The following is a 206746-nucleotide window of genomic DNA, read 5'->3' as shown; positions in this document are numbered from 1 at the left end:
AATAATATAATAATGCCGTCCTTGGTGGTCTAGCGGTTTTAGCATGCTGCCTTCTGGTCGCGGGTTCGATTTGTCGCAAAGTGCAATAGTAGTTTGTATAGATACGTGAGTATCATTATTGGTATTAGGTATATTTATTTATCAAAGCTTTAATGCACAAATACCAAAGTTAAGATGCACATGGCGGTCTTACCTTAAGACATGTTCTTCCAGTCAACCATACGGCAAACAGAGATCAGTTTTTTTTTTGTTTCTCGGACTACTCTAATCCTGTTGGCCGCAGATGGCCTTTACAGCTTCACAGGACGATAGGGGGCGAGTGCAGATGGCACTCCAAACCCGCGGAAGGTCTTATGGAGCGGCTGAAGGCCAACTCCTGCCTGACGGATACGACTTTAGTCTGAGGGCACCACTAGGGGTTCGAACCTCGGCTCAGGCCGTCGTAATTTCGATCCCCGTTTGAATTGGATAGGGGATCGATCGGAGGGGTCAGTGGGCGGTGCATGTATAAATAACAAGTATCATTGCCTTGCCTTTATCCCATTATTTGTGGTCGGCGCAGTACGTCATTCTCTTCCACTGCTCTCTATCAGCTGTCATATCTGAGCCAACGGCGGATCCAGCGGATCATGGGGTCATGACCCCCCCTGAGCCCAGGACTTAGGTGGACCACTAAATGACCGTAATGATTTTATTTATATATTTTGTCACCATACAGATTTTATTAATATTTTAAGTACAATACTTACGTACTTTTTACTTGTATATATTGTTATCAAAATTAAATTATAAGTTCTTGACTTGAACAAGGCTGTGACCTCCTGGCGCCATCTTTCACACAATCCATCCATCTTTTTTTAGGGCGTCCACCCCCTTTCCATCCATCCACGATCATAAGTAAATAAATAATAAATAAGTTCTTACGTAAATAACAAAACAATAAAAAAAATAAAATAAACTACTGAAAGCCAAACTAATTACTAAAATTATAAATCGGATACTATGTCTATAGATAAGGTTTTCTTACCCACCTTAAGATTTATTATATCGTAGGTCTAGACCCAGGCATAACCTATATGTCTAGTTCTTTCTCTGTTGGATACATACATTTTTAACATACCTCTAAATTAGATATATTGTTTTTTGATATGCTTGATCGATGGAAAAGCGACTTATTTTGTATAAATAGTTTATTTAGTGAATATAATATTATGATGGTTTTTTTTTTGACAACATTTATTTATTAAATAAAAGCGGCGATGGAGTGAGTTTTTTTTTTATTTATTATTTTATGGCTCTGGATACAAGTCCTTTTGATGTGCCAGTGTTACCAACATTTTTTCACTACATAATATTTTCCGTATCTTTGAATATACTAGCCATATCCTTCTTCTAAATGGACCTACATATAAATTTTAGAATGTAAGATCTAGTGGGGGACCTGGTACGTGACACAGGTTCTTAGGATACCTAGTACAGGCACCAGTTCTCCACAAATCTGATTTTTTGCATGGAATTTTACATGCCTCTGTTAGAACGAGGTTTGCAATCGATGTCTAGACTAACTGGTATGGCAGATGAAGTATGTTTGAATATTTGAAAAGATAGTGTGTTTTGTCATCTTGGCTGTCATCGTATTGATATATCCGTATAACTTATCTGTATTATTGTATATTGTATTAAATGTATTTTTATATTATTTTATCTTGATTAGAAATATATTTTGTTTATCTTATTCTACGTTGTTTAATTGGACACCACTGTAGTTACTCTGTTAACGTGAGGCAAGTACAGAGGTAACTTCCCTCACAGCCTAAAAGGCTCTGTAGCACTTTAATATGTATGTTTTTGTGGAGAAAAATTAATATATTATTATTTTTTTCTCAGCTTTTGCTGGTTTTCTCCACACTTACGGGCCGAAACCAAGTAAGTGCAGAGTGTGTGTATGTGTGTGTGCGCGTGTATGTATGTATGAGTGTGTGTGTACATATTGTGTGCCTGGTATGACTGGTGTTATATCATTTTCATCGATTTCGAGAAATTTATTATTTATTATTATTATTATTATTAAATAAAAGGGAGTAGGTGTGGCGAATTTGCTATTATCGCGCGGCAACACCGTTGCCTAGTTACGACAGAACAAGAAGATAGCTGGCCTGTCATTGGAGACCGAATCACTTTCTTATATATATCAATTGTAAATACTTCTTCAATACAGATATGCATATAGCCACAGCTGGTTTCTCTTCACATCCCTCTTCGTGGTGCTGCCGCTACAAGAAACACAACCATTACGGAATATTAGCCCCATCATGGCCGCTAAATAGGTATAACTACAATACAAATATATAAAAAAATACAGATAGGTTTTTAAAAAAAACCTTGGACAATTAAGACAGTGCCATCTAGTCCCACGGTAAGCAGAGCTTGTGTTATGGGTACTAGACAATTCATAAAAATGCTTACTATTGTATTAAATACATACAAAACACCCAGACCGATACAAACAATATGATTGACATGAATACAAATACAAATGTGCGAGGAATCGAATCCGCAACGATCGGAAGTCAACCAGTGTGCTAAACAACAGACCACCGAGGCCGTCAAAAAAATAAACAGTAGATATTTACAAGTAAATTTATTACAGTGTGCTAATACTCAATAAGGAGTATAGGGAGGCCTAAGTCCAGCAGTGGACGTCTTCCGGGATGCGATGATGATGATGATGATGATGAATACTCAATAAGAAAAATGATAGCAATGCGCGAACCCGCGGCCATCGGAAGTAAAGCGGCCGTAAAAATATTAAAAAAAAAGTGAATTACCGTGTATTAAAAAGTAGGCTAGCTTTATGCACACGTATAAATAATTTTATGTGTGTGCACACTTCGCAGTTGAATTTCCATGAATCAGTCGACGAAGGCCGGCCGAGGTAGAGAGAGATGGCGAAGTGAAAAATAAAACGAGCCAACACTGTCCGCCGCGCGCTTCTACAGGTTCCGTATGTTTTATAGTTAAAAAAACGCTGTCTAATCAAAATTAAAAATCAAATTTGATATACATAAATCATTTAGTCATAGAGGACACTGTTTATTAATTTTCTATTGTATCCCTATAGTACAGTTCTGCTAGCTACTTCAGTTGAGAAGAACTGGCAAGAAACAATATAAAATAAATAACCTACCTACAAATCTATACATATAAATAAAATTGGAGTGTCTGTTTGTAATACTGAAATAATCGTTTTTACTACATGCATATGAATATAAATATGGTACATACACATTTTGACAGGACCTTTATTGGCAGGTAGCTGATGTAATAAGAAGTAAATTAGGCTACTTTTATTTTAGAAAAATAAAGTTAAATTCGCACGAAGTCGCGGGTGTAGTTAGTGATAAATTAAAAATAAAAAAAATACATTAAATTAACGCGACAGCCTCGGTGGTCGAGCGGCACACCGCTTTACTTCCGATAGTCGCGGGTTCGATTCCTCGCACGGTGCAAACATTTCTATTCATAAATATGATTGTTTGCATCAGTCTGGTTGTTTTCTATGTATATTATGTATCTATTTACAAAAAAAGTCTTTGTATCAATTGTCTAGTACCCATAACACAAGCTCTGCTTACCGTGGGAGTAGACGATGCTGTGTTAATTGTCCAGGGCTATTTAATTGAATTTGAAATGAACAACCAACTTTCTAAAATCGGATACAAAACTAGTACGAAGGAACCCTAAAACCGACTCTTTTCACCGGCGGCATTCCGCGCCGGTCGTGACGTCACGCGTGGTCTGATGTCGCGTGATCATACCAGCTGAGATCGCCGGAGGCTGTTCGTTTATACATAGAGTAAACGCTCTATAAACGTTCAACTATCACTTTCTGACGTCACAACTAACAATTTTTTTTATACAACTATGGTGGTAAACAGGCATACGGCCTATCTGATGGCCTGAAACACGAGGTGTGTCACGTGCGCGTTGCCGACCTTTAAGAAACCTTAATATACCCTTCTTGAAAAACCCCATGCTGTAGTCTCGTAAGAAAACCTCGTGAGTTTCTCAATAGATGATAATGGAGTTCACCTGCTCGCGCTAACGATATACACTGGCGGGGCACCAGTGGAGGATGATAAGATAGAAATGAGGTGACGCCAGTTAGAGACGCCCACCGATCGATCCCCCGTCCAATTCCAACGGGGATCGAAATTACAATGGCCTGAGCCAAGGTTCAAACACCTAGTGGTGTCCTCAGACTAAAGTCGTATCCGTCAGGCAGGAGTTGGCATTCAGCCGCTCCATAAGCACTCCCATTTATATTCATGTATGATTGTTTCTGGAACAATCAGCACCACCTATGGTTGACTGGTAGAAAATGCCGCATGATAGTAACGCCAACTTTACTAAACTATATTTTGTATTGTGTGCATTGACCTAGATGGATACAAACAATTTTTTTTAATATCTTTGTATATTATGTATTTAAAAAAAAATGTTTCTATGTATTTATACTTTTTGGACACATAATCTTTTTTGCCACACACAACCACATTGTGGAATCACCTTCCAGCAATGGTATTTCCGAACCGATACGATATTGAAACCTTCAAGAAAAGAGCTTATTCCTTGTTAAAAGGCCGACAACGTACTTGCAATTCCCCTTGCGTTGCGGGTGCTCATAGGCGGCGGTAATCACTTACCATCAGGTGAGCCGCAAGCTCGTTTGTCCCCTGTGTTATAAAAAAATTATATCAGTTGTCTAGTACTTATAACACTAGCTCTGTTTAGAGATGACGCTGTGTTAATTGTGAAGGATTATTTATTTATAAAAAAAAATATATCAGCTATTTAGTACCTATAACACAAGCTCTGCTTAGCTTGAGACTAGATGGCGCTGTGAAATTAATTACGGTAGTCACTCAAATCAACAAAATATGTGTGAAACTTAAAATTATGTCATATGCCAAGAAATATGGGTCATGCAGAATACTTGGCAGTTTGGCACGCACTTCCGAGGCCGCCCGAAAATAGCATGTAGTCAGCCAACGGGGAAAGGTTGAATCAACTTCAAGTTTCTAAAGGCTTTCGGCTCTGAGTTCTAGGTTTATTAAGTGCATTTTTATTACAAATAGTAGGTACTTTTAATTAAAATCAAAATTAATTTCGAAAATAACTAATAAGAATTTTAACTAAATATCTTCACGTGTTTATACATAAAAAATATTGAATTTTGTATTTGTTATATTCTCGGCCTCAGTGTTTAGTTGCAGTTTAGCCTTACTTCTTATTGTCGCGGGTTCGATTCCTCGCACGGTACAAACATTAATATTAGTGTGTATGATTGTTTGTATCGGTTTGGGTGTTATAATATACATGTACAAAAAAAAAAGTAAGTATTTATAGCCGTTATCTACTTACCCATAACACAAGCTCTCCTTAAAAAAGATGGATGGATTATGTGAAAGATGATAGGAATAAAAGGAGAGTGTGTTCAGATATGACAACCGATAGAAAGCAGTGGAAGAGAATGACATACTGCGCCGACCCCAAATAATGGAATAAAGGCAAGGCAATGATAAATGATAACAAGCTCTCCTTAAGTTTGGGACTAGATGGCGCTGTGTGAATTGTCCTGAGATATTATTATAGAAGCAGAAAATACTCTCACCTCATCTCTGTTACACAATACGTTCCGATATCTTATAAATTCATTGTTCAAATAATTAAAAATTAAGATACGATAAAAACCCAGTGAGGCGAGAGATTCTGTTACAGAACAAGTCCGGTGTTCTGAAAATGGTGTTGGTAACATTTGATAAATCAAATATGGCGTATTTAATTGAAATTAATCAATAATTATTGTAAGATAAACAAGATACAGATCACTGTCATCTTTGAATCGACAATTGTAAAATCTGCTCACTCCAGAATAGGGAAGGACGCTTTGCAACACCACTCGACATGAACAGTTTTATTTTTTTACAATGCTTTATTGCACCAAGTTTAATCTCAGATATATTTAAAAGTATAACAGTAGATTATAGAAAGAAGAAAGTACAAAAGGCCTTATTGCTAACGCAAATTCTTCCAGACAACCTTAAGAGAGAGTATTGCTAAATATGAGATAGGCCGTACACGAGTGATTAAAACAATGTATGTACACATTTTTTAAATAAATTAAAATTAAGATTTATGTAAATAAATTAAAATTAAGAGTACGATTACAGCGGGATAGGTTCAAAAAGTAATCTAATATTAAAACAAACTATTAATATACAACTAAATATAAATACACACATACATATATAATATACATACAAATATCATACATACAAATAAAATTTATATAGTACTAACTATTGCCCGCGGTTTCGCTCGCGTTAATTTATCCCCTTACAAGTGGAATTTATCAAAATCTTTCCTTAGGGGATGTCTACGTCATAGTAGCTTTATGCATGCAAAGTCTCAGCCCGATCGGTTTAAATTTGGTTTCATACAAACTTTCATCCTCTATTTTATCCCTTTGGGGGTAGAATTAATCAAAATCCTTTCTTAGCGGATGCCTACGTCATAATATCTACCTGCATGCCAAATTTCATCCCGATCCGTCCAGTGATTTGGGCTGTGCGTTGATAGATAACTATGTCAGTCACCTTTGTTTTATATATATTTAGATATTATACTACACGTATGAAGCAACTAAAGTGGAGAAGAAACGAATACTTCTAGTTGGTATACGTATTGTAGATTAATAGAATTGTAGAACCGTAATAGAGTAAAAGAAGATCATAGAGTAGAAAAAGATATAAAAACTTTGTACGCATTTTTCCGAAATTTGAAATTTCGCACACTTATAATTTATATAGAGAAAGAGTGCACAAAGCTAATATTTTTTTTTTAAATTATTATTTATTACAAACAGACACACGCTTTCACAGAATAACAGAAAATAATTAATCTGTATAATTTATAAATTTTTAATCTGTTAGTTTTATTTTGCATGAAATAAGTCAATTATTCAAATTGATATTCAAATATTTTATTGTGAATATTTAATTTTGTAACGATTTTACATAAATAAAGTAGTTACAAAAATATATTTCACCAGTAATAATAATAATAAATAAAGTGTCTCTATATCTTACTCCGAGAGCATACAATAGGTCAAAATGATTATTTCTAAAAAACTAAGTATTTATATCAGTTGTCTAGTACCCATAAAACAAGCTCTCCATACCGTGGGACAAGATGGCGCTGTTAATTATCCAGAGTTATTTATTTAATTGTTGTTCGGTATATCGACATTGCCAACAAAATATCAGTTAGAAGGGTGGCAATTTAAAAATAACAGTTTATTAATAGATGACAATGAACGATTCGTTCGCGCAAAACATCGCCGACGGCTTTTAGAAATAAGTATCAATGGCATTCCACTTGACTGCGCGCGCCATTTTGTTATTTCTTATTTATTTTCACAGGCCGGCATCTTTTCACCGGCCGTTTGTAATCTATGGTTTTGGGGATACGTATATATGTATTTTTAATAATGTTTTTAAAAGAGTTGAGGTTGTAATATGGTTATAAAAATAGTTTTTATTGTAAATGTTTTATTTAAAGTAGATTTTTATTATATTACATTTCAATTAATGCGTTACACTTACTTGACATTTGTCATTATATTTCGCCCAATTTCCTTAATTATATGAATTACTTTTTAAATTATACCCTATGTGTTATTCTAATGTATAAACTGCATTACTGCAAAGTTTCATAAAAAAATATTTTTAAAATAGTTTTTATTGTATTTTATTTAGAAGTAGATTTTAAATATATTGCATTGTTAGTGGGTTTAATAATTGAAAAATTTATTTATAGATAATTTAACACTTCTGTACGCAATAAAAGATCCGGGTCGTATCTACTTAGAGTTCCAGATAAACAAATTGAACATAGAAAATAGACCACGACGATTGCAATTGACATTTTTATAATCATGTGATAGTAATTTTTAATTGCATTCTATATGTCGATTTGGTTTGTGTATTTTCCTACGTATCCATTTGCAAAAAAATATATTTAAGTATTTTTATCAATTGCCTAGTACCCATAACACAAGCTCTATTTAGCATGGGACTAGATGGTACTGTGTTGATTATCCAAGTTTAATATTATTTTGCTATATTCTTTTGTCCCTATCGTGGGGTGATAGAGGATGAAAATTACCAAACAATGACAAATATAAAAGAAATAACATTGTAGACTATATAAGGACCAGGAGTTACCCGACATTGAGGGTGACGCAGCTGGAATCGAGTCACAACGCGAGTTTCAAGTCGTTGTGTCCAGGTGACTAACATGCTGCCCACCTTCATGAAGGAGGACTTCTGGCCGAAGGGTGTGGTGTATCGGCACTATCGTTGCGGATTGCCGTCGTCAGTGCCGTGTCTCTATGGACAATTTGAATTTATATTTTATAATTATTTCATATGCATATTAGTCTATAAGCTATATGTAAAGGCCCTATAACCTGAATTAAATAAATTAAGATTTTTTTAAATAGAAGACAAAAAATTCACTTTTTTGAGTTTAGACCACAGAGCAATTAACAATAGATATATAAGAGTTGGCCGTTAAGAGAATTGGACCAAAATATAGTCTGTATATCCTATAATTCTTCTAAAAAAGAAAACCTTACACAGAGTAACATAAAAATTGTCTTGCATATATGAGAATATTTTTTTTCTAAAACGTCATCATTTGCTTCTTCCTAGGTACTGAACTGACCGTACGGCGGCCATGACGCGCGCGCATTTTGTTGTGAATTAAAATAAACTAGAACTGTGTTAATCTTGTTGTTTCTTGCTTTTTCTTTATTATTTAAAAGAGCTACACGCAAGTTTCCTGCTCGTTCTTTTTGTGTTGAGTCTGCGTTCCAAATGAGTGGTAAAATCAAAACATGTGACTGTAATAAGTTTATAAATATTAATGAAAGAATAAACATTATTTGTATTTCTATTTTATCCTATATCATTTTTCACACAGTCCATGCATCTCTTTATTGGCCTTCCTCTGCTCTTATAGGCTCCTAACCTTCAAAATACAGAACCAGATAATTTAAAACACTTTATTCAAGCAATTGCTTGTAAAAATGCCGTGCGAAAAACATTGGCAACACATATTAACAGAAGAATTATTGTTCCTAGTGACGCACTGGTTTGGACTTTGGAACTAATGTTGCATAATTGAAACCTGTTATTTGTGGCGATGTAATAGCTTTGGACTTTTGACTGTTGGTCTATGAACGGGAAGTTAGCATCGATAAATAACAGGTGGTGTTTTGTATTGGCAGGGCGTCATGCCAATTTCAAATATACAGAGACCAACGAGACATCGAGACGGGAGACAAATGAGAAATTAATATTCTTAATTTACTTGCTACATCTTATTCTTAATGCCTTACTAATCCTTACTATATCAGATGGGCCTTATGCTTGATTCCCACCAACGTAGTATAAAAAAAATATTATAAATGCGAAAGTAATTCCGTCTGTCTGTCTGTCGCGCTTTCACGCTATTCTGGCTGAACCGATTTTAATGAAATTTGTTACACAGATTGTCTAGACCTTGAGAAAGGACATAGGCTACTTCTTAATGCAAAAAGGGTTATAAGGGGTTGAATGCAAGGGGTTGAATGAAGTGACGATGCTTTGAATTTTTAAAGCTACAAGCTTGAAACTTATTAACTTTAAAATAACCAGGTAAAATAAAATAGGGGATGAAAGTTATTTTTGTACCTAGAACGATGTAACTTTTTATCTTTGACTTTTATATATAAGATTATATATAAAATTTTTAATAACCCTTTTTTTTAACCAGCATTACAAATTTTTGTACAGCCTACGTCCTTTCAGCCTACGTCCTTTCTCGGGGTCTAACCTATCTGTGTAACAAATTTCATTTAAATCGGTTCAGTAGTTTTGGCTGTCTGTCAGTCTTCATATCATCATGAAGACTGACAGACAGAGTAACTTTCACATATATTATTAACAAAATTATATCAGAAATAATTATAGCAGCATTAAAATATATCGAAAAAACCTTATCTTTTTTTATTTTATTTACATGAAATAAAAAAATTATGAATAAACGTAAATTGTACGGAACACGTCGATTTTAAACAGTCATCGCTTGCCCAATTTTTTATGAACCATCCCAAGAAACGGGGCACATAATATTATTATTGTAAAATTGACACCTCTCACGTGGAGTGGCCGCCATTGTGTGGAGTAGCGAAATGGATGCGCCTGCGCACCGGTCACCCGTATACAGAATGATGTTAAAATAGTTTTACCCCTTATTTATAAAAACACCAAATTTTTATATAGTCTTAATATTAATATTATAAACGCGAAAGTTTGTGAGTATGGATGGATGTTTGTTACTATTTCACGCAAAAACTACTGAACGTATTTTGGTGAAACTTTACAGTAATATAGCTTATACATTAGAATAACAAATAGACTATTATTTAAAAGGTTATTATGTACACTGGACGAAATATAATAATGAATGTCAAATAAGTGTAATGCAGACGAAATTGCGCGGGCCAGTTAGTTCAGTATAAAATAAAGTCGCTTCCACTGTCTGTTGGCTTCGATCTTTTAAACTACTCAATGGATTTTAATTCAGTTTTTAACATTAGATAGGGTGATTCAAGAGGAAGATTTATGAGATAATACATGTACACCCGTGCAAAGGCAGGGCGGATAGCTAGTATAATATAATAATGTATTGGTAATTTGTGTAAATTGTATACAGCGCCATCTAGTCCCAAGCTAATTAGAGATTGTGTAATGGGTTCTAGACTACTGATACAAATACTTAAATACATTTTTTTTGTATATACATAATAATAATATATGTAGATAGAGAATACCCAAACCATCATACTCATGAATATAAATTTTTGTGACGTGTGAGGAATCAAACCCGCGATAAACGACTTATTACACAAATACTACCTTTTTATTAAAGTGAGGCTGAGGTACACAGACAATTTTTACACAGACTACCTCTCTTTTAAAGTGGGGCTGAGGTACACAGACAATTTTTACACAGACTACCTCTCTATTAAAGTGAGGCTGAGGTACACAGACAATTTTTATACTGACAATTTTTATACTGACTACCTCTCTATTAAAGTGGGGCTGAGGTACACAGACAATTTTTACACAGACTACCTCTCTATTAAAGTGAGACTGAGGTACACAGACAATTTTTACACAGACTACCTCTCTATTAAAGTGAGACTGAGGTACACAGACAATTTTTACACAGACTACCTCTCTATTAAAGTGAGGCTGAGGTACATAGACAATTTTTACACAGACTACCTCTCTATTAAAGTAAGACGAAGGTACCCACACAGAAGACTTCTTACAAAGTCACAAAGTCAATCTCTTTATTAACTCATCCTGTATAACGGCCTCCCAAGCCGTCCAACTCTGGTATTTGCCAAGTCCTCAACTGGGAGTCACTCCTGTACGAGCCCTAAACAAATAATTCATCTAAGGACACTTATACAAACCATGCTCATTTCAACACGGTCAGTAATTATTGTTGATCAAACAAATAAATTAATAATTCTTATTAATTGTTGTAGAAATATATAGTAAAACTATTTATGACGGCAAAAATTTATTTTTAGTAGAGTAGAGTTTTGTTTTTATATTTTTGATTATAGAATACGAAAAAACTTTAAATATATTAATATCATAAGAGTTTTCTTAAGTTTAATTTATTCCATTTAACTTTAAAATTATGTATGTAGTTTATAATATGTATGTAATTTATGTAAGTGTATCTGGTTTAATATATGATTATTATTTGGTACATAAATTTTATATCATATAATATTTATTATTATTTTCCTTCATCATCATTATATATTTGTTACTTTTTAGTTTTCTCCTGGATATGTCATTTTTCCTGTTGGATATTTCAATCTGTTTCCCTAAGGTTGCCTTGAAAAGATTGCTTTTAGCAATAAGGCCGCCATATTGTAACGATACATGTGTCCTTGTTATATTGTTCGTGCTTCTTCTTTACCGTATATTGCAAATAAAGTATGTTCTATCTATCTATCAAATAAATTGCGTAAGGTAATTTTACATTTTTTTTTATGTCTATGACATAACTTTTACTAGCTGTTCCCGCGACTTCGTCCGCGTGGAATTTGACTTTATTTTTCTAAACTAAAAGTAGCCTAAATTACTCCCTATTACATCAGCTACCTGCCAAAACAGTCCCGTCAAAATCGATCCAGCCATTTCAGAGATTAGCCTGAACAAACAGACAAAAATAATTAAAAATGTTATTTTGGTATATGTACCGTATTTATATTCGTATGTAATAAAAAACGGTTATTTCAATATTACAGACAGACACTCCAATTTTATTTATATGTATAGATAGAAAACTGACAGAGTGTTAGTGTAATATTCATATCTAGATTATTATTGTTATTGTAATTTGTATATGCTGTTTTTCTATTTTTTATTCTATAATTATTATTTCCGTTGTTGTCTCATTACCTTAGCTTATGGTAGTTTTTTTACGCACTATGACGTAGACCACATTTACGGGCCGAAACTGTGTGTGACTGGTGTTATAACAATTTCCATCCATTTATTAGTATTTTTATTATAATTATTATTACTATGCGTAAGTTCATTCCTAGGTATCAGAGACCGTGTAGAATATATAGCAAGAATAAGTTTATTTGCGGACAACGTTATAATTTTAATTTTCATACTGCTTTCTTGATTTATGATAGGTGTCAGAGACCGCATGCATCCTTATGTAAAGTGCGAATAGTAACTGAGATAGTAAATTGAGAGCGACGTGGTCATGGGAATGAGTAGTCATGACTGAGACATGTGAGATGGTGAGCCGGGTCATTGAGATATGGTCGAGCGCAGTGATGGAGAGCGAGATCCGTCATACTCGTGAAACGAGTGCTGCTTGTAGACTGGTCTGCTCTTATCACTACGAGATTTAATCTTATTGCATATTTATATTTGACCCAAAAATTAGTGCTTGTTGGTTGTTTGTATTCACACGTTTCGACTTGTAAATGTAAACTTACAAGATTATTTAAAAGAGTTGCTCGCTTGTGAGAGAGAGATTGAACGAGTGGTAGATAAAAAACAAATTGTTATGACTATTCAAAGGTGCTTAAATTAAGTTTATTTGAATAAATGATTTTCTATTCTATAATAACAATACTAATAAATGGATGGAAATTGTCATAACACCAGTCACACAATAAGTACACATGAGAGCGATGAGAGCGAGATTGAGAGTGAGATTGAGAGTGAGACTGAGAGTGAGATTGAGAGTGAGATTGAGAGTGAGATTGAGAGCGAGATTGAGAGTGAGATTGAGAGTGAGATTGAAAGTGAGTTTGAGAGTGAGATTGAGAGTGATATTTAGAGTGAGATTGAGAGTGAGATTGAGAGCGAGATTGAGAGCAAGAATGAGATTGACATGAGATTGAGAGTGAGATTGATAGTGAAATTGTGAGTGAGAGTGAGAATGAGAGTGTCAGAGTCAGTGTCGGTGTCCGTGGTCCGTGTCGGTGTCGGTGTCGGTGTCGGTGTCGGTGTCGGTGTCGGTGTCGGTGTCGGTGTCGGTGTCGGTGTCGGTGTCGGTGTCGGTGTCGGTGTCGGTGTCGGTGTCGGTGTCGGTGTCGGTGTCGGTGTCGGTGTCGGTGTCGGTGTCGGTGTCGGTGTCGGTGTCGTTGTCGGTGTCGGTGTCGGTGTCGGTGTCGGTGTCGGTGTCGGTGTCGGTGTCGGTGTCGGTGTCGGTGTCGGTGTCGGTGTCGGTGTCGGTGTCGGTGTCGGTGTCGGTGTCGGTGTCGTCGGTGTCGGTGTCGGTGTCGGTGTCGGTGTCGGTGTCGGTGTCGGTGTCGGTGTCGGTGTCGGTGTCGGTGTCGGTGTCGGTGTCGGTGTCGGTGTCGGTGTCGGTGTCGGTGTCGGTGTCGGTGTCGATGTCGGTGTCGGTGTCGGTGTCGGTGTCGGTGTCGGTGTCGGTGTCGGTGTCGGTGTCGGTGTCGGTGTCGGTGTCGGTGTCGGTGTCGGTGTCGGTGTCGGTGTCGGTGTCGGTGTCGGTGTCGGTGTCGGTGTCGGTGTCGGTGTCGGTGTCGGTGTCGGTGTCGGTGTCGGTGTCGGTGTCGGTGTCGGTGTCGGTGTCGGTGTCGGTGTCGGTGTCGGTGTCGGTGTCGGTGTCGGTGTCGGTGTCGGTGTCGGTGTCGGTGTCGGTGTCGGTGTCGGTGTCGGTGTCGGTGTCGGTGTCGGTGTCGGTGTCGGTGTCGGTGTCGGTGTCGGTGTCGGTGTCGGTGTCGGTGTCGGTGTCGGTGTCGGTGTCGGTGTCGGTGTCGGTGTCGGTGTCGGTGTCGGTGTCGGTGTCGGTGTCGGTGTCGGTGTCGGTGTCGGTGTCGGTGTCGGTGTCGGTGTCGGTGTCGGTGTCGGTGTCGGTGTCGGTGTCGGTGTCGGTGTCGGTGTCGGTGTCGGTGTCGGTGTCGGTGTCGGTGTCGGTGTCGGTGTCGGTGTCGGTGTCGGTGTCGGTGTCGGTGTCGGTGTCCGAGTCCATGTCAGTGTCAGTGTCAGTGTCAGTGCCAATGTCAGTGTCCGGGTCCGAGGCCGATACCGTGTGAGTGTTAGTGTCAGTGTCGGTGTCATTGTCTGTATCCGAGTGTGTGTCAGTGATTGTGGTCCAGCCATTTCAGAGATTAGCCGGAACAAACAGACAAAAATTATAAAAAATGTTATTTTGGTATATGTACCGTATTTATCATTCGGACTCTGACACAATCACTGATTCTGACACGTGATTTACACACACACTGAAATGACACTGGACCACAATCACTGACACGCACTTACACTCTCAAATCTCACTCTCAATCTCACTCACAATCTCGCTCTCAATCTCACTATCAATCTCATGTCAATCTCACTCTCAATCTCATGTCAATCACACTCTCAATCTCGATACCTCAATCTTACGTCTAATAATAATTATAATAAAAATACTAATAAATGGATGGAAATCTCATTCTATGCAATCTCACTCTCAATCTCACTCTCAATCTCATGTCGAGATCAATCTCACTCTCACATCTCAGAGTGTCATTGACATGAGATTGAGCCTCTCAATCTGATAGTGAGAATGAGAGCGAGATTGTGAGTGAGATAGAGAGTGAGATTTGAGAGTGTAAGTGCGTGTCAGTGATTGTGGTCCAGCCATTTCAGAGATAAATCACGGATCAAAATATAAATACGGTACATATACCAAAATAACATTTTTTATAATTTTTGTCTGTTTGTTAGACTCTGAAATAGCTGACACTGACTCTGACACTGAATCTGACACTGACACTGAATCTGACACTGACACGGACTCGGACTCGGACACTGACACTGACACTGACACTGACACTGACACTGACACTGACACTGACACGAACTCGTACTCGAACACTGACGATGTCTCTTACACTGACTTTGACACTCTCAATCTCACTATCAACACAATTTCGACACCGACATCGACACCGACAATCTCGCTCTCAATCTCGACTCTCAATCTCGCTCTCCATCTCGCTCTCAAACTCACCGACACCGACACCGACACTCTGACACCGACACCGAACCGAACTTACAAACAGACACTCACCGACAAACCGACACTCAATCTCATGTCAATCACGCACTCTCAATCTCATCTCAATCTCTCTCTCAATCTCACTGTCAATCTCACTCACAATCTCGCTCTCAATCTCACTCTCAATCTCATGTCAATCTCACTCTACATCTCATGTCTATCTCACTCTCAAGCTCACTCTTGAGCGCGATATTGACATGAGATTGAGAGTGAGATTGATCTCACTCTCAATCTCATGTCAATATCGCGCTCAATCTCACTCTGTGTCAATGTCACTGTCAATCTCATGTCGGTATCGGTGTCGGTGTCTCGGTCGGTGTCGGTCTCAATGTTAGCTCTCAATACTGTCACTTCAATTGATCAATATTGAATCTCATGATATTGATATCATTGACAGAGATTGACACTGACACTGACACTGAATCTGATACTGAGACTTAATCTGACACTGACACTCTCAATCTGACAGTGTTGGTGTTTTTGTCTATGTCCGAGTCCGTGTCAGTGATTGTGTCAGCGTCATTGTTAGTGTCCGAGTACGAATACTGACACACACACTGTGAGTGTGACTGACAGTGTCAGTGTCACTGACACGAGTGTGACTGTGACAGTGGACACCGACACATGACACTTCACTGTCATTCTCAATGTCACTCACATACCGTGTGAGTGTTAGTGTCAGTGTCGGTGTCATTCTCGCTGCTCAATATCGCTTTCAGAGATCTCACTCTCATAAAAAATGTTATTTTCATATGTCCGCTTCCATTTTGATCCGCTTTCATCTCTGAAATGGCTGGACACAATCACTGACACCTTACAACGAACTTACAAACAGACACACAATCTCGCTCTCATTCTCACTATCAATCTCATGTCAATCTCACTCTCAATCTCATGTCAATCACACTCTCAATCTCATGTCAATCTCACTATTGATCTCGCTCTCAATCTCACTCTCAAACTCACTCGGGATCTCACTCTCAATCTGAACTTTCAATCTCGCTCTCATTCTCATCTCAATATCACTATTATAATTATTATTCACTATCTCGCTCTCAATTCGCTCTCAATCTCACTGTCAATCTGACTTCAATCTCACTCTCAATCTCGCTTCAATCTCAGATCAATCCCAAAATGTGATCTGAGTGTCAGAGTCAGTGTAAGTGTCATTGTCAGTGTCCGAGTACGAATTCGTGTCAGTGTCAGTGTGAGTGTGTGTGTCAGAGACAGTGTCCGAGTCCGTGTCAGTGTCAGTGTCAAAGTCAGTATCAGTGTCAGTGTAAGTGTCAGTGTCAGTGTCATATTCAGTGTCCGAGTCCGTGCCAGGTTCAGTGTCAGTGCCAGGTGACAGTGTACGAACTTAAGTGTCAGTGTTTGTAAGTAATTATAATAAAAATACTAATAAATGGATGGAAATGTCAGTGTCCGAGTACCAGTCACACAGATTCAGTGTTAGTACACACTGACACACACTGCAGTGTCAGTGTCAGTGTTTCAGTGTCAGTGTCAGTGTGGTCTACGTCAGTGTCAGTGTCGTAAAAAAACTACCATAAGTAAGTTAATCAGAGACAACAGAGTCAGTGTAATAATGAGGGTCAGTGTCAGTATCAGTAGTCCGTGTCAGTGTCAGTTTGGTCAATAAAGTGTCAGTGTCGATCACAGTGTCCGGTCAGACAGATTCAGTGTCAAGTGTCAGTGTCAAAGTGTCCAATGATTCAGTTAAGATCGTTGATATTGACAGTGTCAGTGACAGATCACACTTACATGACACGGACACGGTCGTCTCGTGTCAGTGTCAGATTCAGACAGATTCAGGTCAGTGACAGTGAATTTGACAGTGTCACTGTCAGACAGTGTCTCGAACAGTGTCCGAGTCCGTGACAGATGACAGTGTCAGTGTCAGTGTCAGTGACACTGTCAGTGTCACACTCACAGCACACTGTCACTGTCACTGACATGGACTGTCAGTGTCAGTTCATACTGAGTCACTGTCAGTCACACTCAGATTCAGACACTGACACGTATCAGTGTCAGTGTCAGTATCAGTGTCCGAGACAGTGTCCGAGTCCGATGTCAGATTCAGTGTCAGTGACAGTGTCAGTGCTCAGTGTCTCAGCTCGTCCGTCACTATTTCACAGTGTCAGATTCAGTGTCAATGTCAGTCCAGTATCAGTGTCAGTGTCTCCATGTCCGCTCTCCATCCGTGTCAATCTCAGTGTCAAACTCACTGTCAGGACACGTGTCTCTGACACCTGGAATGAACTTGAGTGCATGTAATAATAATTATAATAAAAATACTGTAATGTCAGATTCAGTTGTCATGCACCAGTATCAGTGTCAGTGTCAGTATCAGTGTCAGTGTGAGTGTGAGTGTGAGTGTCAGTGTCAGTGTCAGTGTCAGTGTGAGTGTGAGTGTGAGTGTCAGTGTCAGTATCAGTGTCCGAGTCCGAGTCAGTGTCAGATTCAGTGTCAGTGTCAGTGTCAGTGTCAGTGTCAGTGTCAGTGTCAGTGTCAGTGTCAGTGTCAGATTCAGTGTCAGAGTCAGTGTAAGTGTGAGTGTCAGTGTCAGTATCAGTGTCTGAGTCCGTGTCAGTGTCAGATTCAGTGTCAGTGTCAGTGCCAGTATCAGTGTCAGTGTCAGTATCAGTGTCCGAGACAGTGTCCGAGTCCGTGTCAGATTCAGTGTCAGTGTCAGTGTCAGTGCCAATGTCAGTGTCCGAGTCCGAGCCCGTGTCCGTGTCAATGTAAGTGTGAGTGTCAGTGTCAGTATCAGTGTCTGAGTCCGTGTCAGTGTCAGATTCAGTGTCAGTGTCAGTGCCAGTATCAGTGTCAGTGTCAGTATCAGTGTCCGAGACAGTGTCCGAGTCCGTGTCAGATTCAGTGTCAGTGTCAGTGTCAGTGCCAATGTCAGTGTCCGAGTCCGAGCCCGTGTCCGTGTCAATGTAAGTGTGAGTGTCAGTGTCAGTATCAGTGTCTGAGTCCGTGTCAGTGTCAGATTCAGTGTCAGTGTCAGTGCCAGTATCAGTGTCAGTGTCAGTATCAGTGTCCGAGACAGTGTCCGAGTCCGTGTCAGATTCAGTGTCAGTGTCAGTGTCAGTGCCAATGTCAGTGTCCGAGTCCGAGCCCGTGTCCGTGTCAATGTAAGTGTGAGTGTCAGTGTCGGTGTCATTGTCTGTGTCCGAGTCCGTGTCAGTGATTGTGTCAGAGTGAGATTGACAGATCAGTGACGAGTATCAGTCACTGTCACTGTCTGAATCAGTGACAGACAGACAGACCAATGACAACACTACTTGTCCGTGTCATGTTAAGTGTGAGTGTCATAATAGTACTGTGTCTGAGGGTGTCATGTCGATGGCCAGCAACAAAATCAGTGTCATTATTCTGCCATACAATCAATGACAATTCAATGTCAGTGTAATCAATGTCAGTGTCCGAGTCCGGCAAGTGTCCGTGTCATTTTAGTTGTGTCAGTGTCATTCCGAGTTGTATTTTTACTATGGTTTATATACGTCAATATGGATTGGATTTGATACAATTGGATCATCATCATCATCATCATCGCAGCCCGGAAGACGTCCACTGCTGGACACTCTCTCACTCTGAATCCGAGACAGACAGACAGACAGACAACACTACTTCTGCATTCATATTATTACTATTATAGTATTGTTACTAAGGGGATCGATGGCCCAGCAACAAAACACCATTATTCTGCCATACAATCAATGACAATCAATGTTAATCAATACACTTGAGTGGGCAAGTGTAAATTTATTTTAGTTGTTAGGATTCCGTTGTATTTTTACTATGGTTTATATACGCAATATGGATTGGATTTGATACAATTGGATGGAAGGTTAAATTGGATAATTATGAGTTTTTTATTATATTTTTTAAATTTTATTACTAATCAGTACTATTTATATATTTATTTTATTTATTTAAGCGACCAACAAGATATGTACTTTGAACTTACAATTATTATCTCTTGTAAGAAGTTCAGGTAGCTAGTATTGACTTAAATCAAGACTAGTTATTAATTACAGGTTGCCACAGCATGTTTAAATTTTTACTGAAGTTTTATATTTTCCATAAATATAAATATAAATATGAATGTGAATGTGAGTGTGAGTGTGAGTGTAAAAGTGAGAGTGAGTTTGAAAGTGAGTGTGAGTGTGAGAGTGTGAGTGAGCGTGAGAGTGAGTGTGAGAGTGAGAGTGAGTGTGAATGTGAGGGTGAGGGTGCCAGTGAGAATGAGAGTGAGTGTGAAATTGAGTGTGAGTGTGAGGGTAAGGGTGAGGGTGAGAGTGAGAGTGAGTGTGAGTTTGGGAGAGTGAGTCAATGTGAGTGTGGGTGTGACGTATGAGTAGGATTGTGAGTGTGAGTGTGAGAGTGTGAGTGAGTGTGAGTGTGAGTGTGAATGTGAATATAAATTACACACCTATCAACCTCTAACTGCTTTCGCGTCCATTTCCATACAATAGGATTTTTATTTCTATTTATTTATATCCTGTCATACTATTATAATGTCTTACTCAAACGCGATTACAAACGCGAAAATTTGTAAGTATGGATGGATTCAACCATGAACAATTTACACAGCGCTATCTAATCCCACGGTACGCAGAGCTTGTGCTATGTCTACTAGACAACTAATATAAATACTTACATTTTTTATGTAAATACATACATAATATGCGTAGAAAACACCCAGACCGATATAAACATTCATACACATGAATACAATAAGACGATCTAGACAAATAGAAATAAAAATAATCTTTATTCAAATAAACTTAATATAAGCACTTTTGTATAGTCCCATTTTTTTAATTTTATTCCATTCCGATCGCAGACTTCTCACAAGAAGATCGACGTATCCTTCTAAACAAAAGCAGAATTAAAAATTAGTCTACATTTATTGATTATCGACGAAGGTACATCGTCGGTTAAATAGAAAAATGGCAGTATTCAAAATGTAAAGTACATTTTGAATACTTATATGTTTTGTATTGTAGACAATCATTTAAAGTTTTTAAATATATTTAAATTATTTTTTCCTTTAAAGTTTTAAGTTTACACAAATGTATTGTATATCATTTTAAAAATATTTAGATAATGATTTAGACGGCGGGGTTAATTTAATTGACTTATATAAATTAAAAAAAAATTGTAACTTCTAATTTTTTAACATGTCATTTTTCTATTTATTCGACGACATAGCAAATTCAACATAGATCCTCCTCAATTTTTGAAGTTGGTTAATAAATAAACATTCAAATTGAATTAAAATGATATCTGCCATTAGATATGTGTTGAAAAGAAGGAAGTAAACACAACGTTAAAAAATATGACTATTCAAAAGTGCTTACATTAAGTTTATTTGAAGAAACATTATTTCAATTTCAATTTCGCTATTAACGTTCAAAATAGATAGATTTCAGTGAGGCGGTGAAATAAAAATATATCACATTCGTTTAGAATTCAAGGAATCCTAGAAAAATCGTAAATAGATCTAGATTCAGCGTACCTACAATGAATAATGTATCGTCGCGGACTGTTGCGCAGGCGCACCGAATTGTGTTATTATTAGATGGAGTTTGTACTCACTGTCACCATTAGAGCGACTATTAAAAGTTAACTAACATGCTAAAACTAGAGTCCAATCTAATTAGGTTCGAATTTTATAGCTTCTAAAACCAAATATTATGATATTTTATCGAATTAGTTATTTTGTCCATTTCATTATTTAAAAAAAAAAACTTTTTTCAGTCAATTCACACAGTGCCATCTAAACCTAAGTTATGCTAATGCTTGTGTTATGGGTACTAAATAACTGATACATATACATAGATTTTTTTTGTAAATACATACATAGTATAAATAGAAAACACCCTGACCGACACAAACAATCATACTCATGAATGTTTGTATCGGTTTGTTGTGTTTGTTGTTTGTGCCATGCCAGGAATCGAACCCGCGGAAGTAAGTTGGTGTGCTAAATCGCTAGACCACCGACGCCGTCATTACCTAATTATGTTATTATGTTTAATTCCGCTATCATTATAATAAATATAGTCCGTAATATAAAAATAGTTCGATCTTGTTTTTTTTTGTGAATTTATTGTTATTTTGTTGTTAAGTCCATTTCATTACTTAATGTAATTATTTTGTTTAATTCCGCTATCATTAGAATATATAAGACCCCATGAATAAAAATAGTTTGATATTTTTTTTATACAATTGGTTGTTATTTTGTTGTTAAGTTAATTTTATTTATATTATTTTGTTTAAAATAGAACGTGTATGTAACGTGTATATGAATAAAAATAGTTTTATCTGATTTGATTTGAAAATTAAAATTGCGAATACTATCAAATAGATATCATCTATTGATCTCTAAGAAATATAAATAGAAATAATCTATAACACTGACTAACACACATATATAATAATAAAATAAAAATAAATTGTCTGTGTGGCCAAAGCACCGATGACGGCAATCTGCCACTGTAGCGCCGGTACACCACCCCCTTCGACCAGTAGTCCTCCTTCATGAAGGTGGGCAGCATTGTTTTTTTATTAATGATAATAGAATGGTGCACCAGCTTGCGCTAACGGTTTACACTGGCGGGGCACTAACAGAGGATGATAAGATGAGCAAGAGGTCAGGTCAGTTAGCCCATCGTGGTAAATTCACAATGGTTTCCAGGGGGAACCGCGTGAAGGTCAACTTCATGTGGTACATGATTATTAGGCCAATTACTAACAATATTCTATCCCCCCGGTGGGCCGCATGTTGGTAGAGACCCGGGCCACAAACGTCAATTCTGACTTGATTTAACTAGTTAAGATGGTGGGACATAAAAGTTATAATTAGGTTTAGAATTCACATCGGTTCACGTAAGAAAACTAATTGTGGATCACTGTTTGCCATACTTTATAGTCTGAGCATTTGATCGACAAATCTATATCTAGATATACCATGGTAGACTGCTAATATAAACGAAACCGGATCACTTATGAATTACTAGCTGAGCCGCCTAACGTTGTCTGCATCACGCTTGATATTTATCACTATGTTTCGCGCAATTTACATAATTTCTTTCTAAATGATAACCTGTATGTTATTCTGATGTATAAGCTATATAACTGTACAGTTTCATAAAAATCCGATCAGTAGTTTTTGCGTGAAAGACTAACAAACATCTATCTATACTCACAAACTTTCGCGTTTATTATATTAACTAGCTATTCGCCCCGGCTTCGCACGGGTATACATGTATTATATATATAAACCTTCCTCTTGAATCACTCTATCTATTAAAACCGCTTCAAAATCCGTTGCGCAGTTTAAGATTTAAGCACACATACGGACGGACAGACAGCGACAGCGACTTTGTTTTATACTGTGTAATGATGATAAGATATTGTAACGGAATTTACTTATTATATTCACCCTCTCCTGTTCTCTAACTTTGGCTCCGACCTGTTGAACTGTGTCGACAGGTTTCACATAATCAACTTGTTTTTCATTGTTTTTGGATAACGTTGTTCTATTTTTTATTGGTGCGTGTAACTGTTGATGCACTGCTCACACAGTTCATAAATACTAAGGTATTGAAGCACAAAAACAGAAAAACAAACAGCACAATCGAGTCATTATTCCATGGATAAAAATGGATTACGTAGTAACGATGTCGCAGACGAGCTAGCGAGGAGAGGATCAGCTATGGCGGCAGCAGGCCCTCTGCCACTCTGCTAGAGATCCACTAAAATACAAAACCAAAGATGGACCCAAAGCATTAATTGTAAACAATCGAAGGGTGCAATTCCAGTAACAAACCCACGACTCACGAAACGTCTATTAAACCTAAATAGACCTCAACATAATGATAGGGACAATAACGGGCCACGGTCCCTTAAACAAACATATATACACAATCGGTGCTACAGACAGTCCTCTTTGTCAGAGCTGCTTTGAAGCTGAAGAAACGGCTGCTCACGTAATCCTGGAGTGCTTGCAGTGGCCACACAACGAACACAAATCCTCGGAACGGTGAGGTCGCTCCGCGAAGCCTCTGAACAGGAGGGTTCTGCGCTTCTGGGAGGAACTTGGCTGGCTACGTTAGTACTCTCGGTCCTACACGCATAAAGGCCCAAATGAGATACTAATTTCGGACAATAGAGTCCATATTACATTACATTACCGTATATAAGGTATTGGTTATTGGCAATACTAATGTAAATAAGTTGTTGATTATCTAAATAAATAAAATAAAAAAGAAACGTTTTCAGTTCTTCATGAAGTTCTTAGATGAAATTTATCAAAGTGTGACCCATAACTGAAATAAATCAGTTTTCAATATATGTAACAAAGTAACTGTATTTACATCTATATTGCAAAGGAAAATTGCTGTTTTCAATTAATTGTAATGATGAGATGAAAATCAAACAGTAACATAACAGAAATTCTAATATAAAGACTTTGATATACAACAACATAGTTGAAAATTTATGTTTTTTTATATTACTTTTCGTCGGGTAAGAAATTCTGATGAATCCAAAATGGGCTATCTCATCTAGACTTAATTCTCAGTCAGTTGAAGGTAAGTCGGTTAGCCCATCTCGCCGAATTATAGAGAATAAACCACAGTGATTTCCAAAGTGACTGTCTGAGCATCAATCTAACCACACAACGCAGTCCCCATGGGGGGAAAGGGGATTGTTAGTAATGTGGACTGTTGATCTTATTGCTAGCAATATACCATGTCAGGTTAACCACCACGCGGTCCCCCCTGGAAACCATCGTGATAAATTCTTGGTGAATTTGTCACGATAGGTGACCTGACATTACCATCCTCCACTGGTGCCCCACCGCGCAGGCGGGTGCACCATTACATTATCACTCATAAAACAAACATCCGTCATAAATGATAACGGAAAACTGTACACATTTCGTACACACATGTGACTTGCCAAATGACAACGTCACACTGCGTCACACTCGAACACGTCAGAAGACAGGCAAAAATTTATCGGCGATTAATCTCAATGTTTTATGTACGAAACGGACCACACCGGTCCGATGCAGTGTTGCAACTTTACTGGCTTTACCACTATATTTGGCAGATTAATTTTCCTAATCAATAAAATTACTGATATTTAAATATTTTACTGTACTGAATAAAAAATAAGTTTAATAATATTTCTCTCCGACAAATTACTTATTAAAATTATTTTGTGTATATTATTTTTGGTGATTATAATTATATACGTATTTATTAACTTGTTTTTTCTCTATGGTTAAAATAAATAATAACAGAATTATGTCAGAACAATTTTTCATTAAAATTTCGATTAAAACTGAATTATACATTTCTAGCAAAATTGTAATTTATAATGTATATTCCAGTAAATTTATTGACCTAATGTAAAGCAAAGAATATTTTACTTTTACTAGACCCAGCTGGTGGGTTTGTTCAAACTGTGTTGGCAACACTGGTCTAAAGCCGGCCAGTCCAGTCTAGAACGCGTGGCTGCGCTAGCGTGACGCTATTCCCGCCACACTCGTCCGGCAACTTTCTGCAAACTGCATTCGAATTTCAAATCGAAACCGCGTGGTCAAAACTTTTTTTAAAGTTATTAAATAGTCGTGTTTATCTATGGATTACTGTGAAATGAATTGTTTATGGCTGTATGTGTTGTTTTAGTGATAATTGGATTTTTACAATAAGTTGAATTAAGGTGAGTCGTCGAATTCATTATGTTACGGTTTATAAGCCATGTGAAGCCGTTTTTTTTTCACGATTAACATACGAACTGTATACCTATATGCGTAAATAAATAACAGATATGTCTGGCGATTTTTTTTTATATTCACAACTACACTTTTATGGAATAGACTGCATTAGACAATATTATTTACGAGACATTTTTTTTTTAATTTATAGCAATTTTTATATGAAAACTCGCTGTATACTTACATATAATATATACTTAATAATTATTAGTAAAAAGTCTTGTTCTAGATAAGTAGAGTCAAATTTTAAACCGATTGCAAAAAGGTGAAGGTAATTCAATGGAACGGTATTTTTATATCTGTATGTGTGTATGACACGATATCAGCGCAAAAAAATTACCGGACAGCGATGACTCTTTACAATTGATACGGTTAATTTCCTTGTTTGGTTGTTATTTTATTTTATTTCTCGGAATAAGAAATGTGTACTTTTAATATACGAGGAAGTTTTAATATTGCGAGCGAACAATTAACTAGGTATGAGAATGTTATGTTCAGGACCGAAGAACAGCCGTCTCCGCGGTATATTCAATATAATATCAATTCAATTCAATTAATTTCAATAAAAAATATAGTCTATATGTTATTCTCATGTATAGCTATATTACTGAAAAGTTTAATCAAAATCCGTTCAGTAGTTTTTGCATGAAAGAGTAACAAACACCCATGGTCATAAACTTTCGCGTTTATAATATTACTACCTTTGCCCGCGGTTTCACCCGCGATAAATTGCAATAAAAAATGTAGTCTATATGTTATACTCATGTAAAGTTCCATCAAAATCCGTTCAGTAGTTTTTGTGTGAAAGAGTAACAAACATCCATACTTACAAACTTTCGCGTTTATAATATTATTAAGATTGGATGAACGTGGATGGATGGAAAGGTAGAGAACGACCGAAATCATGGATGGATTGTGTGAAAGATGATGTATAAAAAGAGAGTATGCTCAGACGGCCGATAGAGATCAGATATATGAAGATTGCGCCAACCAAAATGTCTGTATAAAACGCCTTCTCTCTAAAATTGAAGAGTTTATAAGTAATAATAGCTTTGTTGTCAAAAAACTTTAAACTCAGCGTTGACAATATTAGGAGTTTGCACTAGGAATGAGTGCGTAGCGGTTTCTATACACACAATAACAAGTAACAGGCATGCGATAGTATCGCACTATCGCATGCCTGTTACTTGTTATTGTGTATTTATTTATTTAAAATTACATTTATCCAAAAGAGTGACACACAAGTTCCTTGCTCGTTCTTCTTGTGACGAGTCTGCGTTCCGAATGAGTGCTAGAATCAAAAATATGATTATTCAAAAGTGCTTGTATCGAGTTCATTTGAATAAAGATTATTTCTATTTCTATTTCTACCACAAGTAATGGCAAGGCAATGATGATAACGACATTTTTTATCATTACTTAGTATAAAACAAAGTCGCTGTCGCTTTCTGTCCGTCCCTATGTATGCTTAAATCTTTAAAACTACGCGACGGATTTTGAAGCGGTTCTTTTTAGTAGATAGAGTGATTGTATCGTATGTATGTTGGACTCCAGTCTCCGCAATTAGTCTCTCATTCAAGTCAAGTTCAAGTAGCCAGCCAAGCTCTTCCCAAAAGCGCAGAAGTTTCCTGGTGTCTTCACAGGCTTCACGGAGCGACCTCACCGTTCCGAGGATTTGTTCTCGTTGTGGTAGATAGAGTGATTCAAGAGGAAGGTTTATATAGATAATAAATGTACACCCGTGAGAAGGCGGGGCGAGTAGCTAGTTAATTTATACTTTAAGAGCGCTCTTGTCGGTGGAGCCGTTGCCACTTTCCACGATCTTCCATCATGCTCTTCAAACAGCAACAGCTACTCAAGCAAATTTAAGACAAAATTGGAGTGGTGACAGCTACTCAAGCAAATTTAAGACAAAATTGGAGTGGTGACAGCTACTCTAGCAAATTTAAGACAAAATTGGAGTGGTGTTGTACCAATATTTAAAGAGCTATTGCTGCTGCTACTGTTGTTGTAGTAGCTGCGTAGCTGTGCCTTGGTCTTCCCCTCCGTTTCTTTCCTTCTATTTTTCTCTCAACAATAATTTTCATACATACATCGTGCCGTATCAAGTGTCCTAACATTTTCCTTGTCTAGTTTTATTTTTATTTATTCATTACTTTCACCCAGAACTGTATCAGTTAATTTCAGTATATGAGAATAACTAGGGACTAGCTCCAATTTCGCCTAGTTTTTTTATGTACCCAATTGTAATGGTAGACTAGCTAACGGCCCGCCTGATGGTAAGTGGTAACCATCGTCTATAATCATTACATAGTATAGAACATGATCGCTGTCGCTGTCTGTCCCTATTTATGCTTAAATCTTTAAAATTACGGAACGTTTTGAAAAATAAATAGTTGATTCAAGTTTATATATATAATTGATGTACATTCGTCGCACGTTCAAAACATAGAAATACGTCATTTATAAACATTTGTCCATAACGCTTTGCTAAAAGTGGATGAATTTTATTCTTACCGATGGAGAAGTTTATTCTTACAGATTACATAGAAATAGAAATAGAAATAATCTTTATTCAAATAAACTCATTACAAGCATTTTTGAATAGTCATATTTTGATTCTACCACTCATTTGGAATGCAGATTCATCACAAGAAGAACGAGCAAGAAACTTGTGTGTTGCTCTTTTAAATAGATGTTTTTTTTTTATATAAATAATTACAGTATAACAAGTAAGAGGCATGCGATAATCGCTACGCACTCATTATTAGTGTAATCAGATAATATTGTCAGTGCTATGTATTTAAAGTTTTTCTATAAAAACATTATTATCGTTAACGAATTCTTCAATTTTATAGATAATCCATAAGATAATCATAAGAATAGAATAAAAGTAATAGATTTTTTATATATGTATATTTAAAATCCATTTTTCTATTGTTCCATTTTTATTGTCAATTTGAAATATAGATTTTAAATATATATAAAAAATATAATAAAGATCTAAGTAGGTGCGTCGTGCACATTTGTTTTAATTATTTGTATCTATTTCTTTTATTCTATTATGTAATCTGTCAGAATAAATCTAAGAATTGGTATTCATTTATTGATCGATGTTAAATTTAATACAGTTTAAGTAATCACGAATGTATATTTGGTTTTAATATTCGGCGAAGTTTTTGCCTACTTCCACTTTAAATTCACTTTACTTCCTATAATCGCAGGTTCGATCCATCGCCTATTACTAGGATTGTTCATGTAGTGGATTAGTTGCTAGTAATGAACCATATCAGGTTGACCTCCATACGGAAACTATCAAAATATATTCTTGCTGGATTTTCCTCGATGGGCTAACTGACCTCAAGCTCAAAATGTTAACCTCCATGCAATTCCCCTGGAAACCATCATGATAAAAAATTCCTGATGAATTTGCTCATATTCTCCACTGGTGCCCCGCCAGCGTAAACCGTTAGCGCAGGCGGGTGCACCATTCCATTATCATCCAATAAAAAAAATGTAACATAACTTGCGCGCGCACTTTCTTTTCATAAGAACTGCAGTTACGCCGGATGATGTGAGAGCTGCGCCTGATTAGACACAGATAAATAGTTTTATTTATCTAACACTAATTTCTACCCGCGTGTTCGTCCGTGTTTCTCTGATTAACCGGAATTAAAGGAATCGTATTATATTTTGTTTCAAATATACATAATATATTTATTTATATAAAATTCTCGTGTCGCAGTTTTCGTGTTTATATTCTTCCAAAACGGCTTGACTGATTTTGATGAAATTTTATATGTATATTCAGTAGGTCTGGGAATAGGTTTATAACTAATTTTTATACCCCTAAGCATTAAGGGTGGCTCACCGCTAAATAGTATTTTTCATTTTTTTCGAAAAAAATTTTTTTATTTTTTATAATGTGGCATTTAAAAATACATAGAACCCTAAATTTTCACCCTTCTATCAGCAAACCCTATTTTTTTAATAGCGATTTTAATTTATATGCCAAAACATCGTTTGCAGTGTCAGCTAGCTATTATATGTATATAATTTTAAATCATACATGAATTTGTATGGAAAAGTAAGGTCATTCACCGTATATCTTTCAAATCAACGTATCAGCGATGTATGGCGTCATACGGTGACATAATTATTATAATTTTAATTAAACACAGTTTTTTTGTCATGTTAGTGGATCTCGAGTGGTCCTCGGTGCTCTATTATAATAATACTAGATCCATAATATTAATACTAGATTTAAAAACAAACTTGCTGTCCCCAAGTATCGTTTAGAAAAAGCCAAAAGGTATTTTATGGGAATAGGTATAAAAATTTATGTTCATTCTGTTTATGTACTTCTGTGTGGTACTTACTTGTAATATAATAAGGGTTTTTTTTATATTCAGTGCAATTCTTTAATAACATCGTGGATTATAATTGGCTAAGATTAATAAAATTGTAAATTGTAAATTAGTAAAATAAGCTGTTATTATCCCGAAATAATTAAAATAAAATTTACAATAAGATGCCAAAGGATATACTTGAATTACTCTTAAATTACCCTTAAAAAAAATCAAAATATCTGTTAAATCATATTTACTGAGCAAAGCCTAACTCACTAAACGGATTACTTGAATGACGAGCGTGCATGGCAATAGTTGTTCATGCACGGGATTTTTATTTAATGTTAGACATAGACACCTATATACATACATTGTAAATAAACTGGCTTTAAAAAAAAGTAATTCATTTGAGTTTCTTGCCAGTTCTTCTCAATTTGGATGTATATACTTCAAATTCAAATTCAAATTCAAAAATCATTTATTTATGTAGGACATATAATATAAAAAATTTTACGTTTAGCAGCTTATGAACGTTTTTGAATTTGAAAATTTTTTATATTATATATTTGTTCCGTAATATATTTATATATGTCCAGAATAAATAAATATGTAAAGATTTCATTTTGGTTCAGTTCCCATGACAAGGGTGCTAACTGTTATAAAACGTATATATTCGGTCAGTAGAAGGAATAGTACTGGTATTATGCCGTGCCCTGTGGCCCCACGTGTCGTCAAATAGTCGGTTTGGCAATAAGCAATTTAGATGCGCATAATTATTTGATGTGTCGATACATTTTTTACTCAATTACGTTTAAAATGTTGGCTACAATGTCTGCCAACGTTTGCATAATCTGTAGACTTAAAAACAATCAAAATTAACAGTGTATAATTAAAAATACATTAGAGGAAGTATGAAAGTGGCACCGGTGTCAGAGAGGTTGAAGAGTAATCGTCTATCATGGTATGGACATGTAATGCGTAGGAACGAGGATAATATTTTAAGAAAGGTGTTACATATGAATGTGGATGGTTATAAGGGCAGAGGAAGGCCGAAAAAGAGATGGATGGACTGTGTGAAAGATGATATGGTAAGAAAGGATGTAAATAACGCGATGACTGCGAACAGGGACGAATGGAAGCGAAAAACATATTACGACGACCACAAATAAATGGGATAAGGAAGAAGCAGATGATGATAAATTAAAAATTATAATTAATATTATAAAACTATGTATGTTATTTATATTGTTAATCCGGTCTTAACACGAAGAATTTATTGTAAACTAGGTGAGCCGTGCAACTTCGTCTGCGTTTCATTCCCCCACCTTTTGCAATATTATTCATTGCAGCACCGCTCCTATTGGTCGTACCGTAGTATTATATAACTTAAAACCTTCCTCGACAAATGGACTATCCAACACAAAAAGAATTTTTTAATTCGAACCTGTAGTTCCTGAGAAATTTGCGCGTTAAAACAAACAAACTCTTCAGCTTTCTAATATTAGTATATAAAAAGGTACGACGTACCTCTCAGGTCAGCTTGTGACCACGGCTAGTGCAACCTAGCCGAAACTCAGAGGGGAAATGTGATTGTTACCAATGTGGATTGATGAACCCATTACTAGCTATGTACCATGTCAGGTTGACCACGCGGTTCCCCCTGGAAACCATCGTGATGAATTCCTGGTCAACTTGTCACGATGGGCTAACTGACCTGACTTCATGCTCACCATATCATTCTCCACTGGAGCCCCGCCAGGGTATACCGTTAGTGCAAGCGGATGCACCATTCCATTATCATCCCCTGAAACTCGAAACTTCGAGGGAAGTATACCTTTATTTACCAAAATTATTCGTGTTGAGACCAGGTTAATAATATAAATAATGTATATCATACACAAATGTTAAATAAAACTATATATGATCGTGTAATGCGAAGAGACGAGAAATATGCGGTCAAAACAGTTTTACTACTGCCTGAACTTACTTCAAATCTAGCAATATCAGGATGGACGACCCCACATAAAGTAGAGTAGAGCAAAGAAGAAGAATAATACTAAAATTGTTAATTAGTGTTAAATAAGAAGATAAAATTTATGAGTTTGGATATTGGAGTAATTTTCCGGTAATACTGATCCGATTTTTAATATTTTTATAGCGTTAGATAGACCATTACCGAGGAAGGCTAGGTCACGCTATGACTGATTAGGAGTGGAGCTGTAATTTAAAAAAAACAGGGGAAATGTGACGCATACGAACTTGCGCGGGTCAGCTAATGGTATGAATTTAGAAGCATTCATAAGTCTCCGTAACCGACTTCATCTGCATCACACTTACTTGTCTTTTATCATTATATTTCGCCTAATTTACATAATATCTTTTTAAATTATAGATTATGTGTTATTCTGATGTATAAGCTATATTACTGTAAAATTTCAACAAAAGTTACAGTAGCTTTCGCGTGAAAGTGTAACAAACATCCATACATCCATACTCTAAAACTTTAGTAAGAAGATGTATTACGGAATCTAGACTTCTTAGATCTATTGAATGTTAAAAATAACAATAAAAATTAAAAAATAGAACTTAAATTAAGTTTCAATGAAGTTTAAGAGATTAAATTAACGTACATAGTTATAAAAATACATATGTAACTTATTAATAAAAATCTGGTGAAATTTCCGACCGTTTCGAACCCGCGAACGGGAGAGTAAGAACCCTCTGTCACTCAATCTATTATGTTAATCTTTGACGTTAAATTGCTTTTCAATAATTTAATTAACGATAGTGATGACCGATGTTAATATCGATATCGACATTCGTTTAAGTGTCGATACACGTTAAATGTGAAATGAGAATTTTTTTTTCAGACTTCGTTATATTTTTATATCAGAGGAGGCAAACATCTGATTGTAAATATATACCATTGCCAATAAGTCGGATTGCATATGAATTCAAAGTGATTTGCCAGCTGTAATTATACTGCCTAATCGCATACTCTAAACATATAGTAAGTAACCTCAAAAAGATCAAGACAAGTTAAAAATATGTAAAATTGCAACATTATTTTATTTGAATTACTTAAAAATATATCATCATCTGCTTCTTCCTTATCCCATTTATTTGTGGTCGTCGTAATATGTTTTTCTCTTCCATTCATCTCTGTTCGCAGTCATCTCGTTATTTTCCTTTTTTACCATATCATCTTTCACACAGTCCATCCATCTCTTTTTCGGCCTTCCTCTGCCCTTATAACCATCCACATTTATATGTAACACCTTCCTTAAAATATTATCTTTGAAATAAAAATAGGTATATATATTCATATGTTTAACTATTAACTGTAGAAGACTATATATTTATATAGTCGTAACTTATGTAGTATCTCCTCCAGAGGAACACATTAAACAAGTAAAACTTTTGTTGCTGTATCAAATCGCAGCTGAAATTGTTAATGTCATCCAATGAGAATTTAAACACAGCGAAAGTGAAACAAATAAAATTATTTAAATAAATCCCACCCACATCTTACAATATCGAACAAAATGGACCACAAGATGGCGGCCTATCGCATCTTGTGACCCATTAGCTCGTTCAAAAAAGACATTATACGGACGGCGGAGTCGTTCCCATTAATGTATATATTTATAAATAAAATTAAAATAAAAAAAAAATTTAGGGATGGACTACCCCTAACATTTAGGGGGATGAAAATAGATGTTGGCCGATTCTCAGACCTAATCAATACGCTCACAAAATTTCATGAGAATCGGTCAAGCCGTTTCGGAGGAGTATGGGAACGAAAACTGTGACACGAGAATTTTATATATAAGATATTATGGAAAACATATCCAAAAAGATCGATGAAACCCGATAAAAAACGAACGACAAAAAAATCGATATTTTTCACTAAACATCGACATTTATGGATCATCCCTAACCGGCGGTACTTCAGACTTCAGTAATTACACCTATGCTGTATTTATGTATAGCTTGGACCCGTGGCTTCGTTCATGTTAATGTTGGTATTGTCAATTGATTGCTGTTTTGGGATAAAAATATACTAAGCACATCAGAGGAAGGAATAAATTAAATGTGATATTTCAATTAATTTAACTAAATGACTTAATTGTACAACTAAGAAACTAAAATTAAAAGCTTAAAAAAATATAATATGATGACTAAAATATATTATTAAAAGGGGTCCCTTTAGGCAAAGTTCCGAAGATACTGGCAGCGTTCCCTCTTTGAATAGCTAGACTAATTCTTTGTCCAAGGTAGCTGCCAGCTCTTCGGTCTTCTGTGATGTCGACTAACCTTTTCGTTATTTCTTTGAAAAGTCTTATAGCGCTAGGACCCCACGGACCAAGGGTCTCGACTTTAACTAAATTATATGTGATCTTTTAAAGGCAGAGGAATGCCGAAAAATAGGTGGATGGATTGTTTGAAAGATGATATGGCACGATAGGAAGTAACTAACGAGATGTCTCCGAACAGGGATGAATGGAAGAGACGAAGCAGATGATGATGATGATGATGACAAATATGTGATATTTTAATAGAAATAACCTATATTCAAATAAAAAAATAAGCACTTTTGTCTAGATTTTTAAATTTTTTTATTGTGTGTGACAATAGATAATAGAATGGTCCACCTGCTCTAACGGTTTACCCTGGCAAGGCACTAGCGGAATGATAAGATTAAAATGAGGTCCAGTCAGTTATTCCACCGTGATAAATTCACCAGGACAATCCTATGTTACACACATAAAAAATCCAGTCATCCTAAGAAAATCCTCTTTTGAAGTCGGTTATTTATTTATTTTAGATTGTAAGTTGAGAGTTAATCTCTAAAACACATGAATGGTTATACTGTGATGGGAAGTTTGTCTCTTTTTTAAATTAGTAGTTAATTAGTAAATGAATTTAAGATATATGTAAAAAATACACTTTTGCGCCAAAGCTTATTATAAAATAAACGACTACTTGAATGACTACAATGCGTAGACTTAATTACAATTTTACCTTTTGTTATGAGGTATATAACTTTCCCATTGACATAAATAATGTAATAAACACTAAAGAAACTTATTCTAAATTTAGTAATGACATATTGTAATTTAAATAATATAAATTAAATATTGTAATGGGTGAAAACTGTGATTGGTACAGTTTATGCTGTAAATAATATAAATGACGTAGTGGAGTAACTTGAAACAGTCATGCTCGCTATAAAGTTCAAACTTGTGGCGGCGTGGTGGGTCGAGTTAATGTGCTCCCTCTAATATGGTTGAGTGCAATGATGGCTGGCTCATCCGTCATATTCGTGAACGGGTGCTGCTTGTGGGGACTGGTCTGTTCAGGTTGCGATCACTGATGAAATTTTTAGATTTTTTTTTCAATAGCATATGCTGGTGGTCTCTCTATTTTTCCAAATTTGAGTTTAAATGAAATTGTATTATTGTAATTATGTACAACATTTAAAAAAAAATACGAGCTGAGTTTCTTCTCAATTTTTCTCATCTCGAAGTCATTCCAAACTGATGGTAGATTTGACATATCATAAGAGTCTGTAATAGACCTACATGAATAATATTTTGAATTTGAATTTGAATTTAATAAAAAAATACTAAATTGACGTTGTACTAATTGAATTTCAGGCTAAATTGTGAGTCGATGTGGGACAGGGCCGGCCCACTGTTTATTACAACACAATGTGTTTTATTCTACTAAATGACACGCTTATTACCCGGGTCATAGCCTTAATAAGTATTACACGACCAAATTAGGAAGTAGTACATTATATAGGCATATATTATAAGTTATATATTAATTCTTCTTTAAATACCTTCTAATGTATTCACATTTTCTAACCATTGTTTGATTTATATCATGCATACTATTTCCAGTCCATTTATACTATTTTTTTTATATTTTCGTGCTATTCTAACGCAGCTGGCTGTAAAAGCTTCATCGGACGATAGGAGGCGAGTGCAGATGGCACTCCAAACCAAAGGAAGCCCTTATGGACCGGTTGAAGGCCAACTCCCGCCTGACGGATATGACCTTAGTCTGAGGGCACCGCTAGAGGTTCGATCCTCGGCTCAGGCCGTCGTAATTTTGATCTTCATTTGAAGTGGATGGAGGTAGTGTTAATCATGTATATGAGAGTCGGTTACCACTTACCATCAAGTGATAAGTAGTATAAGTAATCTGTACATAGAAATAAATTTGGAGTGGCTGTTTGTAGTATTGAAATAAAAGTTTTTTACTACATAGGTATATATTACGGAATGTAAATACGGTACATACGCGAAAATAACATTTCTTACATTTTTTGTATGTCTGTTTGTTCCGGCTAATCTCTTCTTTTGACGTGACTTTTTTTGGCAGGTAGCTGATGTAATAAGGAGTAACTTAGGCTACTTTTATTTTAGAAAAATAAAGTTAAATTCCACGCAGACGAAGTCGCTGGTACAGCTAATTAAATAATACAATTTAGAAAAAATATGAATAAACACACAGAATAATAATAATAAGACATAGACCATAAGGATATCGCCACAAAGGAAGTTACTTACTTTAAATAAAAAAAAAAGTGACCAGTGACAACGTATTTGACACTTAAGTTACGTAAAAAAGTACACTTGTACTAAGAATTACACAGTCATAAATGTAAACTTGTAAAATGATCTCTATTACTAATAATCTAGATTCCAATTTACGATCGATTGAGTTATCAATCAAGATAATACTAAACTGTTAGTTGTAGTACAACAATATGTACATAATGTATTTATAAAAAAAACGTGTATTTCTATCAGTTATCTAGTACTTATAACACAAGCCCTGTTGAACTTTGGACTAGATGATGCTGTGTGAAGTGTCCTAGGATTATTGTTATCATCACTAGTTACTCGCCCCGGCTACGCACGGTACTACATGTATTATATATATAAACCTTCCTCTTGAATCTCTATCTATTTAAAAAAAACCGCTACATAATCCATTGCGGAGTTTTAAAGATTTAAGCATATATAGGGACAGACAGCGACAGCGACTTTATTTTATGTAATGATGAAGACTATTTGAGCCCGTAAATGTTGTTTTTCGATATAAATTAAAATCGTTGTTAAAAAATAGGGGTTGATGCTAGAAGGGTAAACATTTAGTATGTATTTTTATTGCCATAAAAAGACAACTAATATTTTTCCGAAAAATTAAGTCATTAAGTAAATAGATAGATAGATAGATAGATAGATAATTAATTTATTGCCAACATAACACAAATAATACAATTTACAATAAGACACAAAACAAGAAATAAATAATAACATGGAAGTTGGCAATAGGAGCTGCCTCAACTGTTGCTGATATAAGCATAACCTTAGTGAGGTGCACCTATACAGCGCTGGTTTTCAGGCTATAGAAATAAAATAGATAGTAGCAAATTCTCAGACCTAGTGAGGAATTTTGGAGGAGTATGGTAACTTACATTGTCAATGAATGAAGTAGGAAGCAGAAATAATATTATACTGAGATGGGTTCCCAGGCATTCAAATGTCGAAGGCAATGAGAATACCGACCATCAGGCAAAGTTAGGGGCAAAAACCGTCCAACTGGGCCCCGAACACTTCTGTGGTGTGCCTCGATGCCTAAAACTGGGACATCTCAAATTAATAACCAAACGAGAAGCACTGAATCACTGGCAAGAAATGCCAGGATTAACACATTCAAAGGACCTAATATCGGGCTTCTCGAACAAATACTCCAATAAACTATTGCTATTGAGTAAAAACAACATATGCATGATGACTAGGGCCCTCACAGGACACTGCAAATTAAACAAGCATATGGCTAAACTAGGCCTATGCACGACAAGTATCTGCAGATTCTGCCAAACTGAAGAGGAAACGCTGCTTCATATCCTATGTGGTTGTAGCCCACTCATGAATAAACGAAATATCTCCTTTGGAAAGTTTACACTCTTTCCCGAGGAGATAAAAACCATCGCTCCTAAGAATATCCTTCAATTCTTGGCCTGGCGGGTCTAGGTAGCGAACTTTAAAAAGGGTGAGCACAATAGATCTATGTAGGTCGCAGTGCTACAGGTGCTACACATCTGACAATAGCCCAAACAACCCAATAAAAAAAAACTTACATTGTGACACCAACATTTTATATTACTAGCTGTTTCTCCCAGATTGAATTTCAAAATATAAATTTCATTAAAAAATATTACTACCTGTGCCTCAGATTCATCCGCATGAAATTTATAGCCTATGTAATTCTGATGCATAAGCTATATTGTAAAGTTTCAACAATATCCGTTCAGTAGTTTTTCCGTGAAAGACTAACAAACTTTCGCGTTTATAATATTATTAAGATTGATCAGATCAGATCAATACATCTCGAGTCGGAAAATTCGCAAGATATATCAATATTCGGTACAATACATATACGTTTACAGTTTAACTGATAACTCGGTCAACGCCAAGTGCTAACTACTAGTGAGTCACGCCCGCGTCTGTACCGTCGGCAACACGGTACATTCAACTGTATTTTTTTTATAACGCAGGGGACAAACGAGCATGCGGCTCACCTGATAGTAATTATTACCAACACCAAGGGAATTGCAAGTACGTTGTCGGCCTTTTAAAAAGGAATAAGCTCTTTTCTTGAAGGTTTCAATATCGTATCGGTTCGGAAATACCATTAGTGGAAGGTGATTCCACAATGTGGTTGTGCGAGGCAAAAAGTTTCTAGAAAACCGCACTGTGGAGGACCGCCATTCTACCAGATGATCAGGATGGTATTTTTAGTACTAAGACTATCTTTACGCATGAAATAAAGACCCCAACGCTGTTTTACGCTTTAGATCTTTTAAACTACAGTTTTCAGTAATAGATAGAGTGATTCAAGAAGATTTATATATAATACTAGTGTTGCCCGCGACTTCGTCCGCGTGGTATAGTATTTGTCTTCCATTTGGTATAATCTGCAAATCTTTGTTAAGCACGTGCCGTGTATTTAATTTACAGTGTCCCGTGAGGTTACATGTCCTAGTCATGATGCATATATTGTTTTTACTCAATAACATTTTTTTTTCTTTATTCATATAGGTCTATTACAGACTTATGATTATGTCAAATCTACGGAGTGCGTTCGAGCTAAGAAAAGCTGGCAAGAAACTCAACTCTTATTCTTTTCATTCTTTACATTAAAAAATACAGCTCCTATTTAAATTCAAATAGGAAGAATATAGTGACCATCGACATATGCTGTTGCAATTTCGTCAAAAGGTCTAATCAATGGCCGCAACCAGAACAGATCAGTCCCCACAAGTATTCGAGATTCAAGTAGCCCGTGATTAGGGCTTTTGAATGTCCTAATCCTTGAATTATCTGCCAATGAGTTAGCGTTTCCTGATTAGTTATTAGTTTGAGATGCCCCATCTTTAGGGGTATGCACGCCACCGAAGGACCTTGGGCCTTGTTTAGCTGTTTTTGGTGTGTGGTATGTTTTCCCACTTAAAACCATAAGATGTACCTCCAAGCGCTTATACTGGAGCTGGTTTTTTTTATTTTTAGTTGATAATGGAATGGTGCTTCTGTCTGCGCTAACAGCTTGCGTTGACGGGACACCAGTGGAGGATGATAAGATGAGTATGAGGTCAGGTCAATTAGCCCATCGTGGCAAATTCTCCAGAAGTTTCTCCCCATCCATCTCCCATCCCCATCTCGTTGTTAGGGCGACCTATTTCGCCCTACTCCTGGCTTTTTGGTCCTAGCTTTGCACCATTTTTTTTGCTGTCTATACCTCATTGTTGGTTCAGTTATGCAACCATTGTGATAACTGTTCATTTCATACTGCAGATACATCGATAACTGGAATATTTGATTAGATTACTTCTAAATACTGATAACACGAGGCGGAAGTCAATATGATGCCTTGTAAGGCTTTCCGCACACTGTACGATTACGAACTTTTTTTTTATACTACGATGGTGGCAATCAAGCATACGGCCCATCTGATGGTAAATGGTTATCGTAGCCTATGAACACCTGAAACACCAGGGGTATAACATGTGCGTTGCCGACCCTTAAGAAACCTTACATACCTATACCCTTCTTGAAATACCCCATGCTGTACTCTCGTACACTTACGTTTCGATGGTCGACTCCTCGCATGGTACAAACATTTGTATTCAGAAGTGTGATTGTATGTATTTATGTCAATGTTTTCTATATATTTTATGTATGTTTCTAAATGTAAATTAGGTACATCTTATGTAAATTAGGTACATTTTTGATGTTCTACATCAAAAATGTACCTAATTTATTTATATTATTTTGTTTAAGTCCGCTACCATTAGCATGTGTGAGATCACAAATATTCAATGCAAAACCTGACCGCTGCTACTGGAGGCGTTACGAACTTCTCTATTGTTAATCAAATTCCGACCGTTATTGAGTCTACACCTATATTGCCACACTTGTTTCGCCTCTGTACGAGGCATCATCGAGCTTTGAATAGAGTTAGGATATAGCTTGGAAGCCTAGTGTTGACTGTTCCAAACTGCGACTAGCCAACAGTTCTTTCGTATACATTATACAATCTGTGCTTAGTTTGGAAGTAAATAACAATGTGTGAATTATATTTATTTTCTCATACTGTGACTTCATGCATTAAGGTTTCTGTTCGTAAACCTATTGTAATAAAACAAACAGTAAATTTTAAGTAAAGCTTATTACAATAAATGAAAACCTCATTAAAATTGGTTAAGCTGATTTTGTGATTAGCGTCATCAAAATAACAGGCACACAGACAAAAACTCTAATAATACCGTTTTGGGGTAATACTCTAATAATTACGTTGCTAAATCCCCCTGAACTAATTTTTCTCATATATCTTCCTTATACAGACAACGATTACTTATATTTTTATTATATATACTAGCTACTCGCCCGGCTTCGCACGGGTCTACATGTATTATATATATAAACCTTCCTGTTGTATCACACTATCTATTACAAAAACAGCTTCAAAATCCGTTGCGTAGTTTTAAAGATTTAAGCATACATAAAGACGGACAGACAGCGACAGCGACTTTGTTTTATACTATGTAATGATATATATTTATAATTATTATGTATCTTTTCTTTCCCTTCTTCTATCAAGTTTCAAAAAAGTAATACTCACTCACACGGGTGTGAGAAGTTGCGCTGTGTGAAAATGTTATTATTGAGGTAGTTAGAAATGTTCTTGTAATGAGACAGGTATTCAACATTGTGGCTTTTTGTAAGAGATATGTTTTTTCTTTCTTTCTTTCTTTCTTTCTATTAGAATTCATATTTATTGTTTACAAACTATTTTATTATTATTATTATTATCCAAAAATTCTCATCTCCCCTCTTAAGGAGAGGAGATGGCAACATACCCCCTGCAGAAGCACAATCGGCCGGGGTTCAGGGCCCCAGGGAGAGAAACCGGCGTACAATGCGGGCAGAATTTAAGAGCACCGCTTTCTGCATCTTTCCCGGGAGTGAGCCGCCCCGGAATCCCAACAGTCTGAGATGTTGTTCCAGACTGGTTGGGATAAGACCGTTCACCGACATAACGATTGGAATGATTTCGGTGGACATCACCCCCCACATTTCGGTCACCTCGTGAGCCAGGTCGAGATACTTTCTCTTTTTCTCAGTTTCGGCTTTCACGGCTATTATTATCATCATTATTATTATTATTATATTTATTATAGAAACCCATTGGACGATTAATGTCTATATACGTAAATTGGTCAGTGGGTATCTTTATAATTTTATTTTTTATAATTTGTTATAGTCAGTGGCGATTAATTGATTGCCGATACTGAAGTGTTGCCATGTGTGTGGAAAGCCTTAGAATCAGTTTGGAGAAACGACCTTAGCCTGGTTTATTATATAGTCAACAATATGTTTACTATCATTGCTAGTTTTTTTTTATTCAACTTCAACAATTTTTATTTTATTTACCTGGAATAGCAAACAGATAACTGATATACATTTTTTTTTAATACATACATAATAAACACTCAGATCAATACGAACTAAACAAATGAACTAATTTTGATGCGGTTGTCTTGTTTCGAGTTTTCTTACCTACAATTTATTAGATTCATTTTACTCGGGTTTTAGTACTTCAAATTTTTATACGTATAATTAGTAAAAATCACGGGATCTTACCACGGATAGGTAGTGTTTCAACCACCATGATCACGGGTAAACTGTTTACCCGTGATCATGGTGGTTGAAACACTACCGAAATATCGGGAACTCAGCAAATAAATATAAAACGTGGTAAGATCCCGTGATTTTTACTAATTATACGTATAAGTAATGACCGCGTCAAGTTTAAAACAGTATTCAAATTTTTAGTTATATTATTATAACTAGCGACCCGCCATGTTTCTGCTCGGATTTTCTCTGATTGTTTTGTACTATAAAACGCATGTATTTATTGCATGTATTACATATAAACTTACTCTTGAATCACTCTATCTATTGCTGAAAATTGCATTAAAATCCGTTGCGTAATTTAAAAGATATACTTAAGTCTTTTTATGTTGTTTTATTATTGTTTTGTTTTTGATTATAGCCCTTTATTCAGACTTTTTTATTGAAGTTTTTTTTTGCTTTTTATACTATATCTAGTTCGTCATCTTCTTGCTTCCAAGTAAAGGTCTCCTCTAATCTTTTCCACTCTGTTCTGTCTTGTGTGATTCTGGTCCATAGCTTCTCTGCTGTTCAGAACAGCAGGGAAGCTATGGACTTTGTTTTATAGCTACTAAGTAATAAAAGAAGATAAATATTAGGAAAAGAAAGCAGCTGTAATATTTGTTTAAATTTATATATATTACATATTTGTATATATGTTAAAACTTTCTATATCTAAATATATATAACTCAAAGGTGACTGACATAGTGATCTATCAACGCACAGCCCAAACCACTGGACGGATCGGGCTGAAATTTGGTATGCAGGTAGATGTTATGACGTAGGCATCCGCTAAGAAAGGATTTTGATTAATTCCAAAGGGATAAAATAGGGGTTGAAAGTTAGTATGAATTTTGTCAATTTTAAACCGATCGGGCTGAGATTTTGCATACATACAGCTACTATAACGTAGGCATCCCCTAAGAAAGGATTTTGATAAATTCCAACCCTAAGGGGATAGATTAACGCGATCGAAGCCGTGGACAAAAGCTAGTCGATATATATGCATAAAGAGGTAAAGTTTGTAAGTTTGGATGTTCGGCAAAATCTTCGGGATTACTAATTCGATTCCGTAAATTCTAGCAGTGTTAAATACCATTTATCGAGGAAAGGTATAGGCATTTAGGTATGATTGTTTGTATCGGTCTGGGTGTTTTCTATGTATATTATGTATTTAAAAAAACCCTTATTTATACCGTTACCCATAACACAAGCTCTGCTTACCATAAGACTAGATGGCGCTGTGTTTACTGTCCAGGAGTTATTTATTTATATTTATTGGTCAGTCGGGAAAAATACGACGCAGACGAAGTTGTGTGGGTCAGCTAGTTAAATTATGAACTCAATCTCGTCGTAACATGAGAAGTTTGTCCAGAAAGCGAAATGAGATCGTCAACGTGCGCATATATACACAATAATTATGTATACATCGTAGGGTTACCACCCGTAGTGTATTTTAATACCCTCCGATCGATCCCCCGTCCAATTTAAACGGGGATCGAAATTACGACGGCCTGAGCCGAGGTTCGAATCTAGCGGTGCCATCAGATTCAAGACGTATCCGTTAGGCGATTAGAATAGTTTTAAAAAAAGTGCTTTTTCATACTACTCTAATGCTGTTGGCCGCAGCTGGCCTTTACAGCTTCACTGGACGATAGGAGGCGAGTGCAGATGGCACTTCAAACCAAAGGAAGGACTTATGGAGCGGCTGATGGCCAACAACTTTGATCTTGGTGTTTTATGTGGACTATATCAGAACGTAATTAACGACGCGGATCTATGTTCCACAATTTTGTCATTATAAAAAAGTAATAATATTAACTCAATAAAATGACAAACGAAAAATAAATGTTGCGTTTCTAGTTTTTCCTAAAATTTCCCAAAATTGATTACATAAAAAAGTGAGATATATATATTACTTTAAAAATAGGTGGCAACCCTAACATAGACATACAATATACCGCGCGCTAAATATTAAACTGCATTAACTCATAACTGACATATATTGAAATTTCGACTTTAATGTGTCTTCTTTAAAGTCGAATTTTAATTATTTTTATATTCAAGTTAATGCATTTTATTATTTTGGGTTCGATGTCTTATTTAAACAAAATATTTGTAGCTCTAGTTATATTATTTAATATGCTGATTGACAATAAAAAAAAGGAAAAATTTTATGGTGATATAATTTGTTTATGGTCAGCACTATGGTATTATATAGTAAGCATATTAATAATTTCAACAGGTTGATTTCTGACTCAAGCAATCTGAACTAATTATTATATTTTAAGTAATATTGTGATTATTATTATAAAAATATTTTATATGAAAGATGATATACATATATTAATATATATGAGAATGTTTGTTAACATTAGTTGTAATAAATATACTTACAAAGGTATTTAAGTGCAATAAAGATTATTTAATGTTTTATATGAACACTTTTTGTTAATTCATGCATTCTGTGTCAAATTTACTACTTTAGGTACGGCAGAAAAAAAACTATTATTTATAAAAATAATACACTGCTTTTACGAGACAGGCCGTCTAGTAGAATCAGTATAAATCTATATTACTATACATCTATACATATAAACAATATTGGTGTGTCTGTTTGTAATATTGAAATAACAGTTTTTTACTACATGCGAATATAAATATGGTACATACACCAAAATAACATATTTACAATTTTTGTCCGTCTGTCTGTCTGTTGGTTCCGGCTAATCTCTGAAATGGCTGGACCGATTTTGACGGGACTTTTTTTTGGCAGGTAGCTAATTTAATAAGGAGTAACTTAGGCTACTCTTATTTTTGAAAAATAAAGTTAAATTCCACGCGGATGAAGTCGCGAGTACAGCTAGTATTATATATATGTACATATATTGAGATAGTTATTGAGGTTAACCAAAATTGTATATATAGGTATGTAATATTATGTTATCTGTGATATAGGTGGTTACCTATATCACAGATAACATAATATTACACACAGGTGGTTACCTAGATACAATTTTGGTTCAATTCTCATAAGGGTAGTCGCATGTTCGATTTCTGACACGCTACAAAAAATATATTTAATTCTATCAGTTGTCTAGAACTTATTATATATATTACAAGCTATCCGCCCCGGCTTCGCCCGGGTGTACATGTATTATACAAAAAGTTTAAAAGATATAAGCAAACAGACAGTGGAAGCAACGTCATGACTTCATGTTGTACTATCTAAGGTTATGATTATATTATTCAACAACATGAATAAATGTATTAAACAAGTATATAATATATGTTAGATAAACATTTAATCAAAACTATCACTTGTCTAGTACTCCTTAGATAGATAGATAGATAAAATATACTTTATTTGCAACATAAAGTATATTAGTATAATATTTAATATTAATTTTAATCACAATTCACATAGCGCCATCTAGACCCGAGTTAAGCTAGCTAGAGCTTGTGTTATGGGTATGGATAACTGATACAAATACATAAGTTATATTTTTTCGTAAATACACATATATTATACATAGAAAACACCCAGGCCGATACAAACAGTATCGGCCTGGGTGTTGGTACATAGAAAACACCCAGGCCGATACTGTTTGTATCGGCCTGGGTGTTTTCTATGTATATATCATACTCATGAATACAAATGTTTGTGCCGTGCGGGAATCGAACCCGCGACCATCGGAAGTAAGGTGTGCTAAACCGTTAGACCACCGAGGCCTTCATATATTAGTAACTGTAAGTTAAGAAAACAACAAATTTAATTAACCTATTAATGTATCTTTCCAGATAAGTTATGGAGATAAAATCGCCGAGGGCAAAAAAAAAGTCAAATGTTTCAAGACTACTGTCGTGGGGCAAGATGTACCGGGTGCCATTACTGATGTTACTGTTGCTGGGCACCACCAACTGCGACGTAGGCGAGCCAACTGACGAACTGGCCGACGGCGTTCCAAATTCAAATAATTCGAACGCCAAAACCATAGACAATCCCGAACATTTAAAATTCAGGCACCATCACACACATGTAGTTCCAAATTCAAATCGCAGTTTGGATAATAGTGAGAGACAGGTGTTGAGTGATATTAAATATTTAAGACGTCATTTGAATAAGGAAATAGTGAATTTTGTGATGACTGACTATCTTATGGACGGTGAGGTGGAGGTCAGAGTGCATTTTAATGGTGTAACTGCGAAGGAGACCTCAGTTGGGGCTAATGGGTGAGTGGAATTCAATTTTCTTAATATATATTATGATATCAAGGATAGCATATAATAATGTTATATCCGTAGTACTGTTCGTGTATATATGTAGGCTGAGACTGTTATCACTTACCATCAGGTGTCGTCATCTTATTTTCAATTAAAAAAATATCATAAACAAATACTATAACTATACTTCAAAATAAATGTTTATTCAAATAAAATATCGAATCGATGGACTGTATCTAGGTAGGTTTATGAGGAAAATACCTACATAGATTTCAATTCTTTTTTTTATACTACGTTGTGCAGCTCTGAACTACAGAGAAGCAACAATGATATTAAAAACAATATGATATTTTTAAATTTAGAACACTTTATTTTATATTGTAATAAAAAGTTGCGTTAAAATTTAAAAATATAAAAGAATGTTTTAAATTTAGGAGACTTCCTTTTATATTCTAATAAAAAGTTGCGTTCTGAATTTGAAAATGAAAGTAATATTATAGGAAGAATTCGCTGCGGTCAGTTGCCAACACATAAAAATAAAGTCATGTATTTAACAATTTAAATAAAATAAAAACTGTACGATATGTCATCCACGTAAATAGAATAAAATATATATTTGTGACCAATTACTGATGATAACAAACAGTACAAGAGGCCATTGTTACAGTAAATTGTAATTCAAATTTATCGCTGACTTTTATGAATGCATTTATTGTGTGTCAACATATTACATTGCAAATAAAGGATAAACTTGTGTACATTAAGATTGCGCTTTTTTTAACTACCGAGATAAACTTTATATTACAAAAAGCAGACGTTATCATAAGTCTGCTTTTCTTTGCGAATCGACATTTTTTCGGACTACTCTAATGCTGTTGGCCGCAGCTGGCCTTTACAGCTTCACCGGACGTTAGGGCGCGAGTGCAGATGGCACTCCAAACCAAAGGAAGGACTTATGGAGCGGCTGAAGGCTAACACCCGCCTGGCGGATACGACTTTACTCTGAGGACACCGCTTGGGGTTCGAACCTCAGCTCAGGCCGTGGTAATATCGATCCCCGTTTAAATTGGATGGGGGATCGATCAGAGAGGGAATAAAACAAACACATACCTTTTACCATCGCATTACCATACACATTGTGGAATTAATTACCTGCCGAGGCTTCCTCGAGAGACAGCATGGGGTTTTTCATAGATGTTACAGGTATATATGTATATATATATATAAACACCTCTTTGGGCACTTTGTTGATCACGCCACAACCTAAACACTTGCTGATTCCACCTTTTGCACTGAATAACTTCACCTCTATCGCGTATATCTCAGGCGGTATGGCAACGTCGCATTCTATTTTGCGATGCGGCCATATATATTCGTCGATAGTACGATATACTCGACACTTTTTTTACTAATAATTCGTGACTGAATGGCTCCGAACGGCTAAATTTTTGGTATACACAAAGACTTTTTGGCTCTGAATATATTCCAAAAATCAATTAATTATGTTGATCACTTTATATACTCGTCCTTACTGCGATACTTACTTTCATCCGAATATATATAGATACCGTAACGGTCTATCAATTATGACTTTATTAATTTACTAATGTAGATATTTTATATTCGCAATGCTCCATACATGCAAGCTCCAGCAACGGTGGAGGCAGGGTCCCCCCTGCACCGTACACCGCACCCCGCGCACACAAACAAATTAGATATTTTTTGAATACACAAAGACTTTTTGGCTCTGTATATATATTTCAAAAATCAGTTAATTGTGTTGATCACTTTATATACTGGTCCTTACTGCGATACTTATTTTAATCCGAATATATATAGATACCGTAACGGTCTATCAATTATGAATTTACTAATCTAGATATTTTATATTCGCAATGCTCCATACATGCAAGCTCCAGCAACGGTGGAGGCAGGGGGAGCACCGTACACCGCACCCCGCGCACATAAACAAATTAGAATAAATTAAATTCATAAGATTATTTATATATTTCGACTGCCTCGGTGGTCACACCGCTTTACATCCGATGGTCGCGGGTTCGATTTCTCGCACGATGCAAACATTTGTACTCATCGGTCATCGATTGTTTTCATCGGTCTGGGTGTTTTATATGTATTTACAAAATAAAAATATCTATTTATATCAGTTCTGTATCAGTCTGTGTTAATTGTCCAGGGTTATTTATTATATTTTTATAAACGGTTATCTTTTTCCATCGCACCGCTCGCTATCGACAGTGAATTCATAGAAATGTCACTCTAAAAACAAAAATAGTTTTGTGTTTTGTATTTCAAATACTAAATGCAAAATAGGTATTTTCAAAATACTTTTTAAAAATTAAGTACCTTTTGAATTTTTGTCCAAACCTCAGATATTTTATTTATTTTAGGTATATCAATCATTACATTGTAATATAAAAACAAAGTCGCTGTCGCATCTAACAGTACATAAACAAAGAAAGAAGACTTTGGCTCTGATACCGTAACGGCCTATGAATTATGAATTTATTATACCTAATCTAGATATTTTATATTCGCAATGCTACGTACATTGTAATATCCGCCTCCATTCATTGTAACGGTGGAGGGACTAAATAGTTGAATAAAACTGAATAAGCAGTTGCTCCACTCTACAGGTACTGCGTCGTCGTCGTATGCTGTTCATTTTTTCACTCGTTTTGGCGCCAAGAGAGGGTCACATAGTCGTGGTCAAGTTAAGAACTTATAATTTAATTTTGATAACAATAGATACAAGTAAAAAGTAGGTATTATATTAATGTACGTAAGTACTGTACTTAAAAATATTTATTCTTTACTGTATGTACATTTGAAAAACTTAACACTAAGGACTTGTACATATACACGTGCATACTGCCGTTTTCTCTTAAAGACATCCAGAGAAGCACTATTTATCAAATACGCGGGGTGCACCGACCTTTGACCTTATAACACCTGATTCGCGCGTAACGAATTACATTGCTACTTTTTGGTATTTTATAGTGGATATGTCACTATAAAATATTATTATTTCTTTAGATTATGACATAATAACATAGTTTACATGATTTTAAGGGAAACATACGATAAAAAAAAATCCCGTAAAATGTAAAAGATAAAAAATGGTTATTGTTGGTTATCCTTAAGAGATAGACATATACCATCACGGACTTTTTTGTTGACCTTATTTTGATACATCTCAAAGCACTAGACAACACGCATTTTCATTAAACAGTATTGTATTTTTTTATTTCTTTAACTTTAATGCACAAAAAAATTTGTACATGTGGCGGACTTAATATTTTGCCGCGTTATTTACCAGGCAACCATGAGTGGTGCAGCGAAAGATTATTGGCGGTGCACTAATATAAATAAGAAATGTCAAAAAAAGATTTATAAAGATAATAAAGATAAGCAAAATATACATTTCTATAAAAAAATAACAATATACATACATAAATATATATCTAAATATAACCCATAAATGTATAAATATTATATATAAGTAAATACATAATGATCCGATAATCAAATTATAAGTACAGTCTCAAATTGAAAGTAAGAAAATCAGAAAATATAGAGAGAACTATATGGATATAACAGAAAGATGTGAAAAAAGGAGAAGGACAGTAAAAAAGTTACAAATTTAAATAATGTTCCCGCAATTTCTGTTTAAATGAATTTATTACATTATTATATATATTAGGCATACGACTAGCCTTATGACTGTTACTTTTTTTTTAATCTATACATCTATACATGTAAATAAAATTGGAGTGTCTGTTTGTAATATTGAAATAACCGTTTTTTACTACTTGCATATGAATATAAATACGGTACATACACCAAAATAACATATTTTACAAGTTTTGTCTGTCTATCTGTCTGTTTGTTCCGGCTAATCTCTGAAATAGCTGGACCGATTTTGACGGGACTTTTTTTGGCAAGTAGCTGATGTAATAAGGAGTAACTTACGCTACTGTTATTTTAGAAAAATAAAATAAAATTTCACGCGGACGAAGTCGCTGGGGCCAGCTAGTCTATAGATATACCGAGATTTAATGTTTAAGTTGCTATTATGTTGTTGACAAAATTTTACTGTAATGTTACTATTACGTTATCCTACACAATTTGTATTATTTTGGATGAATAAATAAATAAATAAATAATAATCTATACATTTAATAAAAATTGGAGTGTCTGTTTGTAATATAGAAAAAACCGTTTTTTACTACATGCATATGAATATATATAAGGTACATATACCAAAATAACAATTTTTATAATTTTTGTCTGTCTGTCTGTCGGTCTGTTTGTTCCGGCTAATCTCTGAAATGGCTGGACCGATTTTGACGGTACTTTTTTTGGCAGATAGCTGATTTATAAGGAGTAACTTAGGCTACTTTTATTTTAGAAAAATAAATTTAATTCCACGCGGACGAAGTCGCGGGGACAGCTTGTTTTTAATAAAAACTGTTTATTTGATAAAAAAACATCTTTTTTGTGATAATATTACGTACGTACTTATTAAACTATTAACTTATTATTAAATTGTTTGTAACGGTCTGGGTGTTTTCTATGTATAGATAATATATATGTATTTACGAAAAAAATCTTTGTATTTATATCAGTACCCATAACATAATCTTCAGCTAGCTTAACTTGGGTCTAGATGAAGCTGTATGAATTGTCCTGAGATTACTATTATTATTAATTGGTACACAGGTAAACTACTAACTAGGCCATATTGGTGTTGTTTGTTATGGTGAAAAAACTAGTAGGTATATATATAAGTTACACGTACAATTTCAAAGACTTATTTCTTGAAAACTACTGGCTATTCTGAAATAAAACTTTAGTGTTTGTATATGTAATGTTTGCATATAAAATATGATTAAAGGTTACCAGTGTATTTACACTTTTACTGAACAAACAGAGTTGTTTAATACTGAAAATATTGTGTGGAAGGCATCAATTACTTTCAGTGCATGTATAACTTTTCTCTTTTCCTAATTATTATTATTATTAAGTTTAAAGTGGTTGAATTTTACGTAAGGGGTTTTTATACATTATTTCTAATGTACCATTTATTTTAAGTTTTTTAAACTCTATTCATCGAGACCTATCTAATGAGTCCAAACACGATATTTCTGCTGTAAGTTTTCGAAGAGTGTGTTCATCATCTGATAATACTGGTGCCAGCATGAAGTCAAGGTTAACAGATAACTAATTACTTTTATTTCGTCAAAATCTTTAGATTACGTATAATAAATTCATAATATCGCTACCTATTCAAATCAAAACAAGTATTAGGTACTTCATGTACTAGTATATAAATTCATCAACACACAAGTAAATGATTTTTAAATATATTCTGAGCCAAAAAATCTTTGTGCATTTAAAAAAAATGCCGATACGGATTCACTATTGCAGGAAATTGTTGAAAAAATATATATCGAGTATAAGTATCTACTACTATCGACGAATACATTTGGCAACAACGCATGGTCTCGGCCGGAACGGCAACATCGCATATTAGAATACAAAGATAGTGATAGAAAGAGAGAGACAGTGGATCAGCAATATCTACGGATCGTGGCTGGATCAACTAAGTGTGCAAGTGTATATAAATATATATATATATATACATTTGTCTTTAATTCAAAGGAAATATAAATAATGAACGCATCACATTTAAAACAGTATAAATAGTTAATAATTTAATAATAAGTTAATAGTTTAATAAGTACGTACGTAATATTATCACATGGTAACAGCACGTATTATGGCAAAAATAAACATCGGCTGATTTGAAAAGATTTATTATAGTAATAATAGTAATCTCAGGACAATTCACACAGCTTCATCTAGACCAAAGTTAAGCTAGCAGAAGATTATGTTATGGGTACTGATATAAATACAAAGATTTTTTTTCGTAAATACATATATATTATCTATACATAGAAAACACCCAGACCGTTACAAACAATCATACTCATGAATACAAATGTTTGCAGCGTGCGAGGAATCGAACCCTCGACCACCAAGCAGGAATCAAAGCAGTGTGCTAGCTAAATCGCTAGACTACCGACAACTAGCTGTACACGCGACTTCGTCCGCGTGGAATTTAACTTCTTATATTTTAGAAAAATAAAGTTAAATTCAACACGGACGAAATCCCGTGTACAGCTAGTCATCAATAAAAAAACACGTAGGTATCTCTAATATATTATACACTAGCTGTTCCCGCGACTTCGTCCACGTGGTTTTTAACTTTATTTTTCTAAAATAAAAGTAGCCTAAGTTACTCCTTATTACATCAGCTACCTGCCAAAAAAGTCCCGTCAAAATCGGTCCAGCCATTTCAGAGATTAGCCGGAACAAACAGACAGACAGACAAAAATTGTAAAATATGTTATTTTGGTGTATGTACCGTATTTATATTCATATGCAAGTAGTAAAAAACGGTTATTTCAATATTACAAACAACAGGCTTCAACATTCTCAAGTACCACAAAAAAGATGTTTTTATTAAAAACAAGGTGTTCCCGCGACTTCGTCCGCGTGGAATTTAACTTTATTTTTCTAAAATAAAAGTAACCTAAGTTACTCCTTATAAATCAGCTACCTGCCAAAAAAAAGTACCGTCAAAATCGGTCCAGCCATTTCAGAGATTAGCCGGAACAAACAGACAGACAGACAGACTAAAATTATAAAAATAGTTATTTTGGTATATGTACCTTATATATATTCATATGCATGTAGTAAAAAACGGTTTTTTCAATATTACAAACAGACACTCCAATTTTTATTAAATGTATAGATGTATAGATTATTATTTATTTATTTATTTATTTATTCATCCAAAATAATACAAATTGTGAAGGATAACGTAATAGTAACATTACAGTAAAATTTTGTCAATAACATAATAGCAACTTAAACATTAAATCTCGGTATATCTATAGACTAGCTGGCCCCAGCGACTTCGTCCGCGTGAAATTTTATTTTATTTTTCTAAAATAACAGTAGCGTAAGTTACTCCTTATTACATCAGCTACTTGCCAAAAAAAGTCCCGTCAAAATCGGTCCAGCTATTTCAGAGATTAGCCGGAACAAACAGACAGACAGACAGACTGTACTATGCTATACTATGTATTGATTGATATACCTAAATTAAATATAATATCTGAGGTTTGAACAAAAACTCAAAGGGTAATTTATTTTGAAAAAGTATTTTGAAAATACCTATTTTGCTTTTAGTGTTATAGTACTTTAACTGTTATGTTTTAAGTAACAATGTTTAATTATAATTAATACTACTGCACCAACACTCCGATCGTGCAAAAAAATTTGCTGTTTCATTATTTTTTAGTTCAATTAGTGGTCTACCTAAGTTCTGGGCTAAGGGGGGAGAGTCATGACGCCCCCATGACTCCCATGACCTCCATGACGCTACCCCCTGGATCCGCCGTTGCGTCTTCTCTTTATTCGCTCAGTAACGTTGTTACAAAAGAAAAGATTCCCATCCAAAAAATAACAAGTATTGAGGTTTGATCTGGAGTCACGTTACTCCAGACTGATTTCTATAAATATTTAGATTAGGTAGACTATTATTTTTGAAATACTAGCTAGACATTATTAAGTTACTGTAGCCATAATGTAGTAGCCCAAACGTGCCAATGAGGAAGCCCTTGGCAAATGCTGCACCCTGATTGGCCCGTTTGAATTGGATCAAGAACTGCTCGTATGCCAAAAAGGTGGATTTGTATAAAATCGTGTATAAATCGCTTAATTATTATTATTACTCGTCGTGACAGTTGTGGCTCAAAACGGATCAACATTTATATATGGTCATCTGGCATTAGATCAACAAAAGGCCTCCGGATCAACAAGTGAAAAAGGATCAACAAAAAACTACCTATACGGCACGTCTGAGCCACAAAGTGCCCAAGGGGATATTTATATATATATATATATATATATATATATATATATATAAACACCTCTTTGGGCACTTTGTTGATCACGCCACAACCTAAACACTTGCTGATTCCACCTTTTGCACTGAATAACTTGACTCCTATCGCGTATATCTCAGGCGGTATGGCAACGTCGCATTCTACTTTGCGATGTGGCCATATATATTCGTCGATAGTACGATATACTCGACACTTTTTTTACTAATAATTCGTGACTGAATGGCTCCGAACGGCTAAATTTTTGGTACACACAAAGACTTTTTGGCTCTGAATATATTCCAAAAATCAATTAATTATGTTGATCACTTTATATACTCGTCCTTACTGCGATACTTACTTTCATCCGAATATATATAGATACCGTAACGGTCTATCAATTATGACTTTATTAATTTACTAATGTAGATATTTTATATTCGCAATGCTCCATACATGCAAGCTCCAGCAACGGTGGAGGCAGGGTCCCCCTGCACCGTACACCGCACCCCGCGCACACAAACAAATTAGATATTTTTTGAATACACAAAGACTTTTTGGCTCTGTATATATATTTCAAAAATCAGTTAATTGTGTTGATCACTTTATATACTGGTCCTTACTGCGATACTTATTTTAATCCGAATATATATAGATACCGTAACGGTCTATCAATTATGAATTTACTAATCTAGATATTTTATATTCGCAATGCTCCATACATGCAAGCTCCAGCAACGGTGGAGGCAGGGGGAGCACCGTACACCGCACCCCGCGCACATAAACAAATTAGAATAAATTAAATTCATAAGATTATTTATATATTTCGACTGCCTCGGTGGTCACACCGCTTTACATCCGATGGTCGCGGGTTCGATTTCTCGCACGACGCAAACATTTGTACTCATCGGTCATCGATTGTTTTCATCGGTCTGGGTGTTTTATATGTATATTATATATGTATTTACAAAATAAAAATATCTATTTATATCAGTTCAGTATCAGTCTGTGTTAATTGTCCAGGGTTATTTATTATATTTTTATAAACGGTTATCTTTTTCCATCGCACCGCTCGCTATCGACAGTGAATTCATAGAAATGTCACTCTAAAAACAAAAATAGTTTTGTGTTTTGTATTTCAAATACTAAATGCAAAATAGGTATTTTCAAAATACTTTTTAAAAATTAAGTACCTTTTGAATTTTTGTCCAAACCTCAGATATTTTATTTATTTTAGGTATATCAATCATTACATAGTAATATAAAAACAAAGTCGCTGTCGCATCTAACAGTACATAAACAAAGAAAGAAGACTTTGGCTCTGATACCGTAACGGCCTATGAATTATGAATTTATTATACCTAATCTAGATATTTTATATTCGCAATGCTACGTACATTGTAATATCCGCCTCCATTCATTGTAACGGTGGAGGGACTAAATAGTTGAATAAAACTGAATAAGCAGTTGCTCCACTCTATAGGTACTGCGTCGTCGTCGTATGCTGTTCATTTTTTCACTCGTTTTGGCGCCAAGAGAGGGTCACATAGTCGTGGTCAAGTTAAGAACTTATAATTTAATTTTGATAACAATAGACACAAGTAAAAAGTAGGTATTATATTAATGTACGTAAGTACTGTACTTAAAAATATTTATTCTTTACTGTATGTACATTTGAAAAACTTAACACTTAAGGACTTGTACATATACACGTACATACTGCCATTTTCTCTTAAAGACATCCAGAGAAGCACTATTTATCAAATACGCGGGGTGCACCGACCTTTGACCTTATAACACCTGATTCGCGCGTAACGAATTACATTGCTACTTTTTGGTATTTTATAGTGGATATGTCACTATAAAATATTATTATTTCTTTAGATTATGACATAATAACATAGTTTACATGATTTTAAGGGAAACATACGATAAAAAAAAAATCCCGTAAAATGTAAAAGATAAAAAATGGTTATTGTTGGTTATCCTTAAGAGATAGACATATACCATCACGGACTTTTTTGTTGACCTTATTTTGATACATCTCAAAGCACTAGACAACACGCATTTTCATTAAACAGTATTGTATTTTTTTATTTCTTTAACTTTAATGCACAAAAAAATTTGTACATGTGGCGGACTTAATATTTTGCCGCGTTATTTACCAGGCAACCATGAGTGGTGCAGCGAAAGATTATTGGCGGTGCACTAATATAAATAAGAAATGTCAAAAAAAGATTTATAAAGATAATAAAGATAAGCAAAATATACATTTCTATAAAAAAATAACAATATACATACATAAATATATATCTAAATATAACCCATAAATGTATAAATATTATATATAATTATAAGTACAGTCTCAAATTGAAAGTAAGAAAATCAGAAAATATAGAGAGAACTATATGGATATAACAGAAAGATGTGAAAAAAGGAGAAGGACAGTAAAAAAGTTACAAATTTAAATAATGTTCCCGCAATTTCTGTTTAAATGAATTTATTACATTATTATATATATTAGGCATACGACTAGCCTTATGACTGTTACTTTTTTTTTAATCTATACATCTATACATGTAAATAAAATTGGAGTGTCTGTTTGTAATATTGAAATAACTGTTTTTTACTACTTGCATATAAATATAAATACGGTACATACACCAAAATAACATATTTTACAAGTTTTGTCTGTCTGTCTGTCTGTTTGTTCCGGCTAATCTCTGAAATAGCTGGACCGATTTTGACGGGACTTTTTTTGGCAAGTAGCTGATGTAATAAGGAGTAACTTACGCTACTGTTATTTTAGAAAAATAAAATAAAATTTCACGCGGACGAAGTCGCTGGGGCCAACTAGTCTATAGATATACCGAGATTTAATGTTTAAGTTGCTATTATGTTGTTGACAAAATTTTACTGTAATGTTACTATTACGTTATCCTACACAATTTGTATTATTTTGGATGAATAAATAATAATCTATACATCTATACATTTAATAAAAATTGGAGTGTCTGTTTGTAATATTGAAAAAACCGTTTTTTACTACATGCATATGAATATATATAAGGTACATATACCAAAATAACTATTTTTATAATTTTAGTCTGTCTGTCTGTCTGTCTGTTTGTTCCGGCTAATCTCTGAAATGGCTGGACCGATTTTGACGGTACTTTTTTTTGGCAGGTAGCTGATTTATAAGGAGTAACTTAGGTTACTTTTATTTTAGAAAAATAAAGTTAAATTCCACGCGGACGAAGTCGCGGGAACACCTTGTTTTTAATAAAAACATCTTTTTTGTGGTACTTGAGAATGTTGAAGCCTGTTGTTTGTAATATTGAAATAACCGTTTTTTACTACTTGCATATGAATATAAATACGGTACATACACCAAAATAAAATATTTTACAATTTTTGTCTGTCTGTCTGTTTGTTCCGGCTAATCTCTGAAATGGCTGGACCGATTTTGACGGGACTTTTTTGGCAGGTAGCTGATGTAATAAGGAGTAACTTAGGCTACTTTTATTTTAGAAAAATAAAGTTAAAAACCACGTGGACGAAGTCGCGGGAACAGCTAGTGTATAATATATTAGAGATACCTACGTGTTTTTTTATTGATGACTAGCTGTACACGGGATTTCGTCCGTGTTGAATTTAACTTTATTTTTCTAAAATATAAGAAGTTAAATTCCACGCGGACGAAGTCGCGTGTACAGCTAGTTGTCGGTAGTCTAGCGATTTAGCTAGCACACTGCTTTGATTCCTGCTTGGTGGTCGAGGGTTCGATTCCTCGCACGCTGCAAACATTTGTATTCATGAGTATGATTGTTTGTAACGGTCTGGGTGTTTTCTATGTCTAGATAATATATATGTATTTACGAAAAAAAAAATCTTTGTATTTATATCAGTACCCATAACATAATCTTCAGCTAGCTTAACTTTGGTCTAGATGAAGCTGTGTGAATTGTCCTGAGATTACTATTATTACTATAATAAATCTTTTCAAATCAGCCGATGTTTATTTTTGCCATAATACGTGCTGTTACCATGTGATAATATTACGTACGTACTTATTAAACTATTAACTTATTATTAAATTGTTTGTAACGGTCTGGGTGTTTTCTATGTATAGATAATATATATGTATTTACGAAAAAAATCTTTGTATTTATATCAGTACCCATAATATAATCTTCAGCTAGCTTAACTTGGGTCTAGATGAAGCTGTATGAATTGTCCTGAGATTACTATTATTATTAATTGGTACACAGGTAAACTACTAACTAGGCCATATTGGTGTTGTTTGTTATGGTGAAAAAACTAGTAGGTATATATATAAGTTACACGTACAATTTCAAAGACTTATTTCTTGAAAACTACTGGCTATTCTGAAATAAAACTTTAGTGTTTGTATATGTAATGTTTGCATATAAAATATGATTAAAGGTTACCAGTGTATTTACACTTTTACTGAACAAACAGAGTTGTTTAATACTGAAAATATTGTGTGGAAGGCATCAATTACTTTCAGTGCATGTATAGCTTTTCTCTTTTCCTAATTATTATTATTATTAAGTTTAAAGTGGTTGAATTTTACGTAAGGGGTTTTTATACATTATTTCTAATGTACCATTTATTTTAAGTTTTTAAACTCTATTCATCGAGACCTATCTAATGAGTCCAAACACGATATTTCTGCTGTAAGTTTTCGAAGAGTATGTTCATCATCTGATAATACTGGTGCCAGCATGAAGTCAAGGTTAACAGATAACTAATTACTTTTATTTCGTCAAAATCTTTAGATTACGTATAATAAATTCATAATATCGCTACCTATTCAAATCAAAACAAGTATTAGGTACTTCATGTACTAGTATATAAATTCATCAACACACAAGTAAATGATTTTTAAATATATTCAGAGCCAAAAAACCTTTGTGCATTTAAAAAAAATGCCGATACGGATTCACTATTGCAGGAAATTGTTGAAAAAATATATATCGAGTATAAGTATCTACTACTATCGACGAATACATTTGGCAACAACGCATGGTCTCGGCCGGAACGGCAACATCGCATATTAGAATACAAAGATAGTGATAGAAAGAGAGAGACAGTGGATCAGCAATATCTACGGATCGTGGCTGGATCAACTAAGTGTGCAAGTGTATATAAATATATATATATATATACATTTGTCTTTAATTCAAAGGAAATATAAATAATGAACGCATCACATTTAAAACAGTATAAATAGTTAATAATTTAATAATAAGTTAATAGTTTAATAAGTACGTACGTAATATTATCACATGGTAACAGCACGTATTATGGCAAAAATAAACATCGGCTGATTTGAAAAGATTTATTATAGTAATAATAGTAATCTCAGGACAATTCACACAGCTTCATCTAGACCAAAGTTAAGCTAGCTGAAGATTATGTTATGGGTACTAGATATTTGATACAAATACAGATTTTTTTTTTCGTAAATACATATATATTATCTATACATAGAAAACACCCAGACCGTTACAAACAATCATACTCATGAATACAAATGTTTGCAGCGTGCGGAATCGAACCCTCGACCACCAAGCAGGAATCAAAGCAGTGTGCTAGCTAAATCGCTAGACTACCGACAACTAGCTGTACACGCGACTTCGTCCGCGTGGAATTTAACTTCTTATATTTTAGAAAAATAAAGTTAAATTCAACACGGACGAAATCCCGTGTACAGCTAGTCATCAATAAAAAAACACGTAGGTATCTCTAATATATTATACACTAGCTGTTCCCGCGACTTCGTCCACGTGGTTTTTAACTTTATTTTTCTAAAATAAAAGTAGCCTAAGTTACTCCTTATTACATCAGCTACCTGCCAAAAAAAGTCCCGTCAAAATCGGTCCAGCCATTTCAGAGATTAGCCGGAACAAACAGACAGACAGACAAAAATTGTAAAATATGTTATTTTGGTGTATGTACCGTATTTATATTCATATGCAAGTAGTAAAAAACGGTTATTTCAATATTACAAACAACAGGCTTCAACATTCTCAAGTACCACAAAAAAGAAGATGTTTTTATTAAAAACAAGGTGTTCCCGCGACTTCGTCCGCGTGGAATTTAACTTTATTTTTCTAAAATAAAAGTAACCTAAGTTACTCCTTATAAATCAGCTACCTGCCAAAAAAAAGTACCGTCAAAATCGGTCCAGCCATTTCAGAGATTAGCCGGAACAAACAGACAGACAGACAGACAGACTAAAATTATAAAAATAGTTATTTTGGTATATGTACCTTATATATATTCATATGCATGTAGTAAAAAACGGTTTTTTCAATATTACAAACAGACACTCCAATTTTTATTAAATGTATAGATGTATAGATTATTATTTATTTATTTATTTATTCATCCAAAATAATACAAATTGTGTAGGATAACGTAATAGTAACATTACAGTAAAATTTTGTCAATAACATAATAGCAACTTAAACATTAAATCTCGGTATATCTATAGACTAGCTGGCCCCAGCGACTTCGTCCGCGTGAAATTTTATTTTATTTTTCTAAAATAACAGTAGCGTAAGTTACTCCTTATTACATCAGCTACTTGCCAAAAAAGTCCCGTCAAAATCGGTCCAGCTATTTCAGAGATTAGCCGGAACAAACAGACAGACAGACAGACTGTACTATGCTATACTATGTATTGATTGATATACCTAAAATAAATATAATATCTGAGGTTTGAACAAAAACTCAAAGGGTAATTTATTTTGAAAAAGTATTTTGAAAATACCTATTTTGCTTTTAGTGTTATAGTACTTTAACTGTTATGTTTTAAGTAACAATGTTTAATTATAATTAATACTACTGCACCAACACTCCGATCGTGCAAAAAAATTTGCTGTTTCATTATTTTTTAGTTCAATTAGTGGTCTACCTAAGTTCTGGGCTAAGGGGGGGGGAGAGTCATGACGCCCCCATGACTCCCATGACCTCCATGACGCTCCCCCCTGGATCCGCCGTTGCGTCGTCTCTTTATTCGCTCAGTAACGTTGTTACAAAAGAAAAGATTCCCATCCAAAAAATAACAAGTATTGAGGTTTGATCTGGAGTCACGTTACTCCAGACTGATTTCTATAAATATTTAGATTAGGTAGACTATTATTTTTGAAATACTAGCTAGACATTATTAAGTTACTGTAGCCATAATGTAGTAGCCCAAACGTGCCAATGAGGAAGCCCTTGGCAAATGCTGCACCCTGATTGGCCCGTTTGAATTGGATCAAGAACTGCTCGTATGCCAAAAAGGTGGATTTGTATAAAATCGTGTATAAATCGCTTAATTATTATTATTACTCGTCGTGACAGTTGTGGCTCAAAACGGATCAACATTTATATATGGTCATCTGGCATTAGATCAACAAAAGGCCTCCGGATCAACAAGTGAAAAAGGATCAACAAAAAACTACCTATACGGCACGTCTGAGCCACAAAGTGCCCAAGGGGATATTTATATATATATATATATATATATATATATATATATATATATATACTCCTGGTGAATTTGCCACGATGTGCTAACTGACCTGACCTCATACACATCTCATCATACTCCACTGGTGCCCCGTCAGCGTATACCGTTAGAGCATGAGAGTGCACCATTCCTTAAAAAATAGCATTCCTCGATGAATGGGCTATTCAGTTCAACCAAACAAACAAACAAAGATTTATTTTTATTTATTTTATTTAAATCTACATGGCTCATATCATAAATACATGAGAAATAATAATAAAATATAAATTCAAATTGTCTCTATGGCCACGGCACAACGACGGCAATCTGCCACGGTAGCGCCGGTACACCACACTCTTCGGCCAGTAGTCCTCTGTTTTGGCTGTATATGGTTATTCCGTTGCCATATAATTATAAGAAGAAAATATGATTATTCTTGAATAAAATATGGTGGGAAATACACAGAAATTATATTATTAAATAAAGTATTTTTATTCCATCAACCTCGGACTTATTCATCCACCTTCATGAAGGTGGCCAGCATGTTGGTCACCCGGGCCACGAACGTTTTGAAGCTCGCGTTGATTCGACTCCAGCTGCGTCACCCTCAATGTCAGGTTACTTTTGGTCCGGATATAGTCTACGATTCCAGCTCTTGCTACCTATAAACCTAATAATAATATTCCTCAATATTTTTTTTTTATTATACAACTGATTTGGAAGGCACACTCGTCACAAGAACGAGTAAGAAACTTTTGTGTCGCTCTTATAAACCTAAAGAGTCGGATTAACTCGTATGTTTGTCTTGTATATACAAAATGATATCGCAACTGTGAATTGAGGTGTACCAGTGACGCTCCATAGAGTAAATCGACCGAAATAACTCACTATTACTAGGGGCAGTATACTCGGGCTGTTGTATATAGAAGTAGCGTATTCAATTAAAGTTATTAAATAAATAAAATAATAAAAAATAACCCTGGATAATTAACATTTGTATGATTGTTTGTACGTATGTATTTAGAAAAAAAAACATCTAAGTACTTATCAGCTTATCAGCTGGCTAGTAGCCATAACACAAGCTTTGCTTATCTCGAGACTAGATGGCGCTGTGTGTAAGAGATTCTATGTACGAAATAAATAATATTGCGCATTCCAAATTCAAATATAAAAGTGATTCTATATGTATATCATACATAACAAATATTACTACGTATTCCAAATTCAAAATTTAAAAGAGATTCCATATGCCGTACAGAACGATTTCTATATTTGTACAAAATAAATAATGCTGCACATTGTTTCTAAATTCAATATAAAAGAGATTCTATATGTCGTACAAAACAAACAATGCTACGCATTCCAAATTCAAATATGAAAGAAATTATATATGCCGTACAAAACAAATAACGCTACACGTTCCAAATTCAAAATTTGAAAGAGATGACATATATATGTCGTACGTAACAAATAATTCTACGCATTCGAAATTTAAATACGAAAGAGATTCTATATTAGGGTTCATTCCCGGGAATTCTCGGTTCGAGAATTCCCGGGAAATTCATGGGTATTGTTCCCGGGAAATCAAGCTCGAGAAAAGTCGAGAACTCGAGAAATCATGTACCTATATAGAAATTAAATGCCCTTTGTTTTGTTGCGTGGCGGCGCAATAATTTAAGATATTAACGTTTTTGTTTTCTTTCATGTTATTTTTTTATTTTGTAGAAACTATTTTTGTTTACATTGTTTTTTTTATCTAAATAAGCAGCCAAAAATGGTGCTATCATTATAAATATAAGTCTGAATAATTAGGTCCTAAAAAATTGAAATTGGCGTTTTGTAAGGGAATAACCTAAAGTATTTTTTTTTTCAAAATATATCAAAGTAAATAATATATAAAATATATTTATTTAATCAAAGTATGTACCATTTCTATTTATGCACTTTTGCCTTTTGTTTTTGCACTTTGGACTGCCCCATCGGAGTGTAATTTTATCCCTTGCAATACACATTTGCCGTAATCGTCTAGCCAGATTTAAGAAATCTGAAGTGAACAACACCGTAAATAGTCCACCAAACGTTCACAAGTAACATTTTTTGAGCCATATTTCGCTTGGGGCAGGATTTGGTGGGTTCGCCAGGGTTTAGCCATTGCAATGAGCGTTTCCGATTATCGTACAAGATCCACTTTCCACCACAGGAAATGATTTGATTTAAAATGCCTTCATTATTATGCCGGTTGATTAATGTAACGCAGCAGGCTACGCGCGTACGTCGATTTACTCCATTGAATTCATGAGGGACCCACTTTTCAAGCTTTTTTTTTTTATAACACAGGGGACAAACGAGCATGCGGCTCACCTGATGGTAAGTGATTACCGCCGCCCATGAGCACCCGCAACATCAGGGGAATTGCAAGTACGTTGTCGGCCTTTTAAAAAGGAATAAGCTCTTTTCTTGAAGGTTTCAATATCGTATCGGTTCGGAAATACCATTGCTGGAAGGTGATTCCACAATGTGGTTGTGCGAGGCAAAAAGTTTCTAGAAAACCGTACTGTGGAAGACCGCCATTCATCCAGATTATCAGGATGGTATTTCAGTTTCTGGCGGGTGGTACGGTGGTGAAACTCAGCAGCTGTTATTAATCCGAACAATTCCTCAGAACACTCCCCGTGATATATGCGGTAGAAAATGCACAGAGATGCAATATCTCGCCGCAAAGCCAATGGGTCGAGTCTGTCACATAGACGTTGATTACCAATGATTCTGGCTGCTCGGTTCTGAATGCGGTCAAATGGAAGTAGCTGGTATTGTGGTGCTCCGGCCCAGAGATGAGAACAGTATTCCATATGCGGCCGGATCTGCGCCTTGTATAATTGCAAGCGATGGGCCGCCGTGAAATACCGTCTCACTCTACTAAGCACACCAAGCTTCTTTGAGGCTATTTTAGCCTTGTCCTCCAAATGACCGCAAAACTGAACGTCACTTGATATATCAACGCCAAGGACTCAATAATTTCGTCGGGACAGGATATTTGCGTCTCCGTAAGGAAGAGCAAAGCCGGCCTCGCCGACTCTAGATGGTGGTGAACGGCGTTGAGATTGGAATGAATACCCCTGATGTTGCAAAAACTGACTATGAGCAAAGAAAACGCCGATGGAGATTTGCTCGGTTTCCTTCTGGCCAAATTGAGCGGAGAATTGCCCACCCCAGAATACGCAGGGCAGCCTGAGTGTGATATCTCAGGGGTGGATTCTCCAGTAACATGGTTACTGGTACCACCCTGGGGTAAAAGCTTTTTCGTCTTCCCAATTTGCTAAAGGATTAAAACAGTTTTGTCACTAACACCGCAGCTTGCAGCTAACTCGGACGGGTTTGCGATGGATCCGCTTCCAATTCTTCATTATTAACCTTGGATTCCGGCCGCCCACGGAGATTGCTTTGCAGGTCGAAATTTCCAGAACGAAAACGTTGTAACCAAAAATGCACGTGTTTTCTTTTGCGAGACCACTGCCATACACATCATTAATACTTCGAGCCGTTTAGCACCGTGTAGCACTGGTGCCACAGCGGAACTCGTACTCGTAAATAACGCGATATTTTAAGTTTTTTCATTTTGTATGCTGTGAGTGACCCAAAGTGAATAGCTGTATAAATTTGGAAATGAAATTCCTAACCAAAGAGGAGATATTTGAGATCAAAGTGACCAGTACCACAAAACGCCAATTTCATATGTAAGGATCTAATATTATTTCTCTATTTAAAAAAATAATAATTTATACATATGTAATATTAATGTTTTTAAATATACTCAAAAGTTTAATTTGATACTTTTATTTGAGAGGAAAACCACAGAATTTTTTGACGTTATTGGAACCAAATAATATGAGAAAACGTACGTAAATGTAAATTTCTCGACAACCCGAGAAGACCCGAGAAATTGACCTCGAGAATTCTCGAGACCCGAGAAATTGAAAAGCTCGAGAAATCATGAACCCTATTCTATATCTCATACATAACAAATAATACTAGGCATTCCAAATTTAAATACGAAAAAGATTCTATTTGTCGTACTTATCAAATATTGTTACGCATTCCAAATTCATATACGAAAGAAATTCTATATCTCATGCAATAGTCATCAACTACTATTCTGGTTACAGCCAATGATTCTGAGTCTGTAGAAGTAGAAATAGAAATAGAAAATCATTTATTCAAATAAACTTACATTGAAGCACTTTTGAATAGTCATTACATTTTTTTTAAAAAAGCTGCTTGTATGGACTGGTCTGCTCTAATCACTATGACTCATTTCCTTTTATTAATTGTTTAACCAGTTGGTTATATATTCAATATTTTTTCTATTGGAGTATTTAATTGAATTAGTGCTAATTGGTGGTTTGTATTCACACACTTAAACTTAAAAATGTAAAGTAGTAATAAAACTATTTAAAAGAGCAACACACAAGTTTCTTGCTCGTTCTTCTTGTGATGAATCTGCATACCGAATGAGTGGTAGAATCAAAATATGACTATTCAAAAGTGCTTGTAATGAGTTTATTTGAATAAAGAGTATTTCTTTCTTCTTCAAAGATATTCTGATTTTTGTTTCTTTGATATTAAGCACTATTAAGTTAAAACTTTATATATTGTTAATTCCTTCTTACTTTGACGAAGGAGAACATATATTGATGGTCAACAGTCGGCGGTCGCCGTGGTAATTTTAACAGTCGTACAATGAGATGAAACAAAAGTCAATCGCGTTTACCATGCTTCTGGACTACATTGGGACAGTCCTAATTTAATAGTATTTTTTTTAATGGTATGGTTTAAATGCCGTGGCACTAGTGGAGAACTATAGGATGGGCATGAGGTCAGGTCAGTTAGCCCATCGTGGTAAATTCACCAAAAATTTATCACGAATGTTTCCAGAACCGCGTGGAGGTCAACCTGACATGGTATAATGCTAGCAATAGGATCATCACATTAATTTTTAAAATACATACATATTATACATAGAAGATACCCAGACCGATACAAACAATCATACTCATGATAACAAATGTTTGCACCGTGCGAGGAATCGAACCCGCGACCATTGGAAGTAAAGCGGCGTGCTTAACCGCTAGACCACCGTTTAGTAAAACAAAGAGTACAATCTACACATATAAATAAAATTGGAGTGTCTGTATAATTGAAATAACCGTTTTTTACAACATGCATATGAATATAAATACGGTACATACACCAAAATAACATTTTTTACAATTTTTGTTTGTCTGTCTGTTTGTTCCGACTAATCTCTGAAATGGCTGGACCGATTTTGATGGGACTTTTTTTGGCTGGTTGCTGATGTAATAAGAACTAACTTAAGCTACTTTTATTTTAGAAAAAATCCTTCATTTTAGATATATAAAGTTAATTCCACGCGGACGAAGTTGCGGGCTACAGCTAGTAGTAAATAAAGCGTGGTCACTCTACACATCACGCCATCAACTTGGCAGCCGATGCATGTCGTCTAACAAGCAATTTATTTTTATTTCCTCCAAACTTACACTTAACTTGGCAAACAAAGCAATCACATCCTTACATCGTTGTAATAAAGACTACAACAACTGAACGTGTTAGGTTTGCAAAATAATTAGGTGTTTAGGTTTCGGGTGCGTGTTATACAACTCTATGGTTGTCATCTCAAATGTATTTGTAAAATTTTTGGCGCGCTTTTTTGTCTATGCTATTTGTTATCTAATTTATGGTTATTTGTGACAGTAAATTAGACAAGTTATGGAGTAAATTAAGCGGAAAAGTGTAACCATAAAGTGGATAATTAATGGCATAGACTAAAAATCCCGCCAAAAATTTATGAACTATTTTTTTTCTTGGTTAATAATGAAATGCGGCAATTGTCTACATTATTTAAATAAATAAAATTGAATTGTGTATATCTAATTGCAACTTATACAGCTTTTGATTACATACATGCATATGAAAATATATACGATGCTTACATAGAAAATAATAAAAAAAATCTGTCGCTCTGTCTGTTTGTTCTTCATAAACTCTGAAACATTTAGGCCGATTTTGACGGGACTCTCACTCGCAGATAGGTAATGTTATAAGAAGTAACTTAGACTACATTTATTTTAGAAATTTTATTTATTTTATTACTAACTGTGAATCAGTTTCTTCCACATGAAATTTATAGCCTATGTTATTCTGATGTATAAGCTATATTATTGTAAAGTTTCATCGAAATCCGTTCAGTAGTTTTGCGTGAAAGAGTAACATACAACCATGCTTACAAACTTTCGCGTTTATAATATTAGTAAGATAAAAAAAATCCAAGCGAACGAAGTCTCAGGCAACAGCTAGTCTCAAAAAACCGACAAAGTTACTATTAAAAGATAATAAAAAAACCTTTATTTGTTCTGTTCATATCATTAGTTATTTTTAAACTTTCGTGTTCAAACGTCGAGAGAGGTAACTTTTTTTGCCGTAAAATTATTGGTGTTACCGGTTAATAATATAGATAATGTTTTATTGTTACACTTAAACTTAAATTGTAAGTAAGAATAAATTATTTAAAAGAGCAACACACAAGTTTCTTGCTTGTTCTTGTGATGAGACAGCTTTCCGAATGAGCTGTAAATTAAAAAAAAATGTGATGACTATTCAAAAGTGCTTCAATGTAAGTTTATTTGAATAAATAATTTTCTATTATATTCTTTCGAGCTAAGTACTGACGAGAAACTCAACTCTTATTCATTTCAAATGAGCTTGTACATGTTTACAATAATACAGATTCATTTTTAAATTAAAATTTGAGAGACTAGTGTGACCACCAGCATATGCTATTGCAATTTTGTCAAAAGGAGGCAAATCAGTGTTCGTAACTTGAACAGACCAGTCCCAAGCAGCAATAACTCTATGTTTATTTTCATAATTTCTATATTTATATTATTATACGAGTATAATGTTAAACGCATTTTTTATTGCAGTTAAAACAGTTTTATTTATAACTTTATAATAATAACGCAGTTGTACAGTATTTTGTTTGATCTAATTATATTGAAGTTACAAGTACAGTTAATTATTTATAATCTTGTACAGTCAGATGGGTTTTTTTTTATGGATGATAATGGAATGGTGCACACGCTTGCGCTAACGGTTTACGCTGGCGGGGTACTAGTGGAGGATGATAAGATGAGCATGAGGTCAGGTCAGTTAGCCCATCGTGACAAATTCACTAGGAATTTATCACAATGGTTTCCAGGGGGAGCCGCGTGGAGGTCAACCTGATATGGTGCATTGCTAGCAATGGGGTCATGAGTCCACATTACTAACAATCCCCTTCTCCCCAATGCGGAGGAACGAGGATCATGTCTTATGGAAAGTGTATAATATGAATGTGGATGGATGTAAAGGGAGGGGACGCCCTAAGAAAAGATGGATGGATTGTGTGAAAGATGATATGAATAAAAGAAGAGTATGCTCAGATATGACGACCGATAGAGAGCAGTGGAAGATAATGACATACTTTTTTTTTTCATTCTTTTTTCGGACTACTCTAATGCTGTTGGCCGCAGCTGGCCTTTACAGCTTCACCGGACGTTAGGGGACAGTGCAGACGGCACTCCAAACTCGCGGAAGGACTTATGGAGCGGCTGAAGGCCAACTCCCGCCTGACGGATACGACGTTAGTCTGAGGACACCACTAGGTGTTCGAACCTCGGACCAGGCCGTCGTAATATCGATCCCCGTTTGAATTGGACGGGGGACGATCGGAGGGGAGAATGACATACTGCGCGCACCACAAATAATGGGATAAAGGCAAATCAGTGATGACTTGTACAGGCAGACTCGTATACTAGCTGTGCTCGCGACTTTGTCCGCGTGAAATAGACGACAAAGGGTAAAATTTTGAATTTTGTATTTATTTATAGTAAATATATAATATTAATAAATACAAAATTACTAGGGAAGAATGGTAATATATTTTTTTTAATTATGCATAAAATATACATTAAGTCCATAAAATTAGTTGAAATTATTTTTTTGGTAATTGATTGCTTCTAGCTTTAAAAATGACGATTATTCCATACAACATTTCTTCTTCATATAAATAAAATTGTTGTGTCTGTTTGTAATATTGAAATAACTGTTTTTAGTACATACATATGAATATAAATACGGTACATACACCAAAATTACATTTTTACTATTTTTGTCTGTTTGTTTGTTCCGGCTAATGTCTGAAATGGCTGGACCGGTTTTGACGGAACTTTTATTGGCAGGTAGCTGATGTAATAAGAAGTAACTAGGAAGAGGAGGCTACTTTTATTAAAAAATAAATTTATAAAATAAATAAATAAATAATGTATAATAAATAAATAAATTTATAAAAAAAAATTAGAAAAATAAAGTTAAACTCCACACGGACGAAGTCGCTGGTGCAGTTAGTTTAAAAATAAAGTTTCTGGAACTTGTGTAATATTGGTAATGTTTTTGTCTGTAACATGTTTTTATTAACTCATCTCCCATTATAGTTCCTTACTAAGAACAGCTTCTGAGTTTGTTTTTTCCCTATAAAGTGTCTGTCTGTCTGTCTCTAATTCACGTGTCTGTTTGTGATTTCAAATTAACAACTTTTCACTAAATACATATGAAAGTATGTACGGTAAGTTTAGTTCAGCGATTTAGCACACAGCTTACTTCCGATGGATTTTTTTTATACTAGGTACCTATGGTGGCAAACAAGCCGTATGCTTGTTTGCCACCATAGGTATCTGCTGCGGCCCATCTGATGGTAAATGGTTACCGTAGCCTATGGACGCCTGAAGCACCAGGGGTCTCACGTGCGCGTTACTGACCCTTAAGAAACCTCAATATACCCTTCTTGAAAAACCCCATGCTGTAGTCTCTTGAGAAAACCTCGGCAGGAAGTTCATTTCACAATGTAAGTGTACGCGGGAGGAAGCTCCTCTGAAACCGCACTGTCCGAGACCACTTAGGTTCCAGCGTGTGGGAATGAATTCCCTATCGATGGCGAGCGGTGCGATGGTCGCTGGTTCGATTCCCCGCACGGTACAAACATTTGTAGTCATGAGTATGATTGTTTGTATCTGTCTGTGTTTTCTGTGTATATTATGTATGTATTTACAAAAAAAATGTCTATTTATTTGCATCAGTTGTCTAGTACCCATAATACTAGCTCTGCTTAGCTTGGGACTAGATGGCGCTGTTTGAATTGTTCTGGAAAATTATTATTAGTAATGTTTATATTAAATCATCTCCCGTTATAGTTCCTTACTAAGAACAGCTTCCATGTATGGAGCTTTGTTTTTCTCTAAATGTATATACAAATAAAGTGTCTGTTTGTAAATTACAAATTAACAGTATGAAAGTACCAGCTTTTACCCGCGGCTTTGCTCGCATTAAATACATTATTTAATTGATTTATAACTACTTCCACGCCATCCCCACACGATGGAACCTAAGTGCTCTCGGACAGTGTGGCTTCAGAAGAGCTTCATCCCGCGTACACTTAAATTATGGAATGAACTACCTGCCGAGGTTTTCTCAAGAGACTACAGCATGGGGTTTTTCAAGAAGGGTATATTAAGGTTTAAGGTTCGCAACGCGCACATAACACCCCTAGTGTTTCAGGCGTCCATTGGCTACGGTGATGTTTACCATCAGCTGGGCCGTATGCTTCTTTGCCGATGTTGTAGTAGAAAAATAAATAATTTCAATTGTATATCTTATTATTAATATTATGAACGCGAAAGTTTGTGAGTATGGATAGATGTTTGTTACTCTTTCACGCAAAAACTATTGAACGGATTTTGATGAAACTTTACAGTAATATAGCTTATACATTAGAATAACATATAGGCTATAAATGTCACGGGTGAAACAGCAGGCACAGCTAGTATAAATATAAATTATATGCACAGGTATAAAGCTATACAACCGTTAGGTTAGGTTAGTTCATTCTAATAGTGAATCCAAATTGTCACTTTCAAACCGGACGAACCGTGCCGACGACCAGTTCCAATGCCACATTGGTTGCCGTGACTCGTCGTCTGTTAAATGCGACAGTCGATCGTCGTCTGCACGGCCCGTCCGGTTTAAACCTATAATATGAGCGTAGTCTAAATAACGCATGATTGTCTGGACGATAGTTCTGAGAAAACATGTATATATGTATGTTACAGGAAAATATATACGAAACTCAACGGTTTGCAATTATAAATAACATTATGAAACAGTTATAAATGAAAAGTCTCGTGGTTTAGTGATGTAATGCTCTTATTTGGAGACCAAAGGTCGTAAGTTCGAATCTGGTCGAAATAAGAATCGTTGTAACAAAACTGAGTAAAACGTTGTATTTACTCATTTCCATGACAATGATTTATTATAGTTTAGTTTAGCGTTTAGCACACTGCTTTACTTCTGATGGTCGTGGATTCGATTCCTCGCACAATACATACATTTATATTCATGAGCATGATTGTTTATATCGATCTGGTTGTTTTCTATATATAATATGTATATATTTACGAAAAGATTGTTTATATCGATCTGGTTGTTTTCTATGTATTATATGTATATATTAATGAAAAAAAAAAATCTATGTATTTGTATCAGTTGTCTAGTACCCATAACACAAGCTTTAGCTAGCTTAACTTGGGTCTAAATGGCACTGTGTGAATTGTCCTGAGATTACTATTATTATTATAAAAAAATAAATATCGTTGGGACATGTTAAATTATTTTGTGCAAACAGTCTTATCAGAATAGGCCTCTCTAATCTGTAATAACCCCCCTAATGACAAGATGGCCGTCGCTAATCCATTATGTACAAAGTTGCAACTAACAAAAGAATGTGCATCCTATTCTGAGATGAAAGAGTCATGCTCGCTCACAAGAAAGCGTAGCTTTCAAATGTTTTGCCAGGTCTACGTGTCACAAGAAAAACAATCTGTGTATGAAACTGCATCTTTCTCTCTTTATATGTCGTATATTTTTAGAATATCATGTTTGAAATTATTTTTTTTTTATCTAAATATATATAACTCAAAGGTGACTGACATAGTGATCTATCAACGTACAGCCCAAACCACTGGATGGATCGGGCTGAGATTTGGCATGCAGGTATATGTTATGACGTAGGCATCCGCTAAGAAAGGATTTTGATTAATTCTACCCCCAAGGGGATAAAATAGGAGATGAAAGTTTGTATGAGACTTTATCAATTTTAAACCGATCCGCTGAGACTTTGCATGCATAAAGTTACTATGAGGTAAGCGTCCTCTAAGAAAGTATTTCGATAAATTCCACCCCTAAGGGGATAAATTAACGCGAGCGAAGCCGCGGGCAAAAGCTAGTGTTAACTATCGTGTGACGCACCATTAATTAAAAATGGTAAAGTCAATATCATGTAACCTGAAACGGAACGTCAGAGGCCAGAGCCAAAGTAATCTATGTGACATTGACAAGTGGATGACGGATGATTGAACGGAGGCAGCGGGAGTTTTGGAGCGAAAGTGTTGATATTATTATAAAAACAAATAAGAGATAGGTAATTGTGAATATTGTAGGCATTGAGGTGTTTCTCTCCCTGACTAAACGGCATTACGCCTAAGTCGTCAGAATACTAGTGATTTTAAAAGTTCAGAAGCGGTACCAATCCCGCCTACAAATTCGACCGTAAGGTAATTCTGACTAGAAGTTGTGGTAAGTGAATTTACGTTAATAACACGCATACCATTAAACACAGTATCTCACTTGTTTTATTGAACTTTTGGATGAATTGCTTTCTACATATTAAATAGATTTAGTATGTACGATAACTTGCGAGAGTAATGACATGACATGTAGCACGATATTGAGGTATACAATATACCTAAGAAAGAAGTATTATGAATACATTAAGTATAAAACAACATGGATATCTAATTAGTTAAAATACAGAGTAACTATTGTTATGTTATTAATGCCTATGATAGAGTATGATAGGATATCAACAGATTAGAAACAGTTACATCAACTATGTTGACATACAGGTTGAACATGAGAACACATACCATGTTATACATATAAACAGTGTAATGGTATTGCTGAGTTTGTTGCTAATTCACAGTAAATTAGTCAAACTTACTGTTCAGTTTTGTGTGTTTGTTCTACGTGAATTGAATTGAAGAATTGTTATTATTTCTTTACATAGGTACACATATATGTTTGATGATCCCATTTCAGATAAATGACAATCACAGGCATAGTCCAGGTATATGTCTTGATTGTGGTTATATTCCCAAATTGAGATACTGTCATATATATATTATATTGGTTGATACTTTGATATGTGTTTATTAATGAATTAATAAAGCATATTAATATAGATAGACACAGTATATTGTTGACATAAACTGATACAAGCTACATAACATGTTATATTTCATAATATTACATATTAAAGACATTTTAGATGCTATCTCAGGATTAGCTGTGAAGCTCTCAGTGAAAATAGTACTTAACTCTGATAGTACAATTATTATATTTATTTCTTGCTGTGTTTTGAATTTTATAAATGTATATCTATATATGTATATATATATAGCAATGGCTAACAATTGGTATTAAACTCCAATGTTAAAAACCGAATAACTGTAAACTATTATTATTAATAGTTCCTTATTTAATTATTAATTAGTATAAAATCCAATTGAGATCTATTAGGATCCTCGAGGTTATCATAATCATATGATATTGATTATTAATGTGTTGAAAAAGCACCTAGAGATGATATCCAATTCCTCAAAGGTGTCATATTATGCTGGAATTATATATTATATGTATGCTCATATTGAATGTATTATATGTTTGAGCAATTGGTTCACTTCTTTGATGCTTCTCTTGAAATTCATTAGAATGGCCCTTAGCAGCCATTGTTGAGCAATAAAGGTACTTAAAGGTCCTGTGCAGGTACCTGTAGCTATGTACATTTGTCATTTGAGACAATGTTTAGTAAGTGATTGTTGGAATTTATAAGCACCCAATTAATATGTGACATGTTAGAAAGTGATAGATTACAGGTAAGACTATTCTTACATGGTTCAGTTTTGTAAACTATGAAGTTGTCTTTTAACCTAAAGAAAGGCTTTTAGTAAAGCCAGAAATGGATGTTGTTGGGTCTTGATTGTACAAAAGACCTGTTGACTTTAGTTTAGTTTTATAATTTATGAAGTTGTCTTTTAACCTAAAGAAAAGCTTTTGGTAAAGCCAGAAATGAATGTTGTTGGCTCTTGATTGTATTATTGATTGTACAAGAAACCTGTTGAATTTTCTAAACAATACTTGAGCAACAAGTTTGTCTTTAAATTTACTATTAGTGTTATGAATATGAATAAAAGTTTTTGGAAATAAGTTAATATTTGTGTACATACAGAATGTTTGGATATATATATTGAGTCGCAACAGTGAGAGTATTTGCCTTTTGATGAGTTATAACTCTCCATACAGTAAATTGCACAAAATGTCATGATTTTATAATTTGAATCTGTACAACATAAGACAATTGTTATCACAATAATGAAAATGGACTATTGTAATATATTGCAATGTATTGCTATATTGTCCAATCTTGTGTACTGCATAAGCTAATGAACTGAAGATTTGCTGCAAGGATCTGAGCTTAAGTTATCCATTGAGTCTTATTATTTAGTGTCATTTGTAGAATGACAGTACTAAGAAACTATAAAGTGGACAGATTCATTGTTAAATCTGTATTGGAATTGAAATGTGAACCAAGGAGGAAATCATAATTGTTTAAATTCTATATTTGTGAAGTACAGATAAAAAAAAAAATAGAATGTATAGAATATATTATTGAATATTAATATAAATAAATGTATATCAGAAGATGATAATAACTGATTTAAAGCATTCATGAGTTAATAATGAACTCATCTTGAAGTTAGCACATGGATTGTGTCAAACAGTGTGGTCTAGAATTGTGAAATTTGGATAATAAACTTTATAATTCAGATATTATGGCAGGAAAATGGAAATAAATGAGTGCATAGCACTCTTTTGTTGTATATAGATATGGACAGATGGGAGAGAATTATGTGAATACATGTAAACTGTGATATGGTGAAATAGAGGAGAAAGGAAAAATTGGATACTATTTTTAAATGGTTTATGTAACTTACCTTTTATGTATTTGTATACTACAGGATTATAAAATTTTTATGATTTGACTAATGAAGTTTCTGTATATTAATTAGTTATTATTAAATAGTCTCTGTGGGAGGCAATGTTAAGATATTCAAAGTACATAAGCTTTAAAATTATTATAGAGGAAAATTATGAGACACAGACAGACAAGATTGTTAGGAAAGTAAAGAGATATGGATATTCTAGAAAACTTTGCTGATGACCTTGGTAATGTGGTTATTAATAGGCTGCATAACTTTCCATGCATGGAAATTCGTTCCCATTCTATACAACCGTTATATATTTATGAGAATTCCTGATTGTTGGTGTTTTATGCTATGCCTTTATAAGCATGTGGTTTGTTTTATTTAATATAACTTTGTTACCAAAGAGGATGAGACTGAAGTTAGTCAGTTTTATGAAGATTCATTTTATGAGAGCACTCCTATACTGTGCCACACTTCCAATTATCTACTGTACTGTAGAGGACAGTGCATGGCGATTTCGGTATAGCTATGACAGGAATATATAAGTAAAAAAAAAAAAAAAAAAAGAAGAATAGGAAAAATCCTCAATATCTTGTGAACACAAGTTAATCACTGCAAATGTAACTTAGATTGAAAGTGAGATGTTGGTATCCGTTGGGATGAACAGTGATTCACAAGCACAGTATCAGTATAATTTATAGAAGAAAAAAAAAATATAAATAGCAATGATTCAAAAGAAGATTGTATCATATGTACAGGTATAAATACATATAGTAATGCCTATTTAACATTTAAAGAGTATTCTGATTGATTGGATTGTATGACGCCATATAATGAAATGAAAAATTTATAAGCCAAGAGACCAGTGATAGCCAAAGAATATATATATATAAGAAAATGGCAGAGACGACAGACAAAAGAAAAGTAGGACAGCAGAAAAAAAGATAAGCAGATGACATAAGAAAAAAAAAAAAAGGAAACAGCAGGAAAAGACTAGATGCAAACTTCCATAGAGAGAGAGAGAGAGAGAGACGTGGATAGTCAGTATGGACGAGCTGGTTTATGAATATGGATACTGGCGTAATTTAGGAGATTTTTATATGGTTTCCTGATGGATAATAAACTACTTTATGAATAGCATATATGTAGAATGAAAAATAAATACTGCATGGTCTAAGTTGTAAGTTTTACATGTTACAGAGAAGTATTTGTTGAGAAAATGTTAGCGAGCTGAGCCATTGTTCTTTAATTATAATGGTATTATAGTGAATACAAATTTAAGAAGCACAGGTAGTTAAAAGAAAAAAAAACAAAGAATATATGTATAAGAAAAGTTACTAGAGGATATAAATGAAAGTTAAGATATAAGAAAGTTAAATATTGTTAAGGATTACAGTTTACAGTTATAAATTACTGTTGTAGATGGTTTTGCCAATTTTATTAATTTCTAGTTAACCTTTGTTAAATCTTGAGATATTGTATCTATTAAGATTTTAATTGAAAAAAAAGAGAATAAACGAAGCGTATAATGCTAAATTAACGAGCATGTAAGAATTGTTGGTATACATGTTGACTCAATTGACTTGAATATGAGATTGGATGTGTTTAGGTAGGTGTATTAGATGTATTAGGTATTTAGACCATTGTAACTTTTGACATAATTGTTGAGTTGAAGTAAAATAAAAGTGTTAACTAAGGCTTTTAATAGTGAACTCATCAACATATAAGAATTGATGTTGTCACTTGCATAGCATACGAGAACGGATGTATTAAATAAGTGAGGGTGTTTTAATGTTGAATTGTACAAAATTACAGGTGTAGAGATATTGGAAGTTTATAATAATAACGGTGATGTTGTTTTCAAATATTTGGTTGATATTCATCAGATAAATAAGATTGAATTAAATTTAAAGCGTTGTCTTTGACGACGACGGAAGTTAAAATTTTTATAAGTAATGATCAACGCAATCAAATGCTGGGCATTTGATTCCATTGATTAGTCTGAGCACCTATATGCACTTGTATGTGTGACTGAACGCCCTTTGGAGAAATCGGATTGACTATTGTACTAACTAAATAGTTTAAATTGAAATTAATCCTTTCAGAACTGATTTTATGTGTCGGGAATTTAAATACAACTAATGGCTTGATAACATGGTCTGCTAGTAAGCAGAAAGTTACAGCCGAATACGCAGAATATTTTAGAAAATGTGTTGTAATTAATGGGAAATTAGAAGAGGTGCTAATTTATAGAACCCAGACACCGTATACAGACACTTTTGAAATATTATGAATAAAGCGCTCGAGGTGTACAAGATAGTTACACTGCAAGATTGTAGTAAGGTCGATCACAAGGTAAAATTTGATACACCTCGATGGAAAATAGTCGGTAAATATACGCGGTGAAGAGTTGTACATGAACGAATAGATCTGAAAGATTAAGGAATGCTAGTGATACAATGATGAGTTACAATCGATGACAAGCTGAATTATGAGCAAAATGGCTAATAGAACGGGCGGTTGATATGACAATGAAAAATGATTTGCAATACTTTGATGAAATTATGAGATTAATATAATAATCATATGACTATGAATACGATTTATGGATTTTAAGGTAAATGATGGTGATTTAGATTTGATGATATACTGATGAGATGATTGCGCTGAGATCGCGGCTGATGGTTCCGTATACGTTAGTTCACGGAGAAAATGGGGATCCGCGTGTGCTCAATGCGACGTACAACGAACGACTCGCTTTTTGTTGATGCTACTCAAGATTTGGTAGATAATAATAGGAGTAGGGTATGTGGTAGTAATATATTGCAAGTTCGTTCAGAAATTGATAGATATATATCAACCAGATATATAATTCGAATTTGGTACATAATTAAATTGAATTAACTTATGATTAAATGTTATAATGTCCTTTAAAGCGTTGGAGAAATAGTAAAATGGAACCAGGAAATCCAGTTCTTAAAGAAATGTAATAGAATAAAAAGTAATAGTAAAATTTGATGGGAGTACATATAACCCATAGTTGAGTTGCAATGTAGAGCACTTGAGGCTGAAGTAAAAATAGCATAGTACCATAAAGAATATGACTAGTTGGAGGCCGTAACTCATTGTGTGCGCAAGCGGTGAATGCCTCATTGAGAAAATGACCAGTTGTTAAATATTTGATGTGTTTCAGTTGGAGACCGTAGTTCCTTGTGGCGGCAAGCGGTGGCTGAGTCTAATGAGAATCTGACCAGTTTGAGGCCGTAGCTCCTTGTGTGGGCAAGCGGTGGCTGAGTCTAATGAGAATTTGACCAGTTTGAGGCCGTAGCTCCTTGTGCGGGCAAGCGGTGGCTGAGTCTAATAAAATCCAGATCTGTTGAGACCGTAGCTCATAGTGGGCAAGCGGTGGCATTTTTTTAATGTTTTGTTTTAACAGGTATTTCACTAATTAGCTAGGCAGCCGTGTTTGCAGAGATGCTGACTAGTACCTGGTGTGAAAAATTAAGTGATACAACTTAAGGCGGAAAAATATAACAAAGACTGAAGTCATGATGTTGAAATGTAATGTGTAGTTGTCAGTGGCAACTTTCATATTTTAAGTATGTAAAGTATCTCAAACTAAATTTTATATGATTTTAATTTTATTATATTACCCGATGTTAACTGTTATGATAATATCGAATGAGGCCCTTCGATAACGTTGGATGGCCGAAGTGGCTACGAATACCATCGATTAAATATAAAGTGAATAGTAGGCTTACTAAACTCACGTTCGTTTGACGAAAGTTAGTAATTCGTTTTATGGAAATTGCGCAAGGTTTTGCAACGAACTCCCAGAGTCTGTACTCAATTTGCCAGAAAAAGAAATCAAATGTGTCATAAAATATTTTCTTTGTAAAAAAAAAGAGGCTTATTATAGAATTGAAGAATTTATAAATGTCATCATTTATAAATCAGTGTTTTTTAGAAAATATCTAACTTGAAATTCATAGCGCTGTCAATGTTGTCTGATTGAACGGAGATTAAGTGCGTAGCGGTTTTTATGTTGATTGCCGCACGCCTAATCCTTGTTGTTAATTAAATATAAGTAAATCAATATTTATTTAAAAGAGCAACACACAGGGTTCTTGTTTGTTCTTCTTGTGATGAATCTGCGTTCCGAATGAGCGATAGATTAAAAAAAACTTGACTACTCAAAAGTGCTTATATTAAGTTTATTTGAATAAAGATTATTTCTATTTCACATTAATCTGGAACATTGGGTTTTGGTTTATGTTAAACTGGTGTTGTAAAGAAAATTGAGATCAGTATCTACAATCATTTATAGTCCCCTAAATGTACAGGGTTCAAAGGGTGCAATAGATTACTTGACCAGTGAGCTGATGGTATTATTAAGTAAATCATAACTGAAATTCAATGAATTATGTTATATTAAAATAATTCTCTGGTAAATCAAGAGTATCGTCGAAGTAAAATAGTAGTAGTAGTATTGAGGGTATTAGAACCACTTGAATAATATTGACCTGTTATTTTCTATTGGTTAGGTGAAGGCAGGCAGCGATTTTGTTCTAATTTTATGTCACGAGAATATTACTTTCTCTTTACATTTTTTTTCTATATATGTAGGTAATTAAGTTTTACCTTTTGTAATGTGATATGTTAAATTTATCCGTTAAAATATTCATGATGAGAAATGTCAAGTTCTATTTTGGAGGTATAAAAAAAAAATGCAATGTTCATAACATCGGAAACTTACATTGTGATGGTGATATGTTACAGTCTGACTCATAGAAGTCAATCACCGCCAAATAATTGTTTGTTACTCTAAAAGGTTGTTCATGTTTTTGGGTGATTTGGATTATGTAAATTAATATATGTTATGTTATATTTTGTGCATTTCTGAATGCATGCCGAAACTTAGCTCTGTTAGTTTTTTATACTACTGTTAGTATTGATTTTAGATTGTAAACCTTGGACAGTATACTAAGATAGTCAATGTTATGAAAGTAATGTGTATCTTTAGTTTATTTAGTTTAGTATTTGTTATATGATCCTGTAGACACTATATCCTTTGATAAGCATGACTACGCTCATAAGTTACCTATGTGTCTGGGCCAGACACTATTGCAGGATGGCCGACTGTTAACTATCGTGTGACGCACCATTAATTAAAAATGGTAAAGTCAATATCATGTAACCTGAAACGGAACGTCAGAGGCCAGAGCCAAAGTAATCTATGTGACATTGACAAGTGGATGACGGATGATTGAACGGAGGCAGCGGGAGTTTTGGAGCGAAAGTGTTGATATTATTATAAAAACAAATAAGAGATAGGTAATTGTGAATATTGTAGGCATTGAGGTGTTTCTCTCCCTGACTAAACGGCATTACGCCTAAGTCGTCAGAATACTAGTGATTTTAAAACTAGTATACGTATATAGTTGGCAAAAGTTTGTCGTACAGAAAAAAATATACACATTTTTTTTCTTAATGATACAGGCTCGGCTCAGCTTGCTACAATAAGTTGAACAGCGAATATAGTACGGACTTTTTTTTCAGCATTGTTAAAAGGTTATAGCAACATTTTAAAAGGCAAAGGAATCCATTCTGTACGGTCATTCCCAGTCAAAACTTGTTGCGGATCTTCTTGGAAACAGTAAGACATGAATTTAGCATTGTGCAATTTTGAGTCTTAACAGGAGGTTACTTAGGTATATAATATATAAAAGCATACTAAAAGTAATCTAAAAGATAATTAAATTTATAATATAATACTCTCAAAGAATCCGGATCCTTTGAGTGTAAAATAAGAGAAAAAGTTAGATCTATCGTTATACAAAAAATTTAAGATCTGTGATTTTAAACTATTTTTTCCGTTTTTGCATCATTTTTTATCACAGCTACGCGTCTATTTTTTTTTTTTTGTGGATGATAATGGAATGGTGCACCCGCCTGCGCTAACGGTTTACGCTGGCGGGGCACCAGTGGAGGATGATAAGATGAGCATGAGGTCAGGTCAGTTAGCCCATCGTGACAAATTCACCAGGAATTTATCACGATGGTTTCCAGGGGGAACCGCGTGGAGGTCGACCTGACATGATACATTGCTAGCAATGGGGTTATCAATCCACATTACTAACAATCCCCTTCCCCTCGCTACGCGTCTATTGGTGTTAGCGTAATATTATATAGTCTATAGCCTTCCTAGATAAATGAGTTATCTAACACTAAAATAATTATCGAAATCGGGTCAGTAGATCTGGAGATTAACCCGAAATTAAATAAAGAATTTTTTATTAAAAACCGAACAAACAAAATCTTTACTTCTTTATAATGTTATTATAGACATAAAAAAATCAACCTATTTGATCATGTTGATTTAAATATAGCATGAGATACAAGTGGCATTTTAAAAGTTAACAAAAAAAATATAAAATTAATCTGATGCTCGTCTTTCTTCATAGTCTGTAAAGAGATATTTCCTTTGCTTCCTATTAGTATCATTTAAAAAATATTATTCGCTATGGTTTTCCCGCCATATCAATACCGCCATATTTATTCAATAAAAATATTTGTTGCATGCCTACTATATAAGCCAAATATGTCCTTCTAGATATATATTGTGTTTAACAAGTTAATCTACCATATTTGACTCAAAGCAAAGAAATACATATGTATACTACTAGCTGTCCCGGCAAACGTTGTTTTGCCTTAAAATAAAAAAAAAATAAGGGGTGGACTACCCCTAAACCCCTAACATTTAGGTGGATGAAAAATAGATGTTGGCCGATTCTCAGACCTACTCAATACGCTCACAATATTTCATGAGAATCGGTCAAGCCGTTTCGGAGGAGTATGGGAACGAAAACTGTGACACGAGAATTTTATATATAAGATTATTTCCCGCCATTTTCACACACGATAGATCTAGTCTGTGGTATTAATTATTTCATAAATACAAGTAACATAAGCAATATGCAATGAACAAACGCAATAATTACGTCGTAAACATTCATTGTAATATTTGCAAGAGCATGCGCGCTCACACGCAGTGCCCTAAGAAATGTTATGTAGTCTTGTGAAGTTCCTGAACGAACTAGTTTGAAAGAGCGCCCCTAAAGGCGAACTATGCTAAGTAGTTCGCAGATCATCTGCTCTTCTAGTTCGTTAATACGTTTAATAAAATGTAATAGGACTTTGCTGTAAAAACAAAACTGTGAAGTTCACGAACGAACTAGTTTGTAAGAGCGCCCCTAAAGACGGACTATTAAGTAATTCGCAGATCATTTGCTCATCTGTTCTTTAGTTCGTTAATTCCTTTAATAAAATGTAATAGTAATTTGCTGTAAAAACAAAATCACATGGATATTTTTTATTAATGATAATGGTGTGGTTCACCCGTCCGCGCTGGCGGGGCACCAGTGGAGGATGATAAGATGAACGTGAGGTCACCAAATTAAATTTCATGTGAATTATCACATGAAATTTAATTTGGTGACCTCCAAGGGAAGCCACGTGATGGTCAAAGGGATCTGACACGGTACATTGCTAGTAATGGGTTTATCACATTAGTAGCAATTCCCTTCATCCAGTAGATATTTACGACCTAAAGAATATAACTGTATTGTAGAACGAGATATCTTTGACCTAAATAACAACAAGAAGACTTATTGGCGTTGAGGTTGGTCAGCCTACTGCCTTACTCTGAGTCGAGTCGAGAGCGAACAAACTAGTTCGCAGTAGAGCGGCGAACTGTAATGAATTGAGCGATCTGAGCGACAAACTATAATGTTCAAGACTAATATAATGGCCGACTAGTGCTGTGTCGAGTGGAAGAAACCGGATTGAAACTTATGGAGTGTAACTATTGTAGAACTGTTGAAAAACTGCACTATATTATAAAACACTTTTATAATCGCCATTTGAGACTCCAAAACTCTTTAGACAATTTTTTTTAGAGATGGTGATTGAATGGTCCACCAGCCTATGCTGACTGGTTCTTGGGAATTACAACACATCTTAGCATCACTTGGAACCCTTGTTCATTTTATTTTCTTCAGCTCAGTGTTGGTGTCTTTTAAATTCTTGCAGCGTACCTTACGGCTAACATCATGACGTCTGAAATAAAAATAGAAAAAAATAACCCTTTATTCAAACAATATAAATACTTTGAAATAGTCATATTTTTTCATTACCTCTCATTCGGACGGAACGCAGACTCACCACAAGAAGAACAAAAAAGAAACTTGCGTGTTGCTCTTTTAAATAAATATTGTTTGAAATAAATACACATTAACAAGGATTAGGCATGCGATATAACATAGAAACTACTATGCAATCAAATAAAGAATGTTAGAATTATAGATCCTTTCATTACTTGTTTAGAAATTGAGAGTTGTACAATGGAAAGACAACTTACAGAATAAAGTATGCAATATTTCTGAAATTAAAACATACCATTAGACATGTATCTCGTTCCGAGGTGCTAATTAAAAAAAATATTTTTTTTTTTGACGGGAGACATCTGATTTCGTCTCACCTGCCAGCTCTTAATCTACGCGTATTGTCTCTGCCTACCGGGGCGTCGCGTTTGAAATGCGAACAAAACGTTTGACAGCCGAGCGAGCGTTCAGAAACTTGCATAATATATTATCTGTGAAGGCGACAGCTGGAATGGCGGGAAAAGGAAGCGGGTCGCTGTTTGTTTTGACACAACAATTTTGTCGTAATTATTTCATTACTTAAGTGTTTTAATGATGTACTTAGTAATTGTAAATAATCATATTAGTTTATTATCCAATGTTTAACAAAACACAGTCAGAAAAGAGTCTTTTATGTTGGTACCACTGTCTACTATTTCTGCCGTCAAATAGTTTAATAAATAACCCTGGACAATTCACACAGCGTCATCTAGTCCCAAGCTAAGCGGTGTAATATGGTTACTAAACAATTGATAGAAATACTTTTTTTTTAATACATCAATAGTAATATTACAAAGAGGAAAGATTTGATTGTCAGTTTGTTTTCATTGAATTAGCTCCGTAACTAGACCGATTTAAATAATTCCATTTTGCAATTATGCTATTAGTTTCCTACATTATTAAATAACAAATAAAAGTTTAACTGATAAATTCATTAAACTAATAATATTCAATATTTCCTCACAATATTCTCTTTAGAAAAACTCTTTTTAGAAATTCCCAACACACAAAATATTTACACATGTGTGTGTTAAAATTTATAATTTAAAATTTTCGATTTTTTTAAATATCCGAAGCAAAGCCGGGGCGGGCCATTACTACATTGTATACATACAAAACAGCCCGCCTGACAAACAATCATACTCATGAATAAAAATATTTGTACCATGCGAGGAATCGAACCCGCGACCATCGGTAAGGCTGTGTGCGAAACGGCTTCACATTGAGGTCATTGTTTAAGTTATATTAAACTTGAAGTATCTGTAGTGTAGGGACCTTCGGGTCCCGACGATAATTGAGACCCAGCCACATCGTCGTAAAAATATATTACCTGTTGGTCTGTATGTAAACGAGCTTCATAAATATTCAAACGCTAAACAAAAGCTATAATTTCATTCCAAACCATTAAACAAGATATAACTTTACAAAAGGTTTCCAGGAAGTATGAAAGTGGCGACGGTGTCAGAGAGGTTGAAGAGTAATCGTCTATCATGGTATGGACATGTAATGCGTAGGAATGAAGATAATATTTTAAGAAAGGTGTTACATATGAATGTGGATGGTTATAAGAGCAGAGGAAGACCGAAAAAGAGATGGATGGACTGTGTGAAAGATGATATGGTAAGAAAGGAAGTAAATAACGCGATGACTGCGAACAGGGATGAATAGAAGCGAAAAACATATTACGCCGACCCCAAATAAATGGGATAAGGAAGAAGCAGATGATGATGATGAGGTTTCCAATACATGTACAGCAACCCGGTATATAACACGGCAAATTGGTAGCGCGTTATAGGAAAACGCGCTGTATACCTGTATAACGCGTTTTACGACTTCGTATAACGCTTTACTAAAGAATGTTTAAATCGCATATTAAGAAAAAACTATATTATCAACGAAATATGTATGTTTCAATAATCAAACTAAACTAAAAACATATATACATATAAATAAAATTGGAGTGTCTGTTTGTAATATTGAAATAACCGTTTTTTACTACATGCATATGAATATACAATACAAAACAACAAAACAATAGCTTTTGTACAAAATCAATAAAGTTTTAAATAAATAAATACATATAAATACGGTACATACACCAAAATAACATTTTTTACAATTTTTGTATGTCTGTCGATCTGTTTGTTCCGGCTAATCTCTGTAATGGCTGGACCGATTTGGACCGGTCTTAGGCTACCTTTATTTTAGAAAAACTCTTTTTTTTTTGGAAAATTAAAGTTAAATTCCACGCGGACGAAGTCGCGTTTACAGCTGGTATAATATATTTATTAATGTATAATAATGATAACAGCGATACGTCAAAATTATAACACCTTACCTTTTTACATTGGGAGTTATATTAAAAAAAAAAATATGATAAGCTCCTAGTAACAGGCTCCACTAAAAAAAACAATACACATAAAATCGTTATACCTCAACCTCTAAACCAGAGGTTCCCAAACTTTTTTCTGTCGTAGACCCTTGCCATATTTTTTGGTTCTGGGTAGACCCCCCATTCTTACTTGATATTGATTTTTTATAATTTTCTAACTGTAGTAAAGTTTAGTGTTAAAAATAAAGTAACAACAACAAGACGGCCGCTGTCGTAGACCCCTTGTTGTTGTTATAGACCCCCAGGGATCTATATAGACCACTTTGGGAATCACTGCTCTAAACAATTAATTCTAACATCCGAATATTAATTAAAATAAGATGAAATCAACGCTCGCATTAGAGTACGTGTCAATTTATTCGATAGCCAATGAATCGATTTATAATGTACCGATGCAATCAACCGGCAGACAACTCATTTGAATCCCAGTCCCACGCGGTCCAAGATATTGTAAAGATCTATTCACACAAACGTAACGGAAATGGTTTAGTAATTATTTGATAAATATATATATATATATATAAACTAGCTGTCCAGGCAAACGTTGTTTTGCCATATAATTTAGTAACGCTATAAAAAAATAAGGGTTGGTGATAGAAGGGTGAAAATTTAGGGTTGTATTTTTTAATGTTACATAATAAAAAAATAAAATATTTTGTAGAAAAAAATTAAGATTTTTTTTGGGTGAAGCACTCTTAATACTTAGGGGTATAAAAATTAGTTATAAACCTATTCTCAAACCTATTGAATATATATATATAAAATTTCATCAAAATCGGTCAAGCCTTTTATAAAGAGTATTTAAACACGATACCTCTGACATGAGAATTTTTCATATTAACTAGCTACTCGCCCCGGCTACGCACGGGTGTACATGTATTATATATATAAACCATCCTCTTGAATCACTCTATCTATTTAAAAAACCGCTTCAAAATCCATTTCGTAGTTTTAAAGATTTAAGCATACATAGGGACGGACAGACAGCGACAACGACTTTGTTTTATATGATGTAATGATACGTGATGCAAAACTTTGAAGCATTTTTCATGTAACTTGCGTCGACGGTGGAGTATTGAATTTCGCAGACCTACGCTTACTAATATTATAAATGCGAAAGTGTCTATCTGTATGTCTGTCTGTCTCTCTGTTTATCTCGCACCAAAAACTACTGAACCGTTTTAAATAACATTTGAAATGAAAAGAGGGTAAAATAACATAGGGGAAGAATGTTTACATGGAAAATTGACATTTTTTAAGTTAGAGCGATGAAACTTTTTTTGCAGTTTTGTGTTAGTTTATTAAATATTTTTTAAGTTAGAAGGATGAAACTTTTTTTTTGCAGTTTTTGTGTTAGATTATTAAATATTTTTTCTTTATATTTTTTACTTATATTTTATTATTACTTATATATTATTATTATTTACTTATATTTTTCAAGGTCACTATATACACACTATAACATGTGGACGAAGCCGCAAGCGCAACTACTACTTTATGTAGAGGAGTGCAGAATGCAATTTTTATAATTATGCATAAAAAATAAGTTAAATCAATAAAAAAAACATTACATAGTTGTGCAGATTTTATATTTAAATTTTAACACTGATATTTATGTGCACGTATGGGCTGGGTCCTTTTGCCTTTACTCGCGAAATTAAAAAAAAATACCTATATGTGTTTATAATTATATATTCCAAAGTAGCCACTTACTTTTAAGTATGAAGAAGTCTTTACAAACACAATAATTATCATGTGAAAGTACACTATGACGAGACAATATCTAGTATGGATTTTGCAATACAATAAACAATAATAGACTACCGTTATAAACTCAGTGAATGGACCATAAAGATTTTTAAGATGTTTCTAAGAAAGCCCATTGAATGTCAATTGTCTTTGCGTCATAAAAAAATAAACGCGTCATAGTACTTACAAACGAAATTGAAAATTAACTATTTATACTAAATATTTTTGTGTGTATAAAATTATGCACTTTTTTTTCGGGTACTGACATACATTTAAGCGGGAATAAATGTTGGGGCACTTGATGCGACACGACGAACTCATTAATAACATTATTGAAGAAAAAATAGATGGAAAGAGAGGAAGGGGAGGCCAAGACACAGCTATATCAAGCAAGTTAAAGAAAAAGTTGGAGTCGTGTCGTATCAACAGCTAAAAGGACTGATAGAAGATCGTGGAAGGTGGCGGGAGCTCCACCGACAAGAGCACAGCTCTTAAATTATGAATGACATAGATTAAATTGAAATTTCGTTCTCATAAGAACAGTGCCAATTCTCAAAACGTAGTGATTATTCGCTCAGCGCACTGGCCAGTACTTGCATTCGACAGTATTTGAATATATTTAAAAAGAGAATGCATTCCTATATTGCGATGCATTCCAGTCCACAGGAAATGTCATTTCAAATTTCAAAACACTGTTCTTAATTTGAAACGATTGACGTTTGGTATTCGTGCGTGCGGGCGAGTTAAGATTCCACGGCGGTTACTTTTGTTTTTAAATTGCGGTGAACGAGTCAACGGAACAAGCAGTCATACAGTTAAACAAGAACCGATTGTCGAATTGCAATGTTGTTAACGTTTTAATTATTTGTTAAATCTATTTAAATAGTATAGTTATATAACTATTATCTTTTTTTCTTTTTATGTAATTGTCAACATGTGTCGCAGTGTCAACAATATTATAAATGCGAAGGTAACTCTGTCTGTCTGTTGCGTATTCACGCCAAAACTACTGAACCGATTTAAATGAAATTTGGTAAACAGTTAATCTAGACCCTGAGAAAAGACGCTTATGTACTTTTTAATGCGAAAAAGGGTTGTAAGGGGTTGAAAGGGGACATGAAAGTATTGTCCTTATATTTTATATTTTGTTGATGAAATGTTAATGAATATGATATTCAAAGTTTTAAAAAAGTAAAATTAATGTTTGACTCTTACTAATATTATATACGCGAAAGTTTGTCAGTATGGATGGATGAATATTTGTTACTCTCACGCAAAAACTGCTGAACGGATTTTGATGAAACTACAGTTTTACAGTAGCTTATATTTCAGAATAACATATTCGCTAAAAATTTCATGTAGGTGACACCGCAAGCACAGTTAGTGTATTATAAATGCAGAAAGTTTGTGAGTATAGGTAGTAGATGGATGAATGGTTGTTACTCTGACAAAAAAATTACTGAACAGATTTTGACGAAACTTTACATACGTTTGTGAGTATGAATGGATATTTGTTACTCTTTCACGCAAAAAACTACTGAACGGATTGTGATAAAACTTTACAGTAATATAGCTTATACATCAGAATAACACGTAGGCTATAATTTGAAAAGACCTTTTGTAAATTGGGCGCAATATAATGATAAATGTCAAGTAAGTTTGATGCAGACGAAGTTCAGCTAGTCACTACGTAATTTCTGATATTACTAAAATCAACATATACTTTAAAACAATAGCAAACTCTGCGGAAATGATAATAGTATAATTAAGATAATAAATACCGTTACATAAGTGTAGGTTGTGTAATAGTCTTAACTTACAAGTCATAATAACAAAATTATTGACAATTATTTGTATCTCATTAAATCATAATTGATACATATGTTTTAAAAGGACACATGAATAAATAGAATATGTACAGAGTATAAGCTGGAGCACTGGTTACATGTGAAAGGTGAAATTGAATTCTTCTTAGTCGGTACACTCTTGCCAGAGTGGTCGTGGTCAACGTTTTGAATCACGATGAGTGAGGTTTTTGGAATAGAATTGAATAAATCTTTATTGCTGTGTAGATACATTAATTTGGAGTTGTTATAACAATATATCTAATATATAAAATTCTAATGTCTAGGTTTCAAAATACGATTTTTTTTATAAACAAGTAGATTCAAACTAGAATAAAATATACTTGAAACGAATTGTAAAAATATTAACTTTTAAATGTGCAATTTTTGTGTCAAACCGATTCTCAGATTTACACAAAACAAAAAATCGGTGAAGTCGTTTCGTAGGAGACGAAACGACTTCACCGATTTTTTGTATTCTCCATCGTATTTTGAAATTCTTGAAAATCATCAATATTTTTAAGAATAAAGATTAGATCTTTATTCTTAAAAATATTCTTATATATAGCTTAGCTAATCTTTATTTATTTATTTTAGCAAGAATTAAGTAATATTATACTGTTAGTGATAATATTCAATTGTCCTATGCCAGTTAATAACAAAAATTCCATAAAAAAAATTACTAATGGTGAACCCATTAGTAATTTTTTTTATGGAAAATATTTTTTACAAATAAAAATAATTTAAATCTAAACATTTTAATGGTGATATCTACAGTATCGTTTATAGTTATCGTGTTTCCAACCAACAATTAGAACTTTCCAGAATGGCCACTGGCTGCAAAGTTTTCACTCTGTACATTTAGAATCTGTGGCGTAGTTTAAAAACGCAATGCAATTGTCACGCGATGGCTGGTCGTACGCGCGTCAATTGAGCGTAATTTGTTGCCAGTACAATTTATTTAATGACTATTATATCATCTGTGATACAGTAGGTATTGTTATATAGTCTATGGTACAGAAAATAAAGATATTAAAAATTATCACTTGTTTATGTGATTTTCAACAGTCGATTACTCTTCTGCACGCCTAGGGGCTGAAGGCTTCGGGACAAGCTCCTTTGCCCTGGCATCGATTTCGTGTTTATGGTACAACTATAAAATAAAAATTATCAGTTGTATATGTCATTGCCAATTGTAGTTGCCTGACACTGGTCTTCGGGGGGAAAGAGGATTGTTAGTAATGTGGACTGATGATCTCATTGCTAGCAATGTACCATGTCAACTTGACCTCCACGCGGTTCCACCTGGAAACCATCGTGATAAATTATTGTTGAATTTGTTATGATTGGCTAACTGACTTGATCTCATGCTCATCTTATCACCCTCCACTGGTGCCCCGCCAGCGTATACCGTTAGCGCAGGCGGGTGCACCATTCCATTATCAACCATTAAAGACACTGGTCTTCTGCGCCCCTCTATGGGTTAAAAGCTTCGGGACGTGTTCCATTGCCTCGGGGCCTTCACAAAAAAATCCTTTTTCCTTTTCCACTGTTGCGGTGAACACAACACTTGATATGTCCACATTTCGCTCGGTATATTCAGTATCCAACATGGCAGGTGGCGAGCCTACCGAAGTCTCGGATGAATTTTTTGATTTGATATATGTGTTTCCATCAGCAGAGAGTCAGTCTGAAATATAAATTGATAAAGTATTTTTAGTGCCACCAGATTTGAACTCACGACCTCTTGGTTGTAAGTCTGCTTACTATCCTACTAGGCCACGACACTCTCGAAATAAATAAATAATTCTGTTGTGTTAAAAATAATTGTTCTACTTAATGAACCTAATTGTTTTGTTTTGTTGGTAATAATAATTATTCTATTTACTCAATAACATTATTGTTTTGTTTTGAATTGTGCTAAATGATGCTATCATGAAATACAAAATACAATTATGTAATTTATAATATGCTCAATTTCTTCTATATTTATTGTTACGAGCATTATTTCCCGCGCAATTTTTAAAAATACAATAAAAATATTCATATAAATAAAATTGTAGTGTCTGTTTGTAATATTGAAATAACCGTGTTTTACTACACGCATATGATATAAATACGGTACATCAGACTGTCTGTCTGTTTGTTCCGGCTAATCACTGAAATGGCGGGACCGATTTTGACGGGACTTTTTTTGGCAGGTAGTTGATGTAATAAGGAGTAACTTAGGCTACTTTTATTTTAGAAAAATAAAGTTAAATTCCACGCGATCGAAGTCGCGAGTACAGCTAGTGTAAAATAAGAAAATAAAAAGCTCCAGCTTATTATTGTTGCTATATGCAATATTTCGACGTCTCTGGAAATAAGAAAATTGAGTTAAAGAATTATACACTCTATCCTGAGGAGATAAAAACCATCGCTCCTAAAAATATCCTTCAATTCTTGTCTCTGACGGGTCTAGGCAGCGAACTCTGAAAAATGGCGGGCACAATAGGTCATAGTGCTACAGGTATTGACAATAGCCCAAAACTCCTAAAAGAACGTTTTATACTTTTTAATTGCATGCACTGAAATAAATACTTACTTTTTTAAACAATTTAAAACATTTAAAATGTCAGCCCGAAGTTTGAAACCTCTAATTCGAACGCTAGAGTTGCATTGTTCGCAACTTGTAACAAGATTAGCGCGCCTCCATTTGCGGCCGCCATTTTGGCGACGACGTCAAACTTACAAAATGGATTCGATGTCCGGCGGGATTTTAGAATTAGCCTTTTGCTGTTGTAAATTAATAGTAACTTTCGTTTAGTTTGTGTAATATCCAAGTCATTTGTCAAATAAAATTTCAGAATACTTTTAAGCATTTTCCTTAATAATCTAATTTAAAAAAATCCATATTTATACGTATAATTTGACGACCTCGGTGGTCTAGCGGTATAGTACACCGCTTAACGACCGATGGTCGCGGGTTCGATTCATCGCACGGCACAAACATTTGTTTTCACAAGTATGATTGTTTGTATCGGTCTGGGTGTTTTCTATGTATAATATGTATGTATTTACAAAAAAAAATATCTATGTATATGTATCAATTATCTAATAACCATAACATAAGCTTTAGCTAGCTTAACTTGGGTCTAGATGGCGCTGTGTGAATTGTCCTGAGAATATATATTATATATTATATTATATAATTGGTAAATCACGGGATCTTATCACGTTTTATTGTTTTTAATTAATATTCCGGCAGTGTTTCAACCGCCATGATCACGGGTAAAGTCAAGAATAGATGCTAAATAAAATCTTTTATGGACAAACATATTCATCTACCTTCACACGTCTTCGTTTGTTGCTACTATTGCAAGAAAAATCTAGTACTGGATATGCGCGTAGTGCCGTAAATGGACAGCACTAGCTGACCATTGTACCGTTTTCTCTGGTCTAATAGGTTATTTTTTAACTAAAAAAATGCAGATAAAGTCGCAGGTAGCAATATAACTTGCTCGATATTCACCTCGGCAAACTATACTCACAGTACTTCACGTACACTTAATACACTTTCTGATCGCGTCTTATGTTTTTGTTTAATTAAACCAATCACTGGATTCCAGGCATTACAGAGTCATAACCGTCTTTCCGATTGATTTTTTAAATTATACGTATAAATAATGATCGCGTCAAATTTACCAGTACAAAATCCATATAGTATATAATTATAACTATTTACTATTATTTATAAAAATACTAGCTGTCTCCCGCAACTTCGTCTGCATCACACTTACTTAACATTTATCATTATATTTCGCCCAATTTACATAATATCTTTTTAAATTATAGCCTATATGTTATTCTGATATATAATCTATATTACTGCAAAGTTTCATTAAAATCCATTCGGTAGTTTTTGCTTGAAAGAGTAACAAACATCCATACAACCTTTCGCGTTTATAATATTAATAAAATTTTAACAAAAATGCACAGAGCAATTAACACTACGTTCTATAAGAGTTGACATCGTCCGTATAAAAATTTAATCTACATAACAACCTACTCGAAACATGGTTCTAAAAAAAAAAGCCTTCAGAGTTACAACAAGTTATAAACATTTTGTTTTGAGTGCAGAGGGCTTGCACCTGCGGACAAAATCTACATAATTAATGTATACAAGAAATAGCTCGCAATTAAGTGATAGAAAACATTGTTATTGCAGTTTCATACAAAAATTACCTTGTACATAATAACACAAATCGAAATGAATTTATTTATACAGATTACAGGTAGTTTTAAGTAGGTATAGACAACACCCGAAAAACTAAGTGATTACTTACTCGGTACAGTCAGCGGCCAACTTAATGTCGTCGACACGGCACTAGTGTTGTGATAAAATAATCGATTATAGAACAAATCGATTACTCTTCTATAGAACATCGATTTTAAAGTAAATAATAATTTATTTGCATTACAGACTATTATATATATAAGTAAAGCCACAGTGATATCCAACAGCGCTGTGATATGCTTATACTTATTTATATTCATAATATTTATAATTTAGAATAACACTGACAGCGAAATGGTCAATTTATTTTTAAAGTTCTATTAATTTTATCGGTGGTTTGTTAAATATTTTATGTGTCATTTAAAAATACATTCTTTTATAAAAAAAAACTAAATAAATTTTTAAGAAAAATATTCAATCATTAAGTTCCTAAAAAAAACAATAACACTTACAGGTCAATAAGATCAAAAATTTTAGTAGTGAAACAATCATCGATTAATGTTCAATACAAAATCAATTTTTATGCTAATCAATTTTTATACAAATTGTTACATCCCTACACGGCAGCCCGCGAAAATGAACTGTCATAAAAAAAATTACAAAAAAAGAGAGCTATGAACTTGTGTCTGAATCATAGACCAGATGATGTCAGTCAGATAGGTACTGACTCTATAGTGAAAGTTATTTTGTTGAACAACTATTATAATTAAATCATTGTTTTGTTAAATGGTTGAAAGTATTTTGATTAATAAAAGTATATTAATTATAAGAGATATTGATTTTCTTTTTACAAAAAATTCATTATATATTATACATATTATAAAATAAGTATAATATATAAAACTCTCGTGTCCCAGTATATCTTACCGAACTCATTCGGAACTGCTTTACCGATTTTTATAAAATTTTATAGGCATATTTACATAGGTATTAATTATATATACATAGGTTTGAGAATCGGCTACTAACGATTTTTCATACCTCTAAGAATATATATTTTTTTTATTTTTGTACTTTTGTTTTTATATTGTGGCATTAAAAATACATAAAATCCTAATTTACATTATTTTAACAAATTCTAAGAATGTGTAACTGAAATAAGACTGATGTTTTCAGAAATTGGTGCTTTCAATCAAAGTAAGTCACTTCTTCTTCACTATATACATTCAAACAAAATCTAAAAATGTATTCCTGTATAGTGTATACATCGAAATGAAATTAAAAATAATCTTAATTTATGAAAAGTATATTTTCACAACCCAATCTTGCAGAAGTTATGATTTACAGTTCTTTGAAGATCTAAAAACTGATACTTGTCTATCAATTCCTAAGATATTTTTGCAACTGTCTGCACTAACTGTATATGTTTCTAAGGCATCTTTGAATGATAAAAAGGAGGAAAATCTCTGTCTCTTTCCCTCTGTCTCTCTCTATAGCTGTTTGGTGTTGAATTAAGTATATTTATATTCACAGACATATATTCTATATTAGCTATACCCGCGATAAAAAGTTGATAAAGTTAAACTCCACACGGACGAACCGCGTGGAATGTAACTTTATTTTTCTAAAATAACATAAATTTTCTGACATAAAAATGGCCTAAGTTACTCCTTATTACATCGGCCAATAAAAGTCCCGTCAAAATCAGTCCAGCCATTTAGATAAAAGAGACGTGGATAGTCAGTATGGACGAGCTGGTTTATGAATATGGATACTGGCGTAATTTAGGAGATTTTTATATGGTTTCCTGATGGATAATAAACTACTTTATGAATAGCATATATGTAGAATGAAAAATAAATACTGCATGGTCTAAGTTGTAAGTTTTACATGTTACAGAGAAGTATTTGTTGAGAAAATGTTAGCGAGCTGAGCCATTGTTCTTTAATTATAATGGTATTATAGTGAATACAAATTTAAGAAGCACAGGTAGTTAAAAGAAAAAAAAACAAAGAATATATGTATAAGAAAAGTTACTAGAGGATATAAATGAAAGTTAAGATATAAGAAAGTTAAATATTGTTAAGGATTACAGTTTACAGTTATAAATTACTGTTGTAGATGGTTTTGCCAATTTTATTAATTTCTAGTTAACCTTTGTTAAATCTTGAGATATTGTATCTATTAAGATTTTAATTGAAAAAAAGAGAATAAACGAAGCGTATAATGCTAAATTAACGAGCATGTAAGAATTGTTGGTATACATGTTGACTCAATTGACTTGAATATGAGATTGGATGTGTTTAGGTAGGTGTATTAGATGTATTAGGTATTTAGACCATTGTAACTTTTGACATAATTGTTGAGTTGAAGTAAAATAAAAGTGTTAACTAAGGCTTTTAATAGTGAACTCATCAACATATAAGAATTGATGTTGTCACTTGCATAGCATACGAGAACGGATGTATTAAATAAGTGAGGGTGTTTTAATGTTGAATTGTACAAAATTACAGGTGTAGAGATATTGGAAGTTTATAATAATAACGGTGATGTTGTTTTCAAATATTTGGTTGATATTCATCAGATAAATAAGATTGAATTAAATTTAAAGCGTTGTCTTTGACGACGACGGAAGTTAAAATTTTTATAAGTAATGATCAACGCAATCAAATGCTGGGCATTTGATTCCATTGATTAGTCTGAGCACCTATATGCACTTGTATGTGTGACTGAACGCCCTTTGGAGAAATCGGATTGACTATTGTACTAACTAAATAGTTTAAATTGAAATTAATCCTTTCAGAACTGATTTTATGTGTCGGGAATTTAAATACAACTAATGGCTTGATAACATGGTCTGCTAGTAAGCAGAAAGTTACAGCCGAATACGCAGAATATTTTAGAAAATGTGTTGTAATTAATGGGAAATTAGAAGAGGTGCTAATTTATAGAACCCAGACACCGTATACAGACACTTTTGAAATATTATGAATAAAGCGCTCGAGGTGTACAAGATAGTTACACTGCAAGATTGTAGTAAGGTCGATCACAAGGTAAAATTTGATACACCTCGATGGAAAATAGTCGGTAAATATACGCGGTGAAGAGTTGTACATGAACGAATAGATCTGAAAGATTAAGGAATGCTAGTGATACAATGATGAGTTACAATCGATGACAAGCTGAATTATGAGCAAAATGGCTAATAGAACGGGCGGTTGATATGACAATGAAAAATGATTTGCAATACTTTGATGAAATTATGAGATTAATATAATAATCATATGACTATGAATACGATTTATGGATTTTAAGGTAAATGATGGTGATTTAGATTTGATGATATACTGATGAGATGATTGCGCTGAGATCGCGGCTGATGGTTCCGTATACGTTAGTTCACGGAGAAAATGGGGATCCGCGTGTGCTCAATGCGACGTACAACGAACGACTCGCTTTTTGTTGATGCTACTCAAGATTTGGTAGATAATAATAGGAGTAGGGTATGTGGTAGTAATATATTGCAAGTTCGTTCAGAAATTGATAGATATATATCAACCAGATATATAATTCGAATTTGGTACATAATTAAATTGAATTAACTTATGATTAAATGTTATAATGTCCTTTAAAGCGTTGGAGAAATAGTAAAATGGAACCAGGAAATCCAGTTCTTAAAGAAATGTAATAGAATAAAAAGTAATAGTAAAATTTGATGGGAGTACATATAACCCATAGTTGAGTTGCAATGTAGAGCACTTGAGGCTGAAGTAAAAATAGCATAGTACCATAAAGAATATGACTAGTTGGAGGCCGTAACTCATTGTGTGCGCAAGCGGTGAATGCCTCATTGAGAAAATGACCAGTTGTTAAATATTTGATGTGTTTCAGTTGGAGACCGTAGTTCCTTGTGGCGGCAAGCGGTGGCTGAGTCTAATGAGAATCTGACCAGTTTGAGGCCGTAGCTCCTTGTGTGGGCAAGCGGTGGCTGAGTCTAATGAGAATTTGACCAGTTTGAGGCCGTAGCTCCTTGTGCGGGCAAGCGGTGGCTGAGTCTAATAAAATCCAGATCTGTTGAGACCGTAGCTCATAGTGGGCAAGCGGTGGCATTTTTTTAATGTTTTGTTTTAACAGGTATTTCACTAATTAGCTAGGCAGCCGTGTTTGCAGAGATGCTGACTAGTACCTGGTGTGAAAAATTAAGTGATACAACTTAAGGCGGAAAAATATAACAAAGACTGAAGTCATGATGTTGAAATGTAATGTGTAGTTGTCAGTGGCAACTTTCATATTTTAAGTATGTAAAGTATCTCAAACTAAATTTTATATGATTTTAATTTTATTATATTACCCGATGTTAACTGTTATGATAATATCGAATGAGGCCCTTCGATAACGTTGGATGGCCGAAGTGGCTACGAATACCATCGATTAAATATAAAGTGAATAGTAGGCTTACTAAACTCACGTTCGTTTGACGAAAGTTAGTAATTCGTTTTATGGAAATTGCGCAAGGTTTTGCAACGAACTCCCAGAGTCTGTACTCAATTTGCCAGAAAAAGAAATCAAATGTGTCATAAAATATTTTCTTTGTAAAAAAAAAGAGGCTTATTATAGAATTGAAGAATTTATAAATGTCATCATTTATAAATCAGTGTTTTTTAGAAAATATCTAACTTGAAATTCATAGCGCTGTCAATGTTGTCTGATTGAACGGAGATTAAGTGCGTAGCGGTTTTTATGTTGATTGCCGCACGCCTAATCCTTGTTGTTAATTAAATATAAGTAAATCAATATTTATTTAAAAGAGCAACACACAGGGTTCTTGTTTGTTCTTCTTGTGATGAATCTGCGTTCCGAATGAGCGATAGATTAAAAAAAACTTGACTACTCAAAAGTGCTTATATTAAGTTTATTTGAATAAAGATTATTTCTATTTCACATTAATCTGGAACATTGGGTTTTGGTTTATGTTAAACTGGTGTTGTAAAGAAAATTGAGATCAGTATCTACAATCATTTATAGTCCCCTAAATGTACAGGGTTCAAAGGGTGCAATAGATTACTTGACCAGTGAGCTGATGGTATTATTAAGTAAATCATAACTGAAATTCAATGAATTATGTTATATTAAAATAATTCTCTGGTAAATCAAGAGTATCGTCGAAGTAAAATAGTAGTAGTAGTATTGAGGGTATTAGAACCACTTGAATAATATTGACCTGTTATTTTCTATTGGTTAGGTGAAGGCAGGCAGCGATTTTGTTCTAATTTTATGTCACGAGAATATTACTTTCTCTTTATATTTTTTTTTCTATATATGTAGGTAATTAAGTTTTACCTTTTGTAATGTGATATGTTAAATTTATCCGTTAAAATATTCATGATGAGAAATGTCAAGTTCTATTTTGGAGGTATAAAAAAAAATGCAATGTTCATAACATCGGAAACTTACATTGTGATGGTGATATGTTACAGTCTGACTCATAGAAGTCAATCACCGCCAAATAATTGTTTGTTACTCTAAAAGGTTGTTCATGTTTTTGGGTGATTTGGATTATGTAAATTAATATATGTTATGTTATATTTTGTGCATTTCTGAATGCATGCCGAAACTTAGCTCTGTTAGTTTTTTATACTACTGTTAGTATTGATTTTAGATTGTAAACCTTGGACAGTATACTAAGATAGTCAATGTTATGAAAGTAATGTGTATCTTTAGTTTATTTAGTTTAGTATTTGTTATATGATCCTGTAGACACTATATCCTTTGATAAGCATGACTACGCTCATAAGTTACCTATGTGTCTGGGCCAGACACTATTGCAGGATGGCCGACTGTTAACTATCGTGTGACGCACCATTAATTAAAAATGGTAAAGTCAATATCATGTAACCTGAAACGGAACGTCAGAGGCCAGAGCCAAAGTAATCTATGTGACATTGACAAGTGGATGACGGATGATTGAACGGAGGCAGCGGGAGTTTTGGAGCGAAAGTGTTGATATTATTATAAAAACAAATAAGAGATAGGTAATTGTGAATATTGTAGGCATTGAGGTGTTTCTCTCCCTGACTAAACGGCATTACGCCTAAGTCGTCAGAATACTAGTGATTTTAAAACTAGTATACGTATATAGTTGGCAAAAGTTTGTCGTACAGAAAAAAATATACACATTTTTTTTTCTTAATGATACAGGCTCGGCTCAGCTTGCTACAATAAGTTGAACAGCGAATATAGTACGGACTTTTTTTTCAGCATTGTTAAAAGGTTATAGCAACATTTTAAAAGGCAAAGGAATCCATTCTGTACGGTCATTCCCAGTCAAAACTTGTTGCGGATCTTCTTGGAAACAGTAAGACATGAATTTAGCATTGTGCAATTTTGAGTCTTAACAGGAGGTTACTTAGGTATATAATATATAAAAGCATACTAAAAGTAATCTAAAAGATAATTAAATTTATAATATAATACTCTCAAAGAATCCGGATCCTTTGAGTGTAAAATAAGAGAAAAAGTTAGATCTATCGTTATACAAAAAATTTAAGATCTGTGATTTTAAACTATTTTTTCCGTTTTTGCATCATTTTTTATCACAGCTACGCGTCTATTTTTTTTTTTTTTTTGGATGATAATGGAATGGTGCACCCGCCTGCGCTAACGGTTTACGCTGGCGGGGCACCAGTGGAGGATGATAAGATGAGCATGAGGTCAGGTCAGTTAGCCCATCGTGACAAATTCACCAGGAATTTATCACGATGGTTTCCAGGGGGAACCGCGTGGAGGTCGACCTGACATGATACATTGCTAGCAATGGGGTTATCAATCCACATTACTAACAATCCCCTTCCCCTCGCTACGCGTCTATTGGTGTTAGCGTAATATTATATAGTCTATAGCCTTCCTAGATAAATGAGTTATCTAACACTAAAATAATTATCGAAATCGGGTCAGTAGATCTGGAGATTAACCCGAAATTAAATAAAGAATTTTTTATTAAAAACCGAACAAACAAAATCTTTACTTCTTTATAATGTTATTATAGACATAAAAAAATCAACCTATTTGATCATGTTGATTTAAATATAGCATGAGATACAAGTGGCATTTTAAAAGTTAACAAAAAAAATATAAAATTAATCTGATGCTCGTCTTTCTTCATAGTCTGTAAAGAGATATTTCCTTTGCTTCCTATTAGTATCATTTAAAAAATATTATTCGCTATGGTTTTCCCGCCATATCAATACCGCCATATTTATTCAATAAAAATATTTGTTGCATGCCTACTATATAAGCCAAATATGTCCTTCTAGATATATATTGTGTTTAACAAGTTAATCTACCATATTTGACTCAAAGCAAAGAAATACATATGTATACTACTAGCTGTCCCGGCAAACGTTGTTTTGCCTTAAAATAAAAAAAAATAAGGGGTGGACTACCCCTAAACCCCTAACATTTAGGTGGATGAAAAATAGATGTTGGCCGATTCTCAGACCTACTCAATACGCTCACAATATTTCATGAGAATCGGTCAAGCCGTTTCGGAGGAGTAATGGGAACGAAAACTGTGACACGAGAATTTTATATATAAGATTATTTCCCGCCATTTTCACACACGATAGATCTAGTCTGTGGTATTAATTATTTCATAAATACAAGTAACATAAGCAATATGCAATGAACAAACGCAATAATTACGTCGTAAACATTCATTGTAATATTTGCAAGAGCATGCGCGCTCACACGCAGTGCCCTAAGAAATGTTATGTAGTCTTGTGAAGTTCCTGAACGAACTAGTTTGAAAGAGCGCCCCTAAAGGCGAACTATGCTAAGTAGTTCGCAGATCATCTGCTCTTCTAGTTCGTTAATACGTTTAATAAAATGTAATAGGACTTTGCTGTAAAAACAAAACTGTGAAGTTCACGAACGAACTAGTTTGTAAGAGCGCCCCTAAAGACGGACTATTAAGTAATTCGCAGATCATTTGCTCATCTGTTCTTTAGTTCGTTAATTCCTTTAATAAAATGTAATAGTAATTTGCTGTAAAAACAAAATCACATGGATATTTTTTATTAATGATAATGGTGTGGTTCACCCGTCCGCGCTGGCGGGGCACCAGTGGAGGATGATAAGATGAACGTGAGGTCAAGATAAATTTCATGTGAATTATCACATGAAATTTAATTTGGTGACCTCCAAGGGAAGCCACGTGATGGTCAAAGGGATCTGACACGGTACATTGCTAGTAATGGGTTTATCACATTAGTAGCAATTCCCTTCATCCAGTAGATATTTACGACCTAAAGAATATAACTGTATTGTAGAACGAGATATCTTTGACCTAAATAACAACAAGAAGACTTATTGGCGTTGAGGTTGGTCAGCCTACTGCCTTACTCTGAGTCGAGTCGAGAGCGAACAAACTAGTTCGCAGTAGAGCGGCGAACTGTAATAAATTGAGCGATCTGAGCGACAAATTATAATGTTCAAGACTAATATAATGGCCGACTAGTGCTGTGTTGAGTGGAAGAAACCGGATTGAAACTTATGGAGTGTAACTATTGTAGAACTGTTGAAAAACTGCACTATATTATAAAACACTTTTATAATCGCCATTTGAGACTCCAAAACTCTTTAGACAATTTTTTTTAGAGATGGTGATTGAATGGTCCACCAGCCTATGCTGACTGGTTCTTGGGAATTACAACACATCTTAGCATCACTTGGAACCCTTGTTCATTTTATTTTCTTCAGCTCAGTGTTGGTGTCTTTTAAATTCTTGCAGCGTACCTTACGGCTAACATCATGACGTCTGAAATAAAAATAGAAAAAAATAACCCTTTATTCAAACAATATAAATACTTTGAAATAGTCATATTTTTTTATTAGCTCTCATTCGGACGGAACGCAGACTCACCACAAGAAGAACAAAAAAGAAACTTGCGTGTTGCTCTTTTAAATAAATATTGTTTGAAATAAATACACATTAACAAGGATTAGGCATGCGATATAACATAGAAACTACTATGCAATCAAATAAAGAATGTTAGAATGATAGATCCTTTCATTACTTGTTTAGAAATTGAGAGATGTACAATGGAAAACAACTTACAGAATAAAGTATGCAATATTTCTGAAATTAAAACATACCATTAGACATGTATCTCGTTCCGAGGTGCTAATTAAAAAAAATATTTTTTTTTTTGACGGGAGACATCTGATTTCGTCTCACCTGCCAGCTCTTAATCTACGCGTATTGTCTCTGCCTACCGGGGCGTCGCGTTTGAAATGCGAACAAAACGCTTGACAGCCGAGCGAGCGTTCAGAAACTTGCATAATATATTATCTGTGAAGGCGACAGCTGGAATGGCGGGAAAAGGAAGCGGGTCGCTGTTTGTTTTGACACAACAATTTTGTCGTAATTATTTCATTACTTAAGTGTTTTAATGATGTATTTAGTTATTGTAAATAATCATATTAGTTATTATCCAATATTTAACAAAACACAGTCAGAAAGAGTCTTTTATGTTGGTACCACTGTCTACTATTTCTGCCGTCAAATAGTTTAATAAATAACCCTGGACAATTCACACAGCGTCATCTAGTCCCAGGCTAAGCAGTGTAATATGGTTACTAAACGATTGATAGAAATACTTTTTTTTTAATACATCAATAGTAATATTACAAAGAGGAAAGATTTGATTGTCAGTTTGTTTTCATTGAATTAGCTCCGTAACTAGACCGATTTAAATTATTCCATTTTGCAATTATGCTATTAAGTTTCCTACATTATTAAATAACAAATAAAAGTTTAACTGATAAATTCATTAAACTAATAATATTCAATATTTCCTCACAATATTCTCTTTAGAAAAACTCTTTTTAGAAATTCCCAACACACAAAATATTTACACATGTGTGTGTTAAAATTTATAATTTAAAATTTTCGATTTTTTTAAATATCCGAAGTAAAGCCGGGGCGGGCCATTACTACATTATATACATACAAAACAGCCCGCCTGACAAACAATCATACTCATGAATAAAAATATTTATACCGTGCGAGGAATCGAACCCGCGACCATCGGTACGGCTGTGTGCGAAACGGCTTCACCATTGAGGTCATTGTTTAAGTTATATTAAACTTGAAGTATCTGTAGTGTAGGGACCTTCGGGTCCCGACGATAATTGAGACCCAGCAACATCGTCGTAAAAATATATTACCTGTTGGTCTGTATGTAAACGAGCTTCATAAATATTCAAACGCTAAACAAAAGCTATAATTTCATTCCAAACCATTAAACAAGATATAACTTTACAAGAGGTTTCCAGGAAGTATGAAAGTAGCGACGGTGTCAGAGAGGTTGAAGAGTAATCGTCTATCATGGTATGGACATGTAATGCGTAGGAATGAAGATAATATTTTAAGAAAGGTGTTACATATGAATGTGGATGGTTATAAGAGCAGAGGAAGACCGAAAAAGAGATGGATGGACTGTGTGAAAGATGATATGGTAAGAAAGGAAGTAAATAACGCGATGACTGCGAACAGGGATGAATGGAAGCGAAAAACATATTACGCCGACCACAAATAAATGGGATAAGGAAGAAGCAGATGATGATGATGAGGTTTCCAATACATGTACAGCAACCCGGTATATAACACGGCAAATTGGTAGCGCGTTATAGGAAAACGCGCTGTATACATGTATAACGCGTTTTACGACTTCGTATAACGCTTTACTAAAGAATGTATAAATCGCATATTAAGAAAAAACTATATTATTAACGAAATATGTATGTTTCAATAATCAAACTAAACTAAAAACATATATACATATAAATAAAATTGGAGTGTCTGTTTGTAATATTGAAATAACCGTTTTTTACTACATGCATATGAATATACAATACAAAACAACAAAACAATAGCTTTTGTACAAAATCAATAAAGTTTTAAATAAATAAATACATATAAATACGGTACATACACCAAAATAACATTTTTTACAATTTTTGTATGTCTGTCGATCTGTTTGTTCCGGCTAATCTCTGAAATGGTTGGAACGATTTGGACCGGTCTTAGGCTACCTTTATTTTAGAAAAACTCTTTTTTTTTTGGAAAATTAAAGTTAAATTCCACGCGGACGAAGTCGCGTTTACAGCTGGTATAATATATTTATTAATGTATAATAATGATAACAGCGATACGTCAAAATTATAACACCTTAACTTTTTACATTGGGAGTTATATTAAAAAAAAAAAAAAGAATGATAAGCTCCTAGTAACAGGCTCCACTAAAAAAAACAATACACATAAAATCGTTATACCTCAACCTCTAAACCAGAGGTTCCCAAACTTTTTTCTGTCGGAGACCCTTGCCATATTTTTTGGTTCTGGGTAGACCCCCCATTCTTACTTGATATTGATTTTTTATAATTTTCTAACTGTAGTAAAGTTTAGTGTTAAAAATAAAGTAACAACAACAAGACGGCCGCTGTCGTAGACCCCTTGTTGTTGTTATAGACCCCCAGGGATCTATATAGACCACTTTGGGAATCACTGCTCTAAACAATTAATTCTAACATCCGAATATTAATTAAAATAAGATGAAATCAACGCTCGCATTAGAGTACGTGTCAATTTATTCGATAGCCAATGAATCGATTTATAATGTACCGATGCAATCAACCGGCAGACAACTCATTTGAATCCCAGTCCCACGCGGTCCAAGATATTGTAAAGATCTATTCACACAAACGTAACGGAAATGGTTTAGTAATTATTTGATAAATATATATATATATATATATAAACTAGCTGTCCAGGCATATATATATATATATATATATAAACTAGCTGTCCAGCCATATAATTTAGTAACGCTATAAAAAAATAAGGGTTGGTGATAGAAGGGTGAAAATTTAGGGTTGTATGTATTTTTTAATGTTACGTAATAAAAAAATAAAATATTTTGTAGAAAAAAAAAATTAAGATTTTTTTTTGGGTGAAGCACTCTTAATCCTTAGGGGTATAAAAATTAGTTATAAACCTATTCTCAAACCTATTGAATATATATATAAAATTTCATCAAAATCAGTCAAGCCTTTTATAAAGAGTATTTAAACACGATACCTCTGACATGAGAATTTTTAATATTAACTATCTACCAGCACGGATGTACATATATTATATATATAAACCATCCTCTTGAATCACTCTATCTATTAAAGAAAACTGCTTCAAAATCCATTGCGTAGTTTTAAAGATTTAAGCATACATAGGGACGGACAGACAGCGACAACGACTTTGTTTTATATGATGTAATGATACGTGATGCAAAACTTTGAAGCATTTTTCATGTAACTTGCGTCGACGGTGGAGTATTGAATTTCGCAGACCTACGCTTACTAATATTATAAATGCGAAAGTAACTCTATCTGTATGTCTGTCTGTCTCTCTGTTTATCTCGCACCAAAAACTACTGAACCGTTTTAAATAACATTTGAAATGAAAAGAGGGTAAAATAACATAGGGGAAGAATGTTTACATGGAAAATTGACATTTTTTAAGTTAGAGCGATGAAACTTTTTTTGCAGTTTTGTGTTAGTTTATTAAATATTTTTTAAGTTAGAAGGATGAAACTTTTTTTTTGCAGTTTTTGTATTAGATTATTAAATATTTTTTCTTTATATTTTTTACTTATATTTTATTATTACTTATATATTATTATTATTTACTTATATTTTTCAAGGTCACTATATACACACTATAACATGTGGACGAAGCCGCAAGCGCAACTACTACTTTATGTAGAGGAGTGCAGAATGCAATTTTTATAATTATGCATAAAAAATAAGTTAAATCAATAAAAAAAACATTACATAGTTGTGCAGATTTTATATTTAAATTTTAACACTGATATTTATGTGCACGTATGGGCTGGGTCCTTTTGCCTTTACTCGCGAAATTAAAAAAAAATACCTATATGTGTTTATAATTATATATTCCAAAGTAGCCACTTACTTTTAAGTATGAAGAAGTCTTTACAAACACAATAATTATCATGTGAAAGTACACTATGACGAGACAATATCTAGTATGGATTTTGCAATACAATAAACAATAATAGACTACCGTTATAAACTCAGTGAATGGACCATAAAGATTTTTAAGATGTTTCTAAGAAAGCCCATTGAATGTCAATTGTCTTTGCGTCATAAAAAAATAAACGCGTCATAGTACTTACAAACGAAATATAAAATTAACTATTTATACTAAATATTTTTGTGTGTATAAAATTATGCACTTTTTTTTCGGGTACTGACATACATTTAAGCGGGAATAAATGTTGGGGCACTTGATGCGACACGACGAACTCATTAATAACATTATTGAAGAAAAAATAGATGGAAAGAGAGGAAGGGGAGGCCAAGACACAGCTATATCAAGCAAGTTAAAGAAAAAGTTGGAGTCGTGTCGTATCAACAGCTAAAAGGACTGATAGAAGATCGTGGAAGGTGGCGGGAGCTCCACCGACAAGAGCACAGCTCTTAAATTATGAATGACATAGATTAAATTGAAATTTCGTTCTCATAAGAACAGTGCCAATTCTCAAAACGTAGTGATTATTCGCTCAGCGCACTGGCCAGTACTTGCATTCGACAGTATTTGAATATATTTAAAAAGAGAATGCATTCCTATATTGCGATGCATTCCAGTCCACAGGAAATGTCATTTCAAATTTCAAAACACTGTTCTTAATTTGAAACGATTGACGTTTGGTATTCGTGCGTGCGGGCGAGTTAAGATTCCACGGCGGTTACTTTTGTTTTTAAATTGCGGTGAACGAGTCAACGGAACAAGCAGTCATACAGTTAAACAAGAACCGATTGTCGAATTGCAATGTTGTTAACGTTTTAATTATTTGTTAAATCTATTTAAATAGTATAGTTATATAACTATTATCTTTTTTTCTTTTTATGTAATTGTCAACATGTGTCGCAGTGTCAACAATATTATAAATGCGAAGGTAACTCTGTCTGTCTGTTGCGTATTCACGCCAAAACTACTGAACCGATTTAAATGAAATTTGGTAAACAGTTAATCTAGACCCTGAGAAAAGACGCTTATGTACTTTTTAATGCGAAAAAGGGTTGTAAGGGGTTGAAAGGGGACATGAAAGTATTGTCCTTATATTTTATATTTTGTTGATGAAATGTTAATGAATATGATATTCAAAGTTTTAAAAAAGTAAAATTAATGTTTGACTCTTACTAATATTATATACGCGAAAGTTTGTCAGTATGGATGGATGAATATTTGTTACTCTCACGCAAAAACTGCTGAACGGATTTTGATGAAACTACAGTTTTACAGTAGCTTATATTTCAGAATAACATATTCGCTAAAAATTTCATGTAGGTGACACCGCAAGCACAGTTAGTGTATTATAAATGCAGAAAGTTTGTGAGTATAGGTAGTAGATGGATGAATGGTTGTTACTCTGACAAAAAAATTACTGTATGGTGTACTGAACATTTCACATCATTACCGATTTTGACGAAACTTTACATACGTTTGTGAGTATGAATGGATATTTGTTACTCTTTCACGCAAAAAACTACTGAACGGATTGTGATAAAACTTTACAGTAATATAGCTTATACATCAGAATAACACGTAGGCTATAATTTGAAAAGACATTTTGTAAATTGGGCGCAATATAATGATAAATGTCAAGTAAGTTTGATGCAGACGAAGTTCAGCTAGTCACTACGTAATTTCTGATATTACTAAAATCAACATATACTTTAAAACAATAGCAAACTCTGCGGAAATGATAATAGTATAATTAAGATAATAAATACCGTTACATAAGTGTAGGTTGTGTAATAGTCTTAACTTACAAGTCATAATAACAAAATTATTGACAATTATTTGTATCTCATTAAATCATAATTGATACATATGTTTTAAAAGGACACATGAATAAATAGAATATGTACAGAGTATAAGCTGGAGCACTGGTTAAATGTGAAAGGTGAAATTGAATTCTTCTTAGTCGGTACACTCTTGTCAGAGTGGTCGTGGTCAACGTTTTGAATCACGATGAGTGAGGTTTTTGGAATACGGCGCCATTCGTCGCGGACTGTAGACATTGAATAAATCTTTATTGCTGTGTAGATACATTAATTTGGAGTTGTTATAACAATATATCTAATATATAAAATTCTCGTGTCGAGGTTTATGTTAGTGATTTTTTTTATAAACGACTTCACCGATTTTTTGTGATTTGTGTAAATATAGGGTAGATCTGAGAATCGGTTTGACACAAAAATTGCACATTTAAAAGTTAATATTTTTACAATTCGTTTCAAGTATATTTTATTCTAGTTTGAATCTACTTGTTCTTAAAAAAAAATCGTATTTTGAAATTCTTGAAAATCATCAATATTTTTAAGAATAAAGATTAGATCTTTATTCTTAAAAATATTCTTATATATAGCTTAGCTAATCTTTATTTATTTATTTTAGCAAGAATTAAGTAATATTATACTGTTACTGATAATATTCAATTGTCCTATGCCAGTTAATAACAAAAATTCCATAAAAAAAATTACTAAATTAATATTTTTTTACAAATAAAAATAATTTAAATCTAAACATTTTAATGGTGATATCTACAGTATCGTTTATAGTTATCGTGTTTCCAACCAACAATTAGAACTTTCCAGAATGGCCACTGGCTGCAAAGTTTTCACTCTGTACATTTAGAATCTGTGGCGTAGTTTAAAAACGCAATGCAATTGTCACGCGATGGCTGGTCGTACGCGCGTCAATTGAGCGTAATTTGTTGCCAGTACAATTTATTTAATGACTATTATATCATCTGTGATACAGTAGGTATTGTTATATAGTCTATGGTACAGAAAATAAAGATATTAAAAATTATCACTTGTTTATGTGATTTTCAACAGTCGATTACTCTTCTGCACGCCTAGGGGCTGAAGGCTTCGGGACAAGCTCCTTTGCCCTGGCATCGATTTCGTGTTTATGGTACAACTATAAAATAAAAATTATCAGTTGTATATGTCATTGCCAACTGTAGTTGCCTGACACTGGTCTTCGGGGGAAAGAGGATTGTTAGTAATGTGGACTGATGATCTCATTGCTAGCAATGTACCATGTCAGGTTGACCTCCACGCGGTTCCCCCTGGAAACCATCGTGATAAATTATTGTTGAATTTGTTATGATTGGCTAACTGACTTGATCTCATGCTCATCTTATCACCCTCCACTGGTGCCCCGCCAGCGTATACCGTTAGCGCAGGCGGGTGCACCATTCCATTATCAACCATTAAAGACACTGGTCTTCTGCGCCCCTCTATGGGTTAAAAGCTTCGGGACGTGTTCCATTGCCTCGGGGCCTTCACAAAAAAATCCTTTTTCCTTTTCCACTGTTGCGGTGAACACAACACTTGACATGTCCACATTTCGCTCGGTATATTTGAATCCAACATGGCAGGTGGCGAGCCTACCGAAGTCTCGGATGAATTTTTTGATTTGATATATGTGTTTCCATCAGCAGAGAGTCAGTCTGAAATATAAATTTATAAAGTCTTTTTAGGTGCCACCAGATTTGAACTCACAACCTCTTGGGTGTAAGTCTGCTTACTGTCCCACTAGGCCACGACACTCTCGAAATAGATAAATAATTCTGTTGTGTTAAAAATAATTGTTCTACTTAATGAACCTAATTGTTTTGTTTTGTTGGTAATAATAATTATTCTATTTACTCAATAACATTATTGTTTTGTTTTGAATTGTGCTAAATGATGCTATAATGAAATACAAATACAATTATGTAATTTATAATATGGGCTTTTTCTTCTATATTTATTGTTACGAGCATTATTTCCCGCGCAATTTTTAAAATTACAATAAAAAAAATATTCATATAAATAAAATTGTAGTGTCTGTTTGTAATATTGAAATAACCGTGTTTTACTACACGCATATGATATAAATACGGTACATCAGACTGTCTGTCTGTTTTTTCAGGCTAATCAGTGAAATGGCGGGACCGATTTTGACGGTAGTTGATGTAACTTATTACATCAACTACCTGGCAAAAAAAGTAGTTGATGTAAGTTACTCCTTAGAGTAACTTAGGCTACATTTATTTTAGAGAAATAAAGTTAAATTCCACGCGGACGAAGTCGCGTGTACTAGTGTAGCTAGTGTAAAAAAAGAAAATAAAAAGCTCCAACTTATTATTGATGCTATATGCTTTATTTCGAGTCTCTGGAAATAAAAAATTTAGTTAAAGAATTATACACTCTATCCTGAGGAGATAAAAACCATCGCTCCTAAAAATATCCTTCAATTCTTGTCTCTGACGGGTCTAGGCAGCGAACTCTGAAAAATGGCGGGCACAATAGGTCATAGTGCTACAGGTATTGACACAATAGCCCAAACTCCTAAAAGAACGTTTTATACTTTTTAATTGCATGCACTGAAATAAATACTTACTTTTTTAAACAATTTAAAACATTTAAAATGTCCGGCAGAAGTTTGTAACCTCTAATTCGAACGGTAGAGTTGCATTGTTCGCAACTTGTAACAAGATTAGCGCGCCTCCATTTGCGGCCGCCATTTTGGCGACGACGTCAAACTTACAAAATGGATTCGATGTCCGGCGGGATTTTAGAATTAGCCTTTTGCTGTTGTAAATTAATAGTAACTTTCATTTAGTTTGTGTAATATCCAAGTCATTTGTCAAATAAAATTTCAGAATACTTTTAAGCATTTTCCTTAATAATCTAATTTAAAAAAATCCATATTTATACGTATAATTTGACGACCTCGGTGGTCTAGCGGTATAGTACACCGCTTAACGACCGATGGTCGCGGGTTCGATTCATCGCACGGCACAAACATTTGTTTTCACAAGTATGATTGTTTGTATCGGTCTGGGTATTTTCTATGTATAATATGTATGTATTTACAAAAAAAAAATATCTATGTATATGTATCAATTATCTAATAACCATAACATAAGCTTTAGCTAGCTTAACTTGGGTCTAGATGGCGCTGTGTGAATTGTCCTGAGAATATATATATATTATATTATATAATTGGTAAATCACGGGATCTTATCACGTTTTATTGTTTTTAATTAATATTCCGGCAGTGTTTCAACCGCCATGATCACGGGTAAAGTCAAGAATAGATGCTAAATAAAATCTTTTATGGACAAACATATTCATCTACCTTCACACGTCTTCGTTTGTTGCTACTATTGCAAGAAAAATCTAGTACTGGATATGCGCGTAGTGCCGTAAATGGACAGCACTAGCTGACCATTGTACCGTTTTCTCTGGTCTAATAGGTTATTTTTTAACTAAAAAAATGCAGATAAAGTCGCAGGTAGCAATATAACTTGCTCGATATTCACCTCGGCAAACTATACTCACAGTACTTCACGTACACTTAATACACTTTCTGATCGCGTCTTATGTTTTTGTTTAATTAAACCAATCACTGGATTCCAGGCATTACAGAGTCATAACCGTCTTTCCGATTGATTTTTTAAATTATACGTATAAATAATGATCGCGTCAAATTTACCAGTACAAAATCCATATAGTATATAATTATAACTATTTACTATTATTTATAAAAATACTAGCTGTCTCCCGCAACTTCGTCTGCATCACACTTACTTAACATTTATCATTATATTTCGCCCAATTTACATAATATCTTTTTAAATTATAGCCTATATATGTTATTCTGATATATAATCTATATTACTGCAAAGTTTCATTAAAATCCATTCGGTAGTTTTTGCTTGAAAGAGTAACAAACATCCATACAACCTTTCGCGTTTATAATATTAATAAAATTTTAACAAAAATGCACAGAGCAATTAACACTACGTTCTATAAGAGTTGACATCGTCCGTATAAAAATTTAATCTACATAACAACCTACTCGAAACATGGTTCTAAAAAAAAAAGCCTTCAGAGTTACAACAAGTTATAAACATTTTGTTTTGAGTGCAGAGGGCTTGCACCTGCGGACAAAATCTACATAATTAATGTATACAAGAAATAGCTCGCAATTAAGTGATAGAAAACATTGTTATTGCAGTTTCATACAAAAATTACCTTGTACATAATAACACAAATCGAAATGAATTTATTTATACAGATTACAGGTAGTTTTAAGTAGGTATAGACAACACCCGAAAAACTAAGTGATTACTTACTCGGTACAGTCAGCGGCCAACTTAATGTCGTCGACACGGCACTAGTGTTGTGATAAAATAATCGATTATAGAACAAATCGATTACTCTTCTATAGAACATCGATTTTAAAGTAAATAATAATTTATTTGCATTACAGACTATTATATATATAAGTAAAGCCACAGTGATATCCAACAGCGCTGTGATATGCTTATACTTATTTATATTCATAATATTTATAATTTAGAATAACACTGACAGCGAAATGGTCAATTTATTTTTAAAGTTCTATTAATTTTATCGGTGGTTTGTTAAATATTTTATGTGTCATTTAAAATACATTCTTTTATAAAAAAAACTAAATAAATTTTTAAGAAAAATATTCAATCATTAAGTTCCTAAAAAAAACAATAACACTTACAGGTCAATAAGATCAAAAATTTTAGTAGTGAAACAATCATCGATTAATGTTCAATACAAAATCAATTTTTATGCTAATCAATTTTTATACAAATTGTTACATCCCTACACGGCAGCCCGCGAAAATGAACTGTCATAAAAAAATTACAAAAAAAGAGAGCTATGAACTTGTGTCTGAATCATAGACCAGATGATGTCAGTCAGATAGGTACTGACTATATAGTGAAAGTTATTTTGTTGAACAACTATTATAATTAAATCATTTTTTTTTTAAATGGTTGAAAGTATTTTTATTAATAAAAGTATATTAATTATAAGATATTGATTTTCTTTTTACAAAAATTTTAATGCACTTTTTAGCAATTCATTATATATTATACATATTATAAATATAATAACAGTATAATATATAAAACTCTCGTGTCCCAGTATATCTTACCGAACTCATTCGGAACTGCTTTACCGATTTTTATAAAATTTTATAGGCATATTTACATAGGTATTAATTATATATACATAGGTTTGAGAATCGGCTACTAACGATTTTTCATACCTCTAAGAATATATATTTTTTTTTTTTTTGTACTTTTGTTTTTATATTGTGGCATTAAAAATACATAAAATCCTAATTTACATTATTTTAACAAATTCTAAGAATGTGTAACTGAAATAAGACTGATGTTTTCAGAAATTGGTGCTTTCAATCAAAGTAAGTCACTTCTTCTTCACTATATACATTCAAACAAAATCTAAAAATGTATTCCTGTATAGTGTATACATCGAAATGAAATTAAAAATAATCTTAATTTATGAAAAGTATATTTTCACAACCCAATCTTGCAGAAGTTATGATTTACAGTTCTTTGAAGATCTAAAAACTGATACTTGTCTATCAATTCCTAAGATATTTTTGCAACTGTCTGCACTAACTGTATATGTTTCTAAGGCATCTTTGAATGATAAAAAGGAGGAAAATCTCCGTCTCTTTCCCTCTGTCTCTCTCTATAGCTGTTTGGTGTTGAATTAAGTATATTTATATTCACAGACATATATTCTATATTAGCTATACCCGCGACAAAAGTTGATAAAGTTAAACTCCACACGGACGAACCGCGTGGAATGTAACTTTATTTTTCTAAAATAACATAAATTTTCTGACATAAAAATGGCCTAAGTTACTCCTTATTACATCGGCCAATAAAAGTCCCGTCAAAATCAGTCCAGCCATTTAGATTAACCAGAACGAACAGACAGACTGACAAAAATTGTAAAAAATGTTATTTTGGTGTATGTACGGTATTTATATTCATATGCATGTAGTAAAAAATGGTTATTTCAATATTACAAACAGACACTCCAATTTTATTTATATGCATAGACTATATATTATATATTACAGCTATAGGTACTATATACATATATATATTTATTTATTCTGTGTATCCATATTATATATAATATTTTTATATATATTTTGTGTATATTTTAAATATTTTATATTTATATATCTATTATAATTTGCAATAAATATAATTCTAATATTATAAACGCAAAGTTTGTGAGTATGGATGGATGTTTGTTACTCTTTCGCACAAAAACTACTTAACAGGTTTTGATGAAACTTCACAGTTATATAGCTTATACATCAGAATAACATATAGGCTATAATTTAGAAAGATATTATGTAAATGATAAATATCAAGTGTGATGCAGACGAAGTAGCTCGGGTCAGCTAGTTTACCATAAAATTACTTGTATTAAGACCCGGTTAATGATATAAATAATGTATGTTAAATAAAAGTTTAAAAATAGTGTTAACCGCTAGACTACTGAGTTTATTAAATAAAGATGTATGACATATTAAGTCAGGTACATACATATACTCACATACATAAATATAATGTAATCACTTCATTTGCATCATACAATTAAAAAACAGACACACAATATGCAAACCACTTGTGTAAACATAGTAATGCGACCTTACGACGACCTCGGTGGTGTAGCGGTTAAAGTATCTTACTTCTCTGTGGTCGCGGATTCGGTTCCTACATAATATAAATGTTTGTATTCATCGGTAGTACAGATTTGGGTGTAGTGGTAAAGTTAGCTTTATATAGATTTTTTATCCATTTTTTTATGGCGAAAAGATGGTCAAATGATGGTAAGCGGACGTTTATAAAATTAAGATAACAAGCCTGGAATTTAATACCCGGAAATAGTTATTATCATTACATAGTATAAAACAAAGTCGCTGTCGCTGTCTGTCCCTATCTATGTTTAAATGTTTAAAACTACGCAACGGATTTTGATGCGGTTTTTGTTTAAATAGATAGAGTGATTAAAGAGGAAGGTTTACATGTATCTCAATATGGAAGAGGACACTGACTTCTGAAACACAGGTATTTTCTATACCTACCTCAAAATTCAGGGACTTCTTAAGTATTTGTATTTGTAAAAAAAAAAAAAAATTTTTAGACAATAAAGATTATGATTATGTATAATACAATGTACACCCGGGTGAAGCCGGGGCGGGCAGCTAGTTATAATTAAAAAAAAGTGGTCGTCTATACGTGAATAGAACTACGGATGTCACTCCCCCTCCGATCGATCCCCCGTCCAATTCAAACGGGGATCGGTATTACGACGGCCTGAGCCGAGGTTGGAACTCCTAGTGGTGCCCTCAGACTAAAGTCGTATCCGTCAGGCGGGAGTTAGCCTTCAGCCGCTCCATAAGTCCTTCCGCGGGTTTGGAGTGCCATCTGCACTCGCCCCCTATCGTTCGGTGAAGCTGTAAAGGCCAGCTGCGGCCAACAGCATTAGAGTAGTACGAAAAAAACGATATTTCAAGAAATCACAAAGGACTTACTCTTTAATCTAAATACAGCTTACAAAGTAAACAGCTTGACAGCTGAAATAGGTGGAATTAAGGTAAAGCATATAACTTTTTAAAAAGTCTAGTGCGGTATAAGAAAGTGAAAGAAATTTTGAAAACAAGAAGTTTTTTTTTAATTATAATAAAAAATTAAAAAAAATCAAGTGTTTTCTCTTTACACTATTAATTTAGATGCCATAATCTGTGCTGTTACAGAGTATCTCCATGGACTCTATGCCCGTGAGGCATTAATAAGTAGTTAACGGTAATTTATTATAGTAGGCGGTAAGTGGCACTTACCACTGCTACTCGAAAACATTAAAAGATCTATTTAAAAAAATGCAGCAAGATTATGCAGTGAATGTTAATATAATTATGTTTTGTTAATATTGCATTCGTTGAAAACAAGTCTTACTCAAAAGGTGTTGTATCCAGAACCGTGAAATACAGTGTTAAAAAAAACAATAATAAGTTTGAAGAGTTAACACTACGTTTATATGAACAATACGTAAATTAAATCTATGATTCATAGTTTCATACAAAAAATATTTTATCATAAGTGCCTGATCTATGTATATAATTTTTTTTTTTACTCATAAATGGCTTCTGATGTTGCTTATTGTTTTGATGGTTGCCAGTATTAATCATTCATTCATAATTGAAGAGCCGCACTCTTGTCGGTGGATCTCAATATGAATAAATACAATATATGAGTTAAGAACACTGATTAGACTAGCTTTTGCAATAGCATGCTGGTTGTCAATCTATTCTCCCAAATTTGAATTTAAAAATAAATCTGTATTATTGTAAACATCTACAACATTTCTTTGAAAGGAATACGAGCTGAGTTCCTTGTCAGTTCTCATCTAGAAATCATTCCGAACTGACGGTAGATTTGATATATCATAAGAGTCAATAAATTCATTTACACTCATTTTTTTCTGTATTTGAGTATTTTTATGGCTCCGTGTGTGAAAAAAATTCTGGTAGATTACTAATAGTTTAAATTTTGTATATGCACAGTTTTATCATTTTGACGAAAACATATCGCGTATAGGTTTCAGTACTTTACATATATATATATTTACCACAAATATAGCAAAAACAATCGGAATTAATTACACAACATCTTATTGACGATGCCATATCGAAAACAACAGCAAAATATATTTCAGTGTCCAATAAAAAACACAAATCTAAGTTGAACATAGTAAATGAAAGAAGTTAGCTGTAACTCTAAAACAAAAGAGAAAAATTGTTGCTATATTCAAAGAATATGCGTTAATTCGAGGTAGAAACGGAAAAAAATCTAAGGAAACAAAAACAAGTTTTTATTTTTTGTTGGCCAGTAATAGATCTACTTAAATAAAGATATTGATTGAATATTTCATTTTATTTACATAACTTAATTTTACAACTAAGAACCTAAAATTAAAAAGCTTAAAAAATATAATATAATAACTAAAATATATTATTAAGTTTTTGAATATGTATTGATTTCTATCAAATCACTAAAAAGCTTCCTCAGTACTGTAAAATAGTATCTCACGTAGTAAAGTGCATCCAGTAACAATACATACAGCCATAAATCAATATCATTCAATATAACACCAAGAATTTATTACAAAATTCATTCAACAAACTTACATTTACGGTCGTATTGTCTTAACAATAAGGTATATTTTTATTAAACACAACCGAACATTTAACTTTGTAACCGAGACAGTACACCGATGCATCATTAATTCATTTTATTTCAAATTTCGAACGTTCTTTTTTCGAATGATAGATTATTTTGTTTATGGCACAAGTTGTACGTATGTTCATTTTGTTCACTTCAATGTGATTAGATATCAAACCTGCCGACTGGGTGTTTTGTTTTTAAAAAGTTAATGGATTTAGGAACTGGTTCTCATTAGGACGAGGATCTGTATCTACAAGCGATATGGTCTATATTTAAAATAACCATAAATAATAAATATATGTATATCGTATAAGATTGCCAGCTTAGGGTTGTTTATATTGGTCGAAATACATACATAATATATATAGAAAACACCCAAACCTATACAAATAAACGTACTCGTGAATACAAATATTTGCACCGTGCGAAGAATCGAATCCACTACCATCAGAAGTAAGGCGGTCTGCTAAACCGCTAGACCACAGAGACCGTCATGTGTAATGAAGAATTCTATATATAGACTGTAAAAATGTATGCATGCATATTAATACCTACATTATTTGAATAAATTATCATGAATAATATCAAAGAGTTATCTATAAAATCCACCTTTATAAAGAATAATAGGATGCACAGATTATAAAAACCAAGAGCAAAAAGCACTTCACAAATAATTTGTCTATGCCCGAAACAGAAAGACGCCTCGCCATACCGCCAATCCCTAGGGTGGCTTAGGAAACTAAGTTATAATGCTATATTTTGGCATGTGGCTTTGGAAGTCCCCTAAATCGCCACCCCACGAGTCACTTGATCTATCATGGCTCATTTAACCGATGCGTCGTTTGAATCGTATTTAAACATGTATTGACAAGTATATTTGTACATCAGCCACAGACAATAGTTTTTTTTTATGAAATTGCAATGGTAAAGAAGCATCTTAGTCCTCCTGAATGGTAACGCATGAGTTCTATCACGTGAGGTTTATTATTCTGTTCATTTTTTTAACACTTACCACCAGGTCTTGTTTTATGCCATTCACTTTACATACAACTAATCTTTACAATAAATTATCAATGTATATTATAAAAACAATGTAACAATCACACTCATTAATACAAATGTAATGTACTGTGCGAGGAATCGAACTCGTGACCATCGGAAGTAAAAATTTCATACTCCTCCGTCCGCGCAATGTTCGTAAAAAAAATAAGTTTTTGCTTCACGTATTTATATATATTTAGATCCACTTAATTCCATTATTGTAATCTAATTAAACAATACACATTTGTACATTCATTGTTAACAAAACACGAAATCAATTACATACCTCAGTCACATCACTAGGTCAGGGTTGCCAACCTTAAAACAAAATGTACAAAGTTTTTTTAATAACTCAGGACAATTCACACAACGCCATCTAGTCCCAAGGTAAGCAGAACTTGGGTAGGGGTACTTGACACTGGTAGAAAAACAGTAGAATGGCACTGTGTGAATTATATATTTTTTTGTAAATATGTATACACATAGTATGCATAGAAAACGTTCAGATCAATAAAACAGTCAGTCATGAATACAAATGTTTTATTGTACCTGTACCCACCACTCCACAATTCCTTTCAGTCACTCAAAGGTTGACTGGGAGAAATCCCTCTTTCGGGAAAAGTCCGCCATTGTACCATTTATTTTTTTTAAGACATGTGTATCCTTGTGTTAATAATCTGTACAATAAAAAATTAAGAGAAGAAACAAACAAAACAAATGTTTATATAGTGCTAGGAATTGAACCTGCGACCATTAGATATAAAGTATGCTAAACCGCTAGACCACCAAGGGCGTGAAAAATCAGATATAATCACGTTTTGACTCTCTAACCTCGTATATCATAGCATCTTGAAAAAATCAAAATCTCGTACAATATTTTACAAGGATAAATATATACTAATAGCGAAAAAATTTGGCAAATATATAAGAATATGCAACAGAAGTACCTCGAAACAATAAGTAATATAAGTAAGTAAACTACTTACTAAAAGTGTAATATTTATTTATATATTATATTTGTCCATCATATGGCAACCCTGATGTCGGATGACATAACAAAATGGCGCCACAATTACACTCGATGTGTTCACAATAAATAAAACCATTATTTTAATATGGATATAATAAAATTGTCCCGGACACCGGTCACAGGGGACGGGGTCTGTCGCCAAGTACTTTGGGGTTTTGGCGGAGGGAATCATAGGGATCGCATTAAACAAGAGGTTTTCATTCAAATATAGTTAATAGACAATATAGACTTGGCTAGTTTTCATATACGAAATATACTGTAGCCTTCGCAAGTCCTAAACATGTTACTTGTCGGTTCCTATTTTATTATTAGTGGTAACTAAATAATTGGTATATGAGAACTGGCCAAGTTAGACCTTAGGCTACAGTATATTATCCTAAGTTATAAGAAGAAATGATATTTTATAATGTCATAAATACATTTCAGGACATACCATTGAACTTGGCACCCATTTAGATCTCACCTCTTTTGTCGTAGAAGTCAACAATCAAGGCATATATCATAATATTAAACTCGGCTATCATTTCACATTTATGTTTTTGATGGGATTTATTTTACTGGCCCTTGTGTGTGTGTCTTTAACGCAAATAAAAATTCTATCTAATTACCTATAATACCTAATAGCAATAGTATGCCATTGGTATTTCCGTACCGATACGATATTGAAACCTTCAAGAGAAGAGCTTATTCCTTTTTAAAAGGCCGACAACGTACTTGAAAAAACGAAATAAAAATTCTGATCAATCTATCTATCTATATGAAAAAAATATCTGTCATCATCATCATCTGCTTCTTCCTTATCCCATTTATTTGTGGTCGTCGTAATATGTTTTTCGCTTCCATTCATCCCTGTTCGCAGTCATCGCGTTATTACCATATCATCTTTCACACAGTCCATCCATCTCTTTTTCGGCCTTCCTCTGCCCTTATAACCATCCACATTCATATGTAACATCTTTCTTAAAATATTATCTTCATTCCTAAATGTCCATCCATGATAGACGATTACCTCTCCGACACCGGTGCCACTTTCATACTTCCTCTAATGTATTCATTCTTTATCTTGTCCATTCTTGTCACACCACACATCTACCTCAACATTCTCATTTCAGTTGCATGCAGTCGTCTTTCATCCGTCGCCTTTACGGGCCAGCACTCTGATCCATACAAGACAACAGGCCGGATCATGGTCTTGTAAATTTTCCCCTTAAGCTTAAGGGGAACACTCGAGTCACACGCTGTAGCCGTATCTATATATGTCCTGAATAGTAGATATTTTGTTTCACTCTTGCATGAGATTGCAAATTAAGTAAATCTCGCCCCAAGTGCATTTGTAACAGATCTGTATAGTACTGGTTGCATTGACGGGCCATTTGTTTAATGCTACGGGAACCGAGCGATCGAATTTGAATTACGGGGTTAACACCTCGGTGGTCTAGTGATTTAGCACACCGCTTTACTTCCGATGGTCGCAGTTCGATTCCTCCCACGGTGCAAACATTTATATTAATGAGTACAATTGTTTTGTATAATTTGTGTTATGTATATTATGTATGTATTTACAAAATATGTGTCTATGTATTTGTATCAGTTGTCTAGTACCCATAACACAAGCTCTGCTTTGGCTTGGCTGCTTTGGCTCTAGCTTGGGACTAGATGGCGGTGTGTGAATTGTAAAGTGGTATTTTTGTTATTAACTGTAAGAAATTTTGTTTGATATATCTTTCTATAAACAATTAGTTTGATATAATATCTATTTTTAATACCTCTCAATGACAAGGTTGAGTCACCTCTAAATATTTTTGACAATCATTTTTATTTTTATTTTATTATGATTGAGTACAATTATAATGAAATAAAAATTAAAAAATACAACACAAAGTTTGTTTAATGAACTCTTATTTCTTAAAAACGATATTGATTTATATGGCAATACCTACAACGTTTGCTGGGTCAGGTAGTATCATATAAAAAAATACTTACAAGCCCTTCGCAAAACCAAAGTTAATTATTTTGTATATACAGAGAACATTGTAGAGGCGTTCCCGTTAATACATATGTGATTTATTGATAATGGTAGAAAGTTTTCATTATAAGTAATTATTATTCAAATATACTGGCAACACTTCAATTAAAAAAAATTAAGTACCTACATTTTCATTATCTTCTCCATTACCTTTACATGTAGCAAAGTCGTGTTTATGTTTAATTTCACATAAATATAGCTGTAGAAATTTTGATGAAATTTACGCTTCATATGTTGTTAACACGTTAAAGACCGCATGTCCGGTGGGTCAATCCGCAACGAAAGTAAATTTACAAATTGGGACCTGGTGATGACCCGTGGGCACTTTAATTGAAATAAATCTAGGGGTTAAATATTGTTGACCTCAAATTATTGAGCCCTGAAAACATATTTAAAAAATAAAGAAAGAAAGAATAAAAAAATATTATTTTTATTTTATTTGGTACACTGAAAATAATTTTTAAATTTTAGTTTACTTTTTTATATCAATGATTACAGTGCCAAATAGGTCTCCGCTCACCATATGTCATGACGGGGTGCCACGACGCTGTTTTTTGGGGATACCTTCATATATAATAAATATAATAAAATAATAATAATAATACACATACATACATAAACCCAGGCGGATAACACAGAGTAAACATATATAAATAAACATCAAACATAACTACACACTGAAACATAAAATAAACAAGTTCTGGTGACACTAGTAGGCTGACACCTTGCATTACCCCGCTTTTGGAGTGCAGACACATCACGACACAGTTTTCTGAGTGATTTTTTTAAATTGATTTTTAAAAATCTGCACAGTAACAGTAACAGTACAATATACGTAATTAACAATAAAAAAAATACCGGTCCCTATGTGAGAAATCAGATTTGTGAGAGATCATGATTCGGCCTGCTATCTTATATGGATCACAATGCTGGCACGTAAAGGCGACGGATGTAAGACGACTGCATGCAACAGAAATGAGAATGTTGAGGTGGATGTGTGGTGTGACAAGAATGGATAAGATAAAGAATTAATACATTAGAGGAAGTATGAAAGTGGCGCCGGTGTCGGCGAGGTTGAAGAGTCGTCTATCGTGGTATGGACATGTAATGAAGATAATATTTTAAGAAAGGTGTTACATATGAATGTGGATGGTTATAAGGGCAGAGAAAAAGAAGTGGATGGACTGTGGAAAGCCGAAAAAGAGATGGATGGACTGTGTGAAAGATAATATGGTAAGAAAGGGGGGAGTAAATAACGTGATAACTGCGAACAGGGATTCATCCCTGTTCTCTTCCTTCAGGAAGAGAAACTATTACGCCGACCATAAATAAATGAGATAAGGAAGAAGCAGATGAAGATGATGTTGTTAAATATGGGTTAAGAAAATTAAGTTGTTAGGTATATTACTAGGGGCTGTATTTATATTCAGTTTGTTGTATATATAGAAATTATATTATAATAAAAGTAGATTATAGTCATATAAAGGTATAATCAATAGAATAAAAAAAATTAAGAGTTAGGAACACAAGAAAATTAGTATGTCTACAGAAGAAGCCATTTTTGTAGTCTCTTTATTTTCCCGCGCAAACGTAATGCGCCACAGATGCACAATATTGCACGCGCAGCCGCAGTAGGATCACGAGCGCGTCATAGCTGTAGGCGATATTAATACTAGTATTAACATGGGTAAATAACCTGCAAAAGGGCAATAATCAATTTTGTACTATTTTCAGTTTGAAAAAGAGCATAAACCAAGGATACCAATAATCTATTTTGAAATTTTTTTTTTCAATACACCTACATAAAAAATAATATGTTTTTTTCTTATCGACTGACCTGACCTCGACCTGATGGTAAATGGTAATTTGTCATATTAATATTCAGTAATAAGTTATTTGGTAATGTAAGTAATTATATTCTTTTCATTGTTTCAGACGTGGTTTAAAACTTCGTCAGTTGACCGATGGCCGCCATCTTGTCCAAGTGATATACGCGCCAAATGGCGATATTCAGGACTGCGAACACATCACACAGGGCAGAACAACGCGGAATTTCCTGAAAACACTAAGAAATGAATTAAAATTAGCATTAGACGAAGAAAATTATAGAATTTTACAAAAAGATTCCATGAGTTTTGATAATGAAAAATTTTACCGCCATTTTCATAACATGACAGTCCGAATTTTAAAAAATGGTGAGGAAATGCCGTCGAATATCGCCAGTTGGCTGGATTACGACAGATTAAAAATGGAATGCTTTAAACGGCACCAAGAAATGACTTACATGATGGAAAACAGGAACAAAGTCTCGGAAAACTCTTTGGCCAGGTAAAGATGGTGTAATTTTTGTTTTTTTTTTTTAATTTTTTTGGAGACAGTAATTATATATTTTTATATCAAAATGTTCTTATAAAGTTGTAAAAAAAGTTTATCATTCTATATATAAGACATTTTGAGTCGTTTATCGCTTTGTATTTAGTTTTGACAAAATAGTTTTTTTTTTATTTCCAATTTTTTTTTGCTTAATTTAATTATATATTTTTTAATAATCAAAACATTTTTTTATATAAATCTTAAATATGGAGTTAATATTAACTATCTTTTTCTTTTTTTTAATTCAAAGCGATGAATAATATAATTGCATGCTTATATTTTCTGTTTCCGTCTATTTTCCAGTGTTTCTTTTTCCTGGTTCACTTGCGTTCACCGTCACGCTGGAATGACCTCTTTTCTACGAATCCACAAATTTATTTATATATATATTATTGTACTATTTTATGCACTTAGTACGTACCTATTATAAACATATAAAATAATATTTTATACACAATAATTTATTTTATCAAATATCACAATTCAAAGCAAAGAAAACCGTCATATATATCACAAGTTAAAAAAAATCATAAATCGATTTTAAAAGTATAAACCATTATTAAATAATATTAAAATATATGTATCATTTATTTAAAAAATTTAATAAACGATATGGTATCAATGTGAAAACCTGTAAGTGGCCTCTCTAATTTATTTATATTTATTACTAGGTTTTCCGAATAAGATAAATGTAAATCGAAATACGAATATATTTTCAATATATAAAAATTAATACATATATTTGTAACGCGTAATCTATGGCCTATCTAATTGCAGTCCCTCACCATACGTACCAACAGAATCTCATACTCCCATGTGCGTACAATATGCTTAATTATAACCTTATAATTTATTTTCTAATAAAAATATAAGTTTACTAATTAAATTAAAACAAAAGTTGGTTTATAGACGTAGATTCGAAATTCAAAACTACAACAATATTTTTCTTTTAACCATAAATTAATTAAATGGCTACTATATAATTCAAGTATGATAATAAAACTCAGACCCTGTCACTTGGAGCAAATTATTTTTGTTTAAACTGTGAAAAGACTTAATAAAATAAAATGACGATTTTTTTTTAATAATATAAAAATAATGTGACTAATTGCCTATAAATAGTCACATAGACTATTTATAGGAAATTAGTCACATATTTTTTTTTAAAATGTGGTTTTTATGACTAAAATAATGGTTGCAGTGTTGATTCGATATTCGAAAACTGTAACAATATTTTTCTTTTAACCATAAATTAAGAATATTTAAAAGTAAATTAAAAACGTACGTAAAATTGTAAAAGTAAATTCTATAATTTAAATATAATAATAAAATTTAAACCCCGTCACTTGCAACAAAATATTTTTTGTATGAAACTGTGAAAATTAGTGATTCAATTTATGTTAAATTAAATAATAAGGGATTCTTATTAGAACGTAATGTTTATTTCCTCAGTGGTACAAGTAGGCTGAGACACTCACGACATGCAGCTATCAAGCTATATTTTTTTTAGTCATCTATTATAAAATATTTATAAAGCCAATATTAGACAAATTATTTGTATGTCTTCTCATCATACACATAACGGGAAATAAGATTAAACTTAAATACGAGGATCGTAAATAAATATTTCGAACAAGTATATATTCAGTATACTTTTTTAAATAAGTATAAATATAATTTAGATATAAAAAGATAATACTATAGTTAGTAAAACTCTAAAACTGAACTATTTTCACCAAAAAACAAAGTGGTGGTTTAAAAATAAATTTAGGTAATAAACTTTTCATACCTATTTCATGCCCCGGTGGTATAGTTTAGCATACCATGTTACTTCGGTTCGATTCCTCACACGAGTGTTTGTATTGATCTGGGTGTTTTCTATGTATATCATTTTTGTGATTACAAGATAAATTGTTATTTATTTATTTATTTGCTTTGAATAGGTTCCATTGTTCTTACAAATTACTTTTATCAGTTATGTTAAATACATAATTGTACATTAATTATTTTTAAAAGTGCAATAATGAATAAATAAAAATTAAACTATATATTTATATTAGTTGTCTAGAATCCATAACACAAGCTCTGCTTAACATGGGACTAGATGGCGCTGTGTGGATTGTTATTATTGTTATGACCGAGTTTCATTTTGTTTGTATGAAAGTTGTAAATATTATTCTTAATTGTTAAACCTCTCTGGCTTTCTAAGAGAAGTTCAGTGTCATGAGCACTGACTTTCGGCTTTGTATCTCTGGCTGACTGCCCGTTGATTGTAACAACGATAACAAACTAAATTAATGAAAGAGACCCTGCTGGTTATCCTGCCACTTCTTTACATAGTATAAAATGAAGTCGATTCCGACTACCGCTGGCTGTTCGCTTACATCTTATAAACTACGCAACGGATTTTAATGTAGTTATTAGTAATAGTTACGCTATTTTAAGTAACGCCTGTATAAAAATAACTCTAATAATAAAATTAATTATGTCTATATATATATATGTTAATTATGACGTAACTAGTTGACTACTCCATCTCTGATTGTAGTCGTGAAGCAGAAACACGTGCTTTCTTGTCTCCGAAATATATAGAGTAATGCTGTGAATTGTTAAATTTAACTATGAATGAAATCAATGAAAGAATGAATGAATGAATGAAACATTATTGTTCCTATCACAGAGAAAAAGAAATAATTCAATAAACTAATATGAATACAAATATTAAAAAGAATAGTTACAATAACATACAGAAGTCACAATGGGCGGCCTTATCCCAAAATAGCGATTGCTTGCACAATTAAACTAGATGCGGTTTCTATGTTGATTCGCATGCCTCCTCCTTGTTAATGCGTATATATTTAAAGAATAGTTATTTAAAAGAGCAATACATAAGTTTTTTACTCGATCGTCTTGTGGTGAGTCTGCGTTCCGAATTATTGATAGATAATTTCTATCAAAATAAAATTAATGTACATACACAAAATTCTAATTTCATAATAATCATATATTAAAAATTAACTATTATAAAATTATTTTACACATACAAAATTGGAATGTAATAATAATTATTTAGAAAACTACAATTTTCCCTCCAATAAGCCTGGCCTCACATTGCCGGTAAGTCGGACGATCCGTGCCGACGACTCCGTTCAATTGGCGCATTGGTTGCAACACACCGCCTTCATTTGGGCGATACATAAACTACATTACACGTTAATTGTGAGGGAGTCAATGGAGAAAGTGTGATATTTTTTGTCGATAATAATGGAATGGTGCCTATGTTTTACGCTGGCGGGGCACCAGTGGAAGATGATAAGATGAACATGGGGTCACGTTGGTTAACGCATCGTGACAAAATCACAGCAAATTCACGACGGTTACCAGAGGGTACCGCGTGAAGGTCAACCTGATAGGGTACATTGCTAGCAATGTCAGTCAGTCCTCATTACTAACAATCACCTTCCCCCCAAAATGTGACATTGCATAACAAAAATTTGTAGGAGTCAAAATTAGTGCTGAAAACTTAAAATATAGCGCCCTCTTACACTCCTGGGAGATATCTTAAAGTTTGTGAAACTAAATTAAACATATTATCTAATAGAAAATTAGTATAAAACACGAGTCGTTTTTGTAGTTTTATTTTATTTGTGTATAGTTTAAATGAAAAAAACTAGGTATGCAGGAAAATATATTCAGAAAGACTATTGACATCAGTGTAGTGATGTATCAAAACAAGAATGTACAATAAAAGGAACTATAAATTTAAATACAAATTTAGAATATAAAATACATTTTTGATTAGCCAGTTACAACAGTTGTTAATATTTAAAAAAAATGTATGTTTTAATTTATAGATGACATCTTAAGAAATGCGCCAATCGATATCGTCGGCACGGTTCGGACTAAACCTAACAATAATAATTACCCACCTTTCTATATCAATATTATCTATAATATAATTTTGATTATTAATCTATAAAAATAATATATTATTAATATATTTTATAAGGAAACACTATATTTTTCATCATCATTAAACTCATCGTCATACTTACCTACTGAAACTTGTTAATCTATGTCACAGTATAAACACTGCAGTAGTTCAACTCCATTCTACATTACATCAATTAATTCTACTACTTATACTAATAACTTTAATATAAATATATATATGAAATAAACCATAATTATTAACTTAACAGTAATAAAAGATAATTTACTTTAAAATGTTTTATTTAATAATACTCGAAAAAAAATACCATATTGAGTGGAGCGTTCAGCGATTTTAGAGATCAGATTTGCACTCTTTGTAACGATACTCCTCCGAAACGGCTTGAACGATCGAGACCAAAGTTTCATCGAAATCATCAGACCTCCATCGTTTACCACTCAAAAAAATCCGATCGGTCATGTCCTTGAGAAATGGTCGGTGATAAAGAGTGCCATAGACTTAACATGGCGGAAAAAATTCACGCGCTAATGAAAATAATTCAGTTATTAAGATCGAGTTTTTCAGAACATACGCGCTACGCTCAACATGACCTGGTGTGTAAACAACACACCGATAAGAAACCCAGTTTATTTATGGAATAACTCTTTGCACGAATCAATTTTACTAAGTATATAAATCACAGAGTAATAAGAACAGTAACGTATGTACATTCAGATAAAAAAAGATAACAATTATGTATTTGCCAATTTTATAACTATATCCTTTGTTGTTTTAATCATTACATGTAGTAATGATTAAAACAACAAAGGATATAGAATATATATATATTTATATTCAGATATAGATATATTTCAGATTTTTAAAAAGGTTTTTAAATTATAATGATTTACTACATTTTGAAAAAAGCATTTTTTTCTAGTAACTCTATTTTTACTATGCATAGACTTTTTAAAAAATCGTCTGCTCTGGGCCCCTATATCACCTATTTCAGCCTACTTTGTTAATTATATTTAGGTTTAAATAATAAAAGACAAGGCATTATTTTTAACATTATACTATTATATTTTAAAGGTATTTTATCGAAGCCTTATAAAGTCTTAATAAATTCATTGAGTTATGAAATGTACTTCCGCAAAGGAAGTACATTTCATAACTCAATGAATTTATTATTTTGTTTAATTCCGCTATCAATAGCATGTGTGAGAATACAAATATTTAGTGCTAAAACTTGACCACCTACTGGGTACTGGAAGTTACGACCTTGGACTATTGATGATCAAATTCCGACAGTTATTGAGTCTACACCCATATCGCGACACTTGTTTCCCCTCTGAACGAGGCATCATCAGGCATGGAATAGAGTTCAGATATAGCTTGGGAGCCTAGTGTTGATTGTTCGGCGACCAAACTGCGACTCGCATTTTGATCGCCGTCGCTGTGATCAAGTTTCCGCACTGAATATTTGTGATCTCACACATGCTATTGATAGCGGAATTAAACAATTCATTGAGTAGTTTTTAAAATATCTATGATATCTTTACATAGCATAAAACAAAATCGCTTCCGCTGTCTGTTCGTTTAAATCTTTTAAAGTACGCAACGAATTTTAATGCCGTTTTTAGTAATAGATAGAGTGATTCAAGAGGAAAATTTATATATATGTGTATAATATAATTTCTCTTTTTATTTTATTTTGTGTAATGTACAATTGATATGGAATTTTTTTATGAAATCCAACTAAAATATCTTCATTCGTCTGTTATGTCTAATCTACTCTACTACCTGATATGTAATAGTTATTAAACATCTGGCAATTGTGTTGTGGACTCTCGTGATATAGGTAAACCTAATACGGGACCAATGTATAATTATAGTATTCTAATACTTAACTTATTTACATAACTTAATTGTATAACAAAGAACGTAAAATTAAAAACCCTAAAAATATAATATATGACTAAAATATATTATTAAAAGGCGTTCCTTTAGACAAGGTTCCGAAGATACTGGCAGCGTTCCCTCTTTGAATGGCTAGACTAATTCTTTGTCCGAGGTAGCTGCCAGCTCTTCGGTCTTCTGTGATGTCGACTAACCTTTTTGTTATTTCCGTTATTATAGTATTAGTAATATTTGTATTAAAAAAAATAAACATGAACGAAACTAGTTATATATATAAATGTTATATTAAAAAACTTGCAAATAAATCTTTTTGATAGTATATATATCTTATTATAATTTTTTATACACTTAAGTCTATTTTTATTTATACATCATCATTTCATCAGTAATCCGGTACGCGATGCACAAAATCAGTTCACCTTCTCACTCGCGCATCAGTTGGACTACTGCATCATTCTGACTCTGTCTACTTCCACAGCTTATAAAACCAATACTTGCCTAAGATTTCCTCATTCCAATTCTAACTATAACAGGTCCCGGCGTTCCATCAGAGAGAATTTCATATTGCCCGGGACAAAATGGTGCGGAGCTGGGCAACTAGCGACGAGGTACAATGAACTGGGCTCCGACAGTAAGGAAGACAGATGCTGTAGGGCCCACGACAATTGCCGGGTTAATATTGGAGCGTTTAAGCGAAGATTTGGGTATTTCAACTATAGACCCTTCACAGTCTCGCATTGCCGGTGCGATAGGAGGTTAGTGAGCTTTTGAAGGGCACTGAGTTGGGCTTTTACACGTTACCCCCTGGAATGCAACTAGATTAGACACATAAAGATGTACCATACCTTTGTTTTGTAATATTATAATGGTTCACGTATTAGGGCTGAAGGCAAAATGGTTAGTTAGTTAAAATGTGTATAATAATTCATATAGATTTTCATGTACATATATTCTTTAAAATTCCAATTATATATGGAATACTAAAACAAATAATTCAAATAAAAATAAAAAAGATCTACATATGTGGAATATTGAACAAAAACCCCAATATTTCCGTATATACAACATTCTAATTACATCAAAGAAAAATAAATAGATATTATTGTAAAATAAACATCAAAACATCAACAACACATTTGGCTGTGTGACTTATATCTGTTGCCTTTGCCCAGTTGAGATAAAGAATTAAAAAAAAAATCTCATGTGACAACAAAATATTCTACTAAATAAATTTTTGACGTCACAGAAGGTTTATTACCTATATATGTATTGGACAATTTATACAAAATGTATATTGAGCTACTTCTCATTATTTACACTATGGCTCTTTTGTAGTCACTATATAAGGAATCTATAAGTCAGTATCGTATTTTGTTCTTTTCAAAAACCAGTCACGATTTCCTACACAGATGTTTCAATTCATCGACTACATTCGAATTTCGAAACGGGAGTTAACGGCACGTGGTCACGATGTACATAATTCCTTAGCCTTGCATTAATTCCAGAAAAAAAAACAGAGTAAAAGTATGAATTGTAGTATAATTTACGATTAAAGGAAATTAATACAATCTCACGTCACTTACAATAAAATATTTTTATATGAAACTGTGATGGAGAGGTTCTATTACTGCATATTTAACAGCTATTTCTTATATATTTACATGAATCTTATAAAATTTATAGGCAAAAAGTCCTTGCTTTAAATAAGACATTTTAATAACAAAATAAACTGCTAGCTTATTATTTTTAAAAACATTATCGCTTGTTACATATATTGTCAATTTTTGATTAATTCTCGTAAGGGCAGAGTAATTCTTGTTCTTAACGTTGTATTAATTACTCTGTGAATATATTATTGTGAAACATTTAAATTCTAATATCACAATTAAATATTAGAATATTTTTCTTTAAAAATATATACCAAAATATACTTATTTAATATGTTACAATCCATACTTTTTGTTTAATTAACTACTCTGTATATTTTTCCATTATACATTATCGTGTGTTTAATCTACGACCATGAACTGATTGTCTTAGAACAATATTCCATATTTAAATTTCCCTCCAATTTTTAAAATTTATTATTCTACTTTAATTAGGTAAAGGAACAAATTATAAACGAATGAAAATAATAATTTGACAACTTGATACAAAAAATGTCCATTGATCCATTGTTTTTGATTAGTCACTAAATAGTCTATGGCATACTAGTACTGTATATGCTTTTCGGTTTTGGTTAATTTGTTGTTCGGTTTTGGTGATGGTGGTTTGGTTTATATTTGTTTTGATTTTGTCCGCTTCGTGATTTTATGGTTTTTTTTTTCAGCGACCACCTATATGAAATAGTAAAATATGTAAATATTTACTATTTCTATAAGAAGCAATTAAAATTTAAAAATGAAATTCATTTACCACAATTTAATATTTAATAAATAGCCTAGTCGTTTGTTATCCCGACTTACACCCAATACATAGTGAGTTCAAATCTGGCGTCACAAAAAGCTTTATTTTAATTTATATTTCTGACTTGCTCTCTGGTGAAGGAAACACCGTTAACAAAACCAAAAATTTTAACGTTGGATTCAACCATACCATATTCATACCGAACGAAATGTGGGCTTGTCAAGTGTTGCGTTCACCACAACATCGACAGTTGACAATACTAATACCGATACTACAGCGAAAGTACCAGGAGAACATGACTCGCAAGTAGGCTAGAGACTACCGCCGTGTATTGGAATGATGCATTTATTTCATTCACATATACCGAGCGAAATGTGGACATGTCAAATGTTGCGTTCACAACATCGACAGTTGACAATGATTCTAACTACCCCATCAAAGATAACAGTCGTAAAGTTATCATACTAATACCGATACTACAGCGAAAGTACCAGGAGAACATGACTCGCAAGTAGGCTAGAGACTACCGCTGTCTATTGGAGTAATGAGTTTTTTATTTTATTCACATATACCGAGCGAAATGTGGACATGTCAAGTGTTGCGTACACCACAACATCAACAGTTAAAATAGAAATAGAAATAATCGTTATTCAAATAAAGCACTTCTGAATAGTCACTTTTTTTTTATTCTACCACTCATTCGGAATGCAGACTCACAAGAAGATAGAGCAAGACACTTGTGTGATGCTGTTTTAACAGTGACAATGATTCTGACTACTTCAAATAGGGTAAAAGTCATGACGGTATGTGTTTTCTGTTAAACTTCAATAATTAGGAGATTTAGCCACGTTTAAAAAGGATGAGAAACTTTTTTCAGTTTTTTTTATTGGGCTGTTTGGGGTATTTTCAGGGTTGGACCTGTAACACAATGGGATAAAAGTCATGACGGTATGTGTTTTCTGTTAAACCTCAATAATTAAGATATTTAGCCACGTATAAAAAAATAAGAGACTTATTCAGTTTTTTTTTATTGGGCTATCGTCAGGCTTGGACCTGTAACACTGCGACCTACATAGATCTATTGTGCTCGCCATTTTTCAGAGTTCGTTACCTAGGGTCTAGATAACGAACTCTGAAAAATGGGGACAAAGAAAGGGACAAGAATTGAAGGATATTCTTAGGAGCGATGGTTTTTATCTCCTCAGGATAGAGTATACTTTCCAAAGGATATATTTTGTTTATACATGAGTGGGTTTCAACCTCATAGTATGTGTAGTAGCGTTTCCTCTTCAGTTTAGCAAAATCTGCAGATTTTTGTTGTGCCTAGGTTAGTCCATGACTAAGAAGATGTGTGTACTAAACAATTGATCGAAATACATAATATCTTATAATTATTATCATAATTAATATCTACATATTTTCTAACGATTATATAAAAGAAATTACATAAAAATCGGTTAAGCCGTTTAGGAGAAGTATAACTACTAACAATGAGACATGAGAATTTCACAGCGCCATCTAGTATCAAGCTAAGCAAAGCTTGTGTTATAGGTACTAGACAACGGACATAAATACATATTTTTTTTTGTAAATACATGCATATTATTGGTAGCAAAATACCTAGACCGAAACAAACAATCATACTAAAGAATACAAATGTATGTACCACGAGAGGAATCGACCCTGCGACCATCGGCAGTAAGGCGGTGTGCATAACCACTAGACGACTGGGGCCGCCGATCATCCTTCCCAAATATTCGAATTTTCTCCACTAGTAATTGTACACTTTATAAAGACTTCAACGCGCTTGTCCTACAATATATATATTTTTTTTATTTAATATGTTTTACGATACATTCTGACCAGTGACACCAAATTGAGGATTTCCTTCTAAATTTGGGAGATATTAGGGCTGTGGATATAAATTTGGGGGAATAAAAGTGAGCAACGTATAGGATAAAACTATCCTGTAAGCATAAAAAGCAAAAATTCACTCACATTAAACAAATATTTGTATTTTTTTTAATAAAAAGTATTCTCATTCTAATACCTCCAAGTACATGTGTACAAAATTTCATGATAATCGGTTCAGTAGTTTTTGCGTGAAAACGTAACAAACATCCTTTCATATTTATAATATTAGTAACGATTGCCAATTGCTCAGCAAATTATTAATTGAAATATTCAAGAAAAGAGCTTATTCCTTCTTAAAAGGTCGGCAAAGCACTTGCAATTCTCTTGAGTGCTATCTGCAGTCGCTATCGTCGCTAAAAAAATGGTGACATACCGACAGAAGAGCCACCTACTGAAATATACCACCTAGCAACCTATTGAAATTTACACATAAAATTTTATCTAAATCGGTTCAGCCACACATACAGAACAATTATATATATATTAAGATAATAATTTGTATCAACTCAAAGATAACCAATTTTGGAATATCGACTTTTAAATTACGCACAATTAGAGTTGAATTTTCTAAATATATATTATTTTAACGTACCGCTCTGTTTGTCTATGATACCGTAGCTTCTAAACTGATAGAACGATTATGGTGTAGTATTTTTTAAAAAGCTACTAAGAAGACTACAATTTATAAGATATTTTTTTATTCCAGGATAATTATTATAATTATTATTTAATTTAGACGCTAAATTTTCTGAACAAAAATACCTGCAATATTTAGTAAACAAAATGTCTGCAAAATAGTATAGCGTGTACTTAAACCTAAATATAAATTACTATATTCAATTATCTTGCATAACTTGTATACTCCACACGGCACTATAAACTCCCGTGATCTATGGTCAGCAATCTATGGTTCGTTGACTGGCAGCGTCTACGTTATAGCTTACTTTATGACAGAGAAAACCATTTTACTGCATTCTTTATGATGAAATTGATAGGATCATAAACAGTTAAGCAGCTTTGATCAAGCATGATGTCTTCGCTTGAAGACCCAAGCTTCATAGATCAAGAATGAAAATCTAGAATGACTAAATCTTGTCACCGTGAGATAACCTATTGTGACAAATAAATAAATAACCCTGGACAATTAACACAGCGCCATCTATTCCCACGGTATGCAGAGCTTGTGTTATGGGTACTAGATGACTGATAGAAATACTTAGTAATAATATATATTGATTGTATTTGATATATATATATATTGTCCCGTAGTGGGCACAATGGAATATGTTAATAACAAACTCTGATGCTCAGTTTAACAACACTTTCAATTTCTCCTTCTGATTTTACAAAGATTAAATTTGGAATAGCAATTGCAGTATAAGAATTTAAGCACTAAGAAAAAGTACATAAGTCAACGTAATTAGCAAAAACCACTACTAAAACATACATATACATATACAGAACTTCTACAAGACAAATCCACGTTTTTGCTGCCGCTTATGTCAACGAACTATTTGTATCCCAAACACTCGTTTTTACGATGATTATTAGAAACATATAAATATCGTTGGTGGTCCCTATAAAATGTATTACGTAAGCAAATATAAAATACATTATCAGAGACTGTATGTAACAAATCATACAATTTTATAATATTACTAGCTTTTAGCCGCGGCTTCGCTCACATTGAATCCATTAAATAACTTCATTACTGGTTACAAGATGACGCTGATTTATAATTTCATTACTGACTGCTAGCTGGCGCTGAAGTAGCGAAATGTTGGTATTTTATATTTTGTGATTTTTTTTTAATAAAAATTATCATGATGATCAGTTCAGTAGTTTTTGCGTGAAAGCATAACAAACGTCCCTACTTTCATTTATAATATTAGTAAGGATTACTAGCTGACCCGACAAACGTTGTTTTGCCATATCAAATCAAAATATCTATATTCATGTAGGTCTATTACAGACTCTTATGATATGTCAAATCTACCGGTCAGTTCGGAGTGCTTTCGAGCTAAGAAGACCTGACAAGAAACTCGGTTCTTATTCTTTTCAAATGAGCTTGTACATGTTTACAATAACACAGATTCATCTTTACATTCAATTGGGGAGAATAGAGCAATAGCATATGTTATTGCAATTTTGTCCAAAATGATATAGTGAAATCAGTGATCGTAACCAGAATTTAAATTAATATCGCTATTTTAAAGTAGGTTTTGATTGTAGAAGCGTGAAAATTTTCAGTGTATGTATGTTTAATGCCGATACATATACATACATATATAAAAAATGAAATATAATAAATATATAAATTTCATCAAAATGATTTAATTAAAACAAAACACTTAAGCCATCGTAATATGTTAAAAACTCTTAAATACCACTCATAGGTAACAAAATGGAGTTACACAATTTAATAACAAAAATATTATTAAATATAATTAGTTATTATAACAAAAAACAGATTGTGAACCGACTATGATAAATCTTTTAAAATATAACCTATATGATCCACCCACGGCAAATAGTGATTTAATTATATATGCCTACGTATATTACGTATATATAACAAAAAAATGATTTAATTGCTATTTTAAATAAAGTGCATAATACTAAATAATTAATTAATTAATATGATTCAATTAACCTTAATAATGTATAAACATCCACTCAAAAGTAAAAAATAAATATATATATAATTTAATAGGTAACCAAGAACTCGATTTATTTAAAAATAAAAAGAAAATACGAATTATTTTTTATGAATATAATATCTAGGTACTTAAAAGTATAAAAGAAAAAGTAAATAAGAAAACGGACAGTATTAAAAAGAGGTTATGACAGCTGACGTCAATGTTGCACAGATTAATAATTTGAAAAAATTAACAGAACAAAGCGTGACGCCTCTGAGTTACTGCGAGTGCCGGGAACGAAGTGGTGTGGTAAGGGATTCTCGGCGACACGGTATTCCCAACTCGGCGGATACTCTAGAACGGATAGATGCTGTCGCATCCACGACTTGAGATGCCCATTCTGGATTGGGGCCATGGAGAAGAAGTACGGACTTTATAATTGGCGCGTAAACACACTTATGCACTGCCGGTGCGATGAAAGGTTTGTGATATGGCTGTATGGATTATTGTCGTTGCTTATGCCTGTGGTATGATAGTTTTTGGAAAAAAAATATTGCATGTAATTCGGTGTCAAATTCTAGTGAATAGATAAAGATTTAAAAAAGACTAAAATAATTTATTTCCTAAGTCATTTAATTTAATAATATAAATAAATTTGATAATCATTTTTTAAACTAAAATCATAATCACTAATTTTGGAATATTTGCATGTAATTCGGTGTAAAATTCTAGCTAATAAATAATAACGCTAAAGCCATATATGTTATTTTAATTGAATTATTAATAGTTGTTTATAATATTTCAATTGAGTTTTTACACATTAAAAAATTATTTCCATCTAAAAAATAATTAATTGGTCTTATTTAAATAATGATATGTATCATTTACAATTATAACAATATAATTAGTTAAATAGTGCATGCGTATACTTATACTCTATTATAATTATAATCTTACTAATGTTTTAAACGCAAACGATGTCACGGGCACAGCTAGTTTGTGCATATATAAAAATAAACTGTGACTAATTTAAGCAAACCTTTGATTAATAAAGTATGTGAGTATAGATGGATGGATGGATGGATGTTTGTTACTCTTTCACGTAAAAACTACTGAACAGATTTTGCAGAAACTTAAAAAATGGCGAATTTCAAATACAAGCGTTTATCCCCAAATTTTTCAAGATTTAAGCTTCTACTCATAGCTTTAAAATAATGACGACACTTGCACAGAACTTTTCGTCCCCCTTTCGTGTTAAACACCTTATAACCCTCTTTCGCATTATAGTATCCTATATCCTTACAGTCCTTACTTAGGATCTAGACTTTTTGTGTAACAATATTAATTTATACTGTTTTAATTTTGACGCGGTCATTATTTATAAGTATAATTAGTAAAAATCACGGAATCTTACCACGTTTTATATTTATTTACTGAGTTCCCGATATTTCGGCTGTAATTCTACTGCATATTTCGGCAGTTTACCCATGATAATGGCAGTTTTTACTAATTATACGTATAAATATTCATTTAAATCGTTTCAGTAGTTTTAACGTGAAAGCCCGACAGACAAACAGACAGAGTTACTTTCGCCTTTAGAATTTTACGTCCTCGGTAGTCAACATGTTTAGCACATCGCTTTACCTCCAAATACTAGATTCTGTTTTAAATGAATACTAATTATTTATGTATAACAATTAACAGTAAAATATACTATCATTATCGGTCGATATCGGTCGTTATTTGTAATCTGTTATTTTGTCACTCAAGTAACTATTTATTTATGTCAACTTTGCTATTTGGCAGTTTATATTCATACCAAATTCTTAAAACTATTAATCTGAAAGAATTTATTTTAAAGAGAATTTCTATTTATCAGTTTTCAATCACACAGAATTCTTAAAAAGATCATTCTGAAGGAATTTATTTCAAAGAGCAACACGCAAGTTTCTTGTCCATTCTTCTTGTATAGAGTCTGCATTCCGAATGAGTAGTAGAATAGAAAAAAATATAACTTTTCAAAAGTGCCTTTATTAACTTTATTGTGATGAAATGATGAATCGGCATTCCAAATTAGTGGTAGAATAAAAAAAATGTTACTATGTAAAACTGCTTATTTTAACTTTATTCGAGTAAACATTATTTCTATTTCAGAATTTACTTTTATTATGTTATTTATTAGTTAAAGTGATGATGATGATGTTATAAATTTAATACGAAGTTGTCCCCATATTATCAATGGGCCGTATTAATAGAGTCATTTCCTGACCTCACCCAAGGGCCCATTTTGGTTACAAAAAATAAATGGGTTATAAATGAAATAAAATAAATGAAAATAAAAGAGATACACCTCCCTGTCGACGATAGGCACCGGGTACATGAGACAGGGAATTGAATGGAGTCGCTATTTACATAAAAATAAAAAGATCGAAAAACAACAGTTTCGTATTTTTTTTATATATAATACAAAATATATTATTTATATATTTTGTATTATACCTATTTATTATTATTTACAATAATATTTCACGATAATTCACACAGAGTTATGTGGTGCTTAGCTAAGCAGAGCATTAGTTATGGGTACAAAATCACTGATCACTTATTACATAGAAAACACCCAGACCGATACAAACAATCAATCAAATCTCATCAAATCTCATCAATCTCACTCAAATGTTCATACCGTGAAAGAAATCTGGAAAAATGGATTTTTGATGGTTTTGAATTTAGGATTTTTTTATTTGATTGGAATGGAATTTTGGATGGTATGCTAAACCGCTACACTACCGAGGCCGTAAATCTACAAATAGATTTTAGTTTTCTGTCTAATAATATCTAAACTATTTTTTATGTAACTTAAATGTCAAACAAGCTGACGGATCACCTGATGATAAATGGTAACCCTTTAATGTAAATATGAACAGTACAACATCACGTTATCATGTGACGCCCGTGATACCGTGATACCACCCATGCGTTGCCATTCCAGAGAACTAAGATGTCTCTCTTATTGTGTAATTTCACTGAGTTGTTTTCGAATAAGAATTAACCTAAAAGCGAGCTAATAAACTGGAAATAATCACATGTAGTAATTTACTCGTAACGCGAATTGTTGGGTTTTTTCATTATCGCCTAAATTTTAAGGGTATTGTGGGTAATTATTTTTAGAAAGGCAAGAGGATCACTTGGCTACACTTCACAATAATATTTAAACAATTAATTTATCTGCGACTCCACACCACTCGTGTTCAGGATAATCACCGAAACTCGTATAGTATAACGCGGTCTCTAATTGGTGCTCATAAATTATGAACAGCGGCGGTACCGGCACTGTCTGTTTGTTTGTTACGGACGCATCTCGTAAACTAATAATGTGGGACAAAGTCAAATCTGATTATTATTACAATAAAATCTTAACGTCTTTATGTCTACCATTACATAACTTAAAATCTTTTTAACCGACCTCAAAATGAGGAGGTTCTTTATTTGATTTTATTTTATTATGTTATCTCAGAATTTTTTTTCTGGGTATACCGATAGTGTAAATATGTACCTCTTTCCGAGGTAGATTTTGTACTATATTATATTGTATTGTATTATATTATATTATATTGAAATTTGGTACACTGATAGTTACGGGGCTACTTTTAATGTCAAAAAAGGGACAAAAGGGAGAAATGAAGGATTGTATGGAAGCATCATCATTTTTAAATCTAGAAGTTGGAAACTTAGTTCTTTCTTCTTACAATAAAAAAATATTATATCTTTATTTGGTGAAAATCACTATTCCAGGCAGACGAAGTCGCGGGCACAGCTAATTAATGTGCGAGCTAGTATCGTACATTATTCCGCAACATTGACATTCGTTTTACATTTAATATTTCACCAAAAAAATCGCATTCGGTCATTTTACCATTAATCAGTTAAATTTTAATATATCTTTTTAATCAGTAGCTATTATTATCATATATCAGACTAACTTTTGCCCGCGGCTTCTGTCGCGTTAATTTATCCCCTTAGAGGTGGAATTTATCAAAATCCTTTCTTAGAGGATGCCTACGTCATAGTAGCTTTATGCATGCAAAGTATCAGCCCGATCTGTTTCAAATTGACAAAGTTTCATACAAACTTTCAACCCCTATTTTATCCCCATGGGGGTAAAATTAACCAAAATCCTTTCTTAGCGAATACCTACTTCATAACATCTACTTGCATGCCAAATTTCAGCCCGATCCGTCCAGTGGTTTGGGCTGTGCGTTGATAGATCACTATGTCAGTCACCTTTGAGTTATATATATTTAGATTTACCTATCAGAATTTATCATAGTTTCGATACAAACCGAACATATACAAACAAACATCCGAGCGAAACCGGGACCGGGTACTAGTAATAAAAAAACGTAAACTATTTCGTACATTGAAAAAAAAAAAGTTGAACATATTTCAACGTTTTTTTTTCGAAGCTGCATTGACATTATGCAAATAAAAAAAAATATCACCACATCGAAACTATTTTAACTAGGTGTTTATGGCATCTATTGTGATGAAATCTATGGTTACAGATAGGGATGTGCCTATCCGCCGTCGAATCAAGAGATCGGTCAAATCGATAGTGTTGTCTATGACTATTTTTTTTTTTTGTTAATGTTTCTTCTATTTTAACTAATGTATATTTAAACGCATTCAATTTAGTAAATATCAAATATCATAAACAATATGTAGGAATCCGTAACCATAACTAGTAGAGTCATCAATATAAAAATTTAAATAACGCCTATATAAAAATAACTCTAATAAATTGTAAGTAACTAATTTGTTTGCATTTCATTATATATTTTGAGATGCCTAGCTGTCCCGGCAATATTGCTATTAAAAAATAGGGGCTGGTAGAAGGGTGAAAATTGAAGGCTGTATGTTATTTTAATACCACATAATAATAAAAAAAAAAAAATTTTAACGAACAAAAAAAAAATTGGAATGAGCCACCCATAACACTTAGGGATATAAAAATTAGTTATTAACCTACTGAATATACATATAAAATCTATCAAGAAGTATAAACACGAAACCTGTGATTATATATATTAGAAGATATATAACGTACTGAACGGATTTTGATAAAGCTTTACTGTAATATAGCTTATACATCAGAAAATTGAGCGAAATATGTTACGCGGGTCAGCTAGTTAATTTACATGACAATATAACGTTTTGGGGTTAATATTAATAATAGTAATTTTATAAGTGTCGGGCCTCGAATATACCTAATATGAGAATCAACGAATTATTTCTAGAAAACTACAAAAGGTTTTGTTTTTTAATTGTTCATTTCTAGAAAAGTCGACAAGTTAAAACTACTTTTTGTTGTATAAGAACGAATTTATTTCTAGAAACGTCGAAAGGTTTTTTTTAATTGCTTTTCTCTAGAAAAGTTGAAAGATTAAAACTACTTTTTGTTGTACAAGGATGTATTTATTTCTAGAAAAGTCGAAAGGTTTTGTTTTTTTGTTGTACAAGGAAACAACAGGGTACAAGGCAAATTATATATGGTATGATACTATAAAAACTTGTCCAACCGTCATAATATACTGCTATAGCATTTACGGAAACGGTAAAATGACATATGAATTATTTAAAACTACTACTTAAGTTCATTATCGATAATTTGATGACATTTTCAAAATTCGAATTGCTTCGCTTCACTACTGTCAGTTGGATTGTCTATTGCAATATATTTTTTAAATAAGGTACGGATTCCGCGTCTCTATTTATGAAAGAAAATATATTTGCATAATCTGATTTCCGTAGTTAATATTTATGACAAAAAACAAGTGAATTTTGACAAAGCTTGTGTCATTAAGAACAAAATTATTTTTAATTTTCCAGAGTTATTATTTTATTATATTATTAAACTAGCTGTACCCGCGATGCTGACCTTTAAAATATAAATATTTATAATTATATAAAATAAATAAAAGCGAAATAAAAAACTTTCATCGTTCTAGCTTCAATAATGAGTAATTTCCATACAAAATTCCATATAACTCAATCAACAGCCTAAAAAGATCGATACCCTGTTCAATTCAAGCGGGAATTGAAATTGCGATGGCCTGAACAGAGGTTCAATCCGCTAGCAGTGCCCTCAGACTAAAGTCGGACCTGTCAAACGGGAGTTGGCCTACAGCCGCTCTAGGACTTATGGAGGCTCTGTCTCCTTTGGTGTGGAGTGCCATCTGCACTCGCCCCCTATGGTCCGGTGAAGCTGTAAAGGTCAGCTGCGGCCAACAGCATTAGAGTAGTCCGAAAAAAAGACCTAAAAAGTTAGGTTCAATGATTTTGGCGTGAAAGCAGCATAATATTAGTAAGGAAGTAAGAATTAATAATTGGTTTCTTAAAGCCAATGTTCCGTGTAACATATGACATCTGCATTGTTAACCCCGACACCTCGCCCATAGAGAAATGTACAAAGAAAATCCGCCCTATCAAATCCTCAGCTAGCTAATACATAATCACCCCACCTAAGCCCATTGTCGCGAACTACAAAAAAACTTTCCGCGCCGATAAACAAGAAAATAGTTATCTATGCTGAGCGGTGAAGGGAACGCGTCTGTACCCACCTTTATAATGGAGTCCAATCATAAGCGACCAGCGGATATCATTTCTTAGTCTTATTGTAAAAACCTATATAGAACCGCACAACTCCGGGGTGAGTTCTAGTCTACTGGGATACAGGGTTTGTGCCTAGTTCATTGCCCAGGCTCATACAATCGCAATTGTTTTTTTCCTTAACAATTAACTCAGCGCCATCTAGTCCCACGGAGAGCAGAGCTTGTGTTATGAGTACTAGACAACTGATATAAATACATAATTTTTTTGTAAATACATACATATTATATATAGAAAATAGCCAGACCAATACATACAATAATACTTATGAATACAAATGTTTGCACCGTGCGAGGTGCCAACCTGCGACCATCGAAGTAACGCAATGTGCTAAACCGCTAGTCCACCGAACTATTATTCGGAAAACACTCTTCAAAATTCATATGTACATTTGTATTCATGAGCATGATTGTTTGTATTGGTCTGGATGTTTTCTATGTATAATATGAATGTATTTACAAAAAAATGTATGTATTTATATCAGTTGTCTAGTACCCATAATACAAGCTCTGCTTAGCTTGGGACTAGATGACGCTGTATGGTCATTCTGAACTTTGAATAAGGGCGAGCACAATAGATTATACAAGTCGCAGTGTTACAGGTCTTAGCACCTAACAGTAGCTCAAACACGAAATAAAAAAAAATGTTGTTCTGAGATATTATATTATTTGTTACTTAATTATTGCTAGTTATAATGCAGGCCTTATTAAAAGAAAATTAAAAGAAAATGTTATTCTGACATATTATATTATTTGTTACTTAATTATTGCTAGTTATAATGCAGGCCTTATTAAAAGAAAATTAAAAAAAAACTGTTATTCTGAGATATTATTTTATTATTTGTTACTTAATTATTGCAGGCCTTTTTAAACGAAAATTAATCGCCTGTCGCTTGTGGCCAGTGCCATAAAAGGGCCTTAGTCGACGTTCATAATTTATGTATTGTCATACGACGTATTTAACCTCGCCCGGCGCATTATTCACACATTATAAATCCCGCGAAGCGTGGCGATAACGGAACGCAGCCATAAAGACAAGATGGCGGACCTATTGACAGCTGACAGCTGTTTTGGCGCGAAACTGATTGCAAAATATTTGTAGACTAACTGAGACAGTGATTTCGATATTGAAGAACCTATAAATATTATAATAGAAACGTATACATGTATATGAAATTGAATTACATGAATGACGAGCGTGCGTGGCAATAGTTGTTCATACACGGGATTTTCATTTAATAATGTTAGATATTGACACCGATATAAATAACCTTTCCTTGAAATAAGAAAAATCTAACCAACCAAAAAAAGTAACTTCGAATCCGTATTGCCGATTGGAATAAAGTACACAAATTTTGAATATTGAGAAATTATCTTATTTTTATGTTTATTTTGGTATACATTTTTTTTTTCGGACTACTCTAATGCTGTTGGCCGCAGCTGGCCTTTACAGCTTCACCGGACGTTAGGGGGCGAGTGCAGATGGCACTCCAAACCAAAGGAAGGACTTATGGAGCGGCTGAAGGCCAACTCCTGCATGACGGATACGACTTTAGTCTGAGGGCACCACTAGGGGTTCGAACCTCGGCTCAGGCCGTCGTAATTTCGATCCCCGTTTGAATTGGACGGGGGATCGATGGTACACCCTTTATAGTATTTCTGATATATCTTCCGTGTACATCTTCAATTTTTTTTTTAACTGCGATAGTGGCACACAGGCAATTATCTGATGATAAATAATTACCGTAGTCTATGACGTCTTATACACCGCGACAACGTTAGTTTATTATAAATATATATATATATATATATGTCTTGATTAAGTCTTCGGTGAGAGGGAAGGAAATTGTTAGTAATGTTGATCGATAACTCTCAAAAAAAAGCTTCGATGATTAAAACACTGATGAAAAATGATTGGTTTTTCCAAACATCCAAACTTACAAACATTACATCTTTGATTTATTAGTATTGTTCAGTTACTGGATAGAGTTGACAACTTTCACTAAAGTCTAGAATATACGGCTAGCTGTATTTTAAACAGACGGACAGAGCTATAATTTAAAGCTATAAATTGTAGCTATAATATTAAACGACGTTACTTGTTGGCTGACATTTTGTAAAATTATTGGCTTATTAATTATATAACTGTATGGTACGCTGTATCTACTAAACTGAAGGTTATCCTTTATTATTCACTAGCTACTCGCCCTGACTTTGCACGGGTGTACATGTCTATATATCTATATATATATATATGTATATAACTCAAAGGCGACTGACACAGAGATCTATCAACGCACAGCCCAAACCACTGGACGGATCGGGCTGAAATTTGGCATGCAGGTAGATGTTATGACGTAGGCATCCGCTAAGAAAGGATTTTGATTAATTCTACCCCCAAGGGGATAAAATAGGGGATGAAAGTTTATATGAAACTTTGTCAATTTTAAACCGATTGGGCTGAGACTTTGCATGCATAAATCTACTATGACGTAGGCATCCCCTAAGAAAGATTTTTGCCAAATTTCACCCCTAAGGAGATAAATTAACGCGAGCGAAGCCGCGAGAAAAAGCTAGTTATACATATAAACCTTCCTCTTGAATCACTCTATCTATTTAATGTAAAGTATTTTATCTAGAATTTATTTATTTTGTTAGTTTATTTTGGGTTCAGTTATATATAAAGTACACCCATTGACCGTTGATAGTTTTTCTAGGCCATTAGTTTTCGTTTATAGAATACAAAAATCAAAATTGTTGGAATAATACTTTAGGTTATATTCAATACTAGCTACCCACCCCAGCTTTGCACGGGTGTACAATGTACATATATTATACATATATGTCTTCCTCTTGAATATATTAAAAAAACCGCTTCAAAATCCCTTGCGTAGTTTTAAAGATTTAAGCATACATAAGGACGGACAGACAGTGATAGCGACTTTGTTTTATACTATGTAATGATTAAGTATTGTGTCCATTCCAAGCGGCAAATTAAATTATAAAAACATGAATTGTGCTAAAACATACCAAAGTCAAATTTAAAACTATTTGTTTACACTTTTACAGTAAATTTTATATCAATATATTTTACTTTCTTACGGCTAATTAAAAAAAATCAAAGAATCGTTCTTAATTTGAAAATACTGACACATAATTTTCAAATAGGTATTTAATTTAATAAATTAACATTGCAAAACTGTAAACTGAGATGGCGGCCAAATAAATGCTGTAGAACTCACGGAAGTCGCGGACACCTGCATAGTCTATGCTTTCCGCGCCATTGACCGCCCATTCATCCGGGAATTTTGAAATTCGAACGTCTCGGCTGAAAATGGCGGTAGCTGTCAAGCTGTCGTCTAAATGGCCAGTTGTCTATGAAAAAAAGAACAAGGACGCACGCCAGTGATGTCACATTGGTTTTCTCCTCAAATTTAGGGGGATTTTGTGGCGATGGGAAGAATTTTGGGGAAAAAGTATATGGCAGCATTTGTAGAAGGAAAATATTTAAATTAGACGTTGTTAATATTGCCCATGTAGAAAAATAACAACAGTGAAACAAGGGGTCTAAACTATAAACCTGTGAGTTTGAAAAGCACTATACTTCGATATAAAAAAACGAGGACTATTGTAGATAATGCTAAACAAAAAACAAACTGATTAAGCAAACCGCTCGAATTATAAAATAAGAAATTAGAATCGAATAACCGTTACAAAACCAACTACATAAAAAAATCGTCAGGAATAAAATAATTTTCTTCTAAACTATGTTAAAAGTTACATTTTTATTTTATATTTTATTACTAACATAGGATAAGTTATGTCATTAAGCTGTTACTATAAAAATGGATCATGTTGTCTGAAAAAAAATATTATTATTATTTATTATTAAACCTGAATTTTGGGAAAATTTCGGGGAAATACTAAACCGTCATATAGCAATACTGACGCGCGCCAAAATCGGCTGGGAGTTAATTTAGTGTCGCCTACTTATGAGACCGTGAAGATAAAAATTATCGTCTTTTCTAAATGCAACAACATTATTTTTGATTGAACAAACAAATTGTTTTTCTTCTTTATACACTTTACGTTCTTACACGAGCAGGTTTTTTTAAATGACACTTCTATATAGACTGTAAATGATTTAAATGACGTAGGTAGGTAGGTATTAAGTAACTTAAAACAGTCATGCTCGCTACAAAGTTAGAACTTGTGGCGGCGTGGTGGGCAGGGTTGATGTGCACTGTTGCGGGTGAATAATACGATGTTGCTGGTCGAGACGATGTATATTACTGATGATGATAAACTGACAATGTGTACACAGAAATAATGATCTTATATACTAAATAACAATAGGAAAATGTAAGGTGGGGTGACACAGTTTAGATACAGCAGTGCCTAGTAGACAATATTGAATTTATCTTACTAGACATTATTAAATGCAATTATTATTTTGCTGTATCTAGGTGACTGTGTCCCATAGATATTCCCCCCTTGAGAGAAAAAAATATATATATATTACACACAAAAAAAAATGTATAAAAGTTAACTGTAAAATTTAAGACGTTATCCACTTTAGTAACAATAAATATTCATTATACCCAAATAACGACGTAAATCTTCGACTGTCGTGAAAGGGATCCGTCGATTGCTTGCCATTTTTCTTGCGTGGTTTATCTATTACATATTATATAAAAAATCTAACTCATTTGTGAAGAACTTTTGCTCATATTAATTGTTTGCGGCGGCTTTGATTTCGCTAGCGCTCTCTTGAAATGTGCTTGTTTTTTATTCACCGGTTATTGCTCCGGTGTCCACCAAAATCTATAGCCACATGTTATTCGGTTATAGCTAGGCTAACGGATGAACAGCACAGCGTTCCGTCTTATTCTGCGTCGAATCTAGTTTTCCGACGGTTGTCTATAGGAGCGCGGCATGTCACATTTGTTGCCTTTTCTTTATATTTGCGATGATATAATATATATATAGTCATTTTTCTGACTATGCAATGACCGTAGGTGCAAATTTGACCTAGATCGGTAGTTGCTGCGTCTGTTTGTGTGTGGCGAGCGCTTTTCTCGTATATCAGCAATTTCTGATCACAGTGTCGCAATTAGTGACGACAGGTGTGCAATGACGTCGGCGGTGACTGTTGGCTGTACTTTTGTAGACAGCATTTTTGCTTTATTTTTCCAATTTCAAATTTTCGTCCAGAGATTATCTCCAGCAGGCAGTTGTGTTTACTGGGGGTCAGTAGAAAAGATCCTTGTCAATATTGCAAACGACTTTTATGCCCTTGAATTTCCGATTTATGATGCTATAGAAGCCGGTGGAAATGTGCAATCGTTGGTTATATTTCAAAGAGATCTCTTGTTTGATCTCGTCGTTTTCCCAATTATCGTCTCGACCATGTCGGCCAGATCACGTCGGGGTCACCACTGTTGCGGGTGAATAATACTATGTTGCTGGTCGAGACGATGTATATTACAGATGATGATAAACTGACAATGTGTACACAGAAATAATGATCTTATATACTAAATAACAATAGGAAAATGTAAATTGACACAGTTTAGATACAGCAGTGCCTAGTAGACAATATTGAATTTATCTTACTAGACATTATTAAATGCAATTATTATTTTGCTGTATCTAGTACTGTGTCCCATATGACCCTCTAATATGGTTGAGTGCAATGATAGCTGACTCCGTCATACTCGTGAACGGGTCCTGCTTGTGTTACGACCACTGATTAGACTATTGCAAAAATAGTCAAATCAGTGTTCGTAACCCGATAGTTTTGCAACATATGCTAGAGTTCACTCTATTCTCATGTACAACATTAATTTGAAAAGAATACGAGCTGAGTTTCTTGTCAGTTCTTCTCATCTCGAAATCATTCCGAACTGACTGTAGATTTGATAACTTAAGAGTCTATAATAGACCTACATGAATAAAGATATTTTGAATTTTGTATGAGGATTTTTCGGTCACGAAAAAGCGTTTCCGTCGCATGAAAGGGATCCGTTGGAGTTTCACTATGTTTATCTATTACATATTATATAAAATTCTCGTGTCACAGTTTTCCCATACTCCTCCGAAACGGCTTGACCGATTCTCATGATACATTTATTTTTCATCCCTCTAAATGTTAGGGGTAGTTCACCCCTAATTTTTTTTTTATTTAAGGCAAAACAACGTTTGCCTGGACAGCTAGTATTTTATAATATTAGTATATATAACACATTTCAATCTAAATGTATATAACTTCGGCCACGTGGAATTTAACAAAGAAAGTTAATTGGAGAATTTTCTAAAATAAAAGTAGTTACTCCTTATTACATCAGCTACCTGCCTGTAAAAGTCCCGTCAAAATCGGTCCAGCTATTACAGAATCTCTATAATAGCTGAAACAAACAGACAAAAATGGTAAAAAATGTTATTTTGGTGTGTCTACCGTATTTATATTCATATGCATGTAGTAAAAAACGGTTATTTCAATATTACAAACAGACACCCCAATTTTATTTATATGTATAGATTGCATAATGTATTTTTATTATATTTAAATTTTATTTCTTTTTAAGACAATTAAAAAAGTCTAGAAATTCTCGAGACAGACTAACTACGTAGTCACAAGTCAATAACTTTTTTATTAACTTGCTTTACGACTTAACCATAGACTCAACAAAGTAAATACGGGTTGCAATAAAACCTCGCTGACCACGTAACAAGGTAAAAAAAAACAAATTTACTCTATGGTAGAGTACGGTCGCGCTAATTCTTTTTCGGGCATTGGAAGCACTAGTAATCCTTCTTTTGTTCTTAAACTCGTATTGGTCGGCATTTGACGGCACTTGTGTAACTAAGCCACTTATGGCTTACGAGGGATGGGAACAGTTAGTTATCGATTGTCGATAGTTTTACCGTTAAGTCAGAATGTATTATAACATTGTAAATGGGTGTAGAATTGTTCAATTTATTGCTTATAAAGCAATACAAGCAAATGCAAGGCAGATGCAGAATAAAAAAATAATTAAATAGTGTTTTTATTAAGTTTATTTAACTAATGTTTATATCTATAAGTTGAGGTCCTGTTTTATTTATTTCAGGCTACTAATGGCTCATATTATAAATACCTTATACATATTATGCATTATATGAAATAATAATATAAATGATATTGAATTTGAATTATAGACTAGACTCAGAACAATGATACTAGAAATATTAGTTAGTAATCATCTATCTAATATATAGTTACGAAATAAATATTCTAATTTAGTAGTACATTATACAGTCAATTGCAATGGAGTAACCGTATTTTATATATAAAATATAACTGTAAATGATTGTTGTCTGTAAAAATTTTAGTAGTTGGCTTGTAACAACATATTAGACATAATACTAGAATCTTAAAAGATGATTTTTAAGATTTCTGTCCGTTTGTGCAGGTTAACTTCAGAAAGGGCTTAATGAATTTTGGTGCGCTTATCACAAGTCTTCGCACGGACTTACTTAAACTTTTGTGTTAAGATTATTTATATCGGTTTTGAAATAAAAATGTTCTAATTAACGTCCCGAATATCACGTTTACTAAGCAAGTTGGGAAATATATATTTATTAAACATAAATAATGGTTGTATTCTCACGTTTTGACTTAAAAATATAAAGTTACAAGAATTATTTAAAGAGCAATACGTAAGTTTCTTGCTCGTTTTTCTTGTCATGAGACAGCTTTCCGAAAGAACGGTACACTATACGAAAGTGCGTAACTTAAATTTATTTGAATAATGATTTTCTATTCTATTCTTCAAAATATCGATAGAATTATCGATAACGTGGGAACATCACTATGCGGCAGCTTGACCAGAACTTTGGCAAATGAAGCGGGCGAGTACGAAGCACGCCCGCCGCGGAATCTGCACAGAGTAATACCGACAGTTGTATCGCAGAAATTTACACCTATTTCCTGAAAGTTAGTTAAATTTTTTGTTTGACCAAATCCCATAAAAATATATTAATTACAAAATATAATAATATTTAATTCTTAATGTGTTAATAGACAGGGAATTCATTTTTAAAATTTCAAACTTTTTGTTATTTTTAGACTAGCTATATCCTTACAGGAATTCAACTAAAAATATCCTATGTATTAGTATAGGATATGATCTGTCTGTGTACTAAGATTCACTCGAATTAGTCCAGTAACGTTTACTTGAAAGAAATTAAAATATCAATTCGTCAGTAGTCAAACGGACGGTTGGCAACTCTAACTTACTATACCTACTTACTTCTTTATTATATTACCTCTAAAATGGATGCTGCTTATTGGTACTGGTCTGCTCTGATAGTAATGACAGATTTATTGTATTACTCAAGTAACTACTCATTTATTTATACCATCTTTGCTATTTGACAGTTTATATTTACACAAAACTCTTAAAAAATGTATGAAATATGGATTATTTACGTATTATGAATTTTTTATTTGCAACTAGCTACCTGCCCCGACTTCGCACGGGTGTACATGTATTATACATATAAACCTTCCTCTTGAATCACTCTACCTTTAAAAAAACAGCTTCAAAATCCGTTGCGTAGTTTTAAAGATTTAAACATATATAGGGACGGACAGATAGCGACAGCGACTTGGTTTATACTATTTAGTGATAAAACACAGTAAATAGATAAAATTGTTTCATAAAAAGCACAATCGTGATGCGCTTTATAGAAAATCATATTATTTCTTTAATGTTAGGAATTGAACAATATCATGCTAAGGTTTTTTGGAAGTAAATTAAATATATAATTATAAACAACACGCAAGTTTCTTGCTCATTCATCTTGTAATGAGTTTGAGTTCCGAATGAGCGGTAGAATCTAAAAAACATGACTATTCAAAATTAATCGTATTAAGTTTATTTGAATAAAGATTATTTCTATTTCTATTACTATAGAAAATTTCTGTATCTCAAAGGCTACACTGTGCCAAACTTAGGTGCATACAAAGAGTAAAACCTCTAAGGGCTCGTTAAGTGCGAAATAAGTAAGGCTTTGTCAGCTCTCAGTAATCCGGTCCGAGCCGGCGTCTCCCACGGACTTCAAAAATTCACTACACATTCAATTCGATACTCTCTACGCTACACTAAAAATACCTCCACCACAAAACCACAGATAGAAAATAAATTCTCTGCGAATTGTTCTTTTTTTAATTAAACATGACACGACATTTTATTGACTTAGCTGTACAGATTATGTCTTTTGCTTTCCCTAAAATAGATAAAAAAGCAAATAAGCGGAAAGTAATAAAATATCAATTCACCTATCTTCCATCTTAGATTCTTAATTCGATTTTTCTTACGACATCGTTAAAATTTCAGCAGATTTGTCAGACCCTATGCAAAATACCAACAAGTTCATAACAGTTAAATAACTATTCACCTATGTCCATTTTATATTCTAAATCAGAGTTTTTTTATAAATAAATCGTTACTTACAATTTCAAAAAGATATTTATCATGCCCAGTTATCACTTCATTTATATATAATCTAGGCGGAAAGTATCAATAAAATATCTATTTACATAGGTAAATAGATATATTTATATTCTTAATATAACATCTTTAAAATAATTTGTCGTTTTGCAAATGTATTATCCATATTTTAGTTCTCAAATTAAAAATAATCTTGTGTTTTCCTAATGTATTATCAACTTAGAACTTTGCCTTTCGCTAAAATAAATAAAGAAATGCATAACTACTATCACACTACGTGAGGTACCCATCTTACTAGTATTAAAAAATGCGAAAGTTTATGAGTGTGGATGGTTGGATGGATGGATGTTTGTTACTATTTCACGCAAACACTACTGAACGATTTTTTATTTATTTATTTCATTTATTCAAATAACTTTAATTTAACAATATAATATATAGTACAGTACATTTTTTGTACTTAACATCCATGCGGCATTTTCTATCACAAGAAACCATTGTGTGTTGCAGAGAATAATTGTTGTAAGTTTAAAATTATAAACATAAACAAAATACCAACAAAATATAAATATATATACAATATATATATATATACTTAAGAGATACAATAATATATAACATAAATATATACAAATATGATATCTATATACACAAATACACACATATATATGCAATAAACTTAAATATATACCAAATAGTCTGACAGTCACAGAACTAAAGAGAGTTAAATGGAAAAAAAGTGAATTCAGAGAAGAGAGAAAGTTATCATATATTAAATAATATGAAAAACAAAGTTTACGTTTAAAAGAAAACTTATTCTTGCTATATGTTGCTGTCATCTATAAATTCAGCTATCCTATAATAGGCTTTTTTACATAACATTTGTTTAATATACAATTTAGCTTATACATCAGAATATAACGTAGGTTATAATCTAAAAAGATAATCTGTAAATTAGGCGAAATATAATGATAACGTAATCACTACATTTAATATTGACCTATATACACTATCTTGGCTTCTAAATCCTATTTTTCTTACGACATCGTTACAATTTGAGCTGATTTATCTCCCTCTATGCAAAATGCCAATACGAACATAATAGCGGACTTCAATATTTTCGTTCCTAGATTAAAAATGACCGTAAGTTTTATTGCCGCGCCGTGTGTCATCGCGCCATTTTTATAGCATTTTAGTCGTAAATTGCCGCGAAAATTGCTCTCTCATATGACGTTTAGATACATTACGCGTACAGACCTACATTTTAGTGAGTAACTCCGCACCATTACAATGTTTATTGAGTTCCATTTTTAAATTTATACAGATTATACTCGTGAAAAGTTATCTGTTTATTAACAGGTTTGATATATTTGTTTAATATATTCATAATGATTTCTGTATTACACATAAATCATTATGAATTTATTTAAATACTAGTAGTAGTGCACGCGACTTCGTTTTTCTTCTTATATTTACGACTAGCTGTGCTCGCGACTCCATCCGCGTGGAAATGAAAGTGGAAAACTTTATTTTTCTAAAATAGAAGTAGCCTATTAACTCAGCTACCTGCCAAAAAAAGTCCCGTCAAAATCGGTCCAGCCATTTCAGAGATTAGCCGGAACAAACAGACAGACAGACAAAAATTGTAAAAAATTATATTTTGGTGTATGTACCCAACCGTACGTACGGTATTTCCGGCATATAATGACAACAATGTCTATTAATTACAATCAAACCCTTTATTTATCTGATTAGAAATCTTAATATACACTCAGAAGAATATTTTATCTAATAAAATGTAAAACAAAAATGGCGTCGCAATAAAATGGCGCGAAAGCCATTACGTCAACAATCTGCCTGTCAAATGCACGCGTTCGGTAAGCAGCCGAACTCCGAAGCCACTTATCGGTGCATCCATAAAATATACCCCTTATAAAATACTTAACGTGCCAGGAACAAGAGAATTTTCGCCAAATGCACAGCTATTATTTGTGGACCATAGTGCATTCTATATTTTTATAATATTACCACAGACAATATAATTGGTATTATGTTATCTGTGGTAATACTATAGAAGGTTTCGAATGAGGATTTCAATTATTTAAACTTATTTTTAATATTATGTATTTATGTCAGTCGTCTAGTAACTATAACACAAGCACTGCTTAGATTGGGACTAGATGACGTTGTGTGAACTGTCAAAAATGTGTAAAAATTTTAACTTACTCAGCAACCTTTTTTACAGCATAAATATATCTTTCACTTATTCCTGCTGACCAATTTTAATATATATCTGCGTAAAATTAAACACAAATAAAGATCTTCACCGTTGCTTCTCAATACATTTACGAAAATATCACATATGCCAAAAAAAATATAGACAAATTAAAAAGTTTGTGATTACACTAATAAAAGCTTACGTAACAATAACAAAACTGATTTTACCAAAATACCGTTTAACTAAAGTTAGTACTTCGTTTTATGGCAATTGCCTAAGGTTTTACAACAAACTACCAGAGTCTGTTATAAATCTGCCTGAAAATCGATTTAAATCTTATATATAAAATTCTCGTTTCACAGTTTTCGTTCCCATACTCCTCCGAAACGGCTCGACCGATTCTCATGAAATTTTGTTAGCGTATTGAGTAGGTCTAAGAATCAGCCAATATCTATTTTTCATCCCCCTAAATGTTAGGGGTAGTCCACCCCTAATTTTTTTATATTTTAAGGCAAAACAACGTTTGCCGGGAAAGCTAGTATCGCATCACTTTCTCTGTAAAATGCTCATTATAAAATTGAAGAGTTTGTAAATGTTTTTGTACAAAAAAATCTAAGTTAAAATTCATAGCGCTGAATATTATCTGATTGCACTAACAATGAGTGGGTAGCAATTTCTACTATATATTGATTATCGCATGCCTCTTACCTGTTGTTGTGTAATTATTTATTTGAAATAGCAATTATTCAAAAGAGCAATACACAAGTTTCTTGTTCGTTCTTCTTGTGATGATTCTGCGTTCCGAATGACTGGTAGAATAAAAAATATAACTATTGAAAATGCTTTTATTGTGTTTATTTAAATAAAGATTATTTCTATTTCTACAAAATATAAAGTCTGCTATTTGAGTCATAAATGTTTATTCATAACTGCACTGGATTTCGTCAAACAGTTAAATAGTTTATGGTGATCTTATTATGACAATAAAATAACAGCATCCTCAAATATCGGCCACACCTTTCTAATATCAGATTTATTGTGGACTTTTATTGAATCATAATTTTTTAGATTCATGGAAATAGGTCCGCATACCGCCAGAACACTGGAATTATGTAACAAGTTTTTTTTTATAATGTGTTTTTTTATAGTATCTATGTAATATATAAAATTCTCGTGTCACAAATTGCGTGTTTACGAAACGGCGAAACGTGCGAAACGGCTTGACCGATTTTCATGTAATTTTATATGAATATTCAGTGGGTCTGAGAATAGGTTTATAACAAATTTTTATACATAGTGTTAAGGGTGGCTCACCCCAAAATATTATTTTCAAATTATCCGGATAAATTTTTTATTGTTTTATTAAGTGACATTAAAAAATACATACAACCCAAATATATAAATAAAAAATACATATAATACAAAATTTTCACCCTTATATAACCAACCCCTATTTTTAATAGCGATATTAATACTTACATTTATGTGGAAAAATGTTTGACGGGACAGTTAGTATTTACATATATTTACTAGCTGTACTCGCGACTTCGTCCGCGTAGAATTTACTATATTTTTCTAAAAAAAATATTTTTTCTAAAATAATAGTAGCCTTAACTCCTTATTCCATCAGTTACCAGCTAAAAAAAGTCCCGTCAAAATCGGTCCAGCCATTTCAGACATTAGCCGGAACAAAGAGACAGACAGACAAACAAAAATTGTAAAAAATATTATTTTGGTGTATGTACCGTATTTATATTTGTATGCATGTAGTAAAAAACGGTTAATACAATATTACAAACAAACATTGCAATTTTATTTATAGGTAGATTATTGACGGCCTCTGTACAAAAGATTACTTCCTCTTCCATAACATTATCGTGCCTCTAATGATGCCAAAATGATGATGATGACTTCTGTGGTGGTGTATATAGGCAATGATGATGATTAATTTAATATACAATAACATGTTAAACGTTAACTACATTAGTTTATAAAAACTATATTACAGTTATTCGCGCCCATCTCCAGAGAAATGTAAACAATTTAAATAAAAACAAATTATCTAATATCAATTACACCATAAAAAAAAGATGATATATGTATTGTATATATATAGTATCGTTGCGTTGCTTTTATTCCGTTATTATATATCAGTATCAGCCTTCTTATCAGTCTTCTTCCACTGATACCTATATTTTATGATCGTGGTAATAATATATACACCACAATATGGCCATCAGAAAACAAACGATGTATATAAAAACAGAACGTCAAAATATAAAATCGGATATCCGATATAAAAAAAAACTATCAAAAAAGTAACCGTAACCGAATCCGAAATAAAAGTTTCGGATATTATCGGATAGGGATGGAGCCTAATTGAGACATATTATGTAACTATTTTATTACTTATTTGCATTTTACTTTTATGAAATCGTGTATATATGTATTAATATCCGTAACCGAATATATAAGAAACTAATCAGGAACATCAGGGATGTTATAATTTAATATCCAGATCCGTATCCGTATCCGATATTTCATACCCATAACGTCCCTGAGGAACATAATAGTAATCCTGGACAATTCACACAGCGCCATCTAGTCCCAAACAGAGCAGATTTTGTGTTATGAATATAAATAGTTAAATATATTTTTTTGAAATTCCTTAAAAAACAATATCCGTAACCGAAATTACAAGAAACAAACGGATAATCCGATTGTTTAATATCCAGATCGTCTCATTGCTATCCGATATTTCATATCCATAACGTCCCTGGAAACCATAATAGTAAATTACTGGACAATTCACACATGCGCCATCTAGTCCCAAACAGATCAGATTTTGTGTGATGAATATAAACCATTAAATATATTTTTTTATCATCCATTGGAAAAAAAATACAAACAATGATGCCAAAGTTAGCACAGAACGAGGAATTGAATCCACGACCATCAGTAGTAAGACCGTGTGCTACACTGCCAGATGATCAAGATAATTAATCCTGTATTGTATGTTGGACTCCAGTCTCCGCTATTAGCCTCTCATTCGGGCCGTTGTGCGTGTACAGCCAGACTACTACAGTAGCCAGCCACTAATTAATCCAGATATTGTCTACTTCCAGGTTCCGCGCCTGTCTCAAGTTAGCCGACACGTCCGTTTCCAATATGGTGGGGAAGTTGTTCTTCAACATCGTGCAAACCAAGTGCTTCGTGCTCAAACCTGTCAAGATATGCGTGAAGAGGTCCTGGTGGGGAAAGTGCACGAGGAAAGGTTACACGAAGCAGGCCTTCCTGAGGGACAATCTACCTTATTGAACGGTGATAGAATCTCTTCTCTAATGGCCATCGACAGGTACTTACGTGGATAGTATTTAAAATGCTTTCGAATAATTTTCGACGGCGATTCGATGCAAGTGTTCCTATAATAATGAATTTTATCGTATTAAGAATAAAGATTAATATTGATTAGCAATAATGATCACTATAGACCGTTTTGTAAGCATGCTCTAAATATATATATACCTTCACGAATATTATCCCAGAGAGGGTAGACAGAGACGTGTCGACTCTTAACATTATATTAAAAGCAACAGTTGACCCTTTTTTAAATATAACGTGACAGTAGATGGTCTTACCGCCATGTCACGGATTAGTTTGGTTTGTTATAGGTGTTTCCATCACCGAAAGGTTAGTCTAAAAGTGATTGATTTTTTTTTTGTTATATTTAAACTTTTAACTTAAAACCTTTGGGTTAGTAGTCGGGCCATAATTGTCAAATATCAATTAAAAAAAAAAGGAACTACCATATGTATATATGCATATTTATTTTATTAAGTACTAAAATTACTACTTATTTAAAATATTACTGTGAATTTATTATTGCGAATTTATGCTTTTTGATAGTTTGTATCCGCACAAAACAATAAAAATCTTAAACTGAACTATATTTATTTAAAAGAGCAACAAACTAGTTTCTAACTTGTTCTTCTTATACCGAAAGCTTTCCGAATGAGCGGTCAAATAAAAAACAAAAGTACGTAATGAATTTATATTATTTGGTTTCATTTCACGGAATTAAACAGTAATATAATGGACTTCGGCAAAATTGCACTTAATCCAAAAAAAATATTCACTAGTATAAAATGTAATTTCCAAACTAATATAGTTAGTAAAAAAAATATTGAGTTAATTTGAATAAAGATTTTTTTATTTATAGTATACATATATAAAATACATACAAATTCAAAATCGAAATTCAAAATATCTTTATTCATGTAGGTATATTACAGACTCTTATGATATGTCACATCTACCGTCAGTTCGGAATGATTTCTAGATAAGAAGTGGTAAGAAACATAATCTTTACATAGTATAAAATGAAGTCACTGGCGCTATATGTTCCCTTAGATCTTCTAAACTACGCAACGGATTTACTGCAGTTTTTAGCAATAGATAGTGATTCAAGAGGAAGGTTTATATGTATAATACATGTATACCCGTGCGAAGCCGGGGCGAGTAGCTAGTACGGTCTAAAATGATCATTATTGCAAAAAGTGATTCATCATTTTAAAATGTTAATTATTGTAAATATTCCTGTAGTCCTACTGTATTATTAATCTATTTATTATTAAACAATATTGTATTTAAGAATAATCATTCATGATGAATATTAGGATAAATAAATTTCTCTTATAACATTAAGTTAATAAAGTAAGGAACAAGTAAAGCAATTATCAAAGTTGTCCAGCCTAGATATAACATATACCTTATGCACATAAAGTTGTTAGAATCTAGTTCATAGTAATAGTTCAGTTTTGTTTATGTTATACACATTTTATAAACTGGATATTGATGTATATATCACCGAGCATCAACCGTCTGTTCAAGTAAAACCACGACCACGACGTCTGTTCCCATCCAGCCACGATATCCAGGTCTAAGACCCAGAATAAATAATTCTTGTCGAGTCTAGATGGAGAACTTTAAAAAGGACGAGCACATTAGAGCTATGTAGGTCGCAGTGCTAGCTCTAAGCAACTGACAATAATCCAAAAACATCAATAAAAAAAATACACTAAAAAAACACACAATTATCAATGTTAATATTACGTTTGTATAATGTGTACAATTTTGAACAATCGTGACAAATGTTTGTACAGATTTTCAAATATAATTAAGTTATTTTTAAAGGCCTCCAGTAAGGTGGACCTACGATCAGGTCAAGATCGCTGGAAGGCATTGGATGCGAGCAGCGCAGGACCGATCGTCGTGGAGATCTTTGGTGGACCTTTAGTCAGCAGTAGACGTCTTCCGAGCTGAGATGATGATGATGATGTCTTCCGGGCTGAGATGATGATGGGTGATGATGATTTTTAAATTTTTGTGTTTAATATACATTATTTGTATTGTTAGCCGGGTCTTAACACGAATAGATTTATAGTAAACACAGACTGAGGACTCAGTCAGCTTGTGACCACGGCTAGTGTAACCTAGTCGAAATATTGGGAGAGGTAATCCTATATCTATACATCTATACATATAAATAAAATTGTAGTGTCTGTTTGTAATATTGAAATAACCGTTTTTTACTACATACATATGAATATAAATACGGTACATACACCAAAATAACATTTTTTTAAATTTTTGTCTGTGTGTCTGTCGGTCTGTTTGTTCCGGCTAATTTCGGAAATGGCGGGACCGATTATGACGGGACTTTTTTTGATTGACTTCAGGTAGGTGGTCTAATAAAGAGTAACTTAGGCTACTTTTATTTTAGAATTATTTCTTTTTAGAAAAATAAAGTTAAATTCCACGCGAACGAAGTCGCGGGAACAGCTAGTTTACCATTATTCGTGTTAAGACCCGGTCAACAATATAAGTAACAATTAAGTTAGTTTAATAACTTGATGCTGAGTTCAAACAGGTATATTACTCGATAACATTTAATTGTGATGATTATTTATCATTTAATATAAAATGAAATCGTGTCCGCTGTCCCTTCGTTTAGAACTTTTAAACTACTCAACGGATTTTGATACAGTTTTCAGCAATTGATAATGATATAAGCGGGATTTTATATGTATAATATAATAGGTACCCGTCCCGGCTTCACTCGGATGTATACAATACATATAAAACTTCCTCTTGAATCACTCTATCTCTTGTTAGAAACTGCATTAAAATCCGTCGCGTAGTGTAAAACTGGTCCATAATATCTATGTACTTATAGATATATTGAATTATTTATAATAATTAATGTATTAAAAGTGAATATCATTAGATTTACTTAAATTCGCAGGTTGTAATGTGAAAACAGGAAAGTCGTAGATACTTAGATGTTTGGTTAAGTTATTGAGATGAAAATAATATTAAATACTTATAAAAATATAGAATAATGTAATAGATTTTGCAATAGTGATAGCCAATAATATATTGGTGGGAAGTTGATATTTATTTTGTAAAATATAATGATATATGTATGCAAGGTCTAACATAAATAGTGCTAGATAATTTTACAGGACAAATAATAGGTCGAAATGCTAAAAAAATATGCAAATATGTTATTGTTGTTCTGGTACATATACTTAAAGGTTTTTCTTGTAGAAATATATAATCTATTTAGTTGTATAAAAATAAAAACAGTTAAAAGAAGTATGCCAGTAATAATATTTTTCTACATGAAATAATAGACAATAAAAACCATTAACAATATATACCAAAAAGTCACGGCGTGCACAATACTATTAAATACTTAATTATGAAGTTCATTTCATATTTATTGACCCAAGAATGTTTACTGTAGTTACAATTGATAATTGGCTATGTACGATGGTATTAGTCACATATTCTGTGGTACTACTGTTCATCTATGCAACAACGACAACTTTCAGTCAAGTGGGCCAATAGCCTGCGTGTCATTCCTAATATATATAAAAAACTAGTGTTCATGTATAAATGCGATGATTGTCACTTACAATTAGGTGGGCCAATAGCTTGTTTGCCATTCTCATTGTATATAAAAAGATATACTAACATAAATAAAGAAACAATATGGCCGTTTTGTTATTATAAAAACGTACCTAATGATCGACTTGTCTACTTATTATACACTATTTTTGTTAGACCTTTATGTTCAGTGTTTTTGTATGAATAAAAAAAATATTGTCAATACTTTAGCAATACTTAACTGTTTATAAAACAAACGTAAATAAGTAGATTTTCGTATATTTAATATAGTGTTTATTTGATAAATGTTTATTTTTTTAAGTGTTTGATTCTGTTAATCAAATGATGTTGCATTTTATAATTTTATTATAGTTACCGATTTATTTATTTATTATGAAATAATAATTAATTAGTGTATAACAATATACTTTAGTAGTAGATATTTATAGATTAAAAATAAGCAATAAAGTGTGTCTTTCTTAATAATTATTTTGTGTTATTAAATAATAAATCGTATTTTATATAATAAATTCATAGTGTAAAGATTTTTCTGTAAATTACGTAACTCTATTGCTAACCATTCTTGTTTGACATATGTATAATGATACTTAACGATTATGTATGAAATCTTTGACAGTTTCAATTTCAATATTATTTCATGATTAATATATTCTGATTGATGGTTTCAGATACATATAACTTTACAATTTTATATCTCGTACTTAAAAAATGACGAAATACTATTGATTTTAACGAATTCATATTAATGCTTGTAGTATAATAGTTGTCTATGAACCATACGATTTGACAATCGATCGATTGTCTAAAACACAGTTTTATATTAAAATTATATTGTTCAAGTGACGCGAGCTTGTAATTAATTACGAAATATAAAAAACCCCTAAGAAAAAAAATCATAAAACAAATTGATTTATTTTTCTGGTTTGGCACACAACATATAAAAAAATCAAAATCTCTCTCTTAAAATTTTTGTCTATGGTAGATGAGTAAGTAGGCGTTTAAATTAAGTGTTATAGTAGATTATAATATTAAATCGATAAGCCTATTAGATGTTACTATGGTAAGGTTTATAATTATAAAATGAATCGAAGTTCCTCATTGACAATATTCGTGTGTTAGATCGCGTGTGTGTAGATGTTTTATGTTGTAAGTCATCTTCAAATTGTAACATACTCGTAAATATAATAAATGTACATTCTATGATACTATTTTTTTTTCCTTTCCGACAGGCTTAGGTACCTAGTTTTAATATGAAATTATGTAACCAATTTATAATTTATTACGGTTTACACTGGCACCAGTGAATTACAAGATGAGTATATGGTCGTGTCATCGGAGCTTCATCGCGACAAATTTGACATGATGGTTTCCAGGAATTGTCTAGGGCTATTGTAGTGTATGTGGAAACACTAGCAGTTTATTATCTATCGTCTCGAGCCGAGCGTACACGGACCGCCGTGCGCAAGAGGGAAGGGATTCCCTGCGCAAGCGCCGCGGAGTAAAGACGTGGAGCTATGGCTAACGAGCCGATATTACGTCGATAACAACTTACATACAAGACATAAATAACAAATAAGTGAACACTATAGCTATTATTATTATTAAACACAATACTATTGTAAATATCTGCATACATAATTTGCATATAAAACCAAAATAAAATGCCCAGACGGTGCGGGCACAATAGCTACAGGTCTCACCTGTAGGTATTGTGCCCCCGTCAGGTACAAGAGTTAAAAGATATTCTTATAGAGCGATAGTATTTATCTCCTCAGGATACAGTGTAAACTTTCCAAAGGAGATATTTCGTTTTTGCATGAGGGGACTACAACCACATAGGATGTGTGACGTTTCCTCTTCAGCTTGGCAAAATAGGACCACAAAGAAGCATGGCACTGTGCAAAACTGCTGAACTTCCAAAGCCGTAAAAAAATAAAACACATTTTAAAATTCTTAATACATTTAATATATTTTTGACAATATAACATTATTGTCAGTACTAATTAATACGAAATCTTCGCCATCTTTGATCTCATAGTTTACTTCCTTCACAGTAATCACGTCCTTATTCTCTTCAGCATTAATCTCATTTTGCGTTGTCATTTTCAAGTAGACATCACCGTTTGTAGTTGTCTTGTCGATTCTATTGATTTTGACGTCTTGTTTCGCATGTTTTGCTAACAGATGGCGCCGCAAACCTCGTACTCTAGTGTAAATGGCGCCACATTGCTCACAAGGATAAGTCTGCGATCGTTCATGAGTCGATGCAATATGTTCTTCTAGACTTACTTTGTAGCCGAACTTTTTGTTGCAAATATTGCACTGAAATGAAAAGAAATATCTCAGAACAATTCACACAGCGCCATCTAGTTCCACGATAAGCAGAGCTTATGTTATGGCTACTTGGATACATTTCTTTAATAAATACATACAGAATATACATAGAAAACCGCCAGACCAACAGACAATCACTTACAAATACATGTTTCTTAATAATAATCTAATCCCAGTATATTTCACACAGCGCCATCTCTAGACCCAAGTTAAGCTAGCTAAATCTTGTGTTTTTCGTAAATACATACATAGAAATAATATCTCAGGACAATTCACTTCGTGCCATCTAGTCGCAAGATAAGAAGAGCTTCGGTGTTGTACTGGACAACTGATTGAAATACTTACAAACATTTTTTTGGAAATACATACACATAAAATATATATACATAGAAAATACACAGAATCATACTTATGAACACAATTTTTTATATAAATAAATGTTAATTAAAAATAATATTTCAGGAGAATTCACACGACGTCAGTTAGTTCCAAGCTAAGCTGAGCTTGTGTATGGGTACTAAGCAACTGATATACTTAGGTATTTTTTTGTAATTACATATGTAATATATATATAAAACACCCACATCAACAATCAATCATACTCATAAATACAAATATTACCATCTAACAAGGAATCGAACCCGTGACTATTGAAATTAAAACGGCGTGCTAAGCTAGACCACCGAGGCCGTCAAAAGGATAAAATGGTTACAACGCACCTCGTACTTCTTGAAACCAAGATGCCTCCGGCGGTGAGCTCGCAGATTAGAGCTGGAGATGCAGCGCTGCGGACACACGTCGCAGCTGTATGGCCTTTCACCAGTGTGCTTCCTGTAACAATATATAAAAATTCAAACTCAACTCATGTAGGACCTTTCGGCCTCTTACGTCATCTGTCATACTCGTGAACGGGCCGTAGGTTACGGCTACTCATTAGGTTATTTCTGTGATATATTAGGAAATATGTAGGTAGATAAATTATTAAATTAAGTGTAGGTTAAACTGTTTTTTGTCACTTTAGATGTTTCATGCTCTTTTGTCTGCCATTAAACGTTGATAAGAAAACATCTTTTATTCCTCTCCGCTATAGAATATTCCAGTATTTCTCAATTTCCTTTTAACAAATGCAATAGCATATGCTGGTCATCATATTCTCCCTAATTTAATTTAAAAATGAATTTGTATTTCTCTAATCATAATATTTTATGATTCTCTAATGATAATTCACACCATCTAGTCCCAAGCTAAGCAGAACTTGTGATAATAGACCTGTGCGGTACTCGACTACTGATATCTGATACAGAGATCCCTTTTCTTTATAATGACATACATAATATACATAGAAAACACCCAGACTGAATAATCATAAGCAAGGGCCGGCGCTAGGGTCCTCAGTGCCCGCATGCAATTTTTATCCTAGCGCGGTTTATGTCTCCGTAGTTAGTTTATTTATAATTTATTAAGTATTCTATAGATTCTATATTTTAATACGGTACGGCACGGTAGAATAAAAAAAAACTTGACTATTCAAAAGTGCTTATATTAAGTTTATTTGAATAAAGATTATTTCTATTTCTATTAGTATATATCCGAATCTTGTGATGGCGCCCCCTTCGACGAGGCGCCTGCATGCTCCGCGTGGGTTGCATGCCCATTTCCGCCGGCCTTGATCATAAGCATTAATATAATTATTTCGTACTGTAGGATGAATAGAACCTTCGACCACGGAGGCCATCGGTGAATTAAAATTTTGAGGTAAGTAATATATATTCTAAATAAATCGCATTAAATGTGATTAATCACATCTGGCTACGATTTAACACAGCAGATGTATATAATAGGAGGACCATATTACTGGATGTGGTAACTCAAAGCGATAGATAACGAAAGCTATAAGATCTGATAAAAGTTAATTGATTAATCCCAGATAGATAAGGAAAAAAGAAAAAAAAATAATAATAAAAATATGATTAATCAATTTTCGACACTTGACAAATGTTAGACATGTCTACAATTATATTCCAGAATAATATTTAGAGCTGTAGGTTTTATCATATTTATATAGACCTCAAAATACGAAATAGCCAGTCAGTATCCAGGCAGAAGACATTCATCTATTTATTTTCTTATGGATGATAATGGAATGGTGCACCCACCTACATTTTTTTCTGGACTACTCTAATGCTGTTGGCCGCCACATAAGTTGAACATAAATGACACAGAGACATCTAGTTAACTTTTCAGAACTATTGTATGCTTTAATTAACATTTCGCTTAAACAAGTATTCTTACCGAATGTGTACAGTGAGAGAAGACCTCTGAGTGGTCCTGAAGCCACAATGGGGACACACATGCTGCTTTGTGCCTGTATGTGTCAATTTATGCTTGTGCAGGTAGTCTTGACGAGTGAACACCCTGCCACATGTCTGAAAGTTTTTAATATAATATTAATAATAACCCTGGACAATTGACACAGCGCCATCTAGACCCAAGATAAACAGAGCTTGTAGTATAGCTTATAGGCAACTGATATAAATAACAGTTGTCTAGTCAACGAATAACTGATAGAAAAAAAATAGATACATTTTTTATAAATACATACATAATACATATTAAAAACAACCAAATCGATACAACAACCAAATTATTTTTTTATTTAAAATCCTTTATTTCACCAACATAAAAGGAAAGATACATTAATAAATATAACAGAAAAAGAAAATAAATACTTTGCTAATTTGCTAAAAAATTACATATTTAAAAATAATATTAAAAACATAGTGAAAACTTACTTCACAAACAAAATGCTTTTTATCAGCATCATGTTCAGACAAATGTGTTTTTAAACATTCTCTAGTTTTAAAACATTGCAAACACTTTGCACACTCAAAAATATCTTCTGGTAACTCCACAGAAGCATTAGGATTGTGTCTATGGTCTCTCATATGTGATTCATACATTCTCCGTTTTGGAAGAAACCTAGTGCACATACCACACTTGTATCCATCTTTTAAGCCTTTACAGAAGTTAATTTCGTGGCCCAGACGTGTCTTTCTACTTTTAAACCTCTTTTCACAACCAAAACATTTGAATAAACCACTTTTTTCTTCTATACCATGAGATTCTGCATTATGGATGTTTAGTTTATCTGTGGTCTCAAAATCAACTCTACAAATATTGCAATATGTAGGTGACCTTTTTGGTTTATATTTTTTCCTTTTCACTTTTACTAAATTAAGCTCTATTTCGTTTTCTGAAGGTTCATAATTGCTTTCCCCGTCTGACTGTTGTAAATTCAAAAACTCACCATTCAATTGATTATTCTCTAATTCTAAATTTGAAATGTCTTCGATTTTTTCAACTTTTACACATTTTTCCAATGGAAGTGTACGGTTTATTTTATTTTTAAAAATATCACGCAACTTTATATCTTTTTCTCTGCAAGAAATCTTAAATTCGTAAAAATTTTCTATCTTGCTACAACAAGTTGTGCAAGTCTTCTTAGGGTAGTTGTCATCATATAAATCTAGATCTAAACAATCCCTTATTTTATCCACAAGTTCATTTTTTACAACACTTTCCTTTGCACTTTCGACCGATATTATTTCTCTATCCGCCTCTGGTCGCCAACAAAACCTGCATATATTTTCTTGAAGAAAATATTCATATGTATATAAATCACTAGTCTTTGATAAAGAACGGGTAGACATTTTACATATTATAATTATGAGATTCAACGTGTAATATATATTTTAATGTTAGATATGGTATTTTTATTTATAAAACGTAAACAATAGCAAACAAAATTAATAAGTTTGATAGTAAATGTCAAAATTAACAATTGACAATACATCTCTGATATCTGACAGTGACAGCACTGTGTTACGATTTACGCATGTTTCATTTAATGAAAGTAACTGCCGGACCGATTTTGACGGCAGTTTCACTAACTAACTAATAGATAAGGAACAATTTACGATGTTTTTATTTTAGTAATTTTATTTATTTTAATAAAAAAAAAGTTAAATTCTACCGGGACGAAGATACAGATAACATATAATAAAAAATATATACTCTTCCTGTAATTGTACTTGTTATGTAAAACTACTAGCTGGCTTTTACATCTTCACCGGACGATAGGGGCGAGTGTAGATCCCCTAAGTGTACAAACCCGCAGAAGGATGTTTGGAGCGGCTGAAGGCTTATTTTTTTTAGTGGATGATAATGGATGAGTGCACCGGCCTGCGTTAACGATATACGCTGTCGGGGTACCAGTGGAGGATGATGAGTTGAACATGAGATTGGGTTAGTTAGCCCAACGTGACACATTCACTAGGAATGTATCACTATAGTTTCCAGGGGGAACTGCGTGGAGGCAAATCAACCTGGCATGTAGGTATCATACCAGCAATGTATATAGTCAAGTTGACCTCCACACGGTTGCTCCTGGAACCTATCGTGATAAATTCCTTGTCAATTTGACACGATAGCCTAACTAACCTGACCTCATACTCGTCATATCATCTACCACTGATGTGCCGCTAGCGTAAACCCAGGCGTAACACAGGCGGAAGCACCACATCATTATCATACATTAAAAAAACCTTTATGAAGGGAAAGTTCTGGCCGAGTGGTGTACCGACGCTACCGTGACAGATTGCCATAGTGAGTGCGATGAACAATTATTTTTTTATTATCTGTATATTAGTCCTAAAGGTATATATAATAAGGGCCAGTATAGTTAAGTTGCAGAGTAAAATAAATAAAAAAAATTACGTCACGTTTTGGTCTAACACTACTTCTAGTGGTCGAAGGCTCGTCTTCGCACGGTACAAATATGTATTTATGTTTATGATTGTTTGTAACAGTCTATGCATTTCTATGTATATTATGTATTTAATATATTTCTATTAGTTGTCTACTACCCATAACACAAGCTCTGTTTCGTTCGGGACTAGATGGCACTGTATGAGTTGTTCTGTGATTAAGGTATATAATATGGGGGGGTCAATATTGTTAGATCATATTATTAAGTTGCCTCAAGTAAAATAAATAAATCATGTATTCATCCATAAAATAGGCCAAGTGTAATAAAACTAAATATTTTCAATAAAGTTGTATTTAATGTTCATAATCAACTTGTCTTACTAAATAAAAGAAACATTTTCACTTATTTATCAACAATACTCATTTACAGAGTAACTTAATACTATATTGTTTTATAATACACAAGTAAAAATATTTTCTGTGAGAACATGACATGTAGATCAAAATTTAAAAATGGAATTTGTTAAATTAAACCCGTAATTAGGACTTAATTTTTAAAAATGTAAAATGTATGAAGAGTTCAGTTATATTTTTTTTTATTCTTTTAGGCAATAATCACTATTAATGAACTTGTAAACTAATAAAGTAAGAATAACTTCAAAATTTATTTGAAATTAACTGTACAGTTTTATTAATTACCTTAGTAATCAGAATGTATGAGTTCAACATTCAATGTTTTTTAATCAGATAATATTATCATAATATGCTTTCTTATTTTAATATACAGGCTTAATATACTTTTTTGTATATACTCTATATAAAAAAGGGGCAAAGGAAATTCGAGTCTCCACTTTGTACTCTTATGTTGCAAAAATATTTATAATAAAATTTAATGAAAATTCAGACAGAAATTTAAATTTAGAACTTTTCTAGCTATAACTAAAATAAAAAAAAATACAAATATAACCAGACAATAGAACACTGAAATAAAAAAAGCTACAGTTTAAAAATAATTATTAATGACTTCATAATAAAAAAAATACAGTCAACTGAAAACCATGTGGGTTGTAGAGACATTGAATTTATATTATTATCACTTATGGATTAAAGAGATTTACAGTTTGTCACAGATAAAAAATAGATGTCACTTTATAATTTTCACTTATAAAATTAAATGACTCCTTATAGGAACATCAGGTGAATCTGTTACAAATATAGTCTTAAAAAGAACTTATGCTTCTCTCTCTTGGTCTTTGTCCTTCTTTTTTTTCTTCTTCTTCTCTTTTCTAGTTGTATCATCAGCATTCTCTGCAGTCACATCGGCATCCATTGTTGTGTCTCCATCAACAGTACCATCAAGGTCTTTCTTTTTCTTCTTCTTCTTCTTCTCAGACTTCAGTTCTGTTGAGTTATTAGGATCATCTGCATTTGCTGTGCTAGCTGTCCTTTTTCTACCCCCCTCGTCTGTCTCCGCTAAACCATTTTCATCTTCTTTTTTTACTTTATAATCTACATAACTATTCAACCATTCTCTTGGAGTGTTCTCATTAGGTTTACCATGTTTATCTAACTTTCCTTGTTGAATTAACTGCTTCTTCTGAGATGCTTTTGGTCCTAATCCCCATTTTCTTGGATATGTATCTCGTTCCATTATAACTCTTTTCAATTTAGCTGCCACTCCATGATCACATGAGGCCATTGTTGATGTGGTCATCAAAGCGATGGCTAACGCTACGGCCTCTCCTTTTGTTGTAACTATAACTATTTCTTGATCTATTTCAATACCATCTTCATATCGTAAAATTCCAGGTAGGAGTACTTTTGCACCGTAACACACAGCATTTACTGCACTGTCCTTTATAAAAATCCTCTTGTGTGCTATTAGCAAGCCTTCAAGTGGTTTGATAACTCTACGTATGTATGTTTCATCCTTATGATTTTCATATGCCCATTGTGCGTCTAATATATCATGCATTGTGACCATGCCTTCTTTCTCCCCCTGTATACCAGAACGTACACGTCTCAGCTCTATCATCTGACCTCCAACACCGAGCATTAAACCTAAATGGACACACATCGTACGAATGTACGACCCAGCTTCACAGCTGACCCAGAAGACACCAATGTTACGTTCCTGGTCATAATCGAGGAGTTTACTGTCATAAACACTACGAACACGCAGCTGCCTCTTCACAGCTGATATCAACGGCGGCCGCTGGAATAAAGCGCCACGCAGCTTCTCCAAACCTTGTGTGACTTTCTGCAAATTCTCTACAGCGGAATGCAAATTAAAAACAGCTACATACTCCTTACCAGCGTTCTGTTGGGATTTCACTAGCCTCGTAGCTCTGTCTATGCACACGATCAAACACCCAGTAACTTTAGGGTCTAGGGTACCTGAGTGACCAGTTTTCTCCACTTTCAATATTCTTTTGATCCATGAAACGACTTCGTGGGAACTCGGATTGCTCGGTTTGTCGACATTTATGAAGCCAGACTTGATGTATTCAGCGATAGGTCGCTTTAATGGCGAATGGCCAAATGGCAACGGCGTGTAATGATTAGTGCGCACATTGAGTCGGTCGAAATTTTTTAGTAACAGCGGCCAGTATGCAGTATCCAACTTACTGACGCTCTCCGTCGGCTCAATCTTGAACTCGCCGATCTTCTGGAACGCACCTAATGTTACGGTCTCTTTATTTTTCTTCTTCTTTTTCTCACTAAATACATCGCCACCCGGTTGCAGCACTTCTGTCATTTTCCCGCTTATTACGCCGTTGTCCGGCAACTGCGCAGTTTATTTGGACGTCGCTTGTAAATATACAAACAACTGTCCTAATTACAAGCGATGCGGTCGCTCAGTGAATTTAATCAGCCCCAAAATACGGGGTCACATGCGGTTTACACGATTAGAGGTTAGCTTGAAAAATGTGAATTAAACTACAAATGTTGCTAGTGTACAATGTTTTTGTTACACAAGTGTAGACAGCTAAATTTGTTACCATATTAATGTTTGACATTTTTACGAAATGTGTTTCATAAATGATCTTTTTACGAAATATGAATCATGCATGAATTGAATTAATTTTGGAAATTTTAGCAATTATTTTTTGCTTTCCTTATAACCTCTCAAAACAAAATGAGCTGGCTGGTTTCTAATGCATGCTGTATTCTTTATTACTTATGCAATAATTCATTGGCTATTAAAACAACCCTATTGAGTTAGAACAAATTTTATTTTCTTTCATGTTTTTGCAGTTCAGCTTTATACCCATTTTTCTTATAAAAACGGAATTAACCTATAAACTGTAAGTTTAGTTTTTACTGGTAATACTTTTATTTTTACTATGCAATATTACTATTTTAATAACAAATTAAACATAAATAAAATAAATACTGCCTTCTGTATATTACAATGTGTAAATTTTTTTAAAACTATTACTATGTTAATATTAATTTTATATCTATTATTTTTATTATATGAATATATATAATATTTTTATATTAATGCACACAGTAGTGAGTGTCAGATACTTCAGTCCACTTCAGTCTCTGTCAGTCATTCGAGCAGTCATGCAGTCTGTTTGACCAATCAATTACTCTTTCTCTCTTGAGTAGTATATTCTTTGCTCTTTCTTTTTCTCGTGCTTATGTTTATGTATTCTTTTAAATTATTATTTTGTAATTTAGTATAAGAGATAATGCTTTTGTTGTACAAGTTATAGTTACTTAACACAAAATGGCAGGTGTACTGTTTGAAGATATATTTAATGTTAAAGATATGGACCCGGAAGGGAAGAAATTCGATCGAGTGAGCCGACTTCACTGCGAGTCTGAATCGTTTAAAATGGACCTTATTTTGGATATAAATTCGTGGATATACCCTATGGAATTGGGTGACAAGTTTAGATTAGTGCTTGCCACAACTCTCAGAGAGGATGGTTACCCCGACGGTGGAGAATGGAACCCACTGGAAACGGAGGGAAACCGCGCGGATAGTTTTGAATATGTCATGTCCGGCAAAGTTTATAGGTTAGTTTGTTTACTTACAACAAAAACTATTTATTCGTTTTGCGGATTGTAGTTCGTGATTGTGATCAGTTCGGTTTAGTTTGTATGCCTTTTGCAAATAATTCATTCGCTCTCCACTCGATATAAAATAATATTCGTAACTATTATTTCCCACAAATATCTCTCCATATTGCAATCAGTTGTTTGCCGAATAACATGGAAGAAAAGAAAATGGTACATTATGTGTTTTATTGATTATACAGTACAGAGTGTTTTCTGGCAATAGACTAAACTAATTCTTTGCAATGTACAGCACATTCTTATTACAGTAATATTTTGGGTTGCTTTTCTCCATTATGCTTCAGCTATTATATTTCATCTTACCAGCGTAGCCTTGGTAATTTATTTAAGCTTTATTTTCCATATAATTATATTTTTAAATTTACATATCAAGTTTAACTAATTTGCTTTCTTTATTTATGGTCCCATGTGGGTAAAAACCTGCTCTAACTTGCTCCATGATTCTCTATTTGCAACCACACTCGTCTAGTATTCCCCAACCACTTCTTTGATGTCATTGGACCATCTTTTACTCTACAACAACCAAGTCAACCTATTTGCCTTTTTCCTGCTGGTCTTAGCCATTTTGTTGATTGGTGAGTCCACATTTTGTCTTTGTACCAGCGATGTGACCTACCCATATCCATTTCTGTCTTAGGCCATGTTGAAGTGCTGAAAAGTTAAGAATTTTTAAAAAACAAAGCTATAGTAATAACCGCTTGTTAAATACTTTCAGGATAGAAGGTGATGAAGCAGCCATGGAACCGGCTTCGCGGTTAGCTGCATATGTCTCATTTGGTGGTCTCCTCATGAGGCTACAAGGGGATGCTAACAATCTCCACGGATTTGAGGTTGATCAGCACATGTACTTGTTGATGAAGAAGCTAGCTTTCTAAATAAACTGTTTTGTAATATAATAACTATTTTTACAGTTTAAAACTTTTCAGTTCATATTTGACTAATACTGTGTTCAGAGGACAAAACCAAATTCAATCACATCATCAAGGATAACTAGGTCAAATCATGATCAAATTTATTTATAGGGCATCATATGAGAAGTAATAGCTTTCAAACAAAAAAGTAATCATCAAAATCGTTATACCTAGAAAAAAGTTAGGTAAAAGGTAAAATATAGCCAAATTGTTAACCTCCTTTTTAATGTTGAATATGATTGTAATAATAATTAACTATCCTGGTATTTGGAATAAAATTCTATTATTTTTTACTTTATAATTTGTTTTGTAAACATAACCAATGTTTCGTATGAAATAAGAATAAATCACTGAACACTAAATGTTGTGATAAGAATAAAAGAACCTCAGTGAACATACACATTAAAATTGTTTAAGCTATTTCTAATATTACCATACAAAGACAAACAGACATTAAAATATAAAGTTAACTTTCTTTATAATGTTAGAATTATCATTCAAAAAATTTCTAGTACTTACCTATGAATTCTATAGGTGCCTATTATGTAAGAATAAACATATATTTCATATAAAAATTGGATTGAAATTTTTTTATATACACCTAGTTAATATGGTATAATACATATTAATTTAATACTCACTAAATATTTGTTTGCTTAATATGAGCAGATTATATATATTCTTTATTGCACAGATAATACAAAGATATTATAATTTAGAGACAATGTGAGCAAAGGTGGACTTATCCCTAGAAGAGATCTCTTCCAGTCAACCTAAAACAGTGGGATATGTGGTACTGAGTGGGTAATAATTGGTGCAAACAAAAAAAATGTCAAAACCTAGATACTAAATAAAGTTCAAATAACTAATTATGTAAGGGCCATATAGATAGATAGATGAGATCTTATTATATTTTAAATCACTCACTGACTGAGTAAGGGTGCACTATCTATGTAGGTCGCAGTGATACAGGTCTAGATCCTATTACTAGCAATGTATTATGTCACCGTGACTTATACGCGTTCCCCGCTGAAATGAATCATCGTTCGTGTCATCGGCACCCCCCTACGAAAACGAAGATTTGGGCCTCGGAGCTAACCCCTTTGCCCCGGCATCGACTACAGGGGACAACGTCCCTCGGTGATCCCTCTTGACGACTTCGGTGATCCCTCTTGATGACCTCGGTGGTCTAGCGGTCTAGCACACCGCGGGTTCGATTCCTCGCACGGCACGAACATTTGTATTCATGAGTATGATTGTTTGTATCAGTCTGGGTGTTTTCTACGCATATTATGTATTTCTTATTTATTTTATTTTCCGTTCGTCCACTGAAAAAACATTAATTTTGGTACATCCTATCATCTTCCACTGGTGACTCGCCAGCTTATACCATTAGTGCAGGAAAACTGATTCGCCAATCCTTTATGTCTATATAACTTGCGGTCATTCCATTATTACCCACTAGTTCTGTTCCCGTGGTTTCACCCGCATGAAATTTATAGCCTATATGTTATTCTGATGTATACGCTGTATTAGTGTACAATATATATAAGTATATCTTATTAATATTATAATTGTGAAAGTTTGTAAGTATGGATGTTTGTTACTCTTTCACTCGTTCGCTCGTTCGCTCGTTCACTCGTTCCTAACGCTCGTCCAGTAGAACGGATTTTGATGACAGTAATATATATTTTTTATTGAAGTTTTACGTGGATGAAATCGCAGGCACAGCTATTAATAAGATAAGATTTAAAAATTCGATCCTTTTCGGCAGCAAACAGAACAGCGCCATCTATCAACAAGTAGTGTATTTAATTCATAGTCACATCTACCGGAGAATAGTATTCAACTGAAGGAAAAGTTAATAATTATTGCCACTAGATGGCACTACCTCAATCCCTCGATACATTAACACTATTTTATTCTACAATAGATTTATGAATTTCAACTTTAATTTTAAACTATTCCAACAACGGTTTGTTGCGAGGAACCCACGCTGCCTTTCCAACTTAACGCTAACGAGACTACTAAGTCTATCACGTGTCGGTTTTTTTTAATGATAATAATGGATTGGTGCACTTGACTGCGCTAACGGTAGGTATACGCTACCGGGGCACCAGTGGAGGATGATGAGGTGAACAGTTCAGATCATTTAGTCCATTGTGGCAAATTAACGAGGAATTTATCACGATTATTTCCAGAGGGAACTGCATTAATACACATTACTAACAATCCCATCCAGTGTCGATTTAGACCCAGCACATAACCTGTAGCAAATTTAACTTAAATAACCCATGCTTTTGAAGATCAATACAACAAATATATTGGTCTGTTTAGAGTTTTTGAGGCTATAACCAAATTAAGAGTTAAAGATAGAGAAAACTTTGTTTATTTATTTTTGTGTTGTGTTCAGACATCAAATTCGATCTTACGACCTTACCGTTTAAGTCTGAGTAACAAACCACTAAGCAATGTTACTCTATACATTTAACTAATTGGAAATAAACAATTCTAGTCTCTCACGTCGCCCGGGGGGTATATTATTTGGCGCATTCAAAACATATTGTCTATGGTCCTATGGAGGAGTAATGTCGCTTTCCCAGGACCACCGCTGTGACGGTAACCATTCCAACATCGCCGACGGCGACAATGATATGGAATACACTATTCAATTCGTAATTCGAATAGCTTTGTCTATGGCCCTTCCCGCCTTTTATTTGCATCGTATTTTTTAATAGGTCGACTTATTGTTAGTATAAAATATTTTTTGTATGATTCTGTGTAACCAATTTTTTTGTACAGCATATTTGCAAGAGAAATATTTATTTTTAAAGGAATCAAGCAGCAACCATTTAAAGCACTCTAAGGAGGAGGATAAACTTTAACTCCAATAGTAACAACACTAGTGTTGATACTTCGAACATGTATTTTGTTTCCTTAAAAGTTTTCACGAAATGTTATAGGTATTGTTATATGTATTTACTAGCTACTCGCCCCGACTTCGCACGGATGTACATGTATTACATATATATACCTTCCTCTAGAATTACTCTATCTATTAAAAAAAACTGCTTAGCATTCATAGGGACGCACAGACAGCGACAGCGACTTTATTTTATACTATGTAATGTTTTATTTCTGTTACCTATATCTATCTATATAGTTGCCCTAATATATTACAATCATTTTGAACAGATTGTCTGCATGCAATATGCGAGCTCCTTATGACTCAGGAATATAAAAATGATAAACAAAGTGTTTCTTTGCCAATTTGATTAAAACTCAAAACCTTTGTGTTTTATTACTCTCCACAATCAAAACTATACTAACTATATAATACCTATAAATGTGAAAGCGCCTCTATTTGTTACCTTCTCATATCAAAACGACTGAGCCAATCTTATTTAAACAAAGATAAATTGTATAATGAGCACAATATGTACATTGTATATCTTCTATCTCAAAAAAGAAGACGAAGTCGAAGTAAAAAGCTAGCGATTTATTTACTAAGTATGTAACAAACAGACAAAAAAACTATGACAAGAAAGGAATCATACGGCGTTTACACGCGTGATTTCACGCGGCGCGGCGCGGCGCCGCACGTGCCACGTGCACGATAACGAGCGCACAGTGTGTATGAGCCTTAATATTAATATGACAAGAAAAAAATAAAATCAATTAGACTTCGATTCCTCGTACGGTGCAAACATTTATATTTGTGTTCTATACTATATTATACATATAAACCATCCTTTTGTATCACTCTATTCTCTTCTTCTTTTGTATCATTCTATCTACTCTATACTCTATTGCTGAAAACTGTAGATATTAAAATCCGTTGCGTAATTTAAAAGATATAAACTAAAAGACAGCGGCGGCGTCTATGTTTTATAATATGTGAAGATATACTTACCTTCCAACTCTTATTTAATTGGTATAACAGGCGTTTTTGTTGTCAAGCTATTATAATTATTAGATTAGATATATCTTAAAAGCTGATTATAAAAAAAATATTAAGTTAGTAATAACTTCATTGAATACTTTATTAAACATTCATTTTATTTAAGAAATATATTATGAGATATGTCTAGAGATTGTAAAGATTTTTTTAGATTTAAAAGTGCCTTTAAATACTATTATGTAGATAATTGTTGTCGCCATATTTGATAATTTTGGAATATTTCCCTTCCGATATTCCTGCAAATATTTCTACAAGCACCATTTATTTTTCCTCACACTTAGGTACTTAAATTTAATATACAAAGTGGAATTTAATAAATTATTTAGAATAAAAGCTGTTCTTAAAAAAACTAAAGTATTAACCTAGTAGATCTTTACTACATATCTAAATATTTTAATTAAAAAACATACGTAAGTATCGTAAAGATTATTTTAGATTTAAAAAGTGGATATGCCGCCATATTTGACACCTTTGTACATTTTCCTCCGATGATTAATTATTAGAAACAAGCCCATTGTAGTTAGACCGACATTCCTGCAAATAGTTGTAAACTCGAGAGGGATTCTTATATATTTCCTCTTACTGATATTATGTTATCTGTGGTTATATTCAATATACAATGAAGTATTTCTTAAATTAATACGAATAAAAGCTGTATATAAAAAACTGAAATATTAACCTAGTAACTTGCTCGAGGTCTTTACTACATCAAAATTTTAATTAAAAACATACGTAAGGATCTTAAAGATTATTTTAGATTTAAAAAGTGCACATATATGTAATTGTTGCCGCCATATTTGATAATTTTTGTATATTTATATCCAAATCCCTCCAAAATTATAGTTACACCGACAGTCCTGCAAGTTTTTTTAAATGCGAGAGAGGTCTCCTTAAATTTTTCTCCATATTTACCTACTCATATTTAATATAGAACACATATCTATATATCTTTGTATATTTCCCTCCAAAATTGTAGTTAGACTGACATTTCTGCAAATTTTTCTAAATGCGAGAAGGATCCTTATATTTTCCCCATACTCACTTATATTTAATATATCTACAACGAAGCATTTATTAAATTAATACGAATAAAACCTGTTTATAAGAAACTGAAGTATTAACCTAGTAACTTGTTCAAGGACTTTTCTAATATAATATTTTAATTAAAAACATACATAAGGATCTTAAAGATTATTTTAGATTTAAAAAGTGGATATGTAGGTGAATGTTGCTGCCATATTTGATAACTTTTGTAGATTTCCTTTCAAAATTGTAGTTACTCTGACATTCCTGCAAGTTTTTTTAAATGCGAGAGGGGTCTCCTTTTATTTTTTTTTCCCTTTACTCACATTTAATATAGAACATAGCATTGATTAAATTCAAGAATAAAAGGTGTGTTTAAATAAATGAAGTATTAACCTAGTAACTTGTTCAAGGACTTTACTAAATGAATATTTTCATTAAAAAACAGACGTAGGGATCGTAAAGATTATTTTAGATTTAAGAATGGATATATAGGTAATTGTTCCCCCATATTTGACAATTTTGATAAATTCCTAAAAGTTTTTCTACAAGCGAGAGAGACCCCTCTTTTTATTTCTCCTCATACTTACTTATATTTAATATATAACGTGGCATTTATTAAATTAATAACAATAAAATCTGTTCTTAAAAAAACTAAAGTATTACCTACTAACTTGTTCAAGGACTTTCATAAATCAATATTTTAATTATAAAACATACAAAAGGATGGTAAAGATTATTTTAGATTTAAAAAGTGACAATAGTTATGTAATGTTACAGCCATATTTGCTATATTTTGTAGGCACCTACCTCTCCAATATAATATTATTTTATTTTTATATGTATTTAAAATCTTATTTCCCTTGTTTCTCTATTACTGTTACTTTGAAATACATGTCTTTATCAACAGCTACCTACCATCGTTTTTCTTCAGATAAAATTGACTTACAGACTTACAGACTTATTTTACGGGTTCTTAAACCTGTAAAATGACTTGTTATACCATAAAAGCTGTTCTCAAAAAAAAAAACAACAAAATTATAGCAGCATCTAGTATCTATATGTGAAGTTACAAATAAAACATTACTAATACTTTCGAGTATTGTTTGCCGAGAATCTTATAAAATTTATATTTTATTAAAAAATATCAATATACAAAGGGATCGTAAAGATTTTTTAAGGTTTACATTGCATTCACACACAATTATGTAATTGTTACCGCCATATTTGTTATCTTTTGTACAGTTTCCCTCCAAAATGATAACGGAACCCCGCGAGTTTCCACGAGCGGGAGGGGTCATAATAAGCACAATTTGTCGAGAAATGACGGGCGGCGCGCTAACGAGGTGCAATAATTACTGCTCCACTCTCTGTTACTGTAATTATTGAACTTTGTAGACATACTTAAACGTCAATCTTAATAATAATATTAACGCAAAAGTGTTAGTATGGATGGATAGGTAGATGGATGTTTGTAACTCTTACGCAAAAACTACTCAACTTTTTAATGTACTTACTATAACTTATACATCTGCTGCTGGGGACTGATCTGTTGTGGTTACGGACACTGAATTGACTATTTCCTTTCGACGAAATTGCAATAACATATGATGGTGGTTACACTAAGCTGCCTTACTTTGAATTAAAAAATAAATCTGTTTTTGTAAACATGTAGGTACAAGCTCATTTTAAAAGAATAAGAACCGAGTTTCTTGTCAGTTCTTAGCTCGAATGCACTCTGAACTGACGGTAGTTTTTGACATATCATAAGAGTCTGTAATAGACCTACATGAATATAGATATTTTGATTTAAATTTACATCAGAATAACATGTAGGCTACAAATTTCATGCGGTTGAAACCGCGGGCACAGTCAGTACTAATACTTGTATATTAATGCATATGTGATGCCTAAATAATGGTATTTAATAGCCGTTAAATTGATTCAACGATATAATTTTGTAAAAAGTAGATTCGCCAGTAAATGTGCCAGCTACTTGCAAACTGCATACCTAAAAGGAAAACAACTAAAAATTGAGAAATCGAAATGAACAACTAATTTTATTACAATGAACTTATTCTGTGGTAGGTTTAGAATACGTTTACTTTGGAGTCTAATCCCAAAACCGATTTCAATCCCATCCATTTTTGTAGTTCTATTCAATAGTAGGTAATCAAGAGAACCCTATAAATTAATTAATAAAGGTTACGACATAATCGACGATGAGGTCGTATTTAGATCTTGATTTGGTTGTGTATTTAATATTTTGAGATTTTAAATTAAAAATATGAAGTTACAACAAAATTATTTAAAAGAGCAACACGCAAGTTTCTTGCTCGTTCTTCTTGTGATGAGACAGCGGCATTTCGAAATGAGCGGAATGAGCGGTAGACTAAAAAAATACAATGATGATTCAAAAGTGCTTCAATGTAAGTTTATTTGAATGATTTTCTATTCTACTATTACAATTCATTGTTTATATATTTATTATTAACAAAAATAAACAAATAACTTGCCACAATTGTGTACGAACAACAGTAAGAAGGCATTTTGAATTATCTATTCTAAAAAAAAAATTATGTCAATAGATGAATAAACAATCAACAAACAAGAACATTAATAGCACTAAATAATAAATAATTATAAAATCTATTACCTACCTATAAATATAGAGTAATTATTATACATAAATGTAGTGACTACTTGCTCAGTGTCTACACAATAACCATAAAATAAAATGGTCGCGTTTACAAGCAAACGACAATGTAACAGATTAATTTAAATTCAAAAAGAATAGTATCTGTCTGTCGTTCGAATTATAAAATCAAATTGCCTTGAAGTGGATTGGAGGAGGCGCGGCCAATAGCTGCCCGCCGCTCACCGTAGGCGGGAAGAGGCAAACGTCAGAATGCAAATTAGTTTTTTTAACAACCAGTTTCCCGCGCTCGCGTCGTCTTTCTTTACGGCCAGTTGTTGAAAATGGTTATTTTATTGAGGGTCACAGAATGCATTAACGTTTTGTTGTTATTTATAGAAATATATATCATATTTCAGAACTATTATTTCATCTATTTATTCGACGTATTACAATTATTTATTCTACAGCCTAGGTGGTCTATCCGCTGGTCGTGGGTTCGATTCCTCGCACGGTACAAACATTTGTATTCATGAGTATGATTGTTTGTAGGGGTAGAATGCACAGCGGCAGTAAATATAGTGAAATAAGAAAGTAATATATATATATTTGGTAAAATTAACAAGGCTCACATACGATATGTCAATAGAAAATCTTACGAACAATAGAAGATATTTTCTTTATACAAAATTCAAATTATCTTCTACCAATAACGGCCAGATATAAATTTAAGTTCCAACATTGTTTGTATCGGTCTGGGTGTTTTCTATGTATAATATTATTATTTATTATTTTTCTATGTATAATATTGTTATTTACAAAAAAAATGTATCCTGGTATTTATATCAGTTGTCTAGTTCCCCTTAACGCAAGCTCTGCTTAGGTTGGGACTAGATGGCGCTGTGTGAATTGTCCTGAGATATTTTTATTATTATTATTATCTATAATATAGTAAGGGTGTATTTAAAGCACATAATTATTAATTTCATGATTGCAAAGCAAGAAATCACTATGTTAAGCTTCCACAAAACAGTTCAAATTAATATATTTGTTAAAAAGAATCGAGTTAGGGCGAGAATAATTTCTTTCATTAACCTTTCCCCTCCGATCGATCCCCGGTGCCCTAAGACTAAAGTCGTATCTGTTAGGCGGGAGTTGGCCTTCAGCTGCTCCATAAGTTTTTCCGCGGGTTTGGAGTGCCATCTGCACTTGCCCCCTAACGTCCGGTGAAGCTGTAAAGGCCAGCAATAGATTAGTCTGAAAAAAAAAATCATTTTAAAACAAAACCATTTACATAATTCTTTGTGTCATTTTATATGTATTATTAAATTTAACATTTTGATATTATTGTTTATAGATTGTGTCATATACTGGCCACTAGTTGCTAGTTTGAATAATTATAATATAAAACATATCTATTGACATGTGTCAATAATTTTCCATTCTAATAAATTAAGTTATGTAAATACACGTATTTTATAAATTGAATTGGTTGTTTTTAATAATAATAATAATTTTTTCGGACTACTCTAATGCTGTTGGCCGCAGCTGGCCTTTACAGCTTCACCGGACGTTATGGGGCGAGTGCAGATGGCACTCCAAACCCGCGGAAGGACTTATGGAGCTGCTGAAGGCCAACTCCTGCCTGACGGATACGACTTTAGTCTGAGGGCACCACTAGGGGTTCGAACCTCGGCTCAGACCGTCGTAATTTCGATCCCCGTTTAAATTGGACGGGGGATCCATCGGAGGGGCGCGCGGGGGCGCCGGTGTGGAGCGCCCGGGCGCGCGCAGGCGCCCGGTTGAATGCGCGATATTGTGTGTTTGAGGTCGTCGTCTTCGCCGGCGAGGACGGTGTCGTGTGTGTGTGTAAAAGTGTGGTCGGGGTGGAACGGGTGGGCCCGTGGGGAGGTTACCTGCCGTTATGGGGTCGTCGGGGTCAATGAGAACGTGCCTCGGGCGACGTTGTCGCGTATGTCGGATACGAACAAACGTGCTCTGTGTTGCTCATTTATACAGGCGACGGTTACCACTTACCATCAGGTGGGCTGTCAGTGTTTCCCTTCAGATAGCTACAGTTACATAAAAAAAGCTTTACGACTTAAGAGTCGTAAGGTACCAGAAGGGGTCGAGGCACTTTTTTTCTATTAGAATAATAATGAAATGGTGCACTCGTCTGCGCTAAGGGTTCACACTGGCGGGGCACCAGTGGAGGATGATAAGATGCCTCGTAGAAACCCCCATGCGGTTCCCCTGGAGACCATCGTGGTTAATTTCTTGTGTATTAGACCAATATCATGGCTTTTAACTAGTACATAATAAATTATAGAATAAGTGAAATGACATCCTTTAAGAATTGTCTATTAAATAAAAAAAAAATATAGACTTAGTGGTCTAGTGGTTTTAGCGCACTTATAAATATTTGTATTCATGAATAAGATCACCCAGAACTGATCTGATTTGATTGATCTGATACTGTTTGCATTGGTCTGGGTGATTTCTATGTATACTTATGTACCTACCTATTTAATTACAAGCTATGGCCGCGGTTTCAGCCGCGTTAAATTTCATTAAAAAATATAGCCTATGTATTATTCTGATGCATAAGCTATATTATTGTAAAGATTCATCAAAATCCGTTCTGTAGTTTTTGCGTGAAAGCACTTGAAATATCTATACTTACAAAATTTCGCGTTTATAATTGATATATATATATACATACCTATATAGGACTAGCAGACCCGGCCAGGCGTTGCTGTGGCTAAGGTTCTTGAATAATTTTTTTTTTTTTTTATATATTTAAATACATTTTTCCACAGACATATTCGTCCGTGCCTTTTTTAATTTACTTTAATATTATAATATTTATTTAATTTCCATTTTTGTACAACTCCAGCCGAGATGTTACAATTTGCCTAACAGTGACACCGAGGCAGACCTTATCCGTCTGGCCCAGAACCACCGCTGGCCGGCCGGGTGAGTTGACAACATGCAGTGTCACCCATCTTTATTTGGAGGATTAGATTTATCAATATGCATATACAATTATATAAATCTTACACTACTACTAATTTCACAGTTTTCATTAAATTGTGCAATGTAAGAATTCATAATGTAACAATACACATTATGAATTCTTACACTGCATATACAATTATATGAAATCTTATTCTAACACTATTTTCAAAGTTCACTATTTGTTATAGTCCAGGTTTTGTTTAATTATTGATTGTTTAATTTCACAGTTCACTTTTTGTCGTAATTCGGCAGTTATTATTTTTTTTTTTTCCCTTTTTCACTTCCCTTTCCCCTTTCCTCTTTCTTTTCCTTTTTCCCTTTTCCTTATTTTTCTTTATACTTTTAGCGAGCATGTTCCGGCCTTTCCAGTCCAAAGCGCCCCGACGATATTCGAGAAATCGAGATAGAATAAAATAATATTGCGACTATAAATTGAGATGTAACTTATCCTATCTTTCAAGTTGAATCAAATTGCACACAATGTGCAAATCAAATTTGCAATCGGTTCAGTACTTTAGGAGTCATCGAGGACAAACAACGTGACACGTAGTTTTTATATATAAAGATTTATATAAGTTGTCTAGATGAGTATTAAGTAAACAAATCTAAAACTAGCTCTAATTTTAAGTTATGCACTTAAGACTGAATGGCGCTGGGAATTGTCTGGTGTTATTATTATTTTTTATCTGTGCCAGATGTTATTTAATATATTGACACGTTTTGGAATGTGTCAAACCGTACGTGTATACGGGAGTAATCTCACACCTCTGGGATTAGCCCCACCTTCCCTCTTCCCTCTGGAGCGAGGGAGCGCGAAAGCCCGCCAGTCAGCCGGCAGCGCGGCGCGGTCGCGCACACTGAAACAGTTCGACCCATTGTCTATGGTTTCTCTAATTAGTGCCAGTGATGAATTTAAAATGAAAATTTTGAAAATGGAATTAGTTTAATTAGTAGATTTAAATGAATATATAATTTTGTGAATAAATTGAAATATGACTATGGTATGTTCTGAAAAAAATGTTGGTATTCTTTTTTTAATTTAAAATGTGATAATTGAAAATGAGACAAAGGACAAAATTTTCTAGTGCTATGTTATTAACGTAAGAGTGTTTAGTATTTAACAAATTGGTGCTGAGAATATAACAAGGAATGTTTACATATTACGCCGAAAGCTCTCTTCAACTCTTATTGGATTCTTATAAGGTAGGATGTACTTTTTTTTTATATTATAGAAAAATATTTTATTTATAGAAAAAAGAAATTAACAACTTAATTCAACTCCATACTTTAAGAAACCGTTTGTTATTTATATCTACTAATACTATAAAGAGGTAAAGTTTTATACGTTTGTTTGTTATGGATAATCACCGGTTCTTCTGAGCCGATTTTAAAAATTCTTTCACTGTTAGAAATGTATATTTTATCCCCGAGCACTATAGATTATATATCACCAACAGGAGCGAAGTAGGAATGAAAAAGTGGCAAAAAAATATTAGTTTTCAGTGCGTGCGTTGCATAAACGGTTTATGTAAGTTATACCAAAAATATGTGAAATTGTTCTCCTTTCAAACATAGGTATATCTTTTAAGGTTAACTCACTATAACCTTTTTAATGGTATTAATATTGGACCCGTGTGAAGCTGGGGCAGGGTGCTAGTAAATTATATAGGTACCTAAATCGGTAACCGATTCTTATTAGGTACCGAATCTCCTGCGCTTCTGGGAGGAGTTTGGGTACTACTTTAGTAGTATCCTCTCCGATCGATTCCCCGTCCAATTCAAACAGGTATCGACATTACGACGACCCTAGCCGAGATTTCGTATTTCGAACCCCTAGCGGTGCCCTCAGACCTCAGACAGGTTCATCCTCGGCTCAGGCCGTCGTAATTTTGATCCCCGTTTCAGTTGCAAAACATGGCGGATCTCGGAGAGGCGATCGCTTTTGCCAGTTCTACAGATGTAATGCAATGTACCTACTTACATTTATGACTGAAGTCCAATAAACAGAAATAATAATCACCCTAAATGAACTATAAACTAAAAAATAGGTTTCAAGTTTAAAAATGAGAATATTTCCATTACATTTAATCAAGAGCCTATCAAATAAATTTCAAGCTTATAGTTTTAATGACGATACTTCTATACAACCTTTCATCTTTCCTTTCAACCCCTTGCAATCCTTTTTTGGCATTAAAAAGTAGCCTATGTCCTTTCTTAGGGTCTAGACTATATATGTACCAAATTTCATATAAAAAGGCGTGAAAGCGAGACAGACAGACAGAGTTACTCTCGAATTTATAATATTAGTAAGTATATAGGGGGCAAAGATATGCAGATCATACAGCCTATTCTTCGGTAGGTTATTGAACGAATCCATTGACAATATTCGTCACGCAAGAATCACTAGGTATGTATAAAAAAAGTAATTTTTAAAAATGGAACACAATCCGTCGGGTCCGAGCGCGTCAAAACAGTCTCGTGTTACGAGCGCAACGTAAAAATTTAAAACAAACTCTTTGTTCCGTCGGCGCTCGCGACCAACGATTTCCAATTTCAAATATGGCTTTTGTTCTTTCTTTAAAATATGGCGACGCTATAAAGTTATGGTACGGTGTCGGGTTATTGACATTACTATAAATTTTATTGCGCGATTCATGGTATCGAGAAAAAAAACATACTAATCCTTTGATTGGCTTGTGCCATTAATTATATAAATAGCTGTAACAAGAACTTTTTATTCATAGAGCAGCATTTCAATTAAAAAAAAAACAAAATTAAAATTTTATACTTACCTACTTTAACTTATACCTAAGAGAATAAAAATAAAATTAAACGCAGGCACTCTATGGTTTTAGTATAAACACAACCTTGTATACCTAGTTTTCTTTCTATAATTATATAGTATTCTTTACTATTATTATTAATATTATAAATGTGGAAGTAGGAATGTCATCTGAAATTCATCATCGTGAAATTTTGTACACATGTTCTTGGAGCTATTAGGATGAACATAGGATACTTTTTATTTAAAAAAAAACAATTTTTTTATAAAAAAATAAAATATCAACGTTTTGCTACTTCAACGCTATCTAGCAGCCAGTAATAAAGTTATTTAAAGGATTTAATGCGAGCGAATCCGCGGTTAAAAATTGTATATGTGAAAGGGAATGATTAATGTTTGTTAGCTTTTTACGATTAAACGACTAAAATAGTGTTAATGAAGTTTGTTATGTAGACAAGTACATTGTATAAGGAAGGATATAGACTGTCGTTTATATAGAAAAAAGTAGAGTCACGAATAACAGTTCTCAATCAATATATAATAATAAAACAACATTTATTATTATATGTATACTGATGGAGGTATATTGTTGGTATTTTTAATATTTATATCCACAATTAATCTACATAGCAATTTATTATTTCATTATTATTATATTAAAAATACCAATGGCGAAGCCGCGGAATGTTCGAGAAGCGTTTAAAATTTAAATAAAGAACAAAACAAGACCAACATGCGTGACGTTCTATTTTCAAAATGGAATAGCAATTCTATATTCAAATAAACTTAATTATAGGCACTACTATTTTATTATTCTATCGTTCATTTGGAAAACTGTCTCATCACATGAAGAACGAGTAAGAAACTTGCGTGTTACTCTTTTAAAACATTGTTGTAACTTTACATTTTTAAGTTGAAATGTGTGAATATAAACCGACAACTAGCACTAATTCATTATCAAAATATTAAATAAAGAAACAACCGGTTGAGTAACTAAATAGACCGCAGAATAGAGCAGACCAGTCTCTACAAGCAGCACTAACAAGTATGTCAGATGTTTTTTTTATTGAATTATTTTTTTAAAAACATTGTAAGTCTATTTGTGATCGCAAACATGATAAGATTATTTGATTGTTTCAATTTAAATTTTTGCGTCACTTAGAACAAATGACAAAATCAAACAAGATATATCATCACGACATTATCACATATGGGGTAGTCAGAGTCGATGCTGTGAACGCAACACTTGACATGTCCACATTTCGCTCGATATATTTGAAAAAAACAAATGCATCGCTCCAGTAGACGGCGGTAGGTTCTAGTCTACTTGCGAGTCATGTTCTCCTGGTACTTTCACTGTAGTATCGGTATTAGTATGATAACTTCACGACTGTTATCTTTGATGGGGTAGTCAGAGTCATTGTCAACTGTCAACGTTGTGGTGAACGCAACACTTGACATGTCCACATTTATATGTTGACCCAAATTTGGCGGGGATGGGAATGTTGGACTACTTTATGTACTACATTTTATACAGGTGTTTGCTTTACTGGAGAGTCAATCAAGATATACTTGGGGGGAAGGGGATTCTTAGTAATGTGGTCTGTTGACCAATAGGGCTAGCAATGTCGGGTTTACCTCCATGCGGTTCCCCCTGGAAACCATCGTGATAAATTTCTAATGAATATGTCATGATGGGCTAACTGACCTGATCTCATGTCCATCTTATCATCCTCCACTAGTGCCCCGCCAGCGTATATCGTTAGCGCAGGCGGGCGCACCATTACATTATCATCCATATAAAAAGCCATGATATAATAACTGATATACGAAGATTTTTTTTGGCATTTATCAGATTTGTACTTACGGACATCTTGGGCGTAATTCATGGTAGTTACACGCGATTTGGGAATGCATATTGTTTTATACGCTGGTTGAACATCTAGTTTTTTGATGTAAGTATGTAGGTACCCACTGTATATCCATTTAGTGAAAAACTGTTAATTTTAAATTTGAAACAGACACGTCAATTTTATTTATTTATATAGATATTAATATAATATGACTTCTTATAAGTACTTAATATCTACTGGCTACCTACACAGGTAAAGTTGTATACCTATCTACTTGTATTTTTATAAAAAAAAAAACAAGGCACCAATATAAATAAGGATCACATTTTTTTAATGCTATTCAATTCAAAAAGATTGATGTATATTTATCACGAGAAAAAAATGCTGGCAGCTTTTTAAAACGTCAATTTCGAAAATAGAACGCCCGGTAGCTCTCCGTCCTCCTCTATTGGTCGGGGTGGCGGCGCTCTCACCTGATTGGTGGCCGGTGGGGTGGCGAGCGCTGTCAGCGGCCAATCACGTCGCTTCGCGCGTACGTGCCCTATCTATGCCTCGCACCCCACGGTTTCAAGGGCTGTATGGTTTTGTTTGCGTTGCATTTTCGTTGTTTGTCGATTTAATTGATGTTCGTTTTTTAAAAGGAGAGGGCGTTCGATACGCTTGAGGGCTCTTTTGTTGGGTGGCTCGGGTCCCATAAAATGGTTAGGTCATAAAAAATATATTTCCATAGATTATATAAACAATTTATGCAGGTAAGATATATTTTTAAAAAGTAGTCGATAGTTATAGACAAATTCACAAGGAATGTATGTCGAAGCCGTGTCGAGCCCTCCAGTAAGATGGACTGGCGGAAGGCAAGACACCCCACATGGTGGAAAGCATTGAGGTAAGCCAATATCTAACAGTGGATACTGCTGATGATGATGATGATTATGATGATCAATATTATCAATCATCATCAAATAATATCGTTTCAACATGTATTATGTGTTAATACACACAATACATTTTGCAACGTTATTCTTTAATTATAAGTTCAATATTATAACTACCTACAAAAGTACCTAGTATTTCACGGTACGGTACGAAAGTAAACTGTCTATAAAGTCAATTGCTATAGGTATTGCCAATCAGCTTACTTTATAAGATATACCTATTTCAATTGTAGGGTGAGAATAGGTAGTATAACTAATTACAGTAGGTATAAGAGGCATGATATCTTAGATCTCAGGAATGGCGACGCATGAGTGGTATCACGGGTGTCACATGATGACGTGATAGTGCTGTTTATGTGTACGATGATTATCACCTACATCTACATGAATAGCAACATAGCCATAAGATGCATGCCTCTTGCCCTGTAATTTCACAGAGTAATCTCACTCTATAACCGAAACACATTTCACAAAGGAAGCTTGGCAACTAAAATAGGTGAAAATAGGGTACTACTTTAGCAGACTACTTTGTAGACAGTTTACTTTCGTACCGTACCATTAAATACTAGGTACTTTTATAGTTATGATATTGAACTTATAACTAAAGGATATCGTTTCTACGAGTATTATGTATATTAACACACAATACATGATAATACGATATTGTTTGATGATGATTCATGATAATATATATCATTATCATCATCACCATTTCAGCCTGTATCTATCCACTGTTGGATATTGCCTTCCGCCGTCAGTCCATCATGCAGGAGGGCCCGACACTGCGTCGACAACTACGGGGCTGGGGTAGAGAAGGGGATTACCAGGTTGATCTCTACGTGGTTCACCCTGAAAACCATCGTGATAAATTCCTTGTGAATTTGTCACCATGTGTTAACTGAGCTATAGCGTATACCATTAGTGTTATATATCTTTTAAGTTACGCAACGGATTGAAGGCAGTTTTCAGCAATAGATAGAGTGATTCAAAAGTATAGGAGTCGAAATTAAAAGTTTTGTAATGCATGCGTGCGAAACAGGATATCTAGTTATATCTAAAATAACTATAAACTGATAACCGTTAATTCAGGCCTTTTAATTGCAACGAAACGATGTAAAAAATAACAGGTAGGTACCACATGGTATACCTACGTAACGCGAGAACGCATAGTATGCGAAAAAATGTGGGTCAAGTGCGAACTGGCACACTTTAATGTTACGTAACCATATTTTTGTGTTGTATGTTTTTAATTATTAGTCACCAGTGTCAGTAGGTCATACTATATTTAATTTTGTTTCCGATCTGTTGATATCGTGTCATACATACGAATGAGATCTCAGTCCTCTGAAATAGTAACGCATGAGTGGTATCTGGGCGTCACATGATCACGTGATGTCCATAGTGCTGTTTATGTATATATTTTATGTTTTATTTATATAAGGCTACTAATGGCCTATATTATAAATACTTTATAGACGAACATACATACTTATGTAATAATAATATAAAAAAATATAAATTGTGATCGCTTATGAATGTCAAGTTTTTTGTATTAATATTTTTTCCCTACCGTCCAGTTTATTATACCAATTGAGAAGAACTGACAAGAAAATAAATTTTTTTTTTTAAAGCTAGTTTATTTATATTTTATACTTATATACGTGACTTGTCTATGTCTAACACATTACCTATTGTTAGATATATTACCTGACTATGTCATAGTATATTAATTAATTAGTTTATCTTCTTAGTGAAATTATATTAGTATTAGAGAAAATTAGCTATCGATTTAGATGATATGTTGTTTCTAGAGAGTCTCGACTTAGTGGTTTAGTTTTCCGACTCATAGACAACGAAGGTCGTAAATTCGAATCTAATATTAAGAAAGACTAAGAAACGTGTATTAATTTATATATCTCACCAACATAGACAATAATATTATAAAGAGATAAAGTTTGCGTGTTTGGATGTTCGGGGTAATCTCCAGTACCTACTACTGATCCAATATTGAAGATTTTTTAAATATTCTATAGCTAATTTATTGTGGAAGGCCAATAAAAGCGGGGCTACAAAGAGAATTGTTGGAAAAATGGGTAAAAAGTGACGAAGATGAAGTTACGCGCATCACCTAGTAAATTTTACATCAATTCATGACATAACGTGACATGATTTTGAAAATTGAAACCGCTTCCTGCACTTTGATTTGAATTTCGAACAATTTCCGTAATCCGAACTACAACTGACGCCCGTGAATTTGAATTTCGAACAACGTCCGAAATCCGAACTACAATTGACGCCCGTGAATTTGAATTTCGAACAACGTCCGAAATCCGAACTACAACTGACGCCCGTGAATTTGAATTTCGAACAGGTTCCGAAATCCGAACTACAACTGACGCCCGTGAATTTGAATTTTCGAACAGCGTCCGAAATCCGAACCACAACTGCCCGTAGCAGGTTGAAATAAGTATACCTACTGTTAACAGACACACGATAGACAGGCGTGGCCTCGTTATGAGGCGGGGCGGTGTCACGATCCGCGCCTGCTATTTATAACGTTATCGTACTGGCCAGTAATAATTTAGCCGTTTGAAAAAAAACTAAAACAAATTAATGGTACTGGCTGGTAATAAATTAAATATTTAAAAAACCTAAAGCAATCTAATGATGCATTCAGGGTTACGTCACTTAGCACAAAATATTTTTTTGTATGAAACTGTGTACCCGATTTTATATCACATAATTTTAATAATATAACAATGTCTCTGGACAATTCACACAGCGCCATCTAGTCGCAAACTAAGCAGAGTTTTGGTTATGAACAACTGATATAAATACCCAGATATTAGAGTAGACAACCAGATGGACCCCACCGATGGATCCCCCGTCCAATTCAAACGGGGATCGAAATTACGATGGCCTGAGTTCGTACCCCTAGCGGTGCCCTCAGACTGAAGTCGTATCCGTCAGGCGGGAGTTGTCATTCAGCCGCTCCTTAAGTCCTTCCTTTGGTTTGGAGTGCCACCTGTACTCGCCCCCTATCGTCCGGTGAAGCTGTAAAGGCCAGCTGCAGCCAAAGGCATTAGAGTGGTCTGAAAAAATCCAGATCAATACAAACAATCATACTCATCAATACAAACCTATATTGTACCTATTTCTATCAATCCACAATCCCCCTCAGTAACTCAAAGGTGGACTGGAAGAAATCCCTCTTCTGGGATAAATCCGCCACTGTACGCATTTATTTTTTAGGTCAATTGTGTCCTTTTATTTATAATGTTATTGTACAATAAAGTATTACAAACAAACAAACAAATATTTGTATCTGCGACCATAGAAGTAAAGGGCGAGCATAGAGACTGTTATCTACACCTAAGGAACATATGTCAAACCTAGGCCTGCAAACAATAAAAATCTGCAGATTTTGCCAAACTGAAGAGGAAACGCCACTACAGATCGTATGTGGTTGCAGCCCACTCATGCATAAACGAAATATCTCCTTTGGAAAGTTTACACTCTATCCTGAGGAGATAAAAACCATCGCTCCTAAGAATATCCTTCAATTCTTGTCCCTGACGGGTCTAGGTAGCGAACTCTGAAAAAGGGCGAGCACAATAGATCTATGTAGGTCGCAGTGCTACAGGTATTAGCATCTGACAATAGCCCAAACAACCTAATAAAAAAATACACCTAAGTCATCTAAGTCTTCAAGAATGGCAACACATGGTGACCATCGCTTGATATCTATGGTATATCTATGGTACTGCACTCACTGGGGCCAACTTCCTGCTGTTTTCTGCTATCCCGAGCACGGCAATGTACCCGTCCCGTCTACATCACACCACTAAGGAACAGGACATTGTCGATTATATACGAACCAAGAGTAACCTGACATTGAGGGTGACGCAGCTGAAGTCAAGCCACGACGCGAGTTTCAAGGCGTTCGTGGCCCGGGTCGTGACGTGACACGTAATTTTTATATATAAAGATATATACTAGTTAGTACACATCATTTTGTTTCCTATACCTGATTTAGCTCACTGGAATTTAAAAAAAAAATATATACCACGTACTCGGATTTAGTAGAATCAACTAATCGAGGAGAATACAAACAAACAATCCATCTACCACGAAACCGGTTATATAGCAATCCTGTAGGTGTACACTTAAACCGGTTATATAACACCAGACATACCGGTACAAATTACAACGATAAAAAAGCAAACAGCCCAACACTATTTTCTATATATGCTAACAAAATTAGATATTTCACGGCGGCCCATCGCTTGCAATTACACAAGGCGCAGATCCAGCCGCATATGGAATACTGTTCTCATCTCTGGGCGGGAGCACCACAATACCAGCTACTTCCATTTGACCGCATTCAGAACCGACACCTCCGATCGATCCCCCGTCCAATTCAAACGGGGATCGATATTACGACGACCTGAGCCGAGGTTCGAACCCCTAGTGGTGCCCTCAGACTAAAGTCGTATCCGTTAGGCAGGAGTTGGCCTTCAGCCGCTCCATAAGTCCTAACGCGGGTTTGGAGTGCCATCTGCACTCGCCCCCTAACGTCCTGTGAAGTAAAGGCCAGCTGCGGCCAACAGCATTAGAGAAGTCCGAAAAAAAAAAATCAGAACCAGAATGCCAAGATCATTGGTAATCAACGTCTATGTGACAGACTCGACCCATTGGCTTTGCGACGAGATATTAGATATAGAGTAGCAGATTAATTTAAAAAAAACGTATTTGATATTCTTCATAGTTCTTCAAACTAAAACATAGTCGATAAAAAAATATACAAAACTAAGTTCTAAATTGATTCATTAGAGTAAATATTTTCGAATTTCGAATTCTTTCATTACCTACACCGATACTCAGCATTCACAAATCGAACACTCCACCCGATTTGCCGCCAAAACATATCGGCCATAGACACGCGGCGGCGAAATGTTATCGTCATCGAATAGCCGCGTAATTCGGCCAGCGCTTTCCCGGTCACGTATTATAGACAATACGCAATGGAGGTCGAATCCAACCTTTTTTCTCTCGAACTGATTTATTATTTAGATTTAAATACGACAAGCATTCAGATGTGTAATTTATGGTTTGAGGGCGGATGTTTCATGATTTTAGCTATTAATCATTACTTATTTATTTTTACAATATCGACCCGTCCCACATTCGCACGGATGCATTAGGAATCTCTGAATTCTCGGCTTGTTCTATACTATATTAGGCATGTTTTATACATATAAACCTTTCTCTTGAATCACTCTATCTATATATATTTAAAAGATATAAGTGAACAGACAGCGGCGACGACTCTGTTTTATACATAATAATATATTTATTTTGACACCAATTTTATAAAATTATAAATTAAGTGTCAAATTTATTTTACACTATTTATTTATTTATTTAATTAACACAATATAAACTTACAGCTAATTGCCAACACCTTTATATTTTAAAACTATTTATACTACTTAAAATTATGTAAAACTATGTTTGTATGTCTTTGTATGTCAAATATATCTTATACTTAATTGTACAACTATATAAAAAGCTTAAAAAATATGATATAATAACTAAAATATATTATTTCCCTTTAGGCAACGTTCCGAAGATACTGGCAAAAAAATATAATATGTAGGTTCTATATATATATTATTTATTAATTAAATTTATCTTATACTTTGTTATATACTATGTAAATATAATAATATTTTTTGACCCAAAAAAAAGTACTATAAAAACTATTATAAGGGACTTTATGATTCATAGTTTGTTATTCTATTGAAATACAACCATCGGCGGTGACTTTGTTTTGTACTAAAGATGGTCATTTATTACGCATATACATAAGTGATATACCGCGATACACAGACAATATCAATGTATTAGTTTTTAAATATTATCTTATATGTATGTTAGTCTATAAGGTATTTACCATATATATGGGCCTAGTAGCCTAAATTTATAAAAAATAACCACTATTGTATATGGCATATACATCTATTTATTAAACAGAACAGATGAATAAACTCTGTATATACTCATAACATTGGAAACTTACGCCTTAATAAGGTGTCCGGAAGTAATTCTAAGCCTTAACTACATCAATCAGAACATATACATTTATTCAGACAGTTAAGCTGCTCATCTAACACTTCTCTCATACGAAATCCGATCAAAAATTATTAGAAACTGTATCTCGCTACTAAATGAAGTAGATGCAGAAATATTATACTGAGATACCCCGGCACTCAAACATTGAAGGAAATGAAAATGCTGAAAAAACTGGGCGCCGAACCCTTCTGTGGCGTGCCTCGTTTCCTAAAACTAGGACATCTCAAATTAATAGCCAAACGAGAAGCATTGTCAGGAATTGCCAAGATACATTCAAAAGCTCTAATATCGGTCTACTCTTACAAATACTTTAATAGACTATTGCTATTGAGTAAAAACAACATATGGATGATGACTAGGACACTGCAAAGTGAACAAACCTACGCAACAAAAATCTGCAGGCTTCCCCAAACTGAAGAGAAAACGCCACTACACAACCTATGTCATAACCCACTCATGCATAAACGAAATATCTCCCTTGGAAAGTATACTCTATCCTGAGGAGATAAAAACCGTCCCTCCTAAGAATATCCTTCAATTCTTGTCTCGGACGGGTCTAGGTAGCGAACTCTGAAAAAGGGCGATCAATAGATCACGTAAATAGATCTATGTAGGTTGCAGTGCTACAGATCCAAGCACTTGACAATATCCCAAACAACCCAATAACAAAAATACTCATAACTTGAGAGTACCTACATTAAGTTTTTTTTATTACATTAAGACTAGATATTGCATCATCGTACTAAAAGTTATACAAACAATAAATCATAGGTGGTAAGTACAACATGCGTAGAGTGTATATTGCAAATTGTTGCTCTATGACTATATATATATAAGAGATCATTACAATATCAAATACATTGAATCAATATTTTCATAGGTAGTACAACATGCGTAGTCTATGTTGCGAGCACGTTACTCTATGACTAAAAGGTCATTACATTATCAATCAAATTGAATCAATGTTTTCTACTTTCGTTTTCATTAACGAAATATAAATTCGTATTCATGCCAAATCTTTTAAAAATGCAACGCTGGAAAACATTTATTTAAAAGAGCAACACGCAAGTTTCATTCTCGTTCTCGTGATGAGTCTGCATTTTGTATGTGTGGTAAAAAGAAAAACAAATGACTATTCAAAAGTTGCTTATATTAAGTTTCTTTGAATTATTAATATTTGTATTTACGTCCAGTTTAAATGTTATATAACATAATATCTTATTACTAAATTATAAACGCTTGTGAACGAAATTTTGTGAGTTTGGATGGATGTTTGTTACTCTTTCATGCACTACTGTAACGGATTTTGATGAAACACAACGATGAATAACATGTAGGCTATAAATTTCACGCGGACACAGCTAAAAGTAAAGTAACACAATGAAAGTGTAGCAAACATCCTTACATACACACTTTGGCTTTTATAATATAAGTAAGGATTAGTATTTTTTTTATATTATATACTACGATGGTGGCAAAGAAGCATACGGCCCATCTGATACGATTACTATAGCCTATGGACGCCTGAGACACCAGGGGTGTAACGTGCGCGTTGCCGACCCTTAAGAAACCTTAATATATCCTTTTTAAAAAACCCCATGCTGTGGTCTCGTGAGAAAACTTCGTCAGGAAGTTTATTCCACAATATAAGTATAAAATAAAGTTTTTATTCTCCAATAAAAAAAACACAGTATAAAAAAAAAATATCTACTACCCATAACACAAGCTTTAGCTAGCTTAACTTGAGTCTAGTTGGCGCTGTGTGAATTGTCCTGATATTATTATTATTATCTATCTACCTAAAAAAATAATAAATAACAAAAAAATTAAGCAAATATACAGAAATATTGGAGTAAAACGTCAAGTGTGACAATCGCATTGCTCATCGATCGGTCGGGAGACAAAGGACACAATTTATTCAGCCGCACGCAGAGCTTAGGGTCGGTTATTGTTCATTTGACGCTTGTTTATGGTACTTTAACGACCATAGAGCAAGTGAACGTTAATTTTTATTGTTATAATAAATTTGTTTGATGTTACTGTAATTCATTTTAAAAAATTAGTAATTTGCGCCAAACGTGCTTGTATATTGATTGCTCTGTTGATGCAACCTTTACGAAGGCTGTTGCATCTATTATCACCTATAAAAAAATCACATAATTTTCTTCCATTAATCTTTATTTTGCGCTGGCTGGAACATATAAAAACTTAACTATTCTAGAATTGAGAATTTCTTTTTAATTATTATTATTTTTCCTTTTTTTTTCATTACATTAGTCATTACATAAATATACAGAGAAATTTGTTTTTACAATTGACATTAAAAATTTTTACATAATCACATTTTTGTTTTTTTTTTTAATGTAGAACAAAGAGTAATATATAAATAAAATACCTTAATATAATAATAATAACCTCAGGACAATTCACACAGCGCCATCTAGACCTAAGCTAAGCTAGCTAAAGTCTGCTATTACTAGATAATTGATACAAATACATTCATGTTTTTTTATCGTAAATAAATACATATTATACATCGAAAACACAGCCCGTTACGACCCAGAATGTTTGTGCAGTATGAGGAATCGCGAAGTGAGATGCTAAACGACTAGGCCATCGAGGCCGTCTAATAATGTAAAATACTAAGAACTTTGTTAATATGACGACAGAAGAAAAAGCAATGTACAAAGGTTGTGGATAACCATAGCGTGGACTGATATGATTTCACAAAACAATAGAACTTACCAATCGAGGTCAGTTACAATATAATTAATATGTAAACGTTAAATTTATCAATAGTGATGTGCGTACACTAAATTATAGTATATCGATATTTTAAAAATATATTGCAAATATATTCATTAAATTATTTTCAAAATTATTATCATAAGGACAAAATGTATTACGTCATGAATTAGATAGGCACTGATATTATAAACCTTTAAATTTCTAGGCTTTTTCTATACTATAACACGAATGTGTTATACAAATAAACCTTCTTCTTGAGTCGCTCTATCTATTTCTGAAAACTGCATAAAAATCCGTTGCGTAATTTATAAGATACTAGCTGTACTCGCGACTTTATCCCCGTGAAATATAACTTTATTTTTCTAAAATAAAAGTAGTCTAAGTTACTCCTTATTATATCAGCTACCTGCCAATCACAAAATTGGATTTCAGATTCAACAAACAGAGGAAGGTTTGTATGTATAATACATGTGTATTATACATACAAACCAAAATAACATTTTTTCTGTTAAAAAAAACAGCTTCAAAATCTGTTAGTTTTAAAGATTTAAGCATACATAGGGCCAGACAGACAGCGACAGCGACTTGGTTTTATACTAGGTAATGATATAGGTGAGAAAAACTATTATCGGGAAATGTTATCATTGTATTAGAATAAAACAATCCTAAAATATTAAGTGAAACCTAAGCTTTATCTTTTATAAGGGTAGTATCTATTTTTAAATTACATATATTTTTTTACATACATTTTCAGAAACAGACAACGATTCTTTACATTATTATATGTAGATTGACTGACCCGTCACCATGTTACGTCAATCTGTTTGCCGTTACAGGTATTAAAAAAAAGGTAACTCAAATCTATCGATAAATAGATAATTTTTATATACAAAATAAATATTTTTATTATATTGAACATCTCTACAACGTATTGTTACTTAACTAAATATCGATAAAAAACATCGATATCAATTTTTGTAATATTATTTGTGTTATTAAAACTAACAAGTATTAGCCCATCTCTAATTGTGAAATTATGACGCGAAGGTCGTTGCAGGCTTGCAGTGCAGTGCTGACAAAGCTTTACTCTGACATTGATGAGAAACGAGGAAGTTACGATCAACCTGGAAAACTCAATTCAATTTGTATGACATATTGACAGTTGGCGCGTGTAGGCGTGCGTTTGGCGCGCTTTTCCGGATCATAGACAATTTTCTTTTGTTTACTCTATATTTTTAAAGTGTGCGTAATTTACGTTCTATTTTCAAAATTTTATTTTTTAAAATGAATACTGTGTTCGAATGTGTTTCTAAGCCCTGTGTTTGATTGTATTTTATGAGGATATAATTCAGGACTAAGATAGTTTTGTAATTGGAGTACCAAGATTATAAATGAAAATGAAATTTACGGGTAAGAAATTAATAACTTAATTCAAAATGAAATTAATAATACTGACATAAATATGTTAATTAAGGTAACAATCATGTATATTCTATTTACTGTTATCTTTTAAAACTGCATTTTGCGTATCTGGGTACCTACCCTTTGCAATTATTCCAGAATGAAATATTGCGTAAATAATTGAGTTTTGGATAATATTGTTTCCGTTAATGGAAGGTACTTACTGATCTTGTGTTTTAATTTTTATTCTGATATATTTTAAATTAGATTTATATTTTTTATTTTGTATTAAACTAAAACTTAATGTTCTACAAAATACAATTAATATATGTTTATGTGTATACCATTACATAATATAAAACAATGCCGTAGTCACTGTCTGTCCGTCCCTATGTATGATTAAATCTTTAAAACTACGCAACGGATTTTGAAGCGGTTTTTTTAATAGAGTGATTCAAGAGGAAGGTTTATATATATAATACATGTACACCAGTGCGAAGCCGGTGCGAGTAGCTAGTACTCAAATAAAATGTGGTTACATTTTATTATCTTTTAATATTATAATAAGAGATGATTATATTAAAGAGATTTATTGCTTGTAATGTCTAAACTCAATAACTATTTTACCCATTTTCAAAATAATTTCTCCGTTTGAAAGGTATACATATAGTTTATATTATCCTACCAGGAAAAGCGTGCCGTATACCGGACCCGATTATGCTTTTAAATCATCCAATAAACCATTTAAATGTACACACAAACATCCAAATAGTTCCAACCTTTCAGGAAGAGTTAAATGACAAACAAACATAGAAAATTATATAGGTATATTAAAATTATACAAAGCTCACATAATTCGAACACTTGGGCGTACCCGGGGTGAGTCACTAATACTTTATTGATTGAATAAACTAAGGACACTAATAGTCTTATCAGAACCATAGACAAATAAAATGCTGATCCAAAAGAATTCATAGACGAATCATCACAACCATATTAATATAATATGTTGTATCAACGATGACTTCATATTATTGTTAGTTTTCAATATATCAAATTACAATTCACGTGATAATGTTCAACAGACAATGAGACGCCCTTTATCTACGTTTGAACTTTAAAACTAAATATTTTTTTGTCTATAGTTATTTAAAAAACCGTATTTGGCGGGAATTAATCGAGTTTAGCAGGCGTACGTCACTTATAAGAAAATAATGTCAGTATCAAACTGTGAAACCATTTCCTTATAATGATAAATACGCAAGAAATAGTTTGCATTTATTCTTTTGAATGTATGTTTCGCATTCAAACTACCTTACCTAGAACTTTTTTAACCAATATTAATATAAACCAGATCAATTATTTGATCAATCAATATAATACAATTATTTTTTAGAAGCTTTCCAAGTTATATATATTCTATTTTAGTTCAATTCTCATAAAGGCGGCCATAAATGTTTAATCGATAACAACATTTTTTAATATATTTGAAATTCAAAATTCCCATCACTATAATAATCTGGCTATTTCCATATAGTATATTTGTATGACAGAAGGTCGATTATTAATTGTCTGTATTATAATTTGTAAAAAGAAATCGAGTCACTTATACGCTAGAGTTCGATTGAAAAGCACTTTTATTAATCGGCAATAAAATTCAAACTTCTCATTACCATAATATTCGAAATTTTCTACGGAAATCTCATAATTTGAATTTAGAATTGTAAGTAATCTTTGAAATTTAGATTCAATATTCATATGACAGAAAGTAGATAGTTAATTGTCTGTTACTCCTTGCAATAAATAATTATTATCAATTAATAAAAGCCAAAACTCGCAAGAGTATAATTGAAAAACACTTATTAAACGGTTTTAAAATTTAAAGTCCTAATCACCATAATATATAAAATTATTTTCTGTGGAAATCTCGTAATTTGAATTTAGAATCGTGTTGGAGTCAAGGAGTAATAATTGAATTTAGATTGTATATTCGTGTGAAAGAAGGTTGAATTTTAACTGTCTGCATTAGTGCATGCAAAAAGAAATATTTATGTCCATTCAAATATGACAAAGATTTAGGATCACTTATACGCAACAGTCCAATTAAAAAAGACCTTTATTAGTCGGTACTAAAATTCAAATTTCTCATCTGCGTAATATATTAGATTATATAAAAATCACTCACGATTCTAAATTCAAATTACGTTGAATTTAGAATCGTGAATTATTTAATTTTGATAGTATATTTGAATGACAGAAGGTCGATTATTAATTGTCTGTATTATAATTTGTAAAAAGAAATCGAGTCACTTATACGCTAGAGTTCGATTGAAAAGCACTTTTATTAATCGGCAATAAAATTCAAACTTCTCATTACCATAATATTCGAACTTTTCTATGGAAATCACATAATTTGGATGTAGAATTGCGGGTGATTTTAGATTGTAAGTTTGTGTGACAGAAGGTCGACTGTTGACTGTCAGTGTTGTGCCCACGCTGTTTACAAACCATTCCTCCCCATTAGCGCAGCGATCAGAATAATAACAATAAAGTGGTATTAGGGTTCCTTAGTTGCCAATGTCATTGATATGGTTTTTTTTATTTCCAAAATTTTCGAAATAATTAATTATTATCAATTTAAAATTCGAAAAAAAACTATGTATAGATTTTAAAGTTATTATGCTGTGTTTAATTTTTTACAATATGTTTTCTACCGTTCCAAACGGAAGTTTAAAAGTTCCAATGAATCTGGATTATGTTAACGAATATGAGTCATAAACTTAATCCATAGTAATATTATAAATGAGAAAGAATAGAAACAAAATTAAATAGAAATCAAAAAGAACAAAAGAAAAAAAAAATCCTCTTGTGAACGTCAAGCTTTTGTATTATTATTTTTTTCTGTACCGTCCAATATATATATAAAAGAAGTGTGTCTGTCTATTTGTTACCTTTTAATGACTAAATTTGATTTGAAAATATAATTCAAATTATACCTAACATTTCACGCGGGCAACGTCATAATATTAACACAGCTAGTATTCAACAGTTTATTAAACATATTTCTATTATTAATAGCGAAAAATTAAAACATTCAGAACCACAGAGTAAATACTTATAAAGTATATGAAGCAAAAAAAACCGTTTAAAAATCATTATTGACTGTGTAAATATCGAAGCGGAACGGTAGCCATCTTGCCATAAACAAATAAAATGTAAAATGGCCGTCCGATATGGAGCCTCTTTTCTACGAAGTTTTTATTTTTATCCCGATAAAGGAAAACCTTGAATGACGGCCGGTTTTGGGAACCTGTACGCTCGACCCGAACAAGAACAAACAAACACACACGCCTACAAAATCCTATATTTATACATACTGCCTTTATTATTGTATTGAAGTTTAAGCATTATGATATTTGACCTTAGACTGTCTATCTATGAACTTCAAAAAGTACAAAAAAAAGTATGAACCATGCATTTACATAAGAATTGGCCTTTGGCCTCATCACTTATACAGTATGAAAAAGTTTAAAAGTATACTAAACTGTACGGTCTAAGGTTCTTTGTCTGTTCCATCATGGAAAAGTAAAATAGACGAATATGGAAAAAGAAATACGAAGCATGCATCATTAGGTTGTTCACTCCCTAACATTTTGTTTTATTTTTGGGCAAATTTTTATTTTTATTGTGTTTTTTTATGGATCATAATGAAATGGTGCACCCGTCTGCGCTAACGGTTTACGCTGGCGGGGCACCAGTGGAAGATGACAAGATGAACATGAGGTCAGGTCAGTTAGCCCATCGTAACAAATTCACTAAGAATTTATCACGGTGGATTCCAGGGGGAACCGCGTGGAGGTCAACCTAACATGGTATATTGCTAGCAATGAGATTATGAATGCACATTACTAACAATCTACTTTCCCCCCATTATGTGGTATTAAAAAAAATACATACAACCCTGAATTTGCATCCCTTTTTTTTTAAATAGCGTTTTTAATTTATAAGGCAAAACAACGTTTGCGGAGTCAGCTAGTGATATATAAAAAGGTGCATCGTACACGCTGTGCAATCTCTTCTTTATAGATTACCTACTAACTTTTTTTTCTTAAAGGTTGATGAGTAATCTATACATTTATATTACTCATCAACATTTGAGAAAAAAAAAACAATCAATTGTATATTAGAATAAACATTTGTAAGCGCATAAGTAGGAAAAGGCTGCACCTATATGACTAATTCATTTTTGTCGTGTGTTTAATTGTCAGGTCAAGGTTTGTATGAATGAAATTGTAAAACGTTGGAAAAAAAGGAAGAGTTTTATTTCATATTTATATTTTTTAAAATCTCGTTACTTTATAGCATAAAAGGTTCGTATTGTAATGGCTCTGCCTAGTGTTCTTTTTTTATTCGAACTTACATCCTAGTGATGCCGAGACCAGCGTGCCCCTAGTGATTCAAATGTTACGCACACAGTATAAATAAGCATAACTTTTCAGCCATTATAGCCGTGTGTGGTGATTATCTAAACCACATTTAAATTTCCCCTGAAAAAAAAATTTGAATCGACGAGTAACAAAATAAATCACACCTTTTCAATAAAAATTCATTGCCATATAAAGTCCTCGTATAGGAAATCCTCACTAATGGCGAATCCGTGACTACTAGAATGCATTCCATTGCAATAAAAACAAATATAGTTCTAAACACAACAAATAAAATGGAAAAAATGTGAAAAGAGCCGCCATGTTGGGCGGTGCGCGCGCACGTTCGGTATCACAAATCTTTACAGATCGCTTTCGTGCGTG

General features: G+C 33.3%; 4 protein-coding genes across 7 annotated transcripts; 2 read left to right on the top strand and 2 right to left on the bottom strand.

The window, feature by feature from the left end:
• The first annotated feature begins 25273 nt into the window (after nucleotides 1-25273).
• On the top strand, nucleotides 25274-161699 carry LOC131855734 (uncharacterized). Of its 4 annotated transcripts, XM_059207032.1 has the most exons (7): nucleotides 25274-25479; nucleotides 45940-46371; nucleotides 124741-125133; nucleotides 131563-131784; nucleotides 138245-138469; nucleotides 159497-159726; nucleotides 161565-161699. In XM_059207032.1, exons 2-6 carry the CDS (start codon nucleotides 45947-45949, stop codon nucleotides 159687-159689), a joined length of 1458 nt encoding a protein of 485 aa, XP_059063015.1. In that variant the 5' UTR covers nucleotides 25274-25479; nucleotides 45940-45946; the 3' UTR covers nucleotides 159690-159726; nucleotides 161565-161699. The 4 variants fall into 4 exon arrangements, with proteins under 4 accessions (XP_059063015.1, XP_059063014.1, XP_059063016.1 ...); XM_059207031.1 differs by lacking the exon at nucleotides 161565-161699 and having other exon boundaries at nucleotides 159497-160116; XM_059207033.1 differs by lacking the exons at nucleotides 131563-131784; nucleotides 161565-161699 and having other exon boundaries at nucleotides 159497-160116.
• A 3586-nt stretch (nucleotides 161700-165285) lies between these two features.
• Nucleotides 165286-169488, bottom strand: LOC131840720 (zinc finger protein 558-like). The gene is made up of 4 exons (XM_059188915.1): nucleotides 168470-169488; nucleotides 167970-168103; nucleotides 166397-166508; nucleotides 165286-165665 (listed from the first exon to the last, which is right to left on the bottom strand). Exons 1-4 carry the CDS (start codon nucleotides 169385-169387, stop codon nucleotides 165306-165308), a joined length of 1524 nt encoding a protein of 507 aa, XP_059044898.1. The 5' UTR covers nucleotides 169388-169488; the 3' UTR covers nucleotides 165286-165305.
• A 1376-nt stretch (nucleotides 169489-170864) lies between these two features.
• On the bottom strand, nucleotides 170865-173402 carry LOC131840679 (H/ACA ribonucleoprotein complex subunit 4). The gene has a single exon (XM_059188859.1). It carries the CDS (start codon nucleotides 173200-173202, stop codon nucleotides 171676-171678), a length of 1527 nt encoding a protein of 508 aa, XP_059044842.1. The 5' UTR covers nucleotides 173203-173402; the 3' UTR covers nucleotides 170865-171675.
• A 674-nt stretch (nucleotides 173403-174076) lies between these two features.
• Nucleotides 174077-175740, top strand: LOC131840681 (DNA-directed RNA polymerases I, II, and III subunit RPABC3). The gene is made up of 2 exons (XM_059188862.1): nucleotides 174077-174476; nucleotides 175252-175740. The coding sequence occupies exons 1-2, from the start codon at nucleotides 174184-174186 to the stop codon at nucleotides 175409-175411; spliced, it is 453 nt and encodes a 150-aa protein (XP_059044845.1). The 5' UTR covers nucleotides 174077-174183; the 3' UTR covers nucleotides 175412-175740.
• Nucleotides 175741-206746: the final 31006 nt, after the last annotated feature.

The sequence above is a fragment of the Achroia grisella genome, unplaced genomic scaffold, assembly GCF_030625045.1.
Source record: "Achroia grisella isolate CSIRO2021 unplaced genomic scaffold, CSIRO_AGI_Agris_v1 utg149, whole genome shotgun sequence".
In the NCBI taxonomy this organism is placed as follows: domain Eukaryota; kingdom Metazoa; phylum Arthropoda; class Insecta; order Lepidoptera; family Pyralidae; genus Achroia; species Achroia grisella.
The sequence above is the reverse complement of the archived record's forward strand: the minus strand, read 5'-3'. Positions and strand labels throughout refer to the sequence as shown.

Coding starts and splice junctions, on each gene's coding strand:
- LOC131855734 (XM_059207032.1), top strand. CDS start 45,947: ATGGAGATAAAATCGCCGAGGGCAAAAAAAAAGTCAAATGTTTCAAGA. Junction 125,134..131,562: donor TCGGAAAACTCTTTGGCCAG/GTAAAGATGGTG, acceptor TAACTATAACAG/GTCCCGGCGTTCCATCAGAG. Junction 131,785..138,244: donor CATTGCCGGTGCGATAGGAG/GTTAGTGAGCTT, acceptor AAAAATTAACAG/AACAAAGCGTGACGCCTCTG.
- LOC131840720 (XM_059188915.1), bottom strand. CDS start 169,387: ATGTCTACCCGTTCTTTATCAAAGACTAGTGATTTATATACATATGAA. Junction 168,104..168,469: donor AAAAGCATTTTGTTTGTGAA/GTAAGTTTTCAC, acceptor AAAAACTTTCAG/ACATGTGGCAGGGTGTTCAC. Junction 165,666..166,396: donor TTGGTTTCAAGAAGTACGAG/GTGCGTTGTAAC, acceptor TTTTCATTTCAG/TGCAATATTTGCAACAAAAA.
- LOC131840679 (XM_059188859.1), bottom strand. CDS start 173,202: ATGACAGAAGTGCTGCAACCGGGTGGCGATGTATTTAGTGAGAAAAAG.
- LOC131840681 (XM_059188862.1), top strand. CDS start 174,184: ATGGCAGGTGTACTGTTTGAAGATATATTTAATGTTAAAGATATGGAC. Junction 174,477..175,251: donor ATGTCCGGCAAAGTTTATAG/GTTAGTTTGTTT, acceptor AAATACTTTCAG/GATAGAAGGTGATGAAGCAG.